At 45.0% G+C, this 248,704-nt stretch overlaps 15 protein-coding genes, 2 long non-coding RNA genes and 1 pseudogene across 42 annotated transcripts; 8 read left to right on the top strand and 10 right to left on the bottom strand.

Annotated features, from left to right (window-relative positions):
* Positions 1-9,407: 9,407 nt before the first annotated feature.
* SLC9A5 (solute carrier family 9 member A5) lies at positions 9,408-28,916 on the bottom strand. Its single transcript, XM_077132723.1, has 16 exons — positions 28,706-28,916; positions 25,570-25,872; positions 24,024-24,187; positions 23,760-23,838; positions 23,263-23,440; positions 22,436-22,656; positions 22,014-22,216; positions 21,699-21,788; positions 21,533-21,603; positions 20,704-20,833; positions 20,156-20,244; positions 19,869-19,995; positions 14,867-15,037; positions 14,336-14,405; positions 13,546-13,680; positions 9,408-10,874 (listed from the first exon to the last, which is right to left on the bottom strand). The coding sequence occupies exons 1-16, from the start codon at positions 28,896-28,898 to the stop codon at positions 10,402-10,404; spliced, it is 2,697 nt and encodes an 898-aa protein (XP_076988838.1). The 5' UTR covers positions 28,899-28,916; the 3' UTR covers positions 9,408-10,401.
* A 570-nt stretch (positions 28,917-29,486) lies between these two features.
* On the bottom strand, positions 29,487-40,051 carry LOC143659596 (uncharacterized). Its single transcript, XR_013163617.1, has 3 exons — positions 39,118-40,051; positions 34,020-34,118; positions 29,487-31,279 (listed from the first exon to the last, which is right to left on the bottom strand). It is a non-coding gene; the product is annotated as an uncharacterized LOC143659596 (long non-coding RNA).
* On the top strand, positions 30,473-46,389 carry FHOD1 (formin homology 2 domain containing 1). Of its 4 annotated transcripts, none has more exons than XM_077132697.1 (22): positions 30,473-30,793; positions 37,442-37,548; positions 37,941-38,005; positions 38,277-38,344; positions 38,416-38,521; positions 38,598-38,692; positions 38,958-39,069; positions 39,150-39,244; positions 39,341-39,484; positions 39,606-39,754; positions 39,849-40,028; positions 41,460-41,575; positions 41,663-42,303; positions 43,334-43,489; positions 43,716-43,898; positions 43,983-44,102; positions 44,179-44,340; positions 44,754-44,944; positions 45,037-45,229; positions 45,314-45,476; positions 45,551-45,751; positions 45,826-46,389. In XM_077132697.1, the coding sequence occupies exons 1-22, from the start codon at positions 30,593-30,595 to the stop codon at positions 45,906-45,908; spliced, it is 3,531 nt and encodes a 1,176-aa protein (XP_076988812.1). In that variant the 5' UTR covers positions 30,473-30,592; the 3' UTR covers positions 45,909-46,389. The 4 variants fall into 4 exon arrangements, with proteins under 4 accessions (XP_076988812.1, XP_076988813.1, XP_076988815.1 ...); XM_077132698.1 differs by lacking the exon at positions 30,473-30,793 and adding an exon at positions 30,821-36,333; XM_077132700.1 differs by lacking the exon at positions 30,473-30,793 and adding an exon at positions 30,822-34,262 and having other exon boundaries at positions 45,826-46,388.
* On the bottom strand, positions 46,248-48,425 carry TMEM208 (transmembrane protein 208). The gene is made up of 6 exons (XM_077132721.1): positions 48,290-48,425; positions 47,546-47,641; positions 47,123-47,182; positions 46,906-47,042; positions 46,647-46,731; positions 46,248-46,535 (listed from the first exon to the last, which is right to left on the bottom strand). The coding sequence occupies exons 1-6, from the start codon at positions 48,293-48,295 to the stop codon at positions 46,398-46,400; spliced, it is 522 nt and encodes a 173-aa protein (XP_076988836.1). The 5' UTR covers positions 48,296-48,425; the 3' UTR covers positions 46,248-46,397.
* Positions 48,220-68,819, top strand: LOC143659590 (uncharacterized). The gene is given in 9 exon segments (XM_077132714.1): positions 48,220-48,536; positions 51,942-52,043; positions 58,041-59,033; positions 60,135-60,360; positions 60,363-60,389; positions 60,392-60,477; positions 60,479-60,616; positions 60,781-60,998; positions 61,076-68,819. Coding segments are annotated over 9 exon segments (2,028 nt in total). The 5' UTR covers positions 48,220-48,467; the 3' UTR covers positions 61,245-68,819.
* Positions 64,023-68,515, bottom strand: ELMO3 (engulfment and cell motility 3). Of its 3 annotated transcripts, none has more exons than XM_077132711.1 (20): positions 68,255-68,515; positions 68,067-68,107; positions 67,903-67,975; positions 67,620-67,670; positions 67,316-67,485; positions 67,129-67,228; positions 66,878-67,029; positions 66,719-66,797; positions 66,554-66,604; positions 66,342-66,464; positions 66,095-66,226; positions 65,888-65,989; positions 65,679-65,787; positions 65,435-65,571; positions 65,194-65,357; positions 64,973-65,085; positions 64,776-64,880; positions 64,600-64,682; positions 64,428-64,514; positions 64,023-64,348 (listed from the first exon to the last, which is right to left on the bottom strand). In XM_077132711.1, exons 1-20 carry the CDS (start codon positions 68,330-68,332, stop codon positions 64,136-64,138), a joined length of 2,163 nt encoding a protein of 720 aa, XP_076988826.1. In that variant the 5' UTR covers positions 68,333-68,515; the 3' UTR covers positions 64,023-64,135. The 3 variants fall into 3 exon arrangements, with proteins under 3 accessions (XP_076988826.1, XP_076988827.1, XP_076988828.1); XM_077132712.1 differs by having other exon boundaries at positions 68,078-68,107; positions 68,255-68,331; XM_077132713.1 differs by lacking the exons at positions 67,129-67,228; positions 67,620-67,670; positions 67,903-67,975; positions 68,067-68,107; positions 68,255-68,515 and having other exon boundaries at positions 67,316-67,425.
* On the bottom strand, positions 68,761-75,168 carry E2F4 (E2F transcription factor 4). Its single transcript, XM_077132720.1, has 10 exons — positions 74,998-75,168; positions 74,459-74,568; positions 74,162-74,323; positions 73,796-73,839; positions 73,076-73,137; positions 72,555-72,852; positions 71,876-72,067; positions 70,039-70,086; positions 69,801-69,845; positions 68,761-69,703 (listed from the first exon to the last, which is right to left on the bottom strand). The coding sequence occupies exons 1-10, from the start codon at positions 75,130-75,132 to the stop codon at positions 69,588-69,590; spliced, it is 1,212 nt and encodes a 403-aa protein (XP_076988835.1). The 5' UTR covers positions 75,133-75,168; the 3' UTR covers positions 68,761-69,587.
* A 1,470-nt stretch (positions 75,169-76,638) lies between these two features.
* On the top strand, positions 76,639-82,111 carry EXOC3L1 (exocyst complex component 3 like 1). Of its 4 annotated transcripts, none has more exons than XM_077132709.1 (14): positions 76,741-76,848; positions 77,113-77,178; positions 77,344-77,519; positions 77,604-77,823; positions 78,307-78,919; positions 78,999-79,116; positions 79,244-79,369; positions 79,470-79,570; positions 79,781-79,891; positions 80,635-80,764; positions 80,881-81,003; positions 81,087-81,242; positions 81,350-81,474; positions 81,550-82,111. In XM_077132709.1, exons 2-14 carry the CDS (start codon positions 77,157-77,159, stop codon positions 81,737-81,739), a joined length of 2,211 nt encoding a protein of 736 aa, XP_076988824.1. In that variant the 5' UTR covers positions 76,741-76,848; positions 77,113-77,156; the 3' UTR covers positions 81,740-82,111. The 4 variants fall into 4 exon arrangements, with proteins under 4 accessions (XP_076988822.1, XP_076988824.1, XP_076988823.1 ...); XM_077132708.1 differs by lacking the exon at positions 76,741-76,848 and adding an exon at positions 76,894-76,967 and having other exon boundaries at positions 81,550-82,108; XM_077132707.1 differs by lacking the exon at positions 77,344-77,519 and having other exon boundaries at positions 76,639-76,848; positions 81,550-82,108.
* Positions 82,112-82,163: 52 nt separating this feature from the next.
* On the top strand, positions 82,164-88,860 carry MATCAP1 (microtubule associated tyrosine carboxypeptidase 1). 5 transcript variants are annotated; one of them, XM_077132716.1, is made up of 8 exons: positions 82,164-82,320; positions 84,066-84,241; positions 84,917-85,542; positions 85,625-85,768; positions 85,959-86,091; positions 87,112-87,417; positions 87,515-87,612; positions 88,615-88,860. In XM_077132716.1, the coding sequence occupies exons 3-8, from the start codon at positions 84,973-84,975 to the stop codon at positions 88,777-88,779; spliced, it is 1,416 nt and encodes a 471-aa protein (XP_076988831.1). In that variant the 5' UTR covers positions 82,164-82,320; positions 84,066-84,241; positions 84,917-84,972; the 3' UTR covers positions 88,780-88,860. The 5 variants fall into 5 exon arrangements, with proteins under 5 accessions (XP_076988831.1, XP_076988833.1, XP_076988830.1 ...); XM_077132718.1 differs by lacking the exon at positions 82,164-82,320 and adding an exon at positions 82,428-82,592; XM_077132715.1 differs by lacking the exon at positions 82,164-82,320 and adding an exon at positions 82,429-82,813.
* Positions 88,861-90,326: 1,466 nt separating this feature from the next.
* On the bottom strand, positions 90,327-93,223 carry NOL3 (nucleolar protein 3). Of its 2 annotated transcripts, none has more exons than XM_077132693.1 (4): positions 93,024-93,223; positions 91,061-91,367; positions 90,573-90,896; positions 90,327-90,477 (listed from the first exon to the last, which is right to left on the bottom strand). In XM_077132693.1, the coding sequence occupies exons 2-4, from the start codon at positions 91,353-91,355 to the stop codon at positions 90,470-90,472; spliced, it is 627 nt and encodes a 208-aa protein (XP_076988808.1). In that variant the 5' UTR covers positions 91,356-91,367; positions 93,024-93,223; the 3' UTR covers positions 90,327-90,469. The 2 variants fall into 2 exon arrangements, with proteins under 2 accessions (XP_076988808.1, XP_076988807.1); XM_077132692.1 differs by lacking the exon at positions 93,024-93,223 and adding an exon at positions 91,480-92,407 and having other exon boundaries at positions 90,571-90,896.
* A 594-nt stretch (positions 93,224-93,817) lies between these two features.
* HSF4 (heat shock transcription factor 4) lies at positions 93,818-98,612 on the bottom strand. The gene is made up of 13 exons (XM_077132690.1): positions 98,468-98,612; positions 97,736-97,844; positions 97,520-97,647; positions 97,288-97,412; positions 96,974-97,049; positions 96,726-96,790; positions 96,079-96,178; positions 95,718-95,851; positions 95,371-95,598; positions 94,766-94,871; positions 94,597-94,662; positions 94,384-94,453; positions 93,818-94,118 (listed from the first exon to the last, which is right to left on the bottom strand). Exons 1-13 carry the CDS (start codon positions 98,588-98,590, stop codon positions 93,937-93,939), a joined length of 1,512 nt encoding a protein of 503 aa, XP_076988805.1. The 5' UTR covers positions 98,591-98,612; the 3' UTR covers positions 93,818-93,936.
* On the top strand, positions 93,931-103,519 carry LOC143659581 (uncharacterized). Its single transcript, XR_013163615.1, has 3 exons — positions 93,931-94,327; positions 96,728-96,862; positions 100,742-103,519. It is a non-coding gene; the product is annotated as an uncharacterized LOC143659581 (long non-coding RNA).
* Positions 98,609-100,221, bottom strand: FBXL8 (F-box and leucine rich repeat protein 8; the record flags this gene model as incomplete). The annotated part of the gene is given in 4 exon segments (XM_077133360.1): positions 98,609-98,758; positions 99,006-99,087; positions 99,441-99,732; positions 99,735-100,221. Coding segments are annotated over 4 exon segments (1,011 nt in total), but the record flags the coding sequence as incomplete, so codon positions are not given.
* An 851-nt stretch (positions 103,520-104,370) lies between the features above and the next one.
* Positions 104,371-112,946, top strand: TRADD (TNFRSF1A associated via death domain). 3 transcript variants are annotated; one of them, XM_077132688.1, is made up of 5 exons: positions 104,371-104,469; positions 109,552-109,710; positions 110,599-110,876; positions 110,984-111,191; positions 111,310-112,946. In XM_077132688.1, the coding sequence occupies exons 2-5, from the start codon at positions 109,560-109,562 to the stop codon at positions 111,618-111,620; spliced, it is 948 nt and encodes a 315-aa protein (XP_076988803.1). In that variant the 5' UTR covers positions 104,371-104,469; positions 109,552-109,559; the 3' UTR covers positions 111,621-112,946. The 3 variants fall into 3 exon arrangements, with proteins under 3 accessions (XP_076988803.1, XP_076988804.1, XP_076988801.1); XM_077132689.1 differs by lacking the exon at positions 104,371-104,469 and adding an exon at positions 104,484-104,882; XM_077132686.1 differs by lacking the exon at positions 104,371-104,469 and adding an exon at positions 108,678-109,012.
* A 1,475-nt stretch (positions 112,947-114,421) lies between these two features.
* B3GNT9 (UDP-GlcNAc:betaGal beta-1,3-N-acetylglucosaminyltransferase 9) lies at positions 114,422-120,855 on the top strand. The gene is made up of 2 exons (XM_077132682.1): positions 114,422-114,627; positions 114,960-120,855. The coding sequence occupies exon 2, from the start codon at positions 114,974-114,976 to the stop codon at positions 116,180-116,182; it is 1,209 nt and encodes a 402-aa protein (XP_076988797.1). The 5' UTR covers positions 114,422-114,627; positions 114,960-114,973; the 3' UTR covers positions 116,183-120,855.
* Positions 118,088-146,349, bottom strand: PHAF1 (phagophore assembly factor 1). Of its 9 annotated transcripts, none has more exons than XM_077132675.1 (17): positions 145,896-146,013; positions 145,680-145,795; positions 139,868-139,950; positions 136,528-136,611; positions 132,761-132,804; positions 131,263-131,342; positions 130,897-130,991; positions 130,231-130,328; positions 130,026-130,138; positions 125,192-125,325; positions 124,392-124,475; positions 122,788-122,870; positions 122,270-122,313; positions 120,013-120,056; positions 119,834-119,892; positions 119,146-119,218; positions 118,088-118,408 (listed from the first exon to the last, which is right to left on the bottom strand). In XM_077132675.1, exons 2-17 carry the CDS (start codon positions 145,741-145,743, stop codon positions 118,322-118,324), a joined length of 1,269 nt encoding a protein of 422 aa, XP_076988790.1. In that variant the 5' UTR covers positions 145,744-145,795; positions 145,896-146,013; the 3' UTR covers positions 118,088-118,321. The 9 variants fall into 9 exon arrangements, with proteins under 9 accessions (XP_076988790.1, XP_076988791.1, XP_076988792.1 ...); XM_077132676.1 differs by having other exon boundaries at positions 145,916-146,010; XM_077132677.1 differs by having other exon boundaries at positions 145,911-145,988.
* A 3,427-nt stretch (positions 146,350-149,776) lies between these two features.
* CBFB (core-binding factor subunit beta) lies at positions 149,777-247,334 on the bottom strand. 3 transcript variants are annotated; one of them, XM_077132683.1, is made up of 6 exons: positions 246,980-247,334; positions 246,650-246,736; positions 241,587-241,703; positions 180,199-180,315; positions 167,654-167,749; positions 150,228-152,515 (listed from the first exon to the last, which is right to left on the bottom strand). In XM_077132683.1, the coding sequence occupies exons 1-6, from the start codon at positions 247,055-247,057 to the stop codon at positions 152,447-152,449; spliced, it is 564 nt and encodes a 187-aa protein (XP_076988798.1). In that variant the 5' UTR covers positions 247,058-247,334; the 3' UTR covers positions 150,228-152,446. The 3 variants fall into 3 exon arrangements, with proteins under 3 accessions (XP_076988800.1, XP_076988798.1, XP_076988799.1); XM_077132684.1 differs by having other exon boundaries at positions 150,232-152,515; positions 167,623-167,749; XM_077132685.1 differs by lacking the exon at positions 167,654-167,749 and having other exon boundaries at positions 149,777-152,515.
* On the top strand, positions 187,637-190,579 carry LOC143659983 (AKT-interacting protein pseudogene; annotated as a pseudogene).
* Positions 247,335-248,704: the final 1,370 nt, after the last annotated feature.

Below are 248,704 nucleotides of genomic sequence, written 5' to 3'. Positions count from 1 at the left end.
AAGACTCCCTGAGCCAGACCAGCTTCTTGAGGCTGTTGGGAGCCGCTAGTGGTATCTACTTGGGGGGCGAGTGGCTCTTCCACTGTAGCCCCTATCTTCCTTCCAGTCCCCAGGCCTGGGCATCAAGAGAGAGGTTGTATGATCCCCTGATGGGAAGGGGGCTGAAGTCTGAGGTGGAGAGAGGGAGAGGCAGTGAGGCCTCTCCTGTGGGAACTGACCCAGGCCTGCCAGAATCAACCTAGGTGCGGATCCTTCACCCCCACGCATTCACTCACACTTCTTTCACACACATACACACCCGAATCCAGCTAAGGAGGCTGGTGCCCAGGCTAGAGGAGCCCAAGTATGGCTCCTCCACTTACCTGCTGCTTGAGTTCCAGCCACTCTCCTCTCCTTGAGCATAACCTTCCTTACCTATTTAAGAAAAAAAGTCATTCCTTTCTCCTGGGATTACCATGAGGACTAGGGAAAAAACCCATGTCAGTGTCTGCTCCGTGACAGCACTAGAGCCTCAAACACTTTTGAGGCTGTGTTTCTACCCTGCCCCCGCATTTTGCCTTTAGTCCAGGGGTGCTGTACTGGTGAAAGTCATTTGGGTAGATGACCTATGAGATCCCTCCCAGCGCTGAGGTTTGGCTTGACACTCCCCAAAATTTGTGGGAAGATTGTGGGCAGGTTGGCTGTGTGACCAGGAGAAGGCTCTATGCCCACACAGATTCCCAGGCCCCAGGGGTAGATGTGGTGGGTATAATGGTTCTGTGGCCCTAAAGCAGGAGCCTCCTTCATGAGCCCAGGAAGGCTGCTGGAGGAGGGAACCTAGGCATCAGGAGCAGGCACTATAGGGCTAATGGCAATCCCCCCACCCATTCCAGCTGCCACATCGACATCCGGAGTCCAGACTCCCAGACCAGCCACCAAGGAGTCTCATTCCTAAGTTAGTCTAGCTACAAAAGAGAAGCCTTAGAAGGTGCCTCAGAGGTGTCTTGCCCCAGCCCCAACCCCCTAGTCTGACCTCATCCTTGTCTAGCTTCAATGAGCAGTGGGACCAACTCTGGTTCCCTCCCCAACTTTGTCCCAGAGCTGTCCCCTCTGAGTCACTGCCTCCTGCTCCCTCTCTCTGTCTGCTGCTTCTTAGTTTGCCCATCCACCCACCCACTGGCCAGGCTTCCTGGAGCCCTAAGAGCTGGGGGTCCTGTGGCAGGCACGTATACTTCTCCCAACGCCAGAGACAAAGAAGAGACCTCAAACCACAGGCGATAGCTGACTTCAGCACTCCTGGGAACAGGCAGGCATACAGATTCAGAGGCAAACACAGAGATGCTGGGCTAGGCCCTGGGTTATTCACTCCACATAGAATGTGGCTTATAAGCTTCATGTAAATAGACTGTGTTGGTGAGAACGGGGAGAAATTCAACTTCCCCAAGTTGAATTCTTGATATTCTCACAAGCAGTGTGGATAACCAAAGTTATAGGCTGAGCCCCCAGTCTTGGAGTTTGTTCATATGAAACTTAACCCCAAAAAGGATAGGTCAAGTCTACTTAAAATTTAGTCCTAAGAGTCACCCACCCACGAGAGCCTCTTTTGTTGCTCAGATGTGGCCTCTCTCTCCAGCCAACACAATGAGCACTCCCACCACTCTACCCCTCTCTACGTGGGACATGACTCCCGGGGGTGTGGACATTCCTGGCAACGTGGGACAGAGATCTTGGAATGAACGGAGACTCAGCATCAAGGGATAGAGAAAAACCCTAGAATGAGCTGAGACTTAGCATCAAGGGATTGAGAAAACCTTCTCGACCAAAAGAGGGAAGAGGAAAATGAGACAAAGTGTCAATGGCTGAGAGATTCCAGACAGAGTCGAGAGGTTATCCTGGAGGTTATTCTTATGCATCAAGTAGATATCATCTTGTTATTCAAGATGTAATGGAGAGGCTGGAGGGAACTGCCTGAAAATGTAGAGCTGTGTTCCAGTAGCCATGTTTCTTGAGGATGATTGAATAATGATACAGCTGTCACAATGTGACTGTGTGATTGTGAAAACCTTGTGTCTGATGCTCCTTTTATCTACCTTGTCAACAAAGGAGTAGAACATATGGAATAAAAATAAATAATAGGGGGAACAAATGCTAAAATAAATTTAGTTTGAAATGCTAGTGATCAGTGAAAGCAAGGGGTAAGGGATATGGTAGGTATAATCTTTTTTTTTTCTTTCCTGTGTTCGTTTTATTTCTTTTTTCTATTATCTTTTTATTTCTTTTTCTGAATTAATGCAAATGTTCTAAGAAATGATGAATATGCAACTAAGTGATGATATGGTGAATTACTGATTATGTATGTTGTTTTGTTTCTTTATTTTTTAATTAATAAATAAATAAATAAAAATAGATTGTGTTTTCCACTTTTGTACTTCCAGCATCTAGCACAAGACCTGGCACAGAATAAATGATCAAGGGTACCTGAGACTGACCAAGCTACACTTGCTGTTCTGAGACTCCCTTTCTATAAAGCAGAATCATAAATGGAGTCAGATTCAGAGGCTCAGTCTGAAAGGGAGACAGAGAAGAAGAGGTTGAGGGCTCCAAGACACAAAATCCCTAGATAGAAAAGGGGACAGACAGAATGAGGCCAAGTGTGGAACATTAGGGGACTGGGCCTGGAGCTGGCCTGGGGCACCCGACCACAGCAGGCTTTGTGGGCTGAGCTTGCAGGGCTGAGTGATGACTCATGGGGTCCATCTCCGTGGCTCTCCTGGCAGCAGAATCTACACAGCAGCCTTTTCCACTGAGATCATAAAAGGGGCATTGGCCTCTCCCCAACCCCTTCCCCAACTCTCCTTCAGCCTCCCTTTCCTTGCCAACATAAATCAATCAAAATAAAATGGGGGCTCTATGCCTTAGTGGGCATAGTGGTGAGAGATTCAGTCGCCCTTCACCCCACCCCAAACCTTGCAGATCTCTTCAATACTGCCCCAGTCAGTGAGGGTGGCAAATATCCCAAACCTTTCAGCTCCTTCTCATTTTAAAATAAAGTCCAAACTCCTTAATATGGCATTTAAGGCCATCCAGAAGCATCCCAGCCTTCGTAACCAGCACCCATACTGGCCAAGAAAACTTTTCTGATTAAAAGTTTTGTCTCATACTGCCTCTTCCACATGGGCTGCCCACACCCATCTCCACTGGTCAAAATCCTTCCTCCTACAAAGCCCGAATGCGGTACCACTGTCTTCACAAGGACTTCCCCAGCTATCCCAGCTAAGGAAGAATTCAGCTCCCTCTCTCAGCTCAGGCAGCACTTAAGGCCATTTTTCCCAGCTGCCCAATCAAGCTGTACCTGTGGATGAGCTCTTAACTTGTTATCTCTCCTGCACCTCAGATACCTGCCTCCCCACTGACTGCTCATCTGCTTCTTTCTCTGAGTTTAATAGGCTCTGGCCAACCCCATCTGCCCAGTAATTCCATCATTCTTTAGTTACCCAGCCCCAGGAGCCCTCTCTGCGCCTCCCTCACACCACCAGTTGCTTGATTGTGTGGATTTTGATTTCCACAACCTCTCTAATTCTAGTAACTCCTGGGGGGCTGGCTAAGATTACAGATTTCTGGACCACCACAGACCTACTGAATCAGAACTTTTGGGGGTAGGCCCAGGAATTTGCGTGTCTGTCAAGCACCTCAGTGATTCTGATGCTAAAGTCTGTGAATGGCTGCCTGCCCTCTCCAGCACCACCACCTCCCAACTCCAGCCTCTTCACATTCCCTGAGCAGCTGAAGCAGCCTTCCAACAGGTCTTCAGTCTCTACCCTTTTTTACTACCAGTCTATCCTCCACCTGGGATTCCTTATGCCGTCCACCTGGCACCTGCTACTTTTTTTTTTAATTTTTTTTTTTGTTGTTGCATGGTATAACATATATACACAGCAAAGAAATAAAAAAGCAACAGTTTTCAAAACTTTCTTCAAGAAGTGGTTACAGGATAGATCCCAGAGTTTTCATGGGCTACCATACGATCCTCTTATATTTTTCCTTCTAGCTGCTCCAGAATATAGGAGGCTAGTGGGCTTAAATACTTTTTTATCATCACAATCGGCTTTTTTTTCCCTTCTTTTTTTGTGAACAATAACATGTATACAAAAAAAAAAGCTATAAATTTCCAAGCACAGCACCACAATTACTTGTAGAACATATTTCAGACTTTGACATGGGTTACAATTTCACAATTTTAGGTTTTTACTTCTAGTTGCTCTAAGATATTGGAGACTAAAAGAGATATCAGTTTAATGATTCAGCATTCATATTCATTTGTTAAGACCTATCTCCTATGTATAATTCCACCATCACCTTTGATCTTTCCATACCTCTCATTGGGGTTGTTTGGACTATGGTAATTCTAAATTTTTGATATTGGAAGGGTCTGTCACTAAAATGGGGTAGGAAGATGGAACTATCTGATGTTCTGGAGAGGCTGGCCTAGATGTCAGGACTTATCTGGACCAGCAACACATCTGGAGGTTATAGGTTTCTGGCAAGTTACTCTACTGCCTGGAACCCTTGTGGAATCTTATAAATTGCCCTAGGTGTTCTTTAGGATTATGCCTGCTACATTTGAGTTCCCTAAAGCACATCACTGCCCATGGCACTCCCTAGATCACAGTTTTTCTTGGCCAGCTCCTTGCTACCCCCAGACTCAGCAGAGTCTCCCCACCCAAAATTTTGTGTTCCTGGCTGATCTCTCTCTTCCAACCATGCCACTCTTTGCTCCTTGCTTTTTGCCATATGTGCTCCTGGCATTCTTTGTGTATGCTGCTGTCTATATCTAGAATGAAACCACCCGACTTTTGCCTGTGTCCACTAAGTTGCACTTCACCGCTGCTCGCTCCCCCCACCCCCAATACCACCACACACACACTCACATACTCTAACTCTTCCTATAAGCCTTCCCAGATCCTCTCAGGGCCCACAGCACATTGTCTGTGTCTCATACTGTGCACCTATGTCTGCACAGTATTAGACCAGCAATGACATTTATGATCCCTTGCCATGGGCCAGGCCCTGTACTACTACTTTCCATTTAATCATTTAATCCTGACAGCAACCTGATGAAGTATGATTGATATCACATTTTAAAGATAAGGACACTGAGGCTCAGAGAGATTAGGTAACATGCCCAAGATGACACAGCTGGTGAGTCTGAGTCCCCATCACTACCAACTATAAAATCCTTAAGGGTTTGAAATCGGAGGTCTCATGACTGTAAGGCATATTATGAAGCTACATTGGTCAAAACAGCATGGTACTGGCATAAAGATAGATATACTGACCAATGGAATTGAATAGATTGTTCAGATATAGACCTTCTCATCTACAGACAATTGATCTTTGATAAGACAGTCTAGCCAACTCACCTGGGACAGAACAGTCTCTTCAATAAATGGTGCCTAGAGAACTTGATATCCACATGCAAAACAATGAAAGAGGATCCATATCTCATATCCTATACAAAAATGAACTCAGAATGGATCAAAGGCCTAAACATTAGATCTAAGACCATAAAACTTTAGAAGAAAATGTAGGGAAATACCCTATAAATCTTATAATAGGAGGTGGTTTCCTAGGTCTTACACCCAAAGCATGATCACTGAAGAAAGAAATGGGAACTCCGCAAAATTAAATACTTTTGTGCATCAAAGAACTTTGTCAAGAAAGTAGAAAGACAGCCTACACAATGGAAGACAATATTTGGAAACAATATATCAGATGAAGGTCTAGTATCCAGAATATATAAAGAAATTGTTCAACTCAACAACAAAAAGACTAACAACCCAGTTACAAAATGGGCAAAAGACGTGAACAGACACTTCTCAGAGGAGGAAATACAAATGGCCAAAAGGTGCATGAAAAAATGCTCAACTTCCCTGACTATTAGGGAAATGCAAATCAAAACTACAATGAGATATCATCTCACACCCACCAGAGTGGCCATTATCAATAAAACAGAAAATGACAAGTGCTGGAAAGGATGTGGAGGAAGAGGCACACTTATTCACTGTTGGTGGGAATGTAAAATGATACAACCGCTGTGGAAGGCAGTTTGGCAGTTCCTCAGGAAGCTAAGTATAGAATTGCCATATGATCCGGTAATACCATTGCTAGGTATCTCCTCAGAGGACATGAGGACAAGGACACAAATGGACATTTGCACACCAATGTTTATAGCAGCATTATTTACAATTGTCAAGAGATGGAAACAGCCCAAATGCCCACCAACAGATGAATGGCTAAACAAGCTGTGGTATATATACACGATGGAATATTACACAGCTGTAAGACAGAATGAAGTTATGAAGTATGTAATAACATGGATGGACCTTGAGGACATTATGCTGAGTGAGATTAGCCAGAAACAAAAGGACAAATACTGTATGATCTCACTGATATTAACTAGCATTAGTGAATGAACTTGGAGAATTTCAGCTAAGAAGAGACCATCAGGAGATAGAAATAGGGTAGATACTGGGTAATTGTAGCTGAAGGGATACAGATTGTGCAACAGGACTGATTGTAAAAATTCAGAAATGGATAGCAGAATATTACTTAACTGTAATACCATAATGTTGGAACACTGAATGAAGCTGAATGTGAGAATGATAGAGGGAGGAGGGCTGGAGGCACAAATGAAATCAGGAGGAAAGATAGACGATAAAGACTGAGATGGAATAATCTAGGAATGCCTAGAGTATACAACAATAGTGACTAAATGTACAAATTAAAAAATGTTTTTTGCATGTGGAAGAACAAAGGAATGTCAGTATTACAGGGTATTAGAAAATAAATGGTAATTCATATTTTAAAACTTTAACTTATGTGTAAGACTAAAGTAAAAAATGTTTATTTGGTACAAAATTTATATTTTGACCAGTGCAGTTCCTAATATAACTTATGTGGACAGTTTAATTGAACACCATAAGTACATGGAACCTTGAGTAGGGCGAGACTGTGTAGGTTTGTCCAGAGTGATGCCCTGATAAATCCTGGAGTAATTTGAACAGTGAATTAAAAAGTATTTGCAAAGTCCCCTTGGGGAAATGGTGAGAAAGGAAATTCAACTTCCCCAAGTGGAGAATTCTTGATATTCTCACAAGCAGTGTGGACAACCAAAGCTATGGGCTGAGCCCCCAATCCTGGGGTTTGTTCATATGAAATTTAACCCTGCAAAGGATAGGTTAAGCATACTTAAAATTAGGCCTAAGAGTCACCCCAAGAGAGCCTCTTTTGTTGCTCAGATGTGGCCTCTCTCTCCAGCCAACACAACAAGCAAACTCACCACCCTCCCCCTGTCTATGTGGGACATGACTCCCAGGGGTGTGAACCTTCCTGGCAACATGGGACAGAGATCCTAGAATGAGCTGAGACTCAGCATCAAGGGATTGAGGAAACCTTCTTGACCAAAAGGGGAAGGAGTGAAATGAGACAAAGTGTCAATGGCTGAGAGATTCCAAACACAGTCGAGACGTTATCCTGGAGGTTATTCTTACACATTAAGTAGATATCACCTTGTTATTCAAGATGTAATGGAGAGGCTGGAGGGAACTGCCTGAAAATGTAGAGCTGTGTTCAGTAACCATGTTTCCTGAAGATGATTGTATAATGACATAGATTTCACAATGTGACTGTGTGACTATGAAAACCTATGTCTGATGCTCCTTTATCTACAGTATGGACTGATGAGTAAAACATATGGATTAAAAATAAATAAATAATAGGGGGAACAAATGTTAAGTTTAGTAGATTGAAATGCTAGTGATCAATGAAAAGGAGGGGTAAGAGGTATAGAAAAAAATAAGGGAAACAAAGGCTAGAATATATTGGGTAGATGGAAATACTAGCAGTCGATGAGAGGGAGGGGTAAGGGATATGGTATGTATGAGTTTTTTTCTTTTTATTTTTCTGAATTGATTTTTTTTTTAAATAAAAAAAAAGGCTTTAAGGGCAAAGTCTAACTCATTCTTCCTTCTCTTCCCATTTTCCCCATGTGTGACATAGGAAAAGCAAACATCTATTGAATATATTTATAGCCTTGCAGTGTATCAAGAGTCTTTCAGATGCTAAGCTAGGGATGGGAATGAGTAGTGACTACTGATAGGTATGGGGTTTCCTTCTGGAGTGATGAAAAGATTCTAAACTTAGACTGTGGTAAGAGTTGCACAACTCTGAATATATGAAAAACTACTGAATTGTACACTGGTGAGTTATATCAAGGTACTAAAAAAAAAATCCTTCCGACATAGTGGGACTCGAATTATGGTACTGCTGCTATGTAGAGATTTCTATCCATGTTTCCAGGCCCTATACTACCTGACTTATATCATAAGCATTTAGGGTAGCCATTTCTCTTGAGATTGCCCTGTACGCTGGTTTGAAAGGATGTATGTCCCCTAGAAAAGCCATGTTTTAATATTAATCCCATTTCACAAAGGCAGAATAATCCCTATTCAATACTATATGTTTGAAACTGTAATCAGATCATCTCCCTGGAGATGTGATTTAATCGAGTGGTTGTTGAACTGGATTAGGTGATCACACGTCTCCACCCATTTGGGTGGTCTTGATAAGTTTCTGGAGTTCTATAAAAGAGGAAACATTTTGGAGAATGAGCGATTCAGAGAGAGCAGAGCAGAATGACATAGCCACAAGAAGCAGAGTCCACCAGCCAGCGACCTTTGGAGATGAAGAAGGAAAATGCCTACCGGGGAGCTTCGTGAAACAGGAAGCCAGAAGAAGCTAGCAATGATGCCATGTTCGCCATGTGCCCTTCCAGATGAGAGAGGAACCCTGATCGTGTTTACCATGTGCCTTTCCAGATGAGAAACTCTGTGTTTGCCACGTGCCTTCTCACTTGAGAGAGAAACCTTGAACTTCATCGGCCTTCTCGAACCATGGTAACTTCCCCTGGATGCCTTTGATTGGACATTTCTATAGATTTGTTTTAATTGGGACATTTTCTCGGCCTTAGAACTGTAAATGAGCAACTTATTAAATTCCCCTTTTTAAAAGCCATTTTGTTTCTGGTATATTGCATTCTGGCAGCTAGCAAACTGGAACACCCTCCTATCAACCATGTGTAGAAAGGCATGTCTGTTCACTTGTCTTATACCTGCTTCCAGGTTTTCGAGGAATGCCTACCTGAATGCCATGGATGGTGGCTGCATCTTGAGGCAGCTAGTCACTTGACCTCTGGAGTCTCTTTCCCTGCTAGCTTTCCCCATCTTGCTGACTCCCAGTTTTGTGCTCCTGTACCCACCCAGGGATTCTCTACCACTGCAGGCCACCTGCTAAGGGGACAAGATTAGGAAGTTATAGAAGAAGCACGAGGGAGGGCCAGAGGGATCAACAGTCCTGCCTAGAATCCCTCCTCAGTTTCTATCACAGAAGCCCTGGGGCAGGCAGTTGAAGGCTCTACTTCCTTTACCAGATCCCCTGTTGGCCCCATCTCTAGGAACTTTAAGCACGTGGACACAGGGCACCCATCCGTCTGGGAGATATTTAATGTATCGGGTTCAAGGTACAAAAGACAGGGCAGATGCAAACCCAGGAAAGTCACTTGCTGTCTAGTTAGCCTCCTTATCATGGCAGCCAGGCATCCCAGCCCCCAAAGCAGTGGAGCAGTGGCCCTGGGACACCTGCTTCTTTTCCTGTTTAGGGAATGTGGAGGTGGTGACATGGAGGCCCGGAGATCACAGTCTGCCCTTCTCAGACAACCCAGACCCAAAGATCAGAGAGGTCCAGACCTGGACCCACAACAACAGATCCTCAGAGTGGAAGAAACCTGGTTTGAAGCCTGGCCCAGCCCCTTGGCTTTGTTCTTGACAAAGAAACTGTCACTGCATCAGTAGCAGCAAAGGGAAGGGGCTAAAACAAGAAGTGGAGGCATAGATTACCCCCACTACCTCTCACCCCAGTATCTCTGAGGACCAGCCACTCTCTGAGCCTCATTGCCAGAAAATGGTCCTTAAGCTGGCACTGGGGAGGGGGTAAAGGGCAGTAAAGACCAATGTCAGTTGGAGAATAATGCCCTTGCTTTCGGAGCAGGAACAGCTGCCTAGAATGACCCCAGGAAGACCACTAGAGAAGGGGCATCAGCTACCCATGACTTGGGCCTGGCCAGAGTAGGGGCCTCACTGAAGGAGAAGTAGGAGTAAGGAGGATGGTGAGAAGGGTGCTTCTGAGGACCAGTCCAGAGGACCCACCTCTCTGATCTGACCTGCCCCCAAGGGATTTGATGCCCAGTTGCTACCTCAGTCCAGACCCTGCTGGACCCATATCAGACTGAGTGGGCTCCTCTGTCCATTGTCCAAGGAACGCTTTCCACAGGGTCTCCTGCCTTCTACCCCCACCCTGAGTCCTGGGCTACAGCTGGCCACTTCTGTTGAACTGGATATGCCAGCGGCGATTGGCAGCACCTGGGCTAAGATGGGTGAGGTCCTTGTGGCCCATGAGGGGCTGCAGTTCCTGCTGCTGGGGAATTTCAGCACTGCTCTCACTGCGAGAGCGGCCAGCCTTGGCCAGGCTTGGAGGAAAGGTGAAGCTTGGGCGAGGATCAGAGAACTGGTGGAGAGGAGTCTGGGGCTCTTCAGCGACCAGTGGGTGGGGAGGTAGGCGGGTTATAGTTGGGGCCTGGGTACATGGTGGGGATGCCAGGCTCTCTAGGGACGAGATGCTCTGGTTCCAGCCTTTCTGCATGTCCACGGGCACAATCTTGGTGGTCTCCGACGACACATACACTGCCAGGTCCCTCTGACCACTCTTCCAGGGTAGCTCCTTCTCTGCACAGGTTGGGGAAGGGGGGATGATGCGTGGGCTCGGGCACACTTCAAGACTCCCTAGGAACAGAGTACACATGAGCTCATTAGCAACCCACAGGAATCTTTTTCAAGTATAAGCACATTTTTATGAATCGATTCATTCCACAGTTGCCGTATTACATCCATTTGTGTGATTATTTGATGAATGTCTTGCTAAAGAGAAGGACTACAGCTGTTGATGTTCTCCATTGTATCTCTAGCACCTAGCACAAGGCTGGACACAGAACATTTGCTCAACAAATACCTACTGAACAAGTGAAAATAACTGATGTAAGAGAAAGCAGGAGTCAGGCAGGAAAAAAGGCCCATGAGCAATACCCCCTCAGCCTACTAGTAGCCCCAGAGACCCCCACATCCTGCCAAGCCCCCTTCCAGCCAGCCAGGAAGGGTAAGAAAAATCTCAAGGCTCCATGCCAAAGGCTTTGGTTGCAGGGCACCCTGCCTGAGCTCCCACCACAGCCCTTTGGTGGGACAGAGCCCAGGAGTGTGAGCTCATGCAATCCTAATAGCAGGCTAAAGCTGAGCCACAAAGTGGATGACAGAACAGAGGGGATGTGAGCCGAGAATCCCAGAAGTGCCAGCAGCCAAGATTAGAAACTCCTCAGTGAGTGAAATCTGTGGTTCTGATAGAGGAAGCCTGGGAAAGTGAAGCCCTCAGGCAACTGCCACCCCCAGCTCTTCAAAGCCAAGCACAAAGCCTTGCATGTAACAGGTGCTCAGTAGGTATCTGTTCATTAAGCCTGAGCCATCCAGTAAACTTCTTGACCGATAACATTATTAAACGTATTGATGTCTGAATAAAAGTAAAACTAAATCCCTTAAAAGGCCCAGGATGTCAAAATTTTAAAAAAACAAAAAATAAAGCAAACAAAATTAAAAACTTCGCTGGGGAGCAGCACTGACATTCCCCAGCAGCAGGAGCCACAGCTCCTTATGGGCCACAAGGATACTAAAGAACTCATTGGTCTGAAAACTGATAAATAAAACGAAAGAATCAAGCATTTATCCATTCTTTCCAGTATGAATTGTACCTCAAAGTAACAAAATAATTGATGGGAGGGCAGGAGGGGTTCTTTACAGGAGAATTCCAACAAATAAATGCAGATGAAAAGATAAATATCACCACTATACAATCCCGAATGAAATACTGGGTCTGGCAAAAGCTAATGGAAAACTTGATATTAGATGGATCAGGCTAGCAATATCAAAACCCACTGATCAATGTTAGCCTCTCAGAGAGACAACCAGATGGTATGTTTCCTGATAGGATGAACTACTTCACTACCTATGAGGTATTCATACCAAAAAAATTAAATTTAAATCTGATCTAGGGTTAACTACCATTTTAAAGAAAATATAAGGAACAGAGAAATATATTAAATAGCACTTTGGGGTACAATCAATCAGCAAAATCCAGACAGGGAAAGACCATGGGACACATGACCTAGTTTCTTCAATACATATATTACAAGAGGGAAAAAAAGTAGGAGGGAGGAACCTGTATGTAGATCAGGGTTTATTCAACCTCAACACTCTTGACATTGGGCCAGATAATTCTGTGTTGTAGGGGGCTGTCCTGTGCATTATAGGATATTTAGCAGCATTCTTGGCTTCTACCTACTAGATGCAAGTAGCATCCTCCTTTCTGAAATCTGTAACAAGCAAAAATGTCTCCCAATACTGTCAAATGTCCCCTGGGAAGCAAAATCACCACCCCTAGAACCACTGCTAAATGTTAAAAGAGATTTATCAACTAAATGCCACATATGGGCCTTATCTGTATCTTTATTTGAACAAATCTGTAAAAATATATAGAGAGGAACAATCAGGGAAATTTGAACACTAGCTAGAAGTTTTAGATATGATAATGGTATTGTGGTTATATTTTTTTAAAAGAATGCTTATCTTTTAGAGGTACTTCTTTTTAGATGAGTATTTATTAATAAAATTAAATGATATCTAAGATTTACTTCAAAAGAATCCAGTGGGGAAAGGGGCATGGGCAGAGGTACAGATGAAATAAGATTGGCTATGAATAGATGGGGGGTTATTCTACTATTCTGTCTACCATGTATATTTTGAAATTTTCTAGAATAAAATATTGTTAAAAGGTATTTAAGGGTACTTCAACCAACCAACGGTGAATATTTAGCATCATAAGTGAATTAGGTCTCCACATGTGGAAACACATATATGATGTTTTTTTATCCACAATCAGCCCATATTGCTGAATTCAAGCTCCTTTCCCAGGTCAGGCTTTCATCCTCACCAGAAGCTCTACCTGAGGGCAGTTGTGCTGAGCTTGGGTCACAACAGAACCTCTGCTAGGTTTGCTTACCACTTCATGTTCTTCATCAGGCTGCAGGGAGGCATTGTGGCAGTGGGCTTTGCAGTCAGATGGGTCAGGTTCAAGTTCTGGTTCTGCTGTCTGCTGCTGGATAACTTACAAGTACCTCACAAGCTCTATAAGCTCAGTCTCCTCATCTTGGTTGTTGTGAGGGTTGAATCAGAACATGTATGTCAAGTGTCTGACATACAGGAAATGTTTAGAAAATGCTGGTTGGTAAATAAATTAGTGAATGGGAAAAGGGAGTTGTCTGAAGTAGAGATCATGAGGGATAAGGGAAGAAGCCAACTGCACAGCTCCAGATTGCTCCAGAGGGGAGGGAGGCAGGGAGGAAGCTATTACCTGAGACTTTGCCCTCCTGGAGAACCTCATTGGTGGCCCGAGCCACAAAGATGATCCCCTCATCGTCCTCCTTCTCTGTCTCTGAACTGTCACTCTCCTCCTCCTCCTCAGACTCCATGGTTAGTACCACAGCAGCTGGACAGGGACAAGAGCTGAGTCGGGATGGCCAGCCCAGCAGTTACCTCTTAGTATTTCACAACCCAGGCTGACTCTCCGTCCATCCAAGCAGAGCCTACGGTTGGCTTTCTCCCCTGGCTGTTTCTGCTGCTAAGTAGACCCAGGAGCTCTGGGATGGGGGTGGGAGCTTTGAGAGAAAGGAAAGTGGGACTTGTAGAACCCAAGGAGACAACCAGAGAAAGCAAGGCCTTCAGAGGAAACCATGAAGGAAGTCACACTTTTCAGTTCCCCTCCCCTACATTGTCTCCTCTCAGCCCCAGATCCCATCAACTGAAAACTTGAGCATTTAGACGATTGGAAGGCGCATCAAAATTCAGCTCGTCCAAACTCTTTCTTTTGTGGAGTAGGACACTGGGCCCCATGTCCACCTGTCCTTCAAGGCCCAGACCATACTCCTTTTTCAAGGCCTGTAATCCATTTTTAGCAATTAGTCACCTCCTGTCATACATATCCAACTCTGAAATTAAGTTTGCCTATCTACTCCCTGAGGGGAAGAGCCACAAGTCATGGTGCTGAAGGTACCTCGGAGGAGGTCCTCCAGGATTCTGGCTGATGGGCCCTTGCCCTTCCCTCCTTCCTCCCATCCTTAACCCCACCCCCACTTCCTGCTTGCCTGCATCCTGAAAGCCCAGGTCTCGAGGAGGTTTCCCATATGTAGTCTCAGTGTTAGCCACACCATCCTTCTGAGGACCAAGAAAGAAAACCTGAGCCTCTGGCCCTGTATCTCCAAACCCAACCCTGTCCTCTGATGGGGTCAACAAAGGAGCAAGTTTTCCTGACCTAGCTGGGGAGGGAATTTGTGTTTGAACTGATCAACACCAATGGTTCTACCATCCCGCAGGTCAGAACTCTGGATCTATCAGCCTAGGCTAAATTAGAGGCTTATGGAGTTCCTGCCCATTTCATCTCCAGCAGAAGGTCCTGCTGCCTCCCAGAAGCAGCATTGCCTAGAGGCTAATCTCCCTCTGAAGGCCTCGCCTTACCCTTCTGGGGTTCCAGGAAGATCTAAGAGGATACCCAATCTGCTACAGCCAGTGAGTCCCTGAAGAAGGAGTCTCCCTAGGCTAGATTTCAATACTTGGGAGCTCGAAACTGTTGCTGTCAACCTCCAGCCCCAAACACAGTTCCCAGAGAAAGGACGTGCCTTCCTGTGGCCAGCCTTGCGGGGTCGCAGCTTGCTCTTGGTGAAGCAGATGTTATGCTTGGTGGATTTAAAGGACTCCAGCCGCCGCTTCATGTTCTGCTGGAACACCTCCTTGTCCTGCCGCTCCCGAGCATCCTCCGAGATGAAGTGGCGGCTGCAGCTGGCTTTATACTGGCAATGACAGCCCGGCCCTGCCATGAGGCTGTGTGCCTTGGCCTCCCATAGTGGCTCAGCCCACGGGCCCAACATATTCACCACAGACCTTGCTGGGTGGGCTTTTCCATTACTGGCCAGGGATTTTAAAAACAGCATAGCAATAAAGACCCAACCAGGGACTCTGCATTCTCAGTCCACTGAGGAAAAACTTTCTCTTATCCAAGAACTTGTTCCCCCAAATCTGGCTTTTCCTAGCCCCTGCTGCCCTTTCCCATTCTCTGATTTCAAGTGCCAGGAGGTTAGGGGAGACCATGGATCTATTTCCTTCTTGGTACCTCCATTTATTTGGGCCTGGTCCATATACTCACACTATCTCCCCCTTCTAGCTTTGCAGGGTTTTCTTTCTATCTGAAACTCCACAGCTAGCCATTTCTGCATCTACCACCATGATACTTCAGGCTGCACTTTGGGCTCTCAGAACTCTTTCCTGAGCCCCTAGGCCATCTCAGTCCCAATTCAGGACTACCCCATCATCTCCTTTTTGAACTCTTGCTCATAAAGATGGAGCCCCTACATACTCACCTAAATTGCCTTCACCTCTGCCCTATGCCAGTTAGCAACCCTGTCATTATTTAATGGTAATTCCCCAAAGGTCTGCCCGGTGTCTGTTCCAAACCATTTTGTCTTGCCTTACATCCCCTGGCTAGTCACTTTCCCATACCTCTTATTTCCTACTTTCCTGAACCAGTTCTAATAGCTCCATCAAATCTCCTATCTACCTTCCCCTACATATGCTACATACTTCCCCTTCACCCAGCAGTACACCTCTCTCCTAGGGATAAAGGGGTCCAGCCTTCCTTCATAGGCTCAACACTCCCCAACCCAACCTCTTCATTTTCACAGCTCACTCCCCTTCCTGCCTCTTTTACTTCCTTACTTCCACTTCTTCCTGTCAATCCTTACCTCACCACTGTCCCTGTTTTCAAACACACTTCTGCCCTTTCCTCTTTGAAGAAAGCCTTTTTTTTGACCCCATAGCCTCACCTTTGCTGCCAAACTTTTATAATTTGATTCCAATACTTTTCCTCATACCCATTACTTCCCTTAATACCAGAAATGCGACATCAGGGTCTGTGCTGCCTACACTGTGGTCACCAGTCCCATGGCCTAGGCTTAGATCTCAGCCTGACCACTGTGTAGCATCCAGCCTTCCTTTCGCCCCAGGCCTCAGAGAAACCACCTGCTACTGCTCTCCCATAGATTCCTTCTCTTTCCTCCCTCACTGGCTCCCCTTTCTTTTCTTCCATGTGCATTCCTCACAGTGTTATGGTTGGCCCTTCCCTTCCCCCTCTAAAAGGTCTCTCCAGAGCATTTATCCATTCTCTTGGCTTCAGATATCCCATTGATAGAAATCTGTGGTTCCCTTAACCATTAGACCAGCTGCAATTGAATCACCTACAATTGAATCAGCTGCAATTGAATCAGCTGCAATTGAATACTCCTTGGAAGCCATGAGTATATGTTCTAGCAAGTTCTCAATAGGATACTGAAATAGGCAAGCAAGGAAACCTCTGATATAGATAGCTTCTAAATCTTTACCTGCAGCCCTTATTTTATCTATACTCATATTTCTAACAGCATACCAGTCACTTCTGTCTCTCTTTGATGACATTTCTGTGAAGAACACGAAGAATTATGGATTGTGTTATGGTACAAGTAAGTAGAACTGGTTGAGTATCCATATCCCAAAAATACTTGATTCATGTCAATCTGGAGGAAGGTCTTTAGCAGCATGCCCAAAGGCTCTGTCTTCATTTCTATCCTGTCCAACATATTGATTTGGATGGATACAAAGGTAACAAGCTTAGCAGATTTTCAGATGACATGAATCTGAGGAGACATTTGATAGCAGAAATGGGATCCAAACTTTGGAATGATGGGCTAAATCATATAAGATGACATTTGACAGGGATAAACAAAATCTAACTCCTTTTTTTCTTAATTGACTACATAAGAACTAGTTGGACTGAACCCATTGACCAATTTAAACACACACACATGCATACAGACAACCAATCATTATGTACTTCCTGATTGTGTGAAATGATAAGAAATACATAGCATAGCTATTGAGCATTCGTGAATCTGATCGGGCTTCTGGATTTAACTACCAGGAGGAACATGGCAAATACCATCACTGGAATAAAATCAGAAAACTCTAGAAAATGGGAAATTCTCCAAGACAAAGTATCCAGTTTCGTCAATAAATAAATAGCAAGGGGAGGGGAAGGGGGAGAAGAAACTATTATGGTTTTTTTTTTTAATGAAGAGATATTTACCAAATGCAAATTGTGGACTTTATTTGGATGCTGATTTGAACAAACCAGTTGTAAAAATATGTTAATTGAACACTGCATATTTGATAATAAGAATGTTATTGTTATTTTTTGTAACTGATAATGGAACTATGATTATACTTTTTAAAAAGAGTTCTTACCACTCAGATATATACACTGAAATATTTAGAGATGATATGATACGGTGTCTGGGACTTGCCTTCAAGTAATAAAGTTTAAGTGAGGTGTGGTGGAAGCATAGAATTGATAAGATTAGTTATACCTTGATAATTATTGGAGCTGGATAATGGATAAATAAGAGTTCATTATTTTATTCTCTCTAGTTTTGTGCATGATTGAAATTTTCATTAAGAAAAAAGTTTTTTAAAAATCCACAGGTTGTAATCAATAGGTCGAGCCCTCAATCTTGGGGTTTGTTCATATGAAACTTATCCCCACAAAGGACAGACTAAGCCTACTTAAAATTAGGCCTAACAGTCACCCCTAGAGAACCTCTTTTGTTGCTCTTATGTGGCCTATCTCTCTCTCAGACAACACAGCAAGGAAACTCACTGCCCTCCCCCTCTCTACGTGGGACATGACTCCCAGGGGTGTAAACCTCCCTGGCAAAGTGGGACAGAAATCCTAGAATGAACTGGGACTCAGCATCAAGGGATTGAGAAAACCTTCTCGACCAAAAGGGGGAAGAGAGAAATGAGACAAAATAAAGTGTCAGTGGCTGAGAGATTTCAGAGTCAAGAGGTTATCCTGGAGGTTATTCTTACACATTTTATAGATATCCCCTTTTTAGTTTAAGGTGTTTTAAATTAAATTATATGAATGATATAAGGATTAGAGAGGTTAGAGGGAAGTGCCTGAAACTGTAGAGCTGTGTTCCAGTAGCCATGTTTCTTGAAGATGAATATATAATGATACAGCTTTTGCAGTGTGACTATGTGATTGTGAAAACCTTGTGTCTGATGCTCCTTTTATCTACAATATTGACAGATGAATAAAAAATTTGGATTAAAAATAAATAAATAATAGGGGGAACAAATGTGAAAATCAGTTGAGTAGATTGGAATACTAGTGAACAATGAAAGGGAGTGGTAAGGGGCATAGAAAAAAAATAGGAGGAATAAAGGTTAAAATCTATTGAGTAGATAGCAATACTAGTGATCAATGAGAGGGAGGAGTAAGGTGTATGGTATGTGTGAGTTTTTCTTCATTCTTTTTGTTTCTTTTTCTGGAGTGATGCAAATGTTCTAAAAAATGATCATGGTGATGAATATACTACTATGTGATGATATTGTGAGCCATTGATTGTACACCATACACGGTGTTTGGGATTTGCTTTAAAATAATAAAGTTTGAGTGAGGTGTGGTGATGGAATGTTTATATGTTAAGAATGTTCATATTTGTATGTTATTTTGGTTTGATAATACTAAATAAATTAAATTGAAAAAAAAATCCACAGGTTGGAGAAGACAGGGTTTGACAGCCATGGGAGTTTGCCTGACTGTAAGAACAATAAAGGACCCCAGTGCAGTGAGCCAAAGCTGGAGGGATCCTGTGCTATGGAAAGAGAATGGTAAGTTCCAGAACTAGAAAAGTAAAGGAGCCCCTATGTCCTGCCCTGGTCAACCACAGCTAGAGCACTTTCCATTCTGGGCCCCAATATTTATGGGCAAACAAAACATGCTGGGATGGTGCAGAGGACAGGGGATTTTAGCCTGAGGGCAAGAAGGCCAGGAGTGGGAGGGAGCTCTTTTCAAACCTTTGAGGACTTCTCTGCAGAGCTGCAGAAAGTCAAATCAGGGCTAGTGGGTTTAAGTTAATGGAAGACAATTCTGTTTCAACTGTCAAAAGAGCCTTGGCTGTTAATGGCTAGCTACCTGTTAGAAAGGTTCCAGGTAATGGCTTGCTGCCCTTGTGTGGACTGTAAGAGTCCCTCCTGGATAGGCTGGTCCCTTCCAGCCCCAAAGCTTTATGATCTGCTTTGGATTATCTCATATTACCTAAAACAGACCAGCTAAGCTGGTCCTACAGGTTTCCTCAGCACCCCTGCTTCTGCTTGTGACCCATCATTCTCCAAAGGCCCTTTATACTCTATCTACTTCTTTCCTCCTGAGGATCAATCACTTAGTCCTATGTGCTTCCTCCCTTTTCAGCACCCACTACCTAGCTCTAATCCTCACTGTTTTACCCCAGTTTCCCAAGTGGTTCTCTCAGCCTCTCAGCTCACTCCCTCCAATCTGATCTACACTCTGCTACCAGAGAAGGTATCCTTTAACAGTGCTTGCATGAAGTCAGACCCTTTCTCAAAAACAAACAAAAAAACAAGCTAAAGGTTTTTTCTCATTACCCACAATATGAAGCCCACACATTTCAAGAGGATATCTACAGATCTCCACAAGCTGGCCCTTATCACCTCTTAAGCCTCTGATCACAGCCTCCCTAGACCACATTGCACTTGCCCTTGCAACTCTTATGCCCAGCCTGCTCTCACCCTGCGGCGCGGCTTGTAGAGGCCTCCACAGAGCAGATGATGCATCACAGCATCTTCCCGATCCCGGCCACTGCGCACGGTGTCAATCACCTGCAGATCCAGACATGCTCCGCTGCCACTCTCCCTCCTGCAAGTGGTGGGAACACATGTCCTGGGGAGGAGGCAAGAGGCACAGGCCAGGGAAAGGGCAGAAGCAAAGATACTGTTGAATCTTCGCCAGAAGTTATCCTAAGAGAGGACCCAATAGAGGGGAGCTTGAGGGAGAGGAAGGGGGCTCAAGGACTCACAGCAGGTTGGTGACAGAGGTCTCTGCCACAGAATTGCGGCTGGGCATAGAGGGCAGAGTGAGCCCTGTGGAGGACAAGACGTGGCCTCCCTGCAGGGAACAAGGTCGGATGGCAATCAGATGGAGAAGGGCCCAAAAAACAGAAGGGTAATAAAAATAATAACAATAATGAACACTTTTTTTGCACTTTTGACGTGCCAGGAACTGTTCTAGGCATTTTATATATTGAATCCATAACACTCTTTGGCATAGGTACTCTTATTCCTGCTTTGTTGTTATAGTTGAGGAAAATGAGGCTCAGAGAGGATAAGTGACTTACCCAAGGTCAAAACCCTATAAATGATAAGAATTGAACCAGATCTGCTGACTCCAAAGTCCAGCTGTTTCCCACCTTTCTGTAATGCTGCCAGACCCTGAATGTTAGGAGCAGAGCAGGCTGGTTCCTGTAGCTGCCACTTCCAAAACCCTACTCTGGGCCTGCCTGCTTGTGGCCCCATCCGGCCCTGCTCTGCAGGCCATCTACCCGCCCACCACCGACTGCTGGCCCACCTGATCCACGAAGCTGATGGCATCCCGGATGTTGAGTCTGTAGTACACATCCCAGATCTGGTCCCGGATGCGGTAGGCTGACCGCCGCATCAGCAGCTGACTCAGGTACTTCTTGTCAAACTGCTCCCACCTACAGATGATGCCAGGCCTGGCCCTGAGTACCATCCCCAAACCTGGCCGCCTGGCCTTTCTTCAGATGGGGCAGGGGTACCACCAGCGCTGGCAGGCTTTCCTAGTATAGGCTTCAGCCAGGGGGAGCCTCCAGGCTAGTTCCTTCCCTTGTAGGATTTACAGTATAATGGAGAAGCCCAACATTAACTGAAGTTATTATGAATAACTTTAAAATTGCAACCATGACAAGAACTACAAATAAGAGTTATAGAGTGTGGTGGGGATTTTTCCTAGTCAGAGAGGCTTGGGAAGGCCTTCCTAAGGAATCTATGCCTTGGTGAGATCTGAAGGTGAGTAAACATTAAGGCTAAGTAGGTAAAGAGAGGCAGGGAGTGTTCTACTGGAGAGAAAAATATGTACAAAGGCCCAATGGCAGCGGAGATGGGGTATGGTAAGTCCTCAAGTTCTAAAACAAGGTCCACGTGATTAGCAGGGGATAGCAGAGCACAATGAAGCTGGAGAGTGGCAGAGCCAGACCCCACAGGGCAGACCACAATGAGGAGCCTTATCTTATCCTGAGAGCTATGGGGTATTGGATGACAAAAGGCCACCCAGCCTGAGCTTGGCTGTGTCCCTTCTCAAAGTGAGCACATGCCCCATGCTACCCTAGCTGGTGGGGCTGCTGCTGCTGAAGGAGCCTCGGGGACAGCTCCCTCACCTGTCCCTCCAGTAGTGATAGCCATGGTGCCCCACAACGTCCTCCACTGCAGCCAGAATGTGGTCAAAAGTCTAGAAGGGGGGCAGGTAGGGGGAGTGGATCAGGACTCTTGCCAGAATAGGAGACGGGAGGAGGGACAGGCAAAGGGATGGGTTCTGGTACCCACGTGCTCATGCAGCTCCTGGTTCAGGGTGGGTTTGTGATGCTCACTCCTCTTCACCTTCAGCCACTTGACCAGGGGCTTGATGGTCAAGCCCTAAGGATAGGCAGTTGGTAAACTCTGCCTTACTCAGTTCTCTGCTGCCTTTCTCTTCCCATAGTTAGATCTTAGCTTCTGCACCAGCACCCCACTACACTCAAGGTCAGGGAAGGCAGGCCCATGCATTCCCCAATGGGATGAAGAGCCCCAGTCCCTGCATTTCCAAGATACCCCTAGGGCCTGCCAGACCCTCTGCCCACCCAGCCTCATGGGCACTCACACCTGCACAATAACCGTGAAGAAGACTACCACAATAGTAGTGGCCACAAAGTAGTCCTTGGCAGGGACCTTGGTCCTGTCCAGTAGGATGACGAGAGCAAAGGCCACAGCCCCCCGCAGGCCCCCATAGGACATCACCACCTGGTCAATCTTGTCCAGAGGGACCAACCGGAACTGATTCAGCACCCACGTCTGCAGGACTACGCCTACAGCAGGAGGGAGGCCAGTGGGAGCAGGGCTTTGGGAGTGGAGGGCACTGGGAATGAAGGGCACCAAGTGTGTGGGCTAAGGTCTGACAGGAGTTGGGAGAGGTGAACAAGACAGGGCTCAGGAGTTGACAGGGTTGGGGACTCAGAGCGGGAGATGAGTAGAAGGGCAAGGGGTATGCAGGAAGGAGAGTGGAAAGCAAAGGGAGTCAGCAATACCGAGGGCTCGGAAGAATAGGATGTAGAAGAGGGTGCCCAGCACCAGCCCAGAGTCCCAGGCCCACTTAGAAGAGTCTACGGCCGAGATGCCAAGCAGCATGAAGATGACAGTCTCAGCACAGCTGGCCAGAGTCTTCATTGTATATTTGACAGCTGTGCGTGACTTATGGGAGATGTTGGCCTCCACATACTTCTTGCAGCCCAGGCCACACATGGTCACCCTAGGAGAGGAATGGAGACAGGATAAATGGGGAGGGGTGGCAGGGGGGATGGCCTATGGCCTATGGCAAGGGGCACGGCCTATTGAGCATGCTGTGGGGAGTGAAGGGAGGCAATGTCCATCATAGGATATCGACTTTCAGTCCTAAAGCCCAGAGAGGCATGGAAGCTATCCCAGGATACATAGCTAGTTAGTGGTTACCCTGGGACAAGAGCCCAAATCTCCAGGCTCTCCACTCAGTGCCTCCTGGAGGGGAAGTAAGGAGAAGCATGCTTTGACTAGCGTACCCTCTGAGGCTCCTTTTGGAGTACCCCAGCCACTACGACCAAGCACCAGACCTTGATTCTATTTCTAGCTTGGCCCATACCCCAGAGTGCATTCCAGGCAGAGGAAGATTGGGTTCTGGGATGCCCAGGACAGTTGTGGAGGCAGATCCTGGGACATTACCTGAGATATACTGTCTGTCCAAGGGAGTCTGAGGCTCCTGCTACCACAAGGGCTCAGGAAAACCTAAGGACTCCTCAAGGTCCTGCTTCTGTCCATCTTAGGGGCAACCATCTCCAGTGCCCCCTCCCAGCTGTCTGCCTGCAAGGCCCCCAGGACTCACGCAAGAATGGCGGAGAGCGAGGCCATTTCAGCAGTGAGGTAGGCTGCATAGGCGAGGAGGAAGACCAGCAACGGCTCGATGATGCGGACCCGCTTGGTGAAGCGTGTGGTCAGGGCCAGGAGGAAGGCAAAGACTAAGCCCACGGCTGCCCCGCCCAGACTGACCACAAACAGAGAGGCTGGGGGAGGAGTGGGGTTGTCAGCCTGACCCCCGGCCCAGACCCTACCCATGCTGACAAGACTGCTGTTTGGCAGGGAGTGGAGGATGATGCCCACCATATCTCCCAGGAGTCAGAATCCCAAAGCCAGGATCCCAGGGAAAGACCCTCTTTCTCTGGTTCTCAGGCCCCCAGTTCTTCATAGAGGAAGGAAGGGAACGAGGCAGAACCTAAACAGTTTCTGACCTGATGTGGGGCTGGGGGGCAGATAGGGTGGGGAGATACAGCCACCCAGGGAAGGTAGACCTTCAAAGGCAGCTTGGAGGGGGGAAATACTGACCGATTCCCTTCAGGTAGTCAGAGGCCTGTACATTGGCAGAGCCCATCTCCACAAAGGAGTTGCAGACCTTGTACAGCACCTGAGTGAAAAGAGTAGAGTCAGGTGGGAGAGGAGAAGGCAGCAATAGGGACTTCTGGGGAAGGGTGAAAGCTGAGACTGTTCCTCCTCCTGAGGGGACCTAGGGGAAAGGTCTGACCTAAGGAAAGGTCTGAACCCCACTGGCAGTCTAGGATCAAGGAATAGCAGGCAGCCCAGCACTCTCACCACGGTGACTGCATCATTGAGCAGGGACTCGCCAAAGACGATGATAAAGAGGGTCTCGTTGACATGCACCTCTTCAAAGACAGCCAGCACAGCCACGGGGTCCACCGCTGAGATGAGACTCCCAAACAGCAGGAAATCCAGCAAGCCAGCCTGCACTCTAGGGGCTTCAGAGGGAGAGATGAGGGACAAGCCAGTAATGGGTGGCCTGTCTCCTCCAGCATTCCCTGGGGCAATCCCAGTCTCACTTTAAAATGAGGAAGCCCAGAGAGGACTTCTGGGATGGTGAACAGAGCATTGGTCTATAGGTCAGGAACTTGCACCAGGCTGTATGATATTGGCTTAGCGAATGGCTTCTCTGAGCCGTGCATCCTCCTCTGCTACCAGGAGACGACTAAGAGAGCTCCATGTCCCTGGAAAGGTAAGGTGGCTCTGGTAATAAAAATTGCAACCATAGTAATAATAACCATCAGAAGGTGGAAACAGGCTGCTGAGAGTGCTTTCTTCTACATCTTGGTCCTAAGAGATGGGTCACACACACTTCTCAGCAGGAAAAGAAGGCACATCAATCTATGAGGCCTAAATGTAGGATGAAAAGCACAAGTGGGACCTGAATATGTCAATATAAACTCTGAGAGCCTCAGTTTCTTCATCTGTAAATTGGGAATAATAGATGTCTGCATCAAAAAGGTCTTTATTTAGCCAGTGCCTAATACATAGTAAGCATCCAATAAATATTACCCATTACTATTATTACCATTATTATTATGGTCTGATAGGCTCCCTTGTCTTTCTGCCCCAAGTACTTCATTCACTCTCTAGGGAAACCAGGTTGGGGTCTCCAGGTAGAAGAAAGCTGAAATATCAACATCTTGGGTTGAATAGATTTCTTGGGAAAGGAAATGAGGAAGAAGGGAACAGGAGAGAGCAGTCTGAAGGCAAGAAGCCTCAGTCAAATGCACCTCTCGCTAAATTTGGGCCTGATCTCAAATAAATTTAAGGACCTCTATTTCCTCATCCATTAAATGGGACAAATTGTACCCCAACAAGGTTGCTATGATGAGTCAATGGGATAAGGAAGGAGAGAATACCCAGGGTAATGACTTGTATTTTGTGGATGTATAATATGTATTTATTAAAAATAATAAATGCAGAAAACCACCCTGATGTGGCCAAGACAGTAATCCTCACATGAGTGTTGAGCTGTTCTTAGGGGAGCAGGGCTGGCAAATGCAGTGTGGTAACAGGACAGGAGGCAGTAGAGTGGTGATGCAGGCTCCCCAGCCTGGCAGCCCACACACAGCTGGGAGGCAGGTCGCTGCTCAGCTTTCATGAAGGAGAAACCCAGACTTGAATGCAGAGACCTAAATGAGGGTGAAGGCCCATCTGGAGCATTGCCTTGCACTCCAGGTGGGAGGGACCTAAGACCAAGCTCCTAAAGAGGGCACTGCTCTCACCAACATGGGACTTCCAGAGCTGGAGAAGCGGGGAGCAGGGTGATGGGTATGCCAAATCCTCCCTCTGCCATTCCAGGTCTTAGGTCACTCACCCACAAGTCCAGCCTGCTGCAGGCCCCAGAGAGCAATGCCTGTTGTGAAGGCATTCCAGAGTGTGCCCACCACAGCGTAGGTGAGGATGGCACCCAAATTGTCAAAGAACAGCCGGCTGGGCATGAAATAGCCTGAGTCCAGCACGATAGGAGGCAGTAGGAAAAGGAAGAAGGTGCCTGGCTCCAGCTGGTACTCAGCTTTCTTGGCCACAGCCAAGACAATGCCTCCTAGCACCAGGCCCAGCAAAATCAGCAGGCAGCTCTCAGGAACCAGAGACGTCACCTTCCGAGACAGGTGAAACACTATAAGGCAAGAAGAGGCCAAAAGGTGTCAGATTATGGGACACACACACACACTGTTCTATGACCTCCCAAACTTAAAGGGTTACCCAAGGTCAGAACCCCTGACTGTGGAACTAAGGAAGGAGAAAAGATATGCAGTACTCCAGAATTGCCGCCTTCCAGGGCTACAAACCCTCTGCTGTGGCCACATTGGTCTGCTGCTTGTGGTGTTTCTGTCACGCCATGGTAACCTAGGCCTTTGCTTGCCTTTTCCCTTTCTGGAACTGTCCCCTTCCTTTCTACTCTCACCCTCTGGGGACCTCATTTTTTTTCTGACACCCCCCCTTCCCCTTTTCCACAGGCATTATTTGGACCTCAGCAAATTCTACCTGGTATATATTTATGCATAACATAGCTATAAAAATCAGGGGCTCTGGAGTCAGGCTGCCTGGGTTCATATCCTAACTCCTCCATTTACTAGTTCTGTGACCCTGGGGCAAATAATTCTACCTCTATGACCCTCAGTTTTCTCACCAGCAAAATGGAAGTAAAAGCAGTAAAGATCTCATAGAACTAAACAAAATAATCTACTTGAAAGCAGTTAACACAGTGCCTGTGGCAAGCACTCCATAACTATTTCTGCTTTTGTATCATTATGTCTTGCTGCCCTAACTAAATTATAATGCACATCATACCTCCTATGAGCATTGTATTCCTCCTAAGCCAATATGTTTTGTTTTTTTTTTTTTTTTTTTTAAAGGAAAGACAGAGAGAAGGAAGGAAGGATAGAAGGAAGGAAGAAAGGGAAACATTTTTAAACATTTTCTTGTTTTATTGTATTCTGTTTCTCCGTTTTTGTTACATGGGCTGGGGCCGGGAATCGAACCGAGGTCCTCCGGCATAGCAGGCAAGCACTTTGCCCGCTGAGCCACCGCGGCCCGCCCCTAAGCCAATATGTTTTTTATTATAGAGGCTCATGAAAGACTCAATAGTTTAAAAAGCAGTGGGTTCATTAGTCAGAAGACCTCCAGGTCTTCTCCCAGTGCCATGATTCTCTGTGTAATATCAGGCAAATTATTTGATTTACCTGAACTTCAATTTCTTCTCCTGTAATGTGGGGAAAATACCCATCACAGAGGGTGAGGATGAAATGACACGAAGTGTGTGAATGTGTCTCATGTGATGTCACACATAGTAGGTACTCAAATTTTGATGAAAGATGATTCATGTTGGTGGTAGGGGGGTAATAGATTTGTCCCTAGGAAAAGTAGAAGGAATAAGAAAAGGGTTTCTAGTACTACTGCCTATCCTGTCCCCTCAAATAAATTCTTCTGGCTCTCTTGGTTCCTGAGACCATGTGTAAACACATCACTCTCTCCCCATACAACCCCTGGGGCGGGGTGGGGGGGAGGCCTCCATGTTAGCCTGTATGAGACCCTATGCCAAGAATGCCCAAGGGAAGCTGTCCCCGTGGGACCTAGGACAGTGCCTGGCACATAGTGAGTGCTATAAAAATATTTTTTTTAAAGGGAGAAGAAAAAAAAATCCTAGTACTGAAGCTCCACCTTGCTCTCAGTGTGGCAGGGCCTCAAAGTCAGCTGTCATAGATCTCCCACACTCATCCCTGTTTGGTCCTCTGTCCTCCTTTTTATCCTCGTCTCTTGAACATATACCAACTCCCACCCGGCAATCCAAGACCCACCACAGGAGCCTGTTCTCTGGCAGAACCAGGTTCCCTGGAGGCATTTCAGGTCCCACTTTCCATTATTATTAATCTAGGGCTGTCACAGCAGAATGGACAGTTTAGACTATTCCTGCCCAGCAAGCCCCTCCCACCCCGACCCCCATCCCCCTCCCCTCCCCCCCCACCCCCCCATCCCCCTCCAGCCAGCAGTGTCCCTAGACAGGGAAAGGGTGGTAAATTCTATGTTGTGTGATTCCAACATGAAGACTGTATTGGTGAGACTGGAGTACAGGCTGTGCCAGCCTAGAGGGAGTAGCAACGCTCGGCTATAATTAGCCACCCCCACAGCAGAGCGGGCAGAACGGGGAGAGGGAGGAGGGTCTTTGATGGAAGGAGGGACTACTGGCTGCTCTGAAGAGGGAAGGAAAGGACAGAGGCAAAGAAAAGCAGCTCTAGTTCGAGAAAAAAAGAGTGAAACACAACCTTCAGTGTTGTGAGGACAGACGGAGGTGGGGGAAGGAAAGCATCTCGTGCAGGCAGCAAATAGTAAGGCCCCCCAAAATGGAAGTTTCCTATGTCTTGAAATTGACCTGAGTTGTGGATAGGGGTTCCCACAGTTAGGCGCAAGAAGGGCCCTCTTTAAATGAGGAGCAGAGGAGGTAGAGAGGGAAAGTGGCAGCTTAGTATTTCAGAAGAGACACTGAGACGTGATCTCCAGGGAAGGCTGCTTCCTTGGGATCAGAATGCCTAGGTTCGCTGGAAAATATCATCCTTTCAATGTCCCCAAACGTCCTGACCGTCCTCACCGCTGGCAGAGGTTTCTGGGAGGTTTGGGATTGGTGCGGGAGAGGCCAGACTGAGGATGGATTAGTGCACGGGGAAGAGGGGAGCAGGAAGGGAAGAGGGGTTCTTCTGGGCGAAGGAGCCAGGGATAGGGCTGGAGAAGAGAGCTCGGACAGCCCTTCGGGAAGACGACTCCTTGGGTCTCCCATGGGAGAAGAGAAGGAAGATCCAAACAGGCGGCACAGGAACTGGGTGAGAGCCCGAATTTGTGAAATGCGAACCAAAGTCTAGGCACTGTTCAAGAAGCCGGCGAGGATCTGGAGGTGTGGGGGCTTGGGGGCGGGTGCGCTCCCGATCGCAAGCCTGGCGCACGCCATACGCACTCACCGATCTTGGCCAGGCTGGCCAACAGGATCCACAGGGCCACCAGGTAGGGCGCCTCCACCTCGTGCCACTGCCAGCGGAAAAGCGCCAAACCTGGGGGAGGGTCGCCGGGTGCCCTTGGCTCCTGGGTGGGCTCTTCGGTTGCTCCCGCCCCCACCAGGGGCAGCCGGAGCAGGAGCAGCGCGACGTGCAGCATCCCGCCGCCGGACTAGCAGCTCTCGGCACAACCCGGCCGCCAGCTCCGCGTTGCCGCCGCCGCCGCCGCCTACCGGGCGCCCCCGCGTCACAGGCACGTGGGAACCGCTCCCCCCAATCCTGGTTCGGATACCCCCAAGCCAGGTCTCAGTCCGAGACCCTGCCCCTGGCATCGGTTCTCGGGACCCTCTTTCCTCCTCCCCTAAACCTGTCTCCGCTACGGAAATTGCCCAGTGCAGCCCTCTCCCTCCACGTCCCGCAGTCTACTCCTTCGAGTCCGCGCTCCTAAACCTTTCCCAAATCTCCCCCCATACAGATTCAGAGCTGTGGGCTCCCACGGCCCTCCAGGAATACCGCGGCGACCCACGCGCCGGAGGAGCCAGCCCGTCGCCTGAGTGGAGAGTTCCCCGGGGGTCGGGTGGTTCGGAGGGGCGCCGCTGCTTCTCGGCGCCGCTCCTTCCCGGCTGGTGCTGCCCCACCGCGCGCGGCCACTGGGTGCGGAAGCCACCGGCAGGGCGTTGCGCCGTGCGGACCGCAGGGGGCGGTAGGCGGCCGCTTTCGGCGCGGTGGGCTGGGGCCTGGGACCCCCTCCTGCACCCCACCTTGCCGTGAGCTGCGCACGCGCACCTGCACTGGGCGCGCCCAGCAAGCTGTGAGGGGCAACGCTACCCACAACGTCTCCAGAAATCCCAAGGCCCAAAGTGGGCCCAGCTCATTTCAGGGTAAGAAGGAGGCTGTTCCTCCTCATCTTCCAAACCAACTGGCACTCGGCCCTCATTTTCCCCCAAACTATAGGTAACTCTTCTCTCTTTTTCCAAGAAACTGAGGGGAATTTATCTCACTTCCTAAACTATGGAACCTAGCTGATCGATTCCCCTGAAACTAAGCGGGTTCCACCCAACATTCCCCCTAAATCTGAGGGATATTCGGCTTATCTGGCCCCAAATTGAAGATGACTATCTCCATTTTCATACAAGCTGAGAAGCACCCGTTTACTTCTTCTCCAAAACTGGGGGGAACATGATCTACCTTCCCCACCACCACCACCAAATTGGGAATCATCTCCTCATTTTCCCAGAACCGAAAGGTACCAAGCCCTCCTCTTCCCCAAATGAAATGAAACAGATCCCACAGTCTACCTTCAAACTGAGTGGAATCCATTCCACTGTTTTCTCCTAACTGAAAAGGACCCATCTCTCAGCTTTCTCCACCCGACGAGAAACCCATGCACTATATTCCTCAAAGTGAAGAGAATTAGATCTGTCTCATCCCCAACCTGGGGAGACCTGGCTGGCCACCGCCTAAAAGACGTTCGTCCCACCTGCCCTAACATTCAGTGAAGAGAGCGCAGCCTCACAGCCTCTAAATCTGAAGAAGGCCACCCCACCCGTACAGCTCTCCAAGGCGGGACGAAGCGCTGGTTTTCCAGTCCTGGCAGCCAGTGAACTAACGGAATCACGATCAGGCTCTCTGAATGGCTGAGAGCAAGTCCCGCCTCTGGCGGGGGTTTGCGCCTCTGCGCACTTTCTGGGCCTCCAGCCTTGGCTCCACCCCCTCCTCGGACCCGCCTCTGTCTGTCTCCGCCCCACTGGAACTGCGTCCGGTCGGGCCCCGCAGGGACTGTAGAGCTAATCCGGTGGCGGCGGCCGCGGAGCAGGGACTTGAAGGCTCCCGGAGTGAGCCGGTGGCGAAGCCATGGCGGGCGGGGAAGACCGCGGGGACGGGGAGCTGGTGTCGGTTGTGACCGTGCGGGTACAGTACTTGGAGGACACCGACCCTTTTGCGTGTGCCAACTTCCCTGAGCCGCGCCGTGCCCCCACCTGCAGTCTGGACGGGGCGCTGCCCCTGGGCGCACAGATACCGGCGCTGCATCGCCTGCTGGGGGCGCCGCTGAAGGTGAGGAGTCCGGGGAAAGTTTGGGGGCGATCGGGGGTTCAGGGTCTGTGCCATGAAAGCGGGTGAGCTCTTCGAGGAAAAGCTTAGGCTGGGAGCCCAGGGTTCCCGCTGCCCAGCCTACGAGGCACTCCTCTCAAAGTGAGTGAGGGGAAACCGAGGATTGCAGATGGGAACTTGTGGTCCCTGCCCCTCGAAGTGAGGCCCAGCCTGGGGAGGTGCTCGGTGTCCGCTCGCTGCACGTCTGCTAGGGTAGTTAGCCCAGGGGAAGGTGACTGTAGTAGTACCCGGAGTAGCGGACCCAGGAGGCGGAGCCGGGCAGGGACCAGCTTCCACCTGCTTCAGGTGAAGTAGGGGCGGGATCACTTAAAGGGGCGGGTCCGGGGCGTGCCACTAGTGGTGGCCAAGGATTCCAGCGGTGTATGGAGGTTGAACTGGGTGCTGCTGGGTAGTCTTGCCCCTGCGGGCGGGGACCCCAGCATGGGACTCCTGGAATGAAAAGAGACCTCATGGGGTGACGGGAGTTCCCGGGAAGTGGCCCGGCCAGCGAGGTGCAGAACGCTGAAGGCTGAACGGGTGGAAAAGCCCTTTGAGTCACCGCCCCCCCCACCCCCTCCAACACCCGCCGAGGCGGGGCAGGCACTGGAAGGGAAGGAGCGGGCCGGGCTAATTTTATACCGCCAGCATGCCCTAGTTTGCCCGGGTTCCGCAGCCGACTCTCGCGGAATGACGGGTCCTACCTCCCCTCCCCTCTCTAGCCACCCTCAGCCCCCTGCAGGCAGCCTTTTCCGGCGCGCTGGGTTTCCGGGCCCCGAGTACGGGAGACACGGTAGCCACCCCCCGGGGTTCCAGTCTGCTCTTTCATGCAGTGGTGTGGGAGAAGAGAGGGAGTCGGCGGGGTTACCCTCCTCTCCTCCCAGCTTCAGCTGGACTCTGAATTGCGCAAACTTGCCCCCTGGGCCCGGGGTCTCCCCTGGAATGTGTGCCGGGCCCCCAGCCTGCATTCCGAGCGCTGCAGGCCAGCCCCGCCTCCATGCGCGGGCGGGAGAGGGTGAGACTATTGGCCTGGGAAGGGGCACGTGTCCCAGCAGAGCCCGCCAGGACACAGGGGCTGCCACACACTGACCACCTCCAGAGTTTTGATGCCACCCCACTTGTCCTACTGATATGACTTAACGGGAAACTGAAGTGAGTGGGTCTGTAAGAAGCTGTCCAGTTGGAGGCTGTCTCCCATTCAGACTGAGAGAAAGGACTGCTGACCTGAAGACCGTTCCTGACCCCCCACTCCCACCCCACCTGCTAAGCTTCTGGAACTCCTGGTGTTGTTTTAAGGCTGCAGTACTAGAGACAAGCTCACCTCCCACCCCAGGACAAGACCTGACCCTAACACCCCTCTTCCCAACTGGGGACAGTCAACTTCAGGAAAGAGCTCAGAACCCCCTTACTTCTCCCCCTCATTTAGGGACACACACACCCACCCCACCCCACCAAGTACTCTGAGGACACTACTGAGCTTCGACGGAGGGTGTGTTAAGTCCCATCCCCAAAGTCTCTTCCACCTTCAGGGCCTCCCCCTTGGAGCACCTGAGGACTGCCTCCCCTCCCCCACAGGCAGGATATGGGGGCGGGCACATTGGGTTACCACAGTGCCTGGAGCCTCGGGCAGCTGGGGCTGGCAGCTCCATCAGAAATGGTCAGATGCACTGTGATGTGCTCTTCCCAAATATAAACTGTGACCACAGCCCCAGAATAGAAGGCTGGAGGAAGAGGGACTGCAAAGAGCTGTGGGAGAGGGGAAGCAAGGCCCCTCCCTGCAGGAAATGTCAATAGCTGGTTCTTCCCTTAGTCCCATAAGTGAGTGCCCCTGGAGAGGCTCAAATATGACTCGGGCCTCGCTGGCCCTCTAGGGGTGAAGGTGTCCCTGAAACCCAGGCATACCCATCCCAGGAAGAAATAAGGGGCTCACTGCTCACTGCTTTATCCTGGATATAGCTATCCTGCAGAGGGACAGAACATAGCTCAGTGACATCTGCCCTTTCACTTTAGATACTGGCTCCCATCATCCCTGCAGTCCTTGCCCCTCCCTGGGGATATGCAGAGGCTGGCCCTCTTTATCCCTGAGGCTCCACCCTTTCCCCTGCCCCCCCACCACCACTAGGGGCGGGGCCTCCTGTCTAGAGTTCCCCTGGGGGCTTCCCTTTCAAAAGATTCAGAGCTTTCTGGTTTGAGAAGACCTTGCTCATTTCCTCCTCGTCTAGGAGGAAGCTCCTGGCCACAGCCTCTGACTCATCTGCTCTGAAGGGGAAAGGGGTGGTCCTGGCAGTGCCTTGGGCCTGGACTGATGTCCCCAGGGGAACTCAGGATTGTCTTTCTTCCCTTAGTGCTGGAGTCCTTCCCAGCCCCAGGACCTGCCTCTGCCCCAGGATAGAACTTTGGCCCTAAACCCTGTGTCTCATCTCCTTCTCCAGAGCAACCCAGTTCCACCCTTCCTCATTCTACCCTTTGCTCTTCTGGGAGATGTCTCAGGAGCCACATCTGGGAGTGCACTGCCTTCTCCTGGGCCCTGGTCAGAGAGACCTCAGGTGCTGCTCAGAAACTGCTGCAGAGCCCAGTGGAGCCCCCTCCTCCTAGCAGCAAGTATAGCCCTAGAGATCCATAACCAACAACTTTAGTTCCCCAGCTGTGGCCAGAATCAGGTCATTAGGGGTAGCACTGCCCCAGAATGTTCCCTGGCCCTGGACCTCCTACTCCAGTCTCACTTTACCCCTGACCTGATAGAAAAGGGGTCTCAGTCAACTTGAAGGGGTTCCCAGAGGGTTCTTAAGTAGAAAGCGATTGCTCTGGTGATGAACTTTAGTTCCCTGCTATGGGGGTCTGTTTGGGAAACATGAAGCCTAGGTGTGGGCATGAGGCATGGCCTGTTCCCAGCCTCCCCTGGGGCCAGCATGTCTAATTAGCTAGTCATTCTGGGCTAGGGAGCCTAGACCACAGCCTACTGGTGGACCCCAGTCCCTAGGTAATGGTAGAGGTTGGCACTGTTACCCCTGCATTCATGGTGTGTGCTTTCATTTGTTTCCCTTGCTGGATCTGGGAGGACCAGTTTGGGGTATTTGCATTGTTCAGAAAGCTAAGAGGCAGTCTCCAGCCCTTGACACTCTTACAGGCCCCAGCCCTCACCACCCCCACCCCCATCCCCACTCTCCTTTCCAGGGATCCCTGGAGCACTTACAAGGCCCATCTACCCAGGATTTGAGTCATTTGGCCCTCCTTTTCCTGGCTGTGTCATCTGGGGCAAGTTCACCGAACTTCTGAGCCTTGGTTTCCTCACCTGTAAAAGGATTACCAGGACAACAAAATGAAGTAGGCAGCTCAGGTCCTGGCACTGAAGAAACAGAACAAATATGGGTTCCTCTCCCCAAGGCCCATCTATGTCATCTAATCCAGGAAGTCACAGTCTAGCTATAGACCCAAGGTAACAAGAAAGAAGGGTCTTCAGAGTACAAGATCCTGTGTTTATAGGAGAGGAGAAAGAGCCAGTTAAATATTTCCTAAAACAAGGGGCCTTTAGCATATAATTCTACCTTCTTCTCCATACTTTTTGTACTCTGTCCTGATGGCCTGAGGTGACACTGTTGTGTCTCTGCTCTCTACCCTCCTACCCTCCACTGTTGCCATATATTCATTTCTACCTGACTGCGTTGTTACAAAAATGCTGGAGAGTAGTACCATTAGCTCTGTATATAAAGTCGTATGTCATGGTTGGTTAGGCTACCTGAAAAGCCTGAGACTAGAAAGTCAAGAGAAAGTGGACTGGAGGGCTAAGTGAAGGGCTAAGCATGAGAGGAATGAGGGAGGGATTTCCCACCCTGGAGTCAGAAGAGGTCATGGATATGGGCCCATACTATGTTCTAACCTTAAGCCCTTGCGGCAGGGAACAGAGTTTAGTCTTGTCAGGCCTGGCTCAGCACCAGGGTGTGAGAAACAAGGCCCAGAGTTTTGGCTTTCAGAATTATGACCCCAGAAAGGGGCCAGGGGTGTGAGGGACAAGGGCCAACCTTCTGGCCGGAAGTCTCTCCTCTTTGCTTGCCTGAATCTAGTTCACCACCCTCATCCCTACCAAGGAGAGACAGATGGGGATGGGGACCACTGTCATGGAAGCATTGGGCTAGTTCTTACCCCTGGGCCCCTCCTCAGAAATGGGGCCCTAGCATGACTGGACAGGTGAAGTGGCTAGAAAGGCCACAGCTACTAACATGGAAGGAAAGAGGTTAAACCTCTTCACCTGAGCAGCCCTTAGCCTGACAGACACAGATGGATGCAGGCATCCTGAGTATCCGTCTCTCCTGAGGTACTAGAGCACACAGGTATGCACGCAGGAGGGAAAGCCATGCCAATGGGCCTGACCTTTTTGTAGATATGGTTCTTTGGCCTGTGTGTGGCCAGCGAGCACACTTGGGCCCTGTAAGCAGTTACCAATTGTAACAGGATCACGTCTCCAGTGTTTACCTTTACTCTGACCCTCCCTTTCTTAGCGCCCTTGGAAGTTATCATTCTATATTTATTTATGAGCTTTTTCTGAGTCAATCTGGTCTCCACCACTGGGCTGAAAGGTAGGGAAGGCAGAAACAGTGCCTGCTCCCTGTATGTCTTTAGCACTTAATACCAAGCCTGGTTCCTGAATGTTTGAATGAATGAACTACTCTATATGTGTGTGATTGGGTGGTGGGGGTAGAGGAGTCCCTGAGGGGAGTGTATAGCTCTGGGAGAGACATGTTTCTCTAGGGTTCCAGAATTCTCCAGTCCAAGGGAGCAGGAGATACAACTGTGCATGGATCGGGGTGGGGTTGGTAGGCTGCTGAGTCACCCTGTGGGAAGCAGAGTCAGGAGGAATGTGGGGCTGCCCTCAGCAGAGCTAGCCCTGGATGAGGTACCCCAGCCATGGGGCCTTGCTGCTCCCTCTTGAGCCTGTTTCCTCTTTGCCCTGGGGACAATGACTAGGCTCCCAGGGAGAGAAGAGATGCCAGCCCTGCCCAATGCACCCAGGGGAGGGCAGGCAGCCAGGCAGGAAGTGGGACAAAGAACAGGCTGGAGTGTTTGTCCCATGTCCCAGGCTAAGGCAGTCACCCAAGGGCCCCACAGGCTAAACTACTAGCAAAGAGCCAGGTTGGACCCGGAGACCTGAGCAGGGGCACTAAACAGAGGTGGGGAAAGGGGCAGAAGATAGATCCCTTTTCCTCCCAGAAACCCAAGGGTAGTCTAGAGCAGAGCACAGCTGACTAAACAGCAGGACAAATATGGGCCATGGCACTTCAAGGGCTGGGCCACTCAAGTCAAGGGGACTTTGCTGAGCCTTGCATGCTTGTGCCATGCAGTGGGGAAGGTGTCAGGAAGAGGGACTGTGCTGCCCTTAGACTCTCTGGAGTCATCAGAGTCACTCTGGCCTCTCTACAGAAACTTCTCAAGGGTCCAAGTGCTATGCCAGGTGGTGGTGGAGAGAAGCCAAGTCCCCGGGGCATATGGGACACGGATTGTGGATGGAGCAGGTGCCTACCTGTTACAAATGCAGGTTTGGGGGCCCATTGTGGACTGAAGGGGTCAGACCCTAAGATCCTGTTTTTTGTTTGTGTGTTTGTTTTTGTATGCTGCTGTATGGTGGGGATCACATTTCATTCTTTTTCCATGTGACTGTCCCATTATTGCAGCACATTTTTTGAATTTTTTTTTTTCTGGGAAGTACACAGGCTGGAAACCAAACCTAAGTCTCCCATGACAGGCGAGAATTCTACCACTGAACTACCCTTGTACCCCCTTAAGATCTGTTTCTTAATAGACCCTTCAGGGGTCTCTGATGTCCAGTTGGGACCATTGTTACCCACCTAGGGGAAGGCAAAGGACTGAGGCACTGGGCAGTCTATGAATCAGCCCTGTTTCTCTCCATCTTCTTACCCATGGAGACATACACATGCACTCACATGCCTACTCATTCACTTGCTCACTCAGCTCTCCCAGCCAGGTCTGCACCTCAAATGCTCTTAACACTTTCCCTTTGGGCTTTAATGCTTTGTGACTGTAACTTATCACCTTCACAGGGCTGTGAACTTCCTCGAAGACAGGAACTTCCTCCCATCTTTTCTCTATCTTCCTTCCTCATTCATGTTAACAAGTTCAAAAAGCATATAGCAAGCACTTGCTGTGTGTCAAGTGCTGTGTTAGGCTCTGCAGATATGGCAAGGAGCAAGACAGACTGGTGTCTGAACCCAGAGAGGATATAGTTAGTGGTGAAGGAGTTAGTGCCTAGGATATTCTAGTGTAGGTTAGAAGGCCTCAAAGGTGGGTACATATGGAGTGGGGTGGGTTGCATAACATTGGCTGGAAGAGTCCAGGAAGACTTTCCAAAAAAGTATTATCTAATCTGAAACCTAAAGAATGTAGTGCTGCCAGGGCTCAGCACATACAAAGAACAAGAAATCCTGGCACTGAAGATAGATGGGCTATGCACAGAGTAGGTTTATGAGAAACGATTGCTGAATGAATCACGGCTGCAGTGGCCTCTCCCCACCAGCAGTCCAAGTGGGAGTTCATGGGGTATCAACAGATTCCCCCATTACCTCTGCCCCAGTCCTGACAGCTCTCTATTCCCTTTACCCCCAGCTAGAGGACTGCACCCTGCAAGTGTCTCCTTCTGGATACTACCTGGACCCCGAGCTGTCCCTGGAAGAGCAGAGGGAGATGCTAGAAGGCTTCTACCAAGAGATTAGGTCAGAACTGGTGGGGCCAGGGAGGCAAGGCCAATCTTGCCCTTGTCCCCACTTGGGCTTCACTCAGGTGTCAGCAGTTGAGATAGCAGCTCTCCCAACCTGGGCCTTGGTTCATTTCCTGACACCCCCTGGAAACTGTGCCAGGGGAATCCTGAGGCCTGGTTAGCATTTCCTGCTGCCTAGGATTGGAGTGGGGGGCTCTCCCACATACTTGAGATGCCTGTACTTGCACAAATCCTTCTGTCCAGCCATCCCTTGGGACCTTGGAGTTGCAGCTGAGGAGAAAGGAACTGGGCCAGGGTTGGCAATGTGGAGGTCTTTGGCTACCTTGAAGTGGAGGGAGAGAGCCTGAGAATGGGCTGGGAACTGCTGACCAGGCTGCTTGATTTCAGCAAAGGACGGAAACCCACACTGATCCTACGGACCCAGCTCTCTGTGAGGGTCAATGCCATCTTGGGTAAGTGCCCAGCAACCTCCCTCCTCCCCAGATCATAGCCCAGCTGGTTCAGTTTCTTTCGGGCCTGCCCTGGTATCCCTGTCCTCACCTCTCCTCCCAGGGTTAGGGCTGATGCCATAACTAGATTGCAGTTGTGGTGGAGGGCAGGGGGCGGGGACAGTGCCCAAATTCAAAGATGTGAAAGTTCAAGAGTACTAGGATGAATTTTCTTTGGGGCAGGGGAGTTCTGATTGTGTCCCCTTGGGGGTTCCATGCCTGCCTCCCCTTGCAGAAAAATTATATGGTTCCAGTGGCCCTGAGCTCCGCCGCTCCCTCTTCTCATTGAAACAGATTTTCCAGGTAAGGCCCAGAGGTGGGCTGGGGTTGGGTGTGCTACCTGAACTCCCTAAATTTCCCCATTGTACCCCTAGGAGGATAAGGACCTGGTGCCTGAGTTTGTGCACTCAGAGGGGCTGAGTTGCCTGATCCGTGTGGGCGCTGCTGCTGACCACAACTACCAGAGCTACATCCTCCGAGGTCAGCCCCACCACACCCCCATGATTCCTGCCCCCAAAGGCTCTTCACTGACCTCTCCCCCTCCCTATGTCCCCAGCACTAGGCCAGCTGATGCTTTTTGTGGATGGGATGCTGGGAGTAGTAGCCCACAGTGAGACCGTGCAGTGGCTGTACACACTGTGTGCCAGCCTGGTGAGTGGCCCTCCACCCAGCCATGCATCCTTTTCCCACTGCTTCTTGCTGGGCCTGTTTCCTCTTCTGCAAAGCAAACTGGACTGGAGTGAGGCTGAGGTGCCTCAAATCCTAAAAGGTACTCCTATACCTGGACCCTAAGCTGAGGTCCTTCTGCCCAAACTCCCCTCTCTGGGTCCAGCTCCAGAGGGCCTCTTCCCTTCCTGCCAGCTGCTGACAGAGGCCTGGCCCAAACCCCACTCATATGTGGTAACTCCTCCCCCAGTCCCGCTTGGTGGTGAAGACGGCCCTGAAGCTGCTGCTGGTGTTTGTGGAATATTCGGAAAACAACGCACCGCTGTTCATCCGTGCAGTCAACTCCATAGCCAGCACCACTGGTCAGAAACTGTCCCTCCCTCCCCACCCCTCAGAGCCTTCCCTCCTACCTGCCCCCCATGACTCCTTTTTGGTGGCACAGGAGCACTTCCATGGGCCAACCTGGTGTCTGTCCTGGAGGAGAAGAATGGTGCTGACCCGGAGCTGTTGGTGTATGCTGTCACCCTCATCAACAAGGTGTGGGCTAGGGATCAAGGGTCAACTCTGAGTCCTTTGGGCTCCTGACCTCTGGGCCAGACTGTTTCAGCCTGCCCTCTGGTCCCCACCCTCTAGACACTGGCAGCGCTCCCAGACCAGGACTCCTTCTACGACGTGACAGATGCTCTGGAGCAGCAAGGCATGGAAGCACTGGTCCAGCGCCACTTGGGCACTGCAGGCACTGACGTTGACCTACGAGCACAGCTAGTACTCTATGAGGTGGGCCAGCAGCCAAGGCCTGGCTGGGGACCAGAGACAAGGAAGGGAATACAGGGTTCCCAAATGCCCCACCCTACCCACACAGGCCCCAGTGGCTTATATCCTGGCCTGCTGCCTTTAGAGCACCCTGAGGTTGGAAGATGGAGATATTGAGGAAGCCACTGCCACCAGTGGGCGGCGGGAGCGCCGAAAGCCCTCTTCCGAGGAAGGCAAGAGGAGTCGGCGATCACTGGAAGGTGGGGCCTGCCCCACGCGCACCCCAGAGCTCAGGTAAGAATGTGTCTCCCCAAAAGATGACAGGTGGATCTGCCAGGGGTGGGTCGGCCAGGTGTGGTCAAGTCCCTCTGAAATGACCTGCCTCCAGCCCTGCAGGCCCCGCCCCATCAATAGGCCCTACCTCCTGCCCCACTGGCCCTGCCCAGACAACAGGAGCGGCCTCCAGCCCTGTGGGCGCTGCCTCTGGTCTCCAGGCCTCCGTGAGCCTCTTCCCCAGCATCTCAGTGGCGTCCTCAGCCGACAGCACCTGCGAGAGGAGTATCTACAAGTTAGTATGGAGATGGAGATTCCTACTTCCCCAACCAAGTCCACTCTCCAGCTGTATCCAGCTCTGCCCTGCTCTGCTCCCCTCCACAGCAGCCCTCAGCCTCTCTTGCCCAAACGCATGCTTTCTCTCTCTTTCCAGACTTCACCAAACTGCTCCTGTTTGGTAAGTGACTGCTGAGGGGCAGGTTCGGCTCTGACTGGACCTCCTTCTCCGGCTTCTCTTCATCTCTTCTTTTTAACTTTCTACCTGTCTTTGTCTCTTGTTATCTGTTTGCCTCCCTGCTATACACACACCCCCACACTTTTATCAGTCTCTGCTTCTCTGTTACTGTCTACAACTTACTCTTGTTCTGTTCTATCTTTGTCCCTTACTGCACCCTGTCCTGCTCCATGTCAATCTCTCCCCTCCACTTCCAATTTCCTCATGTCCTGCCTCCCTTATTCCTCTCCTCTTCCTCCTGTGGCTGAGAAGGTACCCCCTGATATCAGTGCTCAGCTTTGTGTGGGTGTGAACAGACACTTCAATCACCGTCTCTTCCTCTCACCCCTTTCCCCCAGGGCCCCTGAGAACCCACCCGTCCCCCACTCCCCTACTGGGCAGGCCAGGCTAGAGTAAGTACAGAGACCAGCCTGCCAAGCCTGCCATGTGCTCAGGGCTTCAGCATTGCTTCCCCCAGCGGGGGTTCAACGTGCCTGATGAAGCCACAGCTCGGGGACTCTTGGCCCTTCTTCTACCAGACTTATGCCTCCTCCATTACCCAAGTACTAAGCATTGGAAATCAGTTTGTAGGGCCCTTGTGCTTCAGTAGCAATGCCTTCATCAATAGCTTAGGCCAGAGTTGGGGATATGGGCTCCCCAAATGGGGCCCATTCTCCTATTTCTCAGTCCAGGAATAGGGCAGGGTGGGGATCGAGGAGGGGTGTAGTATAGGGTTGGAGGAGTAATCTGGGGCCGAGTGAAGGCAGGGACCTGGCTGGTGCTGACAGAAGCTAGAGGAGCCAGAAAGGAGACACTGGATGACATTAATTGGTTCCCACATCTACTGTAACTCTCAGAAGCTGCCAGACATGCTGAAAGACAGCCTGCTTTGCCCAGTGGGACAGCTATTCCCTTTCCCTGCCCTAAGGGTCCTTGTCTAGAATCAGGACAGTGCATGTGTATAGCAGCATGGCTACAGATTAGATAGTAAGTAGAACTTCTCCCTCTGTGTTGACCTGGGAATGCCAGGTTGGTAGTGACTCCCCAGATGTGGACTGAACAGGGGCTAGCCTTGGGGGGCAGGTCCCGGGTCTGCTCAGTGCATGAACTGTCCGTGTGTGTGTGTGTGTGTGCCTGCATTTGGGGACAGCGCCCAGGGATCCAGCAAGGCATGCGTACCACCCTGGGCTGGGGTACTTTCAAACACCCACACTAACAAAAGCCTCCCCCCAGAGCCCGGTTCCTGGAGAATGTGGCGGCAGCAGAAACAGAAAAGCAGGCTGCGCTGGCCCAGGGCCGAGCAGAGACACTGGCTGAAGCCATGCCTGATGAGAGCGATGGGCACCCGGGTATGTAGGTGGGTGGGCAGAACCCACCCCTGTTGCCCTGCTGCCTCACAGGGAGCATAACCCTGACAGCTGCTTCTCTCTCTTTAGATACCCGAGAACTATGGCGTTCCCCAGAGCCAGCCCTTGTACCCAAAACACCCCAGAGCCCTGCCCCCCAGGTCCTGCTCTGGTCCCAGCGGAGCCTTGAGCTGGAGCCTACAGAACCATTGGCTCCATCAAGCCCCAAGGCTGAGCTCATCCAAGAGCTCCCTACTCGGGCACCCAAGCTCTGCATTGGAGACCTGGACTTCTCAGATCTGGGGGAAGATGAAGACCAGGACATGCTGAACATGGAGCCAGTGGAAGCTGGGAAAGGGGTCCCACCCCCACTGTCCCTGATCTCTGGAGGACCCCCACCTCCTCCACCCCCACCTCCCCCACCTATCGAAGGGGTCTCACTCTCACCAGCCCCACCACTCTTGCTCTCTGGAGGTCCACCCCCACCCCCACCCCCACCCCCAGCTGCCCCTCTTTCCCGCTCAGCACCTGATGGCCCAGCCCTCCCCACCAAGAGGAAGACTGTAAAACTTTTCTGGCGGGAGCTGAAGCTGGCTGGGAGCCATGGAGGCTCTGGGGGCCGCTTTGGGCCCTGCCCCACTCTGTGGGCCTCATTGGAGCCTGTCTCAGTAGACACAGCCCGGCTGGAACACCTGTTTGAGTCTCGTGCCAAGGACGTTCTACCCTCCAAGGTAAACCCACCCTCATCTGCAAGGTAAGCCCAGTGGAGGGGGCAAAATATCAGAGATGAAGGGTCTGAGCTGCTAAAGCTGGCCACTCATTTCCTAAATGGGGACGCTGAAGCAGAGAGGAATAGGGACTTGTCCAGTGCAGTGTAATTCTGCTATTAACTAGTGAGAGCTAGGCCAAACTTCACAGGTTAAAGACACAGTTCTCCACTGTGTTTGAAGAGAGCTCTCACTTCAGATACCAGCTGCAAGCTCAGAGGTTCCAGGGCCACCCTAATTTCTGACCAACTGGCTACAAATTTAGGGGTTCCCACAATCTGTTCAGGTTTGATAATTTGCTAGAACCACTCATAGAACTCTGAAAAGCACAATATTTAAAGGTTATAGTTTTATTATAACAAAAAGGATACAAAGAAGAAGCGAGGTCTGGGAGGCTTCAAGGGCAAAGTTTCCAGTGTCCTTTCCGCATGGACTTATGACCCTCCCAGCACATCACTGTATATTTCCAACCATAGAAGCTCACCTAAGCCCTGATGTCTAGAGTTATTACTAGGTTTCATTACTTAGGCATGATTGATTGAGTCAATGTCCACGTGGTTGAACTCAATCTGCAGTCTTTCTCCTCTCCCTGGAGTTAGGGCTGAATGGCTGAAAGTCCCAACACTCTGATCTCATGGTTGGTCTTTCTGGTATAGTCAGTACCCCCCAGCCCCCAGGACTAAGGTCATCTAGTAGCATAATATCATGGCCACCATGAATACAAAGACATCTCATCACTTGAGAAATTCCTAGGATTTGGAGGGTACCTCCCAAAAACCTAGGGCAAAGGCCAGCCAAATTCTTACATATGAGGTCTCTATCGTAAGCAGAGCCCTAATTAAAATCTAAACTCTTCCCAATGCCTTTCACATTCCAGAATGCCAGTTCTGGGGTGACCCCACCATTTAGGGGAAGACGTTGGAGTACTCTCTTAGATTGTTGCCCCAGCTAGTCCTCTCCCTAGTCTTATATTGCCCTTCCCCCAACCTCACAGAAAGCCGGTGAGGGCCGCCGGACAATGACCACAGTGCTGGACCCCAAGCGCAGCAATGCCATCAACATCGGCCTAACCACACTGCCACCTGTGCATGTCATTAAGGCTGCCCTGCTCAGTTTCGATGAGTTCGCGGTCAGCAAGGATGGCATCGAGGTGGGAATACCCCAATAGGTGTGGGAGGGAGGTGGAAAGCCTGGCCCGCTTGTTCAATCAGTGGGCATTTTCTGTCCCTCTCATGGTAAACATAGGCTTGGGTTTCTATAGGGCCATCCCCAGACCCTGTGGCTCTTCCAGATAACCTAGGGAGGGGTCAAGACCAAGGCCTGAGGTCTCAGGCCTGCACAGAGGGTTCTACATGGGGTATTGTCTGTATCCTCAGAAGCTATTGACCATGATGCCAACAGAGGAGGAACGACAGAAGATTGAGGAGGCCCAGCTGGCCAACCCTGACATACCGCTGGGCCCAGCGGAGAACTTCTTGCTGACCCTTGCCTCCATCGGGGGCCTGGCTGCTCGCCTACAACTCTGGGCCTTCAAGCTGGACTATGAGAGCATGGAAAGGGTACCTGGGTCATGGGGTGTTACAGGGAGGCTGGCAAGCATGGGAACCATGTCATCTGAGAGACCCTATTTCTTTATACACCAGGAAATTGCAGAGCCACTGTTCGACCTGAAAATGGGTATGGGACAGCTGGTGCAGAATGCTACCTTCCGCTGTATCCTGGCCACGCTGCTAGCTGTAGGCAACTTCCTCAATGGTTCCCAAGTGAGTGAGAGCACATGGGGGCTGGGGAGTAGGACTCTGGAGCTGGCCAGGCCCTGGCTCAGACAGGTCCTTTCAGAGCAGCGGTTTTGAGCTGAGCTACCTGGAGAAGGTGTCGGAGGTGAAGGACACAGTGCGCCGGCAATCATTGCTGCACCATCTCTGCTCCCTGGTGCTCCAGACCCGTCCTGATTCCTCCGACCTCTACTCAGAAATTCCTGCCCTGACGCGCTGTGCCAAGGTTAGCACTAGCCAGACGCTCAACTAAGACTGATCGAGGCACCAGGGAGCTCTGCTTCTGGGGCTGGCTGCTCTCCTTTTTCCCTATTTGGGCTGCTGTGCCAGGGCTTGCTCAGGCTACATGTGTTTGTGTGAGCTGCCTTCTAGCAGAGACACTCTTTCCTCTGCTGGCCTGGCCATTTCTATTCACTCTTTGGGTCTGTTTAGCTGCCACTTCTCCCAAGACGCCTCCTCTCTCGGAGCAAACGGACCTATCTATCTCTTGCATTAGACTGAAAGCTTCTGGGGGCAGAAGCTGGGTCTCAGGTATCTATGTCCACATGGCTCAGGCTGGCCAGCTTGGGAGAGGCAGCCTCCTGCAGTGTTTGAGGGTCTTTGGGGCAAGGCAGCATGTATACCCCTCTGCTTTGCCAGGTGGACTTTGAGCAGCTGGCTGAGAACCTGGGACAGCTGGAGCGCCGGAGCTGGGCGGCTGAGGAGAGTCTCAGGGGCCTGGTAAAGCATGAGCTGACCCCTGCTCTGCGTGCCCGCCTAACCCACTTCCTGGCCCAGTGTGCCCGCCGTGTCGCCATGCTGAGGGTAGTGCACCGCCGAGTCTGCAACAGGTAGGTACATGGACTAGGGAGAGGCAAACTTCTACCACCATCCCACAGACACTGAGCAAGACTCACCACCCCTTCCCACCCCAACCACCTAGGTTCCATGCCTTCTTGCTGTACCTGGGCTACACAGTGCAGGCAGCCCGAGAGGTGCGTATCATGCAGTTCTGCCACACGCTGCGGGAGTTTGCACTTGAGTATCGCACTTGCAGGGAACGGGTGCTACAGCAGCAGCAGAAGCGGGCCACATACCGTGAGCGTAATAAGACACGGGGACGCATGATCACAGAGGTGGGTACCCTTCCAGATCTCGACTACCAGCCACCCCAATGGTTTCCTCTTTGCACTCTCAACTTACCCTTTACTCTTCTCTAGACAGAGAAGTTCTCAGGTGTGACTGGGGAGGTCCCCAGTAACCCAGTGATCCCAGTGGCCGTGAGCAGCGGGCCAGGCCAGGGTGATGCCAGAAGTCATGCCAGCATGAAGACTCTGCTGATCAGTAGGCCTGAGGATGCCACACATGGCCGTCGCAGCAGAGGTGGGACCCATACCACTGCAGGGAATAGATTCTGGGGCCACCTTGGCCTGACCTCCCTATCTGGCCTCCCTCAGGTATGGTCCAGAGCAGCTCCCCAATCATCGCCACAGCAGTGGGGCCCTCCACTGCATCCCCAGAAGAAACCCCAAGCTCTGGTTCACCCAGCGACACTTCAGATGAGATTATGGACCTGCTGGTGCAGTCAGTGACCAAGAGCAGTCCTCGTGCCCTAGCAGCTAGGGAACGCAAGCGTTCCCGTGGCAACCGCAAGTCTTGTGAGTACTCTGCCATATGCCTACTCCCCACCTTAACTCCACCAACCCCCTCCAATCCCGCTCTGTCCCTGCAGTGAGACGGACACTGAAGAGTGGGCTTGGAGATGACCTGGTGCAGGCACTGGGATTGAACAAGGGTCCTGGCCTGGAGGTGTGAAGACGCCACCCTCAGGAAACCTTTCTGTACCTGGGCCTATAGTGCAAGAGACTATAGAACGAGGAGGGACCAGAGCAGAATTTTGGGCCTCTTCCCAAACTCTAGGGCCACTTTGTGCCCAGGGGTCAGTGCCAGAGCAGTATTAATTGTGTGTGCCCTATGTGTGTGTGTGTGTGTGTGTGTGTGTGTGTGTGTTTCTGCATGGGAGCTCCCTGAATTTATGGAGCAAAATAAAGTTTTCCTAGCCAGCTGAGAGCCTTTTACTTCTTTCAAGTTCCCCACCAGGCTGGGTCTGTAGCTGGAAGGAAATACCAAAGGACTGGCTCACTCACACAGGGATTAGCCACATTCTAAGCCGTTTATTCAAAAATCCTATACTTCAGACTCCTTATGGCCCCTAGACTAGGCTCTTACTGCTCCTGGCATGGGGCCTATGCAGTCTGATAGAGCTGCCCATGGCCCAGCAGCCTATGTCCACAATGCCAGTGGCTATAATCGTTTCATCTGCCGTCGTTCCTGTCGACGCTGCCGTTTCTCATTGTGCTCTGGTGCTGGGGCACCACTGTCTGCTGTGAACCAGGGACCTAGCACATTCACCCACAGGAGGTAAAGGGCCCGGCCCGGAGCCTAGGAGAAAGAAAGTGACTTGAAGCCATATATAGGGAATGGACAATGGAGTAGTTTGGATGTCCTAGCCCCTTCTTGGGGGCCCCACCCCATTTCCCTGTATTCACGTACCAGAAGCCAGAAGGACCAGATGTAGAGGGAGAAGCAGCTGAGCACTTGCACAATAGCTGTCAATAGGATCACATCCTTAAGGTGCCTGTGGATAGAAGGGAGGCTGAAAGGGCCAAAGATCATAGCTGGGCCCCAGTTCAGCCCCCTTTTACCCTCTTTAACCTGCACACAGCTGTACATCTTGGGTTATCTGGGCTTCTGGGCCCCAGCGTCCCAGCCCTGGGGCCGCTCACCTGGGCTGGCGGCAGGGGACACTCACTCTGCCATGCCCTGCTCCATGTTGAGATCCATGCCGCCATCCATCAGTGCCCCATCCTCAGAGAAGGCTGCATGTGCCATCGAGCTCATGGAATGGTAGCTGGCTCCATATACTGCCAGACTAAAGCCCAGGGCCATCTGTAGGGCAAGGATGAGACTGTCAAAGGCCAGCTAACGACCCTATGCATACATCCCTTCCCATGATGGGGGATACTTACCCAGGCCCAAAAAGAGGCAGACGAGTAGAAGAAGACTAAGGTGACAAGGCAGTAAATGGCCTGCAAACAAACACAGGGTTCAGGTGGGTCAAAAGCCACGTCAAACCATGGGCCTTCCCCTAATCAAGAGTGGAGCCAAGTTTGGGTGGTATCCAGGTTGCTGTTATAGGATCAGGGAAGAAGGCACCTGAGATCTGAGTACCCAGACTCCTCCACTCTGATAACCCAGGTCAGCCCAAGAAAGAACTCCCTGTGTATTTAGAGTAGACAGTGCTCTCAAATCCAGCTCACACCCACACTCATTTATTTTTGACTGGAGTCTTCTGGACCTGTGGTTGCTGCATAACAACCACTCCTACACAAAACAGGGCTGAGGACTATGGGGCTATGAGCAGGCATGGAAATAAGCAAGCAAACACTTACATTGGCCCCCAATATGATCCGGAGGTAGAATTTCAGGGTCTCTCTGTTCTCTTCAAATATCTGCTTCTTTCCTCTTGTGCCCACTTTGCCCTTGGGCTGCAGAGGGATGATGGTGAGATGCTGTCAGAGCCCTACGCGGCAAGGGACCTTTCTACTCCCCCACCAGTCTGGTTAATTACAAAGTTCCATCCCCATCTCAGCCAATTCTTCATGGTGCTCAAACCTAGCACAATAGCTGGTATGTCCACTTCTCCTCCAGTCCATCCTGCCCAGAAATGACCACTTTTCCAGCACCCCCAGTTGTGACTGCCTCCTGCTTACCCTGGTGCAATCCAAGCCCTGGCTGATAACTCCTTTGGCTCCCCTGATAAGGTCCAACTTTAAGCCACCGCCCCTCTCCAAGGGAATTCCAAACTAGGGCCGAATGAGGCCCCTCTCTGCCCTAGGCTGGAGTAGCTCAGGTCTGGGCTGATCCTATTCAGGCCGATCCTATCCAGGATCCTCAGATCTCCAGCCCACTCTGGTACTGACAGGCCTCAGGATGGCGCCCCCGTCCAGCACGGTTATGGTACGGTCCTGCCCCGGCTGACGCCCCCGCTCTGGCTCCCTTTAATAGGGTCCGATCACAGGATTGCGCCCCCCTCCGGTGAACCCCGTATCTCTTGATGTCCTTCCTCTGCTTTCAGTCTCCCAGCCCCAGGAATGTTTTGCCTATGTGGACTCAGCTCTACCCACCCTACTCACCGCCATGGTGCTTCGCTTAATAGTCAGCTAGGGGAACAAGGGAGAGCTACCGAAATTGCAGTCAGTAGATAACACATCGGCGGCCCGGTGCTTCCGGTGAGGACCAAAGTCGTCACAGCTGGGACGGAAGTAGAGTCCACTTCCTTTCCAACCGCCGCCCAATAGACGATGGGACTACATGTCCCAGAAAGCGTTGCGCGGGGGCGGAGGCGACAGGGATGCAATGGCGGAGTCTCTGCCACTGGAGGTGAGAGTAGGCCGCCCTCAGGCCTAGCTAGGGACAGGCCCCGCCCTCGGGGTCCCGGGCTGTGGGGAGGGGCTGTCAGTCAGCTCGCCCGGCTCCGCCCGCCTGGCGGAAATCACCAGCCTGGCGGATCCCGGGACCTGCAAGCTTTTGGGTAACGGCCCCGCTTTTGGACCACCCGGTCCCTTAACTTGGAAAACCATTTTCTCCTTCCCCCTCGGTTCCAGGAGATGGCTGCTCTGTCACCTTAGTGAAGACAGACTCTGCCTGCCATTCTTTCCTTGAAATGGCCGCCCTTCTCCTCAGTTCTGGAAGATATCTGCTCTAATCCATCGTTCCCGAAGGGTAGCCGTTCTTAACCCGGTTGCCCCTTGGAATGCTCACTCCATTCCATTCGCCCGGAGAGATTGCTGATCCTCTCCTCCTGGCGGTGGGAGACAGACCGTCCCCCACCCCATCACGTCCGTGGATGGTCACTGATTTCCTTAAGTGAAGACAGGAATTCTTCCCACTCTTTCAACCCCTAGTGATGGCTGCTCCGACCTCCTCGACCCGATGTGATGTTTGCTACCTCTCCTTAGTCTGGGGCAAGACCGCTTTGCCCCTGTCACCCAGCCGGTGGGATAACATGTTTTATCCCCAGTGTCCTCTAGGAATAGCCCCTTCATCTCCTTTGCCCTAGGAGTTGGCAGCCCCCTACCGCTACCTACTGGAGACAGGCTTCTTCGTAGCAAGAATAGGCCAGCACTCGCCCTGTTGAGCATGCTGGATGGCATTCCATTTCCCTTGGCCCCAGAGGATATCCACTTCATCTCCATAGGCTCCAGGAATGACCGGTCATATCTATAGCAGTCCCTTGAGATGAGATTCATAGCATGGCCACTCCATCCTTATGACTGCCTCCTCTAGCCCCTCTAGAAAGGCTGTCCTCTTCTCAGTTCAAAGAATGATGTTCCCTCCCCTCAGTGAAGACAGGCTTGCTCCCTGCTCCCTTTACTCCTTGAGTTGGCTGCTCAGCTCTAGAAGATAGGCTGGCCACTATCTTACCTCATTTTAGACAGACAGGCCTGCCTCCCCCACCCCACCCCCACCCATGCCACCATGGGGCTTCGTCACTCCCAGTCCCCATCAGAGCTCACTTCCCCATGCCTAGCTTTCAAGGCTCTGAAGGCTGCTCTCTCCAGTCATTCTACTCTCGGTAATGATCTGCTTTCTTTTTCCACCCCTTCCTTGAGCAAACATTTGGTGAAAATAGAGCTAGAGAACTGGGTCCTTATCCATCCTTATTTCAATCCAGTAGATACTGGCTGAACACCTCCAGTGTGCTAGAAATCAGAGAAGGGAAAGAGAGTCGAATGAGTTGTCAGGGTCAGGCTTAAGGAAGGACATTCCAAGAATGAGGCAAAAGAAATAGGCAAAAAGAAATAGATATGCTGTGTTTGTAGGACATTGGGAAGACTGGATTGAGGAGCTCTAGGATCAGTGGGCCCATTCAGGCATAGAGGCTTGGAAGAACTGATCCAGGAATAGAGAAACTGTTCTGAGGATACTGAGGAACATAAAAGATTTTCATCAGGGGTATACTGAGATTGAAAACTGATTTAAGAACATTAACCTCATACCAGTATACAAGGTGGACTAGCGAGGATGAGCCTGAAGGCAGGGAGGTGAAGTGGGAAATCATGGAATAAATCCGGTTTTGGGTGATGAAAACCTGAGCACTAAAGTGGTGAAATTTCAAAGATAGAAGTATTAATAATAGAAGCCATTTATGAAACATCTACTAGGTGTTGAGCACACTTTATAGATATCTTCTAAGACTATGATCTAGATTTTTAATGTACCCATTTTACAGATATGAAAATTGAGGTTTAGAGAGTTCAAGTACCTTGCCCAAGATCACAGAGGTCACCCACCTAGGAAGTAGTAGAGTGAGATTTGAGGGACTTTAAGTTGGCCTGGTCTGAAGCCTGTATTTTACACTTATGTCTGGGAGCAAAGGATAAAAAAGTATGAGAAAATATTCAGGTGGGGTAGAGTGAATGGGGAAAGGGAAAAGCTAGGAGGAGGGGACTTTGGAGGCAGATTATGAATTTGGATTTGGATGTGTTGAGATTAAGGTGATGGTGAAACATATGGGTGAAGGGTCCAGAAGACAGTTGGCAATACTGTTCTAGCTCCTGGATGATTGGGCAATGTAGGGATATTGAAGTGTGGGTTATTCCTATAGAGGTATCTGTTGAAGACATGCGAGTTAATTTATTGTTCTAGGAAGTGAACAAAAATCAAAAGATTGGTCTGAGCCCTGGGTTGCACAGACGAATCCAGAAACTGGGCAATTGGTGTGCTGGGTAGAGTTCTAGAAAACACAGTGTTGCACGATTTAAGGAGAGAAGAGTCCAGAAGAAAAGAATAGTTAAGACGAAATAGTTCCCAGCCTTACAGGCTACCTCTTTCCTAGCTCCCTGTAGGGCCTCCAATCTCACCAACTCCAGCCTTATAGAGTATAGGTAGAGCAAGGGCCTGAGTCTGTCCGACTGGGTTTTGCTGGGATTATTTCTTTCAAGGCAGTTGAGAAGGTAAGGTGGCAGTGGAGAAGATAGGAAAAGAGCAGGGTCCCAGGGCCTGATCTGTCAGGGCAGGAGAAAGAGGTGTGTCTTTCTGAGGATCAGAGGAAAACACCTGATTGGGATATGAGAAGAATTAGTTATTTTTACTTTTCTTGTTAAATCCATGAGAGATCACCCACCTAGATTGTGAAAGGAGAAAGGACTAAAGGAAATAAACAATACTAACTGGGTGTTTGCTATGTTCTGGATCCTATTAAAGATACTTTGCTATGTTAATTCTCACAACGTTTTTTTTTTTTTTTTTTTTTTAAAGGAAAGACAGAGAGAAGGAAGGAAGGAAGAAAGGGAAACATTTTTAAACATTTTCTTGTTTTTATTGTATTCTGTTTCTCCGTTTTTGTTACATGGGCTGGGGCCGGGAATCGAACCGAGGTCCTCCGGCATAGCAGGCAAGCACTTTGCCCGCTGAGCCACCGCGGCCCGCCCTCTCACAACGTTTTTAAGTCTCACTACCTTTGCCATTTTACAGATAAGAAAAATAAGGCCCAGAGAAATCAGTTAACAGTAAAGATTCAACTGAAGTTTATCTGGCTACAATGTCCAGGCTCTTACTATCAAACTGGGCAGGAAGTTTACTTTTATCATTGGTTACAAGGCTGTACCCAGACAGGGGCCCTGGGAAAGTTTGTTCCACAGTAATGATAGAGGAGAAATCAATTCTCTGTTAAGTTTAGGACTCAGATGAACAAGTCCCTTCAGTCCCACCGCTCTGTCAGCTGGAGTAGGTTCTAAAGGCCCCCAGCTCTGACAGCCCCCGTGTCCTGTCTTTTTCCCTCAGATGCTCACATATATTCTGAGCTTCCTGCCTCTGTCAGATCAGAAAGAGGCTTCCCTCGTGTGTCGGGCTTGGTACCATGCAGCCCAGAATGCCCTTCGGGAGGTAAGGTGCCCACCCTCACCTGGCCTGTTCTCAGTTGTTTTTCACTTCAGCTTACTCATGGATCTGCATGTCCACCCATCCGTCCATCCGTCCATCCATCCATCCATCCATCCATCCATATATTTACCGAGTGTAGTGCTGGGCCTATCTGAGTAAATATGACGTAATTGCATCCCCCAAGGTACCACAGTCCTGTAATGGAGAAAGACAAGCATGTGAATGGTCTCACTGTCCTGTTGTCAGTGTTGTCACACTGGAGTGAAAGGGTGCAATGGGGATAGGAAGGAAATGAGAAAAACTGACTGAATCAGAGGCTTCCTAAAGGAATGGAATATAGGGGTAGGTTGGTCTTCCAGGACTGGAGTCAGCATAGGTGAAGGCACCAAAGTATGGATTAGTTCTGGAACCGACCACCCAAGAGTTCCATATGACTGAATATGGGACAAAGTCAGGGAAGGTGAGGCTGGAAAGGACTCAAACTGTACACTGGTAGGTTGCCAGACACCAGAGCTTGTCATAGTGGAGCCTTTAAGGATTTTTAAGACAGGGGAGTGACACAATGTGACTTGTATTTTAGAACTCCGCAGTGCAGAGTGGACTGAAGAGGGAGAGACTGAGTGTAGGAAGATAGCCCAGCTAGGAGGTGAATGCAGACACTTAACTTTTTTTTTTCAGCTTTTAAAAAGGGAATTTAATAAGTTTCAAGTTTATAGTTCCAAGTCTATAAAATGTCCAAACTAAGGCATCCATGGAAAGATACCTTAACTCAAGAAAGGTCAATGGGTCAGGAGCACCTCTGTCAGCACCTCTGAGTAGTCACATGGCTGGCATCTCTTGGTCCCTTGCTCCTGGGCTCCATTGCTTTCAGCCTCTGTTCCTGTGGGGGCTCCTCACTTTACTTCTCCAGGGCTGGCTTTCCTGTCTTGGAGGCAAACAATGACAGCTCCTTGTTCTAATTTTATTTTTTGCTTATTTTTGAGATTGGACAATTTTTCTCATTTGTTGACCATTTGTATTTCTTTTGTTTATTATTTTGTTATTTATGTTCTTTATCCACTTAACTATTGGGGTCTTAGCATTTTTCTTATCAATTTGTATGAATTTGTATATATTAAAGATATTAATGTTTTGCATATTTATTGAAATATATGCCTAGTTTTCTTGCCTTTTAATTTGATTTTTGGATATATTTATTTATAAAATACAGTTTTTATAAAATTTATAAAGTAAATTTACAAATTTATAAAGTTAAATTTTTATGTTGTTGATTTAGAACATCCTATTCTTATTTCTTCCATTATGTTTTAAAATTCCCTTCCCTCTTCAGATATTTGATAGATACACACTCACATTTGTCTTCTGTTTCAAGGTTTACATTTTTATATTAATGTTTTTATTGGTGGCATTTATTTTGACTTATGAAGCAAGAAGCTAAACTGATTATTTTTCAAATAGCTCAAATGCCGTTTATGCATACTTTCCCTGCCCGCCACCCCTAGGTTGAAATTCTTTCTGTGTCACATAGTAAATGTGGATGTCTAAGTAGGGTTTGTTGTCAAGCTATCTTTCCAGTGTCACTGAGCTCGCCGTTGCCAGGAATTTGATTTTGGGCTTTGATGTGTGAAACGTCTAGATAGTGAGAACTAGCTGGGAGTTGAATTTCTGGGTCAGGAATTCAAGAGAATGTCTAGGCAATAATTACTGATTTGGATGTCATTGAAGCATGAAGAGTCATAGGAACAGCACACCAAGGAGAATGCCCAGGTCGGGGTGGGGGTGATGCCAGTCTGAGGGTGTGGCAAGGAGGAGACACCTACAGAGGTGGCACAGGGTTACAGGCAGAGAGCATTTAAAGGGGCAAGTGGATGACTAACAGTGTCAAATCCCTCAAAGAATTGAGCAAAGTAGAGAACAAGTAGCATTCATGATATTTAACATCCAGGGAAGCCACCAATGGCTTTGGCAACTTCTGGCATCTGGGAAAAAAACCAGGTGGGCTGAGGAGTGAATGAGGGAAGAAAGGAAGTATAGAGAATAACTCACTTGCAAGAAAATTTAATTGTGAAAAAAAGGAAATAAATAAGGCAGTAATGAGAGGTTGAGGAGGATTTGACAAAGGGTTTTTTCTTTGCCATTAAACTTTTTATTCTGAAATAATTTCAAACTTATAGGACAGCTATAAAAATAATACAAGTCCCACACAAAGAACTCCAGTGTATCCCCCTCCAGATACCCAGATCCACCAATTTTAGCATTTTGCCATGTTTGCTGTATCATTCTACCTACCTGTCCATCTATCTGTTTACCTGTCTACAAATTTATCTTATCAATTTTCTAAACATTTGAGAGTAGGTTGTATACATCATGCTCCTTGAACACTTAATACTTCTAGGTACCTTTCCTAAGAATGACATTCACTTATGTAATCGCCCTAAGTACAGCTATCAAATTCAATAACTTTAACATTGATATAGAATTCTGACAAAGGGTTTTTAATTGGGAGAAAATACTAATGTGTCGTCATGCTGATGCGAGAGAGTCACTAGAGAGGAGGGGTGAAAGGAGGGAGGAGAGGGTGGATGAAGATGGTCCTGACAGTGGTGGTAGAGATGGTGGCAGAGATGGGCTCCAGCATGCAAGGCTCAATCTTGTGTGGCAAGATGTCCCTTTCATCCTGCGGAAGTGGAAGGGTGGGGGTGGAAATGTGGAGATGTTTGTTGAGGAAATTCCTGCAAAGTTCCTTCAGGATGTTTACTGAGGAAGTTCCTGCAAAGAGTGGCCTCTTTGCTCTGTGAATTTGAAGGCCAAGTTATCTAAAGGAAGTGAGAAGAGATGTAGAGGCCATGGCCTCAAGCAGAGAGGTTGGAAATAGTCACAGGCAGAAGGAGGACAGAAAATTGCCAGAGACACATGGGGAGACTGAGGGCAGCACTGGAGGAAGGCCTTCTTCTCTTAGATGTTCATGCTGCCTGGGGTGTGCCTGGCATTGTGCTGGGTCCTGGGCATGCAGGGTTGAGGAAGGCACAGCACTCAGGGAGTTGTGAAATAGGGGGCAACCGGCACAAATGAAAAGGGATTGGGTGCTGCATTTAAAGTCTATGAGGTATCTTGGGGTACATAGAAAAGGATGAAAACAGCTCCATGGAGAAGGGGATGCTTAGGCTGAGTCTCAAGAGAGGAATCCATATTTGCTAAACAGACAAATAGGGGTAAGTGACGGGTGAGACCCCCTTCCCAAACATATAAAGCAGCTGAGCAGAGGCATGGAAGTGTGAGAGGACAATCAGAAACTGGCATTCCCAGAGCCAGGGTGGTGGTGGTTTTTTTGGGGGGGGTGAGGGGCATGGCAAGAACTGGGCTGAAGAAGTATGCAGAGGTCTGAACTAGGTCTGGAATGCCAGCTAGGAAGCTTAGCCTCTGTCCTGTAGGAGTGGACAACCTAGTAGCTTCACTAGGTATAGCCAAATCCCTGCCTTCCACAGTCAAGGGAGTGGTGCAACTTTTAGCAGGTTGAGGGCATTTCCCAAGAGATGTTGTGTTCACTCTAACATACCAGCATTGGGAAGGGAGGAGACCCCGGGGCTAAGTTGGTCCCTCTGTGGATGGGGCGGCTAAAGCTGGAGAATTGCCCTTGCGATCTTGTAGGCATCCAGGAGCATCCTCCTGGGGCCCAGGTAGGGGAAATTTCCTACACCAGGGCCAAAGACCAGAACCCGAGCTCTGCTTCTGCCTGCTGCTCTGCTACCTCTACCCACTAGGTGACAAATATCCTAAAGGCTGCTCCTGGGTTCCTGCTGACCTCAGAAGTAAGGCAATCCCCCTTAGGTGATGGTTTGGAGGCTGCCCTCTCAACACCAAGAAAATGGCAGGAAGCCAGGGGAGGCTTTCTCAATCCCTCTTCCCCAAGAGTTGGAAGTCCTTAGACCAGGCCCTGCCTTTTTTACCAGATGGCTTTTGCTACTACTACTAGCCAGCTCTGACTTGGGCTCTAGGGTGACTGCCAGTGTCCTCCCCCACCTGTTTACCTTATTCATGAGAGGCAGTGGGAGAGGGCCGGCATCTTCCAGGCTGCCGAGTCTTTGGATGAAGGGAAAGGAAATCTGAGCTCTTGCTGCTGAGACATGTGGCTCCTGGCTGGCAGAGGGAGTCGGGGTAGGGGGTTTGAGGACCTGCTGCCCCAGCAACCAGCACTACCTCACCTCCTCCAGCCAGAGCTTACTCCCTTCATCATCACATTGAATCATCTGTCCTGTGGCGCTTGAAAATGGCTGGAGGTGTTTTACCTTCTCTTTTTCAAAGCTTTCCTCTCTGACCTTTTCCCTCACCCTCACACAGTGGGATCTTTCCCTCTCTCCTTAAATCTTCCCACTGCCCCACTTATGGCCTTCCCATCCTTGATGTGCTGCCCATGAGGTTGTCTGCAGTGCAGTGCTCCTTTCTCATCCACAAGGACCACGTTCCTGGAGAGGGTCCAGCACCTGGAAAGGAGACCGGGGGTGCTCCCCGTCCCTCCTGCAGCCTCCTTCCCATGATGGCTGCCATGTCCATCTACTTCTGTCTGTGACAGAATGCATTGCAGCTGTCTTTCTGGAAGAACCCCATTGACGGAATTTCACAGGGCATAGAACATGTGTAATTTCTACATAAAAAGGTGGAAATCCCCTTTTATGGTGTCCTATGGAATACAAGGCGGGAGCATTAGCTTGTGTTTTGCTGTTACTGTCAGGATAGAGTTTACAGGGAGCTTGCTTTGCTGGATCAAAATCGTTTTGATACTTTAAAATGAAGTTCTTTGAGTAGCATCTGCTGGAGGTAAAGAAAGGGGAGAGGAGTTTAGAAGCCTAGCTCTCATCCATTTCCCACCCCCCCACGCCAGGCCTGTTCCACACAGATTGGGCCACCTTTCCTTGGCTCCCTCTGGCTCAAGCTCAGGGAAGTTTCTGTGGAAACCACCCCGTAGCTGAGGACTTACCAAACCCCTACATGAGCCTGCTTATTCCCCCAACAGTTTAGCCCTGAGCTTGCGTCCTGAGTCCCACCCCACTCATGGTGTTTCCCCAGTCTGGCCCCCCTATTCTTCCACAGTAGGGCCAGCCCAACTTCCTTGGCACCTCTGAGATTTGTTCTCTTAGCTCCTGCCCACAGAAATGAGAGGTTTCTCCTCTCTTACAGATAGGTGGACAGATAGGTGTCTCCACCAGAGATGTGCTGCAGTGATCACTAGCAAATTTTGAACTCTGGAGCATCCAGGGTCCAGTACCAGGAGGCTCCACCTGTGCTAGCTCTCTCTCTGTCACACACACACACACACACACACACACACGCGCGCGCGCACACACACACTTTCACTTAACACACGAAACTATTTTTTGCAAACATTCATGGGGCTCAGACACACTCTGAGGCCTCACTGCCTGCCTCCAGACCCCTGGCACCCAGAGCACAGGAGATTGTGGTGAGTACCACCTGCCTTGCTTCCCTTCTTCATCTTTTCTGAGAGCTGTTCATACCCTTTCAAGAAGTGGGGGAGGCTGGTTGTGTAGCTGATGCTAAACTCTGAGTCCCCTGGCTTAGGAGGCTGAGCCTGTGTGGCCCAGGGCCTACTTCTCAAAGTCCCAAAGGGTGGGGTCCAGCATACTTTGTCCTCCCACCCACACCCCAGTCCTGGGGGCTTTGCTGGGCCTCTTCCAGGTCATACTCCAACCCTCCCATGCTCGGCTTTCTAACTCCGCACGTAGCCTCTGCCCCTCCCTAAGCATTCAGGTCTGCCATCATGAGCTTTCCTGCCCTCATCTCCCTTCAAGCCCCAGCTTAACTTGTCTTCCCAACTCCCACTTGCCACCAGCACCCCATCAACCGCACGTGACATTACACACTGCAGTGGGCCACCATTGTGGAAGAACTGTTCCTGACTTGTCCCCAACTCTCATCACCAGACCCAGTCCCCGCCTCCCTGTCATGCCAAAGGGCTAACCCCAGGCTTGCTGCTCCCTTTAGACAAATGTGCGGTACAACATCCCCATGTCCTCAGCCTCCCTCCCAGCCATTAAGAGCCTGGGCCTCAGGGGCATCTCCTGCATCGGCCTGACCAACCTGGATGGCTCACCAGCTTCGCACCAGGTGCTACAATCTGTTGCCTACCACCTGGGCCCGCACCTGCAAAGCTTGTGCCTGAGTGGGGGCTGCCTCACAGAGGCCTCCTTCGTGGCCCTGATCCTGGGTTGCCCAGCACTGCGTAGCCTTGACCTCAGTGGCTGCAACAGCCTCTTCACTTCGGGCACACTATTGGCTCAGCCCGACACGGCACAGAGGGTCCGGGAGGCGTTGGGCGGTCTCCGAGAACTCAACCTGGCTGGCCTGCGGGACCTGGCGGACCTCAGCTTCAACCGGCTCAGCAGCTGCGCCCCCAGCCTGGAGCGCCTTTCCTTGGCCTACTGCCACCTCACCTTCGAAGCAGGCCCAGCCTGCCACTCCATCAGCCCCCAGAACTCCTCTCCTTCCCTCCTGTCCTTCCACAACTTTCTGCGGTTTGTGAGGGAGCGGGCTGGCAGGCTGCATGCCCTGGACCTGAGTGGTACCGGCTTGCTGCCCGAGGCCCTGCAGGACCTGGGCCAGGTTGTTGGGCTGCAGCTGCAGGAGCTGAGCCTGCACAACTGCCGGGATCTTTCCACAGAGGCTGTGGCCACCTTCTGCCACCAGCAATCAGGCCTTACCTCTCTGGACCTCAGTGGCTGCTCAGAGCTGGCTGATGGGGCACTCCTGGCTGTGAGCCGGGGCCTGCAGCACCTGCAGCACCTGCGGCTGGGGAAGCTGCAGCGGCTGACAGATGTGGGGTGTGCAGCCTTGGGGGGCTTGCAGGAGCTGCGGAGCCTTGACATGGCTGAGTGCTGCCTGGTGAATGGACGGGAACTGGTCCAAGCATTGGGCTCGGGGCATGGAGCACCCCGTCCACTGGCCTCCCTCAGCCTGGCCTACTGTTCCTCACTCAAGGTGAGTGTCCCCATGCCTTCCTTCCTCTCCAGTTAGAACTAAGCTTGGGGTACAGTGCTGCTGCCAGCACTCCTTCCCACAGCTCCCCCTCAGGTGGAGGAGGGTCCAAGAGACCAGGGTGGCCTGGGCCACGCGGTGGCACAAGATTTCATATGCCAGGAGCTTGGTGACACTGCAAGCTGGGGAAGTCACTGCAGGTGGGCATTTTGGAGGTGGGGGAAGCTGGTGAAAGGGTGAAGGGGCACTGAAAGTACAGAGATTAAATTACACTGATGTCAAGGCCAGAGAGGCTCTTGCGATGTGGGAGCAGCCAGGGTCACTTCGCAGCTGAAGCCAGTCCCTTGAGTAGAGCTCAGCCCTGTCTTCTGGGTGCCCTTCCTGTCTTGGCAATGTCAGTCTATCTCTCCTTAGTGGATTATTCCTTCAACCTGTCAGCATGAGCAGGGTGCTCACAACCTATAAAGCCACTCACCTTGTTTCCCCATGAGTACTCCCACTACCACCCCTCCTTCCCTTGACCACTGAGCCTCTCAGCTGCTATCTCCAGGGCTCTCTTGTGCCTCTGCAGCTCCCCTCCCTGCATCTTTACAAGCCAGCCACTTCTGTTTTGCTCTTAGCTCTTGCTTTCCCTACCCTGACTTCCATTGGCAGGTAGCAGCCCTACACCCCATCATGACTTCCCAGTTCTGGTTTGAATTCCCAAGCCAGTGTATCTGATTGGCTCAGTTTAGGTCCGATGGATCAAATGGCCACCCTGGTCCAATCAGATATGGTGAGAGGGCTGGGAGCATTGATAGGGCAGGTACCTTAGAAATTTCTACCTGCATCTTTCCTGCCCTAGTCATGGTCTAGATCTTTGTTCTCCAGTCACCTCCCCTGGTCTCCCACTCCCAGAGCCTGCCCTGTCCGCTCCTATCTTTCACTCCCAGTACAGGGACCATGTTTCTTCCCTCCTTGGACTCCCCTGGTAGCTCCCTATTACCTGTGGATTGGAACCTTGGGCAGAATCTTCCTAGTGACCCCTGCCAAACCTAACTTTCAGCCCCATGCCCTGGTGACAGAGGCACAAACCACTTTACCTCTTCTCTACTTCCCTCCTAGGACGCCTCAGTGCTCTCTCTGATCCCAGCACTGGGCCCAAGCCTCAGGGTGCTAGATTTATCCTCCTGTGTGGCCCTCACCAACCAGAGTGTGCAGGCCATCTGCACCCACCTTACCCACCTCTCAGTCCTGCGCTTGGCTTGGTGCAAGGAACTCCAAGACTGGGGGCTTCTGGGGCTGGAGGAGCCAAATGAGGAGCCTGTGTGGGGGCCTCAGGTGTGGAATCCTCAAAGTCGTGCAAGGTCGGGTGGTCCATGGGCTCACCTGCCCCCTGTCCCTCCTGAGTCTCTCCCTAGGAGTACTTGGGGGTCAAATTCAGGAAGAATATGATAAGCAAGGGCTTCTTCTTCCCGCAGCATCAGGCCTCAGACCCCAAGGAGTCTTCTCCCAAGCCACAGGGCCCCTCCTTGCTTATGCTACAGGCCCTGCAGGAGTTGGACCTCACAGCCTGCAGCAAGTTAACAGATGCAAGTTTGGCCAAGGTGTGGTGCTGGGGGTATGGATAGGCTGAGGAGCCTGAGGTTGAAGCCAGGAGTCTGGCCAGCCCTTTCTCATTGGCTTTTGCCACCCTCGGCCACTCCTCTGGCTGGATTGGGGGGATCTGGAAGGGCACCAGTATCATGATGCTCGACCCCCATCCTTGCAGGTGCTCCAGTTCCCTCAGCTGAGGCAACTGTCATTAAGCCTGCTGCCAGCACTCACAGACGTGGGCTTGGCAGCTGTGGCCAGGGGCTGCCCCAGTCTGGAACGCTTGGCGCTGAGTCACTGCAGCCTCCTCAGTGATGCAGGCTGGGTCCAGGCGGCTGGCTCCTGGCGGAGGCTGCAGCACCTCAACCTGTCCAGCTGCAGTCAGCTCACAGAGCAGTGAGTATCTGGGCCGTAATGCAGGGAGTAGGCTAGGGTTGCTGTAGGGCAGGCACTCATGCAGAGCCTCCCTGCAGAACGCTGGACACCATTGGGCAGGCGTGCAAGCAGCTCCGCATGTTGGACGTGGCCATGTGCCCTGGTATTAACATGGCTGCTGTCAGGCGCTTCCAAGCTCAACTGCCCCAGGTGACCTGCATCCAGTCCCGCTTCGTGGGAGGGGCTGACCTGACCCTAACGCTCTGAGGCCAGGTCTGCAACCAGTCCCTTGGCTCATCCCCTTCACCCTCTTAGTCTCCCACTCTACCTTCATTATCTGGAGTCTGACTCAGTGCCTCCAGTCTCCATTTGCTACATGCCTACAGAGCTCCTTTGACAAGCTACAAATTTCTTTCCTAGGATTTGGGGGTGGGACAAAGCAGGGCAGCCCCAGGGGTTTCTTGCCCATGTGCCCCACAGCCCTGCAGCAGCTTTCCAGCTGCATATCTCTGCCTCAGGCCCTTAGAAAGCCAGCACCTGCTCTCATTCCTGACCAGGCCACTGGTGTCCTGGGTGTGCTGCTGGGAAGGAACAGACCCTCTGCCTCTTGCCCTGCCTAATTCTCAGACCTAAGGCCTTTGCCCCATCCTTGGCCCCTGTAGGAGCTCTCTCAACCCCCTACAAGCACTGAACTTTAGCAGCCATGCTATGGTGTTTGTTGTAACCCCCCGCAAAAAAAAGATTAAAAATTCTAGCTCATATCTCTGTGTCTGAAGTTCTCAGACTGAAAGACCCCCACCTCCCCACTCAGCTGAAGAGATAAGTACAGGTTGAGGAATAATGTAGAGAAAATGCCAGAGGCACACAGCTTCTTCCTCAGGCCTGGCTCAAAGCCCTGTTGGTCCCAGGGCTGCTCCCTACTGGGCTGACTCTCAGCCAGGTCCTAGGTTCTTCTCCAGATGGTAGAAAATGCCAGAGTCCTTGAGGCCCCTTTCCAGCACAAACCCCCGGCCACCTCTTGCAAAAGGCTCTCATCTCACTAGCTCCCAGGAGCAGACTGATTGATGATGCCTTTGTCAATGAGGCTGTCTGTAAGAACAGGTAAGGGGGAGAAAGAGGACAGCATTTCTGAGTAGGAAGGCTGTTAAAAGCCATCTAGTTTAACCCCTAAACAGTATCAATGACTCTCAACAGCAGCTCTAAGAAGCAGCCTGTCCATCTGACCCTCTGTGCACCTATCATACTTTGTCCCTCTAGCTGTTCAGCAGTTGTGAGAGCAGTTAGCTTGTGCTCTCCAAGTGCTCACAGACACTGTGCTTTACGTAGGGACCCAGAGGTGGCAGAGCTTTCCAGTCTCCAGACCAGCTGGGGAGGGCAGTAAGCCAACGGGTAGCAGGTAGCCCAGTGTGCAGGTGTGTGCCAACAGAGAAACAGGTGCTCAGCCAGTGGTCCATGGGAGCCAGAAGAAAAGCTAGGGCAGCTACCCACAGAAGGAATCAAGGCAGTGAAAAATAGGCAGGCCAGGGCAGCACTGGTGGTGGGTGGGGTGGGGGTGGCAGGGAGGGCACCAGCTGAGGACAAGTACTGAGAACTCTGCAAGCCACAGGCACTCTGCTGGACAAGTTAAATGACAAAATGTCCTCAACCCAGCCAGCTTACCTCAGTGCTTGTTCTTATTAATCATGACTGTTACCCTGTGGACAATAGGGAGACACTAAAGAATAAAGGATGAGGGTGGTGTGGATAATCAGATCAGACTGATGTTTGATAAAACAGCTGAGGTTTTATAAAACAGCTGATATGAGTGGATAATCAGATCAGACTGATGTTTGATAAAACAGCTGAGGCAGCAAGTATTGACTGGAGGGGATAAAGTGGGAAGCAGGAAATCAGGTTTTTGCCAAAATGATGGTGGTCTAGACAAGGGAATGGAGACATTGAGAAGGAGGAATTCACACTATTGGGAGACCTGTGTGTGGGATCCACCCTGCCTCAGGCCACCTTGAACTCAGTACAGACTACTGTGATAGGAACTCTCCAAACCCAGGCATGTGATGTTGGGCCCTGAATGCTCGAGGGACAGGGTCTGGTCTGGGGCCTGATTGAATCAGAAGCATAGCAGCTCTACTGAGCTCTACTGAGACATTCATTCTCCAAAAGAGGTGCTGTTTCAGCAGTTTTCAAGGTAATGTTTATAGCTAACACTGTCAAGTGTTGCTTGAGGAGGTGCTGGGAAAATGGGAGTGAAAGGCACAGAGAAAGAAGTCAGAGGTGGTGGCAGCTTGCAGCCTGTGAACTCCCACCAACTAGTGCACCCTCCAGTGCTTCAGAGGCGTGGAGCAATGACTATGGCGTCTGAGCCAGACCTCCAGCCCGGTCCAATGCCCCTAGCTGCTCTGTCCCCCACATCAGAGGCAGGGGTTCTGGCCTGTCTGTGGCCCACACCCCAGCAATGGCCCTGCAATAAGTTTTGATCAGAATGTAGGACTCCTAGCCCTGAATTCGCTTTTGTTACAATCAGTCTAAAGCCTCCCACTGGCCTTGGGAGGCCTTTCCTGAGCGTACTGTCTAGCACAGAGCATGCCCAGCTTCTCATCTTTCCTTTCTTGTCTCTTACTAGATAGCCTCCTGAGGGCCCACAAAGGACACAGGGCAGGGCCAGACAGGGTGGAGGACAGAGCTCAGACTATCAGGGGGTTGTTCATCTGGAGTAATGTCTCCTACCCTGCCATGCATCCTGAACTGGTTGGCAGCCCAGCCCCTTTTGCTAGTGCCTACAGACCACAGGCCATCCTTCCTTTGTAGGCCCAGCACTGAGGGAGGCTGATGACTCCTTTTGGGTAACAGCAGCCAGGCCAGCCTGTCCCCGTACCCCTCCAGTACCTCCCTTGTAGCTCTCCAGGTAGTGGCTCTAAGCTGTGGCCCTCTGGCACTGGCCTGATGCCCCACTTCAATCACCAGCTCAGTTTGAAGGCAGAAAGGAAAACTGGATGTCACTGAGGCAGGCTTGGCCCCACAGTGTTCAGAGCTAGCTTGATACACACCCAAGAGCCAAGTGAACTTTATTTCTGCTGTAATCTCTGTAGGTCAGGGGTGTCTGTGCTTCTCCACCTCCCACCCTCCATGGCAGTAGTTGTGGCCCATGCCCGACCTCACTGTCAAGGCTCGGCAATGCTGCAGTCATAGCAGAAGTTAAAGTTGGTGGGGGGTGGGGGCACAGGAGGCGGCTGCTCAGGGATGGGCACATTCTCCAACTCCAGCAACCGCAGCTTGGTCTCCATGGTCAGCAGCTGCTCGAGGTCCAGCCGGGTCTGCTCGCTGCCCATGGGGCTGCCCAGCAGGGCACTCAGCCCATCTGTCCACAGGTAGAACTGGAAGCAGGGCCAGCCCTGTAAGGACCTGCCCCATCCGTCCCCCTGCCCAGTCACCTAGACTGGCCCAGACACTCACCTCCCGCTTGGAGGGGGCAATGAAGTTGAGGTAGACCTCCTCCTCCCCACAGCTGTAGCTGACTGAGAAAGCCAACTCGCAGAGGTCCTGGGGAAGCAAGGGAGCAGGAGCATGAGGGCCCAGGGCAGGCAGGAGCCAGCAGCAGTGAGCCCCTGCTCCCCACTGCACTCACCTTGTTCTGTTTCCCAGAGCCCTTCTCCCGGACATGGGGGCAGTCCCTGCCTGTCAGCAGTGCCCTGATGTCAGCCACGGGGACTGCAGGAAGAAGGTTGGGCTGACCACTGGGCCCCGGGGAATGTGGTGTTCTGGGGACAGTGGGTACCTGATCCCTGCTCCCGCCCTCCTTACGCTGCTCAGCCAGGCTCTCAGGGGCTGGCGGGCCTGTGCCCTCCTCCACATCCCCATACTGTAGCACTTTGTGGTTGGGGGACAAGCAGCAGAACCACAGCTTGTCTGTGGGGAGAAAAGGGAAGAGGGGAGGAGTGACGAGAGGGGCCCTGACCCCCCCGCACAGGCCCCCCCGGCCCCTCCTCCGTTCCAGAGACCTTGGCGCCTCCGGCTGCTGATCTTGTGGAAGCGTGTCCCCTCGCAGAGGCGGAGCAAGCGCTGCTGGCGGATCAGACCCAGGAGCTCTGGCTTCAGCTTCTCCCGCAGTTCCCTAGGTGGGGGAGAGAGGGATTGACTGACCAGGACTGACCTGGGACAGGGCCCGTGGGGCACCAAGGAGGGCGGGGGCCAGGACTGGAGAGCCAGCCCCCCAACTCACAGTATGGGAGGAGCCAGTGTGCCCTCCTGATGCAGCCGCTCAGTCTGCCTCAGCCGCAGCACCTCCCCATAGGTGAGCGTGTTCACCTTGGTTCGGAAGAGCTCCAGGGAGGTGGGCTTCAGGGCCAGGGTACGGGCCAGCTGCTCCCGCACCACCTGCATGACCTGGGACCACCCAAAGCTCAGCTCAGTGCCTAAGCTCCAAGCCCCTGGCCTAGGTCCCTAGATCCCACCCCACCCACCTTGTCAAAGTCCTCCTGCGTAGCCCGCATCTCCTTCCAGGTCTTATTCAGCAACTGGATGCCCACGCAGAAGAGCTCATGGAAGCTCTGGTCTTGGCCAAAGAACATGGGCGAAAAGTCCTGAGCCGTCTCGGAGCCTGGAGAGGGGGGGCAGGAGGGGCTCAGGGAGAAATGTGTGCAGCCCCTGGCCCTCTCTGCCCTTCCGCCCCCTGTTCCCAGACCCACCACATCCAGTCCCACTCACAGGGTTCACCAATCCGGAGCAGTTCACACAGGAGCACTGTCAGCTGGATGCTGCTCCGGGCAAAGGGGCACTCATGCTTGTCCTCACGGCTGCTATTCTCTAACACAAACTGGGGTGGGTGGGGAATGGGGACAACAAGTCACAGCTAAGCCCTGGGGAACCCTTTCTAGGCGAGACCCCACCGTGCCTGACCCAGTCCCCTCACTGACCCGGCTGTATGCGCTGGGTGCATGCTTGGAGAAGTACAGCATGTTGTCCAGAGCTAGGAGGCCAGGGGGCACGCGCTCCAGGTCCTGCGCCGGATTGCTGTTCTGTGGAGGTGGGGGAAAGTGCAGTTCAGAAAGGGCCCCAGTTCTCTGGACCAACAACAGCCCTGGGCCACAGTGGGGTTGGGGAGTTGGGGAGGGCTCACTCACGGAGAAGCCCAGCTTGTGGAACTCGCGAGCACAGAGGGAACGGCGACGATCGGCACTCGGCCCAGTGCCCAGGGGCTCTCCCTCTGACTCAAAGGCAGCCTGGCGCAGGGCCTGCAGCTGCTCTCGTTGCTCCTGGGGGCAGTATGTGTGTGTTTTGGGGGGGTGGTTTCAAGATTGTAGATTCCAGGCCAAGCTCCAAGTCCCCCACCAAACCTCATTTCCCTGTTCCCTGCCCCCCAACACGCACCTGGCTGTAGGGGTCTAGTGGTGTCCGCATACGTGGCTCCAGCAGCCCCAGCATCAGGGCCTGAAGTACGTACAAGTGATGAGCCATCTCGTCCCCCAGTGGTGTGGCACTGTGGATGATGTTCTGGCGGACAGCCAGTCCATGGGTGTGAGGATGGCAAGTGGTTGGGAGAGGAGCATGGGAAGGGGTATCCCTGGCCCAGTCCTTCCTACCTTATGGATGAACTGGCGGAAGTTTCTCTGCCATAGGTAGTCAAGCATGTGCTAAAGTGGGTGGGAAGGGAGCACAGATGATTTAGCCCCACCCTCAGTACCCACCAGACAGGCCTGAGGTTGGGCACGGTACCCACCCTATCCAGCCACAGGGCAGACACTCACTTTACGCTCTGCAAGGCTGGCCCCCTGCAACAAGGCTGTAAGCAGTGCCATGGCCTTGGTTTGCAACTGCTGGTTCATCCTGGGGTAAGAAGAGGACTAAGCCGGCCATCCAGGGTCTGGCCCAGCTCCCCATCTGTACCCCCCAGCCCAGCTGCTTACACTTGTAGGTGTACCAGCAGTCTGTCTAGTGGCACCTCGCCCTTGACCAGCTGGCCCAGGGCAGGGCTGCTTAAGACCACATTCTCCAGCAGCCCGAGGGCCAGAGGCTGCACAGACGCATCCATCAGGTTCATGTTCACATAGCACACCACCTACAAGAGGCATAAAGAGTTGTCAGCCCCCACGACCACCAAGGAGGGCCAGATCCTGACACCACCTCCCACCTCTGCCCATAGAAAGGCCCCACCCACCTTCCTGACAAAGGGGATGCTGAGCGTCTCCCAGGACACCACGCCATGCTCCATGAGCTCTGTGAAGGCTCGCAGCCCGAGGGCCAGCACCTCCCCTAGACTGGGTGAGCACACTGGGGCTGAGCAGGGCCAGATCAGGACCCCCAAACCCCACCATGTCCACCAGCCACCACAGCCCTATGCTCACTCATCCCCATCCTCAATGATGGTGCCTAGCCTCTGAAGCCCATCACGACTGATGACCTCCTGGGCAAAAGTCAGGTCTGAGGCCAGTAGGACGAGGTGCCGCAGGGCCCCCCGGCGCCCTTCACGACTCCCGCTCTGCAGCCCACTCAGTAGCCGCTCAGCCTCAAGGTCCTGGCAGAGGTAGGAGCAAAGGTGAGGAGGCTAGGCGTAAGTAAGGTGTGGGGACTGGGGTGTCCATTAGGTGGGGCTGGGGGTGGGCAGAAAGGAGGTACAGGGAATGAGGGTAGGGGCAGGCGGGGCATTACGGGGGCCGTGCTGAGGCACAGGATGCTGCCATTCTTGATCTCCATGCGATTCTGGAGAAGACAGAACAAAAGAGGGAGGGGAGTCAAGGACAGCTCTGAGGAACGGCCATCTGGGATATCAGGGAGGGAGGATTTGGGGGCCGGTAAAAAAAAGATCCCATTCCAGATTGTAGGGTGATAAGTTTGAGAATTCAGGGCCTAATGGGTGAGAAGGGGTCATAGGGAGGTTTTTCTGGACAGGTCGGGGGTCTGGAGTGAGTGGGATAGGGAATGGGAGACTTACATTCTCAGTGATGTATCTCCTCGACCCCTCGGCGAACTGCAGGGCATAGCGCTCCGAGTGAGTCAGGCTCCACCTGGCGGGCAGCAAGGCTCAGGGAGGCAGGTAGGGGTGCCTCCTCCCTCCCGTCCTTTCCCCACCCCCTGGCCTGGCTGGCCCACACTCACGCGTCGCACACCTCCTTCAGCACAGTGGCCAGCGGCTTCGCCTGCAAGTGGAGCAGACACTCAAGGGGCTGGCAGTGGGGAGTAGTTAGGGAAGAACCTGGGGGCTAGACTGGGCTGTTCCCACAGGAAGGCACCACGGTAGACAGGGCCATGGGGAGACGACCCGCAAGGTCGATTGGCTGGGTGACCTGGTCCAGCTGGATGAGCTGTGGGATGGCGTCATGCATCTGGACAGCGATCTTCACCACATTCCTTGGGGGTGCCATGGTCCAGCCGGGCTGTGAGCGCCTGCACTTTCCACAGATCAAGCAGCCTCCAGCTGAGGGCGCACCTGGTCTGGGGCTGATGGGGATGAGGATGTCCCAGTATCTGTGACTTGGCCCTTAGGGCCCGCATTCACGTCCCAGGTTCCACTCCGGACCGGCACACGGCCTTCCTTCCCAAGGGAATCGAGGCCAGTTCCGGGTTGGAGTCTCGAGGGCAGAGGAACGTAGGGGAGCGTAGGACGGCGCTGCCCCGCCTCGCTGAGGTGGCCCCGCCCCATCCCAAGGTGGGGCAGGTGGAGGCACATAGGAGCAGACTGCTGGCGGCTGCTGCACCTGCCGCTCCTGCTGTTGCAAGGTGACCCACCCAGCCCCACCACCAATCCAGCCGAGTTCCAGGAAGGGGGCCCCTGAAAGAACCAGATCAAAGAAAGCCTTAGGCACCATCTTTATTCACGTGGACACTGTACAAATATTACAATTTCCTTTTGCTGCAAAAAGTATAAAAATAATCTTTATATAGGAATCCATTCGTTACTGTAACTCTTTCTAAATCTCTGCAAATGACTCTAACAGGGTAAATGAATAACAAGGAGGGTTATGGGGCAACGGGAGACTGGGGCAATCTTCAGGGACTGACCTGGCCAGATTCCTAGCTAGAGATCTCTGTTCCTTCCAGTTAGCACCTCACCACCTCCAGCTACAAGTTCTTAGGGCTTAAGGGCTGAACAGAAGAGTGGTGCATTAGAGGGCCAGGAGGAGCTGAAGGGCCAGGGGGTGGGCAGCAGCAAAGGAGGCTAAGAGTAGTGCTGGCAAGCACCTAGCTCTACCCAACTCTTCCCTCCTTGGGGTGGGGGTGGGGGCTGGCAGGGGACTGGCAGAGGCAGGGAGTGGGGCTGGACAAACTGCCCTATGGGGGCGACGGCGATTCCTCAGTTCTGTGCCACTGGGTGGCAGCCAAGCCTGGGCTCTGGGAGGGCTCAGCAAGGGCACAAGGTGGGGAAGGCCCCAGAAAAGGTGAGGCAAACACTTTGGATCCATGATGGAGGGGGCTGAGCCCCTTTTCCCTGCTCTCCTAGCACAGTGCAGATGCAGGGACAGGAGTGGGAGTCATGGCCAGAACTGTGCAGTGAGGGAAGGCTAGGGAAGCCAGGATTAGTGGCTCTTGAGCTGAGTACTGGTGGGATGGAGGGCAGTCCCCAGGCAGGCCCCAGGTCAGACAGTCTGTTTTTCAGCCACACCGGCATGTCCCCATCAGTCAGAGGTTGAGAACAGGCACATCAAAGAGGTCACAGACACCTTCACTCTCGTCCAGATTGTAGATGTAATCATGGTCTCCAGGGGGTGGAGAGAGACGGAGGAGGGGGGCAAACACTGCAGAGAGTACCAGGTTGAGACCCCGGGCCAAGGCCACGCCCAGTTGCCACCCACCACCTGCCACACCAAACCCCTGCCTTCCTGGGCCACCCACCTTCTGAGGACATCAGCTCCTCCAGCAGCTCCGAGCTCATGCACTCTGGGGAAGGAGAGTTCAATTACCTTCTGCTACTGCTTCTCCAACCCCAAAGCCCATAAAAAGGATCCCACCTCCACCCCATTCAGAGCTTTACCCTTTGACCCAGGCACCAAGCACAACCCTAAGGTCCATGAGAAAAAAGCAAGAGGACCCAATGAGCTGTGCCCCTCAGCCCCAGGGAGAAATGCCCTACCTCGTGTGGGATCAAATATTTCTGACAGCTCTTTGGGGAGTTCCAAAACTGAAAGAAAAGAAAGCCATGCACAAAGGCACAGAGACCCATTCCAAACCCCACCTTCCTTAGGTCCTATTCTGTCCACTCCGGGTCTTCCCTGAACCAAGTTGCCACTGTCATCCCCCTGCTATAACCAAATTCCTCAGTGCTGAGCCTGAGATACCAAAGGCCCATCGTAGTTGCTTGGCACAGCCATCCTAACTCAGTGATGTTGCAGAAGGGCAGCAGACCCACGCCACCTTTCTGAGCTCAGCGTCTACCCCCCACCCTTGCAGAGCACCCGAGCACCCTCAGGTCACCTAACAGAGGAAAAGGCAGACACCTAAACAGGGTGTAGTGCCACAGGGTGATGACTCTATTACAAAGTCCCGATGGGGAGAATACATATGGGAAGCCGAGGAAGATGAAGCTGGAGAGAAGTGCTGGATCTGGATTGTGAGACTTCACATGCCAGGTGTAGGGGCTCTGACTTTACCCAGCAGGCCTCAGGGGGCTGTTACAAGTACTTTTGCAAATGCAGAAATGCCACAGTCAGGTTTGCATTTCAGAAAGATGCCTCAGTCAATTGGAGTTGAGAAGAGGATGAGAGGATCAAGTATCTCAGCTAGTGGTAGAAGGGACTGATCCTGGGTGTTGAGGATGCAGGACATCCGGGATAGAAACTCACGTAGCTGATGTGGGGTGGGGAGCAGAGGAAAGAGGCAGTGGAAAGAGTAAGTGGAGTGACATCCAGGGGTGTCAAGCCTGGATGAAAAGGGCCAACAGGAAGCTACACACTGAGGGAGAAAAGCAGGTTTCAGAAGGAAGATAAATGCAGGTGAGGACACATGGGAATGAAGCGCCTACTGGATGTGCATGGAGAGGGAGGCATCCAGAAGACAGGTGAACACAGAGGTCTGAAGTTCAGACAAAAGATCTAGGCTAGAGGGACGGTAGAGATTCATCCACCGAGAGCTGGGGCCCTCCCAAGGGATGGGAGAGAGACCTGGGAAGCACCAATGTTTAAGGGAGCATCAGGGAGGGGTCAGGGAGAAGCCAGTGAGGTGGCACCACTAAAGCCAAAGGAGGAAAGATCATACACATGGAGCAAGAAGGCACCAGAGCAAAACACCCTACACCTGCTGGATGTGGTAGCCAGGTCTTTGGTAACTTATCAAAAGCAGCACTTTGTGGAGTAGTTCTGGGGAAAGTGGGCACATGCGTTCTGACTGCTGCAACCTGAAGGTGAGTGGAGCAAAGTCAAAATTACTTTTTCAAGTAATCGAGACAGGGCGGAGAAAGGAAAGGTGTGAGAGGGGGGCACAAAGGAGGGAGAATGTTACTTGGTGAGGACAGAGAGACAGTGGGGCTTGTGGGGTAAGAATGAGTACTAAAGACACATGAAGAAGAGGAGGTATCAGGGAGATGATGTCTCCTCCTCCGGAAAGGAGGTCACTCTGGCACCCAAGAGCCATACCAGAATTTCCTCCCCAGGAGAGCACTTGTACCTTCCTGAAACCTGAGTCCAAGGGGTGGCAGACAAGGCTTGCGAGAGGGGCAGGGAGGACTGTGGTAGCCCAAGAAGTGCAGGCAAAAGGGGCACCAGCACTGACCCGAAGTCAGGCTCTTCCTCACACGGTGACTGGCAGAGAGCTCGGGTGTCAGGAGAGGGGTTAATGGCAAGAGACTGGGATCCTTGGGCTGGCAAGCTCTGGCTGAGGAGACAGGCAAGCTGGGTTCCAGCCCCAATTCTGTCACTAACCTAGACTTGGGATGAGGCTGGGTCCTTCCTGCCCTCCAGTGGCCAGGTACTCACCACCTGTGGGGTCCGCTTTGATGGGCTCAAAGGAGGTAGAAGGATTAGGTCCAGAGGAACTGTTATTGCTGCTGCTGCTGCTGTCCAGCAGGGCAGAAGACTGCAGTGGCCGGGTATCCAGTGCTGTCAGGCCCAGTGGGAGTGAGCTGAGCTCACCACTGTCCTTGTTCTCGATTCCACAGCCTCCACTCACTGAAACCACATCCCCCGCGAACCAGTCACATGAGGGGCAGGAAACAGGTTATAGCACCTGGCTGTGCTAGAACCCAGGGCCAGGATGACCACAATCCTAAATCCCAGGCCAAAGGAGAGCCAGGCACTGGCAGATACCCAGAATAGGTAACTTGGAAATGAGTCACTGAAGGAGGCAAAGCATGAGGCCTGCTGGAGGGAACTCATGGGTGACATGGCTGCTGTGGCCAAACTTCAGGAGGGGCTGCCAGGGAAAGTAAGGCACAGGTGGATATGGGTGGGTGGGGGGATAAGAAGGCCCCATCAAACAGTTTCCCTGTTAAAAAGAGCTTGTTCACTGCCATAGCAAGGAGAGGCCAGGTGGGGGCTAGGAAAAGGACAACTCCAACAGGGTCCCTTCCAGCTCTGGCATCGCATTCCATAACACAAGGTGCAGCTCTTGGGTGCCAGGAAATAACCTCCTCACTAGCTGCCAATCATGCCTCACCTGTGCTCTCAGCTGCTGGGCTGGCCACCCCCTGGACCTCGGTGCTGCAGGAGATAGGGGTAGAGGTGGTCAGCTGGGGACTGCTTGGGCGTGAGGCTTCCAGGGGCTGGGCCAGGGCAGGTTTGGGCAGAAGTGGAGGGGTAGAGATAGTAGGTGGGCCCTGGAGCAGATCTTCCGGTGGTGGAACAGGCACAGCCACAGGGGGCGAGCTCCAGGCCTCCTTGTTCACCAGCAACACCTCGATGGGGCCACTCACACTCTTCAGATGAATTTGGTACTTCTTCTGCCCATTGAGGCCCTGGAGGTTGGGGGTAGGGATGGTGGACAGGTATTGGGACCAGACTTGGCTCCTGCCTGTTCCTGGGTCAGGGCCAGAGTGTCCTCTCCCACCCCAGGCTGCCCGTCCTCCTAGATAACCCCAAACCCCAGGCCTCCCCCTACCTGCCCCACCCGGGACTTATCAGGCTCCACAGCCAGCACCCGCCCTCAGTCATCCCCGCCTGCCTGAGCTGAGCACCCACCTCTGGGATGGGCACCTCCAGGCTGGTGCCCGATGGGGCCCGGATGGCCAGGAGGGTGTCTCCTAGAATGAGAGGAAGGATGGGTCAGAGCCCACAGACTCAACTTCAGCTGGAATGAGAGTGCCTGCCCTTTGCAGCAGATCATGGTCTCTGAGGGGCTAGACAGTAGGCCTCACCCACACCCCACAGTGGATGGGGTAGGAAGCTGAAGCTTTTCTCTCACCAAGAGTCCAGTGGCCAGTAACTAGAAAATATGGGTTCAAATATACAAAGCAAAAGATCGGTAGTCAGGAATACCTCACTGATGCACTGATGGGGCTGTTCCCTAAGTTCAGGTGTTCTAATGCCAACATCCCTTCCCCAGGAACAACCTAGGGGATGTAAGGTAGAGAAGGAACGGCTCTTGTACCCACATGAAACTAAGCTATCATTAGAAGTGGACACCACTGTCCCCTGCATATAAGCATGCACACACATGCGAATGTGCGCACACACACACACAAACGCTCTCTCTTCCTTGTCCCTCCATCATGCCCAAGAGGCCAAGCCCAGGGAATGGTGCAGGTGGGGACTACAGACTTACCCATGCCTGATTTCTCTTTGGTCAGGCCCAGGAACCCTCCTAAGAGATGGAACTCTTCTTGGGCACTGAGCCCAATGCTCAGGGCTGTGGCTCAACCCAGGCCCACCCCCATCTCCCCCTACCCAGGCTCTGCTCACCAGCAAAGCATCTGCAGATGTCCTCATGAGTCACGTAGGCCAAGGTGTGGGGGTTAAGGAGAACGGTGGATGCCCTGTCTATGGTAACAGAATGGCGACCACAGAGAGGACACAGCTTTTTAGCAGGTGTCTGAGATAAAGACCCTCAGAAAAAGTACTGGAGTCTGAAGTCCACATGGGGAGGGACGACAAGCCAAGTCTGGAGGGGAAGGAACTCTGAGGAGGGAACCCAAGGAAGCGATCCAGCCAGAAGCCTCAGGAGCATCCTCCCAAGAGACACAGGGCTAAGGGCACCAGAGAGCAAACCCATCTGGACCAGAGGGCCCCTCACCCATGCCCCCAAAGTAAAGACTGCCAGCAGGATATCAGCTGTTCTGCACATCCTCTGTGACGTTCCGGATGCTCTGCTGCACCCACACCTTGTGCTGGTCCAGTTCTTGCTCCCGCTGCTGCAGTTCCTCGATCTCCGCCTTGAGCTCAATCAGCTTGTCAGCAATCTCCCGGGTATTGCAGCCAGGCCCCACACCTCTGAGCCCAGGAAACGGAGCTGAGAGAGGCTGCCAGGAACTGAGTCCCCTGGCCCCTGCTCTCACTTGCACACACCCTCCCTCACCCTACGCCTCTGACACTTCTGCATAAGAGATCCTAAATGCCCCCACTCACTTCCACTGGATGCTGTTCTTAGATTTTTTTTCAATCAGCCCGATACCTTCCAGCACATTGGTAATATCATAAATCCGCCGCTTCTGGCGCACAGCTAGGGTGTCAGCTGCCTGGCAGACAGAACAGAGTGGAGGGTGGTCAGCCCCTTTCCCAGGTGTACTCCTAGCCACGTATCTATTAGACAAAAACTCCCACTGCATCCGTCAGGTCAGCAGGCCCCAGCTACCTTGAGACTTGATGTGCAGTTGTCTGGCAAGGGGGCAACCTGAGTCCCAAACCTCCACTCAGGCACTACATAACTTGGGACCACAGAGCCAGCCACGAGGGCCAGCACCTGCAGCCCCGCGCCGGCACACAGCTGACGCTCAATGCCCTTTGCCGAATGAATGAAACATCTCCGGGACCTCCCTTCTGTGAGAAAGCACACGATGGCGGCCTGCTCTCGGAAGATGCAGTGGGACCGCCCCAGGGGTTCCCGCTCCCGGCCAGGCCTAATCCACCACCAACTCCTCCGGTCGTCCCCTTAGCCCAGGCCGCACCAGCTTGAGGTCAAGCACGCCGTCCTTGGCCTCCTGCAAAAGCGACACGAACTTGGTGGTGAGAAGTCCCAGACTCTTCTCGTGCCGGCTTGGAGTGCCCGGGGGCGGCGGCGCCTGTGGCCCGGCCTCCGCCATCTCGCCCGCCCGCCGCCTCCCCTCAGCCAGGCCAGGCCAGGCCGGCGCCGCCGCCACTTCCGCTTCCGCTCCTGGTCGACCGGCTGCCGGTGCCGGCGACCCTGCTTCCGCTTCCTCCCTTCCAGGGAACTTGGCGCAATTCCTTCATGTGAGCACCGCCGCAAAACGTTAGGAACCGTCGGAAAAATTTAACCGCCAAGGAGGGCGAAAACAAACCGGAGATCCCGAAAACAGGACAGAGTTGGGAGGGCTAAGGAGGACGTCAGTGGATGGCCCCCGCAGTAGAGAAGGGAATGTCACCGGAACCTTTCTTGCCAACCTTCCTTAACACTGCTAACTCCGCTCCAGACCCTATCTTGGGAGAGGAGACCACCCTGCTTGCTGAACCCAATATGTTCTCCTAAACCTTTTCCTGGAGTTTGCCCCACCCTATTCCTGTCCTTCATTTCCTAACAGCCAGCGCTAACTACATTTAGCTTGTCCACTTCCTCTACATCCCAAACCTCCTGCTCTGGTCCCAGCCTCAGTTCTTTCTTTCTTCCTTCTTTCTCTGCTCCACACCACAGCGCTCAAAGGTCTAGTTGCTGCCATAAGATTACAACCACTTTTTAGCCCATGCAAACATGTTTATCTACGTGTAAATGTGTGTAAAGCACTTAGAGCAGTTTCTGGCACGGAGAGCGGAATATGTTCTTGCTAGTATCATTTTATTTTTAACATTGTTATTTATTATGTTTTACTATTGGTCAAGTTCTCTGGGAAACAGACCTTGAATCATGGATATGCTTGCAAAAAGTTTACCAGGGATCCACGCTTCTAAGGGAGTACAAGAAGCCGAAATCAGGCAGACAAAGGAATTAAGTTAGAATGCAGTTATAATAGAGCCCTCAGCCCATCCCATTAGGAGTTTTGAAGCTGGGTTGGCCCTTCAGAGATGTTCTAAATCCAGACAAAGATCTGGGTCTATGTACCTTAATAATGACCGAGAAGATGCAGCTGTGAGCCCTCAGGCCTGTAGGGCAGATTTGGGAGGTACAGTGGCCGCTACCCAGTACTATCCTCTAGTCCCTCCAAAACTCCCTACAACTCTGAGGACAAGAAGCCACCTCTTTGGCACGGCTTTCAAGGCCTGTGACCCCCTTCATACCATCACCTACCACACAGCCTCTTCAGAACAGCCTGTGGCTACTCTCCTCTGCAGAGGCAGGCACTTTCCCATCAACACACTTCATACCGCAGTGTTGTAGTCTGCATCCATATCTGCACACCCCACCCCAACCCCCGCCCCAGGTATGCCTGGGTCCTGAGCACGAAGGAGGTCCTGAAGTGGGCTGGACAAGACTTGCAGTTTTCAGAGAGTTCAGCCCCCAGCCCCCAACCCTCATGGAGGTGGCCCCAGCCCTCCCCACTTCATCCCACAGTGCAGAAGCTCTTTCCTGTTGGGAATAAAGCACCAGAGACTCAGCTTCCTTCCTTTCTGTGTGTGGCCTTGGGGAGGGAGGGGCCTTGGAGGGAGAAGGGGGCTGGGAGGTGGGAGAGAGGTTTCCCCAGGGACAGGGATTCTATTGCATGGCCAGGAGTGGGCTGGAGTCACCCAGACCCTGTGAGGGAGGGAAGGGAGTGAGAAGCTCAGCTGCAGGACTGGAGGAGACAGAGCCATCATCAAGGCCAAGGCCGTCTGCAGAGGAGGGGGAACTGAGTGCCTATGCAAGCCTGGTGAGTCCCATACTCACCAAACTGTCCCCTGCAACTCAGAGCAGGAACAGGGCCCAGCGGAGGCCTGTGCCCACCCTGCCTCACTGTGTCTGGAGGAGCACAACTAGGAAACTCAGCAGGTAAGGCCTCCCTCTCATTTCCGGAGGGGGCTGGGCAAAAACCACCCTCCGCCTTCTTAGAGGGGCCTAGACAGAGGCTGCAGCTCAAAGGAGCATCCACTGAGCTCATTCTAACCCAGATCCTTGCCTTGCATTCCTACCGCAGCTCCAGCTCCTCCAGGGCCCGCCGTGGACTCTGCCAAGGACGAAATGGAGCCTGCCCTTCTGCCTGGTATGAGTCCTGGGTGGGCTGGGGGAGGGATGAAGGAAGGAAGATGGGAACGTGGGCTTGGGTCCTTCCTTGGCAGGTCTGGTTGGAGCTAGGGGACAGGCGGGAAGGGGGGCAGGTTCGGCAGACATTTCCTGCAGGCCCTGCCAGACTGACGCAGCTGCCCAGGCTCTTCCTGCCCAGGGCCTGAGTGGCCAGAGCAGGAGAAGGCGGAGCAGCTGGCCCGGGGTGCCGCGCTCAAGTGGGCCTCCGGCATCTTCTACCGGCCCGAGCAGCTGACCAGGCTGGGCCAGTACCGTAGCCGCGAGATGCAACGCACCTGCTCCCTGGAAGCTCGCATCAAAGTAGGCATGAAGTTTGGGGGAGCAGGAGTACTGGAGATGTGCTGCGGGGTTGTCCAGGCCTCACTAATGGCTTCCCTCCCACAGTCAGTGATGCAGTCGTACCTGGAGGGCGTGCAGACTGGTGTGGGGCAGTTGGCACAGGCCCTTGAGTCCATGCAGGGAGCCCGTGAGGCCCTGGGCCAGGCCTGTGGGTTGCTCCAGAGCATGGCTGAGTCTGCAGAGACCCTAGCACCCTTGCAGGAGCAGGTGGCCCAACATAAACAACTGAAGGCCCTGTCTCAGCTGCTGCCCCGGCTGCAGGCAGGTGAGTGTGCTGGGGTCCCAGGCCTCAGCTCTCCAGCTCCTTCACTGATCAAGGGGCTGGGGCACTAGGTGGGGATCACATGGAGGGACACACCAGGAACCTCCCAGGGTTCAAATGACATGTGAAGCATATGTAATTCAGTTCATCCTGGGTTTTCCAAGCATGGGTTGTCTGAATTAGGACTGATACACAGGCACCCTGGTTACAGTGAACTATTTTCCTAACAGGGTGGGTGAAAAGCCATTTGTGTGGTCCCTAACTTCTTCTGGAATCCCTGACTTCCTCTTGTTCCATCAGCCCAAGGGTCCACACATGGTCCACCAGGCTTCTAGAATTTCACTTGTGCCCTTCCAATGGGCCAGTGTTCCACCGTACTGATTATTAACATTTACATATCACCCCAGCCCAGGTCTCCTCACCTGCTGCACCTGTTGCACAGGTATTAACTCTGAGACCAGGGCTGTCTCCTGTGTTCTTCATTAGTGCCTGCTGCAGTGACCCACACACAGTCCCTGATTGATGCCCAGCAACTCCTCGAGGCATATGTGAGCCTGCGGGAGCTGGAGCAGCTGAGAGAGGAGACCTGGGCACACCTAGGGGACCTGGAGTTGCCAGATCTTGAGGGGCTAGGCCCTCTGGCTGAGGCACTGGGCCAGGCTGTGGAGATGGTTGCAGGAACTGCAGGACAGCTGGCCCGGGAGGACCCTGCCCTGCTGGTGGCTGCTGTGCGCGTGGCTGAGGTGGAGACTAGACGCACAACTGCCTTGGGGCAGGCCCCCCGGAACTGGCGGCAGCGCTGTCTGCAGGCTCTACAGGACGGCCTGGAGCGGGTCCACTTTGGGACACATCTACTGCCTGGGCCAGGTGCCCTAGCAGAGTGGCTGGAGGCTCTGCAGGTGGCACTGCCAGCCGAGTTGGCCACAGCTGAGGCATTAGTAGCACCCTGCTGCCCACCGCACTACAAGGTGGTCCAGCTATGGGCTCATACCCTGCACAGAGGCCTGCGTCGCAGCCTGCAGCAGGTCCTTGCAGGGCCTGAGCTGGGTGCTGCTGACGCCTTCACCCTTCTGCATTGGGCCCTGCATGTGTACCTGGGGTCAGTGCCCTGAGGGCAGCGGGAAGTGGGTGGATTGGAGACTGGGGACTCATTATGACCCCCAGCTACCCATCTTCAGGCCAGAAATGATGGGGAGTCTGGAGTTAGGGCCAGAGGCTGATGTGTCTCAGCTGGAGCCCCTACTGTCCCTGGAGGATGTGGAGTGGCTGGAGACAACGTTTGTGGCCAAAGTCCAGGTGAGTGGTTGGGGCATGGGTCCAGAGCAGCCCTGATCATTAGTTGTAGGTTTTTGTCTGTACAGTCACTGTCTCTGGCAAGGTCAGTGCGTTGCTACCTCCTGCTGCTTCTTACCCCTTTCCCCAGGCAAGTGTGGCCCAGTGGCTGCAGAAGGCACTGGATGGGGAGGTAGCCAAGTGGGGCCAGGAACAGGAGCCAGACATGGACCCATCCGGCTTCTACTACTCACCAATGCCAGCCATCGTGCTGCAGGTGGGTGGGGGGTGGCCAGGCAGGTGGACAGCCCAGATGGGGAAAGGGGAGGAGGGCAAGGCTATGGGCTTTGCTGATGGCTGCCCATCCCTCCCTGTAGATCCTGGATGAGAACATTCGTGTGACCAGTCTGGTCAGTGAGTCACTGCAGCGGCGGGTATACAGCATGGCACTGTCAGAACTGGGTGCATTCCTGAGGAGGTCTGCCAAGACACTGACCCACTCCCCACCCCCAACCCTGCATCCAGGGAAGACCAAAGGGGCTCATAGTGACATGACACACCAATAAGAAAGGGCACCTTCACACTGGGCCTTGGGTATCTTGGAGGTGGGGCAGGAGTGCCAGGGACTGGGGTCACTCTGGGACACCAGAATGATCACAGATACTGGAGCCACCTCTGCCCACTTCAGCTTCAGTGATGCTCTGATTCGATTCTCCCGAGACCATCTCAGGGGTGAAGCAATGGCCCCTCACTACGTGCCCTACCTACTGGCTGCCCTCAACCACCATTCAGCACTCAGGTACCAGGAGGTTTACACGGAAGACCACCTTCATCTCCTCTTCCCCAGCACCTTTTATGTATGTATCCAGCCCACGCTAGGCCAGTAGGGACTGTAAACTCACATAGCCTCAGGTTCCAATCCTAGCTCTGCTAATTAATAGCTGCAACCTTGGGCAAATTATCTAATCTCTTTGAATCTCAGTTTTCTCATTAGTACTATGTGGGTAATAATTAATGTTCTGAGAAGCACATGAGATAACAGATGTACCTACCACAGTGCCTGGCATAAAGTAGTGCTCAATTAATTATTTGTTCGACAAATATGTATCTAGGTCCAGCTCCGTGCCAGGTAATGTCTGGGATTACAGCTATGAACAAAGCAGAAAAATTCCCTTCCTGTTGGGTCTTATGCTCATTGTGGCGGATGGGTGAGCAGGGAGGTCAGACCAGTTAGTGATTTTTACCGGCTCTTGAGTTTAACTCCCTCCCCTTACGGATGAGAATCAGGAACCTAAAGACACGACTTGCCCAAGGTCACACCTCGAGTTAGAGGCAGGTCGGGTTGGGGCTGAGCCCCTTTGAGCTATCCTTCGCCACCACTCGCAGCCTCAGTTCAGGCCTCTGCCCTTCAGAAGTGCAGGGAGAAGCCGGTTCGCCTCCTCACACCACATACATGCGCCACTAGGTGGCGCCCGATTGGCTGGACAATCGGACCCTGCGGGCCTTGGCCTTGGTCCTGAAGCCTTATTTTTCGTCGGTCAGCTCCTCACTGCCGGCCCTGCAGCCCGACGGGGTGGCTTCAGGGGCCTTGGCACCTTTGGAAACCGCCCTGGACGAGTTGCAGAGGAGGATCTACCGCCTGGTGCTGGAGGTGCTGCTGGTGGAGCTCCAGGTGAGGCTTCAGTGGGGATGGAGGTGGGAGGTGAAGCACATGTTGGAGGGTCTCTGCGGGGAGTGCCGGATCTGGATCGTTCCCCCAGCCCCCCTGCGCCCCCTCCCCGCCCCCAGCCCCTGTTTGCGGGTCTGCCCTCGCGTCAGTGGCTGTCGAGCTCTGATCTACTGGACTCTATATGCGAGCGGACAGCGCTTTTCTGCCGGGATTTCTGGCGCGTGCGATGTCCTACCGTCCAGGTGCGGATGGAGGCGGGAAGGGGTGGGAGGCACGTCGCGGGTGAAAACGGCGACCTGAACTGGCCTGATCACCCTCCCGGCAGCTGCTGCTGGCCGAGGCCGAGCGCACCGTGGTGCTGCAGTATCTACACGCGCTAATGCAAGGCCGCCTAGTATGCCGCTACTCCGATGAGCGGACCCAGGCGGCCGAGCGCCTGCGACAAGATGCCGCCCAGCTTCAGGAGCTCTTCCTCGGTTTGGTGAGGGCGCGGGGTGGGGGGTCGGGGGAGAAGGGGGCGGGTGGGTGCATGGGGATCTCGGGTGGTTGGATGGGGGGCGGGTGCGAGACCCTACCCGACGTGCGCAGGGCCTGCAGGAGAACGCGCAGTGCACACCGGTGCTGCTCGCTCTGCGGGAGCTGCTGAACCTCCGCGACCCCACGCTGCTCAGCCTGGAAGTGGCAGGCTTGCGGCAACAATTTCCCGACGTGAGGTGCGAGCCTGAGGTGGGGAGGGAGGAGGAGCCGTGGAGGGACTAGTCTGACGCGCTTCCTTGGTGCCCCCGCAGCGAAGATCACATCTCCGCCCTCCTGGACCTACGCGGGGACGTGTCCCGAGAGCAGCGCCTGGCCGCCCTCAGCTCCCTGCAGGCCGGCCCGCCGCCCTCGCCCCTAGCTGGCCGCCACGCACTCTTCAGCCTCGTGGCCGCGCCTACGCCCGCGCAGTCCTCCTGCCTCCCGTCGGGGCCCTGTGCTTGATGCCCGGCGGCCCGCGGTATAAAGCCACAGCTCCCGCGCGCCTGGATCTATGTGTGCTGGGGAAGGGGGAAAGAATTAAAAGTGCCCGCGAAGGGTAAGGGGTCCACGCACATTGACACCTCTAAGGTATCCTGGCTCCTGACTGCGCCTCCACCTGTCCGAGCATCGACCCCGTGTGTGAAGTGTGTTCCCAAGTTCCCGAACCCTTGCCCCTCTGCGCGGACTACGCCCCCAATATCCCGTGCAGGGTCGGAGAGCCTCAGTAGCTTCCGCCCTGCAGAGGGCCGGGTCGCACCGGGAGCCCTGAAACAGCCCTAGCTCTCGCTGAGGGGGCGGACCTAGGAGGAATTCCCCGCCCATGGGCGTGGCCGATATGAGGGCACCGCCCCCTTGGCCTCGCTTTGCCCTGCGCCGGGCTGTGGTCTCGGGAGCGCGCCGCCAAGAAGGCTGACGTGAACCCGCGCGCCTTCGTGTAGGCAGGCGTGCGCCCGAGTGCGTGCGTTGCCGGCGTCGGCTCCCGCGGACTGGGCGGGCAGCTACCGGCATCGCAGAGCGGGAACGGCGGACAAAAGAGCTGACAGGTGGGGGGGCGCGGCACGCGACGGGACACCTCAGAGAGAGGACGAGTGGGCGCGCGACGCGGTCCTTCCTCATCTAGCACAGAACCCCTCCATTGTCCTCCGGCCCCGCCCTCCATTGGCCCCGCCCTTCACCCATCCGTCGCCATTTATTGGCTGCGGGTCACGCCCCTCCACGATCTCTACCCTTATTGGCCCTTCTTCCACGTTATCCTCTTCCCGGGTCTCATTGGTGCAGGCCACGCCCTCTCATTTGTCAGCAGATCCCGCCTTCGGTAATTGGAGGCTCCTCCCCCTTCCGTCCGTTCATTCATTCTGCATCTAATGTTGGGTGCTTGGGAAATGGGGGCGAATCAGACCCCTCCCTGCCCTTGGGGAATTCAGCGGATGGTGGGGAGACACGGACGCAGGCTCCGGCAGTGACAGTCCGAGGCGGTGGAGAAGCCCGCTTAGGCACTGGGGAACCTCTAGACGCCGGGAAGGCTCCCGGATGGAGGTGAGGCCTGAACTGAGCCCTGAAGGATGGTTAGGAGTTTGCTCCAGGGAGACATTGGGAGGGCGTTCCTGGTGGAAGGACCTCAGACATGAAAGAAACAGGTGTATGCTGGTGATTGCAAGGAGGTAGGTTAAATGAAAGAAGGGGACATGGAGAGGACTGCTCCAGATATGGGGGGGGGGGGGGCGTGTCCAGTAAAGTGCCCAGTTAGTTGAAGGTGGTAAGTTGAAGCCTTTTCAAGTAGCTGGTCACTAGGCTGTGGGTGTGGGTATGGATGACATACTGAGGGGGACAATTAGGCTTGATGGAACAAGGTACAGGGGAAGAAATTATTCTGAGAAAGAGAAGGACTCCTGAGTTGCTTTATTGAGCAACCCCTCTGGGTCAGGCACTGCTCTGGGTTCTGAGGACACAGCTGGGTTCTGAGTGAACACTGGAGACGAGGAAACAGGTAACTATCAAACACATGTCCTTCAGATGATGATAACCGCTACGGAGAAAAATAAGGCAGGGAAGAGGAGACAATGGTAGAGGAAGGAGGAAAGTTACTATTTTATAGGGGGTGTGTTCAGGAAGGCTTTTCTAATAACGATAATTTGTGTGAAGATGTGAAGAAAGTGAAGGAGTGACCCAGGCACTTGAAGTGGGGAAAGCATTCCAGGAAGGGGACTTGTTCGGTTTGAGAAGCCCGTGATATAGTCAAGTGAAGATGTTGCATTGAAAACTGGCAACACTGGTTTGAAGTTTATGGAAGAAGTCTGGGCTGATGTATTTTAAAGCCATGAGAGTGGAGGAGGTCACAGGGGGAGTGAGTATAAATGGGGGAGAGGAGAGAAAAGTTTCCATATACAATTCTGGGGTCCTTACTGTGTTAGGAGGTCGGAAAGATAGGGATGAACCAGCAAGGGAGACCAAGGAGAAAGAGCCAATGAAGTAGGAGGAGAACCAAGTTAAAGTGTTCCGGAAGCCAAGTAAACAAAGTGTTTCTAGGAGGAAGTGATTACCTGTATCAGGTATTGCTGCTGAATATGAACACCATTGGTGACCTTGATCAGATCAACCTGCACAGAGAGTGGGGGACAGTAAAAGCTTAATTGGAGCATATGTAAGAGAGAACAGGAAAGAAGGAACTGGACAGAGTGTGGACAGCTCTTGAGGAGTTGTGTTGCAATGAGGAGCAGTTGGAGGGACATTCAGTGGGCAAAGCTGGAGAAGTGTGGGGCCAAATGAGGGTTTTGTTTTATCTTTTAAGATGGAGAAATAACAGCATATGTTTATACTGATGGAAATAATCCAGTAGAAAGGAAGAAATTGATGATGTAGGAGAAAGAAATGCTGGCAGGCAAAAGATTGGCTCAGAGGCTGGAGCCTTCAGTCAGTCTCTGGGGAGAGACTGGATTGGACTGAGTCCTGGCACAGAGTCAAGGGGTGAGTGTCCCCACATTGGCCTTGGATGATCCCTGGGAAGATGCCTCAGGGGGGTGAACTTCAGATAGAGGGGCAGGCCAGGGAGTGGCTGGGATTTGCTGAAATTTCCTCCCACCTCCCCAAAAGCTGATTCTAATTTGGACTTAAAGAGATGGTCCAGAGGAGAGAGGGCATTCCAGGTGGAGGGGCTAGCATAAGCAAAGGCCACTCAGGCAAGCACGGGATGGATGGGAGGAGGTGGGCGGAGCCAGGTGGGAGGGGAGAGGTGGGGCTGAGAAGATGCCATAAGCCCTGAGGCAGCTGAGGCCCTTCACCAGCCATCCATCCACGCAGCTCAGGCTGCACCATACCAGCTTCCAGACATGGTGGGTGCTGAGGAGCCATTAGAACCATGAGTAGGGAGACAGTCCTGCCTGCAGGAGCTCACAGACTGAGGGGATTCCAGTAACCACCATCTGGGTTGGTGTACAAGACCATTCCTCCTGCTTTCCCCTAGCTCAGCCTGCTTGGATGGGCCTGCAGGAGGGGAGGGATGCTGGGCTGAGGGTGGGGGACAGTCACTCAGACCCCTGGCAGCAGGCCCTGAGCGCAGCAAGATAGTGCAGAGCACAGGGCCTGCTGGTCCTCAGGCCACACCACTCACACTGGCCTTTACACGCCCTTCTGTGTCCCCAGAGGTCAACAGTGAGGGGAGTTGGAGTGACATAGCTGAATGTGACCCCCAGGACAGAATGGTGCTGGACTCAGAGACCCAAGTGTTTGAGCGGGCACCCCCCAGCCCACCTGCCAGTCCCCTGTCCCTGCGCAACAGCTTGAAGCATTCAGACCGAGATGGGCCACCGCTGTACCCCTGGCCTCGGTCCCTGGCCTTGCCCCTGGCTCTGTCAGTCTCCTCAGCCGTGCAGCACCGGCCTGAGCTGCAGCCTCTCTCAGAGCTGCGTTTGGGCTACCGTGGCCACATGCGTCGCAGTGAGAGCACCTGTGCTGTGAACAGTACTGGCCTGCTGGGGGGCAGCACCCAGGGACAGGCCCTACCTGGACGGAGACGGAACCTAGGTAGGGCCACCCTGCGGTCTGCAGCCTCCCTGCCTCACATTGCTAAGACCCAAAGGGAGGCAGGCCGTGGTGCCAGCAGGAGCCCCTGCATGCTGGTGGCTCTGCGGCCAACCAACATGGAACATGAGCGGGACAAGTTCTTCCAGTCTCATTACACCTACAACCCGCAGTTCGAGTACCAGGAGCCCATGCCTACGGCTGTGCTGGAGAAATATCGCGAGGCCTCTGGGCAGTTCATCCATCAGGTCAGTCCAGCCTGCCCACCTCACCCTGGCCTTGACCTCCCAAAAGGCTTGGTCTGACCAGCCACCGTGGTCCTGTGTGTAGGCTGTTGGCATCATTGAAGCTGTCCTGGAGAAGTTTGGCACCTACGAACGCTTTGAAGCTGCCACAGGGGGCCAGCTGCTGACCAAGTGCCAGATCTGGTCCATTGTGCGCAAATACATGCAGAAGGAGGGCTGTGTGGGGGAGGTGAGCTTACCCTGCCTGCAAGATCCTCCTTACCATGGCCCAAATCAGGTTGCCAAGTGGGCGGTGCCCCAGTAGGGTGGGGCTGGCTCTGAGCAGAGGTGGTGAAGGGTGGGTTTACTAACCGAGGCTCTGGCCTGGCTGCCCTGTGGCATCGGGGCCGCAGCCATAGCTCAGGCAATGCTGCCTGCAGGTTGTGGTGCAGCTGAGTGAGGACCTGCTGTCCCAGGCAGTGATGATGGTGGAAAACAGTCGACCTACACTGGCCATCAACCTGACCGGAGCCCGCCAATATTGGTTGGAGGGCATGCTGCGGCATGAGATAGGTCAGGGTGTGGGTAGGTTGGTGGGAGGGTAGGGATGAAAGGAGGATGGGGGGCAAAGTGAGGGGCCTCAATAACCCCAATCCCTCTGTTTCTCCCCCTTCCCTCTGGTGGAGGATGGGCCCTTTCCTTTCATGAGCAGCTACCTCCTCCCTCTCGCTTACAGAGGTAGGCCAGAACATGCCTCCCCATTCTCTGGGCTCACCCCTCATCTGTTGCTTCTTCTGGGTATCTTTTTATCCCTCCACTTTGTCTCTGTCTTCCTGTGATGGACAGGCCAGAGGTAGAACCCTGGGGCTCCCACCAGCCTGGCCAACATACAGGCTCTCCAGGGTGGGTTGAAGACCAGATCCTAGGAATGGAATTGGCTGCCACAGAACTGAGTTGAGGAGGAAACAGGCCAGGCTGGGAGGGAGGGCATGGAACACTAATTACTGTACTTTTCTGTCTGTCCCTCCTCATCAAGAATCCTGTTGCTCAGGGCAAGAGGTGATTTTTGCTGGCGGTACCAGGGTTACTGTCAAAATGATGTGGGTGGGTGGTGCGACCGTGGCTTAGTGGCAGAATTCTCCTCTGCTATGCGGGAGATGATTCCCGGTGCCTGCCCATGCGGGGGCGGGGGGTGGGGTGGGAGTGGGCACATGGGATGTGGGGCTCCCTTCTAGGTGGGCTGGAAGACAATGTGAGTTTGGGGAGAGTCTGCGTGTGTGTAGCCCTGGATGAGTGGGGAGGATTCACGTGTTTGGGGCTCTATGGATCCTTGGGTAAAGTTCACCCGAGGTGGGTCTTCAGGCTGGGTTTGAGTGAGTGAATATGCGTTCGTTTATTCACTTATTACGCGGGGGTGGGAAGGAGCTGGGATGAGAAGGTGCAGAGCTTTTGTGTGTGACAACCTGAGTCTGTGGGCGTGAGGATATGTGGCTCACTGGCCAGAGGTCCAGCGGGGTGGAACAGGGCACAGGCCTGGCACTTGGGTTCCCCAGACTCTCCGCCCAGCCCCACCTTCCCCTCACCCTCCCGCAGGCACCCACTACCTGCGGGGCGTGAACAACGCGCAGCAGCCATGGCACAGCGCCGAGGGCCGGCAGCAGTACGGGCTGCGGCCAGCCAACCCCACGGAGGAGGGTCTGGCCAGCCTGCACAGCGTGCTCTTCCGCAAGCAGCCCTTCCTGTGGCGCGCCGCCCTGCTCTACTACACCATCCACCGAGCCGCGCGCATGTCCTTCCACCAGCTCTTCCAGGACCTGGCGCGCTACGTGCAGGACGCCGACGTGCGCTGGGAGTACTGTGTGCGCGCCAAGCGCGGCCAGGGCGACACCTCGCAACCAGGTAGGTGCCCACGCAGGGGGAGTGTCCTAAGCCCGGTTGGGGGGGACGAGGGGCGGGGCCTCGGGCCCAGGGGCTTATGGCCCCTCTGTGCTCACAGGCTGCTTCAGTAAGGACCAGGTGTACCTGGACGGCATCCTGCGCATTCTGCGGCACCGCCAGACCATCGATTTCCCGCTGCTGACCTCGCTGGGCAAGGTGAGGGGCTGCGGGCCTTCCCCTTAGCACGGGGTTCCTTGAGCCTCTGATTGGCATGAGATGGAGGACTGGTGCCTGTCCTCTATGGTGGAGAGCTGGTGGGAGCAGTGAGCAATGAGCTGAAATGTCAGTCTGTGGTAACAGTCTGTGGCTCTGAGGGTGTTTGACCCGGCTGGCAGGTGTGTGAAGGAAGCAGTGAGCACTCCATGCCAGGCGCGCCGTCAGGAAGGCCTGGGGCAGGAGGCTGGAGAAGTGGCCTTCTGGGCATTTGTGCCATGCCAGGAAAGGTGGACTTCATCCTAAGAGTGACAGTCAGGAGGGAGCTTTAAACAGAGGAGTAGCAGAAATGTTTGCTTTAGAAGGCTCCCTCTGGATGCCTTCTGGGAGGTGGATGGGAGAAGAGGCCTAGGGAAGGGAGTGCAGGGAGAGGAGGGTGCCTTTTCAGTCACTCCTGTAGAGCTGATGTCAGTCTGGCCTAATCAGGTGCCGGCCATACAGTTGGGAAGGAAGGACAAGCTGGAGAGTTCTTCAGAGGGGAGAATCCCTTAAATCAGCAGCCACCCTGAGTGGGAGGGTGACAATGTCCAGGATTCCTTCTGTCTGTCTGCGAAGAGGCTGAGGCTGGCACAAGCTGGCACTCAGACAGTAGAACAACTTCAGTTTGGTGTTTGATATGAGAAGTCTGATGTACCTAAGGGATATCCAGGGACCAATATTCAGGAGGCAGCTGGATACCCAGAGTTTGGGAGTGGAGAGGCTGAGCTGGAAAGAGAAGTGGGGGTTGTAGGGCAAAGTATAAAAGAAGGAATTGAGAGAGGAGAGCAGACCCAGGACGGGGCCCAGAGGTACACAATATCAGGAGTGGATGAGGAGGAGAGAAGCGGGCAGGAGAGGGGGAATCCCTGAGAGCTAAGGGCAGTGAGCATTGGGTGAAAGCTGGGACCAAATGCCTGAAAGCCAGGGAACTCTGCCTGCTCCTGAGTCTCAGCTTCCTCCCTGCAGGTATCCTATGAGGATGTGGAGCACCTGCGACCCCATGGGGTGCTAAACAAGACCCGGGTGCCCCACTTCATGCAGGACCTGGCACGTTATCGGCAGCAGCTGGAGCACATCATGGCCACCAACCGGCTGGATGAGGCAGAGCTGGGCCGCCTGCTGCCTGACTGATACTGGTCAAGGACAACAAGCAGACGCCCTGGGCAGAGGGCTCTAGGCTGGCCCCCAGAACATGAAGCTGTCTGCTCTGTGCTTCCATGGCCTGGGTCTTTCTTGGGGAACTGGGAGGGTAGGAGCATTCCAGGAGGGAGGAATGGCAGCATCCGAGGGTTTTGTCCCTTTGCTAGCCTCCCTGGAGCCTGAGGCCCAGTGGCAGCATATCAGGCAAGCTGAGTCCAGCTTTTCCTGCCTCCAGCTTTCTGTTGAGCAGAGGGGAGGCCTGGGGGCAGAAAGGGAGCTAAGCATGAACGGGGATGGGGGTGGTTTGGGAGTAGAAACTTGTTCTTGCATGAGATGGCTTTGGATATCTGGGGGCTCCAGTCCCTTCTTTCCCCCACCTGGCCCCTTGGTGCTCCTTTAGGTTTCACGCTACCTACCTCTGACTGGGTCTTGGTGGGGGTCAGGACCCCTTCCTCAGCTCTTTTCTCTTGGGGTAACTGGAGTCTGAGTTTTGAAGACCCAGCTGGACTGGGTATGCTCTCCAGTATTTACCCCTCCATGTATTTATTCCATATTTATGTGCTCTATTTCCTGGGGCTGGGAGGTAGTAGCTCCTAAGGGTTCAGTGGAGGACAGGGCTTTCCTGAAACGTACTGATGATTCCTAGCCCACTCCCATATCTCTCTCTCCCTCCCTCTCTCTCCTTCTCCCTGCTCCACTTACACACTATACACTCTCTGCTTCAGCCCTTGTGAGCTAAACCCCAGAGCTTGCCCTGCCTCCACTCCCTCACAGCTTGTGTCCAGCAGAGGTCTTCTGGTTGCAGCCACAGTCAGTAAGCCCAAGGGGCAGGCCCCTGGAATGTGTTATCCCAAGTCCAGAACCTCTCCCGGACCAGGGGAAAGGCAGAGGTGATGTTTCCAGTTTCACCTCAGACTAGCTGTATGAGGCTGACCCAATCACATTCTTACTCTTTCCTGAGCCCCAGTTTTCCCATCCGAAAAACTCAGAAACACAGTTTTAATGTCTTCATTCATCGAGTATGTATAGAGCATTTTCAATGGGCCAGTTCCGGCCAAAACCCTCTCTGAGCTCCCAGTGCAGTGGAAGTCAGACGATTAAAACAGCAATTACAATGAAGTGTTTGGGCTCTGTCTACCCAAGGTCTAATAATCCTGTCTAATACTCGCACTTCCCAAGGCTCTAAGCTCTAGACCCTCCTTAAATGGAGAGAAGTCCCCCTTCCTTTCCTCTCTGCACCAGGCCCAGAGGCTTCCATGAAGGGAGGCTGGAGCCTGCCTACACAGGCCCCTAAATGGCTCAGGAGGGTAAAAGGGCTGTGGAGCGGCAACCAGGGGTCAGTCTTTTGTCCCAGTGCATGCCTGGGGTCTCCAGGGGTGTAGCTTGAGCTACTGAGGGCAGAAATAAAACTGAAGACTGGGTGGCTGGGCCTGGAGGGACATGGAGTGCCCAGGTCACTGGAACTCAAGGCATGGGCTTACCCACCCACCCACCCACCCACCCCACTCCCAATTCCTGGGGAAAGAGCCAGAATCGCGGAGAGCCCAGCCCAGCCGACCGTCTGGGGTTTATTCATTTCCAATCTGCGCCAGACAAAACCTCTGTGGCATCTGTGCAGCCCAGGCTGGGTCTGAGATCCTATCCAGCTTGAGCGGAGAGGGGCCAGTCAGTGCTCCGATTTTCAGGAATCTAGAGGCCATAAAATAAAGGGAGGAAAGTTAAGGAGATGGGGACCCGCCTGCTGCCCCCCAGGCCACTCTGGGTTGGGGCAGCCTTCCTCACACCTTCCGACTCCTCCGCCTCCTCGTAATTCGGCTCCGGCTCCAGTTCAGGCTCTGGCTCCAGTTCAGGCTCTGGTTCTGCCTCCATCTCGGGTTCCGGATCCACTTGGGGTTCCAGCTCCGGCTCAGCCTCTTCGGGGGCTTCGGCTTCCTGCTCTAGCTCGGGGTTCTCGGGGATCCCGGATTGTACCTCCTCGCGGCCCTCAGGACCCCCCACATCGTCGCTGTCTGAAGCTCTAGGCAGCCCGGGCCAAGCAGGTCCCGAGTCGTGTGCCTCAGGCGTCCAGTGGCCCGGGCACCGAGGGTCGTAGCTGCGTTCCCGGTAGCCTGGAAGAGAGGGGGCGCTGTCTTCAGTTTCAATTTACCCGTCCCTGCTTTCCTCCGCCCGCACTCGTCCCTCCTCTCTGGCAAGTGGCTCCCACCAACTCCAATTGGGCTTTTGCTCGGCTCTCCAGGCCCCACCCCGCCCCTGCTCTGCCCAAGGCGCTCACCGGGGCCCACGTGCTGCCAGTCCCAGGCGGGGTCAGGCGCCTGCGCGGTTCGTTGCGCACAGCGCAGGAGCTCCAGGCAGGCCGCCTCGCCCTTTCCCTGCACCACCAGCAGCAGGCGGCGCATCCTGCGTTCAGCATCAGGCAGCGCGTCCAATGCCTCGTACTCGGGCGGGCTGAGCACGCCCCGCGACAGCAGCGCGTCCAGCAGCAGCCCGGAGTCCGCCTGCAGCGTCTCTACCAGGCGTTTCCGCTCGCGGTCGATCGTCTCAGACGGCCGTTCCTGCGTGTTGCCCATTGTCCCGACAGCCTGGCGGAGGGAAAAAGGAGTAGTGGGGCGGTCTTAGTGGGGCAGGGACTTCCCCGCCCCCGTCTTCTCTCCCAGGGCCGCAGTGAACACCCCTGCTGGGGCTGAAGTTCACCTCTACTCCGACCAGACAGCGCTGCAGCACAGGACCTGGAGGCCATCGCGCGGGACTCGTCGTCCTCCTGCTTCGGGGACTCCTTCTTCCCTGTCTCCTCCTCAGGCTCCTGTTCCGGTCCCCTAAACGTCGGCGATAGTCCGCCTCTCCTCTTCTCCCCTAAGCTCTCCCAGGGTGGTATCTACCTTGGGGGTCTTTCCTCCACCTACTTACCAGGCTCTAAGAGGCCTTGTCTAGGAGTCAGGGTTTGGTCCTAGCCCCTGTCCTGTCTGCCAGTTCTTCCTCTCCAGCTCCGTGTCTCAGACCCCTCCTGGCATATCAAAGTGTCAATCTCTCCTCCAGGTCATCAAACAGAAACCAGGATTACCCTCCTGCCCTTCACTCTTCCTTCATGTCCTGTCCGTTACATCCAAGTACTGCTGCTCCAGTCTGAGTTTCCATCAGCTCCCATCAGGGATCCTCATTGTCACCTTATCTTCTATACCAGTCCCTTTAGGCACCTCTCACTCCCATTCCACCACCCCCACAGCACAGTGATTTTGACAGCCCTCTGGAGTAGGATTTATTGTCCCCATTTTACAGATGAGACAAGCTCAGAGAGACCAAGCAGCAGAGCTAGACTCTGATTTGCTCCAGTCTGAACTATAATATAGTCTGTAATGCAGCTCCCTTCCATTCCCCCCCACACCCCCCACCCACCTAGCAGGATGTTAGCCCTAACCACTCCTGTCTCTCACAGCCCCGCTGCCTATCAGAGAGAATCCAGATTATCTGGCCTGGCTGCTCTGACTACTTCCCATACCCTGGTCAGTCAGGTCTGTCCACATTTCCCTCCATCTCTCCCAGCTCTGAGAACTCCCGAAGGCCCTGGTGCTTCTGATCCTTTGCAGATGCTGTACCTAAGCTTGTCCTTCTCCTCCCTCCATTCCATGGCCCCACCCTCTAAGACTCTAATGTTCTGCTGTCTGCCCCAATGCCCGAGTCTCCCAAAGGAAGAATGGTTCCTTTTCCTGCATGCACCAGCGAACAGCATATGCCCTCATCACTGAACTGAGATATGACAGGACCCTCTGTCCTCTTCAGCTGAAAGTTTTCAAAGAAGGCTGCTCCCTTTCACCCCCATCACAGGGTGGGGGCGGGGTGGGGTATGTGGGGAAGAAAGAGGAGGCAGCACCCACCCAGGATAGGCATAGAGGAAGGGGTGCAGATTGCACCTTTTCTCCCTCACTCCTCCCTAGATTGTTTACATGCTAATGTATCCTATTATTCCAGTGAGATAATGTGTCCTATTTGGGAAGCAGAGACCCCGGCTGATCTAGGAACTCCTGAGGCTCTCACTGCTCGTAAGGAAACAACGAGGTTACCTCGCTGCCAATTGGCTGCGGAGCCAGTCCTTAAAGGACCATTGGTCAGATCCTGGAGGTCAGGCGGCCCTAGAAGCAGACAGCCAGCCCCCGACCGACGGCCCCCACTCTAACCTCTCTGCCAGGTCGTGGGAAACTGCGGGAGCCTCTGCACTTTCGCGACCGCAAGGATGCCCTTACCTCCGCGCCACTTCAGGCTCTCGCGGAGGGGCGGGGCGCACACAGACCTCCGAGCGCGGCTGGTGGTGACGGACGCCGATTCTGCCCAAGGTTTCCCTTCCCTCCCCCGGTCCCGTTTGCTCCGGGCGGGCGGCCTCACTCACGGATCGAGCCTCGGCCGGGCAGATGACAGTGCAGAAAGGGCTGGGCCGAGTGGGGGCAGCAGCTGCGGCGGGGGTGGGGCGGCTAGGGCTGCCTGGAATCCCGGGGGTGGAGGGGGCGGGGAGTGGGGGCGTTCTTCCCCGGGCTGGGGGAGCCGGTCCCTCAGAGCCCGCGTGCTGACTGAGGATATTCGCGTAGTTGGTTTTCCCTCCCTGCCCCGTGCATGCCAACAGATGAGTCAATGTGGGGCTGGGGAGAAGGAAGTTCAGCCCGCGCCCACCGGGCCTGGCAATACCTGGGCGCTTTACACCCATCCTCTCGACGCCCCCTCCTCCCTGCCAGTCACAGATGAGGCTCAGAGAAGCGGATCGATTTACCCAGGGTCCTACACAGCGGGTGCACTGCAGAACTGAGTCTGACCCAGAGGCCTTCACTTCCCGGGGGTCGCAGAGGCGGTGCGACAGCCCTGGATCCGGCAGGAGATCCGGGCCTACAAGGGCTAGGGGCGGGAACCCCAAGCACTTCTACTCTCGACAGTGGTTTCCCATTAAAGCCTGGAGGCGTCTGCGAATGCAAAATTGCCCACCACCCACGATCTCTGTGCTCCCTGGTCGGTAGAGAAAAGAGACAGGAAACAGAAAAACAAATGCTGTTTATGTGCAGGGCTCGGCGCGGGGAATGGATAGAAGCCGCTGAGCGGATGGGCTTCGCTCAGCCTCCGCCAGGGGGCGCGAGGAAGCCTTAAAGGGCAAGCTGCCGCGGACCAGCCCCTCTACTTCTCTGGCGTCACAGTGAAAAGGGTCTCAGGGGAGGGACTGGTCCCCGGGCCCACGTAAGAGGCCGGGCTCTCAGGGGTGCTGTAAATGGTCAGAGCCCCAGAAAGGCCAAGAGCTGGGCCTCCCAAAGCCGCCTGGACGTCCAGCAGGAGCGGGGCCCCAAGTGCGGGGTCCTTTCCTAGAAGGAGTGGGGCCATACTTAGGATGGAGAAACGTCTCCCCCTCCTTTCTTCCGGGAAAGATAGACCCGCCTACTCTACCTTCTGTTCACTTAGGATGAAACATCCATTCTCAACCTTCCCATTCTCGGAAGTGGTCAGCTAGAGGGGAGAAGTCTCTGCCTGAACTAAGGGATTTCCCTCCAAAACACATCCTCATCCCATCATGGTAGGTCAGGCCAGTCATGGCCTCCTCACCCCACTCCCAGTTACCCCAACCATTACCTGAACCCAGAGAATTTATCCCCTTGACTGCGAGGTCGGCCTCACTTCTTTCTGGAATCAAGGGCTGCATCTGCACGGAACAGCCTCAAGTAGCATCTGGGAAGGGGAGCTAAGGAGGAGTGCTGGGTGCTGGCAGCAATCCTCTCCAGCCATGGCTTTGGCTCAGATAAAATGACCATGAGCCACAGATCTCCAGCCCCTCCTGCATCTTACCAGGGACAGCTCCATATCCAAGTCCATCAGGGTCCACTCTCGCCCAGGGAGGCTGGGGCCCAGCACCTGAGGGGAGCTCAGAGTTAATGGTATCCTCTACAGGCTGCACAGAGACACTCGGACCCTCCTAGGCCCTAAGTTCTTGCCCGCAAGCCAGAGGGGTACTCACATCCAGGGGCCCTGCAGGGTCCAGACTTTCAGGGGGACCCCCAAGCAGCATTGGAGACAGCAGACCCTCAGGGCTTGGGTCCCCACTCTCCAGGCCCAGAGGCCCCCTGTGCACAAAGAACTTCTGTTGGCCTGCTGGGCCCACCCTGAGAAACCGGGATATATTAGGGTTTACATCCCCCAACATCTAAAAAATGCCAGGAGAGGAACTCCCACAAGTTTTGGGTTGTAAGACTAGGGTCCTAGGAAGTGTCCCTTCCTATGCAAGTGCCATATCAGTAGCACTTAAACTATTATGTACTTTATAGTCACCTGGTGAGTTCACTAAAAATACAGATTTTTGAGCCCTACAACAGAGGTGTTGATTAACCTGAACAGGAGACAGAAAATCTGTACTTTAATAAGCCTTCTATTTCCTAGGGGACTCTGATCCTGGAAAGCAGACTCTGAGAAATCATATCAGGATGATAGGTTCAAAGTACCCAAGCTTCCCACTCAGCCACCAAGAGGCAGGGAAAGCTGGGAAGTTTTGTGGGCTGGTGAGTGCTGGTCAATCTGCAAAAGTGGCCCACAAGGCTCACATTTAAGAATGGGCTCTCTACTCACCTGTCAGGGACCTCCCTGAGGCCCCTTGGTTCAGGCTGCTGGACATTCCTGGACCCCTTGGGGCTGAAGCTCCCTTTCCCTTCCAGGATGGCCTGGACCACAGCCACAGGCAGCGGTGGGGGGGCTGTCACGCAGAAGTCACACTCGTTTGGGGCCAGGGCCAGCCCGGCCTCGCCTTCCCCCCCTGGGCTGGCCGGCTCTTCTTTGAGCAGTGCCAGGCCCTTCTCCCTGCACCAGAGAAAACCTTCAACCAGACCCTGGCACTGCCCTCCCCTCTTCTCCCACAGCCATTCCAGCTGCCAGTCCCTCTCCCAGAGAGCCCAAGGGAACAACCTTTGCTCTCTTACCTCCTGCTGCCACTAGAGGGAGAAAGCCCAGCCCCTTCAGGAGATGGGGATGGGGAATCTTCCAGGATGTCAGAGATGATGGGTCCACTCGCTCTGTGGGGTCTGCTGAGTCCCGAAGTGGTCCCTGGGGGTGGCTGTAAGTAGAAGGCCAGGCCCAGCCCTTGATCTCAGGCCACAGGGAGGGCCAGAATCTGACCAGCACCCACCAGGACCAGGTTTAGGGGGAGGGGGGAGGTCTGGAAGGGGAGACTCAGTCCATGCAGAGGAGTCTGGGTTGGGGGAGGGGTGTGGTCTCTCCATATGAGCAGCCTCTCCATTAGCCCAGCTGTGCCCTTGGGGAGGGGAGAAAAGCGAAACCTACTGACTGGATAAAGTAGGGATCCTGTAGGAGAGTGCTGGGTAGGGGGCAGCTGAACTTGGCAGGCGGAGGGCATGAGCTCCCTTCATCTAGCATCAGAGACCTGTGCAGGGTGGTGGAGACATAGGCAGGGGGAGGGGCAGGCTTAGCCCCCACGCCCCTTAGCCCCCACCTCCCTCCCTTAGGCCCCATCAGCCAAGTCAGCAGAGTTGATGCTTGTTGCCAGGGCATCAGTCACATGCTGGAGATGGAAGGGGCTCCCCTCACCCCCAGAGATGGGGGGAAGGGAGTGAGAGAGCATGGTTTCAGCCCAGACCTCCTGAGGGATGCTTGGGGGAGGAGAGGTGTGGACTTCTGGGTAGGGATCTGAAGAAAAGAACCTGGAGCAGGGGAATCTGGGAGTGGTAGTATCTGGTGGTAAGGTTGGGGAAAGAGGGAAAAGTCCTGAGGGATAAGTAGCCCTGGGGGAGATGGCCACTGGGCAGGCAGCCTGTAGAGTAGAGGGAGAAAAGGGAATTCTTGGTGGTATTTCTGGAGGAGAAATACCATTCTCTGCCCTGCAGAGAGCCTGGTGGGGGTGGGGTGGGATGGGGATGGAGGATTCTAGAAGTGGGGGAACGGGTGTAATCATCTCTGGCTTTCTCACTCACAGCTTTCTCTTAACTCCTGTGCTGTTGGGCCCAGCCTGAAGTGGCCCCAAGAGGCACTGAATCAGCTGAAGAGGAAGCAAAGGGTTAATGCATACACTGGACCCTGCCCCCAGCCTAGTGAGGCACACTCCCAGCAGGTGGCACCAGGAGGGGATTTAACTTGGGACTTGGGGCTGGGGGACTGGGCTAAGTGGGGTGGGCGGGGGCTGGGAGTCGGATAGAGAAGCAGGTAAGGAGAGGAGCAACACCTTTCCAATAATCCGGTGCTGCTGCCCGTGGCTCTGCCGCAGCGTCACCACCTCACGCCACAAGATCTCGTTCTGCCTGGAGGTGGGAGTGGGAGGGTGCTGAGGCATCTGAGGTCTCATCCAGTCTTGCCCCCAGGAACGGTGAGGCTAGACTACCCCCAATCGTCATCCATCTCCTAGAGACCACAGCGTTCCACAGCCTCCCATTTGTCCACATGGGGGCGCCAAGGCCGGAGAGAGGAAGGGGCTGCCCAGGGCCGCCTAGGGACCTGTTTCCTCCCACCCAGGACCTCGCCCTCCCCAGTCCCCCGCACTGCCTGAGTTCTCGTAGTCGCGCCTCGGTGCTCTCCTGCACTCCCCGCAGAGCCTGCACCTCGCCCAGCAATCTGCCCAGGTCCTCCGGGCACCAGCGGCCGTCGCCGCCGCGCAGCGCGGGCACCTGCCGAGGAAGGGAGTGGGAGCTACGGTCAGAATAGGGTCGCTTAGGGCAGGACGGGCTTCCCCCGCCTCCACCCGGGGTTGCTGGTTCTTGCAGGCCGTCCCCACCTTGCGGCGCACGCGCTCCAGGAGCTGCTCCCGGCCGCGCACGAAGCTCGGGTGCTGGAACTCGACGTGGTCGCGCTCCGGCCTGAGCAGGCCGCCCTGCTCGATACTCACCACCTTCCGGAAACCGTCTGCGGGGTGGGCGCAGAGACGTGAGTTGCTCGGTCCTCGGGCACCAAGCCACCCGCATCCGCTCTCCACCTGGCCCTGGGTACTCACACATGTTGAGTTGCCGCACAAAGCTCGCCATGTTGCTGTGCTTGAAGTACTGGGGCAGCACCTCCTTGGCGAAGCGGCTCTGGTCGCTTACCAGGAAACTGGTCCCGCTCTGCCGAGAACGCCGCGGCACACGGTGTCCGCGCAGACCAGACGCCGTGAGCGGTGCCCGCCCAAGGCCAGGAGGGTAAGGGGCGCACGCGTGCGCACACACTCGCATCCCCAAAGGGGGGCAGACCGATCGCTCATGGGGACACGGGGACGACGCCAGGTCAAAACTAGCTCGAAGGCCCAACGGAGTAGTCATAGAGGCTCCCTAGCCCTCGCCCGACCCAGACTCCACAATCGGTTCTGTGGAAGGGGTCAGACTTGGTGCAGCCACCAGACTTGGGTTCCAACCCCCGACCTGTACCAGCCTCCCGATGTGACCCTGAGCCAGAGCCGGAGCCAAAGCCACCCCTCCTGTTCTCACACCCTAGTTTCTAATCTGTCGGATAGGGTAGGGTGGGGACTAAGTGGCCTCGAAGATCCCTCAGGCTCTAGTTCCAGGAGCTTCCTATCCCTTTCTCGCCCGGAGGTAGCTGCCTCACCCCCATCTCTCTCATCCTCTCCAAGGTGAACTGCCCCGGAAGGCTGAATCGAGGGACCTACAGCCCGGGCCCAGGCGCGGGGGTGAAAGGGGGTGGGCGTGGGTGTTCACTGACTTGGAGGGATCCCGGGGGCCCCAGCCCTCACCGGGCTCCAGCGGATCAGGTGATCGGTTCCCGGGTCGCCCACCAGCGCCCATAGCTTGCCGAGGAAGGCAGGCACGGGGCTGGGACCCGGCTCCGCGGACAGCGCGGCTGGTGCTTCCTGCATGGCGCAGTCTGGGGCCGCTCAGCGCTCGAGCCCCGGCACGTCAAAGCCGCGGAAAGTGCTGCGTTTGCGCCGGCCGCGTCCTACTCCGCCTCCGGGCGCCGGGTCAGGCGGGGGCCACGTGCGAGCCCGCGGGGCGGGGCTCGGACCACGGCCCTGGCACCCAGCTGGCTGGGATCGAATTGTGTGAGGGAGTGGGGTGAGGACGGGGACCAGGATTCGAGTCCGCGCCTTTCCCTGGCCCGCTGTTTCCTACTGTTCACGGAGAGAAATTCCGCCACGCGGTCTAATGTGACCTGGAAAAGACCAAGAAGGCGATGGCCGCGGACACGGTGGTAGCGGGCGGCGGGTGGATAAGATGGGGGGCAGGTCAGGTCAACCTTCTTCCCATTGTGACTCCGAGGGCGCAGAGACCCACCCGTAACCCCAGCAGCTTTATGAGTGCGGCGGACCTCCAGGTCTTGATCCCGTCCGGCTTCCGCGCGTTCCCCTCCCTCTCCCTTCAGAGTTGACTCCGCTTTTCACAGGACGCAAAGATGCCGCAGGATTTGTTTATTTTACACTCATCCCTGCGGCCCAGCCATCCCCCTACGCCGGGGCCGCTGAGCTAGTGCAGAGTCCGCAGAGGGGTGGGATGGGATGGGGGCGGGGGATCTCGGGCGGGCCGGGACAATTCGGGGCGTCTGTAGAGGCTGAGGGCACCCAGTGAGCTAAGGATGCCCCGGAGTGGTCCTGACGCCAATTCTCTTGAGGCACCCCGAAGGCAAGGGCAGTTGGGGCGTGTCTGGGCACCCCAGCCCGCATCCCAGAGGCCACTCGTCTAACAGGGTCGTTGCCACATCACGACCCGTACGTGGGCCGCCAGGGATGCGGCTCGCGCGTTAGTTTGAACGTGCAGCTGCGCAGGCGCTGAGAGTGCGCGTGGGGCGCACCGCGCAGGGGCAGGGCGTCTCGTTCCGGCCTGCGCTTCCCGCCCCCAGTTCCTCCGGCGCCGCGTCCTGCTGAGCCGAGGCGACGGCGCGCATCTCGAGCGCGCGAGGGTTGCGGCTTTAGTGGTGCGCACTCCGAGCCCATGTTGTCGCCAGATAGGTGGAGGCACAGCCCAGCCACCGGTACGGAAGGTTACAGGACCCGGGCCACGCTCCAGCTTCCAGTTCTGGCTCCGGCTTCTACGGCGGCGCAGCGCCGTACACGCCTCGTCTGGCGGGCCACGCGAACCGCAGCGCTCCGAGTGCGAAAGGCGCGCGGTTCAGAGCTGCCAGACCCTCACTGGACACGCGCGACAGGCTGGCGACGTGCAGGCCTCAAAGAGCTCGAGCTCGGAGCGTGCCGTTGTACGGGAAGATACTGCGGAATTAGGGGCAGCTACAGGCGACCCGCGGCACCAACGCGTCGTCCAGCGTGAAGGGCAAGCGCCATAGGTTGAGGTGGCGCAGCGCTCGGACATCGATGTCCAGGACATTGAAGTCCGCGTGGGAGAGTGACTTCTCTCCGCGGCACTCCAGGCGCAGCTCTCGCAGCCACAAAGTACGGCCCACCAGCGACTCGGGCTTCCAGCGACTTGGCACCCTCAGTGGCGCAAATTCTAGCTGCAGGTTATGGACGTGGCACAGGTAGGAAGATATGGTGGCAGTATGCCCTCCCGTGCGCAGTCACAGCTTGTGTCAAAGCAGTAAAAACAACGGTTGCGTCCACCCCTCAGCCTGGGTTCCAGCTACCATACCCTTCCCGCCTCCTGTACCCACACTGCCCTGTCCCGACGTGCCTGCTTGTCCTAAGGCAGCTGCTGATGTTGCAGAGGGAACTCCCACCTATCCTATTAGAAGACTTAAGTTGTGTCTACCACGTGTTGAGACTGTGGCAGGGGAAACATGATATTTTGGGAAATGGGCCTTGTAGCTGAGTGACCCGTGAAAAGTTCTTAAATCTCTTTGCCACAGTTTCCTATCTGTGCAATGGAGATAATACTACCTGTCTACCAAGTAGAACTTTCCGTTGAGGTTAAATGAGTTAATATATGCAAAGTACTTAGAGTAATGACTGGTACATATAGTAAGCTGTCAATATAGTAATTAGTATATATATGTGTGTGTGTGTGTGTGTGTGTGTATATATATATACAGTTTTAAAATATTATGCTTTTTTTTTTTTTAGGAGAGTCACTGAATCTCCACTAATGGTTCTCAGCACAAACGACTCCCGACTCCACTGAAGGTGTGAAGCCGTGGGACGGGGAGGAACCGGCTCACCTGATGTTTGTGTCATCATGCAGGTGGCAGCGGGGCCCAGGCCTGACAGACACCTGTGGCTGCCCGATCCCGGGGGTGGGGGTGGAACATGAGTGCCTGCAACTTCTCTGGCAGTTGCTCACCGAGTTATGGCTTAGAAAAGGAGGAATGTCACCGGGTTCAGGAGGACCAAAGTGTTGAAAGGAACAGCGGAGCCTGGTTGTAGAAACGCTTGTGGCCCAGGAACTGTTACATAATTTGTGGACCCAGTGTAAAATAAAAATGCGGGTCCCCTTGTTCACAAACTTATTAAGAATTTCAAGACAGTGACAGCAGAATTTTTAAACAAGCGTAGGCCCTGTGCGACTGTACAGGTCTCGGGGGATGAAGTCGGCCCTGGATGCAAAAGGGCTTCTGGTTCTCCTTCAAAATACATTCTCGCTTGTTGGGCACATTCACACTTTATGCTGTCCCTGAGAAACACAACCACGGCTTAGCACGAGTTGATGAGGCACAGTTCCCGGACTTCAGACTGTTCTATTGGGTCTTTCTCTGGGGAAGTTAGGGGGCGGTTGGCAGAGGCCCTGATTCTGGACAATACCGTCCATCACCGGCCCCCTGCCCCAGCTTATACAGCCCACCTTCTCTGTTCCCCTACACATACACTCAGAGCCTCCTAGAGGCCCAGACTAATCTCCCAAGTTTTACCGAGTTGATTCCCTCCGCATTGCGATCCTCAGTATCCGGGAGGGACTGTGCCCAAGGCCCTCTCGAGGGCCTCTCATGCTGCTAGAATCACCCAGACACTTTTCACTGTTCAGGTTCCATGGCCCTACCTACCGAGTCAGACTTTCCGAAAAGGCAAGACGTCTGCCACAGACTCCTCAAGCAGGGCCCAAGTAGAGAAACCCGGCTTTAGCTGCTCCCGGCCTCTAGTGGCTGCTGGTTAATAGGGCGAGAGCATTAAATAAGATTTTAAATTGGCAGGGATCATGAGCCAATCAGGATGCGGAGTGCGGGCGGAGCACAGCAGGGCCTGCCCCCGGGGTGGGGTGGGAGGCTCCTTCCCTTCTCTCTCACGTGGGCAGAGAAGTCCCGGGTGCTTCCTCCTAAGGTCCTGCGGAATGGAGAAAAGCGCAGACTCTGGGGCCTGATGGGCTCTAGGGGCTAAGGGACCCTGGGTTCAAGGCCAGACCCTGACCCCCGAGCAGCCCTGGCTCCCGCTGGACGGGTTAGCTTGGGCTGGAACTGTGCAGACCCTCCCACCTCGAGTGCAGCCCTTGGGGAAGGAGGTGGCGGTGGAAAGTATGCATCCTCTTTGCAGTTGCCAACTTAATTTTAAAATGTCTGAAGGTTTGCATATACAACGTTTGACACCACTAGCCAGTTAATTTTCCTATTTCCTTATATAAACCAGGCTAATGGTCCTTTCTGGAATTTACGCCACGTGTATCCTGGGACTTCAGATACTCTAGATTTGGCTGGTCCCTGGAACCCATTGACACCTCGTTTTTTGTTTTTTGTTTTTTTTCTCACTTTTTTTTAATTTAAAAATTTTTTAAAAAATATAACAACAAACACAAACATTCTTAACTTATGATCATTCAGTTCTTACATATATAAGCAGTAATTCACAATAACATCACATAGTTGCATATTCATCATGAAGATCATTTCTTGGAACATTTGCATCTACAGAAAAAGAAAAAGAAAACAGAAAAATATTCATAATACCATATCCCTTACCCCTCCCTTTCATTGATCACTAGCACTTCAATCGAAATTTATTTTAACATTTGTTCCCCCTATATTTATTTTTATTCCATATGTGTGCTGGTTTAAAAGGATGTATGCCCCCTAGAAAAGCCATGCTTAGTCAAAATCCCATTTCATAACGGTACAATAACCCCTATTCAAAACTGTATGTTTGAAACTGTAATCGGATCATCTCCCTGAATGATGTGATTTAGTCAGGAGTGGTTGTTAAACTGGATTAGGTGATGACATGTCTCCACCCATTTGGGTGGTCTTGACTGGTTTACTGGAGTCCTATAAAAGAGGAAACATTTTGGAGAAAGAGACTCAGAAATAGCAGAGCAGAACAACATAGCCACGAGAAACAGAGTCTACAACCCAGAGACATTTAGAGATGAAGAAGAAAAATGCCTCCCTGGGAGCTTCATGAAACAGAAAGCCAGGAGAGAAAGCTAACAGCTGATGCCTTGCTCGTCATATGCCCTTCCAGCTGAGAGAGAAACTGTGACTGTGCTCACCATGTGTCTTCTCATTTGAGAGAGAGACCCTGAACTTCATTGGCCTTCTTGAACCGAGGTATCGTTCCCTGGGTGGATGCCTTTGATTGGACATTTTGATAGACTTGTTTTAATTGGGACATTTTCTCAGCCTTAGAACTGTCAACTAGAAACTTATTAAATTCCCCCTTTTAAAAGCCGTTCCATTTCTGGTATATTGCATCCTAGCAGCTAGCAAACTAGAACAATATGTTTTACTCATCTGTTGATAAAGTAGATAAAAGGAGCATCAGACACAAGGTTTTCACAGTCACACAGTCACATTGTGAAAGCGATATCATTATACAATCATCTTCAAGAAACATGGCTACTGGGACACAGCTCTACATTTTCAGCAGTCTCTCCATCACATCTTGACTAACAAGGTGATATCTATTTAATGCGTAAGAATAACCTCCAGGATAACCTCTTGACTCTGTTTGGACTCTCTCTGTCATTGACACTTTATTTGGTCTGATTTCACTCTTCCTCCTTTTGGTGGAGAAGGTTTTCTCAATCCCTTGATGCTGAGTCTCAGCTCATTCTAGGATTTCTGTCCCACATTGCCAGGAAGGTCCACACCCCTGGGAGTCATGTTCCACATAGACAGGGGGAGGGCAGTGAGTTTGCTTGTTGTGTTGGCTGGAGAGAGAGGCCACATCTGAGCAACAAAAGAGGATCTTTGGGGAGGGCGAGGGTACCTCGTTTTGAATGCCAGGGAATAACAGAACTCAGGGATCTTTCAGCCCGGGCCCTGGGGATGCTTCCTCGGTTGATCTGATCCTGTTACCCTGCTCGAGAACTCCCGGCTGCTCTCATCCTAGGGCCACCCGCCTCGTAAGAACGGCAAGCCCTCGAAGTCCGTTTCTGCGGGCAGTTCTTCCTGCTGTCTAACTTTGGGTGCGGTGTCTTACTTGCGCTACAGACCAGCAGACGTTGCCATGTACCTTCCCATATGAAAGAGGAACCCCAGATGCCAGCAGCCTTTCCTCAGAGAAGGTATCTTCCTCTTGATGCCTGAATTTGGACATTTTTGTGGCCTTAGAACTGTACATTTTAACCTAATAAAACCCCATAGAAAAGCCAACCCGATTTTTGGTATACTGCCTTCCAGCAACTTTAGCAAACTGAAAACCCTGGCCATTTTGCCAGGGAGGCGTGGGATCTGCCGCAGAGGAAAGCGGAGCAGGGGGATAGTGGGAAGGGCAGGAGCTGCCGGGAACCCGGGAGGCGGAACGCACTAGAGGACTGGGCGGCCCGGAATGGGGCGCCGCCCCTGCGCCTCCGCGCGCACACACGGAAGCGGCGCCGACAGAGCGGAACCGGGCGGGCGTGGGAACCCAGGCCCGGCGGAGGCGGCCAGGTTAGTGAGGAGGGTGGGTGGGCTCCCGGGTGCCACCAGGAGCGGAGGCGGAATCCGGGCTCCGAAGAGTGGGCGCGGCGTGGTTGTCACCCGCGGCTGCCCGGTCCTGAGGTGGGATGCCCGGGACTGTTGAGCTGCACTCCTGGGCCCTTGGTGGTAGGGGTGGATTTTCTTGGGTCGGTGGCATAGACCCAGCCCAGGAACCTAAGCCGGTTCCTCCGAGGAGCGGACTCGCCTTGGGTGGAGCTCCGGATTTCCCAAGGAGGGGATTCTACGGAAGGACAAGTTGGAAGGAACTTCCAAGGGGACGATGGCAGCCGAGGGCCCCTCAGCCTCTTCTCTACTCCGTTAACTGACCCTCTCGACCTCCAGCCCGGCAACCCTGTTTGCATTCCCCCATTTGCGGAGCCCTAGTGAGTGTGTTGGGCAGTCCCCCAATCTCGAGGTATCCCGCGCCCCCCTGGCAGACCCGACCGGTAGGCTCCTGCCCTTCCCCTCTCCCACGACGTCCCTTCTCTCCGACAGCCTTCGGTCAGCAGGTTAGAAAGACGTCAAAGGGGAAAGGTTTCAAGGGCCGGTAGGTTCCCACTGTCTCCTCTCCCCTTGGATGTCCCTGGGCCACTTCCTCAGGGCACCCCACTTGTTACCTGCAGAGTCTCACCCCACTGTGTTTTTTTTTTTTTTTTTTTTTTTATTAACGGAAAGAAAAAAAAGAAATTAACACAACATTTAGAAATCATACCATTCTACATATGTACTCAGTAATTCTTAACATCATCACATAGATGCATGATCATTGTTTCTTAGTACATTTGCATCAGTTTAGAGGAACTAGCAACACAACAGAAAAAGATATAAAATGTTAATATAAAGAAAAGAAATAAAAGTAGTAGTAATAGTAAAAAACAACAACAACAAACAAACCAACAAGCAAACAAAAACAAAAAAAAACCCTATAGCTCAGATGCAGCTTCATTCAGTATTTTAACATGATTACTTTACAATTAGGTATTATTGTGCTGTCCATTTTTGAGTTTTTGTATCTAGTCCTGTTGCACAATCTGTATCCCTTCAGCTTCAATTACCCATTGTCTTACCCTGTTTCTAACTCCTGCTGAACTCTGTTACCAATGACATATTTCAAGTTTATTCTCGAATGTCCGTTCACAACAGTGGGACCATACAGTATTTGTCCTTTAGTTTTTGGCTGGATTCACTCAGCATAATATTCTCTAGGTCCATCCATGTTATTACATGGTTCACAAGTTTATCTTGTCTTAAAGCTGCATAATATTCCATCGTATGTATATACCACAGTTTGTTTAGCCACTCTTCTGTTGATGGAGATTTTGGCTGTTTCCATCTCTTTGCAATTGTAAATAACGCTGCTATAAACATTGGTGTGCAAATGTCCGTTTGTGTCTTTGCCCTTAAGTCCTTTGAGTAGATACCTAGCAATGGTATTGCTGGGTCGTATGGCAATTCTATATTCAGCTTTTTGAGGAACCGCCAAACTGCCTTCCACAGTGGTTGCACCCTTTGACATTCCCACCAACAGTGAATAAGTGTGCCTCTTTCTCCGCATCCTCTCCAGCACTTGTCGTTTTCTGTTTTGTTGATAATGGCCATTCTGGTGGGTGTGAGATGATATCTCATTGTGGTTTTGATTTGCATTTCTCTAATGGCCAGGGACATTGAGCATCTCTTCATGTGCCTCTTGGCCATCCGTATTTCTTCTTCTGGTAGGTGTCTGTTTAAGTCTTTTTCCCATTTTGTAATTGGGTTGGCTGTCTTTTTGTTGTTGAGTTGAATAATCTCTTTATAAATTCTGGATACTAGACCCTTATCTGATATGTCATTTCCAAATATTGTCTCCCATTGTGTAGGCTGTCTTTCTACTTTCTTGATGAAGTTCTCTGATGCACAAAAGTGTTTAATTTTGAGAAGCTCCCATTTATTTATTTCCTTCTTCAGTGTTCTTGCTTTAGGTTTAAGGTCCATAAAACCACCTCCAGTTGTAAGATCCATAAGATATCTCCCAACATTTTCCTCTAACTGTTTTATGGTCTTAGACCTAATGTTTAGATCTTTGATCCATTTTGAGTTAACTTTTGTATAGGGTGTGAGAGATGGGTCTTCTTTCATTCTTTTGCATATGGATATCCAGTTCTCTAGGCACCATTTATTGAAGAGACTGTTCTGTCCCAGGTGAGTTGGCTTGACTGCCTTATCAAAGATCAAATGTCCATAGATGAGAGGGTCTATATCTGAGCACTCTATTCGATTCCATTGGTCGATATATCTATCTTTATGCCAATACCATGCTGTTTTGACCACTGTGGCTTCATAATATGCCTTAAAGTCAGGCAGCGCGAGACCTCCAGCTTCGTTTTTTTTCCTCAAGATGTTTTTAGCAATTCGGGGTACCCTGCCCTTCCAGATAAATTTGCTTATTGGTTTTTCTATTTCTGAAAAATATGTTGTTGGGATTTTGATTGGTATTGCATTAAATCTGTAAATCAATTTAGGTAGGATTGACATCTTAACTATATTTAGTCTTCCAATCCATGAACACGGTACGCCCTTCCATCTATTTAGGTCTTCTGTGATTTCTTTTAACAGTTTTTTGTAGTTTTCTTTATATAGGTTTTTTGTCTCTGTGTTTTTATTTAAAGTATTATTTTGCTATCCCATCTCTTGGTTCTTTTGGTTAGTGTCTGTTAATGACCCTCCTTTCCTACGTCTGTCCATCCTCCCTACCCTGAAACCCACAGAAAAAAGAAAAAAAAATATTATTTTGCTGTTTAAATAATAGACACAAATGTGTCTATTTTAAAGTAGAAAATACTGCTGGATACAAAGAAAATAAAAGTCACCCCAAATCCCAACTCCACAGAGATCAATAATGTTAAGTTCTTATTCATTGCCAGATTGTGGTTTTGGGTAAATACACAACATTTAGTATGTTTCTACCAAAAAGTTATTGGCAGGGGGAGGGGTTCAAGAATTCTGTCACCAGTGATCAGACGCAGGGAGGACCATTACCAGCGGTCCTTTCTCTCGCCTGGAGCTGGGCAATGTGGAAAGCCCCTACCAGGTTACGCTCCAATTCTGGCACTCAGCTTAAGGTCCGGGGGGATCTGAGGCACAATTTCTACTCTGAGCTCAGGACTCCTACACCCTCCCCAAACGTCCAACGCTATGGTTCTGGCTCCTCTTTTCTGGCGTCCTTTCCTCTGAGGCTCCCTGTCCCTCTTGTAAATAACCAGCTGGGGCCACCCAAATGTCCTGTGGAGAGCAAGGACATCCAGTGACTCACAGCTAAGGCTCAGCATTCCTCCTAGCCGAAGACCCAGAGTAAGAGAGTGTGACTGAGGGGACAGGAGGTGGAGTCTGGAGCCAATGTTTCCAAGAAAGGTGGGATGGGGCCTTGGATGGGAAGAGGAGAAAAGAGGCAGGGCAGTTCCCCACCTGCTGCCTCAGGGGACAGTGACTGGAAGGTCGCTGAGCTGAGGGTCAGTATGTTGCTTTCTTGTTTGTGAATTTACTCCCCTCTCCTCATCCCTGGTCAAGACCGGCCTTTGTCAGGAAGATAGAGGGAGGAGATACCTGTGCCAAGGGGTCCTGGCTCTCTGGCTGGACATGGAAAGAATCTGAAATAGAACCATATGTGTTGCAAATAACAAGAGCCCAGCTCTAGGACAAAAAGGAATGAGGTTGCAAGAAGTCCAGGGTACAACAGCTTCAGGGATAGCTGGATCTAGGGGCATAATGTGGTTAGACTCCTTATCCCTCTTTGTGGGATTCATTTTAAGTCAGACTCTCCCCAAGCAAGGCCAAAGAGACTTACCTCCTCCTACCAGCTCAGCCCCAAGGGAAGGGATGCTAGTTCCTCTTTTCTGTTGGTCCAGCCAGAGTTGCTGGGTTAATTCTGATTGGTCCAACTTGAGTCCTCTGCTTAGCTCTGAGTTCATTGCTGCACAAAGGGGATGGAATATGCTGAATGGCCAGGGTTTTCAGTTTGCTAAAGTTGCTGGAAGGCAGTATACCAAAAATCGGGTTGGCTTTTCTATGGGGTTTTATTAGGTTAAAATGTACAGTTCTAAGGCCACAAAAATGTCCAAATTCAGGCATCAAGAGGAAGATACCTTCTCTGAGGAAAGGCTGCTGGCATCTGGGGTTCCTCTTTCATATGGGAAGGTACATGGCAACGTCTGCTGGTCCTGTCTGGTTCTGGTTTCAGTGGCTGTCTCCAAATGTCTCTGGGCATTTCTCTCAGCTTCCCTGAGCTCTCTGAGTTTCATCTGCATTTTATCCTCTCATGGGGACTCCAGCAAAGGGATTAAGACTCAGCTTGAATGGCCTGGGTCCCATCTCCATGGAAACAGCCCAATCAAAAGGTCCTGTCCAACAATGTTTGCCCCACAGGGATGGATTAACAGAACATGGCCTTTTTATGGGGTACATAACAGCTTCAAATCAGCAACACCAGGCCAGACCTGGAGCCTAGGAGTGGAATTAACTCTCCCAAGAGTGAGAAGAGGTAGGGGCAATGCCCAAAGGTCAGTCAGTGTTGGGAGAGGGCTGGGCACTTTGCCCAGGACCAAAGTGCAGATATTCTTGGAAATGAAGCCAAGAGGCTGAAGAACAGTTGTAGTGGGAGTGCAGGTGCGAGTGTCTAAGGTTGAGACTGTTCCCGCAGGGATCTGGGGAGCTCATGTTTAAGCTGAGGGAACGACCAGGGCATGGATGCTATCCTTGGCTTTGAGTAAGAGAGACTGGTGGACCTGAGGAGGAGGTAGAGCCTCCGCTGTGGGATCAGATCTCTGCTCTCCTGCCACCGTGACCCTGGGCTTTTCCTGTGAGAAGGCAGGGAAGGGGTAGTTCTCACTGCAAGGCTGGGCTGGGCTCTGCAGGGCCAGAGGCACGTGGTGCTGCCTGTCAGATGGTGAACCCCTCTTGCCAAGTGTACCAGCAAGGTAGGGCTGCCACAGAGGGGCAGCTGGGCCAGGTGGGACTTGTCAGATCTGCCTCCAGGTCTGGGAGCGGGTGACTTGGGCCCCTGATTGTCTTTGTCTCCAGGAGCCGAGATGGCAGCTGACCCGAATGGGCCTGAGGAGTGGGTGGGCAGTGCATACCTGTTTGTGGAGTCCGCACTGGACAAAGCGGTCCTGTCTGAAGCCTATGCACATCCCCAGCAGAAGGTGGCCGTGTACAGGGCCCTGCGGATGGCACTGGCAGGTGCGTGGGTGGGTGGGTGTGTGGAGAGGAGGAGGGCCCTGTGCCCTGCCTGGGTTCTCTGTGGGTGCAGTCAGGGACGGAGGCCCTGTCTCCTAGGTTTGGTGGGCCCCAGCTCAGCCAGTGAATTAGGGAAAAGATCTGATCTGGGGGAGACCCCTGGCTACACAAGTTTTGTCTTCTCTGCTGAGGGCATGTGTGCCTGAGACATGTGTGGCCGTGTCTGTGTAGGCTCTACCTATTTGTGTGCTAACATCCCCCTGCTCAACCCCAGCTGACCCCACCCCAGGCCTGAAGGACCACTCCTTTCTACTCATCGCACTTTTCTCTTTTTCCCCTTTTCCTCTTGGGGAACACCCCTTGCCCAAGGTTCCTCCCCAGTGTCTGCTCTTCGTGGTCCCCCTTTCCTATCTCAGGGCAGAGGCCACAGGAGGCCGAAGCCATTTGGGGGACGTCGCCCCAGCCCTAGAGCAGCCAGAGTCCCTCTCCTTCCCGGGCAGCAGGAACCACACTGGTTGAGGCGGAAGAACTGAAACCTCCCGCCCCTCCACCGTCCTACCAGTCCCCTACTTCCCTCTCCATGCTGCCAAGTCCCTCACCAGGTTCCTTTTGCTCATCCTCATTTGGGGCTTCAGAGATGGGGGTGGGTAGTAGGCACTCCGCCTTGGGGTGCGCCCAGTAATAGGTCCTGGCCTTCGTTCTGTAATAGGTCCAGGCCTTGTTGCTGTTTGCATCCCAAGCTTGTTTACCACCTGAGTGTTCTGGGGTAACCCCACAGCCCCCCAGGTCTGGGGATGAGGGGATTTGACCTCGGGCTTCGCCCCTCCTCCTGCCACCCGGAGGATGACCCCACGTGGGGACCTCCGGGCTCCTGACTGCCCGCCTCCGCAGAGAGCGGCGGGAACCCGGACGTGCTACAGATGCTCAAGATCCACCGTAGCGACCCGCAGCTGATTGTGCAGTTGCGTTTCTGCGGGCGCCAGCCCTGTAGCCGCTTCCTTCGCGCATACCGCGAGGGAGCGCTGCGCGCGGAGCTGCAGAGGTGCTTGGCGGCAGTGCTCGCCTGCAACTCACTGCCTTTGCAACTGGAGCTGCGCGCCGGCGCCGAGCGGCTAGATGCTCTGCTGCCGGATGAGGAACGCTGCCTGAACTGCATTTTCACCCAGAAGGTGTGGCTTCGCTGAGTCTAGGATGGGGCGGGTTGTGGGGGGTGGAGGGGAGGGGAGGGGGAGCTGCGCTCCCAAGATTCCTACCGACGTCGCACTCCCTTACTTAGCCGGATCGGCTCCGTGATGAGGAACTTACTGAGCTGGAGAATGCTCTCCGTGGCCTCTCGTGCGGCCCGGGAGGCCAGAGTGGCGATGTGGAGGTCCCTCCCGCACCCTCTCAGTCCCCAGTCCTCTCGCCGTCCACAGCCTCCTACCGGTCAGAGAAGCCGCCACCGTCACCTGGCCAGACTTTTCTGTTCCAGGGTCACCCCGTAGGTAAGGCGTGCACAGAGAGTCAGGGTCGCCAGGAGGAGTAAGGTTGGGGAGGGTATTGGCTGTGGACTACCTCCCCCCGCCACCCCCTACTGCTCACTCTACTCTCCTTCTCCCGCAGTGAACCGGCCGCTGAGCCTGCAGGACCAGCAGACTTTTGCGCGTTCAGTGGGCCTCAAATGGCGCAAGGTGGGGCGCTCGCTGCAGCGTGGTTGCCGGGCGCTGCGGGACCCAGCGCTCGACTCGCTGGCTTATGAGTATGAGCGCGAGGGGTTGTATGAGCAGGCCTTCCAGCTGCTGCGGCGCTTCGTCCAGGCCGAGGGCCGCCGCGCCACGCTGCAGCGCCTGGTGGAGGCGCTGGAGGAGAACGAGCTCACCAGTCTGGCAGAGGACCTGCTGGGCCTGGCTGATCCCGATGGCGGTCTGGCCTAGGCCAGGTACTGATGCCAGGAAAGGTGCAGTCTGCCAGGCTGGGCTTGGAGCACCTCAGTGCCTCTAGGGTGCCTTCTGCTACTGCTGCTGACTCCCTGTCCATCCGTGGGACTCAGACCACACTTCCAAACCCATTTGGACTGTTGGCTGCAGCTGCTAGGGCAGCGATGACTGCCTTCTGGAACAAGGACCCACTGAGCCAGCTGGGAGGGCACCATTAGGGTTCCCATGGGTGTGGGTGACCCGCTGCCTCATCGTCCCCCACTTGAACAATTACTTCTGACCTGCCCATCAGTCACTGAACAATGAATCACTGACCACCTGTGTGTACTAGGCATCATCTGGTGCTACAAATATTGTGGTGAGCAAGATAAACAAACCCTGTCCCCCCCAGCTTAAGCAACGGTAATAAAATGTAACTTTTCTTTTATTTTTTAATGTGAGTAGTACAAAGAGCTGTGGAAGCATTGAGGCAGGATCTAACTCAGGCTGGGGGCTGGGGAAGGCTTCTTGGAGATGGAGTAGGGTTAGCAGAGGGATGATGGGGTGGGATTGGGAGAAGGGTGATATTGTGGGCACAGCCAGCCTTGGGCTGGGGTCTTGAGAAAGGCTGGAGGGAAGGGATGTTAGAATAGGAAGTTTGGATTGTTTGGAACTGGGGGTGGATGGATTTGCTGAGAGGTGGGCTGATGAGTAGGGAGGCAGAGAGCACATGGTCTAGTAAACCATTTTACAGAGTGTGGGGAAACCTTTGAAAGGTTTTGGGAGTTAAGATTGGGAGGCTAGTATGGATGCTGAGAGAAGACAGGATGGTGGCACAGGCTGGGACAGTGACAGCAGAGATGGAGGGAAGGCGGTGAACAGAGAGCCTTTAAGCAGAAGGGATGATGAACAGAGGCCTGGGGACAGCGGATGAGGGGTGGTATTGGGGATTGAATGATGTCCCTCACAAAAGGTTACCTTTCAGGTCCCAAACCCTGGTTCTGTGGGTGTGAACCCATTTGTAAATAGGACCTTTGAAGATGCTCTAGTTAAGGTGTGCCCAAACTGAATGAGGTGTCAGGCTGAAGTCCTTACAAGCAAAGGAAATTGGACAAAGAGAAGTTATGTGAAGAGCAAGCAACTGGGAGTCAGTGGAACAAGGAGGAGAAAGAAGATGCTGCCATGTGCATTGCCATGTGACAGAAAAGCCAAGGACCAAGGATCACTGGTAGCTAGCCCCAGAATGCCAGTCTTCGGGGAAAAAGCTTTGCTTTGCTGGTGCCTCTATTTGGACTGCCCCAGCCTCAAAACTGTGAGCCAGTAAATTCCCATTGTTTAAGCCAACCAATTGTGTGGAACTTATTTTAGCAGCTGGAAAACTAAAAAACAGGTGGGGTGAGTCAGGACCCCATAGTTTGCCTTTTCCTTTTGGGTGGAAGGGAGGCCACCTGCCAAGATAGGGCCCTGAGGGAGGTGAAGTGCTTGCTGTGTGTTGGGACAAGATGGGTATGATGTTCCTGCAGGACAGTGAAGGAAGAGGGTTTCAGGGCAGCTGGACCTATAACTCTGAATTTAGGAGAAGGGCCAAGGCCCGATGGGCAGGTGGGAGCGGTGAGCTGGCCCAGAGGAGGTCCTGAAGGACAGCAGCCAGAAAGAAAGGAGGAAGAAGGAAACCCAAGAGAATTGGAAGCCAAGTGAATACCGACCTCCTCTGTGATAGAGGGTGCAGATGGGTGAAGGCTGAGGAGCATCTCTTGGATTCGGTGAAAGGAGGGTTACTTGGTGGGGATTATTTCTGAAGCATGGTGGGGGTAGAAGCCTGACCACAGGAGGGAGTGGGAGGTGAGGCAGGAAAGAAAACCTGTATAGAAGACTTCTGAGAAGTCTGTGTACAGGAGAGAGGGAGACTCAGGATGGAGGCTTGACTTTTAAAGGGAGAACACTGGTGGGAAGTCATCAGAGGGACCAGGCATAGCCCGGCAAGATGGTCGGGCATGGGCTGGCAGCAAAAGTGGGCAAGGACCGGACCCTCAATTACCAGGGCACCACTCTGCCCACTTGGGCCCCAGATTAAACCCTTTACCCAAAGTGAACCAATTTCTGCCAGCCTGATCTGGCCTGTAGCAACCCAGGCATGGTCAGTTCCACCTGCTAGATGCTGTGCTGGCTTGGGGCACCGGAGACCAGGGGATTCAGAACTGGACCTAGGCCTGACCCCAAGTTTCTTAGTCTTTGGAGAGACAGACTTAAGTGTTGACCTGTAAAGTTAAAGCACACAGAGTTGATCCACTGGCCTGTGTCCCAGTGGATTGAAGGGGGACAGGGGCAAGGAAGGACAGAGGAAAGGGTCCTGGACTGAACTCTGGACCTGGGACATTCATTGCTCTTACCTTTTCTAACTATGTGATTCTGGGCAAGTCACTTAACTCACTGAGTGCCCCTAACTGGACATGAGCAATGAAAGCTGCTGCTATGGTTGTGAGAACTGTGTTTGTCTCTGTGTATGTTTGGTGATGGTTGGGGCAGAGCCTGGAGTATGGTGGAAGCCCTGTGCCTCCGGGGCACTTACAGGCTCTGCGAGCAGAACCAGGGCAGCTGGTGAGGGGAGGCTATCCAAAGGACGGGCTGGGACAGTTGCCAGGTCAATGCCTAAGACACTTGGCTCCAGAGATCCGGGACCGGACAGCCTAGGGGCTCCTGACAGCCCAGGCCCCGCCTCACTACAGAGACTAATCTGAGAGGCTGACACTTCTCCCAACTCCCCCAAAAGGCGGGTTTGGGGAGTTCAAACCCCCTTCCTCGGGCCTTCCCTGCGAGAGTCGAGAGGATCCCTCTGGATTTCGCCCCCACCCGGAGACCGCTCTCCAGGCGCGGAGGCGGAGCTGAGCTCCAGATGTCCCGGCGCGCACAGCTGGAGGATCACGTGGTAGCGGCCCCGGCCCCTCTTCCTGCCAACGCTGCATTTGGCCCAGGCCCTGTCCATGGCCGCCCTTGGGACCCCGCGCTGAGCCCCGGAGGCCCTGGCGTGAGTGTCTGGATCCCAGGGACAGCGTGGCGGGTGGGGAGGGGTTGAAGATATTGGGAGGCTCCGCGTCTCCCTGCCCGGGCCTATGGCACGGGCCTGGGCCAGAGCTGAAGGAATGGGGGTTGGATTTAGCGGGGAACTTCCTGGCCTTTCAGGTGTCCATCCTGGCGGGTGCGTCAGAGCCCAAGGGTAGGAGAACGACCCGAGGGGCATGAACCGCGGTAGCTGGAGACCCCCGGGGCGTGGCCTCCCGCCCCTCCTCTCGGGCAGGGTGGGGCCAGAAGCCCCCCTGGGCTGCCGCCTCGCGAGCTCCTGACTGTGCTTCGCCGCAGGGGGCGCGGGCGCTATGCGGCGGAGGCTGCGCCTACGCGGGGACGCGACACTCACACTGCTCCTCGGCGCTGCCCTCGGCCTCTTGCTCTACTCACAACGCGACGGCGCGGCCCCGACGACGAGCGCGCCGCCAGCGCTAGAGGGGGCAGTTCGGAGGATCAGCCCTGGAACCCGCGTCTTCCAAGCACCGGAGGCGGACGCAGACCCACCGGCCTACGAAGGGGATACGCCAGCACCGCCCACGCCTACGGGACCCTTTGATTTCGGCGGCTACCTACGCGCCAAGGACCGGCGGCGCTTCCCGCTGCTCATTAACCAGCCGCACAAGTGCAACGGCGATGGTGAACCCGGCGGTAGACCCGACCTGCTCATCGCTGTCAAGTCGGTGGCGGCCGACTTCGAGCGGCGCCAAGCTGTGCGCCAAACGTGGGGCGCTGAGGGCCGCGTGCAGGGGGCGCTCGTGCGCCGCGTGTTCTTGCTGGGCGTGCCCAGGGGAGCGGGCATTGAAGGGGCAGATGTGGAGGGGGCGGGCACGCGAGCGCACTGGCGCGCCCTGCTCCGTGCTGAAAGCCGTGCCTACGCGGACATACTGCTCTGGGCCTTCGACGACACATTTTTCAACCTAACGCTCAAGGAGATCCACTTTCTGGCCTGGACCTCGGCATTCTGTCCCGATGTACGCTTCGTTTTTAAGGGTGACTCCGACGTGTTCGTGCACGTGGGAAACCTGCTGGAGTTCCTTGCACCAAGGGATCCGGCACAGGACCTGCTTGCGGGTGACGTGATTATACAGGCGCGGCCAATCCGCGTGCGGGCCAGCAAGTACTACATCCCAGAGGTTGTGTACGGCCTGCCCGCCTACCCAGCCTATGCGGGTGGTGGTGGCTTCGTGCTTTCTGGGGCCACGGTGCGCCGCCTGGCTGACGCTTGCGCGCAGGTTGAGCTCTTCCCTATCGATGATGTCTTTCTGGGCATGTGTCTACAGCGCCTGCGGCTCACACCTGAGCCTCATCCCGCTTTTCGCACTTTTGGCATCTCCCCACCTTCGGCCGCGCCGCACCTGCGCACCTTCGACCCCTGCTTTTACCGGGAGCTTGTTGTCGTACACGGGCTCTCAGCCGCTGACATCTGGCTTATGTGGCGCCTGCTACACGGGCCAAACAGACCCACATGTGCACATCCATGGCCTGCTGCTGCAGGTCCCTTCCAATGGGGCCCCTAGCCACCCATCCCTACCCCAAACTCTCCTCGTACAGACCCAGGATAGTATGGGACAGCCTTCTTGAAAGGAAGGTTTTCCAAATTGTTGTAGTTATATGGTTTTCCCCAAGGGGAGTGGTGGTGATGGGAACAGAGCAGGGTTTGTGATCACTAATAGGAGATTGACCCTTCGAGAAAGCAAGAGCTGAGGTCCAGATTTTACTACAAATAAGCCCCAGAGATGATGGGATGGACCCGTTTGGTCCTCCTAGTACCTAGTGTCTGTGTTTTGGGTGGAAGAGGGGCTCCTGTGCCATGCTTGCTCCTTGGTTTGGAACCCCTGGGATGATGCAGACACATGCAGGCCTCTACCCAAGGTGGGCTCCACCTGGTTTAGGGGTAGGGGCAGGGCTGGGCCTGGCCTCAGCGGTCATAGACATGGGCAGGTGTTCTGCCACAATTCAACCTGAGGATAGAAGTTTTGGTTCCTTCCTGCCCCCCCAAGCTGGATCCCCAGCCCTGGCCAGTCTATAGATCTTCCTGAGTTCTGCTTTACTGGAGCCAGCCAAACTCCAGGGATGGAGCCACACACAGAAATGCTGGGTCTTACCTTAAGTCTTCCCACACCTCCAACTTCCCATGGCATAAGAACCTACACCCAACACAACCATGTCAATCTCCTATTGGATGCTATATACCTTCTTTGGAGGAGCCAAGGACCATCTCCCCCTAACACTCCTCCACTGTAAGTTTATCAGTATTCTTCAACTACTCACTCCTTTCCTCAACAAAAAACAGCCACACATATTTTAGTACAAACATCTCAGCAAACAGCCCATATGGGCTGTTGCTGAGGGCATTGGTGCTTTATTTGGGGTGGGGTTAGGGAATAGGGAAGGTTGATTGGGAACAGTCCTGACTGCCCCTGACAGTGGGATATGTGTTTTGGGTTCTCTGGCCAGGCCCTGGTCCATAAGGGAAGACACTAGTCAGTCACAAAGTCACAGGAGCACTACACAAGCCTGGCTGTTTGCCCAGGAAACACAAAGGAGCCTGGGGCAGGTCCCCTGTGCATTCACCAATAAACTATACATGATGAGGCTGTACATGAGTTAATTACAAAAGAGTCATATTTACAAAAGTCTGTACACACATTTGAAAAACTCACAAAATTGTCATCTATGTATCACAAGTTGCTAGGCCAAAATATTAAAAATGGGATATTATACATTTCTTTCCTCAATTTCTTTTCAAAGGATTAATACTTTTAAAGCACATATGCTACTTTCCTTAGCAGCCCAGTCCTCCTTCAGCCATTAGAGGTCTCGAGCCATGAATGGGCCTGGCCAAGGGACATGGCCTAGGGTTGGAGCAGGGAGCCAGCCCACAGTGCAGAACAGAATGCTGAAACACAATAAAGGGAAGGGAAGATGTCTTTGGCTAAAACTTTGGCATTCAATTTAAAAAAGGCAAACAGGATGGAACATGCAGCCCCAAAGCAAGATTGGGGCAGAAGGAGGCACAGGTGACCCTGAAGTCTCCAAGAAGGGTGAGAACCAGGCCCAGGCATGTACCAGGATGGTAGAAAGCTGTGTTTCAACCAGTTGGGTATGCCTGCGAGCCTGGCAGGGAGCATGTGCAAGAAAGGAATGGGAAGGGCAGGCAGGCCACCCTGGCCACAGTATCTAAAGTGGATGTAGTGCAAATGTCAAAACCAAGTATGATGAACATGCTCCCTGCTTGCTTTAAGGGTCACAGGGTAATGAGGCCAAAGGCAGGACTCCTTGTCCTTGTCCTTGGTGCCTGTGTCCTCAGTCACAGAAAGAACCCTAAGTTTTCCCAATATGTGGGAATTAGGGTTGCCACCAAGGAGAAAGGACCCTGCCTTTTATATTTGTAGTTGAGAGCTCCTGGGTCCAGGTATCAAGGCTCAGAGTTTGTGCTTCTCTTTGTAGTCTGACGCTGGCAGGCTGAAGACAGGAATATCTGGGCCCCTCATCACACAGCAGAGCACCTAGCCTAAGCCCCACTTCAGAGCATCACAAAAGCCCTTCAACACTGGCAAGATGTCCAAGAAAACCCAAAGGTGGCACACCAAAGCCCACTGAGCAGGGTATGATGCACAGTTCCCCGGGGCAGAGGGGCTCGAGTGGTGATGTTCCTAGGGAAGCTCTGCTGTTCTCAGGTGGGCACCAGGCCTAGGAGGGCCATACAGGGTCACTGAGGCAATGTGGTTATTCTGCATGACCTGGTATAAGGAGAAGATAGTTGGTCAAGGGGGAGGAATAGAAGGGATGCAGGCAAAGCAGGTGGCTAGACCTACAAAACGCACTAGTGGAGTTGTGACTCCAGAGAATGGACTTGAGGAAGGTCCTGTGCACAGGGGCTAGAGCTTATGTGTGTCACATACCTATAAACAGAGCTGGGCTTCCAGATCTGTCAACACCCCCCAATTCATGCTAGAAGTCCCCTGGGTCTTTGCTTGTACCTCATGCAATACATAGCTTTCACCACACTCAGGAGTTTGAAGACATTGTATACAGAAAGGAAAATAGGGGTAGCTCATTTTTCTCTCAAGCCAGTGGGGCTTCTAGAGCCACTCGCCCATAGTGCATTTATTCATGAGCCACTCAAAGGCCCCAGCCTTATTGGCCGAGTCCCACTTGCCCTGTGGTTCATTTCCCTGCCATACCCATTTTCCGACATAAATGTGAAATTTCAGTTACCTCTCATCTTATTGGTACAGAGCACTGCTTCAGCATTCACAATGCTGAATTTCCCCGACATCATTTTTGGACCTCCTCTGATCAAGCGTGGGTAAGTAAGTTCTCAGCAGACAAGATTGCTGGGGCATGGTTAACTGCCCAGCATGGCAGTTAGACCCTCCCCAATCTCACGCAATTACTTGTCTCTCCCTGCTAGGACAATCAACCCCTCAGTGAGCCTACCACTAGGTACCTCCCCCCATGCTCCCACCATGTTTACCTCAAAGATCATACGCTGAAGCCCAAAGCAGAATGTAGAGCCAAATGGATTGGTGTTGTTTGGGGAAGATGACCTGAGACAAGAGAAGCCAGAATTTGAGAGGCAGATAGACGCTAAAACCAGGCAGGGCTCCAGTCCCTTTTGGGATAGGGGCTCTTGGTCAGTAGTCTCTCCTGGCTCTGAGTATATGTCTATCTCCCATGCAGGCCCTCAAAGTCCTGGGCTAGAGATGGTCCTCACTCAGCTCTAAATCATACACAGCCCAACTAGCCAAAGAATGCCAGCTGGGAAAGAAGTTAGGAGGGAACCCTTCAAGTGAGAGGGATACCTGAAAGGGTGGCATAGCAATCAGGAATGGGACTGTGGACTACAGTAGGTAGCAGCCTTGATGGGGAAAAAAAGACCAGGACAGCGAGTCGAAGCCACTTTTCTTGCTGTATGTCAGCGAGGGGTGAGAGGGCCCCCAAAGCTGGAGGCAGGGTGGGAAAAGGTGAGCTAACTCCAGGGGGCCACCTCTGTCTCAGGTAACCTAAAAGAACCGCTAGTCCAGTACTAGTGTGCAGGGTGGGGCAAGAAGCAGTACCAGAAACTTCTATGATTTCTAAACAATATACACTGCCAGGCTTTCCTGGGCCCTCAGGGGTGTGGAGCAGTATGGGGTGGTCAGAGACAGCAATCTCCCACTTACCTGTGTAGGACAACGGGCTTCTCCACAGGGTGCCCCAGGAGCTCCTGGATGTTGTCCCACTGCAGGAGGGATAGGGAACAATAAATGGTTACCAGGTAACTGAGCCTTAGACTGCTGGCAGGTCCATATACACCTCATTCCTGGACCTTGTCAGGTGGGAGTGGAGAGTAGGAGCTCACCTTGCTGTAGGTCGTGCAAGTTTCTAACTGACCATCTGCTTTTTCTGAAAAGAGAACATGGGGGAAATTGGTAGCTGGCCCAGTCTGGAGCCAGTTTCATAACTGCTCAGGTATGTCTCAGCCCCACCTGTGGCCCCATCCCTAGGTAGAATCCAGACTTCACTACCCTTTGCTCTTGGTGTTGGGAGTATGCAGGAGGATAGAAAGGCTGTTCTGGAGTTCCAGTGTGGAAAGGGGGTGGGGGTTGGGATGGGTGAGGAGGGCAGTCAGTAAAACAAGAGCTGCACTACCTGGCAGTGAGCAACTGTCACAAGGCTGGCAGACATTAAGGATGAGTTGGGAGCACCTGGGTCTGTAGACAGGAAACTCTCCCCACCAGAGGTTAACATCCCAAAGTGAGAAGACTCTGGGGGCCTCCAGGAGACTACAGACCAAGAGCAAAGCTGCCACCATAACAAGGAACCCAACCCCGAGGAGTGAAGCTATTGGCAGAAGGTAGGCAAAGCCTCCTCAAACCAGATCTTCTCTGCTTGGATCGTTCTTCCTTTCTATACTAGGAAACTGACTCCAAACCTCACTCCGAGGACACTCATTACTAACCTTTTTTTTTTTTAATGTTTTTTTAATTGTTAAATCACATATATACAAAGAAAAGAAAAGAAAAAAGCAATGATTTTCAAAGGACACTTCAATAAATACACAGAACAGATTTCAGAGTTTGTTATGAGTTTCCATTCCACTATTTCGGATTTTCCCTTCTAGCTGCTCCAAAACACTCAAGGCTAGATGAAATTATTATTTTTTTTGGTGAAAAATAAATTATATACTAAAAAGCAGTACATTTCAAAGCACATCACAACAATTAGTTGTTGAACAGATTTCAGAGTTTGGTCTTGGTTATAATTCCAACATTTTAGGTTTTTATTTCTAGCTGCTCTAAGATACTGAACACTAACAGAAAAACCAATATAATGATTCAGCAATCAGACTCGTTTGTTAAACCCTATCTTCTCTGTATAATTCTACTATCACCTTTGATCTTTCTCCCATTCTTTAGGGGTATTTGGGCTATGCCCATTCTAACTTTTTCATGTTGGAAGAGGCTGTCAATAACATGGGAGAGGGGGATGGAACTAGTTGATGTTCTGGAAAGGCTGGGCCCTCTGCATTTCAGGACTTATCTGGTTTAAAAGCTTGCGTAAGAGTGACCTCCAGAGTCACCTCTCGACTCTAAGAACTCTCTCAGTCACTGATATCTTATTTGTTATACTTCTTTTCCCCCTTTTGGTCAGGATGGCATTGTTGATCCACGGTGTCAGGGCCAGACTCATTCCTGGGAGTCATCTCCCATGCTGCCACGGAGACTTTCACCCCTGGATGTTGTGGCCCACGTAGTGGGGAGGGCAATGATTTCAGTCGCAGTTAGGCTCAGAGAGAGAGAGAAGCCACATCTGGCAATAGAAGAGGCCCTCTGGCAGTAACTCTTAGGCATAGCTATAAGTGGGCTAAGCTTCTCCACTACATACATAAACTACATAAGAGAAAGCTTCAAGATCAAGGGTTTGGCCTATTGATTTGGGTGTCCCTAATGTTTGACACAGTATCAGGGGTTTCCCTGGTGGTAAAGTTTAATAGTTCCATATTTTTTCTCTCATCCCTCAAGGGGATGCCAATACTTTTTGATTATTTGCTTAATAACCAGGATGTATCTAGGCTTTACATTAAGCTATACAGGATTAATGGCCCTCATTCTTATTCTGGGCTCCCTGTGTTTGGATTGTTTAAATGATCTATCCAGATAGGTTGAGGTAGATTATGTGCTACAGAAAATTTATTTTCTGGACAAAATTAACCTTTCTTCCTTTGGTCTCAGAGCAGATGAGATTTTAAAATATAGACAATATCTTTCTTACCCCTGTATTCTGAATTACCTTAATCCCAATCTGATTAGCTTTGTTCTTAATTCTAAATACCAGATTGTACATATATACAACAGCCTCTTGAAATCCGGAAATAATAATTACCACTCTGGGCTAAATGTGAGTACTATAAGAGTTTACAATTTGGCCCCTGTTTTCTTATAAGTATCTTCTAAATGACACCATACAATTGCTCTTTTGTTTCTGACTTATTTTGCCTCACCAAATGTCCCACAGGTTCACTGACAATGTTGAATGCCTCACAACTTCATTCCTTTTTGTAGCAGTACAATATTCGATCATATGTATACACCATCATCTGCCAATCTACTACTCACCTTTTTTTATGGCTAGTGGGATCTTGAACTCACAGCGGTGGTAACTGGAGACAGAAGGAGATGAGATAAAGGCTGAGCCCCCTGGGAAACCTGACTACTCCTGCGCTCCAATTTTTCACCCCAGGGAAACAAAGAATCAAATACATCTGCCCAAAGCCCTTATCTGGGTCTCTGACACAGCATCCACTGGGGAAGGTGAAATTTAGGCACAAAGTCAAATAGAAAAGAGCATGGCCCTGGGATCTGATGACCATATCACGTTGGACTAGATACCAAGCTTTCCAAATCTATGTCCCATTTGTAAAATGGGCATAAATAGAGAGATGTAAGACATTGGGCACGGTGCCAGGAACACAGCAAACACTTAGCTAATGTGGTTCACTTCCCTAGAAATGGCTAAAATTCAGGAGTAAATAATGTACTGATCATCCAAAGCCATAAGCTTTCTTTCCTGGGATTTTTTTTTTAGCCCAGAACTCACTTCTCAGAGGGGGAGATATGGGTATAGGTATACTCACATGTTAAAATTATAATGTCCAGGGTAATTGGTGTGTAGGACAAACTTCTTCACCTTGTGTGTATTTGCATCAAAGAGGATGTCCTGGGATAAAAAACAAGGGTACTCAAGTAGGTCATGTTACTGAGGCAGGGCAGGAGCCTTTCCAAAGACATAGCCAACTTGGGAACTCTCACTATGGGGATACCTGAGGGCAAACGCTTCCTCCTGAAGTTCAGTGAAGGGAATACGAAGCCAAGCAGCCTTTAGTGTGTATCTTCAGTGAGGAACCCTGCCACATATATCTCTCCCAACCTAAATGTTTTACCACTAGGCATGGCAAGCACAGGGGACTTATAGCTCCCACTGCTTGGGAACTACATGTCAGTGAGATCTTGCCTGCCAACATACACCTGCTAAAAAAGACAACTGAGCATATATTCTGACTTAAAGGCTACCCAAGAAGATACAGATGTCACTTGACGCTTGAGGGACTTATGGCTTCTAGTATACCCTCTCTCTGGGAGTGGTGTCAACCTCTGGAAAAAGTTCCAGTCTGAACTGTCACCAGGACTCAGACCATGATTTGATACTACCTACTGAAAACTTCCACTTATCACCCCACTACCTTTCCAGGTTTCCATCATTTTGGCTGCTCTGGTCTATGGTCCTGTAGTTACTGCTGACTCAATTCTGGATCAAAACCACACTAAGTCCTATAAGACTGGCCCCTTCTCTCTTTGTTCCCTGTTATCTAATATTGCTAACCCTCAAACTCAGTGGTCTGGTTCTCAACAGCACCATTCTCTCCTGTCACCATCCAACCCTCAAGAGCTTCCAATTCCACCGTAGCTCTTCCACCCCTCCTAAAAATGCCATCTGACTCCTGCTCAGTCTTTCTCACATCAATAGACCTAGCTTCTCCTTTCTGCTTATCTGGAATCCACCCTTCAAGATTCAGAGTACTTTGCTGCCCATCCCTTGCCCCCAAAGGATTCTCTGCTTCAGACCCCAGAACGCTCAAGGTTGGAAGACACATTCCAGACTTGCCCTGCTGGGTCCCATTTTAATAGGACATCTCAGTCTTCTGAGACGCATCTTGCTAGTGCAGTGTATGTACAATCACTTCTCACACATGCATCTTAACCACCAGCTGGACTGTCAATGCTGAAGGTGGTCCTTCTGGCACCCTAGGACCAGAGTTTAGGACTGTACCAATGCCTCTAGGGTGTCTCCCTGAACAAAACTGAGGAGATTCTGAACCTTTTTAGTATCTCTGTTTTGTGACTTTAAAAGATCCTATGCTCTACAAATGGGCCATTTCTAATGTATCTTAACCTGATGATTTCTAGAGCCTCCATCCGTGGACCATGTTTTCCTCAGAAAAGAAGTCAAGACACTTCTTTTCTTGGGAATCCTGTGTTTTGCATCCATACTGGTTGCAGGACATGTCTACTTTAGCATACAAGAGGCAGGACACACTGGGCAAAACCAGCTAAGTTTCCCATTCCCCAGGAATGGTTACAGCTGCTTGTGTACACATAAGGTGTGCAAAGGTACATTGCTCACTCTGACATATGACTATATCCACAGAAAGGAATGTTTCTCTAAGGAATCACAACTTACCACCCCAAGAGTGAAGTAGTTAAAAAAGTAGTCATTGCATTTGGATGGAACTTGCTTATGAGGGGAAGGAGAATGAATTTTCATCTGTTAGGAAAAAAATTAAAATGGATTAAAACTCAACCCCTTAATACAATCAGATTAGGTGAAAGTCTACAAATTGCAATTCTTATACAGGCATACCTCGAAGCTATTGTGGGCTTGGTTCCAGACTAGTGCAATAAAGCGAATATTGCAATAAAGCGAGACACAATTTTTTTGGTTTTCCAGTCCATTTAAAAGTTATGTTTTACACTATATTTTAGTGTATTAAGTATGCAATAACATTATGGCTAAAAAACAATGTACATAACTTAATTAAAATGGGACACAGAGACACAAAGTGAATACATTGTTGAAAAAAAAGCCACCGACAGACTTGCTTGATAGCAGGGTTGCCACAAACCTTCAATTTGTGAAAAATGCAATACCTGCGAAATGCAATAAAACGAGGTGTGCCTGTATAAGATTAAGCTGAGTGAGCAAGAGTTGTGGGAGTTGCAGCTGTTGTAGACTATAGACAGGAACCCTCCAAGGAAAGGCAGGCCCTATAAGCAGGGACAAAGGCAGGATAACTTGAACAACAGGGGTCAGAAAAGTGCTTCCAATTCACTTCTCTACCAGCTTTTAGTAGAACAGATTCTATGGGAAAATAGCAAATGTTTTATATTTATTAAATTAAATGGATTAAAAATAATAAATGAAGAGACTACCTATTCATTCAAGAGATTACCTATATACATATATAATTTTATTCCCCCTACCTTGTCTTCTGATTTATAGAAGACCTTGTGTGGAGAGCCAAGCATGCTAAGAACACCTTGGCAGGAATCACCAAAGTACACTGAACGTTCAAATACCCGCATCTTGGCATCTGCTAATAGGCCAGGTCCACAGCCTGCAGAGAACAAAGGAGGATGGTAAGATTCCTAGCCAGGGCCTTCGGGACCCCAAAGAGGCTACTGGTTGCCTGCTACATTACCAGGTCTGGCTGCATACAAGCAGATAAACCAAGTCACCAGGGCTCAAGACTCTTAAAAAAAAAATCAGCAATATATGGTACTATGGAAGTGTATAACAAGGGGGCTATTATTGTTATCCTGACAATACACAAGGATTTATGTTAAGAGGTACTTCCTCAATGGTAGCCCCAACCAAATGGAGACTGAACATAAAAGACCACCATTCTGTCAAGGACCAAAAAAAGTGGAGCATCAATTAACTCACTCCCTACTTCTACACACCCAGTAGAGCCCTTTAACTCACTCAAAAGAGAAAAACCAAGAACTATAGAAGGACTAGAATTCCTGGTACCATGACATCACCTACTCTGCACTGGGCTTTATAATTTGAAAGCTCTTTCCTGTACAACAAGCCAGGGATCCAAAATCTGAACTAACTAGGTTCTGGGTCTTCAGCTAGCCCAAGAGGGCCTTATCTCTAGTCTTAGAACATACATACTGAGAAGCAAACAAAGGCTGTATTTAAATTAATTCGATCCTAGGAAAACCATGGTTCACATTAACCTGTTAATAAATCCTGTAGCTAAGAAGGCTGGGTTACCTATGGACCTCACCCAAAGTCCTGTCAAGCTGGGCTGTGGACCCAAAGTTTCCAGTGGCCTCTTGAGATTGTGACTTAACAGAAACAGTATTTTTTTTCCTATTAACAGTGAGTAGTAAGAGGTTTAACTTCAGGAATATGCTGTCTGGGGTAGAACTGGCCAAGATACTCAGCCTCAACAGGCTCCTTCTGCTGACACCTGTGTTAACCAACTGCTCCAATCCTGGATATCCCAGAAACAAAGGTGCCTATATTTCAAGCAACAGTTCTCCTTAGAAGACACACACTAAATCATTTGACTTCATTGCCACATCTAATTCCTTCAAAATCATTGTTTAAGTTCATACCTTTTTCAAAGAGCTCGTGTTTTGCCTTGGCTAGAAACCACATTTTATGGAATTTCTAACTTAGAGGTAGTGAACTAATTCTTCAGGGGATTATGTTCATAGTTTCTATATATCAGATTCTTTTTTTTTTGTTCAAGCCTAGGTGTTCTTTTTTTTTTTAATATTTTTTTTATTGAGAAATCTTCACATACATACTTTTTATACATGGTACACAATGGCTCACAATATTATCACATAGTTACGTATTCATCACCATGATAATTTTTTAGAACATCTGCATCACTCCAGAAAAATAAATAAAAAAAACTCATACACACCATATATCTTACTCCTCCCTCTCATTGACCACTAGTGTTTCCAATTACCCAATTTATTTTACCCTTTGTCTACCCTATCATTTATTTATATCCATTTTTATTCATCTGTACATACCCCGGATATAAGGAACATCAGACACAAGATTCTCACAATCACATAGTCACATTTAAAACGTTATACCTTTACAGAATCATCTTCAAGAATCTAGGCTACTGGAACACAGCTCAACAGCTTCTGGTACTTCGCTCTACCACTCCAACACATCATAAACTAAGAAGGGATATCTATATAAAGTGTAAGAATAACCTCCAGGATAATCTCTTGACTCTGTCTGAAAACTCTCAGCCACTGAAACTTTATTTTGTCTCATTTCTCTCTTCCCTCTTTTGGTCAAGAAGTCTTTGTCAATCTCTTGATGCCAGATCCTGGCTTATCCCAGGCTTTCTGTCCCACATTGCCAGGGAGGTTTACACCCTGGGAGCCATGTCTCACATGCGAGGGAAGGCAGTGAGTTCACATGCTAAATTGGCTTAGAGAAAGAGGGCATATCTGAGCAACAAAAGAGGTTCTGTGGGGGGTGACTGTAAAGCCTAATTTTAAGTAGGCTTAGCCTATCCTTCACAGGAGTAAGTTTCATGGGGGTGAACCCCAAGATCTAGGGCTCAGCCTATCGATTTGGTTGTCCCCACTGTCTGCAAGAGTATTAGAAAGTCTCCAAATGGGGATGTTAAATATTTCCTTTCTCCTCATTCTCCCAAGGGGATTTTGCAAATAGTTCTTTATTCACTGACCACAATGCCCTGGGATTTATCAGGGTATCACACTAACCTGGACAAACCAACAAGATCTCACGCCCTATTCAAGATTCCATGTACTTATAGTGTTCAACTAAACCGACCATAAAAGTTAAATTAGGAAGTGCACTATCCAAAATATAAATTTTGCACCAAATAAACATCATTCACTTTAGTCTCACTCAGAGATTTTAAAATATGGACGACATCATCCTTTACCCAGTCTTCTAGCATACCTTAGTCCTATCCAGATTAGCTTCATTCATATCTCTAGTTGAAGTCTGATTCCCCTTTTCAACTTTTTAAACAGTTCTTGTATGGGGTACTGCTTACTTTCATAGCTTCAGAGCTCTAACTCTGAGTCTCAGTGCCACATAAGTCCCCAAAGTTTCTGGGAAATACCATGTTATATACAAACAGCTCAGTATCTCAAAATTTAGAATAAACAGTTACACCTCATGAATATATGTGACTGCTGTAAGAGTTTACAATCTAGGACTCTTTTCAATAAGTCCCAACCTAATAACTCATGCTCTTGACTTTAGTTCATTGAATTTCTATATTATAGTTAGTCCATATGATTGAGGCATGACACTATTTTTTTTTCTTGATATTTTATTAACATACAGCTCTTAAGGTTTATTCACCTAGTTGCATTCCTCACAACTTCACTCCTTCTTGTGGCCACTCAGTAGTCTATTGTATGTATATACCATAGTTCCCCTTTTCATTCCTCCATCGCTGTACTCTTAGGCCTCCATTCACTGTGGATCAGGAACACTGCAGCCATAAGTACCAGTGTGCAAATGTCCATTCCTGTCTTCACACTCAGTTTCTCCAGGTATATAGTGAGCAACAGGGTTTCAGGATCATATGGCAAACCCACCCCTAGCCTCCTTTGGAACCACCACACTGTCCTCCAAGGGGCTGCACCTTTTATTTCCCTACTGACAGTGAACAGGTACATCTCTTTCTCCACATTTTCTCCAGCACTTCCCTCTGTTCATTTTTTTTTAAACTTTTTTATTGTGTAATATAACATATATACAAAGCAAAGAAAGAAAAAAGCAATAATTTTCAGAGTACTCTTCAACAAGTAGTTACAGGACAGATCCCAGAGTTTGTCATGGGCTACCATATCATCCTCTCTTTCTCTCTGTTTATTTTTAAACAGCCTGACTCATACATTATACAAGCCAGACTAAGTGTATAGACATGCCTTTGCCACCATACTCTATCTGAAGACATTTTCTTTTCTTCCACAAAGAATCCATACCTCTTTCCCAACCCGCCCCCCGCCCCTGCCCTGGCCTGTTGACATCTGTATTCCTTCAGCTCCAACTGCTCAATCTCTACCCTGTTTCTATCTCTTGATAACCTGTGTTCTTAACTTCAATTTTCCAAGTTCACTCATTAATGTTAGTTCATATAAATGAGACCATACAGCATTTGTCCTTTTGTTTCCGGTTAAGTTCACTCAGCATGTCCTCAAGGTACATCCAAACTGTCACATGCATCTTGACTTTACTGTCTTACAGCTGTGTAATATTCCATCATATGTATATACCACAGCTTGTTTAGCCACTAATCCGGTGATGGACATTTGGGCTGTTTCCATCTCTTGGCAACTGTAAATAATGCTGCTATAAACACTGGTGTACAAATATCTGTTTGTGTTTGTTTTTTTTTTGATAATGGCCATTTCTAGTGGGTATCAGATGATATCTCATTGAGGTTTGATTTGCATTTCCCTAATAGCCAGTGAAGTTGAGCATCTTTTCATGTGCCTTTTAGCCATCTTCTGAGAAGTATGTGTTCATGTCTTTGCCCATTTTTAAATTGGGTTGTTTGTCTTTTTGTTGTTGAGTTGAAGAATCTCTTTATTTTTCTGGATACTTAACCCTTATCTAATATGTGGTTTCTAAATATTTATATACCAGATTCTTAACAGTTAAGAATCAATGCCCAAGAGACTGATGCAAGCCCTCACCTTAACAAACGTTGGAGCTAGACTATGAGCTCCATGAAAACATGGTCCTTCTGGGAGTTTTCAGACCCCCTTTAAGGAGACAAACTCTATATCTGAAATCCCTGCCAAATCTGAGGTACAAACTAGTTGAGACTGACCAGGCAGGAGAAAGTCACAAAACAGGGCATGGACCTTTAAAGACTAGCTATTGAAGTTAGCAACTCTTTCTTGTTCATGGTCAGCAGAACTCTCAGCAGGGTGTGGGCAGACCACAATTTAAAAAGCCCTGCCCATCTTCTCTGAAAACTTATCAGCAAGTCTGGAAAAGGGGAGAACAGACAACACTGCAACCCACAGGATACATCTATAGGAAATAACCCAGGAACCACTGCAAAGTTACACAGTACAGAGCATATAGAAGATTTGTCTATGTGCTGAGGGAAACAGCATTACTGTTGTATATTAAAAATTGCTAATGATAAGATTGTCTTGACCTTTTACAAATTTAAATGATAGCTCTAATCATACACATCTGCATCATCCTCCTAAAAACTACTTCTAAGCATGTAGGATTTTGGAATTTTCCATCCCAAAGTTAGTAACTGACCTGCAGCAAGTAGACGAAGTCGTAAACCTGAAGGTCCAGTTCCATCTCGAAGAACATCTACACTCTCAGCATACACGTTGCCCAGGAAACAGCTCAGGGGCATCACAGGAGCCCTGGGAGCAGGCATAAAATGAGCAGAGGATTTGCCTTCCTCTTCCAGAGAGCCCACATCTTAGCATGAAACTCATGAACACCCCCCACTTACTTGGTATCCTGCAGGCTGTTTCCACTGTAGATATACATTCGTTTCACAGTTGCTCCGTGGGGGATCTGTAGAGAAGCTAGACCATGGGCAAAATTGGGCTGCAAATACAGGACAGGAGCTTTACTAATGACTCAGGCTCTGGCCCTCCCTGTCTTTAACAACCGCCAGGTCAAAGTACAGAGTCAAATCTGGCACCAAGTCAATAACTCATCCCAACTATACAAATTCATTTTTATTTAATTCTACTTAGCTTTATGAAAAGGTATTTTCATAAGCTTGAGTGAGGATGTTGTTGCCTAAGCACGAATGAAACTTTGCCAAGAGCAACAGACAGCTGAAAATCCAAAGGATGTAATCTCTCAAATTTTAGGCCACTGAGAAAAACCACAGTGTTTAGGAGATTTAAGGTAATGCACAGCTGGATTCATCTCTGAAAAATGAGCTTGACCTCACTTTGCAGTAAGTGATAAGTCCCCTCATACTGGGAATGCTAGCCTGGGCCTTGTTCTTCATCTGTCAACCTGCTCACCCCAACCCCTTGGCCTCTGAAGAGCTCAGACAAGGAAACCAAAGAAAGGGTGTCTATCCAGCCTCCCTCCATGGCACTGGCCTGCTGACCTATACCACCTGGGTACTGGCCAGCAAATACCAGGGAGAAGGGCTAACCTCGTACTTTGGAGCCTCAGTCCATGAGTCTAACTGAAAAGAGAAAGACAGTCCTCTGAAGTTGAGATGGAAGAGCTGCTCAGCGGAGTTGTACACTGTGGGAGGTGTGGAGGAAAAGAAAAAATGACATGGTTGAATGGTACCCAAAGTTGCTAAAATAAACCAGCCTGGCAGGGAGTAATGACTGGCACCACCCTCCCCTTGCGTCTCATTTTTGAACAGACCTACTAAGCTGAAAACAAGGAGCTTTCCTTCACATTCAAATATCAAGCCCCAAATTAACCAGCCCCAGGGGTTGGGGATATGATGGTGTCACTTGCCAGATTTATTGCTATGGGCTGCCACAGCTGACCATAAGAATCATACCTCCAGGATGGGTTGCGCCAAAAGACTGGTCAATCTGTTCAATGGTGGGAGCTATGGCCTGAGAGTTAAAATGCACTCCACTGAAAAACAAAGAAACTTTTTAATACTAAGCTTTGCATGACAGACCTACAGATCAATGGAAGAAGCTGGAAGAGTTATTCTTAAAACACAGGCAAGTGAATCTACACTCTACATCTCAAAAGTTTAACTAAAGGATTTTTAAATAAGAATTTATGAGGTTAGAACAAGGTCAATACTGTTACAGAGCTATCCTCTGGGCCCTCCCAAGGTATCTGTGGACACCAGACATAGTTCAGAAGGAAAAAAAATCTGGTCTCGGCTCCATGACATTCACTAGCTCAGTAGGGCATTCAATCCTGGACAAAGTATGACCCAAAGAATAGTCACAATTGGTGTGGTCTCCCAGGATGCATATTAGTAGCCTGGCATGAAAAGGAACTTTCTTAGAAAAGGACTTGACATCTTAAAAGAAGAGTATACCCAAACAAGATAGTCTGTTTCCTTAACAGGTAGAAGAGCCAGCACTCACAGAGTGGGTGGGTGGGGGACAGATCCCATGCAAAGAACAAAAAAAATGGGCTGAGCTTGGGAGCAAACAGGGGCATAGATTTCTTTTAAGAAGGAAGCTTAAAAATTAAGAATCACGTTTTAAAAATACCATCATTTATGGAGCCTCCCCACTTTTTTTTTTCTTACCAGACACTGTGCTATCCCTTTTATCGGCATTATCTCAAGTCATCCTAACAACCCAGCAGCCACACTACTGACCTCATTTTTCTGAGGAAAACAAGCTCAGAGATTAAGTGACTTGTCTATGGTCACAGGACTAGAAGACAACTAGAAATTTCAGGGGCAAACGTATAAACATTACACATTTGCTCATGCACTCTTCCTTCAGCAAATGTTGCTTAAGCCTGCCCCAGGAGTTGGGTCTTCAAAGGGAAGGGGAAGACTGCAAAAGAGACTTACTAAAAGGGATATTCAAAATGCTAGCATAGCACCTTGCTATAATGGGGGCCCAAATATTTGGGGATTGCATAGGTCATCCCCATCTTCAGTCTAAAATGGAGATTTTGGCCCCCCAAATGCTGGTCTCTTGGGCAGAGCATTTGGAGTTAGACCTATTTGGTTTCTCCTACCTTTGTTGCTTATGAAAAGAGGGGCCAACAGATGCTGGGCAGGAGAGGGCAGCTGTGACCCACAAGAAAACCACATAAACCCTCAGGCTAGGTTCTGCTTTGCTGTGAGGATTTAAAAAAATGACATATATGTGAAGGGTTTAACACACAGTATGCTCTTAAGGAGGTTTACTGCTCTTCCTCAGGAAACTGAGCAGGGCTCCAGGTTGCCTCAAGAAATCATGACTATAATCCTTGGAATGCTACAGATGGGAATCCATTAGTAATTTCATGAAGGTAGTAGCAGGTAAAATCCATCTGTACAAACATAACATACACCAGTGGGGGAAAAAACTTACCAATATTTTAATTTTACTTTAGTCAAGTCATATACTTCAATCACCTAAAAAAAAAAAAAAAAAGTAAAAAACCAAGTGCTTGAGAGTTACTAATGTTCTGAATTTGTTAAGATTGAAAAAGATTAAAAACACATTAATAGGTGGGGGGTACATTGGAATTCTCTGTATAGTATTTGCATTATTTTTATAATTTACCTGTGAATTCAAAATTATTTCAAAATCAAAAGCTAAAACACACACACACACACAAATTTATAGAAAAAAATAGAAAAGCCGAAAAACCTATCACTAGCTGAAATTCTCTTAAAATGTCACAAATTATACCTTTTGTTTTAATTTTTTAATTGGGGGAAAAATACATACCATACATATACCACTACCCCTACTAACCCCCCTTCTAGTGAACTGTTCAACAGATGTCTGTGGATGCTCTGGGTCAGGGAACTTACATCTGAACCAATGCTGGGACACTAAGGAAGACTACATGCCACCCATTTGGGGCAATGAGATCTTCCACGAAAACAAATTCATCCAGGTTGCTAAGGGTATGTCTTGGACACTGAACCTCCTTCCTTCCATTCCATATCCTGCTGCATTATAAAAACCTAAATCAAGTTATGCCACATTACATTCACTTAGGACAAGTGTGACAACACCCACTTATGTGCTCAAAGAAGGGCATCAGGCTAAACCCAAAGACTCTCTCAGGACCTGAAGAGTGAAATCTGCTCTTAAGTTGGTTCAGCAGCAAATGAACTGTCAACAACTCAGGGCACAGACAAAGGAAAAGGCATTGTACACTCAACCATTAGTGATGTCAAGTAATGAACATGTCAAAGTCCACCATGCCAATGATGTCAAGGACTTAGCAGTTAGCAGCATGGCTGGCTGGGGCCTGAGGTACCACCAACCATCCTCTAGCTGGTAAGTCTGGCCCTCATTTGAGGAGGCACAAGCAGAGCTGGCTCAGTGCCAGCCCCACCAATCTAGGCCCAATCATAGAAAATGCTATTCCTACATTTGAGTGTAGGAACATCTGGCATTGTTGTGGAAACCAGGAAATAAAAATGCAGGTTACTCTTGGCCAGAGTCGCAGGCTCTAACTTAAGAGACCATAACACTGAATCACTAGTTGGACACCTCTATGTAGCTATTCTTCTGATCTTATCTGTAGGAAAGGACTGCTCCCTCTGCTGGGCTGCCTCAGTACTTCAATTAACCCTTTCCTCCACTATTTGTCTATGCTGTCAGACCGAGGGGTCTGACCCCTTAGTTTGCACAACAGAGGCACTCAACAGAGAGTAAAACTAGCTATGGGCAATATGAAGTTGGAAGCATGAAAAGAGGTGCCAGGAATGGCTGTGTAAGGAAAGGCAGGTGATTAGCTGTGTCTCAGAAGCTAGCCAGTGTCTCTGTTAGAAAACACTGGCATGGCAGGGAGCCCAAAAGACCAGTGACTGAGGTCTCCATGGCCTATAGTGCAGGAAGAGACCCTCAACTGTCAGCCAGAAACCCTGCTGGTTAGCGGGGGTAGGTACTCTGCTTGCCTGAAAGCTACCCATACCACTGGCCTAAGGATCCCCAAAGGCTTCTCACAACTCTCCAGGTCGGAGTAGGCTCTAGTATCTTTCACCTACCTGCCAACAGCCCTACCTAAGTGCCTCAATCCGGCCTCCTCAAGGGGAGAAGAGTGGACCAGAGCTAATCACAGGGCCTATATGGAAGCACTGTGGCCGTAGACCCAGAGCACTGATCATCTTGAAGTCCTTCATGTCAACAGGAGAATCAGTAAACAGATTTTTGACCTATGGAGCTTGCCAGGCCACAGGGAAAAGAGATGTGACACTGGCCAAGATGAAGGAAAAGACAGATGGCTATAAAGGTTGTGACCTGTAAAACTTCATTTCACAGGACTCTTTCTCAGACTCAGGATATAAGGAGAGGGGGAACTACTGCAGGAGACATCATCAGGAAGAGGTACATACTGAAGCCCTTGGATGGAGGGGCAGGCAGATGGGTAAGTGTGGGCCTGGTGCCAAGTAAGGACACCTGGAGGACCACCTTCTTAAAGTCTCCAGAGACTCAGGTAAGGCCCCAGTTCTCCTGCACTCCTTTACAGGAAGCCCACAGAAGGGATAAAAGAATTGTAAGGCTCTTTTCCCATCCAAATGTACATCCCATCCCCATGATTTCTACAAAATATGTTGATACATTTTAAAAATTTTTTTCTCACTTAAAAATATGGTGTCAGTAGATTGTGATGATAAAAAAATTAGCTGTAATCACAGTTTATAAATTTAAGTTTTTCTTTTTCTACTTAGCATTATTTTATAAATGTGTTTGTACATTTCTAAAAAACAAATGTGGTGTCAGGCAGACAATTTATCCTCTGTCCCTCAAATGCCTCCCTAGTAAATAGGGATAATAGTACTTGCTCATAGGCTGTTAGGATTCAATTAGGAAGTGCATGTGAAGCATTCAGCCATTTACTAAGTACTCACTAAACATTTGCTATTGTCCTCATCAGGCTGAATTCGATGAGCTGCCTAGCTATCTCCTTTTGTTTCCCATTTAGATTCCATCTAGCTTTTCATTACCACAAAAATATAAACATTTTTCAACATTATCTCTCCCACCCAATCTTTTTGGTTATGTTTTCTAAAGTGGGTTTATCTATCCAAAGGCAAACGACAATTTGTAAAAAGGTGCCTCGACATTATCAGATTAATTTCCCCCAGTCTGTGATTAAAACACATTTAAGACCATTTTCTACCCTTTCCTAGCATGGAATTTCTGGCCAGTAGAGACAGGATGGCTGAACCCACAAGGAGAGGGAAAGGGGGTTAGGAAGCTAAGAATGTTTATATCCGACTCTATTTCTGTAAAATCATCTCAATTATGTAAAAATTCTCTTTCCATGTTTTCCATGTTGTTTTTCCTCCTTAGAAGGTGACTTGTGAACTAGGTAGCATCTAAGTCTTTTGGAAAGGTTACTCCATAGCTAACCACAGTAACCGCACTGGCACGCTACTGCCCAGAGCTCATGTCCAACCTCCTGACTCTGAGGCATGAGTTTGATGTCATGTGACTAACTTGTGAAGCCTAGGCATTTGTAAATATAGGCTGTATTAAAAACATCCTGGACTAAAAGCAGTACTTGAATGCCAATTAAGACAACCATATATATCAGCAAGTTGTTTATATGTTCTCAAATCACTGCTGGTGGTATTAACTCTCAAACCTTCAAACTATTCTCTCTCAAAAGGGAGAATAGTTTTCATTTTCTATTTTCCAGGTCATACTGTTTGGTACAAGACTAAAGTAAAACAAAACAAGATACATAAACTGACTACATATATTTAGTCCTATTCGATAGTTCAGCTCCATTTTTAGTATCTTTTTAAAGAGATCAGAGTAGGCTATACCAAATATTTTACCCCTTTCTTGTTTTCCTATCCAACATAAAAGCCCCCTCCCCACAGCATGTGACCCAAACTCTCAACATTCTTTTTTCTTCCTTTCACCTTTGGAGCTTGGGAGCAATCCTTCCCAGCCTCTTTCCAACCACCGCACCCCACCCTTACCTCAATAAAGTTCCCCATTTTAGGGGAAAGCACAGCTTTGGCCCTCTGAATCGTAGTGGTCTCTGAACCAAAGATGTTCATGCTTACGTATGAGTTTCCAAAACATGTCACAATAGTACATGTTCACTGGCTCCGAAAAGACTGGCTTAGCCTGACATGAAACTAGTAGTCATTTATAGTTACCTTAAGTCTCTGATTGAAAGCATCAAACAGTAGTTTGATTCCATCCTGAGTCAGGTTAAGAATGAGGTCATGGCTTAGAGGAGACTGCAAAACAAAAATAAAACACACCCTGAACAACTAATTTATTCACCAGCACCTACTGAAAGCCTCAAGGGGCAGGAAAGACTATGTACACGAATCCTCTCCCTATCCGATCTGACAAGGTTTCAAAGGCAGAAAAAAACTGTTGCCATGAATGCACAGCGTCCTCTACTTCCAAGCTGTAACTCGTGCTTTATAATATTGGTTGTTAAGAGCCTCTCCCTTCCAGGCTTTGCATAATAATCCTGGAGGAAAGGGCCAAAATTACGTGAATGTAATTTTCATTTTGAAGCTCCAGGGTCCACATCTGACACCTCACTTTACTGCTATCAAAGCTATGGAGTATTCTGTGAGGAATACGAGTCATATGAAAAGGCCTTGCCCAGGATCCAAACCCAGCAGATACTGTTTACTCTATGTCAGCTGAAACTACGCACAGTCATACTCAGGCTGTGTGTACATGCACAGGGAACATGTTTTATTCTTTGACTGTTTTTGGCCAAATTCCAGGACAAAGAAGTCCCTTACAATCTTATTGCCACCCAGCCCCTGGTCCCATTTCACATGTATTTCTTCCCGACAGCATAAGTCTGAGATCTAAGGAGTCACATTTCTCTATTTGCTCCATCTGTGTCCTGGGGGGAAGGGGTTAGCAGTATAGGGCAGTGGACAGAGCTGGCTTTAAGTCCCAGTGAGCTGGTGACCTTAGGTGACTCAAAGCTTCTCTGAGATCTGGTTTCTTCAAGAAAATATCATCATGCCTTCCGCCCAAAGTTGTGAGGAAAGAGACAATAGGTCAGTCATCACCAAGCACAGCATCAGGTACTCAGTATTGTTTCCTCACAAGTCTGCCTGAGCTGCTTGCTTCTGGTCCAATGTGATCAATTCACAGACTCAACATTTGAAGACTCTCCACAGCCCTTAAGCAGGTTGCCCAGGAGAAAGACAACATCATCATTCAAAATCCCATACCTTCTTAAAACTGTCACACAGTTGCTCAAAAGTTTAGAGGTACATCTGTCAGAGACAGACACATGGACTGGAAGGTCAGGAAGCAGACTCAGGTGCCACTGCTGGTGTGGACTTCACTGGAGAAATTCTCTCCAGAGAGCCCTCTGGGATTAGGTCAGACCATCTACTCCCCACCCCCCCCTTGGATATTCACAAGGCAGCAGGCCCAGGTTACACCATCTTGCCTGGCATGAACTTCAAGAAAGAATGCAGCAATTTCCCAGTAAGTGTGTGTGAATGTTTAAAACCATTAGGTCTCAAACAAGTTAACAAAGTAATTAACCCTGAATTTAGGTAACATATTCTCAACCCAGAACCAAAGTTCTATTTCTGAGAAGGCCATTCCATGGAGCTAAGAAGGAATGAAGTAATGTTTAATCTCCTTCTTGCTCGGAGGAGGAAAGCTGGGAGGATCTGGATTTCCTATCCTTTCCCAAGATCTGATCATTTTTTCCTGGTAAAATCACAACACAGGATATAATTGAGCAATTTTCAAAAGCAAAATAAATCATCTGCACATTTTATTAGTACTTTTTATCTCTGGGACCAAAATAAACACATTCCATGTGGCATTTAAGCAGACTCTTCCAGTAAACCAGCACTATGCTATCTTCCATATGAAACAATTCAGAAAAGATGTCTGCTGGTAGTCGCTAACACCATTTTCCTCTAAGAAAGATGAGACCTACTCGATGCGTGCATTTAATTTACATGGTGTGATCTGCCTAAAGACAAGAAAACATTTCTGAAACTTTTAATAGGGCAAACTGTTCTCTGCCCTTGAAGGGAAGTAAGAAGATAAATGGGAAAGGAAGGAAAGAAAAAGGGCAGTAGAAGAGGACAGGGCTTGCATTTAAAAAGCACCACATCAGAGCTCTGAGAGATCATCTCCTCTTGATCCTCATCAAAAGATTATTATATTATAAAGAAACTATACCCATTTTACAGAAGGATATTCAGACTGGTTATTGATTTGCCTCAAATCACACGACTAAGAAATGGGAAGAGCAGGGATCTAAATCAAGGTCGACCTAAAAAAAAAAACCCCATATTTTCCAACTAGTTCCAGTTGCTTATAAGATCCCATTTTCCCTGTTTTGATGGCTGCTACTTACCATGAGGTTAATTCCCTTATGGTCTAACAATGAAAGATTAGAAAACCACTTTGGCACTGTGGTTCAAGGAACCTCTGCCTACTCTTCCAAGTCCCCTTGCAGGCAGTACCACCTGAACACCCAAGCACTTGTATGGAGAAAAGTATTCCCTCTCTGAGGGGCCCATTCCATAGGAACTCACTAAGCTTGCATAGGGGTCCAGTACTGCAAAATGCAATGTCTGGGTATAGCTAACAGGTCAACTTTGACCCTGTTCTAAGAAGAACTGCGATGTCTGACAGTAATCTCAGTCATCCTAATCCACAATGTTCTTTATGTCAAAAAGAAGCTGTCATTTGCTTGAGGATTGTAGACTATTAAATTTAACTGAAACCATACTCAAAGGGTCTCAAAAAAAGTCATTTAGGACATACTTATAGCCTGCACAAACTCAAAACTATTTCCTCTGACTTCTGACATATAGGACATTACAAAGGCTGCTCCGCATGGCTGTACACGGTTTGTAATAGAAGAACTGGAGGTTTCAGCGAATTAAATGAAGGGGAAATTGTTGTTCCAGAGATAAGAATCTTATTTTTAAAGGCCTACAAATATACCAGGGGAGTTAATCCCTGGCACAACTGGCTAACATTTAATAGAGGCCAACATACACCAGAAAAAAAAAAGTAAAATAATTTGTTAATTGGGAACAAATATTTTGCAATTTCTAAGTATTAAATCTTTCTATTAAAGGGGTGAACTATATCTGCATTTCCTTTCAAGTCTGGGATGCTCCACATCTATAGTGCAACAATCCTCAACACAAATCAAAGCAACGAACAAAGCAGAAAAAGCAATTTAAAACACAAAATTGGAGGACAAGCATCTTAGAAGACCAGAGACAGGCTCTGACTGATTTCCCACTGTCTAAGAGCCAAGTGCAAACATACATCAGGCTTGGCTATTACTACTCTTCCAAACCTAGCAGGACTAGATTATCAATACCCAAACTTTTAGAATCAAAGAAAATATGCCTGGTAGCTAACTAGTGCTGGTAGCAATTCCTGCTAGTCAGCCTTTCCCAGAGTATCACCTCTGGAAGTGACTCACTGATTAGGGATATTACCTCCGTAAATAAATTAGCCACCACTCACCTGCTCACTGTAAAGAACTTGGACATTTTTGATGATGCGACAGTGCTTCTGAAGAATGGCCACTGCCTGAGCCAGAGGCATTCCTGAAATAAAGCAAGGACACACCCATGTGGTTACTGGGGATATCCATTTACTGACACCTATCATTGTACTAGACACTGTCCCTACAGTAAAGCTGGCGATGAGGGGCACTTAGGTTTACAGAAATACTAGTAAATAAAATTTCAGGAAGTCATACGAGTTAGAATAAAGTTAATTAAGCACTCAGGGAATACCCTATCTAAAGAAAATGAGTCAAAGAAAGGCTTCCTGGAAACAGGGACTTCCTCATTGATCTTAAAAAAGTGAGAAAAGCACTGCCTGCATAACTCTACCAAGGATTAGCTGGGGATGTAGGACAGGTCCCTTCCTCTCTGTCATCTGCCTCATCTCTTTAAATGAGGGTCTGCTAGAGCACATGACTTGTAAGGACCTATCTAGCTTTACAAGTTTAAAAAATCACATATACCAGAAACAACTGTTTTGCCAAGGATTTCATTGGCTCCTTACTTACCACATCTTAACATTTGGTTTTTGAACTCATGGCCCATAATAAACAGGTTTATAGATGGCCTTCAGCTTAAGAAATTAAAATTCCCATGACATCTCAAAGAGTCCAGGGACCCACAGAGAATCTCAAAAATTTGAGGTTTTCAGAGCCCATTATTTTAAAGAAGAAGAAACAAAATAAAAATTCAAAGCTTCTTTCATGAGTATAAGGTCAGTATGAGTTATTCACCACTCTTTGGATCTGCAGCACCCTACACAGGGCTGGCCACATATTGGTTATTGAATATTTATTCAGTGGGGCTGAAGGATTGTGGGGTGGGTGACGAAAGAAATGGAAGAAGTAGTACACATCACCCCTTGCTCACATTCAAGATCAGTTTACCTCCAAGTTCATAGAGATGAAATGTGCAGAAAAGAGCTTCCAAAATGAAGACTTTGAAGGTGAAAAACACATGGCCCAACTACATTTAACAATGATCTGGATATGGCCGTCATTTGGTAGGCCATTCTACAGTGAGCCAGCCATTCTATATTTATAGGCACTGCTTTACTTATTTATTTATTCAACATAACAACATATAAACACAAACATTCTTACCATATGATCATTCCATTCTTGATATATAATCCATAACTCACAATATCATCACATAGTTGTATATTCATCATTATGATCATTTCTTAGAACATTTGCATCAATTTAGAAAAAGAAATAAAAAGAAAACGGAAAAAAAATTCATACACAGCATACCTTTTACCCCTCCCTTTCACAGATAACTAGCATTTCAATCTACTAAATTTATTTTAACATTTGTTCCCCCTATTATTTATTTATTTTTAATCCATATGTTTTACTTGTCTGTCAATAAGGTAGATAAAAGGAGCATCAGACACAAGGTTTTCACAATCACACAGCCATACTGTGAAAGCTTTATCATTATACAATCATCTTCAAGAAACATGGTTACTGGAACACAGCTCTACATTTTCAGGCAGTTCCCTCAGCCTCTCCATTACACCTTAACTAAAAAGGTGATTCTATTTAACGTGTAAGAATAATCTCCAGGATAACCTCTCGACTCTGTTTGGAATCTCTCAGCCCTTGACACTTTATTTTGTCTCATTTCTCTCTTCCCCCTTTCGGCAGAGAAGGTTTTCTCTTGATGCTGGGTTCCAGCTCACTGGAGGATTTCTGTTCCACGTTGCCAGGAAGGTCCACACCCCTGGGAGTCATGTCCCACATAGAGAGGGGGAGGGCAGTGAGTTTGCTTCTACAGGCACTTCTGACTGTAAACAAGGTATTTTTTTTGCCTTTGATAGTATAGGGCTTGGCACATAGAAGAGGCTTAAATGTTTGCTGAGAATATAAACAAAATGGACTCATCACTCAACTGCCATTTTCAAATGGAGGAGTATCTATGTTGTGTTTCTCAGAGGGGAACAGGCCAAAATCTATGTGGAGAAGACAGATAAGCTGGTTAGATGTTAATAAAGGCCATGTGGCCTCTCCAATCTATGTGGCATATACTAGCCATAAAGGGAGCTTCTCAAGGTTCTTTTCCACCTAACCACATGAAAGTCCTGGCCTTGGCATCTTCAGGTCTTTGAGTCATCAGGGGAGAAACCCACTTAATGGAGCAAAAGCAGATATGGTAGTCAGCCATCAACAGCTGCTGGTAAAGGAAGGCCACAAAAGGCCTCTAAGGGGAACCAACTCATGTGCATGGCAGAGACACAAAAGCACTGTCCTTATTCTAACAGCACTAACCTAACCTCTAGTGTGTGGAGCGTATGGTCAGTCTTCTTAAGTGTACAATTCTTATGTATTACAAATCAGATTTCATCATTCGCTTGCCTCTAACACTCCAATGGCTTCCCATTATGGGTGATAAAACCTAAACACTGCGACATCACTTAAAGGCCCTGAATATTCTGTACCTTGACCATCTTCACCTTTCTTTCTACTGCTTACCATACATCCCCTTTGTTCCCAGCCCACATCAAACTCTTTTCCACCTAAGGCCTTTGTATGAGCTCTTGCCTCTGCTGGCATGTTTATCCCACAGCTGCTGGTCTTGGATCATACTGCACTCCCCTGACTATCCTGTCTAATAAGCCTCCTATCCCATTTGTTTATGTTAAATACAAACTTCTTGAGGAAGTTTGAGGGGAGGGACCCTGTCTTGTCCACTGCTGCACCTCAGCACCCAATCACCACAACCAGCACAACAATTTTGAGAAGTCTCATCTGTCTCTACCAACACCACTCTCTCCAGCTTCTCCTCTAACTTCTCCAGGTCTCTATGATGGGCAGTCTCTATGAAGGGCTATATTTCTTTCGCTCATCCCTCATTCACTTAACCACCCATTTTCCACATATTTTAATCTGGTTTCTGTACAAACCAAAAGGTAAATAAAAGTTGATATATTAAAAGTGACTGTTTCATCTTCTTTTCAATCCAGTTTTTCTTCAATTTTGTGGGTCTCATCACTTTAAATATTTATCTAGTCACTCAAACCAGAAACTTCTCTCTTCTCCATCCTTCCAACTCCAGTTTTCAAACTATTCTTCCTAAACCCATGCCCAAGACAGACTTCATTAACTTCTCTTTTCCACTGAACTCACGGACACTTGGTTACTGTTCCAGGCAGACACTACCAAACAGAACTGGGACACTTGGAAAACTATTTCCTTCTTCCCCCAGCACATTGTGCTCTAGTTGTAATATCACATTGCTTACAATTCCCTGCACACACCATCTATTTCTACCACACTTCTCTTTTTTTGACTTGACTTGACTGAAAGACTTAAATCTATGGACTTAGTGTAGATGACAAACCAAGTGGTAAACTTCTGGTAGGGCTTTGCTGGTGCTCTCTGGCTCCAGGAATGGGACTACTGCCTTCCATGGGTTGAAGGGACGCCTTCCCAGCTCCCAGATCAGGTGGAAGTCCCATTTTCCCTTTCAAAGCAACCTATACAACTCCGTGCCCTCATTATAAGAAAATGAACAACCCCTCCCTCCCATTAGACTACTAAGCTCTTCACAGCATAGGACCATTCTCATTCAATTTTCAAAATTTGTAAGCAGAGTCTTCATAGGCACATGCTGCCTTTGAGAGAGTGAGCCTTCAGTCTCTATGGAACAAGGAAAACTCTGAGAAGTCTATTTTCAAGTGATCCTGTAAATCTACCTTCTTTGGGAATTTACAAGACTTTGGGAATTTCAGGAACAGAAATTCAGAGATATGCCTCTATAAGTTGTTATACACCTATACATTCTGCAAGTCCCATGGAAAACATTTCAAATTTGCACCGCCTTTACTTCACCACTGGTCAAACCTTCAGTGGCATTCTCAGAGATCTGCCTGGCTTAGGTTTTCCTGTCCTTGTGTTCCTTCCATCTTCCTACTCTCCCAACATTACACAAAGCCCAGGAAGATAGCCAAGAAGTTGGATGCAGCTCCTCATTGTGATGCCAGGCAGATAAAGGGAAGAGCTAGATATATCTACATTTGTTCAGGATTTAGATAAGAAACCTAGAAAGCTCAGCCCACCTTCAGAAGGGAGGAACAGCAGAAAGCAGGAAATCCCTTCTCATTTACTTGTATATCATCTCTACCCTTCTGAACCTGTTCCTCACCCGGCAGAGGTAGCAATACCTATCTCAGTTACTTAGCACTGCCTGGTTCTGTAGCCTAGGAATGTAATCTTAAAGTTTATTTCTGGAACCAATTTACAGAAATGTATCCCTCACTGATTTTGGATGCTATGTAGGCAGTCTGAAAGAACTCACCAAACCCTTAATTGCTGAAAAATGCAATTAGGCATGGGAGTTAAGCCTCAAAACAACCTTGTTTTCCCACCCAGTTTCATGGAAATCCTGGTTTCTACTGATATTCTAATCATTATTTTTGGTCAAGTGACTGAATGTACCATAGAGGATGACACCCTAATCACACCATTAAACAAAGTCTGAAGTTACAGTTGTGAATCTGACCCTGCCCGGTGTGAGGTCCAGGCATGGGGTGACACTGCCATGGGGAGGGGAGGAAAGAAGCTCACTAGAAGCCTAGAAGCCCAAAGCATTAGCATAAGTGGGTCTGAGGGCAAAAATATCACCAGCTCCCTAACCAGGATCTTGATGCTACACAAGAGGCTGGAGAAAACTTTGCAGGAATAGTGTGAATTATGAGAGAAGTTGGCCATTTATTATAAAACTGGCTCCTACAACCCACAGGAGACATGAAGTTGGTTTCACGGAGCCACCCTGCACCCTCAAGGCCCTACCAGAAATCTGTATTGCCTGGATTATTACTTATATTGTCTCCACAGACACAGTGTTCCAGATTCCAGTATAAACTACAGCTCAATGGAGCAACAGACTCTGTCTAGTAGTCGGTACTGGTATGACAACAGTTTAGGCCTGCACAAACCAGCAGCATCAACACCTACTCCCAAATCCTAGTGTTGAATCATTGAAGTAAACACACTGGGGTTACCGGATGCAAACATCCTCATACACAGAGGGATGAAGGTAGATGGCTGGGTCAACAAACCAAAAATCGATCAGAATGCATTTTCTACAACTAAATGTTACCTTCCCAGAACTCTTATTTTGTTTAACCCTTAACTCTCACACCTGAAGGGTGAGTTTTGGATTATACCATTACACATCGACACATTTCAAAAAAGGAAAGAAGCAGAAGCTCCTTCAACACAAATTCAACTCCTTCTACCAGATCCCCACCAACTGATTCCGGGACTGGAGCCTAGCTTTCCCCTTCTGAAAAGTAACCCACAGCTCAGAAAAAGAGAGCGACTGACAGCCTATTAGGGCTGTTAGGGGCACCAACTACTTAAGATATTTAGTCTGTAAAATGAAAACAGGATTAACAATAGTAACGAGTCGCAGGGCTCACTGGTGGTTACACTCTAGAGCTTATAGCCTGGCATTGAGTTAAGTGTCTGGTGCGTGTCAACCATTGTTATTACTATCATTACTACTATCCCACTTCATCGAGAGCCGCCCTGCCAAGGCCTAAGGCGAAGGAGTGTGGGCCGAGCTGAGTGAATGACTTGCGGGTCGGGCTGGTCAGAACCAGTATCTGGTGCTTGGGGGCCAAAAAGCCGAGGGGACAAGAGGGGCAAGGAGCCGAGGGCGCAGGGACATACAGGGCAGAGACTAGAGGCAGGAAGGACCGGCCCAGAGGAAGGTAAGACTCAAGTGAATGGGGTCCTGAAGGAAGATCCCACACTCACCCAATGTGAATTCCCATTGCTCGTTCCCCAGAGAGCGCTCAGGCACCACCTCTAGATCCAGCATTGGCTCGGCTCGCCGGAGCGGCCTCCCTGCGGCAACGCAGACGGAACCGGAGCTGAGGAGACAAACTATCGGCTGACACGCCACCCCCGCCAGCCCGCAGCAGCCCTTTCTCCACCTCCCCGGGTGACGGCGGAACAAGAGCAACACTATACTTCACCCTATTTTACCTCACCGGCAGTAGCCGGGGCGGCAAAGGAAGCGGCGGCAGCTACAGGAACAACTGCAGCAAAATTGGCGTTCCGAGCCGTAAAGTGCGGCGGGGCGGGGTTTCTAGCGCGGGGGGAGGTCTTTAAGGCGGAGCGGCGCACGCGCATATCCTGGATCTTGCGGCCGCAACAGTGGCGGGGCTGTATCATCAGGAGGGGAGGGCACTTTAGGGGCGGAGAGTCCCGTTTTCTGTGTCTGGCATCTGCACGCTAAACTGTACGTATATCACTCGTCTACATAATGTGTAGTCTACGCAACACACGGCTACACACCTGCCTGCCATCTACACGAGCATAACCACCTCCATCATTGGGCACAAAAGGAGAGCCCCAAGGATCACAGTCTGAGACCCAGGGGTAAAAGGACGCCGAGTCCCGGAACCCCAAAGCCTGCGGACGTCCCTGCCTCCCTCCGCCCCACCCCACCCCCAACCTTTGTGGCCTGCGCTGACGCCAGCTGCAGCTGCTTCTGGTTGTACAGGAATAGACGACTCCCTCCCCACCCACCCAACCACCCTTGGATCGCAGGTCGAGCTGAAAGAGTGATAGGGTGCTCGAATGGGTGGGGGTGGGGAAAAGGGTGGAGAAGGGATTCGGGTAGAATGAGGGGAGAGGGCCTCTGGCCGCGCCTCTCATCTGAACAGTCCCGATGTGCGAAAACCCCCGGAGTCGAGATCCGAAGGCAAGCTTTGCCTCCAAGGCTGTGTGGTCTCGGCTAACCCTCGCGCTCTGTGTGCCTTAATTTCCTCAACTGCACGTGGTGGTGGTGAGCTCCTCTAGCCTTTGCAGCCTTTGTTTTGTTTTTTTTCTACTTGGACGCATGGTGGGGAATCGAACCTGGGTCTCCCGCATGGAAGGCGAGAATTCTAACACTGAACCACCCGTGATCCTCAGTCTTAGTTTCTGACCCCCGCCTCAAGGCATTTTAAAACTAACACAGTCCCCGTCTCCTCCAGTGCCAAGCCTTCATGGAAGCAGTTTCTGGGTTCTCCTGACCCTGACAGATGCCAGTAAACCCTACTTTACAGGCGAAGAACTGGGGCATATAGTAAGGACTGTATCCTTGGTCTTAGGTGGCAGTACTCAAGTTCTTTCCGTTACACTGCCCCCCACCCTGAAAGGTTTTTGGCAGGAGTGCCATGTTAAAATCTCAAACTGGCTTGGTAGGAGTGTGTAACTTGGGAGGTTCTATCACAATTTTAAGTCACCGCTACTGGCATTAAAACAGTCATGGAGGAGGATGTCCACTGCAGCATAAAACACCAAAACAAGAGAACCGGATCATTGAGATGTCTCTCTCAGTTAAAAAAAAAAAAAAAAAAAAAAGTCACATCCCTAAATGCTGATGCAGAAAGATATCCAAGATACATTGAAGGAAAAACAAAAAAAAACCCACCACGTGTAAAACTAAATTGTATGACCCTTTATCTGTAAATCCTTCTCTGCCCCTGCCTCCCCCCCAAACAAACAAACATTGGCCATACAAAAAGGGTGAACATTTCTGGTGAGATTAAAAAATGGTTGCCCGGGACTGGGGAGAGGGAGAAATAGAACGTCTGCTCTATCCGTGGTTTTCTTTTGGAGATGAGAATATTTTGGAACTATAGAGGTAGTAATTGTACCGCATTGCACATGTGCTAATGAATGTTACACTTTAAAAGGGTCCATTTATGTTACGTGAATTTCACCTCAATTAAGAAAAAAGTGTCAGAACTTCACCAGAAACCAACCAGACTGGGAATGATTCTTATATACAAAAAAAGACACTTGGATGGACTTTGGTGGAAGGAGGAGGGTGGGCCTGGGTAGGGATTGAGTAGGGTTAGAGGGGAATGTGGGAGAAGCAAGGCAAAGAGAAAGCCATTATCATTCTGCATAACAAAGTGAAGAGGATTTTTAGTTTAGATAACCTTAGAAAGGAAAGAATAGGAAAAGACTGATCAGATTTGCAGATATGATGTGGGAGATGAGGGAGAATAATAGTAAAGAATAGACACTTGGGTTTCCAGCTTGGGTAATGTTGGACAGGTGGCAGAGTCACTCAGACAGGAAAGTGACTGGGGGAATGGTGCTGGATGCTGATCCTTCCAGTCAAAACTGTCACATATGGTAATTTAGAAGGCAGTAATGTTAACAAACTTGTAATCCTAGGTGATGCATTTGGAATCCTACTATCATGATTACTATTGGCTCCATCTGTCAAGATACCAAAAAAAGAAAAAACAAAAAAAAAAAAGAAAGCCAGTTTTTAAACTGGAATGAAAGGTAATTGTTTATAGCAACTCAGGGATGGGGCCCGAGGGGGCCATGGAAAACAGTGGATGGGAGAATCTCTTCCAAGGAGCCCAATCACTCTTTACTAGGAACCCTCCTTCCAGGCCAGAGGGCCCTCGAATAGTCTTCCCAATGACACTTCACAACCATTACAGACCAGTGACTGCATTCTTTCCCTCTCTAAATGGAAGTGCTTCTGGCAGTTATTCCACCACTTGTATAGTCCTTATGTAGAGGGCAGATAATCACAGTTCCTAGAATTTCATTTCAATTTAATGCCCGACTGGCTGGGAATTTTAGGTCATCTCCCATGATAAGTGGATTTTCTTGAGAGAAGCAAAGTGAGTCAAGTATTTAATAATTGAAAGGGTGGATTGTGATAGTCATTACCGTTGTTCAGAAATATTCTCTCTCTAGGGCAAAAAGTAGGATTGCAGTTCCTTGCTGAGGTGAATTTGGGTTTGGCTCTGTGATTTGCTTGGTCCAATAAAATGTAAACAGAAGTCACGTGTGTCAACCTCAGGTGACAGTTTTAAGTATCAGTGCCCCCTTCATTATCTTCTTGGCTTTGTCACAAAGACAGACAGTGTTTCAATAACTGCTCAGTCAGCCTACATCAACCCCTGATGGGTATATAGCACATGAGAGATTTTTGTTTTAAACCACTAAACTTTGGGGGGTGTTTTAAGACAACACAATCAGCCCATTCTGATGACATAAATTGGCTTTCAGTATTGTTCCCACCAATCCAATCCACTCACTACATTGTAACCAGAATGAGCTTTCTCAAGCCCCCACACTCCCTTCCAATAAGCTAATAATACTTCAGTGGCTTCCGGTTTGCCCTTCCGAATGTCTGTTTTAAAATGGCTGAGAGCCCACTCAGCTGCTTTTGACCCTTTCCGATTCAGCTCACCATTTCTACTGCAACCCCCTTCATTCATGTTCCAGTCATACTCAACTATTTTTAGTTTCTCAGACTTAACATGCTCTTTCCCTGACTACCTATAACATGCTTGCCACCTTCTCTTTGCTGACATAACTTCTATCATCCTTCAGATCTTGGTCAAATATCTCCTTGGAAGTACTTTACACTAAGAGTGAATCTCAATTCGGACACTAATTTCAAAGGCTAAAGTGAAATGTTCTTTCAAAACAAAGTGAGTTTAACAGGAAAATATTTAATATGGCCATAGTTTTAAAATTTAAAAAGTAAAATTTTGGTTCCTTAGTTATAGCCACGATACAAGTGCTCAACAGCTACATATGCTAGTGGCTAACATATCTGACAGCACATATATAGATTATCTTCTCTAATCAATAATTTTCCTATAAGTTTGTTTTTATGTGCTCACTCTTCCTCAGTATTTTTGAACCCTGAATAAGGCCATAATGACCCTAACTCTAAGTTGTTTAAATTCTTCTAATCAAAAGCTCATGTGTCAGTTGACTAATACATTTTAGAGTATCTTATATTTAAACAAACTAAACTGTCATTTCCATCTATGATCCAACCCTATATTTGTAACTTTTTAGTTTTGGAACATTTCTGAAATGCCATATATAAAGTGGTGTGGCGAGAAAGGGAATTGATGTTATCTAGGGGGGAACAGGCCTTGAAATCTGCCTGCAAAAAAAAAATCTTACCTTTAAAGAATGTTTGGGAGATCAAAACATCAAACTTGTAAATACTCTGTAATATATACAGATCTGGTAATATGGTTGAGTTAGTTTTAAAAACATGTCCACATATTCTCTGGCACCCCTCATTTCAAGAGATGAAGTTTAATACTCCTCTCTTCCCTTTGGGTGTGGGCCAGACCCAGTGACTCACTTATAACAAATAGAAAATCACAATGTATTTTGGGAAATTAGTACCATACTGTGATACATTAAAGTAAAAGTTTTCTTTGAATTTAGCAGAAATAACCACTAGATGCCACTGTTGCTGCTATTTTTAAAAGATTAAAGCATAGGATTAAAGAATAGTTCAGAAACAACAAAATAAACTATCAATCACTACTCTAGAACAGAAATTGTTGAATTATGTCAATAAAGAGTCAAGACCCTTGTTTTCACTACACATAGGTTTATTGTGAAAGTAAATTAAACATACAACACAATATGGCTAATGGTGGGAAAAGCAATCTGGTAGCTTAAGGCAAGTTTTGATGGAGATGAATTTAGAAAAGATGATGCAATGATGTAATTTTGTTTAAATAGAGATCATGAAAAAATATCAAGTTGCATCAATAACTTAATAAAAGTAGTTTTCAAAGCCTGGACTATTTGAGGAAAAGGGCTCATGATCTTAATGCCAGCATTAAGACAGACAGAAGCAGCACAGTGCTAAATGACAGGAAAAATATCAGTATTTACAGAAGGATGGTAACATAAACATTTAATAATGTTTGATCTTATTTACTGGTGGACTAAAAGTCCTTAGCTGGAAGCAACAGAGAAAAGTGTACCATAATTGTAACATTATTAAAAAAAATTTAAGCACGAAAGTTAAAAAATAAGGGACTCAAAAGGTAACCTTAAAACACCATGGTAAGAACCACTTAAAAGGCAATTTCCTCAGGGGAAAATAGGGCACTGAGTGTGTAAACATGTGCACAACACCAAATACCAATCAAATTCATTATAGTACTTAATTACAGAAGATCCGCATGATCTTTTATGATGTATTAATGTTTATAACATTTAAACACACCCCTTGCCATGCATGACTTCAAATATAAAACAGATATTTTTCTTTTGAGATACAGGATACCTGTTTATGAATTCTAAGATCTATATATAATGAAAGTCATGCCTCCCTCATCAATCAAGTATATTTATATTCTTTTTAAATGTAATGACCTTATTCAGACTTCAGTTCATTTTCTGAACCGACCATGTCAGTTTTTCAGACTCTTTAAAATAATGCCATTCTATTATGATAAAATACATTTTTGCAAAAATTCAGAAATATAGCAACATTTAATGAATGTGACCATTAAAAGTATTTGTACGGAAGTGCCAGATGACTTAGCACATTTTTCCAGTACTGTATTTTTAAAAAAAAGTTGCACTCAATTTGATAGTGAGCCTATTTTAAAAATATCCTTACACTAATTAATCACAAAAGGGTCTACTAGTAGTCCTTTTGGAAAATACCATGTATATTTAGCTGAGTAATTTTTCCAGAATTATTAATGGAACTAAACTTATCCACTGCACAGATGAATATTTTCTAAGATTAATCTTTCATTACCCAGTACTGTTTTTTACAAAAGCATGCAATATAAAATACACTTAAAAGCAGCTATCTTAAACATGATTTTAATACAATATTACCTTTGTAGCTGATTCATCACTGTCTCCAGTTTAATATGCTGTTAAATATTTGAAGAAGCTCCAGTATCCCTTTTCTGATTGACATTTTAAAAAAATCCCTGAATAAAACAGAAGCCAGCCTGCGACTTCTTTAAGCATTTCAGTAGAATACTACCATTTATGGACAATATCTCCACCCAAACTCATGATTATAAAACAGAATCTAAAACAGATCTGGAACAGATTACAGAGTTAATACCAATTTAAAAATTTGGGTTTAAAAAGGAAAGAAAGGATGATTATTTGCATTTAAAAGGATACTGCAACTTTAACAACTGTAAACTTTGTGTTAGAAGGCTGTGGCAGACAGCTCTGTGCTACTAGGTTTTTAGCTTGTAATAATGCAAAGATCAACAGTTTTTAAATGCTGTAGACTAAAAAACACAAAAGGAAACTGGGGAAACAATACAAAAACCAAGAATACTTATCTAAAATGAGGGTATACAAAAAAACTTAGAGCAACTGATTAGGGGAAAAAGCCCTCTGATATAAATTTTAATTTCTTGACCTGTTTTTAAATGACATGACTTTTTAAATTAAAATGGAGAAAGAGGGCTTTATGAGTAGATAGTTTCAACTCACTAAAATAATGCCAACAAGGTAAGCTTGCATAGAAAAAAATTTCAAATTATTACTGGCTACATGCTTAAAAAATTAGAAATGCAGGTATTATAATCATAGTGCAAAAACCATGACAGTTTGTGATGTCCATTACTGCCTAAGGTTGAAAAATAGATCGAAGTACCTCCAGTTATCACAGTTTCTGGTCTTTAATCAATTGTTTCTGCTAACTAGAAGCAATGCATATGTAAAGATGGGCAGCACATATGCTGTGCTATTAATTAACGAAGTTTGAGGTCATCACCACCACCTAAATTAGAGCCAGGACTAGGGTCTTGTTGTCTTCTTGCCTGCAATGACAAAATCATAATCTGGGGTTAAAATGTGTTCTGAAAATCAAAACACTGTATATGTATATATAATACATATGTGTATTCATATATATATATATATATAAAATGAAACACAAAGCACATAAGAAAAATTTTCAACTAAAAACTTTCAACCTACATCTCCATATGTAAGAGGCAAAGGAACAATTAAAATTACATTTGAAATATTCTGCCAAAGTTTCCTTAAAAAACAAGAATAAAAGTTTGTATATTCAAGACAGCATTATCATAAATATACACTATGTATAAATAAAAGAACAAATCTAAGTTTACAATTTTAGAATGAGAGGGTTTAATTTTAACACACCAGCGAATCACCTTAGACACAAACTTTCCTTCTAGGTATAGCTGACATTTATCCAGCACCAAGTGGGCACTGTTCTAAGCACTTTCCAGGAATGAATTAATTTATTTATTCCCAACAGTACATGACACAAGTGCTATTATTTATCCCTGTTTTACAGATAATACTGACCTACAGAGAAGTATAGCCTACTAATTATGTAAACAAAAAATATGGTAGTAAATTCCATCTCTTATTGAATTCCATCTCTGCCAAGTGGGTTTTAACTAGAAATCTCCGCCTCAAGAAATAAAATTCAGAATTACTATACATAAAATATTATCACAAAGGTTAAAAGAGAAATATAAAATGAGAGTCCTTGGTACACACATATACCCATGAGTATCTTTATAACAATACAACAACTAAGAGGCTTTACAATTAGAAACACTGAGGATTTCAAGATTAACTTTAGAATGAATATTCCTATTCAAAATATTTATGGCAAATTACCTAATAGAGAGCATTTATCAACAAACATTGTGTAAGACACTCATATAAAGTTTTTATGTACCATAGGGCTCTTCTGTCCACAAACAATACTTATTTTCAATTTCTTTTACAAATTATGTCATGATTCTTCCATATATTTTAATACCTGTAAAATGTCAGTCAATCACAAACATTTGTATGTATCCAGAACCCGGTTCCTAAAGCAAAAGTTTTCCTATATTAGATTATGGCAACTCCATTTTACCAAATGTTTAGACCAAAAACCTTGAGGCTATCCTTAATATCTTTCTCTCACACCCAACAGTGAATTGTGAGAGCTCTACTTTTATCCCGAATATGACACTTATGAGTACCTCCACGGCTGTCACTCTAGTCCAAACCACCCTCATTTTTTCACCTGGATATTGTTTTCTAGCCACTTCTATTATATGCCAGCAGTTGGGACTAGCTGTAACTACCTAGGCAATATCTTTAGCCAAATGGAATAGTTTATTAATATCAACAATTGATTCTCTGTTGTATATGTCAATTTGTGGAAATAAACTTAACCCCAAATCACATTCAGATTTCGATTTTTTTTTTTTCATGGGCAGGCACCAGGAATCAAACCCAGTCTCTGACATGGCAGGCGAGAGCTCTGCCTGCTGAGCCACTGTGGTCCGTCCTCAAATTTCAATTTTTAAGATCTAAAATAGTTTTAGAAAGAGGATCTTTGCTCTTCAAAAGTATCTCAGCATGTCACAGTAAGAAAGAAGCTCCAGCTATGGCATCACTGTCACAACAGACTGTTCAGACAAAAATGACGGCTGCCTTATTCACTTTTAAACAAATAAAAAAAAATTCAACACTTCTTTTTCTTATAAAATTTTAGACATACATTTCTAGCAGTCTTTTACTATTCTGTATTAGCAAACTGCACATTGATTAAATTGTAGCATATTCCTTTCAATTAACTAGTCTGGTTAAATCTATGCTGCATGCTCACAGACTTAAAGAGCTACAGAATGCATGTGCATTAGAAAAACAATTTATGTTTCTTACAGAATCAATGCCAAATGTAGTGTAAGACAGATCAATTCTGAAAAATCAGAGACGGTAATACAAGCATCTAGTTTCAGTCAATGAAGGTTAGAAAGGGGCTGAGCAATGAAGAAACACTGAGAAAAATCAATCCTAATTATGTATTTGTAAATTACTACTAACCTACCAATAATAATTTGCGAAAAGGATGTTTCCGCTTTTGTCTTAGGTTAAGAGTAATTTTTAAATTATTTTCATAATAATGGAATGACTCAAATGATGACAAAGAACAATCATTGCTTTTTTCCTACTGGTCATGGCTGTGCAGCGGTCGCCATGGATTTGTTTAAATATTTCCTTGGCAAAAGCATAGAGACCAAGAATAAAGAAAACTTGTTTTGCTATTTATTTGTGTTTTAAGTTTCTGTTTACATTATGGAGGTGTTGAGGAAGATGTAAAAGAAAACGCTGTGAAGGACAGACTGAGCAGCAGGAAAAATAAAAAAGAGATGGGAAAGTCTGACAAGAAGAATGAGAGCAGAAGGATTTTCTGGAAGACTGGAAGGAAATTTTAACCCTAAAGCAGATATATGCACTGTCATACAGAGGAGATAAATATGGAAACATCTTTAAATTCAGTGAAATAGCTTACACAGAACTGGAATTTAACAACTGGATAAGTTGCCTTGAGTAGTAGTGCTTCCTGACTACAGCGGCAATTTTCTGACAGAAGCTGGATATGTTTTAGAAGGAATTCTTCTATGGCTAATAAGCTAGACTACATGATGGTAAAGAAACTCCCTGGAATTCAAGATTCTAAAAGCATAAAGTCTGTAATTTCTAGTTTATCTCCAGTCAACCCACATGGGCCCTTGATTCTAACCTTTAATTCACAGTTATTCCAGGATAAAGTTTTAGTAGATGCTCACAAGCCTGACTTCAGAACATAATTTTTTTTTCTTTTTATTATGATCATTTCGTTCTACATATATAATCAGTAATTCATAATATCATCACATAGTTGCATATTCATCATCATTTCTTAGAACTGCATCAATTCAGAAAAATAAAAAGACAACAGAAAAAAATTCATACATACCATACCTCTTACCCCTCCCCCCACTGATCACCAGCATTTCAATCTAAATTAACATAAATGTTTTTAATATTTATAAAGAATTAATATCTAGAGCTTTTACTACAGACCTCTTACTACAAGTTGCTCCTGTTTTCTTTCTTTCAATATATCGTCGCCCAGAAACATGGTAAATCCAGTTTCTATAAGGCAGGTATGGGATGATTCTAAAATGAGAGACAAAGTATACTCTCCAGAGGTGAAGTTTTCCCTATTGAATGAGGCTGTGCAGAAGTAGCCAAGTGCAGGCATATCTAAATGAATTAAACATCTTGGTTGACCCCTATTCTGTTATTATCAAGGTCACTAAAACAATTGCTTAAAACTCTTTATGGGAAAATGCTCTAATAATTAAAAATAGCTACAATTTATATTAAGTACTATGTACAGATACTGTGCTAATAAGCACTTTACATTTGATACTTGGCCAAAAGTCAGAACATAGAATTTTAGAACTTAGAGCAGCAAAGTACTTCAAAGATCTAGTTCAACTCTCATTTTAGAGATAAGCTTGTGACTGAGAGGTTAAGTGACACCCCCAAGGTCTGATAGATTCAAAACACAAACTCAGATCTCTACAAAAGATGAACCTTTAACTCACAATTAGCATTAATGTCAGCCTCCTAAGTCATTGCTATTTTTCCCTATTGCTAAGGCTGGAAGAGATACAAGGTAGAAATTTTAAGTCCTGATGTTAGGAAAAGGAATGCTAATCCCAAATCACTTTTCCAAAACTCATTAAAAAGGTAAAAACAAAGTCAGCAGACAGTCAACACCTATTAGATAAACAGACTTTTAAGAGCTGTTCCAACAGGCACTGTCAAAAAATAAAGCTCTTATAAACCATGCAACTTTAGGAAAACTTTAAAGATAAGGTCACATTTCAAAATAAAACAGAAATAGGGTGGACCATAGTGGCTTAGCAGGCAGAATTCTCGCCTGCTATGCTGGAGACCTGGATTCACTTCCCAGTGCCTGATCATGCCAAAACAAAAAACAAAAACAAAAAACAAAACCAGAAAGAAATAATCTGCATTTCTGGGCTTGGATCAGAGATGGCTCTACCACTTTAGTCATGTGACCTTAGGCAAGGTCTTTATCCATTCTCAGTTTCAGGTCCCCAAAATGGAGATACTCATTATAGAGCATTTAAGAACTAAGTATAAAGCAAATACTCTTAGTGTGTATTGCCTGGCACTTAGTAATCATCATTCTGTTATAATAAAGTTGCCATCATTTACCAATTTATCTGTAAGAAATTTCACTGAACATGAAAAAAATCTGCAACCTGCAGATAATCTTCCAAACTAAGAGAAAGTTAAAACAGAGTAAATTTTATTAAAATGTATATCTCCTATTATAAACAGCAAAACCAATCATATAAAACAAAACCATAAATCTGTTTTTAATATTCATAAAAAATATTTAGATCTTTTACTATAGACCTCTTACTACAAGATGCTCCTGTTTTCTTTCTTTCAATATATCATCACCAAAAAAACATGGTAAATCCAGTTTCTAGAAGGCATCCCATCTCTTAGTATGGGAGAAGGCAGATATGGCATCCTCTTCCTCTCTCATTAATCCTCTTCACAGAAGTCCCAGCTCACTCTCATCTACTACCCTTACCCAAAACACACGCCAGAAAGGCCCAGTACAGACATATTCATATGCTGATTTTTTCTTACCCCAAAACGAGTTTTGGTACAGTTAAGTATGATTTGAATACTGAAGTTTGTGGGAACTTAAAATAAATAAAGGCTAGAGAATTTTTCTTGGACCACACAGAATTGAAGGATCCAAAGATAAATGAAACACAAATTTAAAAACTACAAGAAGACTTGTCTGTTTTTACTTCAAAACAGTTTCCATATAAAATTCTCCTGTGATTTGCTGAATTTTATTAAAACTACTTATATTGGAATGAACAGTAATTATTTAACCCTTTGGACATTAAAGATCCCTATTTTTTGCTAACCAAATGAAACCTAACCAAATGAAAGCATTTTCTAGATAGAGAAAAGCTAATTTAGCATCCTGTCACCTCGCAGCTGAATTAAGAGCCAACAGTACCAAATAAGAGTTTTGAGTCAAAAGGGAGGCCAATCAAGTTGAAGGTCATCTCTAGATACAGAGGTGGTATACGAACTGGTATCAAACAGATGACAGAGGTATCTTTCCAAATTTTTGATGACCAGAGCACTAATACTGTCCCTTATTAACCTCAATCTTCTTTCACAAAAGCCAAAAGTAACTACAAAATGAATTACAGTTATAGGTATGTGTAATCTGAAGAGAACTGACATGGGAAGCATGTCAATTGTTTTTAAACAGTAGAAGGCTTCTCAGGTAGAAAAGGTGCTGGGCTAGTTCCATGTGGCAATAAATACTAATGGGTAGGCACTTCACATAAGTAATAATATAATGCCTGTAATTATTTTTTCTGTTTTAACATCTGCTTTTCATTAAATTATGGGAGAATGAACAAATCACAATGTATTACTTAAATTTTAATAAAGTGAACACTTCCATCCAGTTCAAGAAATATAACATTACTAAAACCTGGGAAGCTTTCCTTGTACCCCTTCCCAGACACTACTCAAAGCTCAGGGTAACAGCTATCTTGTTTGCCAACAGTGCCAAAAAAAAGTCCAAAATTCTTTACTGGTTGTTAAAAATATAAAAACAATAACACACCAGAATCTAAAATAGGTTGGTAAAGTAGTTTCTTTGACTTTCACGGTTTAAAGTTCAGATATATTTACCCCGACTGCTTTACTACCACTCTACATACACTGTGAGCCAACGGACACAGAAAGAGGGGATAAGGAAACTACCTTCCACTGAGCCTCTATTTAAGTATCAAGCAGCAACCTGTGAGGTAGGGTGCTGGCCCCTTCCTTCAAAAAGGATAAGCAACTTTCCCCATGTTACATGGCAACAAACAGTAGCACTAGGATTCAAAACCAGGACAAATCAGATTACAAAGACTATGCTCATTCTACTACATCACAGGATCACAAGTTATGTTCTGCTAGCTACAGAATTCCCTGTATATAACCCAGGGACCCCAGAGGGAGGGAGACCAGAAAAGGTAAGACACTGATCCCCTAACCCCCGCTTCCCTAAAAGCAGTGCCCCTTTCATCTATTCTATATATTGTTGCTCTGTATAAGATTTCAAATGAAGAAAGGGATTCACATTTTTAAAAATAATCTACAGATGGCAGGTGATAGGATCTTCTGTTTTCTCCACTGTGTTAATACTAAAAGTAAATTTTATTACTTTTCTAAATAGGTAATAGACCCATGTGATACAAAATTCAAAAGGAACAAAAAATATATATATAGGGAAAAGTAAGTAACCGTTACCCTCCCATTCTTCCCACCTGGTTATCCTCCACATTTGAAGTTATGTTTTTTTAGGTATTATACTAGAGATAGACTATGCACAGTTAAACAAATATGTGCATGTATGTTTCTTTAAAAAATATCCACAGGTTAAGGTATTATTCACACACTTCTGTACCTTTTGCATATCATTTTATGGTACACCAATGACTTAACAGTATTTAGTGAAGATTGCTAACATAAACATTGCTCTTCATTTCACTGAAATTTTTCATTTGGCAAATTAATGATAATTTCCTATTATCTTTGAAAGGTAAAGAAAATACTGTACTACTGAAATACCATTTTCTAGAAAATAAGCAAAAGAAAATGCTAAATTCTACTGTGAATGACAGATTGAACACTTTCTAAATTTTAGATGGTGAAATGGAAACATGCCCAAGGAGATTTGTAACTGATTTCAGGTTAGAAGACACTGGTGAAAATCAAAACCCTTTGGGCCACCAACCACCTAGGGTTCTGTGTCCCACTGTTAATAACCTTAACTATCATATATTTAAATGCTCCGCTGTTACAAATTTCATATAAGAGGACTAGAGGTTATCCAGACAGGGATAGAACATCCCTAAGCATTATGTGTTGCCAGGACTGCAAGCTTCCAAAAACCATTTACTGAGCTGCTGCCACTCATGAGTTATCACTGTTCTAACCAGGCATCAGGACCACCCACCGGAGGTATTATTCTTTTCTGCCTCAGCTTTTTCTATTCCAGGCAAAATGGTTTGTAATCTCTCCTGGCAGATTTAGTTTTCAACTTAATCATCTTTATGGATGGTGTGGAAATTAATTTCCCAGTACTAGACTTAATTTCTGGAGACCTCCTGGGTAGGAAACTATGGCTTTTAAGTCCTCACTCTTCTTTATACTAACCAAATATTTGAGGGAGCAAGTAAATTTTTTGAGAGTCTCAGTTTCCACGACTGCAAAAATAAGAATTTTTTTTTTTTTTTAAACTAAAGCCCCCTAAAGATGCTTGAATTACAGGGAGGAAACAACATTTTTCTCCACTATTAACCCTTATAGGAAAAAAAGAGGCATATTGCAATAATAATAATAATAATAAAGATAACGATGACAATGTTAACTTTAAAAGGATTAAAAGGATTAATTTTAAGGATTAAAAAAAAAAGGACACAAAAGCAACACTCAAAATGCTGAAAACAAGCCTTCACCAAAACTTCCTTACATGACTGCCAACACATGCTCTGGAGTCAGATTCCAGCTCAATTTTCTAGATGACAATTCTCTATATAACCAATGTTTTAAATTATTACCATAAGGGACTACAGAATCTTAAATCATTGATGAAAATTTGACCATCTTCTCTATGCTGTAGGTCATAATGCAGGCAAAGTGCCTTGACACATTTTAGAGAACTAGAAGGATGCTCGTTAGCCAGATAATTCAATTAACTGGAACGAGAATTGTGGTAAGAGCTTTTAGTGCTAAAGAAGTACTTTAGAGATTTTATTTACTGTATGCATGTGCATACCAAGCACCACACTAAGTGCTTTACAAGCATTTTTCCATTTAATTCTCCCAACAATTTCTATGTGAAAACACGGACTTAAGACAGATTCTCTACTAAGAGAGCAGGAATCTCAACCAGACCTGACTACAAAGCCCAGGCTCTTAATCACCGAATAAAACTGGATGGCAATAATCTAAGCAACAAATACTTGACAACTCTATCAACAGACAATATTTTTGTTTACACACAAATACCCCCAGACATTTATATTTTTTCTTCAAATTACATTATTTATACATTAGAATCAACAATTTAGAAAAGAGAATTCTTAGCCTCATCTAATTTACAATTTTATTAAAAGCAAAATACTTCAGCTGTCCAGGTAGCAAACTTACTCATTCTTCAAATCCCTGCAAGTGTACTTTCCTGTGAATGCCCAAAGAGGTATTAGACTTAAGGTCTTCTTCCTCCACACTGCCATTATCCTTCTTTAATAATACTTACACTATGTATGGTTTTTGTAAAAGCACACTACAATGATCTATTTAATACGTGTATCTTCCTTTTGATACTTCCTTTCAAGACTCAAGAATGGAAACCATGCATTTTCATCCATAAATTTCCCAGCTCCTAATACACTGTTGGGGTCCATTATGTAATATATACCAACATCATATAAACATTTGAAATCCTTACAGAGGCCATTAACATATATTATCTACTTTAACCTACAGCTAATCCTGAAACTTTTGCTTACAGATAGGAAAGACAGGAGCTCTTTTTTTAAGATCTCAATTTCGTAAGTAAACGCTGTACAAAATATTGTGGTGGGTGATATAGGGGATACAAAAATCATTTCAGTGGTGTTCATGATAAAGTATATGATAAACACATTTATAATCGTTTCAATATACTATTGAATAAGAACAATAATAGAAATAAGAACTCTGGAAATTATAAAGTGGGAGGGCTAATTTTAAGGAGACTGGAGAAGGGCTTGACAGATAATATCTAAGCCAGGCCTTGATGAATGGGTGGAAAAGTACACTGTAGATCAGGGAAGAAACTGCACGAGCAAAAGTGTGCAGAAGTGTAAGATAACAAATGAATGCATATCACACATTTTAAAACTTCATACCAGTACAGATACAGGCATTCTGAAAAAAAATGTAGTTGGAAGTCTGATCACAAAAATTGTAAAAGCTTCAAAGAAAATAAATGGACTGTAAATATTCTTGTTACAGCTTAAATGTATTCTTGGGGATATCCTCAGTTATTATGGTACATATAAGCCATACAAATAAATTAGCTCACTGATAAAAGGATATATGAGTCATTAAAAGATACTTGATTCCTTTTCATATACTACTGAAGAGGCTTGATTTTTTTCATTCATTCTAAAAAATATTGTAACATAAAAGGCAATAAAATCAATAATAGCCAACATCTAGCCATGCTGACTCCTGTACCACATACTCTACAAGTACTTTCATGTGTATCTATTCATTTAATCTTCTCAACAACACTATGAGACAGGAACTATTATTATACCTATTTTATAGTTGAGAAAACTCAGGCATAGAAAGGAGAAATAAATCGTTCAAAGTAACAAAGTGACAGTCAGACTCAGAACCCCCAGTCTGGCTCCAGAGTTTTGAGTTCTCAACCACTATCTTTGTCCATATACACATATATTTTTTTTTAACTTTTTTTTAAATTGTAAAATATAACAAACGTACAAAGTGAAGAAAGAAAAAAGCAATAATTTTCAAAGCACATTTCAACAAATAGTTACAGAACATAGTGCAGAGTTTGTTATGGGCTACCATTCCACCATCTCAGATTTTTCCTCCCAGCTGCTCCAAAACACTGAAGGCTAGAAGGGATATAAAGTGATTCAGCGGTCATACTCCTTTGTTAAATTCTATTTTCTCTGCTATACCTCCTCCGTCTTTGATCTTTCTTCTAATTTATAGGGATTTTTAGGCAATACCCGTTCTGACTTCTCCATGTTGAGAAGGGGTGTCAACATTAAAGAATAGAGGGATGTAATTAATTGATAATCCTGGAGATGCTGGTCGCTCTGGGTTTCAGGATTTATTTGACCTAGGAACCTTCCAGGAATTATAGATTCAGTGCATGAACCTTTATAGATACACACATGTATTTCTTATATTAAGTAAAAGTGTAGGGTGGGCAACAGTGGTTCAATGGCAGACTCACTTGCCATGCCGGAAACACAGGTTCGATTCCTGGTGACTACCCATGTAAAAAAAAAAAAGTAATAGTGTACATTTAATTCTGTGCTTAAAAAATAACACAACTTTTCTGAATACATAACCTTTTTTCCCTTTTTAAACAATCCAGAAGCCTCTTTTTTTAAAAACACTTATGCTATGAATTCATAGGAAATCGGTTCCAGTAGCTCAGGCTTCTTACCACTGGTTCTCACAAAGTGTGCTTCTCTGGGTGGAGAAGGCTGGTACTTCAGCTGAACACAGGTCTTTGGAATCCTTTTTCTGATCATTTTCTTTCATGTATTTCATCAGGAAGCTATCTCAGCTCTTAGAGTGTTTAATATGCTCAATACATACATTAATTTCCTGGCCAAGAAGTTTGCCCTTATTTGTTTACAACATAACCAACAGCATGCTGGGTAACACTGTAGACTCTTCTGGTTTTGACATGGTATTACTTGTGGGGCATTTCTTTTAGAACAATGCCCATTTCCTTGATGTTTACAATATCATCTTTCTTGTAGTTTCAGATATGTGGCCAAAGGAACAACTCCATGTTTTCTAAAAGGCCTAGAAAATATGAAGTGGAGTGTCTTTCCTCTTTCCTTTTGGGTTTGTCATTTTGGTGAATTAGTGTTAGATGGTGTTCTAGTCAAAAGGCTGTAACATTCCTTTTATAATTCCTTTGATAAATTCCTGTGAATTTATATTAATTAAATTCTATTTAATTATCTTATAATTATATTTCTTTTTATTATCAAAGATAAACATGTGCTAACTTTTTCTATTTGTGTGAAATGGCATTAAGTTTATAAACCTGAGGTATATGACAGATACAACATTTGACAATATTTTGAAAATACTTATTATGCTATGAATTCATAGGAAACCGGTTCCAGTTTATATTTTGATTTTGTTAGTTTACTTTTTTTTTTTTGCAATGCAGAAAACAGTTTACTTAATTCTGTGGACAATTACATAGCTTAGAAAGCTTCGCTCAATGTTGACAGCAACTAAATTCATGAAACTTGTTTGTCTTCTATTTCTAGGTAGGTGTAACAGGTTATAACAGACAGCAGCCCTGGTTTTGGTTTTGAAGTGCTGCCTTTTAAGACTTGTTCTCTTTCCAGCATTATTCTCATTCTCTCAACCTACAACTCTCAAAAACTCACTTTTCTTTTGCGTTTTGCACTAAACCTCTAAACTATGGAGTCAAAGATCCAAGATGGATCAGAAGTACTGTCAAGGCCAAAAGATGTTTAGCAACAGAATCCTTGGTTAAGAACAACCATCATTAACAACATGAACCTAAAACAAGTACTTGAAATCTAATATTTGTTATTTCATAGAAAAAGATTTTAATACTTCTCGGCCCACACAAATATATTCTCAGATAAACTTCAAGGATCTCACTTTTGTTTTTTGGCAACATACCTTGCTGAGCTCTTTCATCACATCCCCATGGCTGATTCCCTCCAACTCACTTTTAAAAAAAATTAATTTAATAATTTTTATAAAAACTATAACAACAAAACAAACACAAACATTCTTAACTTATGATCATTCTGTTCTACATATATAATCAGTAATTCACAATATTATCACATAGTTGCATATTCATCATCATGATCATTTCTTAGAACACTTGCATCAATTCAGAAAAATAAGACAACAGAAAAAAATTCATACATACCATACCCCTTACCCCTTCCTTTCATTGATCACTAGCATTTCAATCTAAATTTATTCCAACATTTGTTCCCCCATTATTTATTTTTATTCCATATGTTTTACTCATCTGTTGATAAGTTAGATAAAAGGAGCATCAGACACAAGGTTTTCACAATCACAAAGTCAAATTGTGAAAGGTGTACCATTATACAATCATCTTCAAGAAACATGGCTACTGGAACACAGCTCTACATTTTCAGGCAGTTCCCTCCACCCTCCCATTACATCTTGACTAATAAGGTGATATCTATTTAATGCATAGAATAACCTTCAGGATAACCTCTCGACTCTGATCCCCTCCAACTCACATTTAATTGCTTTATAATTCTCCTTATTGACAAATGGTCTTATATGAGGCTTAATGGGGGCTCCATCTTTCTGAGTTAGTGGAAGCATGAACAGAGATCCCCTGCATCTAGCACAGATAAAGCAATCAGTGTTTAATGATCTGGTGTACGAGCCAACCCTCGATTTGCACAGTGTTCATTCATAATGAATCCTGTAGTTGATCTTGTAGTTATGGCAACAGGTGACCCTGAACAGCTCGGGGTGCACCATATTGGATTTTGAGGCATAATATTTCTATGTGTCACCATAGGAGTCATGGACACCATCAAAGAGCTAGGAGGCTGCATGACATATTTCATGAATCAAGGTGTCCTGGAGTCAGTCTGCAGAGTCACAGACTTTCAAAGAAATCACAATCTTGGCATGGCGCTCTTTCATCAGGTACTATCTCTTGCTGGTTGGGCATAAGACAACCATTTTAAGCATCTTTCTGTTCCAGCCTATGTGTATCTTCTCCAGCAGCTTTTAATCAGAGAAGGAACTGTTAAAAGTGCTATAAATCCTTCGAACCAGCTTATCCTTAATGTGCTTGTAATTCTTTCTAGAATACTGCTTGGAGTTTTCTAGGTTAAGCAAGAAATATCCAGATATTTTGCACACAGGATTCCTGTCAGTGCCACCTTCTGGCCATTTCCATTGTATTTGCTTTGACTTAGTGTAAACTGGTAACCAGTAGGCTATATGCAATTCAAACTTGCAGTTTTCAAATTTTACTGAGCTGTGTTTCTTCTTCTCTGAAGGCACATGCCTTTTTCATCCTGTAACAGCATGTATCACGGATGTATTTTTGGTCTTAGCTTTCTTTTTCTCTGATGGTTGTTCTACCACAGGTTCAGGCTCTTCATTAGCTGGCACATTTTCTTCTAAATTCACCAGTGCAGCTTCAGGCTCCTTTGGTGGTTGGTAGATATTTTCACCAACATTCTGCTCACCAACATCTTTGGAAGAATTGCCTTTAGGGACAGAAAATTCATCCAGCTCTATTTAAGGAAATTTAGCCCTTATCATGTAAAGATTCTTTTAACACAACTTGGCCCTCCAAATCATTACTATCATCAATGATAAGTAATGGAGGCTCCTGGATGGAAGCTTCCTCTTCAGTTTCAAATGATTTTTCCAGACTCTCACATCCACTTCTTATTTTAATTAGCTTAGGTTTCTTTCCCTCAAAGAATTCTTCATTGGAGTCTGAGCATTAATCACCAGACAGCTGACTTGTCTTTTCTCTTCCATTCTCTTTCTGGCCAGAATGACTTCAAATTCTTCATTGCCACTTGAGTCAACAGTAAAAATGTAACTGAATTGAAGTGAAGTCAAAAGCATATTCCTGCTCAGGATCATTCAGCGAACTGGAGAGCAGATGACTGGATATCCACTGTTAGCCATTCCTTACAGAGATCCAAAATCCAGCCTAGGAGACATGCTGCAAGAGCATCACTTTGATGCTTAGAGATTGGCTACATTCTAGGACCAGTCCTCATCCTGATTCTGTGATATGTTAGCCTTTTTACTTTGGGCATTTCCACTCCTCCTTCTGTTGCTCGAGGGAAGGCTGACTGTTGTTTCTAACTCTTTGCTCACCTCTGACTACATGTTGGAGGCGTGCAAGAACCTGAGCAACTATCTTTTTTTCTTTTTTGTATGCTGTATGGCAGGGGTCACATTTCATTTTTTTTTCATGTCAGTATTCCCTTATTGCAGCATTATTTGCTGAATTTTTGTTTATATGGTTTTTCATTTGTTTGTTTGGAAAAGTGCATGGGCCAGGAATCGAACCTGGGTCTCCTGCATGGCAGGTGAGAATTCTACCACTAAACTACTCTTGAATTTCCCCTGAGCAATTAACTTTTTAGAATACTTTTTATATAAATATATTCCTGAATAACTGTATATATACTTTACAGATTTTTATAATTGAGCTTTGTTAAACCAAGGTAAACTTATATGTATAAAAAAAGGCAAATATCTGTAAAGACAGCAAATTTTAAAACTCTGCAAGACTGAACTTCAGTGTCTAAGACTGAAATCAAGGGTATAAAATTATAAAGAAACACCAGGAAGTGATTACTATAAAAACTGGACAATGTTTACTTTTGAGGGGAGGAAGAGGGTTGTGATTAGATGTGCATACAGAAATTTGGGCTTCTGGATGGCTGTCAAAGTTTGATTATTTTGAGCGGGATAAGAGTTATAATGGCATTAGCCTTATAATAATTGATTAGGCTACATTAGTTTTGTATAGGTTTTCTCATCTGCATTTTATTTTACAATAAAAAAGGTCAGATGAAAAAAAAAGTCTGTTAATTTCACCCTTTGAGCAGCTAAAAAATATTAAATTTTCCTCTACACAAATCACCAAAAATTATGCTACTACAAAATTAACAAATATTCACCAAAAAATGGAGAGTATTATTTCCAAACGGTTTTAGAAAGGTTCTAAAAATATACATTCTATGTTAACAAAAGGTAATTTTTACAAATAATCTGAGAAATAATTAAGAGAAAAAGGTAAGATATTGGATCAATGAATTAAGAGAAAAAATAACTTGTTATATAGTAAATGCTTTTATTGAGGACAAATGAGAAATTCATGTGCACCTTAAAACTAGATTAAGTTTCTTACTATTTTTTTTTTCTGTATGGGCAGGCACTGGTAAATGAACCCAGGCCTCTGGCATAGCAGGCGAGAACTCTGCCTGCTGAGCCACCGTGGCCTGCCCTAGATTAATTAAGTTTCTTAACAGCAATTACATTTCATCAAACACAAGTCACAGAGAACAACTTTTTTAAAACGCAAGACATGTTTTAAATGCAATACATTTAAATGCAAGACACTTTTAAAATGAAAGTTAAATTATTTAAAAACATTATGCACAAACATCACAAACAGCCTGAGAGTTTTGGGGAAAGTACTAACCAGTTACTGCCAGCAGCTGTGAAACTCTCACCTCCATTTCCTCCCGATGAGACCTGTCTCTATCTTCAAATTCACGAGTCCTTCTCCGAGCCTCTTCAAAGGCCTGTTGTGCTAATTGATCCTCCTGCTGTCAGAATACATAAAATATATGCCTTAAATTTGATTTATAATGAATATTTAAAATTTGGGGATGTTTTCTTTTTTGAAGGAAATGAACAGAAGAGTATTTCCTGAAACATCAACACCTTAAAATTAATGTCAGGGCGGGCAATGGTGGCTCAGTGGCAGAGTTCTCATCTGTCATGCCGGGGACCCGGGTTCGGTTCCCCGTGCCTGCCCATGTTAAAAAAAAAAAAATTAAAGTCAGATATTTTTAAAAGAAAAATCCAGCATTCTCATGGCTTATAGTATTCTTTTGAAATAGTAATCATGTCTAACTACATTCTAACAATTCAAAATCCTCTTTCCCTTTCTTTCCTTAACATTCATTATATGGATAAAATATGGCTATCTTCATGGCTTGTAGTTTTTTCCTTATTTGATGTTTTAAAAATTATGCAAGTTTAACAAAGATAATAGATAGCACTGAGGCAAAAGAGGGCAATTACTTAAGAAAAAAAGAGTCTTACCTCATTCCATTAACAAAATAAACTCCTGATGAAATCTTCCTGTTGATTTCATCCTCCACAGAATCACAGAACCATAGAAGCACACCCACACCCACAAAAACGTGGTAAACACTTAAGTAATTTGGGGATAAGGCCCTCTATAGTTATGACAATAAAGATGGAAATAAAAGAGAGATTAACAGAATTGACTATATAAATGTTAAAACTTCTAAACAAAAAGCTAACAAATTCTAAGGGGAATTAAGAAAAAAAAAACTTGTATAATAAATCCTAGACATTTCTCAATTCACTGTAAAAGATCAGCATATGAAGAAAATCTAGATATCTTAAATTCAGTGTGTCTAAAAACCCAACTCACCAATTAAATTTTAATTTTTTCCCTCTAAACTCTTCTAAAGTATGAGTTGGTGGCACAATTCATTCATTCCTGCCAGAAATCTGGGCCACCATTGGGTCTTCACTCTCCCCACCTGCACAGATTCAACCAACCACCAAGTCCTACTCATTTGACCTAAGTATTTTTGGAATCTTCAGTACTCTCTTCATTCCTGTGAATATTTTCCTAGTTAACGCCACTAAGATCTAGATTTCTCCAAAGGTTTCCTAAACAGTCTCCTCCTGCTTCCATTCTATCACCCAATCTACACACAGCCATGAGAATGCTATTTCTCAAGTGCATCCACAATACACCCCAACTTAAAACAGCCCCCTTGCTATCTATCTACAGCATAGGATCCTCAACTTTTGCAATCATACGCTTTTGAATACTAGGACTTTTTTTTTTTTTTTTTTTTTTTGGCATGGGCAGGTGAGTGAATACTAGGACTTTTGATGGTTCACTTGAAAAAACTAGAAGATTCAAACAATACCCAAAAAGTCATCAATGTTCATCTTCTCTCATTTATACAATGCCACATAACTCAGGTTTGGCCAACGAGATAAAAGTATATGTCACCCACTGGGGCTTCCAAGAAAGTCGTTAGATATATTTCACCTATCCTTCTTCCTGGAACTCTCATATAATGCCTGGAGATGCAGCAACTATCTTGCAAACATAACAATGAAGTGAAATCACAGGTTGAGCATGGAAGAGCAAGAAGAAGAAAGACCCAGGGTCCATGATGATATAATCTGAGTTGCTATATTAAGCTCAGACTGTGTACTCCTGGATATCTTGTTCTGTATGAGAAATCCTTTGTCACTATTAACAGTGTTGTTTACCACTTAAGAGCTTTTACTGATACAATGTCTAAGACAAACAGAATCGAAAGGTGTGATAAATTCCCCTTCTTACCATGCACTTACTAGCTTATGACCTAGGACAGGATATTTCATTTTTCTAAGACTCAGTGAACTCACATGTTAAATGGGCACAGCGGTAATACTTACCTCACACGACTGTTATAAAGATTAATTATGATTAACATAAAAAGTACTTAAATACACTAACCTGACAACATGCAATAAGTTCTAGTACAAGCATTGATGTATTTATAAAGTTTACACATTTGACTAAAGCTTATTACACATATCTATTGTATTCTCAGAATGTACTACACAAGTAAGAGGCAAATGCAAAAGGATGCTGTTCCCAACTTCCAAAGACTTTCTATTATTTGGTTAAGTATCAAGTGGGACACATCTGCTAATGACAGGATATTCCTTCTATTCTGTGCATTCATTCATTCACTTTTTCATTTATTCCACAAACATTCAGTGAGACTTTATTACATTCAAGTCACTGCGCTAGGTGGCATGGATACAGCATGAGGGAACAAACGGTGCTTTTCCTCACGCAGCTTCTGGTCTAGTGGGACAAGTGGGCAATGAAAAAATAAGTACACAAATCAATATGTAATTACCAACTGTGATTAAGTACAGTAAAGGGAAATTATAGGATGAAACGAGAACATATCACAGAACATGTGACCTAATTCCCTAAGGAAATTAGCCACTAATATATTAATCTAGCAATGGTCATGAATTTTTTTCATTAAAATTAAAAAATATATTATTATTAAAAGTTACAGTAAAATAGCCAAGAGAGAAATGGTAGCCCTCTACTTTGTAGTTCCAGCTCTATTTTGGTTTTTGCTAGGGCTATCTGAGATATATGTGCAGGGATCAGTTCTCACTTAAACAGATAAATCTGAAAGATGACTAGTGATTAGGGAAGTTATAGTAATTCAAACATTACCGGTGTTATCCTGATCCTTTCATGTTGCAATGTAAGTAACACATCCTTTTCAAGGACAACATAAAGGGCACTTGCTGATAAAACTACATGCTCAAATGGCTAGGCACAACTAATTCCTTCCATTACAAGGGGATGATTGGAGAGGTTTCGACAATGATCCCTACACCAGCCACTTGTTAATAATAATCTCCACAATTAGCAGAAAGCAGCCAGATGGGGTAATGAGGAAACATGGCTGGGTGTATGTGAAACCCATGTGGGAAGGAGAGGCTTAGCAGTCCTGTGATAAAGCATATAGAGAACATTCTGAACACTTTTGCTGAAGTAATATTATCTAATTATATTGTCTAAAACTGTAACTATATTTAATGGTCTAGTAAACTTCTTTCACAAGCCCTTTCTGTAGCAATGAGTTTTTAAAATGCAAGCACGTTTAGTAAAAAATTAACAATCAAATTTGTTTTCCAAGAAAACTGATGATGAATGTGTAATCTGCACAAAACATAGACATTTACCACTCTCTGTGGGGACCTGAATGATATCCCTGATCACATGAAAACCCAAAGAAAAAAATCTGCTGAAGAAGCATCAGCATCTACTTTCAAGACAATTTAACATACGCAGCAGCAAATGGTATATTTAAGACACTACTCTATAGAGATTTAAATCAAATGATACTTCTAAACTAATTTTACTTCCATCCTTGTGCATGCACAAAAAGCAAAGCTGTTTGTACACTGGCTCCATTAACAGAAAAATCTTCCAAATAGTTAAATACCAGTTTCATACATGCTAATTCCAATAACGGTTTACTTTTTCTAACCAAATCCAAAGGAAAACTTCTGAAAGGCCATTCTGTTGAAGGTAAAACATCTTTTTCTGATTGACAAGGCAAATTTATTTAAAAAGCACAACTAATATGTAAATAGTGTTCCTTATATTGATAATATAAATACAAATGTTGGTGGCACACACAATCCACTTATAACTAGTGGTTCACATGTAATTCATAATTATTTCTACCAACCATTTAGAAGTTAGTTATATAAAATTATTAATATCTTAATACATCACAGTTAAGGATGTGAAACAAAATTTTTCACAATGCTGATCTGAATAAAAAAACCTTATTACACTACCCATCCTTTTTTGCTGCCCATCAATTGGATTTTAGAGAAACCAAAGCCTTTGAAAAAATAGTCTGAAATTAACCTAAACTTCTACAAGGGCACTGACCTTCTCTTGGTAAATGAGTCCTTGGAGTTGCATTTTGTTCAAAATTAGTTGCAAATCTCTGATTAAATAATTCAACGAAATGTGAAAAACTTCAGTTTTTCAAGCTATCAGAAAACTGCAATTATTGAAAATCAGGAATACAAAGGAGAAGATACTGAAAGCAATCCATACAAATAGAGGAACTAAAATTAAATGAAAATACAATCAGCAAACAACATTTAATTTTGAGTTTCTATAATTGCTTGAGAAATACTTTCACTTAGAAAACTTTTTAAGCTTTTTACTGAAGCATATTATATGTGCAGAAAAGTATATATATCCTCAAAATGGAAGTTTGAATGGTTATGCCCAACTATACCTGAAGACTGAGAGAATGATTAAATGAGAGAGAGGAGTTGTAACAGAGAAGTTAGGATTTAACAAATGATTAACATTAATGAATCATTACATAGACACTTCTTTTCAGTTTCTAGTGGATTAGAAGAGCCAGAAGGAAATTTCTGAAATTGTGGAACTGTAACCCATATTATACTCTGAAATTTGCCCTGTAACTATTTGTTAAACAGAACTTTGAAAATTTCCACTTTTCTCTATATATTTAACGGTGAAAAAAATTTTTTTAAAGTATACATATCTAAAGCTGTGCTCTCTAATACGGTAGTCACTAGCCATTTGAATGTGGCTAGTCTGAACTGAGGTGTGCTATAAATGGAAAATACGCACAGGGGTTCAAATACTTATTCCCAAGGGAAAAAGGTGGTTTCTAGAAAATTTTAAATGATACACGTGGCTTGCATTTCAATTCTATTGTACAGCACTGTCTTAAAATATTGCTTGATGAATTTTCACAACTTAATTCACCCATGTAACTAGTATCTAGAATAAGAAACGCAACATTAACAGCATGCCAGAAGCCACCTTCTGCGGATTCCAGTAACTAGCCTTCTCTTCCAAAGGTAAACCTCTATCCTTACTTCTAACAGCATATACTAGTTTTGTACATTTTTGTACTTTTATATAAATGGATTCATGCAGGATGTGAACTCTTTTGGGATTTTTTTCCCCACTCAATATATCTGCAAACTTCATCCATATTGGTGTGCTAGTTGCAGTTTTCATTTTCATTGTATTTCTCTGTGTGAATGTGCAATTTATCTATTCTGCTGTTGCGGATATTTGGGAAGTTTACAATTTTTGGCTATTATTAATAATGATACCACAAATGTTCTAGTACACATCATTGGATGAATATATGTATTCATTCCTGTTGCATAATATACCTTGAAGTAGAACTGCTGGATCACTGGATCTTGGGGATTCGCTGCCAGTTTTCTAAATGTACCAGTTTAGATAGCCAACATACCAGTTGCTGCTCCAGATCCTTACTAACGTTTGGTATTATCTTAAAAAGTTTTTCCTTTCCTTTCCTTTTTTTTAAAATCTTCTAACCCATTAGACGATAAGCTACTTGAGTGTAAGAGATGTAGCCTGGTCATCACTAACTGGGCAATACCTGGGGCTCGAAGGCCTCATGATAAATATTTAGCGAATGACTAGATGAATGCAATTTCACCAGGTCTAGGGCTAAAGTTTTGCTTTGTTCAAGTTTTGGTGCCTTGTTCAGGGATAGGTGTGAAGTAGTATCTTGTGTTTTTTTTTTTTTTTTTTTTTCTTCTAATACGTGGGCAGGCACCGGGAATCGAACCCGGGTCCTCTGGCATGGCAGGCAAGCATTCTTGCCTGCTGAGCCACTGTGGCCTTACCTTGTGTTTTTTAATTGTGGTTTTAATTATTATTCCTCTAATAACTAAATGAAGGTGAACATCTTTCATTTGAAAATACACATTTGTAAAAAGCCTGTTTTTGTATTTGGTTGTCTGCGCTTTTTTCTCCTCGCAAAAATTCTCTCACTGAAATGTAGATTTTAATACATATTTTGTATGAATCTTTTGCCAGATACAGGCACTCAAATACTTTCCCAAACTCTTGAGGATGACTTCTAATCTCTTAAGAATGTTGTCTTTTGATAAACAGAAGTTCATGGTTATACTACAGTTCAACTGATAAATTTTCTTACATTTTATAGCTTAGCATCTTATGGGTCCTGCTGAATAAATTTTTGCCTACTCCAAGGGTACAAAGATATCTCATTTTCATCTAAAAGCTATACTGTTATATATTTCATAAACTATCCACTAGAAATTGATTATTGTAAATGATGTAAGGAGATCTAATAAATTTTCTCCCTATAGGGATGTTTAATTGCCTCAGCACAATTTATTGAAGAGACCATTTTTTTCCACATTTGCACCTCTGTCTTTAAGCAGGGATCCATTTATTTCTGGAATAGAGAAACACAACTGATTTTTGTGTACAACTGATTTTTGTTTGTATTATATCCAAAGACCTTGTTAAATTAATGTATCAATTTTTCTAATAGATTCTTATGATTTTATAAATGCACGTGTCCACTAAAATATAGTTTCATGTCTTCTCCAATCTTCAAGTATTTTATTTCTTTTTGGCAAGAATTTTTTGATGGGGCTCCTATTTTTATTTGGAGTTGATTGACATTTAAGGAGCTACAATTCGGAATCAACTGCATTTGGCAAAATAGGATAATAAACAGACATCTCACTGATATGCTCAGTCTTATAACAATATTTGTCAAAGAAGGGTACTCTGAAATAAGGCAAAAAGATAACACCTGTGAAAATATTTCAGCTGAAATATTTACACACAAAAAATGGAATGGTGAATATCCTCAATTTAGCTCTGAGCTTATTTTGTACCTCAACATGTTAGCACCTACAGAGAATAGTAGTGTCAGCCTACAGAAAATAGTAGCGTCAACAGTTTAACATTTATTAGCTCATTATCTATAGTATGCAACTCTTAAGAAGATCTCAGGTAATTTTACGAAGAAAATAAAATAAGACCATGTTAAAAATATCTATATATTCTTCAGAGAAATACCAGAAAAATATTAACTCCAGATATGGCTAAGAAACCAATAAAGCACAAGAATTGATATCAATATTAATTATTCTGCCAGCTATATTTTAATGTTAAGATAACATAAAGATCTATTTTTTATTTTGCTTTAATGTACACAGATATGTTATTGTGATTTTAAAAGAAAACCTTATTTTTGAAGGTCATTTTTGAATAGAACTATTTTCCTTGGTCTAACAGCATAATAAAACTAATATGTAGGCTAAAAAAATTAAAACATTATATAATTTTAATTATTTTAAACATCTCTTTCACTTTCAAGAATGTTTCAATTTATACAATATGATCATTTTAAATCTATACCAAATTTTATTACATTACTGAAGTGACATTAACAATAAACTTAGGTGACTGCAAAATAACTGGTTTTGGTTAATTCGGAAGAGTTACATCAGCCTGTGGTGTCAATCGGCAGAAACAACATTGTGTTGAGACACAGAAGAGAGGCTGCCACTCAGACTCACTCCTCAGAGAAAGGGCTCATTCTAGCAGAAACACCTCCATGAGGGAGTGTTGAAATTCATGCTTTGCTCAAGTACATATGACTATATGAGACAGACTTGAGGATCCCTTGAGAACAGTAGAAATCTTAAATGTAAAATAAAATTCCCAAGTGAAAATTATAGCAAAACCACAAGTTTTCATTTACGAAATTTACTATATGTCAGGTACTATGCCAGGCATAGCTCTACATGCTATTCATTGAACTGCCCATAATTTTGTGAGCTAGAATGCTCCTATTTTATAAAGGAGAAATCTGAGGCCCAGAGAGATGTAATAACTTGCTAGCATTATAACTGATAAGTAGTGGGGCCAGGATTTATAATTACTTGACAATGAAACTCCTGCTCCCAACTTCTACACTTCATTGTCCCTTTACTTCTATTACTTTGCAGTTGATTTTGGGACTAGAAAGCTACAGAGAAGTGTAGACTGAAGAATGAATGGTTGAGATAACCTGCTTTGAAATTTTTATTACATCATATAATATCTATATTACATCAGGTTTTTATCACAAGCAATGGCATGTACCATGCAGTGATATACTTCAGTCTGGGAACTAGGCAACAAAGCTTAATTTTTTCCCACTTATTTTAATAAAAGACGTCAGTTTTAGAAATTCCCTAATAATAAATTCAACCTGCTATATCTTTTCTTTCAGAAATAGTCTTCTAGGTTGTCAATTGTTGATTATTTTCCTAAAAGAACAGAAATCAAGGTAGAAGAGGTTCTTTCTTAAGAATTTTAACTTCGAATTTTTTTTTTTTTTTTTTAAACCAGGAGGGTTTTACTTTTTATTTCTTGGTAAGAAAACTCTCACATTTCCAGAGATGAAGAACAGCATAGGAAGTGACAACAAAAAGATTAAATGAAAACTCCTTTTTACCCTTGCCATTAATATTTTAATTTTATTGAGGTTGGACAGCAAACAATTTAAGGAAATTAACAACTTGAAATAACGAGGTGCTTTTACATTTTTTTCAACATTTTGATTATATCATCCTACTCAAGGCCTCTGTGATTTCAGATGAGAAAGCAGCTGTTCATCGCATTGTGGCTCCCTTGTACGTAACGAACATCTTTTTCGCTGCTTTCAAAATTCTCCTTGTCTTTGAACAGCTTGACTATGATGTGTATAGCTGTGGATCTCTAGGTTTATCTTACTTGCAATTCGTTGAGCTTCTTGGATTTATAAATTAATGTTTTCTCTTATCAAATTTGGGAAGCTTTTGGACATTTTTTCTTAAAATATTTTTTCTTCCCCTTACTCTACTCTTCTTCTGGGACTTTTACATGTTCACAGGTATACTTGCTGTTGTTCCACAAGTCTCTGAGGTTTTTTTTGTTGTTGTTCTTCCGACTAGATAATCTCTATTAATATATCATCAAGTTCACTAATTCTTCTAACAGCTCAAATCTGCTGTTGAGCCCCCTATGAGTTTTTCATTTCAGTTACTGTGAATAACACCAGAATTTCTATTACATTCTCTTTTTATAAATTTGATCTCTGCTGATATTTTCTCTATGATGAATCATTGTCACATTTTCCTTAATTCTTTAAACAGTTTCCTTTATTTCTTTCAACACATTCATAATAGCAGCTTTGAAGTTTGGGTCATTAAGAACCAACATTTGGATCCTCTCAGAGATAGTTTTTACCACCTGCTGTTTTTTCTGCTTATGCATCATACTTTTGTGTTTCTTTGCATGTTTCATAATTTTTTGTTGAAAACTGGACGAATAATGTACTGTAGCAACTCTGAATTCTGATCCCTGCCTCCAACTTGTTGCTGCTGCTTTTTCCTTATTTGTTTGTTTAGTTGACTTGTCTGGACTAATTCTGAGAAGTCTGTTTCCCTCAGCAATGCACAGCCTCTAATGTCATTGCTAAGTGTTTTTTTCAGTGCTTTTATTTATTTCTTATTTGTTTCGTTTTTATTTTGTGTGTGTGTGCATGGTTTGGTAATTGAACCCGGGTCTTCTGCATGGAAGGCGAGCATTCTACCATTGAAACACCTGTGCACCCTATTTTTAATATTTAATTGAGAACTCTCCACACACATACAGTACATACATGGTATACAATCAATCAATATTATCAACTAGTTATGTATTCATCACTATAATCATTTTTAGAAAATTTGCATCACTCCAGAAAAAGAAATAAGAAAAAACTCATACATTCCCTACCCTTCCCTCTCATTGACCACTAGTATTTCTATTTAACCAATTTTTTAACCTTTAGATCCCCCTATTATTTGGTTTTTATCCTTATTTTTTCACTCATCTGTCCATACCCTGGATAAAAGGAGCTTAAGACACAGGTTTCTACAATCACACAGTCACACTGTAAAAAACTATACAGTTATACAATTGTCTTCAAGAATCAAGGTTGCTGGAACACAACTGAACAGTTTCAGGTATTTCCCTCCAGGTACTCCAATATACCAACCTAAAAAGGGATATCTATGTAATGCATAAGAATGACCTCCAGGATAACCTCTTGACTCTGTTTGAAATCCCTCAGCCACTGAAATTTCATTTTATCTCTTCCCCTTTTTGGTCAGGAAGACTTCCTCAATCCAGGATGCCAGATTCCGGCTCATCCCAGGAGTCCTGTCCCATGTTGCCAGGGAGATTTACACCCCTGGGAGTCATGTCCCACATGGGGGGAAGGGCAGTGAGTTCACCTGCCAAGTTAGCTTAGAGAGAGAGAGACCACATCTGAATCAACAATAGATGTTCTTTGGGGGTAACTCTTAGGCATAATTAGAAGTAGGCTTAGCTTCTCCTTTGCAGGAGTAAGTTTCACAGGGCAAACCCCAAGATCGAGGGCTCAGCCTATTGAATTGGTTGCCCCACTGCTTGAGAGAATATCAGGAATTCCCCAGATGGGGAAGCTGAATATTTCCTCCTTTCTCCCCAGTTCCCATGGGGACTTTGCAAATACTTTCTCATTCTCCGCCCTAATTACTCTGGGATATATCATGGCATCACTCTTGTCTGTACAAACCAACAGTATCTCATGCACTATTCAAGATTCCATATAATTATGGTGTTCAAATCAAGTGATCATACAAGTTAAATTAGATAATGCACTACCCAAAATATAAATTTTATACCAAATAAACATCTCCCTTTGGTCTCACACAGAAGTTGAAGTTTTAAAATATGGAACATATCTTCCTTTATCCTGTATTCTGATCTACCTTAGTCCTATCTAAATCAGCTTCATTCATATCTCTAGTTGAAGTCTGATCATTCTTTCAACTTTTTTAACACTTGCTGTTAATGCTGACTTTCATAGCTTCAGTGCTCTAACTCAAAGTCTCAGGAGTCACATATATACCTAAACTTTCAGGGAGTGACCAGGTTATACTCAAAACAGCTCAGTATCTCAAAATTTAGAATAAACAGTTACACCTCATGAATATATGTGACTGCTATAAGAGCTTACAATCTAGGACCCTGACAATAAGCCCCAACCTGATAGCCCATGCTTTCAATTTCAATTCTCCGACTTTGTACATTAAGTTAGCTCATATGAGTAAGCCATGATAATATTTATCTTTTTGTTTCTGCCATTTCATTCAACATACTGTCCTTAAGATTCATTCACTTCGCCGCATGCTCACAACTTCATTCCTTCTTGCAGCTGCTCATTAGTCCACTGTATGTATACACCATAGTTTTCCCTTCCTTCTCTCAGTCATTGGTACCTTTAGGCCACTTCCATGATTGAGACACCAGTGTGCAAATGTCCAGTCAAGTCCCCACTCTCAGTTCCTCCAGGTATCTACCTAGCATCCGGACTGCAGGATCATATGGCAACCCAACCCTTAGCCTCCAGTGGAATCACCTTGCTGCACTCCAGGGGGCTGCACCTCTCAGCTTCCCTACCAATAGTGAATAGGCATATCTCTTTCTCCACATTTTCTCTAGCACTTGTTCTCCTCTGTTCATTTTTAAACAGTTTTATTTGCACCTTATTCTTATTTTTATACCTCATTTTTTGGGGGGGATGCTGCTGGGTCAGAATGATCATTCAAAGGTTTTACTTAAATCAAGCAAGTGTCCTTTCTGTTCTTTATCATGGGATTTCTGTCTGGCTTGGAAAATGCTTTCAAAATTCAGGGAGTTTACAAGTCTATCTCATGTTCAACCAGAGACAAGTATCTTGAAGAGTTCTTTTTGGTCTCTCTTGAGCAAATGTAACCTTGTACATGTTTATAGCCTTCTGGACCATGAAGGGTGAGTGTAATCTTAGCAGGGCTTGCATCTGCTGTCCCTTTCCCTGGATTTCAGATAAAATTTCTGGCTGGTCTACCATTTTTTTCCTTGATTGTTGCTACTAGACCTCAACTGTTTTCAAAAGCTATCCTGGGCATGGAGTTTTTTTTCCAACCTTTGTTCCAAATAAAACCAGCCTCCTTGAAAGGACTGCAATACTACCCGTCCCCATGGCTTACCTCATCTGCCCAGGGTAGATCTTCAGGGGCCACAGAGCTGAACAAAAAATTAGGAGTAGCTCCTGACTAAATGTCAGAAACTCTCACTTTTCTTACAAGTTCAAAAGCTTTTCTTGAATAAATGCTTTCCAATTTATGACTTTTGGTCAATTTCCTGAGACTTTAGTTTTTTCCTACAATTCTGTAGAGTTTGATCATTGCTTTTTGGGGAGAATACGTTGAGCTCCTCATTCAGTCATTCCAGAAGACCCACTTCTACACATTTTTTTTTCCATTTGCAATGTTCTAAAGATCGAGAATCACCGAGCAGACGGGTAATTCAATGAAGTTTTGAACTATGAAGGAAAAGATTTATCAAAATCCAGATCAGAATCTGAGTCTCAACATCTTCAAGAATCTTCAATATTAACTGAGCATGATAACTTCCATACTTAACTCTTAAAAACTGGATAAAATAGGTCCCAAACAAAGGTAAGATTAGGGGATAAATAAAGAGACCATGTTTAGTAAAAACCTGAAGTCACCCTACCTGGGCTCGCTCCTCATCAAACTCCAGGCAGCCCATACCATCCAATCTCTGCAGATCAATCCAGCCTTTCCAGATAACACAGACACCATTCAGAATCATGGGGGCCTTCAAATATACCTAAAACACAAGATGAAAACCAGAAAAACCCATGAGATACATAAAAACAAAAGGATTACACCTGCTTATGTAATAAACACTGTAGTTTTTTTAAAAGAAAAAAAAAGGGCATAATCATAAAATTAAGAATTACAGAAAAATATATAAACCATAACCTCTATTTACATATCTGTAGATTAAATTAATCTGGTTTGCCAGGATTTTATTTCTAGCTACAATCCTTGCAGCTTACTTTTAAAAGGAACTTTCACAAGATTTGTAAAAACTGCTTATAGTAAGGTTAATACTTACAGTAGACATTATTGCTCTTCTACCTGAAGCTAGGATAATCTGGTTTTTCCCTTGATTTTTAAATCATGGGTAAAAGGATATAAACATGGAAAACAACTGTTCACTAGCCTCTGAAGAAAACATGCATTGCTTCCTTCTACTTGGATCCCTGGAGCCACCCAGGGTCAGGCTCTTCATACTTTCCTTCAGTTTCTCATAAGCTACCTCATAACTTCTTAGAAAATAATGCTGCTTTTTTTTTTCCTCTTTCTTTTCTTGACTTATGTTAGCCGGAGTTGCTTTCCACTGCTATTAACCAAAGAAACTTAATACATTTATTTCTATACAATATTAGATGACATATACATGGCTTATCTTACGAGTCTCATAAAGATTCCAGGCAAAACCATCGCCATCTTTATAGAGAATTTAATTCTGTTTCAAAACTTTTAAAAATATAGTAGAAGGGCGGGCCATGGTGGCTCAGCAGACAGAGTTCTTGGATGCCATGCCAGAGACCCAGGTTCAATTCCCAGTGACTGTCCATGGGGGTGGAGGGGGGTGTGTGAGGGTAGTGGTGGTAAATATATATATATAGTGGAAAAGTTTTAAAATCACAGGATTTGCCCCTACATATATCAAACATGTCTAGAAAATAAGTTAACCCAAAATCTAGTTCTTTTAACTCATTTTTAAATTCTTAAGTAATAAACTAAAGAAACCAATTAAAACCTAAGGACAAATATTTCTTTAAAATATCACACATTTTGAAATTTCAGTAAATGGGAATGTTTTATTCCTCTACAATAGTTTTAGGTGAGAAAATTAGCCTTTCTGTCATATCCAACAATCATATCTACTGTATATTAGAGAATTATCTAAAATAAGTATCTTAGGATGCTATAAGACATCAAGTCACTGCCAAATTAAAATATATTCCCTATACTTGATGCATTAAAGTTAAAAAAAATGGCATCTATAAATTTTAGAAGGGTTTTCAAATCTGCTGAAACAAAAACTGTGTTTCATCTGTAAATGGTCAACTTTATCGGAAAATTTCTACATCCTATGTTTTGGATGTAGTTTGAAGTTTACAGCTTTATTAACTACCTCAAAAAAAGTCAATTTTCCACTGATTTCCAAATTCAGATCATTTTAACTTTTTATCACCAAATTAATTCTCATATTGGCTCAAAATATAATTGTTCACAAAAGCAATTAAGACCCCATTAAGAAAAGGTCCTAATGCTATTAACTTGAGGTGAATATTTTGTGATCCAGATAAGAAGCTTCAGAGAAATTTATTGAAGTTCTTATAATCTCTCCCATACCAACACCATGCTATCTTAATAGTTACTTTTAAAAATATTGTTACATTAGGCATTTTCTACCTCATTTAACATGGGTTTCTGAATTTAAAAAATCAGCATAGATTTTTACTGTTTTATCATTCACTGCTTTGAACAGAATTTTTTTTTTTTTTTTTTTTTGCATGAGCAGGCACCAGTAATTGAACCCGGGTCTCCGGCATGGCATGCAAGAATTCTGCCACTGAGCCATTGTTGCACTGCACTCACAAGATTTTTTAAATGCAGAAAAATCAAGACTTTAATGAGTTTTCAAAAATCCAGGCTATAAAATATATATCTTTAGAACCTGCCCATGCCAAAAAAAAATGTATATATCTTTATTAAATGAGGGTCTTCATTTTCCTATACCAAATACATTTCTTTGGATAATCCCACTGCTATCTTGCATTCTTTATTACCTATATAATTATATAAATTGACAAGGGAGGGTCTCATTTTCAGGAAATAACTGGAAGCACCATTTTTTTTTTATTTACTTCAACAGTTTCTTCAACAAAGAGTCTTAAGATCTCCTTGTTTTAAGAGATGTTTAAAAAAAACTAACTACCAATATTCATAAACATGCTAGAAAATTATTACTGAGCACATGTAAAATAAAACCTATAGGACTTAGGATTTCTTGAACATATTTATATCACTTGCCTTCAGTACTAAACACAAACATTGTTAAGGGCTCAAATAAGACACATGAAAGCAATTTCCATTTATATCAGAGAAAAAGAACATAAGCTCCATTTCTCCTCCCACTTGGACCAAGGGAAGTAGTCTACAGTTATAGCTGAAACCGTTTAACCACACATTTCCTTCTGTACTGATAAGTGCTCATTCCCTTCTACATCGTGTATTTAAAACTCTACTGTTGTGCACCTAGTCAAGCAAATGACTATGACTTCCTCATACTCCATACCTAAAGAGTTAATAATAAATAAAACTGGTGAATTAAATTTTAATTCTTGGAATTAAAACACCTAAAAACATACCCTCTCTATACTTCACACCAATATAACTTGAATCACATCTTCCAAACAAGATTAACACCTTAACTGCTCTAACAGAGGGGAGGAGAAGCATGCAGTGAGGTGTATAACATTTCACCTATAAATGCATCTCAATATTTAAGATTCTCATACTAATAACTCTTCATCTAGTAGCAGAGAAAGGTCAACTTCAACTGAATCAGATTTTATACTCTTCATCAATGGTTTATTCTTTTTAGAACTGAAGATTCCATAATCTCTTAGCTTATTCATTTTTAATCTCCATAGCCAGAAATATTCTTATGAAATTACTAAATTTTAAAATCCCATATACTAGTGCTTGACAAAAGTACACTTATGACAAAGAAAACAACTATCTGTTTAACGAAATTCCTAAACGGGTCAGAAAATGGCTACAGCTCTAAATCACAGTATATGTCTAGAATTATCATTAAAAATAATATTTAGATGATCCTGGTGATTCATTTAGATGTTCACATTTTAAAACATATGGTGTTTTTTTTTTTGGATGGGCGAGCTCCAGGAATCAAACCAGGGTCTCTGGCATGACAGGCAAGAATTCTGCCACTGAGCCACCATTGCACTGCCCTAAAAACATATGGTTTTATGTGTAGATCTTCAAAGAAATCTTTGGAGCTTTCATGGAGACCAAACCTCAAAATATGAATAAATTTTGTCTCTTTAACAGTTTGGTATTTTATAAGGTAATTCAATAATGTCATTTAAATACAAAGACTCTTATCACTGAAAATGACGATGCCTTACTTCTAATTTGGAAAATAGAATTTATTAGAATATGACCTAGGGATTAAACCATTGTCCTAAAACAATGAAACCGTTCATACAAAATGGATTACATAAAGCTTTTAATTTACCAAATGGATAAACAGATTAAGTGAATCACACACACACACAAAATAGCCTGCTTATCTTTCTATATCTTATCTTTAAAATCTTTTAAAAGATTTTTAACCTTTTCACTGAAGGTTAAAAGTGACTAGCCTCACACTTTGTGGTCTTTAGGAAATAAAGTACAAGTTAGTTTAACAAAATTTCTATTAACTAAAGTTCTAAAGAACAGAATTTGTGATGTTATATTCAACTCAGATTATACATGATTTTTATCATTTTATTTTCACATTCTGTAGCTTCAAATTCTACATCACTTGAGCAGAAGAGCTACAGCAAAAACATGTTTGCATCATCATCTAAAGGATGAATAAACAAAATGTGGTATTATCCATACAACGGAATATTATTTGGCCATAAAAATGAAAGAAGTTCTGATAGATGCTACAAAATGGATGAACCTTAAAAACATTATTGTAAGTGAAAGAAGACAAAAAAAAAAAAAGCCTCCTATCATATGATTCCATTTTCTGAAGTGACCAGAATAGGTAAATCCAGAGACAGAAAGCTAATGGCTGCAAGAGCTGGAGGGAGGGGAGAACAGGAAATGGTTAATGGATATGGAATTTCTTTTTGGAATGCTAATGTTTTGGAATTAGACAGCAGAGATGGTTGCACAACTGTGTGAATACCCAACTTGTAAATTAAAGGCTTTATGGAATGCATTTTGTGTAAAAATCACAGAATTGTACACTATTAAAACGGTGAATTATATCTTAATAAGGCAGTTATAAAAATGTTTGCAACAATTTTTATGCTACATAGGTGACATTTATGAGATATCCATATGGAGATTTTGAGTAGGCAGTTATGTATGGGATTCTAGCACTCCAAGAAGAGATCTGGGAGGCTGATATAAATATAGCAGTTATAAACAATATTATGGACTTTAAATTCAGAGAAAAGGAAGAGGAATTCTCCAAGAAGTGAATAGAAAGAGAGAAAAGCACACAGGAAGACCCTGAGTAAACCCAATTTTTAGATGCTGGATATATGAAAAGAGCCCAACAGAGCAGACTATGAATAGCCAATGAGGTAAGAGGAGAAAACACGTAAGGTGTCCAGTGGCTAAAGATTAAATAAAAGGTCTTAAGTAAAAATTTCTCCTGTATGGTCTCACTGATATGAACTGACATGAGTGAATAAACTTGGAATATTTCCTTGGTAACAGAGACCATCAGGAGATAGAAATAGGGTGAAATATTGGGTAATTGGAGCTGAAGGGATACAGATTGTGCAACAGGACTGAATATAAAAACTCAGAAATGGACAGCACAATACTACCTAACTGTTTTATGTTAAAACACTGAATGAAGCTGCATGTGAGAATGATAGAGGGAGGAGGACTGGGGACATAAATGAAATCAGAAAGAAAGATAGATGGTAAAGATCGAGATGGTATAATCTAGGAATGCCTAGAGTGTATAATAATTGTGAAATGTACAATGTACAAATTTTAAAAGTTTTTGCATGAGCAAGAACAAAGGAATGTCATTATTGCAGGGTGCTGAAAATAGATGATAATTAATACTTTAAAATGTCACCTTATGTGTGAGACTAAAGCAAAAAATGTTTGTTACAAAATTTATATTTTGAGTAGAGCATTTCCTAATATAACTCATGTAGATAGTTTGATTGAATGTCGTAAGTACTTGGAATCTCAGGTAGGACATGAGATTTTGATGGTTTGTCCAGAGTGATGCCCCGATGAATCCCAGAGTGATTTGATCAGTGACTGGAAAAGTATTTGCAAGCCCCCTTCAGGGAATGGTGAGAGCGGGGAGAAATTCAACTTCCCCAAGTTGAATTCTTGATATTCTCACAAGCAGTGTGGACAACCAAAGCTACAGGCTGAGCCCCCAGTCTTGGGGTTTGTTCATATGAAACTTAACCCCACAAAGGTTAGGTCAAGTCTATTAAAAATTTAGGCCTAAGAGTCACCCCCAAGAGAGCCTCTTCTGTTGCTCAGATGTGGCCTCTCTCTCCAGCCAACATGACGAGCAGTCTCACCACCCTCCCCCTCTCTGCATGCGACATGACTCCCAGGGGTGTGGACCTTCCTGGCAACGTGGAACAGAGATCCTGGAATGAGCTGAGACTCAGCATCAAGGGACTGAGAAAAACCCTAGAATGAGCTGAGAATTAACATCAAGGGATTGAGAGAACCTTCTCGACCAAAGGGGGAAGAGTGAAATGAGACTAGTGTCAATGGCTGAGAGATTTCAAACAGAGTTGACAGGTTATCCTGGAGGTTATTCTTATGCATTAAGTAGATATCACCTTGTTGTTCAAGATGTAGTGGAGAGGCTGGAGGGAACTGCCTGAAAATGTAGAGCTGTGTTCCAGTAGCCATGTTTCTTGATGATGACTGAACAATGACATAGCTTTCACAATGAGACTCTGTGAATGTGAAAATCTTGTGTCTGATGCTCCTTTTAGCTACTATATCAACAAAAGAGTAGAACATATGGAATAAAAATAAATAATAGGGGGAACAAATGTTAAAATAAATTTAGTTTGAAATGCTAGTGGTAAATGAAAGTGAGGGGTAAGGGGTATGGTATGTATAATCTTTTTTTTTTCTGTTATTGTTTTATTTCTTTTTCTGTTGTCTTTTTATTTCTTTTTTTAAATCGATGCAAATGCTCTAAGAAATGATGAATATGCAACTATGTGATGATATTAAGAATTACTGATTGTATATGTAGAATGGAATGATATCTTAATGTTTTGTTTGTTAATTTTTTTATTAATAAAAAAGTTTAAAAAATGCAATAAATAAATAGGGGGAACAAATATTAAAATAAATTTAGTACATTGAAATGCTAGTGATCAATGAAAGGGAGGGGTAATGGGTATGATATGGATGAATTTTTCCTGTTTTCTTTTTATTTCTTTTTCTGAATTGATGCAAATGTTGTAAGAAATGATCATGATGATGAATATACAATTATGTGATGATATTGTAAATTATTGACTATATATGTAGAATGTAATGATCATATGGTAAGAATGTTTGTGTTTGTATGTTGGTATGTTTAATAAATAAAATAAATTAAAGAAAAATTTTTTCTCCTTTAAGTATTTTATCATGGATCTTAGGCAATTCATAACTTTTAGCAATATTTTAGGCAGCAGTTCTTAATCTAGAGTTTAAGGAATTCATGGAAGGGTTTGGGTTTACAAGCAAGTTTCAAGAAGACCAGAAATCTTTTGAAATTCTGTATAAAAATGCATGCTTGTTCCTGTGTACATTTTTCTAAGATGTTTCAAATTCTCAAAGGAGTCTGCAATGCATAAGGAGTTCAACTAGGATAGGAACAACTCCATTCTTACCCCTCTCATAGACACCAAGGTCTTTCTAGAGCTTGAGATGATAAAAACTCTTAATTTAGTAAATGGAACAAATTACTTAAGTAGATGAAAACTAGTAACTCCGACTTTTGAAATATAAGGAAAGTATCAGACAAAGGGTACCAGGGAGACTGGTCAATTCTGGTTTATCAATCTGAACAAACAGTTCCTTCTCTGAGGGTCCAGAGACTCCTTAGCCTGAGGCAATCTAAATTTTGAATAAGCAGGGGCAATCCCTTTCCTCTACAATATTACATACTTAAAGTAGAGATTAGAGTTTCTATCTCTTAGGGAGCTGGGCTGAGGGACAGAAATTGGGGATGCAGGGGAAAATAGAGTTCCCTTTTTTCAGTGGTTCCAAAGGAGATAATTTTAAGATAATTAAAGCGGAATAACTATAGTTTCACAAAGAAGACGCTCATGTACACAAGTACTGAGCCATAAAATCAACATAATCAACAGAAAATAAAGGTCAAAGCTAGACAAAAAGCAAGAATCAAAGACTTCATCCTCAAAAAATCCTTTCAGCTGGAAACAATGTTTTACTTCTCTATTAGAAGTCATTGAAGCTTAACCACTTGTAACTCTATAAAATGAGGCACTAGGAAAATAAGAGGTAATGAAACAATTTTAGAGGTGATCAGTACCTTAGACCCTCAGTAAATATTTAAATACTGATTGACAGGACAGCAGAAAACCTAGCTGGAATTTATAATTTTTTTCTTGTAACTTCCCCTTAACAATTTCAATTTCAAAAGACCCATCCATTCAACAAGTGTTTATTACCTGTCAACTATGATCAGGGTTATAAAGGAAGTGGGGAAGTAAGATACATTTAAAAAAAAATTTCTATCCCACCACTGAAAAAAGGTTCCAAATACCACAACAGCACTGCATGTTAACATGAAGTCTTTAATGAGGAAGAGGTGAATACATAAAAAATAACTCCAAGAATTAAAATTTAATTCACCAGTTTTATTTATTATTAACTCTTAAGGGTCTCTGGGATGTACTACTGATAGTACAATTTTAAGAAGCTGTGTTTGTCAGGTTTGCAAACTCCATTTAAAGATCACAATTCTTACACCTCTTGGGTTGCTCAGATGTGGTCTCTCTCTCTAAGCCAACTTCACAGATGAACTCACTGCCCTCACCCCATACGGGGGGGCACAAATCCCAGGGATAAGCCTGGCCCTGGCTTCCAGGGATTGAAAAAGACTTCTTGACCAAAAAGGGGAAGATAAATGAAACAAAATGAAGTTTCACTCGCTGAGAGATTTTAAGAGTTGAGAGGTCATTCTGGAGGTTATTCTTATGCGGTATATAGATATCTTTTATCAGTTTGGGGAGTGTTAGAGTAGCTACAGGGAAACTGATGAACTATAATCGAATAGTACTGATTCTTGAACATGACTAATAACTACAGGGCTTTTAAGGTAGACTGTGTGACTGAAAACCTTGTGACTGACACTCCTTTCTCTTTATCAAGTGTATGGACAGATGAGTAAGAGAGAAAGAAAAAATAAATTAAAATAAATAAATAAATAAAAGGGGGAAGTTATGGAATGTTTTGGGTGTTCTTTTTATCTTTTATTTTTATTTTTTTTGTACTAATGAAAATGTTCAAAACTCAAATGTGATGACAAACACACAGCTATCTAATGATACTGTGAATCAATGGTTGCAAAATCTGGATGATTATATGGAATGTGGATATATACTTCAATAAAATTGCATTAAAAAAAGGTAAAATGTAACAAAAAAAAGCACAATTCTTATAAAATTGCATTGAACTATGACTAGGAAATATCATCTGATGATTATCTACCTGAAAAATCCAAAAGATTCAGTGAAAAAACCAAGTGGCTTCATGAGATCAACAGTGGCTGGCTATAAATAAATATACAAAACTCAGTAACTTTCCTATATTACAACAGTAGCTATTTAAAAGGAAATGTCTCTAAAAGAAGAAATTGCTTAATTCCTGAGATATAAAGAAAATATCAGAATAACTAAAAAGATACCATGTTCTTGGATGGTAAAACTACTAACGCCACTTCACTCCAAAGTTTAATAAAAATCCAAACCTCAAAATGTTTTCTGAAATAAAAAATAACCCTACAATTCATATAAAAGAATCAGACCATCCAAGAAAATAGTACAAAAAGAGTATAACTTTTGTCTTTTCAAACATTAAATCATATAAAAATATATCAGTAAGCATATGTACTGTGGCAGTCAGAGGATACTTAATGGAATAAAACAAAAAATCCAAAAGTTAAACACTGTTGTGTGGCAAAGGCGCTCCACAGCCAAGAGCACTGCTTTGAAGGCAAAAGAGGTATACTGGCAAGCAATCTGGTCAAGTGAATGCTGAGGACAGAAGAATCTGATGACACAGACTGTTGAATTTATTTGTTTGGAGTACATGTTACGAACCCTTTCTGAACCATGTCTACAAGTGCCATACGCAAACAATCTGATGGTGAAGAGAAGTCTTCAACAGGGCACATGAAAACCAGTCTGCCCACGCACTGCTCTAAAGAAACAGCTGCCTTCTATTCCCAAAAATGCTTTGCTCATAACTAAGCCTACATCTCTTGCCCCCGCAGCACAGTCAACAAATGGCACACACGCTTCTTACGGACCCATCTACCTGGAATATTCTCTTCTTGCAGAATTTACCTTGGTTGTGAAGCAGAAGTTACCTGGTGTCTATGTGCAAGCCATGTTATTGCTCTGCATTGATGTAGTTTGGAGTAATATTCATTCAGCATGGACTTTATCAAGACGGTATATTTAAGTTTACAGTTTTTATCCCCAATAACTACCCAGATGGCGACTGTCCACACCTGGTGTTTGATATTCCTGTCTTTTACCTGCTAGTTGATCCCACCTCAGGTGAACTGGATGTGAAGAGAGCACTTGTAAAATGGAGGCAGAACCATAATCATATTTGGTAAGTATTAATGTATGCAAGGAGAGTATTCTACAAGACTGATACAGCAAACCCCCTAAACCCAGAGGCTGCAGTACTATAGGAAAAAGACGTTCAGCTCTTTAAAAGTAAACTGGTTGACAGTGTTAAGATGAGCACTGCTCATTTGTTTGACCAGCCTAAAATAGAGGACCCCTATGCAATTAGCTTTTCTCCATTGAATCTTCCTTACATGATGAAGCCAGAGAAAAGATGCTGACTCAGGAAAGCCCAAAGAACACCACAATAAAAGTGTCCATGTTGCTGGCCTGTCATGAGTAAAGCCTAGCTCAGTACAATCTTTCAGTGAAGAAGAGAGAAGAGTAGCAATTTTAGAGATGGTGAATCTGGTGCACCGTGCACTTTCCTGCTGGACTCTGACCTAATTAAAGCTGACCAATGGCAAAGAACTGCCTGAAGAGTAAAACTGTGTAAACAATGACTGATAACCAGTGTTTTCCCTGTATACTTAGGTTCTAACAGCAGGTTCTGGAAACCTCTCTTTAAGTAATGCACTACTTTTGTCAGAAGTGTCTTTAAGGTGGTTATCTAGCTCAATACCCCAAATTGTTGGGGACTTTGAGGCTTAAGTAGTTTTCTGATTCTAATGCTAAAGGTAAGCTGCACTCATTTAAATAGAGTAGACAGAATTCAACACTATTTAATGATTTTTAAACCAGTGTGAAAGTTTCCAATGTACATATGTTATGATGTGTAGAGAGCAGGTTAAATAGCTCAGCATTTTTATGCGGAGAATCATTTGAAAGCTCAGTCTTCTGCCTACTGCCTTACTTAGTTGTCACTGAGATACATATTAAACGAATGAGAGGAAACCAGAATATTGATTCATAGTTGATTTTTTAAGCAAATTACTTACTGTATTTTTATGGTGGGAGGGAGAAAAAGTATTCAGTTGGTTTCTAAGGAAGTCAGATATTCAAATGATGAATGACTAATGCGCTTAGTAGAGAAAAAATAAACCAATACACGAAATTCTTTGTCATTAAAAAAAGTATTAATATATGAAAGCAGTAACATTAAAAAAGCCAATGATAAAGGATATTTTTAAAGCAGTGCAGTTCAGAAAACTGGCTAATCATTTGAAAAAGTGAGTTCAGAACAAAACAAATACAAACAGCCAAGAATTATTAATATCGTGTTCACTAACAACAATCAAATATATAAATTAAAACAAGATTTTTTTAAAAAGATGGTGATAAGTATTTTTAAACAAATATAAAAATAAACTGCAAAGATTTTTAATAATGAGGGAAACGAGATTCTCTTACATTGCCAGAAGGAGTATAATCTGGCTAATTATACTGGAAATGTATTTTTGGGAATAAATGTGCATTATCCTTTGACCCAGCAATGCCATATCTATTAATATATTCTAAGATTAAATCAAAGATATACATAAAATATTTGATTATAAGGATGTTAATTTCAACAACTGTTTTAAATAATGACAAAAGATAAGAAATAACTTAGATAATCCAAGTTTAAATTCTAGCTTTATTAGTGTATTTGATACAAATTACTTAAACTTGCCGTGCTGTTTGAATGTATTTTGTACCCCAGAAAAGCCATGTTTTAATCCTGATTCTGTCTTGTTGAGGCAGCGGTTTCTTTTTATCCTGATTCAATATTGTAGGGTGGAAACTTCTGATTAGATTATTTCCACAGAGATGTGCCGCAACCAATCGTGGGTGTGACCTTTGATTAGACGGAAATGTGATTTCACCCCTTCCAGGTAGATACTGAGTAGTTGACTGGAGTCTTTCAAAAGAGGAAACATTTTGGAGAGAGTTCAGAGCTGACAAAAGATAAGGTTGTTCAGAGATACCTGGAGTCAAGCAGATGTTGCCATGTGCCCTCCCATGAGATGTTAAGCAAGCCAGAATGTGGAGAGAGCCAAGGGAAGCCAAGAGATGAAGGCCAGCCCAAGAGAAGCAAAGTAAGGATCCCCCATAGGAACAGCAATGGAGCCCAGGAACAAAGGACCAGTAGATGCCAGCCATGTGCCTTCTCAGTTGACAGGTGTTCCAGATGGCATCAGCCCTTCTTGAGTGAAGATAACTTCTTGTTGGTGCCTTACTCTGGTCATTTTCTCAGCATAAGAACTGTAAACTTGTAACTTATTAAATTCCCTTTTTAAAAGTAGTTCCTATTTGTGCTATACTGCATTCTGGGAGCTTAGCAAACTAATATACTTGCTAAGGCTCAGATTCCTCACATACAAAATCAGGGTAAATAATAACTCCTTCATAGGTGCTAATACATATTAATCAAGTCAATGAATATAAAAGGCAAAAAGTATCACAGAAATTTTAATTGCTTACACTCATATTTCTACCAATGTCTTATATGGAAATTTATTTCCAAGGGAAATAACTTTTTTTTTTTTGAGACAATGAACAATTGTTCCTATCCATAGATCAATGAATCAGTAGAAAAAGCAATATTACTATGATAGACAATAAGCACCAGATAGTCTATTAAAGAAGTATGTACACTGTCTTTTAGTTGTGATAATTTCTGTACTCTATTTAACCGATTCTTTTAGGAGACACTTCATTCTGACTCATACTCCTTTAGGAACATGCTGTTTCCCTTTCACAAATGCTCAGACACTTGCCTGCTAGATAATCATTACAGTCATTTGATCTTGTTTGTCTCTGAATCATAACTGAGTAGCATGTTAAGTATAAAACTAGCTTCTTCTCCACTGATCTAGAGAAATCATAACATGGAAAACTTTAGAATACACTTAGCATTTAAAAGATCATATGTGTGTATATGTGTGCATACACATTATACACACAGATTCAATAAATGGATGCACTAACCAAACTAAAGACTTTGCTCAGGAATAAAGATCTTCTCTGCAAATTCATAAAGAAGTATTAACATTGCTAATGTACTAAATAATTACTTTAATTTGGTTTCAGTGTACTCTTCCTAAGTAAAAAGCCACATCAAGATAAATTCTGACTTTTATGCCTCAGTTACTGACCCCTTGTTTCCTCTGAGACTATGCAAGGTGCTAGAGGGAGACTATCAGTTATATCCTGAGATAAGAATACTGCATCCAAGAAACAAGAATACTATGCTATAAAAAAATGAACATTTACAGAACCGAAAAAGTCAAGGAAATTAAATATATGATAGTAGAAATTGAGACTCAACAAATACTGACTCATTTTACAGATACTTCGTTTTGGTTTCTAGCGTATCAGAATAGCTGGAAGGAAACTCCTGAAATTGCTAAACTGTAATCCAGTAGCCTTGATTGTTGATAATTAGTCATTAAATATATCATATATAAATATATAGCTATATCATGTGATCACCCAGTTACACTGTAAAATCTTTATCATTATACAATCATCTTCAAGAATCAAGGCTACAGGAACACAGATAAACTGTTTCAGGTACTTTCCTCCAGCCACTCCAATACACCATAACCTAAAAAGGGATGTCTATATAATGTATAAGAATTATTTCTAGGATAATCTCTCGATTCTGTTTGAAATCACTCAGCCACTGAAACTTTACTTTGTTTCATTTCTTTCTTGCCCTTTTAGGTCAGGAAGACTTTCTAGATCCCACGATACTAGGTCCTGGCTCATCCTGGGAGTCCTGCCCACATTTCCAAGAAGATTTATACCCCTAGGAGTCATGTCCCACATAGGGGGAAGGGCAGTGAGTTCACTTGCCCAGCTGGCTTAGAGAGAGAGGCCACATCTAGGGAACAAAAGAGGTTCTTTGGGGGTGACTCTTAGGCATAATTAGAAGTAGACTTAGCTTCTCTTTTGCAGGAATAAGTTACATAAGGGTGAACCCCAAGATTGAGGGCTTAATCCATTGATCTGGCTTTCCCCACTACCTGTGAGAATATCAGGAATTCTTCAAATGGGCAAGTTGAATATTTCCTCCTTTCTCCCCAGTCCCCCAAGGGGACTTTTGCAAATACTCTACTCACTACCCAAATTACTCTGGGATATTTCAGGGCATCACACTAACCCAGACAGACCAACAAGATCTCACGCCCTATTGAAGATCCCATGTACTTATAGTATTCAACTAAACTGAACATACAACTTTAATTAGTTAATGAAGTACCCAAAATACAAATTTTTTAAAATTTATTTCTTAATTAAAAAAATAAGAAACAAAATAAAACATAATCAGTAATTCACAATATCATCACCTAGTTGCATAATTCATCATTTCTTAGAACATTTGCATTAATTCAGAAAAAGAAACAAACAAAATATAAATTTTGAACCAAATAAACATCTCTCCCCTTTGATTTACACTGAAGTTGAAGTTTTAACAATATGGACCATAACATCCTTTACCCTGGATTCTGATCTACCATAGACCTATCGAGATCAGCTTCATTCATATCTTTAGTAGAAGTCTGATTTCTTTTTCAACTTTTTAAGCAGTTCCTGTATGGGGTAGTGCTGACTTTTATAGCTACAGAGCTCTAACTGTGAGTCTCAGGTAACACATAATCAAATTTCTTTTAATTGCATTGGTTCAAATCAATTCATTCAGAATTCCCAACCGCACAAAAGCAGTAAGATACTGGAAACTAACTGGAAACCAAATTGTAGAGGTTTCATTTACAAAATGAATGCAGAAATGAAATAAATGCCTTTCAATATCGGGGGAAAAAAGGCTTTGAAGTTAAAGTGCACGAATTTTCCAGAATGTAAACTATAAAAGCAGAGATAGAAAATAAGAAAATTAAGAGGATTGGTCCTGGAGGTCCAACAACCAAATAAGTGCTACGAAAAGAACAGAGAAAACACAAGAAAGGAAATGATCAGTGAAAATACTTCAAGACAATTTCCCAGACCAAAAGGCATAAACAGCAATATTTCTGAAAAGGGCCACCAAGTACCCTGCACAATAAATGAATTTGGACCTTCACCAGGTTATATCAAGGTAAATACGAAATCATGGACACAAAGATGATTTTACAAAATTCCAGTGGGGGAGAAATTGGTCACAAACAATAGAACAAGAGTCAGATTGGCTTCAGATTCTCAACAGCCATATTGAAAGCAAGAAGACTATGGGAAAAAAAAGTCTTTCTTAATGAAAATAATCTGCAACTTCAATCTCAAGAACCACCCAAATCTTCAATGAAGTATGAGGGTAGAATAAAGATACTTCAAAGCATACAAGAACTCAAAATATTTAACTTCAGGCTCTCTTTCCCCAAAAAGCAACCCTTCTTCACCACAATGAGACATAAGCCAAGAAAGAAAGATATGGAATTTAAAAACAGGAAAGGTTAATTGCAAGAAAGATTCCCAGTATACAGCACAACATAAGAGGCTGAGGGCAACCAGTCTAGACTCAAAAGACAGATATTTTGAGGGTAGTCATCACTATGATTATTCTTTTTAACCTGGTCAGAAAATACCACACAGTTGTCCAGATTATTCATATTCCACCCTTAACATGTACTAATAAAGTTTGTGCTTTCCCTTTCACGCCACACTAGTAGGGCCAACTAAAGACACTCATTTTACCTCAGAGGCGATCTACTTCGTCTTACTTCTGTGAAAAGGAGGTAGGATATGATAGATTAGAAGGAGAAAATATTCACTCTCTAACCTTATTTCCCCCAGATCTCCAGCATCTGATTCATAATGTGCGAGATATACCAACTCCAGTGCCAGCTGTCGGTTTTCTATGATTCACTCATTAATTTGCTGACACACTTCTCAGAACGGGCTCTTTTTTTTCCCACTTATATGAGATTTAAAAAAAATTATTAATAAAGCCAATCAACATACAATATGAATATTCTTTTTTTCATCATCACAGTTCATCATCATGATCATTTCTTAGAACATCTGCATCAATTCAGAAAAAGAAATAAAAGGAAAACAGATAAAAATTGATACCCATGATACCCCTTATCCCTCCCTTTCATTGATCACTAGGATTTCAATCTACTAAATTTATTTTAACATCTGTTCCCCCTATTATTTATTTTTAATCCATATGTTTTACTCATCTGTCCATAAGGTAGTAAAAGAAACACGAGACACAAGGTTTTCACAATCACCACATTGCAAAAGCTGTATCATTATACAATCATCGTCAAGAAACATGGCTACTGGAACACAGTTCTACATTTTCAGGCAGTTCCCTTCAGCCTCTCTGTTATGCCTTAACTAAAAAGTTGATATCTATTCAATGCATAAGAATAACCTTCAGGATAACCTCTCAACTCTGTTTGGAAATCTCACAGCCATTGACAATTTATTTTGTCTCATTTTTCTCTTGGCCCTTTTGGTGGAGAAGGTTTTCTCAATCCCTTGGGACGCGGTGAGTCCCAGCTTATTCTAGGATTTCTGTACCACATTGCCAGGAAGGTCCACACCCCTGAGAGTCATGTCCCACATAGACAGGGGGAGGGCAGTGAGTTTGCCTGTTGTTTTAGCTGAGAGAGAGAGGCCACATCTGAGCAACAAAAGAGGTTCTCTTGGGGGTGACTCTTAGGCCTAATTTTAAGTAGGCTTAGCCTATCCTTTGCAGGGTTAAGTTTCATATGAACAAACCCCAAGATTGGGGGCTCAGCATATTGCTTTGCTTGTCCCCACTGCTTGTAAGAACATCAAAAATTCTCCAATTGGGGAAGTTGAATTTTCCCCCTTTCTTGCCATGCCCCAAGGGGACTTTGCAAATACTTTTTCATTCGTTTAAATCGTTCTGGGGTTTATCGAGGCATCACTCTGGACAAACATACAAAATCTCATGCCCTACTCAAGGTCCCATGTACTTATGGTGTTCAGCTAAGCTGTCCATATAAGTTATATTAATAAATGCACTAGTCAAAATATAAATTTTATACCAAATAAATATTTTTGCTTTAGTCTAAGACATAAGTTAAAACTTTAAAATATTAATTGCCATCTATTTTCAACATCCTGCATTACTGACATTCCTTTGTTCTTTCTCATGCAAAACATTTTAAAATTTGTACAGTCTCTATCATTATACACGCTAAGCATCCAATTTAGATTATACCATTCCAGTCTTCATCATATATCTTTGCTTCTGATTTCATTTGTGCTCCCAGGCCTCCTCCCTCTATCATTCTCACATTCAGCTTCATTCAGTGTTCTAACATTATTGTATTACCGTTAGGTAGTATTGTGCTATCCATTTCTGAATTTTTACAATCAGTCCCACTGCACAAGCTGTATCCCTGCAGTCCCAATTACCCAATATCTATTCTATTTCTATCTCCTGATGGCCTCTGTTCTTAACTGAAATTCTCCAAGTTCATTCATTAATGTTAGTTCATATCAGTGAGAGCATACTGTTTCTGGCTAATCTCACTCAGCATAAATGTCCTTAAGGTCCATCCATGTTGTTACATACTTCGTAACTTTATTCTATCTTACAGCTGCATAATATTTCATTGTATGTATATACCACAGCTTGTTTAGCCACTCATCTTGTTGATGGACATTTGGGCTGTTTCCATCTCTCGGCAACTGCAAGTAATGCTGCTATAAACACTGGTATGCAAATGTCCGTTTGTGTCTTTGCCCTCATATCCTCTGAGCAATGGTACTGCCATTTACATAGGTCATATGTAACTCTATACTTAGCTTCCTGAGGAACTGTCAAACTGCGATTGTACCATTTGACATTCCCACCAACAGTGTGTAAGTGTGCCTCTTTCTCCACATCCTCTCCAGCACTTGTCGTTTTCTGTTTTATTGATATCGGCCATTCTGTAGGGTGTAAGATGATATCTCAGTGTGGTTTTGATTTGCATTTCCCTAATAGTCAGGGAAGTTGAGGATCTTTTCATGTGCCTTTAGGCCATTTGTATTTCCTCTTCTGTGAAGTGTCTGTTCAAGTATTTTGCCGATTTTGTAACTGGGTTGTCTGTCTTTCTGTTGTTGAGCTGAACAATGTCTTTATATATTCTGGATATTGGACCTTTATCTGATATATTGTTTCCAAATATTGTATCCCATTGTGTAGGCTGTCTTTTTACTTTCTTGACAAAGTTCATTGATGCACACAAGTGTTTAATTTTGAGGAGTCACCATTTATTTATCTATTTCTTCAATGCTTGTGCTTTGGGTGTAAAGTCTAGGAAACTGCCTCCTAGTATAAGATTTATAAGATATTTCCCTGCATTTTCTTCTAAGAGTTTTATGGTCTTAGATCTAATGTTTAGGTCTTTGATCCATTTTGAGATAATTTTTGTATAGGGTGTGAGATATGGATTCTCTTTCATTCTTTTGCATGTGGTTAGCCACTTCTCTAGGCACCACTTATTGAAGAGACTGTTCTGTCCCAGGTGAGTTGGCGTGACTGCCTTTTCAAATATTAATTGTCTACAGATGAGAGGGTCTATATCTGAACACTCTATTCAATTCTATTGGTCAGTATATCTATCTTTATGCCAGTACCATGCTGTTTTGACCACTGTAGCTTCATAATATGCTTTAAAGTCAGGTAGAGTGGGACCTCCGACTTCACTTTTCTTTCTCAGGATACTTTTAGCTATTCAGGGACCCCTGCCCTTCCAGATAAATTTGGTTATTTGTATCTATATTCCCAAAAAGTAAGTTTTTGGGATTTTAATTGGTATGGCATTGAATCTGTAAATCAATAGGTATAATTGACATCTTAAACTATATTTAGTCTTCCAATCCATGAACACGGTATGCCCTTCCATTTATTTAGGTCTTCTGTGATTTCTTTTAATAATTTCTTATACTTTTCTCTGTATAGGTCTTTTGTCTCTTTAGTTAAATTTATTCCTAAATATTTTATTCTTTTGGTTGTGTGCTGGTTTGAAAGAAAGTATGCCCCCTAGAAAAGCCATGTTTAAATAAAAATCCTGTTTCATAAAGGTAGAATAATCCCTATTCAATACTGTACGTTTGAAACTGTATATCAGATCATCTTTCTGGATGATGTGATTTAGTCAAGAGTGGTTGTTAAACTGGATTAGGTGATGACATGTCTCCACCAATTTGGCTGGATCTTGATTGGTTTATTGGAGTCCTATAAAAGAGGAAACATTTTGGAGAATGAGAGATTCAGAGAGAAAGCAGAGAACACTGCAGCACCACGAAGCAGAGAGTCCATGAGCCAGCGACCTTTGGAGATGAATAAGGAAAACGCCTCCCAGGGAGCTTCAAGAAACTGGAAATCAGGAGAAGCAGCTAGCAGATGATGCCATGTTCGTCATGTGCTCTTCCAGATCAGAGGAACCCTGACCGTGTTCACTATGTGCCTTTCCAGATGAGAGAGAAACTCTGTTTTCGCCATGTGCCTTTTCACTTGAGAGAGAAACCCTGAACTTCATCCGCCTTCTTGAACCAAGACATCTTTCTTTGGATGCCTTAGATTGGACATTCCTATACACTTATTTGGGACATTTTCTTGGCCTTAGAACTGTAAACTGGCAACTTATTAAATTCTCCCTTTTAAAAGCCATTGCGTTTCTGGTATATTGCATTCTGGCAGCTAGCAAACTAGAACAGGTTGCAATTGTAAATGGAATTTTTTTCATGATTTCCCCCTCAGATTGTTCATTACTAGTGTATAGAAACACTACAGGTTTTTGAGTGTTGACCTTGTAACCTGCCACTCTGCTGTATTCATTTATCAGCACTAATAGTTTTGCTGTGGATTTTTTCAGAGTTTTCGACATATAGTATGATACCATCTGCAAACAGTGAGGGTTTTATTTCTTCCCTTCCAATTTTGATGCCTTGTATTTCTTTTTCTGAGGGTTTTATTTCTTCCCTTCCAATTTTGATGCCTTGTATTTTTCTTGTCTACTTGGTCTGGCTAGAATTTTCAACACAATGTAGAATAACAATGGTGATAGTGGACATCCTTGTCTTGTTCCTGATCTTAGGGGGAAAGTTTTCAGTTTTTCCCCATTGAGGATGATGCTAGCTATGGGTTTTTCATATATTCCCTACATCATGTTGAGGAAGTTCCCTTCTATTCCTATCCTTTGAAGTGTTTTCAACAGGAAAGGATGCTGAATTTTGTGAAATGCCTTTTCTGCATCAATCGAGATGATCATGTGGTTTTTCTGCTTTGATTTGTTGGTATGGTGTATTACATTAACTGATTTTCTTATGTCGAATCATCCTTGCATACCTGGGATGAATCCCACTTGGTGATGGTGTATAATCCTTTCTATATGCTGCTGTATTTGATTTGTAAGAATTTTTTTTTATCACCTTCCCTTTTTCTTTGATTAATGTTTGATTAAGTCAAGGTGAACAGATCAAATGCCATTAAACAATTCCTGAGCATTTGCACTGAGTTAATTAAATTCCCTCGAACCTTTTGAACTGATAGTTATAAATGTAACATACTTTTTCTTTTTTTTACTTTTATTTATTAATTAAAAAAATAAACAAAATAAAACAACATAATCAGCAATTCACAATATCATCACTTAGTTGCATATTCATCATTTCTTAGAACATTTGGTTTGCAAGAATTTTGTTGAGGACTTTTGCATTTACATTCATAAGAGAGACTGGTCTGTACTTTCCTTTTTTTTTGTAATATTTTTGTCTGGCTTTGGTATGAGGGTGATGTTGGCTTCGTAGAATGAGTTAGGTAGCTTTCCTTCCTCTTAAATTTTTTTGAAGAGTTTGAGCAGGACTAGTACTAATTCTTTCTGGAATGTTTGGTAGAATTCACATGTGAAGCCATCTGGTCCTAGACTTTTCTTTTGGGGGAGCTTCTTAATGACTGATTCAATTTCCTTACTTGTGATTGGTTTGTTGATGTCGTCTATTTCTTCTCAAGTCAAAGTTGGTTGTTCATGCTTTTCTAGGAAGTTGTCCATTTCATCTACATTGTCACGTTTATTAGCATAAAGTTGTTCATAGTATCCTCTCATTACTTCCTTTATTTCTGTGGGGTCAGTGGTTATGTCTCCTCTTCCATTTCTGATTTTATTTATTTGTATCCTCTCCTTTTTTGTCAACCTCGCTAAGGGTCTATCAATCTTACTGATTTTCTCATAGAACCAACTTCTGGTTTGGTTGATCTTCTCGATTGTTTTCATGTTCTCAATTTCATTTATTTCTGCTCTAATCTTCATTTTTCTTTCCTTTAGCTTGCTTTGGGGTTAGTCTGCTGTTCTTCCAAGTGGACAGTTAATTCCTTGATTTTTGCTCTTTCTTCTTTTTTAATATAGGTATTTAGGGCGACAAATTTCCCTCTTAGCACTGCCTTTGCTGCATCCCATAAATTTTGATATGTCACGTTTTCATTTTCATTTGCCTTGAGATATTTACTGATTTTTCTTGTAATTTCTTCCTTGACCCACTGGTTGTTTAAGAGTGTGTTGCTGAGCCTCCATATATTTGTGAATTTTCTGGCCCTCTGCCTATTATTGATTTCCAGCTTTATTCCTTTGTGACCTGAGAAAGTGCTTTGTATGATTTCAGTCTTTTTAAATTTATTGAGACTTGCTTTGTGACCCAGTATATGGTCTATCCTTGAGAACGATCCATGAGCACTTGAGAAAAAGGTGTATTCTGCTGTTGTGGGGGTGTAATGTTCTATAAATGTCTGTTAATTCTAGCTCATTTACTGTATTATTCAAATTGTTTCTTTAATTGATCCTCTGTCTAGATGTTCTGTCCACTGATGAAACTTGGGAATTGAAGTCTCCAAATATTACAGTAGATGTATCTATTTCTCTTTCCAGTGTTTGCCTCATGTATTTTGGAGCATTCTGGCTCAGGGCATATAATATTTATGACTGTTATGTCTTCTTATTGAATTGTTCCTTTTATTAATACACAGAATGTCCTTCTTTCTCTCTTTTAACTGTTTTACATTTGAAGTCTAATTTGTTGGATATTAGTATAGCTACTCCTGCTCTTTTCTGATTGTTTGCATGAAATATCTTTTCCCAAACTTTCACCTCCAACCTATGTTTATACTTGAGTCTAAGATGTGTTTCCTGTAGACAGCATATAGATGGGTTCTGTTTCTAATCTATTCCACCAGTACTGTGTCTTCTGATTGGGGAGTTTAATCCATTAACATTTAGTGTTACTACTATATGGGTAGTACTTCTTCTACCATTTTGCCATTTGGGTTTTATATGTCATATCTAATTTTTCTTCTTTTTACCTTTACTGATAGTCTTCATTCTACACTCTTCTCCACACCTCTCTCCCCCATCTTTTCGTATCTGTCTCTAGGGCTCCCTTCAGTATTTCTTGCAGAGCCAGTCTCTTGGTCACAAATTCTCAGTGATTTTTTGTCTGAAAATGTTTCAATTACTCCCTCATAATTTTGCTGGATATAGAATTCTTGGTTAGCAGTTTTTCTCTTTTAGTAATTTAAATATATCATCCCACTGTCTTCTCGCCTCCATGGTTTCTGCTAAGAAATCTATGCATAGTCTTATTGGGCTTCCCCTGTTTGTGATGGATTGCTTTTCTCATGCTGCTTTCAAGATTCTCTCTTTCTCTTTGACATCTGACATTTTGATTAGTAAGTGTCTCGGAGTAAGTCTATTTGGATCTATTCTGTTTGGGGTATGCGGCACTTCTTGGATTTGCAATTTTAAGACTTTCATAAGAGTTGGGAAATTTTCAGTGATAATTTCCTCCATTAGCTTTTCTCTTCCTTTTCCCTTCTCTTCTCCTTCTGGGGCACCCACAACACGTATACTCTCATGCACTTCATGTTGTCATTCAATTCCCCGAGTCCTGCTCATATTTTTCTATTCTTTTCCCTATATTTTCTTTTGCTTGTCAGATTTCAGATGTCCCATCCTCCAGTTCACTAATCCTATCTTCTGCCTTTTGAAATCTGACATTGTAGGTTTCCATTGTTTTTTTCATCTCTTCTACTGCGCCTTTCATTCCCATAAGTTCTGTGATTTGTTGTTTCAGACTTTTGATTTCTTCTTTTTGTTCATTCCTTGCCTTCTTTATATTCTCCCACAATTCCGATTTGATTTTTGATGAGGTTTTCAATGTCTGTTCAAACATTCTGAATTAATTGTTTCAACTCCTGCATCTCATTTGAATTGTTGGTTTGTTCCTTTGACTAGGCCATATCTTCAATTTTCCTAGTGTGACACATTTTTTGCTGGCGTCTAGGCATTTAATTACCTTAATTAGTTTATTCTGGAGCTTGTTTTTACTTTTTTTTTTTTACCTAGGATTTTCTTGCTGGATGACTTTGTTGTTTATCTGTTCTTTGACATTCTGTTCAGCTTATTCTGGACCTCTAGCTTAGGTTTTATCTAACATATCAGAATTTTTCAGTTCTTTTTTTCTTGTTTCTTTCCCTGCCTGTATGGTACCTTCCTTCCACTCCACACTTAGCAGGGTCTACTTAGGTGTTATAAGCCCCCCAGGCAGATTTTCCCAGACCGAACTGGCCTCCTGTCAGGAGGAAAGTGTCACCTGTATCAGTTTTCCCTGAGGGTGAGACCCAGCAGATTGAAAGGCTTTCCTATGAAGCCTCTGGGCTCTCCGTTTTTCCTATCCTGCTCAGTATGTGGTGCCTGTCTTCCTGCAGGTCCCACCAGCATAAGGTGATGCGGTACCTTTAACTTCAGCAGACTCTCCCTGCAGAGGGCATGGTGGAGACAGAGGAGAGGCTGTAGTCTGGTTTCAGTCCCTTCACTTTTTCAGAACTTGAGGTCTGAACTCCTTGCGGGAGGGATTCCACCTGAGCTGGGACCCACCCCTCTCCTGGGGAAGGCACAGGCTCCAGACAAACACTAAAGAAGCTTAATTCTGCCTATGCCTGCAGCAGTGGAGCCCAAGAAGCCTTGCAGCTGTATCCAAAGAGTTAAGCCATAGAAACACAGCCACCAAAACGAAAGAGAAAACTCCTTTTCAGAGCCAGACCCCTGTTCCTTGGGTTTGCCAATCAAGACTTTAAGTTGGTACATTTCACTGTGTATCTCCAGGTCCTATGGACCCCCTCCTTTATTCACGGCCCAGACCTTTTCAAATCCAAAAAAGCCTCTGTTGTTTTGTTTTCTCTTTTTCTTTGTCCATCATCCCTGTCCCCTCTATGCTGGAGCAAAAACCAGCGACGTCCGCTTCTACTCAAGGTTCAGCTGAGCTGGGGGCCTATTTCTAGTAGTCAGAATTTGTGAATTAATTCCACAATTGGAGTTTGGTTGTGTTCAGCCCCTGTTGCTGGTAAACTCTCTTTCCTTTCCTCTCTGGGAAGCAGCCTATGGGGGAGGGGTGCCAGCCGTCACAGTTGGGCAATTCTGGGCGGGCTCACAGCCAATCCAGCTGGTTCAGACTGGTGTACGCTGTGTGTCCGGTCACTGATGTGGCACCAGCAGTTCTTCTGTACTGTTCTTGGCTATTTATTAGCTGCTCTGGAGGATGAGCTAAATCTCACACCTTGCTAAGCAGTCATCCTGGCCCAGGCACCCATTGATTTGTTTCTGAGATTTTTTTAAAAATTTTATTAAACATACAAACACAAACATTCTTACCATATGATCATTACATTCTTGATACACAATCTATAACACAGTATCATCACATAGTTGTATATTCATCATCATAATCATTTCTTAGAATGTTTGCATCAATTCAGAGAAAGAAAACAGAAAAAATTCATACATTCTATACCCTTTACCCCTCCCTTTCATTGATCACTAGCATTTCAATCTACCAAATTTATTTTAACATTTGTTCCCCTATTATTTATTTTTAATCCATATGTTTTAGTCATCTGTCAATAACATAGATAAAAGCACACCAGAAAAAAGGTTTTCACAATCACATAGTCACACTGTCAAAGCTATATCATTATACAATCATCTTTAAAAAACATGGCTACTGGAATACAGCTCTACATTTTCAGGTAGTTTCCTAAAGCCTCTCCGTTACGCCTTAACTAAAAAGGTGATATCTATTTAATTTCTCCCTCATTTTTGAAGGACAATTTTGCTGGGTACAGATTTCTTGGTTGGCAGTTTTTCTCTTTTAGTAATTTAAATATATCATCCCACTGTCTTCTCGCCTCCATGGTTTCTGCTGAGAAATCTACACATAGTCTTTTTGGGTTTCCCTTGTATGTGATGGATTGCTTTTCTCTTGCTGCTTTCAAGATCCTCTCTTTCTCTTTGACCTCTGACATTCTGACTAGTAAGTGTCTTGGAGAACATCTATTTGGATCTGTTCTCTTTGGGGTACGCTGCAGATCTGAAATTTTAGGTCTTTCATAAGAGTTGGGAAATTTTCAGTGATAATTTCTTCCATTAGTTTTTCTCCTCCTTTTCCCTTCTCTTCTCCTTCCGGGACCCCCATAACACGTATATTTGTGCGCTTCATATTATCATTCAGTTCCCTGAGTCTCTGTTCATATTTTTCCATTTTTTTCCCTACAGTTTCTGTATCTTTTTGGATTTCAGATGTTCTGTCCTCCAGTTCACTAATCCTAACCTGTCTCTTGAAATCTACCATTGTAGGTTTCCATTGTTTTTTTCATCTCTTCTACTGTATCTTTCATCCCCATAAGTTCCGTGATTTGTTTTTTCAGACTTTCCATTTCTTCTTTTTGTTCGTTCCTTGCCTTCTTCATATCCTCCCTCAATTCACTGATTTGGTTTTTGATGAGGTTTTCCACATCTGTTCATATATTCTGAATTAGTTGTTTCAGCTCTTCTATCTCATTTGAACTATTGGTTTGTTCCTTTGACTGGGCCATATCTTCAATTTTCTTGGTGTGATTTGTTATTTTTTGCTGGCGTCTAGACATTTAATTACCTTAATTAGTTTATTCTGGTGATTGCTTTCACTTCTCTTACCTAGGGTTTTCTTGCTAGATGAATTTGTTGTCTATCTGTTCTTTGACCTTCAGTTCAGCTTTTTCTGGACCTCTAGCTTAGGTTTTGTTCAACAGAGGATAATTTTCAGTTCTTGTTTTCTTGTTTCTTGCCCTGCTTGTATGGTGCCTTTTCCCTCCCCAACCTGAGGAGGGTCTACATAGGTATTATAGACTCCAGCCGGGTTTTCCCAGACTAAACTGGCCTCCTATCAGGGGCAAGGAGTCACCTGCGTCAGTTTTCCCTGAGGGTGAGACCCAGCAGGTTAAAAGACTTTCCTGTGAAGTCTCGGGGCTCTGTTTTTCTTATTCTGCCCAGTATGTGGCATGTCTGCCTGCGGGTCCCACCAGCAAAAGATGCTGCGGCACTTTTAACTTTGGAAGACTCTCCCTGCTGGGGGCATGGTGGAGATGGGGAAGAGGTTGTAGGCTGGTTTTAATGGCTTCAAATTGCCAAGCCCTGGTGTCTGAATTCCTTGAGGGAGGGATTCCACCTGAGTTGGGCTTCACCCCTCTCCTGGAGAAGGCACAGGTGGAAGACAGCCCTGAAAGCAGCCCATTTCTGCCTATGCCTGGGGCAGTTGCAGCCTGAGAAGTCCCACTGCTGAATCCAGAGGCTGCTAAGTCTCCGTTTCCTCCCCTTTCCTCTTTTTCCGTGAGCCCAATGAGTGACCTCTGCCTTGACCAGGTTTAGAGTCTCCTTCCCTCTGGGAAGCCGCCTGTGGGGTACGGGTGCCGGGTGCCGCGGCTTGGGGAACTCATGGTTTTGGGGAGGCTTGCAGCCGGTCCAGCTGGTCCCGACTGGGGTATGCTGTGTGTCCGGTCACTGATGTGGCTCTGGGAGCTGTTCGGTACTGTTTCTGGTTATTTAGTAGTTGTTCTGGAGGACGAACTAAAACACGCACATTGCTAAGCCACCATCTTGGCTCCTCCCTCCAGGTGATGTCTATTTAATGAGTAAGAATAACCTCCAGGATAACCTCTCAACTCTGTTTTGGAAACTCTCAGCCACTGACACTTTATTTTGTCTCATTTCACTCTTTCACCTTTTGATCGAGAAGGCTTTCTCAATCCCTTGATGCTGAGTCCCAGTTCATTCTAGGATTTCAGAAGGGGCTCTTAAAAGTCTGTGTGTGTGTGGGGGGGGGGGGGGAGTGGCAATGGTAGTTCAGTGTAGAATTCTTGCCTGCCATGTGGGAGACCCAGGTTCAATTCTGGGCCCATGCACTCCCCCCTCCCCACATACAAAAAAATTCAATAAATGGTTCTGCAATAACGTGACAGTCACATGGAAAAAGAATGAAACGTGACCCCCACTATATAGCATACAAAAAAAAAGTCTGTAGGGAAGCTGAAGCCAGGCTTGACCCAGAGCTCATTTCTCATCAGAGTGTAACTACTGCCTATTATTTACACAGTCATGAAGTTTGTGCTGGCTATAATTGGTTTTACAAAATGAAACAATGCATTGTTTAGAGACAGATGTGGAGGAACTAAAGAAATAAGGGAATAACTGTATCAATTAGAGCAGTTGTTATTTTGGACGGCAGGGGGAGTGGAGGAAGAGGTATAGGATTTGGGATTTTTCAAAGGCATCAATGACCAACAGAAATATAATGTGAATAACAAATGCAAGTTAAGTAAGTATAAGTTTTCTAGTAGCTGTGATTTAAAAACAAAAAGGAACATCTGATATTAGTTTTAATAATTGTTCTAGTTTGCTAGCTGCCAAAATACAATATACCAGAAACGGAATGGCTTTTAAAAAGGGGAATTTAATAAGTTGCTAATTTACAGTTCTAAGGACAAGAAAAGGCCCCAATTAAAACAAGTCTATAGAAATGACCAATCTAAGGCATCTAGGGAAAGATACCTTGGTTTAAGAAGGATGATGAAGTTCAGGGTTTCTCTCTCAAGTGAGTGGGCACATGGCAAACACAGGGTTTCTCTCTCAACTGGAAAGGTACATGGTGAACATGAAGGCATTTGCTAGTTTTCTCTCCTGGCTTCCTGTTTCATGAAGCTTCCCAGGAGGTATTCTACTTCTTCATCTCCAAAGGTCACTAGCTGGCAGACTCTCTGCTTCTCATGGCTATGTCATTCTCTGCTCTCTAAGAATCTTCTGCTTTCTCCAAAATGTTTCCTCTTTTACAGAATTCCAGTAAACTAATCAGGCTTACTTTACTGATTACCTGAACACGTGGAGTCAGGTCTCTATCTAATCAAGCTTAATCTCCATGGAGATAAGCTAATTAAAGTTTCCAACATATAGTGCTGAACAGGGACTAGAAGAAACCGCTGCTCCCACAAGGTGGATTAGGATTAAAATATGGCTTTTCTAGGGTACATAAACCTTTTCAAGCTGGCACAGTAACATATTATTTACTAAATATATCTAAAATATTGTTTTCTCAACCTGTAGCCATCAACAGTGAAAATTATTGGTGAGCTATTTTATATATTTTTTTATATCAAAATTTTGAAATTTAGTGTGTATCTTACACATACACACTATAAGACAAGCCACATTTCTAGCGCTCATAATCTATATGTGGCTAGTGACCATATTGGACTTCACATTTCTAATATAGGAGAAATGTTATTTCTAAATTTAAATAGCAGTTACACAGAGTTTCCTTTTATTTTTTTTAACATCTTTTATTGTGAAATATAAAATATATACAAAAAAGAAATAAATTTCAAAGTGTACTGTAAATAAGTAGTTATAGAACATATTCAGAGTTTGGTATTAGTTACCGTTTCACAATTTTAGGTTTTTTCTTCTAGCTGCTCCAAGACACTGGAGACTAAAAGACATATCAATATGATTCAGCAGTCATATGCATTTGTTAAATCCTATCTTTTCAATTGTAACTCTTCCTCTGATCCTTCTCCCTATCTTTAAGGGTATATAGGTTCTACCCACTCTAACTTGTTCATGTTAGAAAGGGGTGTTGATAATATGGGAAAGGGGGATGGAATTAGTTGATCTTGGAAAGCCTAGCCCCTCTGGATTTCAGGATATACCTGGCCTAAGAATTCATCTGGATGTTGTGTGCTCCTGGAAAGTAATTTTAGCACACAAAACTTTTATAGAATCTCAGATAGAGCCCTAGGTGTTCTTTATGGTTAACAGGAATGGGTTTGGTTGGGGGTTGGCAAACTGCTGTAATTAGCAATATTTAGCTGAAGTTTAGAGGACTGGCCTCCAGAATAGCCTCCTGATTCTATTTGAATACTCTTAGCCACGCATACTATATTTTGCTATATTTCTTTCCCCCTTTTGGTCAGGAAGCACTGTCAACCCAATGGTGCCAGGGCCAGGATCATCCTGGGAGTCATGTCCCACATTGCCAGGGAGACTTTCACCCCTGGATGTCATGTACACTCAGTAGGGAAGCTGATGATTTCACTTGCAGAGCTGAACTTAGAGAGGCCACATCTGAGGAACAAAAGAGATTTTCTGGAAGTAACTAACTCTTAGGCATAAGTACAGATAGGCTTAGTTTCTTCTCTACAGAAATAAGCTTCACAAGAGCAAGCCTCAAGATCAACAACTTGGCCTATTACTCAGGAATCCCTAATATTGAGACAGTACCAGGAATTTCCTGGTGGTAATGCTTAATAGTTCCATATTTTTTTCTCCCATCCCTGAAGGGACATTATCAAGACTTTCTAATTAACTGCCCAACATATTCTGGGATGTATCCATGTTTTACTTTAAGCTATATAGAATTACAAGCCCTCATTCCCGTTTCGGGGTGCATATATCTGAGTTGTTTAAATGAGCTATCCAAACAGGACACGTTAGATTATGTGCTACAGAAAATTTAGGTTTTGGACAAAATAAACCTGCTATCCTTTGCTCTCATACAGTAGATGAAGCTCTAAAACACAGATGTCATGCTTACCTCCGTATTCTTACTTACCTTAGTCCCCAACCCAATCAGCTACATTCTTAGCTTTAACTGAAGCCTGATCTCTTTTCTGGTTTTGTAAACAGTTGTATGTCATAGCCAAGCTGAGTTTCAGAGCTGCAGAACTCCAACTCTGAGTCTTAGATGTCACACACATAGCCAAAGTTCCAGGGAAATTCCAGGTGATACATATATAACCAGCATCTCAAAATCTATAAATAATATTTATAGCGTCGGACTAAATGTGACTGCTATAAGAGTACAATCTAGGCGCTAATTTTCTTCAAGTTATTTTCTTTTGTTGTGGCTTATTTTATACCATACATTCACCTTGGTGCATGCCTCACGACATCATTCTTTTCCGTAGCTGTACAATATTCCATATTATGTATATACCACAGTTAGCCTTTCTACTTCTCAATGTATACTTCAGCCACCTCCATCCATTGGGTATCATGAATAATGTCCAAAGTCAAGAATCCATGATTCACAATCATCAACACTCTCATATTTAGACAATTTTCACTGCTCCAAAGAGAAAAATAACCAATAAACACACCCTCACCAAACAGGAAATCCAAACCTCCCCTAAACTCTTGTCCTTCCCCCCAAATTATTCACCCATGGTACTGTTGTGGTACTGTTGATGTCTTCCTGTTAAATACAGACTACAGCATGCAATGGTAGTTTCCCCCCTACACCCCTCTATTATTGACTCTTTCTATACAACCCCTTTCAATCATGTTCACCTTCAATATGGCAATATTACTTATAAACCCACTAATGAACTGCCTTCACTTCTATCCACTCCCTTACACTTAAGTTCAACCTCATTAGCTCATGCACCTATCTCTACCTTCTGTGTATCTCTATAATATAAACCTCTGAGTTTACCTTTACCAAGGTCGTAACAGTGAAATCATACAGTATCTTTCCTTTTATGTGCGGCTTATTTCATTCAGCATTATGTCCTCAAGATTCATTCATGATGTCATTTGCTTCAGGACCTCATTTTGTCTTACTGTTGCATAATACTCCAACATTATGTATATACCTCATTTTGTTCATCCACTCATCTGTTGATGGGCACTTGGATTGTTTCCACCTTTTGGTAACTGTGAATAATGCTGCTGTAAACATGGGTGCAAATGTCTGTTTGTTACAGCTCTCAGCTCTTCTGGGTATATACAGAGCAGTGGTACTGCTGAGTCATAGGGCAACTCAATACTTAATTTTCTAAGGAACCACCAAACTGTCTTCAAAGTGTACCGTTATACATTTCTACCAGCTGTGCATAAGTGTTACAATTTCTTCACATCATCTCCAACATTTGTACTCTTCTGTTTAACAGTAGCCGTTCTTATAAGTGCGAGGTGATATCTAATTGTAGTCATGATCTGTATTTCTCTTATGGCTAATGAAAATGAACATCTCTTCACGTGTTTTTTAGGCACCTGTACTTGCTCTTTGGGAAAATGTCTATATGTATCTTTAGTCCATTTTACAATTGGGTTGTTTTTCTTTTGTTGTTGAGTTTTATGATTTATGTTGTTGAGTTGTATGATTTCTTTATGTTGGTGACTTGTACGATTTCTTCATGTATACAGGATATCAAAGCTTTATCTGATAGGTGATTTCCAAATATTTTTTTCCCATTGAGTTGGCTGCCTCTTTACCTTTTGGGCAAACTCCTTTGAGACACAGAAACATTTGATTTGAGGAGTTCCCATTTATCTATCTGTTCTTTGACTGCTTGTGCTTTGGGTGTAAAGTTTAGGAAAATACCTCCTATTATGAGGTCTTAAAGATGTTTCCCTATATTTTCTTCCAGGAGTTTTCTGGTATGATTCTTACATTTAGGTCTTTGATACACTTTGAGCTCTTTTTTGTACAGAGTATAAGGTAAGGGTCCTCTTTCCTTCTTTTGGCTATTGATATCCAATTCTCCCATGGCCATTCATTGAAAACACTATTCTGTGCCAGTTAGTGGATTTGGGGAACTTGTCAAAGATCAATTGATCACAGATTTGGCTGTCTATCTCCACACTCTTGATTTGATTCCATTGGTCAATACTTCTATCTTTGTACCAGTACCATGCCATATTTCCACTGTGGCTTTGTAAGTAAGCTTTAAAATCCAGATGTGTTTGTCCTCCCACCTTGTTCTTCTTTTTTTTTTTTTAAGGATATTTTACCTATTAGAGGTCTCTCTCCTTTACAAATAAATGTTAATTAGCTTTTCTAAGTTCTCATAGTAGGTTGCTGAAATTTTGATTGGTATTACATTGAATCTGTAGATTAGTTTGCGTAGAACTGGCATCTTAATGATGACATTTTACCTTCCTATCCATGAGTAGGGAGTGTCTTTCCCGTATTTAGATCATCTTTGATTTCTTTTAGCAATGCTTTGTAGTTTTCTGTATACAGGTCCTTTACATTCCTGTTTAAGATTATTTCCAGATACTTGATTCTTTAAGGTGGTATTTTCAATGAAATTTTTCCCTTTATTGTCTCCTCAGTTAGGCCATTGCTTATAAATAAAAACATTACTGATTTTTGCACATTGCTATTGTATTCTGCCACTTTGCTGAATTTATAAGTCAAGTGGCTTTGTCGTAGATTTCTCAAGATCTTCCACGCATAACATTATGTCACCTGTTATCAAAGTTTTAATTCTTCCTTTCTGATTTACATGCCTTTTATTTCTTTTTCCTGTCTGACTGCTCTAGCTAGAACTTCTAGCAAAATGTTGAATGACAGTGGTGACACAGGGCATCCTTGCCTTATTCTCAGAGGAAGGCTTTCAGTCTCTCACCAATGAATATGATGCTGGTTATGGGTTTTTGATATATGTCTTAATCATATTAAGGAAGCTTCCTTCTATTCCTACCTTTTGAAGTGTTGTTATCAGAAAAGGGTGCTGAATTTTGTCAAATACCTTTTCAGCATCAATCAAGATGATCATATGTGATTTTTCCCGTTTGATTTGTTAATGTACTCTATTACTTTGACTGATTTTCTTGTGTTGAACAACCCTTGCATTCCTGATGTGAACCCACTTGGCCATGGTATATTAATTCTTTTAATGTGTCATTGGATTCAATTTGCTAGTATTCTGTTGAGAATTTTTACATCTACATTCATTAGGGAGACTGGCCTGTAGTTTTCCTTTCTTGTAGCATCTTTACCTAATTTTGGTATTAGAGTGATGTTAGCTTCATAAAATGAATTAGCCAGTGTTCTTTTTTCCTCAATTTTTTAGAAAAGTTTGAGCAGGACTAGTGTTAGTTCTTTTTGGAGAGTTTGATAAAATTCCCCCATGAAGCCACTTCGATGTGGGCTTTTCTTTGGAGGAAGATTTTTGATAACTGATTGAATCTCTTTGTGAATAGTTTATTGAGATCTTCCATTTCTTCTCAAGCCAATGTAAACTGTTTGCGTGTTTCTAGGAATGTGTCCATTTCATCTAAGTTATCTAGTTTGTTGGTTTATTGTTGTTCATAGTAACCCCTTATGATTTTATTTTTAATTTCTTCATACCACTGCATTCTCACCTCCATGTACCTGCTGAGTAGTCTGAACTCAGTCTTATGTGGTTTCCCTTACATGTGGTGAGTCCTATTTCTCTTCCTGCTTTCAGAACTTTATGCTTCCTTTCAACATATGACAGACTGATAAGGATGTATACTGGAATAGGCTTACTTGGATTTATTCTATTTGAGGTTCATTAGGCTCCTTTGATTTGCATATTTTTATCTTTTACAAGGGTTGGGAAGTTTTCCCCATTATTGCCTCAACTAATCTTACTAGCCCCTTTCTCTCCTCACTCTGGGACACGGATGATTCTTATATTTGTGCACTTTGCATTGTCTTATCATTTTCCTGAGATCCAACTGAAATTTTTCTATCGTTTTTGCCATTTGTTCTTTTGTGTGTTCAAATTCAATTATCCTGCTCTCTAATTCACTTATTCTTTCTTCTGCCTCTTCAAATCTGCTGCTGTGTGTCTCTAAGTATATTTTTAATTTGGCTTACAATATCCTTTCATCACTGTCATATCTTCTATTTTTCTATTTCTTCTTTCAAACTCTTTCTGTTCTTCTAGCATCTTCTTCATATTTTTTGTCATTAGCCAACACACTGAATTTATTTAGGAGATTTGTATGAATATCTTTCATTAAATGTTCCAAGGTCTGTTCTTTGGTGTTTTAATTTGGTCATTTGGCTGGGCCATATCTACCTGCATCTTCTATTCTTTGTGATTTTCTGTTGGCTTCCAGGCATTTAATTACCTTGAGAGGGTTCCTTTGAAAGTTGATTTCCCTCAGTCATCTAAGGTTTTGTATTTGCTTGGATTTGCACTGAAGGTCTTCCTTTGCAATTGGCTCATCAGTAATTCCCCACCAACCCAAGGCCCAGACCTCATGCAGGGGATGCAACTCTACTTGAGGATCTGTTTGAAGCTAGACAGACAGGCAGTTTGCCAGACTGTATTTTCCATTTCTTGTCAGCAAATGTGGTCTCTGCTTTTCCTCAGGCCCACTTCTTTCTGATTACGGCAGCGAGGTGGGCTGGACAAGACCTGGTACAATCACAACCAGGTCTGCTGGTCCTGGTGTGCACTTAAAGCCACCAAACCCAGGGTTGGGTGGTAGGCAGTATGCACCTCAGCAGTGTTTCTTTTCATGGGCCTGATTGGTCTGGTGGACTGCAGCCTCCTGCTTGGAATGACCTTGAAATGTGGAACTGGATATGTCAGCTGCCCCTATCCACAGCCAATCTGGAAATGCCTGCCGGCTAGGTGTGGCACAGGAGCTTGGGTGCACATTGGGGATCTAGGGGAGGAGTGCAGTTGGGTGGGACATGGCTTCCTTCCTTGTCCCCAATTCCTGTCCATGTCTTCCTAGGGATCTGGGCCTCCACAGAAAAGGGCAGCCATAGGCTCTGTGCACTAGCTGGATACTCTCTGTGAGCAGAGAAAGCAAGTTTACTGGCTTCCAGATTCCCCAAGAGAGCTCTGGCTTTTGAGTTAAGGGGAGCAATAACTTAAGCTAGCTGCGATGGTGGCAGACACTTTCCTTGGAGCAGCCTCTTGTCCCCAGTGGAGTCCCGATGGAGTCCACCTACCCAGTTCTCTCCATCCCAATTCTTCAGCTTTTTCATCCAGGACTTTCTTATATAGTGCAGAAGATCCTTGCAGGTCACTTGCACCATGGAACTGCTGTCTCAGTTATTTTTTACCACTTGTCTAGTTGTTCCTCGGAGCAGGTTCAAACTCAGCCTATCCTAACCAACCATCTTCCCAGAAGTCCCATCAAGGTTTCTTTTATTATTATTCCTAAAACTGTATATCTGTTTTTACCCATTCTTCTATTTGCATGATACAGTTGACAAATGAAAAGATGAGGGAAATGCATCCGATCATACACATATTAAAAAGTAAAGAAGCAGAATCAGACCACCTAATTTGGAACTCTGTGATTTAATAAAGATAATGCTGAATATTTTAAAATCCCAAAATCATGCTGAAATATATCAGTTTTACTGGGCATTTTTATGTTAAGTCCAACACTAAGTAAACTATGTGCTGTAAACTGATTATTTGAACTAAACATGATTTTTCAGAAGAATGTTCCACTTAGAAATATTCCTGATCCATTGTCCAGAATGTCCATTCCTATTGTGAGCCACCTGAAAAGATGCTAATGCACTAAATACATCATTGATCTGAGATATACTTGGCATAGTTAAATAGAAAACATTTTTAGTCCAGTCTATTGGTAATCTATTTACAATATGACATGTTCTTACATAAAATTTTTTTCTTCATGAGGATGTATTTTAAATATCTGCCAGTTTTCTTACCATATAAAAAAGTAATGCTATGATAGCCTCAACATCACAAACCACTTTTAAGCTTGAACACTCCTGAGACCTCAAACGTTATCTTTGGCCTCTTTCCAGTTCCATACCTCTGTCTTATTTTGTTTCAAGAAGGCTCACTTTCTCAACAGTTCCATAAAGCTCCTTTGGTTTTTTAATTCTTTATCTCCAGGATATTTTTTCACTCAGGTTTAAGGTGTTATCATAATATGTTTATATGTTCCTTGCTGCTTCTGAAACTTTTGCTTCAAAAAGTTAGGGCTTTACAACCACCAAGAGGAAAGAAAATTAAAAATGACGAAAATAAAACTCAGAGAATTTAAATAATTCACTTGCAAAAGGTCACACAGCTAGAAGGGCTAAAAACCAAGCACCAGAACTTCTGCCTATAAACTGATCACAACCACAGTTGTATTTGTAAGGCTTTTTTCCTAAATATTTCAGGGTATGTGAAAATAAAGCATTTTCCCTAAGAATAAAGAAACCGGATAACCAATTTTATGGTTTGATTCATGTCACTAACATGGCATGCAGAAAATTAAAAAATAAATATTTTTTAAATAAGAAGTAAATGCTATATTAGAGCAATTTCATTTTTGTTTTAAAACTTAAATATAGACAGAAAAAACAGACATCGAGGGCTAGGTGATTTTCAACATGGGCACCAAGTCCATTCAATGGAGAAGAGAACAATCTCGTCAACAAATGATACTTGGACAACTGGAAATACATATGCAAAAGAATGAATTTAGATTCCTACCTCTCACCATGTACAAAAACTTAACTCAAACTGGATCAACAACCTAAACATAAGAGCTAATACTATAAAACTATTAAAGGAAAACATGGGAAATATAGTTAGGACCTTGTAATAGGCAATGGATTCCTAGATTGCATACCAAAAGCACAAGCAACCCAAGAAAAATTAGATAAATCAGACTTCATCAAAATTTAAAACTTGGTACATCAAAAGTCACTATCAAGAATGTGAAAAGAGAACCTACAGAATTGGAGAAGATATTTGGAAATCACCTATCTGATACGAGCTTAATACACAGATTATATAAGGAACTCCTACAGCTCAATAATAGAAAGAAACAACCAAATTAAAAACTGGGCCAAGCTCTCTCTCTCCAAGCAGACATGGCAAGTGAACTCACTGCCCTCCCACCCTCTATGTGGGACATGACTCCCAAGAGTGGAAACCTCCCTGGTAACACGGGACAGAAATCCTGGGATGAGCTGGGACTCGGCAACAAGGGACTGAGAAAATCTTCTCGACCAAAAGGGGGAAGAGAGAAATGAGACAAAATAAAAGGGGGAAGAGAGAAATGAGACAAAATAAAGTGCCAGTGGTTGACAGATTTCAAACAGCTGAGAGGTTATTCTAGAGGTTATTCTTATGCATTAAATAGATATTCCTTTTTAGTTTATGGTGTATTACAGTAGCTAGAGAGAAGTACCTGAAACTGTAGAGCTGTGTTCCAGTAGCCATTTTTCTTGAAGATGATTGTATGATGTAGCTTTTACAATGTGACTGTGTGATTATGTAAACCTTGACTATGGTATGGACAGATGAGTAAAAAATATAAATTAAAAAATAAATAATACGGGGAACAAAGATTAAAATAAATTGAGCAGATTGAAATAGTGTGGTCAATGAGAGGAGGGTTAAGGGGAATTGTATGTAAGAGTTTTTTCTTTTTTATTTCTTTTGCTGGAGAGATGCAAATGTTCAAAAAAATGATCACAGTGATGAATACACAACTATGTGATGATACCGTGAGCCAATGATTTTACACCATGTATAGAATGTTTGTATATCAAGAATGTTTGCACGTTTAAGGTTTACAATAAAAATATTTAAAAAAAAAAAGTAACAACAAAAAAAATTGGGTCAAGAATTTGAATAGATATTTTCCAAAGAACACATTCAAATGGTCGATAAATCACATGAAAAGATGCTCAACATCATTAGCTATAAAAGAAATGCAAATCAAAACTACAAGATTCCACTTCAAACCCAGCAAGATGGCTATTATTAAAAACAAAACAAAAAATAACAAGAATGGTGTAGACCACCCTCCCCCTGTCTACGTGGGACGTGACTCCCAGGGGTGTGGACCTTCCTGGCAATGTGGGGCAGAAATCCTAGAATGAGCTAAGACTCAGCATCAAGGGATTGAGAAAAAATCCTAGAATGAGCTGAGATTTAGCATCAAGGGATTGAGAAAATCTTCTCAAACAAAAGGGGGAAGAGTGAAATGAGACAAAGTGTCAATGGTTCAGAGATTCCAAACAGAGTGGAGAGGTTATTCTCCAGGTTATTCTTATGCATTGAACAGATATCTTGTTATTCAAGATGTAATGGAGGGCAGGCCACAGTGGCTCAGCAGGCAGGAATGCTTGTCTGCAATGCCAGAGGACCTGGGTTCGATTCCCGATGCTTGCCCATGTTAAAAAAAAAAGAAGATGTAATGGAGAGGCTGGAGGGAACTGCCTGAAAATGGAGAGCTGTGTTCCAGTAGCCATGTTTCTTGAGGATGATTAAATAATGATATAGCTGTCACAATGTTACTGTGTGATTGTGAAAACCTTTTGTCTGATGCTCCTTTTATCTACCTTGTCAACAAACGAGTAGAACATATGGAATAAAAATAAATAATAGGGGGAACAAATCCTAAAATAAATTTAGTTTGAAATGCTAGTGATCAATGAAAGTGAGGGGTAAGGGGTATAGTAGGTATAATCTTTTTTTTTTCTTTCCTGTGTTCGTTTTATTTCTTTTTCTATTGTCTTTTTATTTTTTTTCTGAATTAATGCAAATGTTCTAAGAAATGATGAATATGCAACTAAGTGATGATATTGTGAATTACTGACTACATATGCTGATGGTTTATTTGGTTTCTTAATTTCTTTAATTAATAAATAAATTTTAAAAAAAGAATTGGTGTAGATGTGGAGAAACAGAAACCTGCATACACGAATTGTGGTAATGTAAAAAGTACAGATGCTTTGGAAAATAGTTTGGCAATTCCTCAGAAAGTTAACAACACAACTACCACATAATCCAAAAATTCCACTTCTTGGTATATACCTCAAAGAACTGAGAACAGGAATTCAAACAGATATTTGTACACCAATGTTCACTGCAGCATTATTCAAAAGGTGGAGCTAAACCAAGTTTCCATCAACAGATGAATGGAAAAACAAAATGTGGTATATGTATACAATGGAATATTATTCTGCCAAAAAAGAAGTGAAAGGCTGGTACATGCTACATGGTTGAACCTTAAAGACATCATGTTGGGTTAAATAAGACAGACACAAAGGACAAATAATGTATGATTTCTCTTATGCAAAAATACTTAAAAATAAGCTAATTTATAGAGACAGAAAGCAGAACAATGGTTTCCAAGGTTGGAGGTAGGTGAGAAATAGGGAGTTATTCCTTAATGGTTATGGTTTCTGTTTGGGATGATGAAAATGTTCTGGAAAGAGTATGAAAGTTACACAACACTGTCAAGATACGTCACAGAATACTATACTTAAAAATGGTTAAAATTTTAAAAATATTATGTATATTTTATCACAATAAAAAATATAAACACAGAGAAAAGTAAGGATGACAATCTAATAAAATATCAACATGGTTTTAAGTGGTAGGTTATAGAAGATATTAATATCTTTTTTAGAAGTGTATTTTCCAAATTGTCCTTATTTTCTTTATCAGGAAAGAAGTTATTTTAAGACACTGCACTGAGCACATGAAGGAGCTATCATTAATTTCAAGACTATCATGCATATAAGCCAAGTAGCATTAAAGTTTACAAATGGGGAACAGTTAAGAGAAGCACAACAGAAGGAGTCCATTATAGCACTGTTAACAGAATATGCATTTCAACAGATAATACAATATTTTATACGAGTCAAACTATATCTCCTTCAAATATGACCCATAGCAAAAATTCAATTGTGGGGGTAAGGTGGCAGAAAAGGAAGCTCCAGGAATCAGTTCCACTATTAAAACAACTACTGGGGTCAAGGAAGAAATTGCAAGAGAAATTAGTAAATACCTAGAGGCGAATGAAAATGAAAACACAACATATCAAAACTTATGGGACGCAGCAAAGGCAGTGCTAAGAGGGAAATTTATTGCCCTAAATGCCTTTATCAGAAAAGAAGAAAAGGCAAAAATGTAGGAATTAACTGTCCACTTGGAAGAATTGGAGAAAGAACAGCAAACTAATCCCAAAGCAAGCAAAAGGAAAGAAATAACAAAGATCAGAGCAGAAATAAATGAAATTGAAAACATGAAAACAATAGAGAAAATCAATAAGACCAGAAGTTGGTTCTATGAGAAAATCAATAAGATTGATGGGCCCTTATCAAGATTGACAAAAAGAAGAAGAGAGAGGATGCAAATAAATAAGATCAGAAATGGAAGAGGAGACATAACTACTGACCTCACAGAAATAAAGGAGGTAATAACAAAGGAGGTAATAACAGGATACTATGAACAACTTTACGCTAATAAATACAACAGTTTAGATGAAATGGACGGGTTCCTGGAAAGACATGAACAACCAACTTTGACTCAAGAAATAGATGACCTCAACAAACCAATCACAAGTAAAGAGATTGAATTAGTCATTCAAAAGTTCCCTAAAAAGAAAAGTCCAGGACCAGACGGCTTCACATGTGAATTCTATCAAACATTCCAGAAAGAATTAGTACCAACTCTCCTCAAACTCTTCAAAATAATCGAAGTGGAGGGAAAACTACCTAATTCATTCTATGAAGCCAACATCACCCTCATACCAAAACCAGGCAAAGATATTACAAAAAAAGAAAACTACAGACCAATCTCTCTAATGAATATAGATGCAAAAATCCTCAACAAAATTCTAGCAAATCGTATCCAACAACACATTAAAAGAATTATACATCATGACCAAGTAGGATTCATCCCAGGTATGCAAGGATGGTTCAACATAAGAAAATCAATTAATGTAATACACCACATCAACAAATCAAAGCAGAAAAATCACATGATCATATCAATTGATGCAGAGAAGGCATTTGACAAGATTCAACATCCTTTCCTGTTGAAAACACTTCAAAAGATAGGAATACAAGGGAACTTCCTTAAAATGATAGAGGGAATATATGAAAAACCCACAGCTAATATCATCCTCAATGGAGAAAAATTGAAAACTTTCCCCCTAAGATCAGGAACAAGACAAGGATGTCCACTATCACCACTATTATTCAACACTGTGTTGGAAGTTCTAGCCAAAGCAATTAGACAAGAAAAAGAAATACAAGGCATCAAAATTGGAAAGGAAGAAGTAAAACTATCACTGTTTGCAGACGATATGATACTATACGTAGAAAACGCAGAAAAATCCACAACAAAATTACTAGAGCTAATAAATGAGTACAGCAAAGTAGCAGGCTACAAGATCAACATTCAACAATCTGTAGCTTTTCTATACACTAGTAATGAACAAGCTGAGGGGGAAATCAAGAAACGAATCCCATTTACAATCACAACTAAAAGAATAAAATACCTAGGAATAAATTTAACCAAAGAGACAAAAAACCTATATAAAGAAAACTACAAAAAACTGCTAAAAGAAATCACAGAAGACCTAAATAGATGGAAGGGCATACCGTGTTCATGGATTGGAAGACTAAATATAATTAAGATGTCAATCCTACCTAAACTGATCTACAGATTCAATGCAATACCAATCAAAATCCCAACAACTTATTTTTCAGAATTAGAAAAACCAATAAGCAAATTTATCTGGAAGGGCAGGTTGCCCGAATTACTAAAAACATCTTGAGGAAAAAAAACGAAGCTGGAGGTCTCGCGATGCCGGACTTTAAGGCATATTATGAAGCCACAGTGGTCAAAACAGCATGGTATTGGCATAAAGATAGATATATCGACCAATGGAATCGAATAGAGTGCTCAGAAATAGACCCTCTCATCTATGGACATTTGATCTTTGATAAGGCAGTCAAGCCAACTCACCTGGGACAGAACAGTCTCTTCAATAAATGGTGCCTAGAGAACTGGTTATCCATATGTAAAAGAATGAAAGAAGACCCGTATCTCACACCTTATACAAAAGTTAACTCAAAATGGATCAAAGATCTAAACATTAGGTCTAAGACCATAAAACAGTTAGAGGAAAATGTAGGGAGATATCTTATGAATCTTACAACTGGAGGCAGTTTTATGGACCTTAAACCTAAAGCAAGAGCACTGAAGAAAGAAAGAAATAAATGGGAGCTCCTCAAAATTGAACACTTTTGTGCATCAAAGAACTTCATCAAGAAAGGAGAAAGACAGCCTACACAATGGGAGATAATATTTGGAAATGACATATCAGATAAAGGTCTAGTATCCAGAATATATAAAGAGATTGTTCAACTCAACAACAAAAAGACAGCCAACCCAATTACAAAATGGGAAAAAGACTTGAACAGACACCTACCAGAAGAGAAAATACGGATGGTCAAGAGGCACATGAAGAGATGCTCAGTGTCCCTGGCCGTTAGAGAAATGCAAATCAAAACCACAATGAGATATCATCTCACACCCACCAGAATGGCCATTATCAACAAAACAGAAAATGACAAGTGCTGGAGAGGATGCGGAGAAAGAGGCACACTTATCCACTGTTGGTGGGAATGTCAAATGGTGCAACCACTGTGGAAGGCAGTTTGGCGGTTCCTCAAAAAGCTGAATATAGAATTGCCATACAACCCAGCAATACCATTGCTAGGTATCTACTCAAAGGACTTAAGGGCAAAGACACAAACGGACATTTGCACACCAATGTTTATAGCAGCGTTATTTACAATTGCAAAGAGATGGAAACAGCCAAAATGTCCATCAACAGAAGAATGGCTAAACAAACTGTGGTATATACATACGATGGAATATTATGCAGCTTTAAGACAAGATAAACTTATGAAGCATGTAATAACATGGATGGACCTAGAGAATATTATGCTGAGTGAGTCCAGCCAAAAACTAAAGGACAAATACTGTATGGTCCCACTGATGTGAACGAACATTCGAGAATAAACTTGAAATATGCCATTGGTAACAGAGTCCAGCAGGAGTTAGAAACAGGGTAAGACAATGGGTAATTGAAGCTGAAGGATACAGACTGTGCAACAACAGGACTAGATACAAAAACTCAAAAATGGACAGCACAATAATACCTAATTGTAAAGTAATCATGTTAAAACACTGAATGAAGCTGCATCTGAGCTATAGGGTTTTTTTGTTTTGTTTTGTTTTTTTTACTATTATTACTACTTTTATTTCTTTTCTCTATATTAACATTTTATATCTTTTTCTGTTGTGTTGCTAGTTCCTCTAAACCGATGCAAATGTACTAAGAAACGATGATCATGCATCTATGTGATGATGTTAAGAATTACTGAGTGCATATGTAGAATGGTATGATTTCTAAATGTTGTGTTAATTTCTTTTTTTTATTTTTATTATTTTTTTCTTTTTTTCTTTCTTTCCGTTAATAAAAAAATAAAAAGTAAAAAAATAAAAAATAAAAAAAAAGAATTACTGAGTGCATATGTAGAATGGTATGATTTCTAAATGTTGTGTTAATTTCTTTTTTTCTTTCTGTTAATAAAAAAAAAAAACTACTGAACTGGCAGGAACTGTCTGAACCAACTATTTAAAAAATCTGGAATCTAGCAGAACACTACGGCATCCAGGGAAGAGTTGGAAGAAGAGGTTCGTAAACTGCAGTGATTACCAGTGAAATTTTACTTTCCAAGCAGCAGCTAACATACTCCAACCATGTGGCAGGCAACAGTAATGGATGCAGCCTGGGCTCCTGATATAGCTCGTAGAGCCAGGGTAGGTTATAAGGACCTAGTCCTCCAAAATTCAGAGATCATTAGTCTGATCAGTGATTATTGCTTTGATAAGCTACTTCAGATCCTGGGAGGCCAGCTCTGAGGGTGGCCATTTTTCTAATACCCCTCAAACAATAGCAGTTGAGGAGTCTTAAAGAGGTAGTAACTATTTCCCCCCCTCTTTTATCTTTCCCTTCCCAAAGTGGGAGCAAAAATAGTTTCGAAAAGTCAGAAACTTATGGCTCCAGCCCCCAACAATAACAATGACAACAAAAATCCTAGCAGTCCAAAGGAGGTGAGAAGTAGATTTCCAGAGTTATAACAATATAATATACAGAATGTCCAGCTCTCAACAAAAAATTACAAAACACACAGAAAAAAAAGGAACACCTGATTCATTCACAGAAAAAAACTGCCAGAAACCATTCCTGAAGAAGCTCATACATTGGAACTATTAGTCAAAGACTTTAAATCAACTTTTTAAAGTACATTCAATGAGCTAAAGGAATCCTTATACAAAGACCTCAAGGGAAATAAGAAAACGTCTGAACAAAATAAATTACTGCAAAGGAAGTAATTGAAATGAATAATTCATTAGATGGATACAACAGCAGATCTGAACGAGCAGAAGAAAGGATCAATAAACTCAAGGCCAAGAAAATTGAAATTATTCAGTATGAGGAGTAGAAACTAAAAATAATGAAAAAAAATGACCAGATCTTAAGGGACTTGTGGGACACCATCAAGCATATCAACATAAGCATCACTGGATTCCCAGAAGGAAAGAAAGATCAAGGAGTAGAAAAAGTATCTGAAAAAGTAACAGCTAAAAACTTTCTCAATCTGGTGAAAGACATGAATATCCTCATGCAGGAAGCTCAACAAACTTCAAGTAGGATATACACTAATCTGCAAAACACATTATAGCAAAATTGTCAAAGCCCAAAGACAAAGAGAAGATTTTGAAAGCAACAAGAAGCAACTTGTCACATACAAGGAATCCCCAATAAGATTAACAGCAGATTTCTCATTAGAAATCATGGAGCCCAGAAGACAGTGGGAAGACATATTAAAAGTCCTTAAAGAAAAACACTGTCAACCAAGAATTCTGTATTTGGCAAAATTATCTCTCAAAAATGGAGAAATTAAAACATTTACAGATAACAAAAACTAAGAATTCATTACCAGAAGAACTGCCCTACAGGAAATGCTAAAGGGAATCCTTCTAGCTAAAATAAAAGGAAACTAGACAGTAACAAGAAGCCATTAGAAGAAATAAGGAACACTGGTAAAGGTAATCATACAGGTAAATATAAAATTTTGTATTATTGTACTTTTAAAATTTATACTAAAGGTCATACAATGTATAAAGCTGTAATTGAGATAATAATATAAAGGGGTGGAAATGAGATATTTAGGAGTAGAGAGTTGGTTCTATGTTATTAGTTTAAAATGTTAATTGTAATTACAAATGTAACCACTATGAAAATATCTAAAAAATATTGAGAAAAGGAAAAAAAGGGAATCAAAATGCTACAGTATAAAAGTAAGCCTCAGGATCAAGGGCATGGCCTATTGATTTGGGTGTCCCTAAAGTCTGGCACAGTATGAGGGGATTCCCTGATGGTAAGGTTTAATATTTCCATATTTTTTCTCCCATCCCTCAAGGGACTTTGCCAATATTTTTGATTACCTGCTTAATATACTCTAGAGTGTATCCAGGCATTACATTAATCTATAAAGGATTAAAGTACCTCTTTCTTATTCTGCACTCCCTGTGTTTCAACTGCTCAAATGAGCTATACAAATAGGTTGAGTTAGATTATGTGCTACAGAAAATTTCAGTTCCAGACCAAATAATCCTTTCTTCCTTTGGTCTCAAAGAGTATGTGTGGTTCTAAAATAAAGACAGTGTCTCCCTTACCTCTGTGTTCTGAATTACTTTGACCCCAATCTGATTGGCTTCGCTTTTATTTCTAAATATATACATATATATCAGATCCAGAACATCAAATAGTTCTGTCTCCCTACTCCATATTAGTGACAGACACTTCCAACATGAAAAAGTTAGAATGGCCATAGTCCAAACACCCCTAATGAGAGGGATGGAAAGAGGAAAGATCAAAGGTTATGGTAGAGTTACACAGAGAAAATAGGATTTAACAAATGAATATAAATGCTGAATCATTAAATTGATATCTCTTTTAGTCTCCAGTATCTTAGAGCAACTAGAAGTAAAAACCTACAATTGTGGAATCATAACCCATGTCAAACTCTGAAATATGTTCTACAACTAACTGTGGTGCTGTACTTTGAAATTTACTGTTTTGTATATATGCTATTTTTCACAAAAAAAAGAAAGAAAAAAGTTGATTGCAATGATAAAAAAATATTTAAGACTTCTAGACTTCTATATTCTGTTTTCCTATAGTTTCTGTTTCCTGTCGGATTTCAGATGTTCCATCCTCCAGTTTAGAAACCCTATGTTGTCTCTTGAAATCTACCATTGTAGGTTTCCATTGTTCTTTTTATCTCTTCTACTGTGTCTTTCATTCCCATAAGTTCTGTGATTTGTTTTTTCAGACTTTCAGTTTCTTCTTTTTGTTCTTTCCTTGCCTTCTTTATATCCTTCCTCAATTCATTGATTTGGTTTTTGATGAGGTTTTCCATGTCTGTTCGTACATTCTGAATTAATTGTTTCAGCTCCTGTATGTCATTTGAATTGTTGGTTTGTTCCTTTGGCTGGGCCATATCTTCAATTTTCCTAGTGTGATTTATTATTTTTTGCTGGCATCTAGGCATTAATTACCTTAATTAGTTTATTCTGGAGATTGCTTTCACTTCTTTTATCTAGGGTTTTCTTGCTGGATGAATTTGTTGTCTATCTGTTTGACATTCAGTTCAGCTATATGGACCTTTAGCTTAAGTTTTGCTTAACCAAGGAGAATTTTTCAGTTCTTGTTTTCTTGTTTTTTGTCCTGCTTATGTGGTGCCTTCCCCCACCCCACACTTAGGAGGGTCTACTTAGATATTATATACCCCAGCCAGATTTTCCCAGACCAAACTGGCCTCCTATCAGGAGGAAAGAGTTGCCTGTGTAGGTTTTCCCTGAGGGTGAGACCGAGCAGGTTGACAAAATTTCCTGTGAAGTCTCTGGACTTTGTTTTTCTTATCCTGCCCTGTGTGTGGCGCCTGTCTGACTGCAGGTCCCACCAGCATAAGATGATGTGGTACCTTTACCTTTGGCAGACTCTCCCTGCTGGGGGTGTGGTGGAGACAGAGGAGACGTTGTAGGCTGGTTTTAATGGCTTCAAATTACCAAGCCTTGGGGTCTGAATTCCTTGAGGGAAGGATTCCACCTGAGTTGGGCTTCACCCCTCCACTGGGGAAGACACAGGCTCCAGACAAGCCCCCAAAAGAGCTCACTTCTGCCTATGCCTGGGGCAGTTGCAGCCTGAAAAGTCCTACCGCTGTATCCAGAGGCAGTCAAGACTTTGTAGATACACAGCCACAAAAACCTCTGTTTCCTTCTCTTTTTTTCCCCCTTTTTCTGTCAGTCCTGCCCCCTTGGTGCCGGGGCAAAAATGAGCAACCTCCGCTTTGATCAGGTTCACCTAAGCTGGGGGCCTATTTTTAGTAGTCAGAATTTGTTAATTAGTTCCACAATTGGCATTTGATTGTGCCCAGTCCCTGATGCTGGTAAAGTCCTTTCCTTTCCCCTCTGGGAAGCGGCCTGTCGGGGAGGGGCGCTGGCTGCCACAGCTTTGGGAACTCACAATTCTGGGGGGTGCTCGCAGCCGGTCCAGCTGGTCCAGACTTGGGTACGCTGTGTGTCTGGTCACTGACGTGGCCCCAGGAGCTGTTCTGTACTATTTCTGGTTATTTAGTAGTTGTTCTGGAGGACGAACTAATATGCGCACATTGTTAAGCCTCCATATCTTGTTAAGCCGTTCTGGAGGACGAACTAATATACGCACATTGTTAAGCTGCCATCTTGACCCGGAAGTCCCTGACTTCTATATTCTGGAAAGCTAGAAGGAAAAATCTTCGAGGACTGTATGACAGCCCACGACAAAAATCTGAGATCTGTCCTGTAATTACTTGTTGAAGAGTGCTTTGAAAACTACTGCTTTTTCATTTCTTTGCTTTATATATATGTTATACTATGCAATAAAAAAGAAAAAATGCTATGGTACAAAAAAAGCAACTAAATACAAAAAAACAAGGCAGAAAATGGAATTATTACAACAGATTTTTAGAATGTACACTAAAAGCACAAGCAAAAGAAACAAACAGATAAAATGGACTTTATCAAAAGACATTATCAAGAAAGTGAAAAGACAATCTATAGAATGGAAAAAATTATTTGGGAACCATTTATCTAATAAGGGTTTAAATATCCAGAATATATACATAAGTCCTACAACTCAACAACCCAATTAAAAACCAGGCCAAGCCAAGCCCTTGATCTTGAGGATTACTCTTGTGAAGCTTATGTAGATAACAGAGATGCTTAGCCTACCTAGAGGTATACCTAAGAATTACTTTTGGAGGACCTCTTTTGTAGCTTAGATGTGGCCTCACTCTCTCTAAGACCAACTCTGTAAGTGATATTGCCCTCCCCACTACATGGGACATGACATCCAGGTGGAAAGACTCCCTGGGGGCATGGGAGATGACTCCCAAGGATGAGTCTGGCCCTGGCACCGTGGGATCAACAATGCCATCCAGACCAAAAGGGGGAAAAGAAGTGTAATAAATAAGGTATCTGTGGCTGAGAGAGTTCAAATAGAGTCAAGAGGCTATTCTGGAGGTCCCTCTTACACAAGCTTCAGTTTGACATTGCTCCCTGGCATAACTTGCCAAACCCCAACCAAAATAATTCCAGCCAATCCTAAACAACACCTAGGGCAATATATAAGATTCTACAAAGTTTCCATGCACTAGGGTTAACTTTCCAGAAACCTACAATCTCCAGATGGGTTCCTGGACCAGGTAAGTCCTGAAGCCTAGAGGGCCCTGCTTCTCCAGGGCATCGGCCAGTTCCATCTCCCTATCCCATGTTGCTGACAGTCCCTTCCAACATGAAAGTTTTGGAATGGCCATGGCCCAAATACCCTAAAGATTGGAACAGGAAGATCAAAGGTGATAGTGGAGTTATACAGGGAGGGTAGGGTTTCACAAACAAATACGATTGTTGAATCATTAAATGGATGTTTCTTTTAGTTTCCAGTGTAAAAAGACAGTCTACACAATGGGAGACAATATTTGGAAACGATATATCAAATAAAGGTCTAGTATTCAGAATTTATAAAGAGACTGTCCAACTCAGTAACAAAAAGACAGACAATCCAATTACAAAATGGGAAAAAGACTTGAACAGACACTTCACAGAAGAGGAAATACAAACGGCCAAAAGACACATGAAAAGATGCTCAACTTCCCTGGTTATTAGGGAAATACAAATCAAAACCACAATGAGATATCACCTCATACCCACCAGAATTGCCATTATAAATAAAACAGAAAACGACAAGTGCTGGAGAGGATGTGGAGAAAGAGGCACATTTATCCACTGTTGGTGGGAATGTCAAATGGTACAACCACTGTAGAAGGCAGTTTGGCAGTTCCTCAGGAAGATAAATACAGAATTGCCATATGACCCGGCAATACCATTGCTAGGTATCTACTCAGAGGACATGAGGGCAAAGACACAATCGGACATTTGTACACCAATGTTTATAGCAGCATTATTTACAATTGCTAAGAGATGGAAACAGCCCAAATGTCCATCAACAGACAAGTGGCTAAACAAGCTGTGGTATATACATATGATGGAATATTAAGCAGCTTTTAGTTTCCAGCGTCTTGAAGCAGCTATAAATAAAAATCTGGAATTGTTACCCATGCCAAACTCTGAAATCTGTTCTACAACTAATTGCTATGCTGCGCTTTGAAATTTGTTGCTTTTTTGTATATGTTATTTTCACAGAACAGAAAAAAAAAGTTGATTGTGATGATAAAAAATTATTTATTCCTTCCAGCCTCCTATGTTCTGGAGAAGCTAGAAAGAAAAATCTGAAATGATGGTATGGTGGCCCATGAAAAACTCTGGGATCTGTCCTGTAACTATTTGTTGAAGAGTGCTCTGAAAACTACTGTTTTTTTTTCTTTCTTTGCTTTGTATATATGTTCTATTATACAATTAAAATAATAACAATGATAATAAAATTAAAAGAAAAACTGGGCCAAGGACTTAAATAGACATTTCTCCAAAGAAGATATTCAAATGATTGATAAACACATGAAAAAATGGTCAACATCATTAACCAATAGAGAAACACAAATAAAAACTACAATGAACTAACTCTTCATATCCACTAGGACAGCTATTATTTAACAAATGGAAAATAACGAGAATGCAGAGAAATAAGAACCCTCATACATTGTTGATGGAAGGTAAAATGGTGCAGCTGCTGTGTGGAAACAGTTTGGCTATTCCCTAGAAATTTAAAAAGAATTACCACATGTTCTTGCAGTTCCACTCCTAGTTATATATCCTAAAGAACTGAAGGCAGGGACTCAAACAGATACTTGTATACCAATGTCCATTGCTGCATTATTTCACAATAGCCAAAGGTGGAAGCGACCCAAGCGTCCATTAACAGATGAATAAAGTACAAAATGAAGTATAGCCTACAATGGAATATCATTCAGCCAGAAAAAGAAATAAAGGGCTGGTAGATGCTACAACATGGATGAACTTGAAGGCATCATGTTGAGTGAAATAAGCCAGACACAAAAAGATAAATACTGTATGACTTCTTACATGAAATACTTGAAGCAAATTCACAGAGACAGAAAGCAGGACAGTGCTTACTAAGGGTGAGGGGAGGGGCGATGGGGAACTACTACTAAATGAGTATGAATTTTGGTTTGGGATGATGAAAATAGTCTGGAAATAGATAGTGGTAGAACAGTATTGTCAATGTACTTAATCTCAATAGAATTGTCCACTAAAATGGTTACACTTATTTTCGTGGTGTTATTTTACCACAATTAAAAATTATTTTTGGATATTCAATTGTAAAACTATCTCATAATGATTTTTTAGAATCTAGAATACATAAAGTTCTCTTATAACTCAATAATTCAATTTTTAAAAATGAGCAAAGTATCTGAAAGCCATTTCACCAAAGATACAGAAGTGGCAAATAAGTACATAAAAAAATGCTCAATAGGGACAAATTAAAAGCAAAATCACATACTTCCATATACCTACCAAAGCAGATAGAAAATTAAAAAGACTAAATACAAAGTGTTGGTGAAGATGTGAAGGAACCAGAACTCTCATAAAGTGCTGATGGGAATGCAAAACGTTAATCATTTTGATTACTTTGGAAAGTAATCACTTTGGAAAATAGTTTGTCAAGTTAAAAAAATTATACTCAACCAAATGACCCAGAAATTCCAGTCCTAGATATTACCCAAGAGAAATGAAAGCAAATGTCAGCATAAAAGACATGTAAGTGAATGTTCATAGCACTATTATTCATGCTATGAATATAACTCAAATGAAAATAACTCAAATGTCCATCAACTAGCATATAGATAAACAAAACACGTTTTGTTTGGAATACTACCCAACAGTAAAGAAGAACTGGCTATTGAGAAGCACGGTACTTGGTGACAGCCAGACACAAAAGACCACATACTATATGACTATGCTTATGAAAGTCTAGAAAAGACAAAAACTATAATGCAAAGCAGATCAGTAGTTGCCTGGGCCAGAGTGCCAAGGGGACTGACTACAAAGGAGCATAAGGAAACCTTGTGAGGTGATGGAAATGTTCTATATCCTGACTGCGGGAGTAGTACATGTATACATGTTACTGAACTGTACACTTAAAATGGATGAATTTTGTGGTATTTAAATAATGTTGATTGAAAAAAAATCAATTGTAAGAGAAAATAGGAAGAAATAAAACTAAGCTATAAGAAGTCCTATTCAAAAATTAACTCCTTCAGCTGGTAATATTTCAATAGCCTTTATCCTTTGGTACTTAAATTGATCATTAAAAATACTGGGGATAGAAGTAGAAGCAAGGGGGACAAAGAGTTAAGGATGTTCCTCTCAGATATATTATTTCTATGTCTAACTTAGAATATATAACTCAAACAGGGCCAAGACTGAAAAGTTTGCCTTTATACTAAAAGGTAAATCCAAGCAAATAATGCAGTTAAAGAGGAGAAGGGAAATAAAGTGAACATACATTCTTCAAGTACTTCAGAACTACATTAACCATGCAAATCCATGTCAACTTTAACTTGAAGGTACTCTAACATACCAATTTTAAAACATTCTTAAGTCATACATGGAGTCAGTCAACTCTCTCCCTTTAGAAATAATTGAAATAAAACCTTTTCTTTAAAAATATAATAGGCCCCATCTTTGAACTAAATGATTTTTAAGGTATTATAATATACATAAAACATATTAAATAAACCAGATTATTTCTTACTTTAATACACTAAATTGTCAAAAACTAAGTGCTGGAAAATACACTTCATATTTTAGTTAAATCAAAATACTTAAAACCAGCATCTAAGAAAGTAGGTTGTAATGTTACCTCAATTTCTCTTGGGGGAAAAATAATCACGTACCAAAGCTTTACCACACATATCTTTTATTCGGAGTGAGCAGGCTAGCTAAAAGGAAGGAACTTGTTCAGCTTGAATAGGATTTCTGAAATTTAACATCAAGGAGTCCTGTAAACCATACCAAATGGTGGGTGGTATATAAACAGAAACAATATTTATTTTGGGAAAAGATCTTGCAGGTACGTAAATAAAAGGCTCCAGAAGAAGCAGCATCACAGATATGTAGAAAAGACCATTTGAAACAAGATTAAATCAAATGCTGTTAAATTTTGTTTTCCTATTTTATGCTCATGAAACTCAACAAGTTTTAAGTATAAAATCTAGAAATGGAAAAAAATGAACATAAAAACAACAATAAAAAGTATCAATTCTAATAACATACATTTATAACTGCCTATCAGTGTCTGCTGTTGTTTTCTGACCATTAATTAAAATGAATAAATTATAACCAGGAATATAGCAATCATAAAAAAGAGAGTTTAACATCTCTCTGAGGCTAATTTATTAAAACTAGATACTACATTTAATTTCTAAAGAAAAATGGCAAATAAGAAGCAGCACTGAAAAGTTCATTTTTTCAACATTTTTCATACCTTTTATCCTTCTATCCACAAAGTGAGATCATTTTAGAAGCAGCATATACACAATCATAATTCAAAATCCCACTGAGGCTATGAAACACAGAATGCATGCAAAAATCATTAAGCAGACCACTGATGACTAATAACTTATGGTCAACCATAATCACCTGAATTTGTTTGAAATGAAAAAAATAATTGGAAATAGGTCCAGAGTGGAAATACCAAAGGAATTAAGGTTGTTTTGCCTACCAATATTTAAGAATGATTTAAATTCTGATCAGTTGCCTTCCGTGTTTTCTGATAGCCAAATGAGAGGAAATCAGTTTAATTTAGAGAATAATTAAGAACATTTTGACTGTCAGGATTTGTAACACACAAAGATGCAAAGATGTTTCAACATCTGGCTCCGAGAAACAAAGCTGACCTAAGGCATGCTTATAGCACTAAAACTCCGTGATTAAATTATCTATTATCTCAAAACTATTAAATAGCCTAACTTTGCATAGGGTTTTACGATTTAAAAGGCATTTTCCTATATTCTGGTACCTCACTGAATCTTCACGAGATATAATAAGGCATATATTCTGATCCCTATTTAAGAGTAAAGTTACAATTGTCATTTGACTCAAATCCAGAGCTCTTACCACTATAATGTTATTATTTTAAAACTTTTCTAAGAAAGACCATTATTAAGAGCCCACACAGACAGTTCAGATGGACCCCTGGGTGTAAAAGTTTCAAACATATTTGAAAAACAGGTTATAAAATTCTGTGCTCAAACTTGATGTTGCATAATATAGTTATGGCTAGTTATTCATTAACAGATTTTCTTTATTAAAGATCCTTGGTTTGAAAATATTCTATTTCTATAACCACAAAGGCAGAAAGAATGAATCAAAGAAGTCATTTAGCTGAGCCCATTTTCTTAAATCATAAAACAATACTTCAAATAAAAGAGAATATAGAACTTCTTGTTTCCTCTCTATTAGCATTCTATTTTTTTAGAATTCACTAAATTTAAATGGATATTGTGGTAGCTGACCTCCAATTAGCCCAGCCTCCTGGTATTCACACCCACATGTAATTTTGTTAAGTGTGTGTCAGACTGAGTGACACACTTCTAACAAAAAGAACAAGACATAAGTGACTTGGAGAAAAAGTTACAAAAAAAGGGATAATTTCATTTTTTCTCTTTTTATCTTGGAATTCACTCTGGGGGAAGAAGCCATGTCGTGAGCATCCTATAGTGAAGCCCACATGCAAGGAACTGAAGTCATGTGAGTGAGCTTGGAAGTGGCTCCTTCAGTTCAAGTCAAGTCTTCAGAGACTACACCACCCCAGCCAAGTCACCCTCAGAAACTGTATGAGATCATAAATACTGAAAGTTATTAAGTATTTAGGCAATTTGCTACAGAGAAGTAAATAACTAAATAGATTTAATTAACAATTCAGAATAAAAGAATTTCTAAAAGTAATTAATTATAATTTTATGCCTCCAACTTAACAGATTTTGGTGGTATTAGAAAAACATTATTTTAATAAAGAAAAACTGCACAAACTGAGGCCAACTAATAATTTTTGATCATTCACACAACAGAATTATTTGCAGACTATAAAGAGATTGGTTTTGAAAATTCATTTTATACTTACATAATTTTATTCATGTTAAAAATTCATCCTCTAAACCAAAGCTATAGGCTGAGCCCCCAATCTTGGGGCTTATTCATATGAAACTTAACCCCACAAAGGATAGGTCAAGTCTACTTAAAATTTAGGCCTAAGAGTCACCCCCAAGAGAGCCTCTTTTGTTACTCAGATGTGGCCTCTCTCTCCAGCCAACACAACAAGCAATCTCACCACCCTCCCCCTGTCTACGTGGGACATGACTCCCAGGGGTGTGGACTTTCCTGGCAACATGGGACAGAAATTCTAGAATGAGCTGAGACTCAACATCAAGGGATTGAGAAAAACCCTAGAATGAGCTGAAACTCAGCATCAAGGGATTGAGAAAACCTTCTCGATCAAAAGGGAGAAGAGTGAAATGAGACAAAATGGCAATGGCTGAGAGATTCCAAACAGAGTGGAGAGGTTATCCAGGAGGTTATTCTTACGCATTGAGTAGATATCACCTCATTATTCAAGATGTAATGGAGAGGCTGGAGGGAACTGCCTGAAATGGAGAGCTGTGTTCCAGTAGCCATGTTTCTTGAAGATGAATCAATAATGATATAGCTTTCACAATGTGACTGTGTGATTGTGAAAACCTTGTGTCTGATGCTCCTTTTATCTATCTACCTTGTCAACAAATGAGTAGAACATATGGAATAATAATAAATAATAGGGGGAACAAATGCTAAAATTAATTTAGTTTGAAATACTAGTGATCAGTGAAAGCGAGGGGTAAGGGGTATGGTAGATATAATCTTTTTTTTTAATTCTGTTTTTGTTTTATTTCTTTTTCTATTGTCTTATTTCTTTTTCTGAATGGATGCAAATGTTCTAAGAAATGATGAATATGCAACTAAGTGATGATATTGTGAATTACTGATTATTTATGTAGTTTTATTTCATTTGTTAAATTTTTTTAATTGATAAATAAGTTTTTTAAAAATTCACCCTATAAATTCTACCAAATCCAGATTTAAACTAAATTTAAATTCCCAACTAGAAAAACAAATAGTCTTTGCACCGAATACTTTGATTTTATATATGAGTGCATATAAATAAATATATATATAAAACATCCTCAAAAATTATACCAACTTGCCACATGCTGTCCAAGCCACATACATAGATTTCAAAATGCAATGTTTAAAAAACCTAGCTATAAATCGATATAACCTATTTTCTAAGAGTTTTAACACTTCTACTAAAATTATAGATAATATATTTAATCTCTCTACTGGTATGGTATCAACTGATTTATTTCTCCTTTAAGAAAAACACAAACAATTTAAGAGTTTGGCAATATATGAACTTGCCATACTGGATGCTGCTTTACAAACTGGGGTCTGGAAACAAGACCAAGACATCCAAATGTACAATGGCAATCATTAGAGTTACGGAAAGAAATGAAATAGTCAATAAAGACTGTCAAGAAAAAGAGAAGAAACTGAGGTCAGAGCTCAAAGTTTAGCTTCCCTAAAGAAAAACAATCTAAAAGGAGACACAAATGGGAGGGTTGGGGATCAGGCATTTAGGAAATGAAACATGAAAACCAATAAAGCAAATTTCACAGAAAGTTGTATGTGTCACATACTGAAAAAGATGGTAAGAGCCCAATTTATTATGTTTACATGCCACACACCACAGCAGATATTTTACATATACAAGCATACCTCAGAGATATCGCAGACTTGGTTCCAAGCCACTACAATAAAGTGAGTCACAAGAATTTCCAGCATATATAAAAGTTATGTTAACACTACACTGTAATCTATGAAGTGTGCAATTGCATTATGTACAAAAAAAATTTTACGTACCTTAATTAAAATATGACACAGAGACACTAAGTGGGAACATGCTGCTGGAAAAATGGTGCCAATGGACTTGTTCGACGCAGGGTTTCACATCTTTCAGTTTGTAAAAAATACAATATATACAAAGCACAATAAAGCAAAGCACAATAAAACTAGGTATAACTGTATACAATCTCTAATTCTCCATCAATCTTACAAATTAAGTTCTATTATCATTCTCAACTTGCGAAAACAGGTTCAGAAAAATTAAATATGGAGTTAGTTACCAGAGGTGGAAAATTATATGCCAGGTCACTCTAACTCCAATAGCCAACAAACACATAAAAATATGTTCAACGTCATTAGTCACCAGAGACATGCAAATTAAAACCACAATGAGATACCACTACACACTTCTCTTGATGGCTAAAATAGAAAAGACTGACAAAATCAAGTTTTGGCAAGGGATGTGAAGCAAATGGAACTCTCATTCACTGCAAGTAGGAGTGTTTGGCAGTTTCTAATAAAGTTTAACCTACACATACCACACAAGCTCGTAATCTCACTCCTCGTAATTCACCTAAGAGAAATGAAAAAAAAAATGTGCCCTCTCCCCCACTCAAACATTTATATGAAATTCTAAGAAAAGGCAAAACCACAGTGACAGAAAGCAGATCCATAATTGTCTGTAATAGGACGAAGGAGTGGAGGTGGGTAACAAACTGTAAAGGGCATGAGGAAATTTTGGGAGCAGGGAAACATTATCTATCTTGACTTACATGGGAACGTGAACTTGTTAAAACACAAATGATATACTTAAAATTGGTACATTTTACTGTATGTAAATTATACGTTGGTAAAGCTGACTTTCTAAAAGGCCACTGAACTCATGGTAAGTAAATGAAGAGTCACATATGAAAAGACAGTGTCATTATTTAAGAAGTTAAGGGTGGAGGGGTGAGGAAATGGAAGCTGTCAGTAACAAGCTACCACAACAAACTCACATCTTAAATGGACCTAAACTTCTCCTCCATCTTAGTAAATCCAAAGCCTTCCCCATTTCAGATGATGGCAACTCCAATACCCTCAGTTGTTCAAGCTAGAAAAACTCCAATCCATAAGCAAATCCTGTTGGCTTTTCTTCAAACCAGACTATGACTTACTTCTCACCACCTCTACTTCTACCGTTTAAGTCTCTCACCAGGAATACTACAACAGCCAAACTAGTCTCCCTGTTTCACTCTTGCCCCCTATAGTCTCTTGTTAACTCAGCAGCCAGAATGATTCTTCCAAAATCTAAGTCAGATCATTCATCCACTTAAAAACCTCCAACTACTTCCCATTTCATCAAAATAAAAGTCCATGTCATTTGCACCCTGATGTTCATAGTGGCACTATACACAATTGTTAAAATATGGAAGCAATTCAAGTGCCCTTCAACAGAGTGGATAAACAAAATGTGGTATATACAGACAATGGAATATTATGCAGCAGTAAAACAAAATGAAGTCCAGAAGGATATGACAACATGGAGGATACTGTATAAACTCAATGTTTATGACTAGTAAAGATGACAATGTCAAGGCTCAGGCGAGCTGAATGAGTTGCTCACTGGGGCCAAGAAGTGATCAGCTCTCAAAAGAAAAATCAATGCAACTTCCTCTGATATTTTGCTCTAGTATGATCTGGAAGAAGAATTTGGGGACAGATAGGGAATGTGGTGCTCTCCTGCCCACATTACTCTCCCTCCGTTCCCCCTTCTTTCCTCTGTTTTTCTTTCTCTCTTCTCTCCCCCCTCTTTCCTTCCCTAAAAATAAATTTTTTTTTAATCCATGTCATTACAATGTCTTACTATGGTCATATGAACTGGCTCCATTTTCTCCCTACTATTCTCCTCCTTGCTCAGTTTTCTCCAGTCCCACCCTGCTTATCGAACACATGATGCATGCTCCTACTTTAGGGCCCTTACAAGGGAGTTTCCTCTGTGGGGAACACCTTTCCCCTGATACCAATATGGCTCTTCAAGCCCTAACCTCCTTCAGGTCCCTACTCAAATATGACCTTCGTCATCCCAGGACCACCCTATTTCAAGCTGCAAACCTTCCTCATACCTTGTACTCTTTTACCATCTTTATCTTACTCAACTTTTCCTTTTACATCTTATAAGATGCTACATAACTTACTCATTTATCATGTATATTGTCTACTTCTTCAGTCCTCCCATAAAACAACCTCCAGGGCAGAAATCTTAATTTTGTTCATTGGTGTATTTCAAATGCCTAGGACAGTGCTCAGTACACATAACAGATATTCATTAAATACACAATGAATGCGTGAATTTTTTATAACTTTGTCAGGTTCTGGGTTAAGCAGTGAACACACAGTATCTCATTTAATCATTATAGCATACCTGGGAAGTTACACATCATCCTCATTTTACAGTTGAGGACCATAAAGGTTAAATAACTTGCCGAAGTTACTTAGCAGTAAATGAAGAAGCCAGGATTTAACTCAATTATACCTAACTCCAAAGCCTTAACCTCTACAGTTTTCTCAAAGTTTGGGTGTGAATGGGAAGGACTTCAATAGAGAACTAGGTTGAGGGAATGCAGAAGAAAAGACACTGAGTTGAGATCCAATATAAGCAGAGGCAAATAACATTTGGGAAAGTTCCTACAATTTCCTTCAATTTTGGTCCTAGTCCTGTGGGGACAGAAATAAAAGCTAATGGTCAGCAGCAAGAGACCATGAAAAGGGAGGGAGAGAAATGAGAGTCCCCAACAGCCTGAGCTTCACAGCTGAGAAAACACATCAGTGCCTTTTCTCTAAATTCTTTGGAGTATTTTAACGGAGTGGTTTGGAGAATTGTCCTAGCAATATTTTGCCTTAAAATGCTTTTTTATGTTAAATCCTATTAGTCTAGTACAGGTTTTGCTAAAATTATTTTTGAGAAATACATGATCTATACATAAACATTCACAGATTTAAATCTGAGGGAAAGATACTGATTTTTGCCAGTGTTACCATCATTCTTGGAACACAGCCACACTCGTTTCTGTATGTACTGTCTATGGCTATTTTCACACTACAACAGAAGACTGAGTGTCTAGAGACAGTATGCCTACAAGACTGCAATATTTACTATCTGATCTTTTACAGGAACACCTAAAATCACTATTAATAAAATGTAAATTTCCTGATGGTTTGCATCAGTTCTATCCTTTTCTTGATGGATTTGAAAACATATCCTCTAAATACCAGAACAAGTCACCCAGCATTTTTTATTACTGTTCATATAAGTGAAAAAATATCAATGACAAGTCCAAGGATAACGTTGGTGAACAGGTATTATCAAATCACTTCAAGCAAACATACCTTCTAGTAGAATAATAACCCATTTATTACTTTATTAAATACTGACGACTTCAGTAACAAAGAGATATTAATCTTTTTCCTCCCTATTATTTATTTTTATTCCTTATGTTCTACTCATCTGTTGACAAAGTAGATAAAAGGAGCATCATACACAAGGTTTTCACAATCACATAGTCACATTGTGAAAGCTATATCATTATTCAATCACCTTCAAGAAACATGGCTACTGGAACACAGCTCTATATTTTCAGGCAGTTCCCTTCAGCCTCTTCATTATATCTTGACTAACAAGGTGATATCTATTTAATGTGTAAGAATAACCTCCAGATAACCTCTTGACTCTGTTTGGAATCTCTTAGCCATTGACATTTTATTTTGTATTGAGATATTAATCTTGAAGTCTTAAAATCATTTAGCATTGGGAGGAAGGAATTTTTTTGGTTTATGATTTTAGCATCTGAGCCACCATGTTAAACAAAAGTTAAGGAAGTGTTTTGAATAAAGAAAAATCACTTTCTTTGTTTATTTACACATACAAGCACCATACAAACAAAAAGCAATCTTAAAATGACTTCCCAAATTCTCCTTTATTATATAAGAATTATCAAATAGTAAAATCTGGAACATGTACATTTAATTTTCCAAGTCAATAAGCTAATACTCAGAAAAGCAAATTACTTACTCATTTTAAAAATACTGTAATCCATTTTTCCTCCCCCAATCCAAAGATTAGTTGTTAGGTTTGTTAGCCACAAAAGATCAAACAATTTCAGAAAATTAAATAAAACAAAAACTTCTTTATTGTATATATACAAGATTAAGAGTCCTTTTTCTAATATAACCTATTACAAAAATCTTTTAATTTCCTCAAGGAATATTTAGATGTTTCTTATATTTGCAAACCAGTTATGTTATTCATGACTACACTTAAAAAGTAATTTGGCAAGCTGATAAACATATATGGGAACAAATTGCAAAGGAAAAAGAAGAACTATTGAGTATAAAACTATGTCAAAATTTGAAAAAGCTTCTTTTAAAAATCTTATTTCAAGAAGTCAACTTTTACATTAACCAATCAATCAATCCAAGATATTGTTCATTAAGATTTCACCAAAACCACAAAATACACTCAACTTTGATTTTAAGAAGGGCTCTCAACTTAAACACTTTCATCTACATTTCTCTAATCTTTAACCTAAACTTTCAATGAAAACATTTTAAGGCATCTATATTTTCCCAGCTTTTCTTCAAAATAAAAAAATTAATTTATTTCCAAGTTAACATTTTCACATTTGTTTTTCTCAAAATTAAATTTGCTCCATTAACAGGAGTAGACAGTAACCCATGATATTAAATTGTAAGCCTACAGAGCCTTTTTCCACTTTTCTCTTAATTTCAACTTTTTATAGCATTGTATTCATACTCATTTTAGTAAACACAAAAAACTTCTTGTCAAAATTTTTAAAGGAATTAAGTTTTGAAGGTTACATGTAGGAAAGCATACTATTCTCCTTAAGGGTCAGAACTTTCTATGGTAAATACATGAAATTAATAATGAGGTAATATAAAAAAGTTTGACATGATTTTTAAAAATTGTATTACATTCTTGGAATATGGAATGAAAACAAATCTGATTAGATGCTTGTGTAACCAGACCTGTGATCTCATTAAAATGTATACCATTAGATAATCTGCAATAAAACAATCCACAGTATTTCAAATTGCAAAGAAATGTTTTCCTACCTTGCCTGCTTCTCTCTCTAAGTCGACATACTCCCGGCTAGGTGTTTGTCGCTGTTCTCCCTGCCAGCTGGCCGGAAAAAACTGGAGAGACAGATTGGTTCCTGTGGCCACAAAAGCCTTTTAGAAAAATCAATACAAACAGGATCAGGAGCAGGACATTACATAAATTATGCAGGCAGTCATTTATTTTTACATCAGTTTATGTCTTGAGCCAGGCAGCACAGAGAATGTTTAAAAAGTAAAAAAATAGGCACTCATCATTTTTCTTAAGTATTAAGTTACAAACATCTGATTCCATTTTGAGGACATTTGCTATTGGCTGCTTAAATATAAAATCAGACATGGAATCAATACTTTCTTTCAGGTCAATTTTTGCTGATGTTAGGATCGTCCATTGCTAATGTCTAACCAGAAGCCACCATATCTGCATTTTAAAATTTGTATTTTTAAATACTAAAGTCACTGAAGATCTAAAGATTTTGAAATTTAAAGCATACCACAATAAAGTTGTCAGTTTATTTTTTCTTGATTTCCTTTGCCCAAGGAAACACCACATTCTAAAATCCATGTTAAAAAATGTCTTGGGACTGTCTCTTCTGTGATAAACCATACATTAACATATGATGTGACAGCACTTTTCATCTCTCTAATACCTTGGATGATTTTTAAAATATGTATTTTCTAAAACTGACTTTAGGAGAACTGGATCTGTCTATAACAAAAGAGGAGTGTGTTCATGTCAACATTTATAACAGATTTGGCTGGCACAGCTCAACAGACAATCTAAAACCACTTCAATAAAGTGTCATGCTGTGTAGCCCCTAAGCAATGTAAGTCTGTATTTATTTCCCCATATAAAAAATTGAAAGAACATGGCCCTTCATCATGAGGGAAACCCAGAAACAAGAAATAAAAAGCATTAAAAAACAAACACATTTTTCATCACCTAAATGTAAACCTTTTCTGGCTGAAAGTAGAGAAAGTTTTATTTGTTCTATTTCACTAATTAAAACTGAAGCATAATTTGTTTCCAACCACACAGTCTTCATCTGAAAGCAGGAGTTTCACGAATTTGTTTAAAGCCATCAGTTGATGCAGCTATCCACTAGATCCTCTGATGGTTAACAGTTTAGGTTCAATAGAGGTAAAAAAAAATTATACTCCCCATTTCTATTATTGGTACTCTATGTACATTTGTTAACCTAATTACTAAATCTCTAGACTTCTTTGATGGCATCTCCCTAATCAACCTAGGGTATTCTCTTTTTCTGATATTCTATATGAATATAGACTGAACTAATAATATCAGCCTTTATAAAAAAATCTTTCTCCCACTTTTAGCCTAAGTTTAAAAAGCAATGAAACAAGGCTAAAGGAATCAACCATGGCACCTCTAACCTTGGTTCAAATGAAACGCACAGACTCTGGAGGCAAACTACCTAGGCTGTATGACCTGGAGCAAATTACTTAACCTCTCTATGCCTTAATTTCCTCAGTATTTGTAAAATGATTAGAACAGTACCTAGTAAGCATTACATACATACTGCTAAATAAAATAAGAGAAATAGCTTTGAGCCTGATAAGAGAGCCAACTTTTTCATTCATGTATTGAAATTCTCCAAGCAGAATGATTGCAGATTAACAAGATATTCAGCCCATGAATGAATGTTCTGTTTTAAGAATCCTCAGGCATATTTCTTCAGTATTCACCTACTAAAAAACCCTTCTACCTCCAGTGCACCCTAAATCAGCTCTGTGCTATGTAAAGTCTGCACATTTTATTACCTCCCTGTCCATCTGAATGCCAACCTCAGAAAAGATTTCCTGCTTCATCACTTTATGCCCATTAGAGCATCAAGATCCCTCTCTCTGAGACAGAAGTGGTAAAACAGATCATTCTAGAAGAGTATTTCCCAAACTTATTTGACCACAGAATTCTTTTTAATGGGATACCAACACATACATAAGTGTTGGGAAAATTCTATTTGAAAAAATTAGTTACATGATATAATGTCTGTACTAAGATTTCCAGACTGCCTCAACTACATTTTATAAATTTCATGAATTACAAAATAGCACATCTTGTCGTCAATCCAACACACTTTTTTCAATTTCCAAGATTAAAAAATACCATTAGTTTGTACTGCTTTCACACTAATCACCATTCCACTCATATTGATTTTCTTCCATTAATTATTAGTGTGAAGACATCTCTTAACACTATTATTACAATAAGAATTGACAGATTTACCTTTCACCCATAACCTCTTATTTCTTCCTGTGATAAGAAATCAAGGTAAGTTTTATAGTTAAGTAGAGAAGCAAATCACAGCCTTAAATTCTTTCACATCTAAATACAAAATAAACTCATTAACCTCACTGATACGGTACAGAGGCATTTAAAATAAAAAGAATTTTAAGAGGAAAACTAGAGCAACTGGAGCAGGAGATACATTGGGAATAATTTTAAGAACCATGTATATTTTTACCGTACATAGGTACGGTCAGAATAGAGGCTAAATTATATATTTTCTACAACCAAATAAGTAGAATCCACAGCCTCCTCAAAAAATCACAAGATAAATTTCAGGCATTAAATTAAGTAACATCTAAACTCAAATAATTAAGTATTTCTTATGAAAAAGGCGTTGTATAAAGTATATACAAAATTAACGTGGTCTCCACCCACTAGGATTCAACCACCTTGTAATAAAAGGTGGATCATACTGAATTAAAGTGATAGACTAAAGAAAAGGGAAACATGAAATTCATCCTTCCAATACAAATTACATCATTTAACAAAATGTGTGCTGTCTTAAGCGAAAATCTTAAACAGATTTCAATCTACCTTATTTAACCTTTAATGCTTGTCACAAAGTAAGAACTTAGTAAAATCTGTAAGATCAGACATTTGGAGGGGGGTGACGGATAAACCTAGAAGGTCAGATTCATCCCTGGAAAGAAAGTTATAACGAATACAAGCAACCTGTAACACTGCTATAATATCATAACAACACCGTAATATGGCAATTCACATATACTATGGGTTAAATAATGACCCCAATTTATAATTTCATGAAATAAGTCTAATATGAAACTTCTAATAACTATGTGTCACTACTTCTCCGGAAAACTTCAGCTTCAAAAATAGTGATAGTACTTTGCAGTTCATTCTTTACATCTACATCCATTATCTCTAGGAAATCCACCGGTCAGGTATTCTATCCACCTTTTTGCAAAAGAAAACCCAAGCAAAGGATGATACAGTAAAACATATGGATTAAAAATAAATAAATAAATGGGGGAACAGTTAAAATAAATTTAGTAAACTGAAATGCTAGTGATCCACTAGCAAGTGAGTGGCAAGGGGTATAGAAAAAAAATAGGGGAAACAAAAGCTAAAATATATTGGGTAGATGGAAATACTAGCAGACAATGAGAGGGAGGGGTAAGGGGTATGGTACGCAAGAGGTTTTTTTCTTTTTATTCCTCTTTCTGAATTGATGCAAATGTTCTAAGAAATGATCATGGTGATGAATATACAACTATGTGATGATATTGTGAGTTATTCATTATACAGTAAGAACGGAACGATCATGTTGTAAGCATGATCATGTTTATATGTTGTTATGCTTAAAAAAATTTTTTTAACTTAAAAAAATTTAAAAATTAAACAAGGATAAAAAAGGTTTTAAAAAAAGGATGTTGGTGACAGGATCAATTCATGAATGATTTTATCTTCTATCACTCAGCACTAAAACAAAAAATATGTTTTATACACTTGAATCACATAAATATTACAACTACTCAAGAAACCTGAAAGTAGCTAAGGGCTGGAGATTGTCTTCCATAACATGAATTTGTGACCAAATACCCTACAGCTCCTGATAAATTTAACAGTATCTATCCATAATGAAATTCTAAAAATCTCCATTCTCAATAATAGAATATTTTTTTAAAATAAATTTGGGTAATGAAATGAAAAGGGTGCATGAAAAAGGTGAATTGTATGGTATCCGAATTATACCTCAATTGAAAAATAAATCATCTATAAAAGGATGGAAGAAGTAATGTTCCCATTATGTTTTCCTTCTGTTAACCCCAGCTCAAAACGCAATGTAGCTTCTAGTTTCTGCAAATACAATGGGCCCAAATCACAAAAATTACAGATTTATATGATACAGTACTTCAACCTTTTTTTTTTTTAGTAACCAACTTCTTTTCTTCAGTTTCTTCCTACCCATTTTTTGGCCTTATTCCCTCCTCATCAGCACCTCTAACAAGAAGAACGAAAAGGAGATGAGGGAAACTAGACACTTGGATTTTCTTTTCAACGCGTTTGGTGGACAAAAGGCATCAAAACCACGACCTAAAAAAAATAGTCCTCATGTATGGGTTTCACATCTCCGCAGTTCCTTAGGAACTGCAGCACTAAACGGAGTATGTGTTTTAGGTTTGAAAGCAGACTATAAATTTCTTTCCAAGCCTCTTGAGTCTTAACATTCTAAGAAAAGAGGGTAGCACGTCTTTTAAGGCTACTTTTTTCCTCTCTATTAGGACAATAGATGACTGGCGGAAAGATTTATTCTCAGCTGTACTGGGAGGGATGTGGTTTCACATATAAATTTACCAACAAATTTAGCTTCTAAGAAACAAACTTTTACTTAGTAGCCAGAACCTTGAATGAAACCCAATTCTTTGTCCTAGTGGGTGTTCTCCCTACAAATACCCCGAACCCTTCATGGGTATCACAGCCTTTGCAGTGACCTTTCCTTGTTTAGTTTGGCTCAGGTTTGAGTTCCACCCGTGGTAAATTGTTTGCCGAGCCGGGTCTGGGAACGCAACCCATCCGCAGAGGGCCACCGGGAAAGCGTCTCCCCTCGAGGACGCGGCCCGCCAGTGTCTGGTTTCGCATTTTGAATCCCGAGTAGGAAGTGAGTCGGCGCCCGCTCAGTTCCGGGAGCCGCGGCGCGGTCCGGAACCGGCCTGGGCCGCGGGGCCCCGCGCAACAAGTGACCGCGCGCGTCTCGGAGCCCCGCGCACCCGGGCCCCTCACGACTTACGATTTCCGAGCGGCCGTCGCGGCAGGCGTTCTGAAAGCGGGCTTGGCGCTCCTCGTGGGGCCGGTCCCTGAAGCCGGTGTACTTAATCTACAAGGCAGAGACGGCCCGAAATCAGAAGCCAAATCCGCGGCGCCGCCCGCGCGCCCGCCCGCCCCGCGCGGCGCCGATAAGGGCAAGCAGAGTCTGCGGGCAGACGGGGCCGGGCGAGATTGCCCCTTCGCGGGCGCTCCAGCCGGGGGGATCCCGGGGCTGCGCCGCCCAAACTTTTCTCCGCCCGGGCCCATTCGGGGCGCGCCGCGGCCTCGGCGCCGCCCGCCCGCCTGGCCTCACCTCACACTCGCGGCTCAGCTTCCTGAAGAACTCCTCGTTCTCGAACTTGCTTCTCTGGTCGGGGACAACGCGCGGCATCTTCCCGCCCTGAGGCCGCGCCACCTGGCCGGGGCTCCGGGCTTGCACAGGCACCCTGGCCGGCTCCGCGGTGACCGACTGACCGCCCACCCGCGGCGCCCTGACTCCCGCTTCCCTTTGTTTCAGGCGCCCGCCCGCCCGCGTCGGCTCCCGCTCTCCTAAGCCCGAGACGCCGCGGTCCGCTCGAGCCCAGCCCACGCCGCTGTCGCCGCCTCAGCCGTTGCTCGCCGCCCGCGCAGACCCAGCTCTCGCCACCCCCGGCCGCCACCGCCGCCACTTCCTCTCACCGCCCACCTCCCGCGCCCGCCCCGCCCCGCCCCCCGCCGGCCCCACCCCGCCTCCTTGCGCGTCCGCCCGCCCCAAACTCTGGCAAACAAGACGCACCATTCACAACTCTGCGACCCGTGCTGCGCATGCGCCGCGCACCCTCCGGCTTACGGGGCTGCGGAGCTGAGGTGCACAGAGCGTTCTGCCTTACCCAGTCCTCTTTCTCCGGCCCGCGCGAGGTCCGCTCTGTGTGGAACCGCCCTGTGGAGGAGCTGACTGGTGCTTGGCCGTCTGGAGCTGCAAGCGCGGAGTCTTTTTCTGCCCTTCATCAGAGCTCTGGAACTTGCGGGCACCCCAATCTCGCGGAATAACCCCAGTTCGTTATCCAAGTGCGAAGGAATCTGAGCCCTAGGACTTTGCACCTCAAAACCGACGAGGAGTGTAGATAGTGCTCAAAGGTGGAAATAGACCAATGAATCCATCTGAATCCGTATCATAGTGGAAAGGTAGCGGCGGTTGGAGTCAATCGGACCTGAGATGAAATCCCACTCATCTCCTCTGCCTGCCGGCTTGGGGATCTTGGATAAGTTCTGGACAGCAAAGCGTCAGTGTCCTTATTTCCAAAATGCAGATAATCACAAACGGCAATATTAGCGTGATAGCCTTTGTGTAAGTGTAGCATATAGTGGGCTCTGAATAAATGTTAAGTTTCTAAAGAAAAAACTAAATTTTATATATGAGCCATTGCCAGTCCATATATTTACCTTCATGTGCAATCAAATCCTGAAAAACTAGATCTTCAATTCCTAAGGAAGTTATTTAGTTTAAGCCGGAGAGAATCTGACATTAGGTTCATACAAGAACTTGATTCAAAGTTGGTTCTCAGTAAACAAAATTGGTGTATGTGCACAGTGGAATATTATTGAGACTTAAGGAATGAAGTTTTGATTCATGCTACAACGTGAATGAACCTTGAAGACGTCATGTTGTATGAAATAAACTAGACACAAAAAAGACAAATATTGTATGACATTGGTCATATGAAATATGTAGAATAACCAAATTCCATAGAGGCAGATAGTAGATTACAGGTTCAGGGGGAATTGTTGCTTAATGGGTGTGGATTTTCTGTTTGAAGTCATAAAAAAGTTGGGGTAATGGATGTTACTGATGGTAGCACAGTATTGTTAATTGTACACTTGAAAGCAGTTAAAATGGGAATTTTTTTGAATTATATATATTAAAAAGTTAAAAAAAGTTAAAAGTTGATCCTCAAATTTTGATCCTTAGAATTCCAGCTTGTCAAAAAACGTAGTCCAGGGGTGACATATAGGTGCTAACTCTGATTGATGGTAGCTGGCTGTCCTGCATAGAATTCTT

The sequence above is a fragment of the Tamandua tetradactyla genome, chromosome 16 (genome assembly GCF_023851605.1).
Source record: "Tamandua tetradactyla isolate mTamTet1 chromosome 16, mTamTet1.pri, whole genome shotgun sequence".
Classification (NCBI taxonomy): domain Eukaryota; kingdom Metazoa; phylum Chordata; class Mammalia; order Pilosa; family Myrmecophagidae; genus Tamandua; species Tamandua tetradactyla.
This window is presented reverse-complemented; position numbering and strand designations above follow the sequence as displayed.

Excerpts from the sequence above, each read along its gene's own strand:
- ELMO3 (XM_077132711.1), bottom strand. The coding sequence starts at position 68,332 with ATGGCACCCCCAAGGAATGTGGTGAAGATCGCTGTCCAGATGCATGAC. Across the intron at positions 68,108-68,254 it reads AGCTCATCCAGCTGGACCAG|GCGAAGCCGCTGGCCACTGT; the intron begins GTCACCCAGCCA and ends CTCCACTTGCAG. Across the intron at positions 66,465-66,553 it reads TCCGCCAGTTCATCCATAAG|AACATCATCCACAGTGCCAC; the intron begins GTAGGAAGGACT and ends GCTGTCCGCCAG.
- FHOD1 (XM_077132697.1), top strand. The coding sequence starts at position 30,593 with ATGGCGGGCGGGGAAGACCGCGGGGACGGGGAGCTGGTGTCGGTTGTG. Across the intron at positions 39,245-39,340 it reads CTGTCACCCTCATCAACAAG|ACACTGGCAGCGCTCCCAGA; the intron begins GTGTGGGCTAGG and ends CCCACCCTCTAG. Across the intron at positions 39,755-39,848 it reads ACGCGCACCCCAGAGCTCAG|CCCTGCAGGCCCCGCCCCAT; the intron begins GTAAGAATGTGT and ends ACCTGCCTCCAG.
- TMEM208 (XM_077132721.1), bottom strand. Across the intron at positions 47,043-47,122 it reads CTGCCTCTTTTTGGGCCTGG|ATGGCCCTGGGCTTTAGTCT; the intron begins GTAAGTATCCCC and ends CTTGCCCTACAG. Across the intron at positions 46,732-46,905 it reads ATGGAGCAGGGCATGGCAGA|GCACCTTAAGGATGTGATCC; the intron begins GTGAGTGTCCCC and ends TTCTATCCACAG.
- EXOC3L1 (XM_077132707.1), top strand. The coding sequence starts at position 76,702 with ATGGCCAGGAGTGGGCTGGAGTCACCCAGACCCTGTGAGGGAGGGAAG. Across the intron at positions 79,370-79,469 it reads TGCCAGCCATCGTGCTGCAG|ATCCTGGATGAGAACATTCG; the intron begins GTGGGTGGGGGG and ends CCCTCCCTGTAG. Across the intron at positions 81,243-81,349 it reads AGGAGCTCTTCCTCGGTTTG|GGCCTGCAGGAGAACGCGCA; the intron begins GTGAGGGCGCGG and ends CGACGTGCGCAG.
- MATCAP1 (XM_077132716.1), top strand. The coding sequence starts at position 84,973 with ATGGTGCTGGACTCAGAGACCCAAGTGTTTGAGCGGGCACCCCCCAGC. Across the intron at positions 85,543-85,624 it reads CTGGGCAGTTCATCCATCAG|GCTGTTGGCATCATTGAAGC; the intron begins GTCAGTCCAGCC and ends TCCTGTGTGTAG. Across the intron at positions 87,613-88,614 it reads TGCTGACCTCGCTGGGCAAG|GTATCCTATGAGGATGTGGA; the intron begins GTGAGGGGCTGC and ends TCCTCCCTGCAG.
- E2F4 (XM_077132720.1), bottom strand. The coding sequence starts at position 75,132 with ATGGCGGAGGCCGGGCCACAGGCGCCGCCGCCCCCGGGCACTCCAAGC. Across the intron at positions 74,324-74,458 it reads AAGAACAGCATCCAGTGGAA|AGGTGTGGGGCCTGGCTGCA; the intron begins GTGAGTGGGGGC and ends TCCTGGGCTCAG. Across the intron at positions 69,846-70,038 it reads AATATTTGATCCCACACGAG|AGTGCATGAGCTCGGAGCTG; the intron begins GTAGGGCATTTC and ends CTCCTTCCCCAG.
- SLC9A5 (XM_077132723.1), bottom strand. The coding sequence starts at position 28,898 with ATGCTGCACGTCGCGCTGCTCCTGCTCCGGCTGCCCCTGGTGGGGGCG. Across the intron at positions 21,789-22,013 it reads TCTTCACGGTTATTGTGCAG|GGCTTGACCATCAAGCCCCT; the intron begins GTGTGAGTGCCC and ends GCCTATCCTTAG. Across the intron at positions 15,038-19,868 it reads TCTACAAGCCGCGCCGCAGG|TATAAAGCCAGCTGCAGCCG; the intron begins GTGAGAGCAGGC and ends TGTCATTGCCAG.
- NOL3 (XM_077132692.1), bottom strand. The coding sequence starts at position 91,355 with ATGGGCAACACGCAGGAACGGCCGTCTGAGACGATCGACCGCGAGCGG. Across the intron at positions 90,897-91,060 it reads CTGGCAGCACGTGGGCCCCG|GCTACCGGGAACGCAGCTAC; the intron begins GTGAGCGCCTTG and ends CCTCTCTTCCAG. Across the intron at positions 90,478-90,570 it reads AGGCGGAGGAGTCGGAAGGT|ATTCCTGAAAATCGGAGCAC; the intron begins GTGAGGAAGGCT and ends TATGGCCTCTAG.
- CBFB (XM_077132683.1), bottom strand. The coding sequence starts at position 247,057 with ATGCCGCGCGTTGTCCCCGACCAGAGAAGCAAGTTCGAGAACGAGGAG. Across the intron at positions 241,704-246,649 it reads GCGACGGCCGCTCGGAAATC|GCTTTTGTGGCCACAGGAAC; the intron begins GTAAGTCGTGAG and ends TTTTTCTAAAAG. Across the intron at positions 152,516-167,653 it reads CTCATCGGGAGGAAATGGAG|GCAAGAAGACAACAAGACCC; the intron begins GTGAGAGTTTCA and ends TTGTCATTGCAG.
- PHAF1 (XM_077132673.1), bottom strand. The coding sequence starts at position 146,099 with ATGATACAGCCCCGCCACTGTTGCGGCCGCAAGATCCAGGATATGCGC. Across the intron at positions 139,951-145,915 it reads TGCCGCCCCGGCTACTGCCG|GAATGCCTCTGGCTCAGGCA; the intron begins GTGAGGTAAAAT and ends GCTTTATTTCAG. Across the intron at positions 122,314-122,787 it reads GGACATTATAATTTTAACAT|TTACCACCGCTGTGAGTTCA; the intron begins GTGAGTATACCT and ends TTCTGTCTCCAG.
- HSF4 (XM_077132690.1), bottom strand. The coding sequence starts at position 98,590 with ATGCAGGAAGCACCAGCCGCGCTGTCCGCGGAGCCGGGTCCCAGCCCC. Across the intron at positions 96,179-96,725 it reads ACAGGAGTTAAGAGAAAGCT|GTCTCTGATGCTAGATGAAG; the intron begins GTGAGTGAGAAA and ends CACCCTGCACAG. Across the intron at positions 94,663-94,765 it reads ACCCTGCAGGGCCCCTGGAT|GTGCTGGGCCCCAGCCTCCC; the intron begins GTGAGTACCCCT and ends AGCTCCCCTCAG.
- TRADD (XM_077132686.1), top strand. The coding sequence starts at position 108,883 with ATGTTTGCCCCACAGGGATGGATTAACAGAACATGGCCTTTTTATGGG. Across the intron at positions 109,711-110,598 it reads CCTGCGGATGGCACTGGCAG|AGAGCGGCGGGAACCCGGAC; the intron begins GTGCGTGGGTGG and ends CCGCCTCCGCAG. Across the intron at positions 111,192-111,309 it reads GTTCCAGGGTCACCCCGTAG|TGAACCGGCCGCTGAGCCTG; the intron begins GTAAGGCGTGCA and ends CTTCTCCCGCAG.
- B3GNT9 (XM_077132682.1), top strand. The coding sequence starts at position 114,974 with ATGCGGCGGAGGCTGCGCCTACGCGGGGACGCGACACTCACACTGCTC.